The 267,013-nt window shown below is 33.5% G+C and overlaps 1 protein-coding gene across 1 annotated transcript; it reads right to left on the reverse strand.

Annotated features, from left to right (window-relative positions):
- Positions 1-41,900: 41,900 nt before the first annotated feature.
- On the reverse strand, positions 41,901-214,906 carry LOC131851525 (GTP-binding protein REM 1). Its single transcript, XM_059202033.1, has 5 exons — positions 214,477-214,906; positions 62,850-63,065; positions 46,380-46,465; positions 44,327-44,516; positions 41,901-42,178 (listed from the first exon to the last, which is right to left on the reverse strand). Exons 1-5 carry the CDS (start codon positions 214,904-214,906, stop codon positions 41,901-41,903), a joined length of 1,200 nt encoding a protein of 399 aa, XP_059058016.1.
- Between the last annotated feature and the right edge of the window lie 52,107 nt (positions 214,907-267,013).

Consider the following 267,013-nt stretch of genomic DNA (forward strand, 5'->3'; position numbering starts at 1 on the left):
AAAATTCCATATATTGGTCCATGTTGAGTTCTCACTACAATTGACATAAAACAATAATAATCATCATTTATTCAGCATAACATAATGCAGAGTGAAAATATAGAAGAACTTAAAAGTTATATCGCGCTATGAACTGAAAGGGCTTTCACTCAGCTGGTTCTGCAGCGTGTCACTGCAGCGCTTACTTTAAAATATTGACAATAGTTACTTCAATGTGTCTAGGATCAAAGATGAAACATAGGACACCTTAAAATTTGTTTGACTCTATAAATTTTTTAACTCTAAAAAGCCCTTAAGTAAGTCTGATGAGTTGCATGGTAATAAATTACGCGGTACGAAAACGTGACGCCTTTGTCACGATTTCGTCATTGTCATTCTGGCGACGACAATCCATAACCGCTGTGGAGGGGTTACATAATGAAAGTGATGCATGTAGCACTGTACATATAGTTGACACTTGTTATTTACCATTACCTTTTCAGTAACATATTTTTTTAAAAATTAATTTTACCACTTTCCGTTTAGATTGAAAATGTATTTAATTTGTGCATAATAGTGTATGTAAATGATTGTTTTTATTCTCTGAGAGCGAGAAAAATAAAGAATTTTCATTTAATTTAATTTCATTATTATATTTACATGAATAGTGTTCTAATTATTGTCCTTAATAGGAATGCTAACAGCGATGTTTGAGTATCAATTTCAGTAGCGTCGGAAGAGCGATGCAGATAAGCTACTTGTTAGAACAGCATTGGCCTGCCTTATTGCGAGACGCGTGATAATACCTATAGGATAATTGGAAGGCACGAAATATTGCTAAACATTGACAGGATACACCTATTTATATTTATTCCGGTTCTTCTGAAACATACAGTTTCTAAAATACACATTGTTCAACACTTTTGATACATTGGAATACAATATTTTGACGACTTCGGTGGTCTAGCGGTCTAGCACACCGCTTTACGTTCGATGGTCGCGGGTTCGATTCCTCGCATGGCACAAACATTTGTATTCATGAGTATGATTGTTTGTATCGGTCTGGGTGTTTTCTATGTATAATATGTATGTATTTACGAAAAAAAATTATCTATGTATTTGTATTAGTTATCTAGAACCCGTAACACAAGCTTTAGATAGCTTAACTTGGGTCTAGATGGCGCTGTGTGAATTAAATAATAATAATAATTACAGGTGATAATGGTATAGTTTTTATGGAAAATTGCGTTATGGAAATTTGTACTATATCAGAATCTCTCTATTACAGACGCCAAGCAACTTGATAAACTGGTAAGAAAAGGGCAACCTTTCTGTTTACTCAGTCGGAAATTTACGGTGAGGATTATCATCATTGTTGCGGGTGAATAATAAGATGTTGCTGGTCGAGACGATGTATATTACTGATGATGATAAACTGACAATGTATACATAGAAATAATGATCTTATATACTAAATAACAATAGGAAAATGTAAGGTGGGGTGACACAGTTTAGATACAGCAGTGCCTAGTAGACAATATTGAATTTGTCTTACTAGACATTATTAAATGCATTTATTATTTTATGTATCTAGGTGACTGTGTCCCATAGATATTCCCCCCTTGAGAGAAAAAAATATATATATTACACACAAAAAAAAATTATAAAATTTAACTGTAAAATTTAAGATATTATGCACTTTAGTAACAATAAAAATTCATTATACCCAAATAACGACGTAAATCTTCGACTGTCGTGGGTTTAGGGTACTCGTCGATTGCTTGCCATTTTTCTTGCGTTGGTTTCATCCCTTGGCTCATTATATGATAACCAAGAAAATCTAACTCATTTGTGAAGAACTCGCATTTGCTCATATTAATTGTTTGCGGCGAATAATTTGATTTCGCTAGCGCTCTCTTTGGTCTGTGCTTGTGTTTTATTCACCGAGATTTTTGCTTTCGGTGTCCACCAAAATTCTATAGCCACTGTTAGAGTCGGTTATAGCTAGGCGGTTAGACGGATGAACAGCACAGCGTTCCGTCTTATTCTGCGTCGAATCTAGTTTTCCGACGGTTGTCTATAGGAGCGCGGCATGTCACATTTGTATGCCTTTTCTTTATATTTTGCGATGATATAATATAAATAATAGTCATTTTTCCGACTATGCAATGACCGTAGGTGCGAATTTGACCTAGATCGGTAGTTGCTGCGTCTGTTTGTGTGTGGCGAGTGCTTTTCGCGTATATCAGCAATTTCTGATCGCAGTGTCGCAATTAGTGACGAAAGGTGTGCAATGACGTCGGCGGTGACTGTTGGCTGTACTTTTGTAGACAGCATTTTTGCTTTATTTTTCCAGTTACAATTTTTCGTCCAGAGATTATATCCAGCAGGCAGTTGTGTTTACTGGGGGTCAGTAGCACGGCAGGATCCTTGTTGCGCAGTATTGCCAACGACTTTTATGCCTCTTGAATTTCCGAGCCGGTGAGACCCGCTTCTGGGAAGCCGGTGGAAATGTGCAATCGTTGGTGGTGCGCAGGATGCCGTCAGACAGAGATTTCTTGTTTGATCTCGTCGTTTTCCCAGGTATCGTCTCGACCACGTCGGCCAGATCACGTCGGGCAGATCACGTCGGCCAGATCACCACTGTTGCGGGTGAATAATACGATGTTGCTGGTCGAGACGATGTATATTACTGATGATGATAAACTGACAATGTATACATAGAAATAATGATCTTATATACTAAATAACAATAGGAAAATGTAAGGTGGGGTGACACAGTTTAGATACAGCAGTGCCTAGTAGACAATATTGAATTTGTCTTACTAGACATTATTAAATGCATTTATTATTTTATGTATCTAGGTGACTGTGTCCCATAATCATCATCAGCCCACTGCAGTCCAGTGCTGGACATAGTCCTCTCCCAAGGCACGCCACTGGGCACGATCTTCAGCCCTTCTCTTCCATTTTTTACCGCAACCCTACCTATGTCGTCGCTCCACCTAGCTGCGGGGCGTCCTACACTACGTTTGCCAATTCGCGGTCTCCACTCCTGAACACGCCTACTCCAGCGAGCATCGGTTCTACGACAGATATGACCAGCCCACTGCCACTTCAACTTGCAAATACGAAGAGCTATGTCGGTGACCCTAGTTCTCTGGCGAATTACTTCGTTACGGATTTGATCCCTCAGAGAAACTCCAAGCATAACCCTTTCCATAGAGGTGAGGATTATAGATAAACACAATTACATTGAAGAAAGAGTAAAATAGAGGGAACATTTCTAGCTTTAAAGATGATTCACGTCTAACTGAAACCCAGTAAAAGGAGATGTTGGTGCATTGGATTGTCAAACGCTGTATTGGATTTTCGCAGACGTGTTTCCTTATAAAACGCAAGCATTCTTTCAATGAGTTTCAATGAGATGTAGTATTTTATCTATTTGATAATATTCTACGATTGTTATATGTCATTAATTACATATTCGTACACAGGTTTCGTACATCGAATGGAATTTCTTTCCGTCGGTCATTTTAATTGAGAGTGATTTAAAGAATGAAAGAAAAAAGATTCTACATAAGCTCAAGTATATTTTTTGCCATCAAAATAGGATTTGTATAAAGTTTAGGTATCTCTGTCTCGCTTAATGTTGATAGTAAGCAGCTTGTTTTTTAGATCGTGTTACAGCTTCAAATCTAAATATATATAAAGAAATTCTTTATAATAATATAATTAAACTAGAGGGTGCGTGTGTGCGCGGGCCTCAAGAGGCCCGCGAGGCGTTGTCGTTGATTTTTTTTGTGAAGACGGTTTTCTTTTCGAATAGACTTAGTTGGCAAGTAGAGTTGTCTGTTTTGATACGATTAGGTGACTTCCTATTGTAACAGTGAATTTTTGTTTCACGTGTACCATCCTGTGGCGAAACTTTGTATTGTAATGGTCACAATACAAAACCTAACCTAACTTACCTTTCTGTATACTATATTAGTCTGGGGTCAAAGTTTTTAATGTAGAGATCATAATACGAAACCTAACCTAACCTACCTTTTTGTTTACTATATTATTCTGAGGGCATAATTTCTACTGTAAGAGTCGCAATACAAAACCTAACCTAACCTACCTTTCTATATACCATTTCGACCTGTGCCTTTAATTTTTATTGCAATGGGCACAATACAAAACCTCACATTACCTACCTTTCTGTATACTATATTAATTTGGGTTCACAGTTTTTAATGTAGAAATCATAATACAAAACCTAAACTAAGCTACCTTTTTGTTTACTATACCATTCTATATACCATTTCGACTTTTTATTTTTTTTTATTTTGACTTAGCTACCCGGGTGACAAAAACATTTCGTCCATACATTGTCAACTTCTTCTAATAGTTTACTATGAAAACCGTTGTAACAACTTACATCGGTTTTCATAGTAAAGTTTTCCAAACAATTTTGATAAAAGCCTTAGGGTTATTATTTATCGTAGGTAAAGGACCTATGATAAATAATAACCACTCAACACTCTTTTAATTAAAATATCATAAATATTAAAATCGGAGAAAGTTTTTAGCGCTGGCAATACTAAGATTCAATGCCATCCCATAAAAGCGGACTCGCTGCATGGTTACCATGTACCAAAATAAAAAAATCTTCCAAATTTTGTTCAAAGTCAACCTCGGCGGCCATCTTGGATTTTTCCATTTTGATACTTCTGACGTATATATTACATGACGACAGATATATTTCGTCCATATATTGTACAGAGACACGGTCCTTTTAAAATATTCGGTCGGTTCCTTAGTAAATATTACTTTCTACGAAAATCTATGCATGGTGTTGCCCCCTAATTTTACAAAAAATTGCATAAAACTATAAAGATGAGATTTATTATAGATACCCGTCACTTTTATGTTAAAATGTCGGAAAAAAATTTCCCACATTTAAGGTTTGCAAAATTACCCAAAAATCGGGGAAAATTTGTAGCCTATATAATACTTCACGTCTTTGCTCCATAGAAGTAACTTGCTGTAAGGAATAAAATACTACCCCAAAAATGAGTTTTAAAACGTCCCTAAACTTGTCATCGGGAATAAAGTACCCTAACTCGGCCGCCATCTTGAATGATTCCTTTTTAAATAGTTTTAACATATACATCTTCAGGTGAGAAACATTTCGTCCATACATTGTACAGAGCCAAGGTAACTCCTTCTAGTAGTTCCTGAGTACCGTTTACAATGGAAATCGATGTATGGTGTTGCCAGCTCATTTTGACAAAAGCCACCTAAGACCCCTTGGGGATTATTTTTGACAGATCGGCATCATTGTTTGGTCTAAAATGATGAAACAAAAAATCCCACGGTTTTTTACTTCTCTCCGATATTACCCTAAAATCGGGGAAAATTTTTAGACCAGGTAGTGCTTCGTACCTTGTTTCCACTGCTCCATAAAAGTCAACTCGCTGCAGTGACAATGAGTACCTGAAAACTGAATTTAAAAAAGTACCCTAACTCAGCCGTCATCTTGGATTTTTACTTCTTAATACTTTTGACGTATTCACCCTAGTAACAGAAACTTTTCGTCCATACATTATGTAGAGCCTCGGTGACTTCTTCTTGTACTATTCCCTAAGAAAACTGATCTAAGGTGTTGCCAACTAATTCTGACAAAAACCACGAAAAACCCATAAGGGGATGATTTTTGACAGATATCCATCATTATTTTGTTTGATATACAGAAAAACAAAATTCCCACTTTTTGGACTTGTCTTCTAAATTACCCCAGAATCGGGGTAAATTTTCATACCATTTTTCCTTTTTCATCCATATATTGTACAGAGACACGATCCTTCTAGTGGGTCCTTAGTAAATATTACTCTTTACGAAAATCGATGCATGGTGTTGCCAACTAATTTTACAAAAAATCGATAAAACTATTAAGGTGAGATTTATTATAGATCCCAGTCACTCTTATGTTAGAATGTAGAAAAAAAAATTCCCACATTTTGGGTTTGCAAAATTACCCAAAAATCGGGGAAAATTTGTAGCCTAGATAATATTTCGAACCGAAATCTACCATGGCTCAATAAAGGTCGACTCGCTGCAGGGAAGCCAGGTACCCCAAAATATATTCCTAAATTTATCATCAGAGATAAAATAGTTAAACTCGGCCACCATCTTGGATTTTTCATTTTTGAATATTTTTAACTTATCCACTTTGGTGACAGAAACATTTTGTCCATACATTGTGCAGAGCTAAGGTGACTCCTTCTAGTAGTTCCTTAGTACTGTTTACTATGAAAATTAGTTAATACTTCGCACCGAGAGTTTCCATTCCTCAATACAAGTCAATTCGTTGCAGGGATGATAGGTACCAAAAACTGAATTTTAAAAAGTTCTTAAAATTGTCGTCATAGATAAAGTATCCTAATTCGGCCGCCATCTTGGATTTTTTCTTTTTAAATACTTTTAACATATACACTGGTGATAGAAACATTTCATCCATATACTGTACAGAGCCCAGGTTACATACACCTAGGAGTTCCTTAGTACGGTTTACTATGAAAATCGATGTATGGTGTTGCCAGGAGATTTTGACAAAAACCACCTAGGGCCCTTTGAGGGATAATTTTGGAACAATGCTCATCACTGTTTTGTTCAAATTGACGAAAAAAAATTCCACGTTTTTTTACTTTTCTTCGAAATTACCCCAAAATCGGGAAAATTTTTTGGACCAGGTAATATTTCCCACCGAGAATTTCCATTGCTCTATAGAAGTCAACTCGCTGCAAGGTTTAGTGGCACCCCAAAATTGAATTTTTAAAAGTCCCTAAAAATGTCAACATAAATTAAGTACCCTAACTCGGCCGCCATCTTAGATTTTTACTTTTTAATACTTTTGACGTATTCACCTTAGTGACAGAAACATTTCGTTCATACATTGTATAGAGCCTCGGTGACTCCTTCTAGTACTATTCTCTAAGAATACTGATGTAAGGTGTTGCCAGATAATTCTGATAAAAACCACCTAAAATCAATAGGGGGATTGTTTTTGACAGATTTTCATCATTCTTTTGTTTGAAATATCGAAAAAAATTTTTCCCACTTTTTAGGACCTATCTCAACAATTACCCTAAAATCGGGGAAAATTTTTATACCAGGTAATACTTTGTATTGAGACACATCATCTCTCCATAGAAGTCGACTGGCTGTGGGGTTGCCAAGTGTCCTAAAACTACATTTACAAATATCCCAATTTTTCTCCGAAAAGCAAAACTCCCCTATCTCTGCCGCCATCTTGGATTTCTAAAATTTCATAATTTTCCCTAGAGGCCGGGTCCTTCGGCTATCCGACGCCGTACAGTGCGTTGAGCTAGCATACTCGTAGGTACCCTATCAATTTCAGTTTTTGAAGCTAGACCTCAATTTCAAAATTTGTCCGATGATGTATGGGTGTTGCCAGCAAATTCTGAAAAATCCACCTAAAACCCTTCAGGGGACGATTTGTGGTAGACCAAAACGAGTTCTTCATTTAAAATGTCAAAAAAAAATTTTCCCACTTTATGGGACTTTTTTCCAAAATTAACCCAAAATCGGGGAAATTTTTTAGGCTGGATAAACCTTCCTGCTGAGAGTTATCCAAGTCCGTAGGAAGAGACAAGCTTCGAGGTTGCCATGTGCAGCAAAAACGCGATTGAAAATATCTCAAAATTTTTCGAAAAACTAAATCTCCCATAGCTTGGCCGCCATCTTGGATTTCTGAAATTTCATAATTTTCCCTAGAGGCCGGGTCTTTCAGCCTCCCAATGCCCTACAATAGGGATCGGTAGTATCCCCACAAGTACCCTAGGAATTTCAGTTTTTGGAGAGACACCCCAATTTCTATTTTGGTCAAACCATGTATGGGTGTTGCCAGAAAATTCCAACAAAACCCACCTAAAACCCTTTAGGGGATGTTTCTCGATAGGCCTTGATGCTTCTTTTGTCAAAAATGCCGAAAAAATTTTTTCCCACTTTTTGGGACATTTCTCCCAAATTACCCCAAATTCGGAAATTCTTTTTATCGCTGGCAATACTTCTTACCGAGACCTATCATCGCCCCATAGAAGCCGACTCGCTGCGGGGTTGCCCTATATCTAAAAAATGATTTTGAAAATAATCCGGATTTTTAGGACCAAATTCACACGCCCCCAACTCGTCGGCCATCTTGGATTTTCGAAATTTCATAATTTTCCCTAGAGGTCGGGTCCTTCGAGTTTCCTATGCCCTACAACCGGTGTCGCCAGCACCCCGCAACTACCCTGGGAATTTCGGTTTTTGAAATCCTAGAAAATTTTCAACCAGTTTTTGGCAATTTTTTCACCGCCATCTTGGATTTTAATTTTTTGTTTTTACGCCATATTCTGGGTCCCGCCGAGACGTGCCAAATCACTCTTTGAACGGAATCGATCCGAGCGAAACTGTAAAAGTTAGCCGCCATCTTTGTCCGCCATCTTGGATTTTCCCAAATTTCGGAATTTTCTCGTGGTCACCCTAGCCAAAGGAACATTTCCCCCATACATCGTCTCGACCCCCGGACGCTCCTTCTGGGAGAACAACTATGTCAATCAGTGAGTGAGTCACCGTAATGCAGCTTTATATATTATAGACTAGAGGGTGCGTGTGTGCGCGGGCCTCAAGAGGCCCGCGAGGCGTTGTCCTTGATTTTTTTTGTGAAGACAGTTTTCTTTTCGAGTAGACTTGGTTGGCAAGTAGAGTTGTCTGTTTTGATACAATTATGTAGGTGACTTCCTATTGTAACAGTGAATTTTTTTTCACATGTACCAACCTGTGGTGAAACTTTGTATTTGGTCACAATACAAAACCTAACCTAACCTAGCTTTCTGTATACTATATTGGTCTGGGGTCAAAGTTTTTAATGTAGAGATCATAATACAAAACCTAACCTAACCTATCTTTCTGTATGCCATTTCGACCTGTGGCTTTAATTTTTATTGCACTGGACACAATACAAAACCTCACATTACCTACCTTTCTGTATCCTATATTAATTTGGGTTCACAGTTTCTAATGTAGAGATTTATTTATTTATTTATTTATTTTAGGTAATCAACAGCTTATACAATTTATAGAGAATATATAGTATTACTTAGTTAGTAAAGCCAATAACAGATACCTCATGAATTTATCTTTAATATTAAAGTTATATTTAAATTGGTTATATAAAACAATACAGTTACACACTTAAACATTTAAACAGATCATAATATTTAGTACGATATATCATAATACGAAACCTAACCTAACCCCCGTTTCTGTGTACCTTATTGATCTGTGACCACAATTTCCATATTCTCCTGTCTATAGACCTAACTTCATCTTTCTTTTCAGTATACTAATAGTCTGAAGCAATAATTACTACTGAGTAGCAATACAAAATATAACCTCTGTATACCTATATATCTTTGACCATAATTTCTATTGTAAAGGAAATAAAGAAAAACAAAACCGTCGAGGTCGCGTGTTGGTCGTTTTAGCTGATTTTTTTATGGTGAAGGTTTTCTTTTCGATCTTGGTTGGCAGAAACATGTTTTGATATGAAACTATACCACAAAGGTTAATTCCTATTGTAAGAGTGAAAAAACGAAACCTAACTCACTGTTTGTATACCGTATTGACTTATGGCGCCACTTTTTATTGTAACAACAATATATAAGTCTGTGATCATAGTTTATAATGTAGAGAACAGAATATGAAATCTAACCTAATTCACTTCTGCATACCGTATTGATCTGTGGCTATAATTTCTATTATAATTGGCCATTATATTACTGCCTAACCGAATACTAAATACAAAATCCTACCGAACCCTACTTTCTATATACTATAGTAGTATGGGGTCGCTATTTCTAATGTAGAGGTCATAAAACTGAACCTAACCTAACCAACCTTTATACCTTATAGAATAGATCTGTGACCAAAATTTCTAGTGTAAAGGACATATAAAACATAACTGTATTTTTTACACGAACGATTAACATTTAGAATAGTCACCAAAGCAGGAATGAATTCCAAGATAGTCTCCTTAGCTGGTAATAAACCGTGGATATCATACAATGAAAGAAATGTATGATATCCACGGTGGAGTTTTCCAAATAATTTTGATAAAAGCCTTAGAGTTATTATTTATCGTAGGTAAAGGACCTATGATAAATAATAACCACTCATCACTCTTTTAATTAAAATATCATAAATATTAAAATCGGGGAAAGTTTTTAGCGCTGGCAATACTGAGATTCAATACCATCCCATAAAAGCGGACTCGCTGCATGGTTACCATGTACCAAAATAAAAAAATCTTCCAAATTTTGTTCAAAGTCAACCTCGGCGGCCATCTTGGATTTTTCCATTTTGATACTTCTGACATATATATTACATGACGACAGATATATTTATCCTTAGTAAATATTACTTTCTACGAAAACCTATGCATGGTATTGCCACCTAATTTTACAAAAAAATGCATAAAACTATTTAGATAAGATTTATTATAGATACCCGTCACTTTTATGTTTAAAAGTCGAAAAAAAAATTCCCACATTGGGTTTGCAAAATTACCCAAAAATCGGGGAAAATTTGTAGCCTATATAATACTTCACGTCTTTGCTCCATAGAAGTCAACTTGCTGTAAGGAATAAAATAATACCCCAAAAATGAGTTTTAAAACGTCCCTAAACTTGTCATCGGGAATAAAGTACCCTAACTCGGCCGCCATCTTGAATGATTCCTTTTTAAATAGTTTTAACATATACATCTTCAGGTGAGAAACATTTCGTCCATACATTGTACAGAGCCAAGGTAACTCCTTCTAGTAGTTCCTAAGTACTGTTTACAATGGAAATCGATGTATGGTGTTGCCAGCTCATTTTGACAAAAGCCACCTAAGACCCCTTGGGGATTATTTTTGACAGATCGGCATCATTGTTTGGTCTAAAATGATGAAACAAAAAATCCCACGGTTTTTTACTTCTCTCCGATATTACCCTAAAATCGGGGAAATTTTTTAGACCAGGTAGTGCTTCGTACCGAGTTACCACTACTCCATAAAAGTCAACTCGCTGCAGTGACAATGGGTACCTGAAAACTGAATTTAAAAAAAGTACCCTAACTCGGCCGTCATCTTGGATTTTTACTTCTTAATATTTTTGACGTATTCACCCTAGTAACAGAAACATTTCGTCCATACATTATGTAGAGCCTCGGTGACTTCTTGTACTATTCCCTAAGAACTAATTCTTTTGCCAACTAATTCTGACAAAAACCACGAAAAACCCATAAGGGGATGATTTTTGACAGATATCCATCATTATTTTGTTTGATATATAGAAAAACAAAATTCCCACTTTTTGGACTTGTCTTCTAAATTACCCCAGAATCGGGGTAAATCTACGAACGGGGTACTCTTTACGAAAATCGATGCATGGTGTTGCCAACTAATTTTACAAAAAATCGCATAAAACTATTAAGGTGAGATTTATTATAGATCCCCGTCACTCTTATGTTAGAATGTCGAAAAAAAAATTCCCACATTTTGGGTTTGCAAAATTACCCAAAAATCGGGGAAAATTTGTAGCCTAGATAATATTTCGAACCGAAATCTACCATGGCTCAATAAAGGTCGACTCGCTGCAGGAAAGCCAGGTACCCCAAAATATATTCCTAAATTTATCATCACAGATAAAATACTTAAACTCGGCCGCCATCTTGGATTTTTCGTTTTTGAATATTTTTAACTTATCCACTTTGGTGACAGAAACATTTTGTCCATACATTGTACAGAGCTAAGGTGACTCCTTCTAGTAGTTCCTTAGTACTGTTTACTATAAAAATTAGTTAATACTTCGCACCGAGAGTTTCCATTCCTCAATACAAGTCAGTTCGTTGCAGGGATGATAGGTGCCACAAAACTGAATTTTAAAAAGTTCTTAAAATTGTCATCATAGATAAAGTATCCTAATTCGGCCGCCATCTTGGATTTTTCCTATTTAAATACTTTTGACATATACACAGAGACCAGGTTACATACACCTAGGAGTTCCTTAGTACGGTTTAGTATGAAAATCGATGTATGGTGTTGCCAGGAGATTTTGACAAAAACCACCTAGGACCCTTTGGGGCATGATTTTGGACGAACGCTCATAACTGTTTTGTTCAACTTAACGAAAAAAAAATTTCCCACGTATTTTAATTTTTCTCCGAAACTACCCCAAAATCGGGGATTTTTTTAGACCAGGTAGTATAATAATATCGAGAGTTCCCACTGCTCCATAAAAGTCAACTCGTTGCAAGGTTTAGTGGTACCCCAAAATTGAATTTTTAAAAGTCCCTAAAAATGTCAACATAAATTAAGTACCCTAACTCGGCCGCCATCTTAGATTTTTACTTTTTAATACTTTTGACATATTCACCCTAGTGACAGAAACATTTCGTTCATACATTGTATAGAGCCTCGGTGACTCCTTCTTCTCTAAGAAAACTGATGTAAGGTGTTGCCAGATAATTCTGACAAAAACCACCTAAAATCAATAGAGGGATTGTTTTTGACAGATTTTCATCGTTCTTTTGTTTGAAATGTCCAAAAAATATTTTCCCACTTTTTAGGACATATCTCAAAAATTACCCTAAAATCGAGGAAAATTTTTATACCAGGTAATACTTTGTGTTGAGACACATCATATCTCCATAGAAGTCGACTGGCTGTGGGGTTGCCAAGTGTCCTAAAACTACATTTAAAAATATACCAAATTTTCTCCGAAAAGCAAAACTCCCCTATCTCTGCCGCCATTTTGGATTTTTACTTCTTAATACTTTTGACGTATTCACCCTAGTAACAGAAATATTTCGTCCATACATTATGTAGAGTCTCGGTGACTTCTTCTTGTACTATTCCCTAAGAAAACTGATCTAATATGTTGCCAAATAATTCTGACAAAAACCACGAAAAACCAATAAGGGGATGATTTTTGACAGATATCCATCATTCTTTTGTTTGAAATATCGAAAAAAAAATCCCACATTTTGGACTTGTCTTCTAAATTACCCCAAAATCGGGGAAAATTTTCATACCATTTTTCCTTTTTCGTCCATATATTGTACAGAGACACGGTCCTTCTAGTGGGTCCTTAGTAAATATTACTTTTTACGAAAATCGATGCATGGTGTTGCCACCTAATTTTACAAAAAATCGCATATAACTATTAAGATGATATTTATTATAGATCTCCGTTGCTCTTATATATAGTTTGTCGAAAAAAAAATCCCACATTTTGGGTTTGCAAAATTACCCAAAAAACGGGGAACATTTGTAACCTAGGTAATATTTCGAACCGAAATCTACCACGGCTCAATAAACGTCGACTCGCTGCAGGGAAGCCAGGTAAATTTATCATCAGAGATAAAATACTCAAACTCGGCCGCCACCTTGGATTTTTCCCTTTTTAAATACTTTTAACTTATCCACTTTGGTGACAGAAACATTTTGTCCATACATTGTACAGATGTAAGGTGACTCCTTCTAGTACTTCCTTAGTACTGTTTACTATGAAAATTAGTTAATACTTCGCACCGAGTTTCCATTCCTCAATAGAAGTCAGTTCGCTGCAGGGTTGATAGGTGCCACAAAACTGAATTTACTAAAAAGACCTTAAAATTGTCATAATAAATAAAGTATCCTAATTCGGCCGCCATCTTGGATTTTTCCTTTTTAAATACTTTTAACACATACATTTTGGTGACAGAAACACTTCATATATACATTGTACAGAGCCCAGGTTACACCTCTAGTTCCTTAGTACGGTTTACTATGAAAATCGATGTATGGTGCTGCCAGATGATTTTGACAAAAACCACCTAGGATCCTTTGGGGGATGATTTTGAACCAATGCTCATCACTGTTTTGTTCAAATTAACGAAAAAAAAAAATTCCCACGTTCTTTTACTTTTCTCTGAAATTACCCCAAAATCGGGGAAAAATTTTAGACCAGGTAAAATTTTCCACCGAAAGTTTCCATTGCTCTATAGAAGTCAACTCGCTGCAGGGATTAATTGTACCCCAAAATTGAATTTTAAAAAGTCCCTAAAATTGTCAACATAAATTAAGTACCCTAACTCGGCCGCCATCTTAGATTTTTACTTTTTAATACTTTTGACGTATTCACCTTAGTGACAGAAACATTTCGTTCATACATTGTATAGAGCCTCGGTGACTCCTTCTAGTACTATTCTCTAAGAATACTGATGTAAGGTGTTGCCAGATAATTCTGACAAAAACCAGCTAAAATCAATAGGGGGATTGTTTTTAACAGATTTTCATCATTCTTTTGTTTAAAATGTCCAAAAAATATTTTCCCACTTTTTAGGACCTGTCTCAAAAATTACCCCAAAATCGGGGAAATTTTTTATACCAGGTAATACTTTGTGTGGAGACACATCATCTCTCCATAGACGTCGACTCGCTGCGAGGTTGCCAAGTGTCCTAAAACTACATTTAAAAAGATCCCAAATTTTCTCGGAAAAGCAAAACTCCCCTATATCTGCCGCCATCTTGGATTTCTAAAATTTCATAATTTTCCCTAGAGGCCGGGTCCTTCGGCTATCCGACGCCGCACAGTGCGTTGAGCTAGCATACTCGTAGGTACCCTATCAATTTCAGTTTTTGAAGCTAGACCTCAATTTCAAAATTTGTCCGATGATGTATGGGTGTTGCCAGCAAATTCTGAAAAAATCCACCTAAAACCCTTCAGGGGACGATTTGTAGTAGACCAAAAAGAGTTCTTCATTTATTACCTAAAATTGGAAGTATAATTATACCATACTAATATAATAACAGAAGTATTAGGGATATCGTTATTATAAAAAAAAAAACAGTTTAGTATACATGAATATCTTTCGCACAACATACTGTTAAACCAGAAAAACCTATTGTATATTACGAAATGCATTGATCCATATTGTTTATTATAATGCGACGTACGAGCGAACGAATTTAAAGTTATAACTTAATCATCCATTTTTACGTTTTGCCTGTAAACCTTAATAAAAAAACGTTTCAATATTTCACACAGGTTTCTCAATTTTTCCAACCTGTGACTACTTCATATAATTCATATAATATAATTACATTATACAATCACATCATAACAATAACTCTTTTAGTACCTAGTACCACCACAAAAAAATGGGATTCAATTGTTAGCAAGTTTATTGGGACTATCCTAATTATCGTAAACACAGGTGAAGACATACAAACCATCTGAACTGACTGATGAAATTTCTACGTCATTGGAATTCCAATAACAACAGGTACCAGGCAGTAAGTGGCAACAATCTTATTATATATATATATATATATATATATATATATATATATATGTATGTATGTACATAAACAGTACAACGAACATGTATTTCGCGTGATGCGCCTCATGTGTAGCCATACCAGAGGACTAAGTAGTTATACCTTCATACCCCATAATTTCACTACCATGTCAAGAAAAAAGTATACTACTCCTTTTTAAATTTTTTATTTTTTTTTATTTTTAAAGAAATTTTTATTTGCGGAATAAACTTAGTGGAGTGTCTATTGCATTCAATATAATAATAATAGGTAGATAGGTAGATATGGCGCAGTGCTGATATTAAGTATTACCAATGTTACCAAGGAAGACTTTCTAAAGAGAAGCTGTGCAAATTGTTTGGCAGTGAAACTACGAGATATAGGCATGAGATCTTAATCTTTCGGAATGCTAACGCTGATGTCGTCGTCGTTTGGTTAGTTCTTAGGCGTAGTGCTGTTCATGTACATGTATATAAGCGACTGTTACCACTAACCATCAGGTGGGTCAGGTCGGATTATTTGCTTTACCAATCACATAAAATATCGTTTCTCGAATACCATTGCAATATTTTACTTAAGAAAAAAATTCAGAGTCGGTCGAAACATATATAATATATACGTATATCCCAATCGTAATTCACGGGTCACGAGATCAGTGGATAATCTGGCCAATGAAAAACTCATAGAACATTTATTATTATTATTAGTCCGGTTGTACAATTTTCAGCAATATTTAAAAATCAATGTTTAATCACCGATAACACCGGCAAATGAAGTAATTCAAAACTTAAGATAAGGATGTCAATAAACAACGTCGTTTATGAAATATCGATGTTTAGTTGTCGATAATATCGACGACTCTTTAACATCTTGACGTTTCTCTAACATCGATAAAAGAAGGTCATTCGAAAGAAAGTTCGACACCTAATAAAAAAAAAAGATAACGTAAAATGACATGATTTTCAATAGTTCTAAAGGAGACATCAATGTTTCTCAGTCGACATTCGATTTCGCAACTCTATACTTATAGATTCACATGTCGACATCGATATTTTCTAATATCTATCATGTCTACAGAGTATAAAAAATAAATTATTATTTACCTGATGATTACTGAAGAATGAATCATTATTTTGATTAAAGCTGCATACAATCGACTGTTTGGAATCACAGCGCCGTTTCTTGTTTAAAACCTTGTTAAAAGAAATTAACACTTTATAAAAATTGTAGGGGTTTTTAATGCTATTCATTAATGATACAAACAATAAAAAATACATGTGTCATATTTATCAGTCATATCATATTTATTTAGAACCATATTGAAAATTATAATATAAAAATAAAATATAAGAATCATAATCTCGATTTTCGATTGCAGGAATTATACGTCGTAAACCCTATTGCCTAATTGTGAGTTTCTGTCAATTGTCATAATTGTCATTAAGGAGTTTATATGTATATCTGGTGTCATTGTTATTGGTCTGGATTTGAATACATTGGGTGAAGTTGCTCTTAATATATTTGCGTATTATATGATTTCTAAATTGGGTAATAATGAAATATATTGTGTAAAATATAGAATACACGAAAATAGACAAATTAATCATAATATGTAGTTATATACGGAGTACGGAGTATTTATTTAAGTGACGTAATGACCACATTCACCATGTCAGGTTTTACCAAAATAAACAAACAGTGTTTACTACATAATCAAATGTTTGTTAAATGATACTACAAGAGATACTATTAAAATACTGAATATGAAATAGCTAGCCGAATGGGACAGCAGAGATGTTGATTATGTTTTATGTGCAAAAGTGGCTAATTTTCCAAAATTGGAAAAACAATCTTTATACTCAGTTCTCAAGCATTTTTCAAGAGTATAAAAGGATGTGAAGGGGTGTATACAATACAGTGTCATTGGTTCAGAATTAGTTTGCAGAGTAAACAGGCAGATTATAAGGAGAGTTAATTATTGTGCTATACTTTTACACAGTTTAAACTTTTAGTCCTTATATAATATATTTATGAATCAACATGTAAAATTTCCCAATTAGACATCAACTTTATTAAGGCGGTAGTTTTATTTTCAATGCAAAATTAAAAAATTGTAGAAATATTTCCATATTAAAATACAGTAATACTTCCAAAATTATACCCTATTTTTTTTTTTGCATTTATAACCTACATATGTCCAGATTAATAATAGCAAATAGTAATGATGAAAATTTCAAAGTGACACAGTATGCAGTCTACACATCCTAATTTATTTATTAAACAATAGGTTAATAATTTGTGAGTACTTATTTTAATTTAAAAAGTATAACACTAAGAATTCCTATTTTTTTTTATTTTAGTATAATAAAAATAAGATATGATTATAAAATATTTAACAGTTAAAATATACACATAACACTTAAAAAATAGAACATTAAATACAGTAATATCATGCTTATCTAAAATAAACCTTACTAAACATTACCATAAAGAATTATGTAAATGGAATAGCAAACAAGGTGATGGCACATCTGATAGTAAATGGGAAATGTCACCTGTATACATGAACAACACCATAGACTAATACACCATTATTAAATACTATGCTCTCTCTAAACTCATTATTACTATTCCACAGAACTAAGAATTCATGCCTGTACCCTGTACTTTTTCAGCCATATTTCACCTTTCAATCTAAATATAATTTTCAAAGAAAATTACATGGCGGTTGAAATAATTGAGACAGAGGTACCACACACAGACTTTAACTTTAATAAACTTTGTACAAAGTCTATCTTGGAGCACTTGAATAAGTGTCATTATAGAAATACACATAACAAACAAGATATTTACCTTATTGTGAGTTGCATGTAGCAACTCATTACAAGTGTTGGCAACCCCTTCAGAGATCTTCTTGGGCTGTGGTTTACGGCCACGAAGTTCTTTCTTTGGACGACCAACATTTCGTTTCATTTCCATCTACAAGAATATTTTTTATTAGAGTTTATGATAGTTTGCTATATATGTAACCAATAGGTTAAGCTTCTGTCACTGTCTTGATGAATCGAAAAACATTGGATAGTCATAATATATCATATCATAGCAACACATTAATATCTGGCTGCAGGGATGGTGCTGCAGTGATATATCACTGCTCTAGGAAGCTTTTGGATTATTAAATATTTTGTTTTTTGCAAAGGTGTTAGTACTTCAATTCTTCTAACTGCCTGTTAGAATATTTAACATTTCATAAGATTGTCATTCCTCTACTCCATCATTGGAGTGGTCAACCACGTTATCAGTGTTTCATTCAACTCTCAATGTCTACGCGTTAAATAAAGATTTAAAATCAACATTTTTATAAAAAGTAACCACTTTAACTCTCAATAGTAAATAATGGAGCACAAAACTTTTTACTTAAAATACGTACCTTTGTAAAAATAGTAAAAAGTATTCCAATAAGTAAGTAGATAATTAAATCATATTATATAACTAAAATCATAAATAATTAATAAAAATAATCACTTACCCTTGTAATATTCTTCAACTTCAACAAGTTTTAACACTTTTAACCAAAATTCTGTGTCAGTTATTTGATCGCGTTAGCGCCAAATTGAAATTTTCTCCTTCGATTTCCCGCTCTTTTGTTTTTTTTTATAACAATGTATTTTAAAATTCGAATCCATTCTTCTTTTTGAAAATTATCAGAACTGTTAATATTTTTTTTTCTATTTTCATTTTAAAATAGTTATTGTCTTTTAAATTAATTAACAATTATTCTTTTAGACAAATATTTTAGAATTGTATTCTAAAAAATATTTTTTCAAACACAAATATTTATTTTAATTGAAATTAAAATGGATTTTCCATGAATGGATGCAACCTTTCTTAAAAATTATTGTTAATTTACATTTACAAGCTATATTATGTAAAATAAAAGAAATGTAACTAATAAAAAAAGATATAGGTAATTCCAATTCATCCATCAATAAATATGTCTATATTATATTAAAAAATAATAAATACTCAACGAATTTTTTAACGTTATGCCTGAACCGTAAAATTTATTTTTCATTTAATTTACAAATTAAGCAAACAAATTCTCTCATGAGACCTATAATTATTTTATAGTCTGTACTGTTCTGTTATGAAGTGCTGTGGTCACGAAACAAATCTGTATTATGTAATATTATCTTATCTGTGGCTGTATCCATGTATTGGGCTTAAGGACAAGCATTAGACATCTGTAGAATTTATTACCTGTACCTACTCTCATTCTACCGTTGTTCCACTTAATTATTGTGGTGTATGAAATTATCTATTAGCTATTATATATTTTTCTAGTTTATACAGTAATTTTAATTTGAACTACATGAAGAACACACTCATGGTCGTTGATATTCTAATAAGAAACATTAATAATGTAAACATCGCCTTCATACATAGTGCTGTAGTTTTGTCATTATGTTCTTCATATTTACCTGTAATATACATCGAGACAGTCGAAAGAATAAATCTACCACATATGCTAAATAAAACTTTTTATTACCATAAAAAAAATACCTTAAAATGTATGTACTTAAATAATTTCTTTTGTTACTGTATGTGAATATATTAAAAATGAAATAATAATGTATAGAAATTAAACTGCCTAAAAACATGGTTAATAATATTAAAGTTTTTTATTTATACTTAATAATTACCCAACATTGAATTAAGGACGTAACTATCTACTTTCTTTATTTCACGCTGTTATTTATTTAGAGTTTCCATTCCTCAATAGAAGTCAATTCGCTGCAGGGATGATAGGTGCCACAAAACTGAATTTTAAAAAGTCTTTAATATTGTCATCATAGATAAAGTATCCTATTTCGGCCGCCATCTTGGATTTTTCTTTTTTAAATACTGTGCACTTTGGTGACAGACACTTTATCCATAAATTGTACAGAGCAGAGGTTACATACACCTAGTAGTACGGTTTACTATAAAAATCGATGTAAGGTGTTGCCAGGTGATTTTGACAAAAACCATCTAGGATCCTTTGGGGGATAATTTTGGACCAATGCTCATCACTATTTTGTTCAAATTAACGAAAAAAAAAATCCCACGTTTTTTTACTTTTCTCCGAAATTACCTCAAAATCGGGGAAAATTTTTAGACCAGGTAAATTTTTTCACCGGGAGTTTCCATTGCTCTATAGAAGTCAACTCGCTGCAGGGATAAATGGTACCCCAAAATTGAATTTTAAAAAGTCACTAAAATTGTCATCATAAATTAAGTACCCTAACTCGGTCACCATCTTAGATTTTTACTTTTTAATACTTTTGACATATTCACCCTAGTGACAGAAACATTTCGTTCATACATTGTATAGAGCCTCGGTGACTCCTAGTACTATTCTCTAAGAAAACTGATGTAAGGTGTTGCCAGATAATTCTGATAAAAACCACCTAAAATCAATAGGGGGATTGTTTTCGACAGGTTTTCATCATTCTTTTGTTTGAAATATCCAAAAAAATTTTTCCCACTTTTTAGGACCTATCTCAAAAATTACCCTAAAATTGGGGAAAATTTTTATAGCAGGTAATACTTTGTGTTGAGACACATCGTCTCTCCATAGAAGTCGACTGGCTGTGGGGTTGGCAAGTGTCCTAAAACTACATTTAAAAATATCCCAAATTTTCTCCGAAAAGCAAAACTCCCCTATCTCTGCCGCCATTTTGGATTTTTACTTCTTAATACTTTTGACGTATTCACCCTAGTAGCAGAAACATTTCGTCCATACATTATGTAGAGCTTCGGTGACTTCTTCTTGTACTATTCCCTAAGAAAACTGATCTGAGGTGTTGCCAGATAATTCTGACAAAAACCACCAAAAACCCTTAAGGGGATGACTTTTGACAGATTTTCATCATTCTTTTGTTTGAAATGTCGAAAAGAAATTTTCCCACTTTTTAGGACCTGTCACAAAAAATACCCCAAAATCAGGGAAAATTTTCATACCAGGTAATACTTTGTGTCAAGAGACATCATCTCTCCATAGAAGTCGACTCGCTGCGGGGTTGCCATGTGTCCTAAAACAACATTTAAAAATGTCCCAAATTTTATCCGAAAAGCAAAACTCCCCTATCTGTGCCGCCATCTTGGATTTCTAAAATTTCATAATTTTCCCTAGATGCCGGGTCCTTCGGCTATCCGACGCCGCACAGTGCGTTGAGCTAGCACACTCGTAGGTACCCTATCAATTTCAGTTTTTGAAGCTAGACCTCAATTTCTAAATTTGTCCCATGATGTATGGGTGTTGCCAGCAAATTCTGACAAAATTCCCCTAAAACCCTTCAGGGGACGATTTTTGGTAGACCAACAAGACTTTTTCATTTAAAATGTCGAAAAAAATTTTTCCCACTTTATGGGACTTTTCTCCAAATTTAACCCAAAATCGGGGAAAATTTTTAGCCCTGGCAAATCTTCTTACTGAGACTTACCCATGTCAGTAGGTGGCGTTTAGCTACGGGGTTGCCATGTGCAGCAAAAACGCGATTGAAAATATCCCAAAATTTTTCCAAAAACTAAATCTCCCATAGCTTGGCCGCCATCTTGGATTTCTGAAATTTCATAATTTTCCCTAGAGGCCGGGTCTTTCAGCCTCCCAATGGCCTACAATAGGGATCGGTAGTATCCCCGCAAGTACCCTAGGAATTTCAGTTTTTGGAGAGACACCCCAATTTCTATTTTGGTCAAACCATGTATGGGTGTTGCCAGCAAATTCCAACAAAACCCACCTAAAACCCTTTAGGGGATGTTTCTCGATAGGCCTTGATGCCTCTTTTGTCAAAAATGTCGAAAAAAAATTTTCCCACTTTTTGGACCATTTCTCCCAAATTACCCCAAATTCGGGAATTCTTTTTAGCGCTGGCAATACTTCTTACCGAGACCCATCATCGCCCCATAGAAGCCGACTCGCTGCGGGGTTGCCCTGTACCTAAAAAATGATTTTGGAAATAATCCGGATTTTTAGGACCAAATTCACACGCCCCCAACTCGTCGGCCATCTTGGATTTTCGAAATTTCATAATTTTCCCTAGAGGCCGGGTCCTTCGACTTTCCTATGCCCCACAACCGGTGTCGCCAGCACCCCCGCAACTACCCTGGGAATTTCGGTTTTTGAAACCCTCGAAAAATTACAATTTTCATTTTCATTTTCACGCCGCCATCTTGGATTTTATTTTTTTCTTTTAACCTAAAATACAACCGTTTGCGGCCCGCTACGAACTACCGCTTGAACGAAATCGATCCGATGGAAATTGACAAAGTTCAGTCGCCATCTTGGTCCGCCATCTTGGATTTTCCCAAATTTCGGAATTTTCTCGTGGTCACCCTGGCGAGAGGTACACTTCCCCCATACATCGTCACGACCCCCCGGCACTGCTTCTGGGAGAACAACTATGTCAATCAGTCAGTGACCGTAATGCAGCTTTATATATTATAGATATTTCAACAATTCAAATTTTGGCGCGTTCCGCGCTGTTGATTGCAAGGAGTGTCAAAGGGAGCTGTCAATAGAAATAACATAAAAATGGATCGTGCAAAAACAAGTGTGCGTGAATAAGGTTATATAAAATATATTATAAAAAGACAGTAATAGTTAAATAATAATTGTAATAAACTTTAAATGTCGTTTCTTTGTTTACAGAGAAACAAATTTTAGTTTATTTTATAAAGAAACCCTGAAAATATCATTATAAAACGACATTTGTTGTTACAAAAAACAAAATGAACCGGCTACAATTTGAATTTACAGTGATAGCATCAAGTGATGGCAAATCTAATGTACTAGCCATAACCTCTCTAACTACAGAAGACGGAAAATGTTTTGCGATACCAGACGAGTTGAAACCAATAAATAACCATAAAGAAATTACAAAGACGAGTACTTATATAAAGATTAAAAATAGCCTAAAGAAAAGACATCAGACTAGGAAAATATGGATAACATTAAATGAAGAACAAAAACAAACCTATGTTGACGAAGACGGAAATATCCAATTTTTAGATCAATATTTAGAAGAAATTTCTATAGAACAACCAACAGGAAAAGATAACGATCTGCAACAAATTCTGGATAGATTAGTGGAATCCACAGAAAAAAAAGAACATCACAATTTAAAAAATATATCCGAGAAATTTATTATAGAAAAATTCACAAGCAGGAACTCAAATGCAACTCAATGGATGGAGACTTTTGAGAAAGAATGTGTGAGGTTTAATATAATAAAAGATGAAACAAAAATAGAAATATTAAGATTATTTTTAGAAAAAACTTGTTTAGACTGGTATAGTTCTATGGTCACAAAACTGACAGTAAATTCATATTGGACAGAGTGGAAAGAAAAATTTTTGGAAACATTTAAGAATAGAGGATGGGATACGGTAACATATGCATTTGCATTCAGATATAAAGAAGGATTATTAATTGATTATGCGATGAAAAAGGAACGCCTTATATTAGACATTAACAAATCTATAGACTCCAGAACATTGATAGATCTTATTGCAACAGGTCTCCCAGGTTTTATCCTAAACAAAATAAACAGAGAAGAAATCAAAGACAGCACTGATTTATTCAATGAAATTAGAAAATATGAAAGTATGATATACAGAAAAAATACTACGGTAATAAAAAATAGTAAATTAAATTTTAAAATGAAAACCATGGAAAGAAAGTCATGTAAAACATGTGAAGAATTAAATAAAGGAATTAGATATCATCCAGAGGAAGCGTGTTGGTTCAATATAAAAAAAAATGAACAAGAGAAAATACTTAGAACAAAAAATGTAAATAGTAACTCTATTATAGAAGTAGACTTAAATACTGAGCAAAAAAACTAGTAAGTACACCATTAATCAAGATCAATATTGTATTAGGCTCACAAATCTCTTTAATAAATTCAAGACTAATCAAAGTAAAAGAAAATAAACACAACATGAATACAGCATACATGAGAACGGTTAATGGTGTAAAGAAAACAGAGGGTTTGATAACAATTAAGATAAAGATTTTTGAAATAGAAGAAGAGGTGGATGTATACATAGTTGAAAATGAAGAATTTGATGATTTCATAATCGGGTTAGATATGATACAGAAATTTAGATTGACCCAAAATGAAAACCTAAAAATAGAACAAATGAAAAGAAAAGATATAAATGAAAAACAGAATAAAATTGATAAAATCTCTAAAGATAAAGAAAGTCAAGACAAGATGAAAGAAACATATTCAATAAATTTTAACGAACACATAGAAGTAGAAGACTTTAAAATTAAAATAAATCATTTAGACAACAAAAAGAAAATAGAAATAGAGAAAATAATTAAAGAATACAAAACAGTCTTTGCAAAAGATAAATATGATGTTGGTATGGTTAAAGATTATGAAGCTCACATAGATTTACTAGTAGATAGATACTGTAGTAAAAGGCCATATCGATGCACAATTGATGATAAAATAGAAATAGAAAAACAGATATCAATGTTACTAAAGAATAAGTTAATAGAAGAATCATACAGTCCCTTTGCAGCTCCGGTGACACTAGCATTTAAAAAAGATGAAAATAAAAGATCAAGATTATGTATAGATTTTAGAGAACTAAACAAAATTATTATGCCACAAGCCCAACCATTTCCATTGATAGATGATTTGATAATAAAGACTAGAAATTGCAAATACTTTACTACATTAGACATAAATTCAGCATTCTGGTCAATACCATTACGGATTGAAGATAGAAGTAAGACAGGATTTGTAACACAAGATGGACACTTCCAGTGGACCTGTCTACCATTTGGATTAAAAACATCACCAGCTATTTTCCAAAGAATTCTTAGCAATATACTACGAAAACACAATCTGACAAGCTATGCTGTTAATTACATTGATGATATTTTAATATACTCATCAACTTTTCAAGAACATATAAGGCATATAAGATATGTATTAGATGCAATAATAGAAGAAGGTTTTAGATTGAAATTTAAGAAATGTACATTTGCTTCAAATTCAGTGAAATATCTGGGCCACATAATTCAAAATAATTCTGTAAGACCGCTAAAGGATAATTTAACGTCAATAAGAGATTTTCCAACACCTAAAACCCAGAAAAATATTAGACAATTCCTAGGGAAAATAAATTTTTATCATGAATATATACCGAGAAGCGCAATAATTTTAGATCCATTACATAAATTATTAAGAAAAAACGAGAAGTTTGTTTGGTCAGAAACATGTGAAAATTCATTTAAACAGATAAAAGAGTATTTATGCTGTCAACCAGTATTAGAAATATATGACAAGAGTTTACCAATAAAAATATATACAGATGCATCTTTAGAAGGTATTGGGGCAATACTGAAACAAACACAACCAGATGGTAAAGATAAGCCAGTGGCATATTTCTCAAAAAAGCTAAATGAAGTTCAAAAAAGAAAAAAGGCAATATACCTAGAGTGTTTAGCGATAAAAGAAGCTGTGAAATACTGGCAACACTGGCTTATTGGAAAAAAGTTTATTATTTACTCAGACCACAAACCTCTTGAAAATATGAATATAAAGGCTAGAACAGATGAAGAATTAGGGGACCTAACATACTATTTATCTCAATATGATTTTGTAATAAAATATATACCTGGTAAAGAAAATTTAGAAGCAGACGCCTTAAGCAGAAACCCTGTATTAGAATCAGAATCTAACAAAGAAGAGATTTTAAAAATAGTGAATTTAATCAAAATAGAAGAAATAATGACAGATCAAGATAAAAATGAAATAATAAAAATAAATAAACAGAATTTTATACAGAAAAATCAAATATATTACAAAAAAATTAAAAACCAGTATAAAATTATTCTCTCTGAAGAATTTAGCAAGAAACTTATAAAACAAATACATGAAGATTTATGCCATCTTGGAATCAGGCAGTTACAAAGGAAAGTAAGCCCAATATATACAGCGAAACATTTAACAAGAAACATAATAAATATTTGTAAAAACTGTGAAACCTGTATAAAAAACAAATCAAGAGGACAAGGAAAATTTGGATATATGTCACATCTGGGACCAGCAACGAAACCATTTGAAATCATGTCTATAGATACAATTGGTGGTTTTGGGGGATCCAGATCTACAAAAAAATATCTACATCTTTTGGTAGATCATTTTACAAGATTTGCATTTATTGTAACATCAAAAACACAGAGTGCATGTGACTTTATAAAATTAGTGAAGTATGTACTGGAAACAGATGAAATTGGAATGATTCTAACAGATCAATATCCTGGAATTAACTCTAGAGAATTTAAACAGTACCTTGAGGAAAATAATATTAAATTAGTATTTACTGCGGTAAATACACCATTTTCGAATGGACTGAATGAAAGATTAAATCAAACCATAGTGAATAAAATAAGGTGTAGAATAAATGAAAAAAAGAATAAAAAAACTTGGACTACAGTAGCTAGAGAATGTATAGATAAATATAATGAGACAGAACATTCAGTTACAGGATTTGCTCCGAAATATTTACTAGATGGCACAAATGTTACCATCCTACCAAATGAACTGAAGGTTCTAAAAAAAGAAGATCAGTGGATTGAAGACAAAAAACTAGCATTAGAGAACACCAAAAGATCACATGATTACAATAAGAAAATATTTGATAAAAACCGAAAGCCATGTGAATTTAATATAGGAGACAGAGTATATGTAGAAAACGGAAACAAATTAAACAGAAAGAAATTAGATGAATTGAAAATTGGTCCTTTTGAAATAGTGGAAAAAATTTCAAACTCAATTTACAGAATCAACACTGGAAACAAGAAAGCTGAATCTACATTATTTCATATAACAAAATTACAACCTATTCAAACAGATAGTGAAGCACATGATGAAGACAATACATTATAAAAAATTCTATGAGAAATTTTCACCCCTGGTGGGGAGATATAAAGAAATTCTTTATAATAATATAATTAAATATTTCAACAATTCCAAATTTTGGCGCGTTCCGCGCTGTTGATTGCAAGGAGTGTCAAAGGGAGCTGTCAATAGACATAACATAAAAATGGATCGTGCAAAAACAAGGTTATATAAAATATATTATAAAAAGACAGTAATAGTTAAATAATAATTGTAATAAACTTTAAATGTCGTTTCTTTGTTTACAGAGAAACAAATTTTAGTTTATTTTATAAAGAAACCCTGAAAATATCATTATATATATATAACTCAAAGGTGACTGACATAGTGATCTATCAACGCACAGCCCAAACCACTGGACGGATCGGGCTGAAATTTCGCATACAGGTAGATATTAGGAAAGGTTCCGCTAAGAAAGAATTTTGATTAATTCTACCCCCAAGGGGATAAAATAGGGGATGAAACTTTGTCAATTTTAAACCGATCGGGCTGAGACTTTGCATGCATAAAGCTACTATGACGTAGGCTTCCCGTAAGTAAGGATTTCGATAATTTACACCCCTAAGGGGATAATTTAACGCGAGCGAAGCCGCGGGTAAAAGCTAGTATAATATAAATATATACAAACATAAATAGACACCTTAGTCTTCCCCCCTGGAAAGGGGATTGTTAGTAATGTGGACTGATGATCTTATTGCTAGCAATGTACCATGTCAGCTTGACCTCCACGCGGTTCCCCCTGGAAACCATCGTGATAAATTCCTGGTAAATTTGTCACAATGGGCTAACTGACCTGACGTCATGTTCATCTTATCATCCTCCACTGGTGCCCCGCCAGCGTAAACCGTTAGCGCAGGCGGGACCACCATTCCATTATCATCATAAAAAAAAATAGTCTTCAGGGATAATACGTAAGGAATAACAATAAAACTAAGTAACTAAGTACCGTAACTAAGTAAATTATACTTTTAGACTTAGACTGTAAAAATTCGTCTGAGTACCAGAGACTCTTCTATTTTAATGGCAGCAGCTCGCTTTATAAGCTGTATTCGCAAATTTGTAAAATTACAGTACTAGACGCAGGTCATTATTTCTATGAACTGGTAACGCATAAGTAGGTGTCGATTATCGCGTACCATAAACATTAACAATAGTGTTGACATAAAAAGACTCGGTTGTTCAGCTCCTAAAAAAGTAGCTATATAAAGTCTGGTATAGCTTGTTTGACTGTACTAGACTCAATATTACCTTTTTGAGAGCTGAACAATCGAGTCTTTTTATGTCAGCACTATTATTAAATAAAACTGGCAACACAGTTCCGTCGAGACGGCGGTAATTAAGGAACGCCAACTAGTGTCGCGAGCGGCAATTATCGAGTCGCACGGCACGCATAATTGATTGTGTGTGCATTACAGAGGCTTGAGTAAGTACAAATTAAATTAAACAGCATGTAACTATCTTAAGGAAATTTCTAGAATACAAACTGATACCAATTTGCCTGTAGGTATTGCTTGCTTTTGCTTGTTTTAAGGAAATTTCTAGAATACAAACCGATTCCAATTAGCTTGTATTGCTTATTGAACGCTTTAGACGTGGCGCCAATTTATTTTTATATATAATAAATTCAAATTCAAAATACCTTTATTCATGTAGGTCTATTACAGACTCTTTTGATATGTCAAATCTACCGTCAGTTCGGAATCATTTTGAGATAAGAAGAACTGACAAGAAACTCAGCTCGTATTCTTTTCAAATAAATGTTGTATATGTTTAAAATAATACAGATTCATTTAAATTCAAATTTGGGAGAATAGAGTGGCTATAATATATTTTGTTCTTATTATTACTATTGGTGTTTATCATTAGACGTAATCACTATGACTGATTTCCTCTTGTTTTCTTCTTGTTTTGTTGTCTTCCTTGTTTAACCAGTTGGTTATGTATTCAATATTTTTTCTTTTTGAGTATTTAATTGAATTAGTGCTAATTGGTGGTTTGTATTCACACACTTAAACTTAAAAATGTAAAGTAATAATAAAATTATTTAAAAGAGCAACACGCAAGTTTCTTGCTCGTTCTTCTTGTGATGAGACAGCTTTCCGAACGACCGGTAGATTAAAAAAAATGTAATGACTATTCAAAAGTGCTTCAATGTAAGTTTATTTGAATAAATGATTTTCTATTCTATTCTATTCTATTCTACGTTTTTTTTTCATTATCACTTGAACTAATTATGCTTACTGAATGCTACTCTATGTTGAATTAACTGGATCTACTATAAAGATAACTTTCCCTTTTTTTAAGGATTAATAATAGAATGGTGCACTCGCCTGCGTGTACGGTATACGTTGGCGGGGCACCACTGGAGGACAATAAGATGAGTATGAGGTCAGGTCAATTAGTTAGTTTCCAGGAGAAACCCCATGGAGGTCAACCTGCTATGGTATATTACTAGCAATGGGGTTATTAATCCACATTACTAATAAACTACTTCCTCCCAAATTTACCTTGTTAAAAATCTATTTTTAAAATAATTGTTGTATTTATAAGTACTATAAAGGATATTCAGGTCCCTATACAAGGTACCTTTAATTACTATTTACAAATTTAAAGGTCCAAATTCTGCCTGAACATTTAATATTCGGTTCAGAGGGACAGGATAATCACTTACGTCCGACACTGGACGGACCCCACTGAATGTTTAAATAGAGGATTGGACTTTATAGTTAAAGGGGATACAAATTATATACAATATCTATGTATCGATTAAATTCCTAATATCTTGGGAGATATCGGTGTTATTCTAGATGCTTTTAAGTTTCGGCTTTAGTATACAGTATTAGGTCGTAGAACAAATAAGTTTATGATACACTCAACTTCGTCTGTATCTTTGAATCAATCAACTTAGTCAATGATAAGCATCATTGACGAAGTTATTACTACGTTATACTAAGTTATTGGTGACGTTATATATTTATTAACTTATTTATTTCGTATACCCATCCACATTATATTAGTAAACAACTTATAAACTATGTTAGTAAATTACAACATACATCCTCGTTTCTTAATTCATATATTTATGTCTACGTCCAGAAGCACTGAGTCCCCAGCGGTGCAATAATGTCCAGTGCCTGGAGTGGACATTTCGACATATTTGCTACCAGGTTTTGCCTCGCTCGCGTTAATTTATCCTCTTAGGGGTGGAATTTATCAAAATCCTTTTTTAGGGGATGCATACGTCATAACATCTACCTGCATGCCAAATTTCAGCCCGATCCGTCCAGTGGTTTGGGCTGTGCGTTGATAGATCACTATGTCAGTCACCTTTGAGTTATATATATGTATATATAGTTGTTAGGAGTCTGTATGCACTTCCCGAATTCTATCAGTGATGCAGTTCTTTTCCGCATTATGACTTGAAAGCTCTGCTGCTCTGCAAACATCTCTGATGCGCTACAGAACCGAGGGAGCTCAAACAACATACTAAACCCATTATTATATTGTACGTGAAGAGCGTTGTATGCCCTCTGCATATACCTAAACCACAGGCCGCACATGTAAAACGACTGACAAGCATTGCAACTGAATTGCAAGTACATTGCCGGCTATTTAAGAAGGATATTGTCAATCAATTCTTATGTTTACTTTGTTAGTTTAGAACTTAAGTGCTTTCGTCGTCGGCGATGTTTTATTGTATTAATTTACTAATGAAGGTTATAATAGAATAGCGGAAAGGGTGAACTCACTGCCCCCTGTGATATAACAGAATAGCTCTAGGACTTATTGTCCCCTCTTAGTTATACACAGTTTTATCTCGTTCATTACTTTTAAAATTAAGTATTATATAAGCAATTGTATTAGTTTTTATTTGAGACAAATAAATATGATGATTATTATTATTATAAGCTCTTTTCTTGAAGATTTCTATATCGTATTGCTTCGGATCGGAGATCTGTATTGTGAGAATGTATAAATAGATGGAGGTTTTTTCTGCTGCATGATTTTTTTGTTGTTTTCAAATACTATTTATTTGAATATATTTGAACGTATTTTAATATAGTATAGACATACATATCCGCGATTAACACTGTGTACTCTTTATCAGAATTTACAAGGGCAGCGTTGCGGGATGTTGCCTATAGAGTAAAAAAAATCATATCGCCAATAGACTCTAGGAAAGTTATGATCCAATTACAGTCTTCAATTTGTAAGATTATGGAAGGTCTGCCCCAAGAGACATTTATATTCAGGTGACTTTGGTCAAACAGTCGATTGGAGATAATTTCTATTGTTCAACTTTGCTTGAATGACTATTGGTATTAAAAAAGTTTTAAAATAAATTTTGACGAAGTTATTGTAACTTGTAATAATCTGTAGAATAAATGAAGAAGTTAATGAAGTTAATGTTGGAATAGTAGTAGAGTATTAAAAATTCCATGTTTTTTATATGTAAATTGAATGGCAAAGAAGCTAATCATCCACTTGATAGGGAGCCACCTGCCAATGTCAATTGCCAATGAACAGCATAATGAACATCTCGTTATCATGGTGATGTTATTACTTCGTACCCTTAAAAATCATTTTAATATTAAGCAAACAATACTGGATTGGTGACAATCTTATTTATATTATAAACGTGAAAGTTTGTAAGCATGGATGGATGTTTGTTACTTTTTCAACCAAAAACTAATGAATGGATTTTGATGTAACTTTACATTGATATAGCTTAATTATCAGAATGACACATAGGCTATAATAGAAAAAGATATTATATAAATTGGGCGAAATATAATAATAAATGTCATGGAAGTGTGATGCCGATGAAGTTACGCGAGTCAGCTAGTGTCGCATAATTTATTAAGGTATATATAAAGTTACACTTTATTTTACCCTTTTTCATACACGAATATTCGTAACAATCATTCTAGTTTTACCTACAATACTACATCACATTTCTTTCCGAACATTAAAAAAACCCACTCAGTTTATTGAGGTCGTGTTAAAAGCTTTTGTTTACGGCATAAGAGAAAGGTCACGGCAACTTTCATAAAGTTCAAGGTTCACAGGGCAAGGAAAATTGATGTAACGACATAAAGTAATCAAATTTATTGTCAATCAATATATTTACAATAAACACTAGCTACATTATTATACAATAGTGATAATATTCTTATACATCCATTCTATATGAGAGTAGTGGTACTTTTAATAAATCATCAATAAAAACATGAAGTTATGCAATGTAATTGTGATTTAAAATATTAAATTTACTCTACGGAAATATGATAAATACATCCTCATGATAATAAATCCAGATGGGATAGTTAGACTAAATTTAATAGTGTATCTATAAATACCTACTAATATAACAGATATATATTCCGGAAAATATACTTGCAATAATGCGATTTCAACTTTGAGGGTGTAATAATGGTTTATTTTTTCAGAAAGTATTATATCAACGAGTAGCGAAACCCTAATAAACAACTTTGAATCAAGTCAGTTAAAAAACTAAAGAATATTATTAAAATGAATGAAAATAGAAATTTAAAATAGGTAACCTTTGGTAAAAGATAAATTAGTTGTATAGATGTTTCTGTTCATTCTATTTCTTTTGAATATTCTACATCCATTACTTTAAAGATTATTTTTACGGTTGAAATAAAGTAAAAGTTTATTACAAGACTAGAGTTGTTGGTAAACAGAATGAGACCTAGCAACTCAAAGACGTCCATGTGGATACTTATCTTGGAATATTCACAACTTGGACCGTTGTATGCATTTGCTCTTTGTAAGGTTAATCTTGTAGACATGATGGAGGTCCATAAAAGAAGTATAATAAAAAGGAAGCTATATCAAAAGTGCTTAGAATCACGTTATAAATCTTTTAGTGAGCACTTATATTTTCTACATTTATTTTCCGTGTACATTTTCAATCTTCTAGGAGCAGTCATAATATGAGAATAAATGTCCTGTTGTCTTCATACACTGGACATCCTTGAGTTATCTATTGCCTTCCAGGTTTATGTGTCATCTTGGCCCTAGTTGTCAATTTGTGTCGAATTTTATCTTGCGTTTATTGATTTTTAAGCATGTAAAGGACATCCCTTATCTGATGAAAAGTCAATCTTCACTGATTCAAAAACAATTTAAACATGAGATAGATCCAAATTATGCAAAATTAGGAAGATACGCAAAACCAGAGAATCTGATTTCTTATCACTTTAACACATCTGGGAACAGGACACAAAAAAATTTCATTATTTTAGGCAATATTTTTGGACTTTTTTCATTAGTCAATTTCTAAACAAAAATTTAACGCATTAACTCACTAATAACTATTTTTTTTATTTTAAAATTGAAATAAATTTACTAATATCAGATTTAAAAAAACAATATTTAAATACTTTAAATACTTTTACATTAATACGATTGTTATTATGTAAAGATATTTACATATTATGGTTATTAATACTGATAAAAAAGCAAGAGCTATCAATAATTCATTAAATTTTGTACCACCACTGACATACTATACAGTTACTTACTATAATTTGCAAGCTCATATACTCTGCAAATGCATATATTATAATTATCATTACATATTAAGACTCATTACATAACAGTGGTACCACATAATCGAGGGACACTGTATCATGTGACAACCGAACATACAATGGGTATATTCTAAATAGAACTAACTGAAATTACAGGTATATAATACATTTTAATAATAAAAGGCACTGTTTTGAATCGTATTCCAAATGGTATAGTTAGGAAGAATCATGACATTAAATTAAAAACCACAGTGTGTAAAATGGGAAATTTAAAAAACAGTAATGGCGCGTGAAACTATATTTAAATGAACGTTTATTAAGCTGTAATCATAAAGAAGTGCCTATTAATTTTAATAATCTTAAATTATTTAGAGCATTTACAAGAAATGGCGTCATTATAAGTAATGCTTTGCCGTGTAATAAATAATGCGAGCGAGAGAGTTGGATGTTTTGTACATGATTTATATTTATTAATATGACTGTTCACAGTTCTGTCATTTTACAACTGTTTTTATTATTTTTAATATTATACATTTAATAATCGGTATCTCAAATTTGGATTAAAAATTAATTAATTCATTTATTCAAACGAAAAGTCTTTTCATTGTTATTGTCCCATCAACGGCTTACAAATTCCGTAAGAACAATATTATTTTTAAATCTTTATTTATAACTGAATGATTATTGAAAAGAGGCTCGCTTGTATAACGAATAGATATCTATGTTTAATTATTGACTGCCATCACTTTGTTTAATTATCTGGTCTAAATAATGTTATAGAAATAAAAATAAAGTGATACGTAAATATCCATAAACTACACAAATGTCAATATTAAACTTCTTAAAATTTTAGTTTAGTTTGATAATCCTCTTGTAAATTATGGAAGAATAGCTATAAACTTAATAACTGACTTAAGTATAAAATGTAATATCACCTACATACCTACTTATGACTAGGTATGTAAATACAACATCAAATCCTTAAGTGCATGCATATGTACACTGATAATACTATTTATTAGTAATAATAAGATACTATTTAAACAAGGCTTCAACATATTGAAACATCCTCAATATGAAATTAAAACATTAATGGTATTTGAAACAAAGCGTGTACCGCATACAATTATAAGCTTAAAGAACGTAACATGTGAATCTCTTATACGGTAGGACTGATATATGAATTGAACACATCAAATTGTACACTGCGAAGTTTTTTACTTGTTGTTCTTAGAAAAAGTAATATAGCAATAGGCTGTGTGTTTAAGTGACCATTGCGTGATCCATAAAATAAAAGGTGGAACGAAAGAGGAAAACATAATTAGAACCTGCCAAAGTAACCACAACAAACTTGAAGTACAAGCATAAAATATAGAACAGAGATATACATACAGTAGAGCCGATGGTTGGCTATGTCGTAGATATTATACTCATGGCTTCAAAGTCTCGGGATTAAATATACTGTTTAATATTTATATTCCTTTTTTATTAAAGAAATGTCTCTATTATAGTATATTAAAAAGAATGTGATATTTATCAGGTAATTTCAAAGTTCATTCCTATTACGAGAACAAAGTTTAAAATATCGTTAATGATTTAAATTTCATTCTGAAAATGAATACCTCATTTGATAACAATCTTTAATATTTTTGATTCCAATTTTGTAGGGGTTTCCTAAGTAACGGTATAATTATTAGCGATCGATAAATTACAAAGGCACTCACTTCTTTTCAAGATGACGTTGAGAAAATTAATTTAAGGAATTATAATATTACACTTGCGTGAATGTTGATAATATGATTTCTAAGTAACAAAAAAAATATTAATTACTTTTGTAAAATCTTCACCGGTAACGTAATTGTTATTGTATGAACTATTATAGGCAAATCTATGATATGTGATATTTTATAAATCATTCAGCAAGAATTAATGACGTACGTTGCAACAATGTAATGATAAGAAGAAAGAAAAATGAATAATGTAGATTGCTATCAAATGAAGTGGTGAAATAACATCAACATACATAAATGAAAAGATTAGATAATCTCTACAACCAAGATTATGGTTTGTACTTATATGTTATATAGAGCAATATTTGATATTAATATAAAAACCACTGTGGCGATTACGATGGATGGAAGGAATTGTGGACCCTGACAAAATTTTAGTATAAACAAAGTTTTAGCTAATTATAATATTTTTTATGCTACTTTAATAATAATATAAGGTTCAATAAACCACAGTGAGAATAAACAATTTGTATTACAGTCTTCTTAAAGTAGTTCAGATATAGTCATAATATTAACGTAAGGTTTAATTACTTGTATGGTTATAAAATACTTGAGATATAAATAATGTTACAATACTATAAAGACAATATTTATATAAACATACTGATTATTAATACAGATTTACATTAGCATAGCTATGATTTAAGCACAGATATATCTAAATAGATGTATGTCACTAATATGAAGTTTGAGTGTTAAATGTATTTATTTAACTCTCAATTAATCAGTCAAGCCATTTTCTACATGACTTTCACCTGATATTATTCAACATCCAGCAATTGTATTAGTAGCTTTACTATTTAGAAGTAGGTTTAAATTAATCGGACTGATATATTGAATCATTACGATTCTACTTTGGAGATTGATACAATAATTTTTTTAATTTTCTCCTGTTTATGTCATTTTACCTACCTGTTCGATATTTCAATCCGTTTTCTTAAGGTTGCCTAGAAAAGATTGCTTTTAACAATAAGGCAGCCTTATTGTAACGGTACATATGTCCTTTGTTATATTGTTTGTGCTGCTTCTTCTTTACTGTATGTTGCAAATAAAGTATATTCTATCTCTATCTATCTAACGAATCAGCGCAGTAAAAGTATAATGCAATAATCCTATTCTTGATACTTCTCACTGAACTGAACTTCAATTGGCGATCTGACAAAAACTTATTTTTGGTATGCTTAAATATTAATATTCAAATTTGCATATTTTTCTAATCTATTCTGTAGAAAATCTGCGTCCAATCAAATGCTTACACAATGTTACTATTACTATACTTGTGACATAGACAAATATACAAACAGTAATGATATACAAAAATGTTTTAAATGTTTGTGTTTGTGATAAATTTGTCAAGGTATAGTGATTAGTATAGGTTTTGATAATGATTACAAAATGTAAGCACTGCGGCCTGACTTAATGCTAACAATTTTTTTCAAGGATCTTAATTTTTCTATTTCCCATCTTCACAACATTCGAACCTGCGATATTTTTCATAATTTGATAAACATTTCTACGGTATACTAGCACATATAATACATATGTAAATATACATATATTTTCACATAGTCATAGAATATTTGATCTATTATAACTCTATTACAATAAATGGTCCAATATTTCTAATTATTATATGATACAGTCAACTAGATAAATTGTCTTGCTTAGATATTATATATTGCTGATACGTTATATTATATGTATTATGAAATACTGTATTTCTCACTTACATCATTAAATTTAATCATATAATAATATACCTTAATTAACTACTGGTTTTAAATTCTCTCAAAAATTGGCACATAATGATTATAATATTTATAAAATAGAAATACTAAAGTTAACACATTGGCGTCAAAGTTTTTTAAATTAATGCGACAGTGTTAATGATAGACAGACAAATAAAAGAGTAAATTATAAATACTAATAATTATATGGAATAGACATATTACATAATAATTCAACATTTGGTTGTTTACCAAAAGAAAAATAATCGCAATGAAGAATAGTTACAGAAATAATAACGATATTAAAAGACATCTATCATAAGTAGTAACTACATTGTTTTGTAGTGTTCATGGACTTATATGTATTATATATTACTATCTCTAATGCAACCTCCACATAATGGAAACAAGGAAAAAATAACTTCTGTGTGTAAACTATTATATTTTTTACACATTATAGTTTATACGCATTAATATGATAATTGAGATATGAAATAAGTAAATCACATTGATATTTTTAAGATTTCAATGAACCTAGATGTCTGATCTTCGATAAAATCTACGATTTCATTAAATGTTTGATGTTTCGCAAGAATTTCGACACATCACAAATAAAACCGCTATGTGTAAAATACGTAGCAACCTACGTACGTCGTAAAACTTTTTATTTCGCGTCTTCAACTATCGAAAATCCAAGGCCAATTAATGTTAAAACTCATCAAAGACAGCATGCAGGGCCTTTAATGTCAAAGTTGAATTAAGATGGCGTATCTGCTGTAGTTACAAAATTAAATTCAGCTACAAGCGACCGACATTTACAACGGTCGATTCTTCGCTTTTTTTGTTAGCTTTACTCATATAGGAGAGCGCGGTGGTTAAACACAATCTGCTTCTAATACAAATTTAATCGTATTTATACAAATAGCAATTTGTTTGGAAGTTATTGGAGTACGGTACTTGGTGGCGCTACGTTTGGTATGAGTTGAATAATAATATAAACCTCAGTATGAATAATTTCCTTTGTTGGAGGTAAATTAGTTAATTTCGTGTAAAAAATCTTGAAATCTAGGACACCTCCCTTACCTCCCTAGATGAATATGAAATGTATGAAATATCTCGAATTGTAATATCCGATCTTAGAGTTTGTGTCTTCATAATTGAATTTTGGTACTTATTAAAACTATTTAAATGACTGTTTGTGAAAGAGGGAGAATGGAGGGTGTAAAAGTGACTGAAATTGGTTAGACGTAATTTAATGTAGAGATGTGCTAACTTGTAATAAACATAACTCGAGTTGAGATTCAGGTAACTCGAGTTAACTCGAGTTGACTCGAGTACCTGGTATAAACAGTTTTTTTTTAAGTTTTCGAACAAATCTAATGATTTTGGCCGCAGCTAGCCTTGAAAGCTTCACCGAACCATAGGGGGCGAGTAGAAATGGCACTTCAAAGCCGCGGAAGGACTGCATAATAACTTTAATGATAACAATGATAACGACCTCAAATCAATATTGAAATATTTGTGACGAGTGAAAATTGTATGATATGAAATGATCGGAAAATTTCATGTCATTGTCGATTTGATGACAGAATCATGCTCTCGCTCTTTCACTTGATTCGTTCATTTACCAGTTGAATACTTCCAACTCGAGTTGGCAGAATTCAACTGGTATTAACTCGAATCCTCCGCAACTCGAGTTGACACATCTCTAATTTATTGGTGGCCCCTTATGGGAATGAACAAAATTGAATTTATATACCAAAGTGTAGTGTCGTCACTACGTTTTACGATAGTTGGCATAGCCCGTATGAGAATTGAAATTTGAATGTATCGACGGAAGAAAACGGAATTGTTGTAACTTTAATCCCTTCATTAATAATTGAAGCGCTCTTATAGGTGGAGCTCTTGCCGTTGCCAGAATCTTCCATCATCTCTTTAGTTATTGATACGACACCACTTTAACATTCTCCTTAATCTGTTTGATATAGATGAAAATCTCAAGTTTAAAAAAATCCTTTTATTTAAAAAAATCATATCACATATATTTAAACTTGTTTAAACACATACCAATTTGAATTTTTCAAACAGTTTTCTGGCTATGGTATAAAGTTAGGTTTTCAAGTTACGCCAATTCCGATTTTCTCGATACGTAAAATTCATATAAAAACAATTGATTGCAAATATATCATACTAAAAGAGCAATAGTATTATAATACTTAAAAAATCCTAGCACTGTAAATTGAACTTATACATATAGTAGCAAATAATTTAACCCAATACTACAGTACTCATTAGTACCGTAGTAATTACATAGTAGTTTAATATATACTCAAGTAGTTAAATAAGTAACATAAGACGATCAATGATTAATTACAACAATAATACATAAGATTTGATTGTATTCAAAGTAATCCATTAATTTATTAATACATAACAAAAGCGGCCGGTCATAAAAAACTGAAGCCAAAAACATTGTATCGTAATATGAATTTGAGTGAATGAGCATAAAAGTTTCTTAGGAAACAATAACATTCAGAATATAATGTATTGAATACAATAGGTAGCATTAATAAGTATACTCGGTTGATTGATTGTCTATAATTAACATTATCATGTATAAAAAATTACAACACAAACATTCTCGAACACATTTCTCAATGAATATTAGTAAATATGCAAATTACAGTTGATTATATATTATACAAACATTATAGTAAGTGACTTTGATATATGCAATAAACATTATGTTTTACAAGAGTTGACAACAACTTTTAAGAATGAATTTAAAAAAATGATCCCGGAGATCCATATAAAAGTTGTTTTGGTTATTGCATCGGTGGTCCAGAGGATTTTTAATTCTTTTGATATTCAGGGACTTTTGTTTAAAATAAAAGCACATGCTAGTCCCTTGTCTAGATGTTTAGCTGACCGGTTTTTGTTCCGTCGGTTCAGTTGGTTCGATTCCTCGCACGGTGCAAACATTTGCATTAATAAGTATGATTGTTTGTATTGGTCTGGGTATTTTCTATATATATTATGTATGTATTTAAAAAAAAATGTATTATAGTTGTCTAGTAGCCATAACACAAGCTCAGTTTAGCTTAAGACTCGATGGAGCAGTATGAGTTGTTCAAGGTAATTAGGATTACTACATGCGGTCAACACATTTAAAATTAATACATGCGAACATATGCGTGCAAATATGCAATGGTAAAAAATGTACTATATAGTTCGTAAAAATTGATTTGGTACTGACGCAAGTCATTAAAACTAATAATAAATTTGTACTAACATAAACTAAACATGTCATGACCAAATCGTATAATAATATATCATCAACAAGTGATCGACTGTTTCATGAAATGTTTGAATTTCATTACAGTGTATTTGAATATTTGATGACTTGACCAAATCAATCAGTAGTACCCGTTTAAGTACAAATAAACAACACACGGCTGTTTTACAATAACAGTTAGATATCATCGCAATATTGTTTCATTATTGATTGCTAGCGGCGTTAATAGTATGGTATTTACTTGAATATTAACATGATGTAAACAGTGATAATTATAATAATAATAACCCTAGACACTTTACAAAAATCCTACTTACAAAAAATGTATCTATTGTCTAGTACCAATAACACCCGCTCTGTTTAGCTTGTCACTAGATGGTGCTATGTAAATGATACTAAGATATCATTATACTAACGCAATCTAAATATATATAACTCAAAGGTGACTGACATAATGATCTATCAAAGCACAGCCCAAACCACTGGACGGATCGGGCTGAAATTTGGCATGCATGTAGATGTTATGACGTAGGTATCCGCTAGAAAGGATTTTGATTAATTCTACCCCCAAGGGGATAAAATAGGGGATGAAAGTTTGTATGAAACTTTGTCAATTTTAAACCGATCGGGCTGAGATTTTGCATGCATAAAGCTACTATGACGTAGGCATTCCCTAAGAAAGGTTTTGATAAATTCCATCACTACGGGGATAATTTAACGCGAGCGAATCCGCGGGCAAAAGCAAGTTTAAATATAATTATTTAGATTGCGTAAGTAAAACTTCCAGATATTCCTAAATCCTAATGGAAGAGGAAACGCCACTACACATCCTATGTGGTTGTAGCTCACTCATACATAAACGAAATATCTCCTTTGAGAAGTACACACTCTATCCTGAGAAGATAAAAACCATCGCTCCTAAGAATTCACACAGTCCCCCTGACAGACCTAGGCAGCGAACTCTAAAAAAGGGCGAGCACAATAGATCTATGCAGGTCGCAGTGCTACCAGGTCTCTTTAGCACCGCCTAATAGCCTGGAAGATCTTATACAAAATGTTGACAATATTTTACAAATAAGCATATTTCCTAAAATTCATTGATTTGAATACGGTCACTTTAATATTAACACAACACAGTGATCGACTGTTCACATGGTCTCTAGACGAACACTGGCCCATCATTTTCCACTCACAGAACGTGTAAGTTCTCACAGTTTTTGAATTTTGAATCTTCCTTGCCGAAGATCCAGGTAAGCATCTGTCGAGCCTTCATACTAGCTCGGACCACCCCGCGGGACTTGTACCAGTGGGCTGGTGAAGACTCGCGCCCCCCCTCCGCGGAGTACTGTTGCTGTTTTAGCCTGATCTGATTCAATATTCCGACCAGTAGTTCATCTACGTTGTGGTTGATTCCCACAGACACTTCGATGAATTTCGCCTTGTATGTGCACGCCAGGCATTTTCCATCTGTTGAAAAAATTACTTAATTAGTAAAGACCTAAGACAGGTTTTTCATTGATTACAGTCTATTTCATCTTCATTTTTGATGAGAGAATAGCATACTGTTTGCTCAAATAATTTGACGACCTCGGTGGTCTAGCGGTCTAGCACACTGCTTTACGACCGATGGTCGCGGGTTCGATTCCTCGCACGGTACAAACAATTTGTATTTACGAGTATGATTGTTTGTATCGGTCTGGGTGTTTTCTGTGTATAATATGTATGTATTTACAAAAAAAGATATCTATGTATAATGTAACAGTTATCTAGTACCCACAACACAAGCTTTAACTAGCTTAACTTGGGTCTAGATGGCGCTGTATGAATTGTCCTGAGATTATTATTATTATTATTAAATAAACTTAATATACCTATAATTAGTTCTTTCGGGTTGTCCCGTCATTGGAACGTCATGTATATTCAGTCAAGACGAACAGAGAAGTAACTTAGCTATTAGTCATTTCACATATATGTTGTTGTTTAAGATTTTTATATACTGTAACGTAATGTAACGAAAATGACGTCACAAATTCACTTTTATGATTTAATAGTTTGTCTATCTAAATATATATAACTCGAAGGTGACTGACGTAGTGATCTATCAACGCACAGCCCAAACCACTGGACGGATCGGGCTGAAATTTGGTATGCAAGTAGATGTTATGACGTAGGCATCCTAGCGGATGAAAGAAAGGATTTTGATTAATTCTACCCCCAAGGGGATAAAATAGGGGATGAAAGTTTGTTTGAAACTTTGTCAATTTTAAACCGATCGGGCTGAGATTTTGCTTGCATAAAGCTCCTATGACGTAGGCTAAGAAAGGATTTTCATAAATTCCATCCCTAAAGAGATAAATTAACGCGAGCGTAGCCGCGAGCAAAAGCTAGTTAAATCATAAAAGTGCATTTGTGACGTCATTTTCGTTACACTTATCGAGTGATTTTCCACCTCAAAAAAGGTAAAAAGGCACTGGAAGAACATGTTTTTCACAAACATCAATTAATAAAAGAAATACCCGTATGTATGCCATAATATCTTGTAGTACTTATATTGAACACAAACATGTTTCATTACAAAACATAATAGCAATTTATAAAAAATAATTCTTCTGAAAGTAACGTACATAATATCTTATATTGAACACAAAAAATGTTTCATTAAATTAATTTCCCTTTCAATGCACGTGGGTATATAACCTAATGGCGTAACCAGTGATGTCGCGGCTTCCTTCCGCCGGGAAATCTTTCCGTTTCCGGTTAATACCGGATAATGAACGGAATCGATCTCCCAAGCAATCTCTCCGTGTAATTGAATAAACTTGGACGATTTTTAAAAGTGTCCACAGCGACTATGTAAACATTTATCAATTTCCTTGGAACGGTCGCGTAGCCAATTAAGGACAAAGTTTTGGATTATTATATTTTTTTTCATTAAATTGTAAAATCGATTTATTTTAAGGGATTGTAATGGAATGGTGCTTGCCCTAACGGTATATGCTGGCGGGGCACCAGTGTAGGATGAAAACCAGGACCAAATTCACCAGGAATTTAACGTGATCTTTACCAACAAGAACGGCGTGGAGGTCTAACTGATTTGTTATGCTATGCTATATATTGGTAGTAATGGGGTTATTAATCCACATTACCAACCATCCCCCTCCCCCCAGGAAATTTAATTATTAATCTGTATTAATGTAACTATGGACTATTTAGTTAGAAAAGAGATCGAGTTACTTTGGTACTTGACAATTCTCGGCTCAAATTACATTCAAAATTGCTTTTGGGGACCAGTCTGTTAGGGCCATTGATTAAATTATTTTCTTTGGACAAAATATAATAGCATATGCTGGTGGTCACTACATTCTCTCTAATTGAATTCCCCCTGGAAACCATCATACATTCCTGGCGAAAAGCCACGATAGTTTAACTGACTAATCTCGTGCTCAACTTATTATCCTCCGCTGGTACGGAAGCGGAGCCAAAATACCATTATCATCTTTTACTAAAATAAAAAGTACCAGGAAGCGAGGTTTTGGCCACTTATCTGTTTAATTATTATATGATTTTCATTCAGTTATTGTTTAATATGTTTGAAATAAAATATTTTAGTCATACCTTGTGTTGATACAGCCCTGCTTCTTGCCAGGTCGATTTTGTTGGCCACCAACAACGCCGGTCTCGCTCGCAGCATGTCGCAGTCAAGTAACCTGGCCAGTTCCTGCTCAGCCTTTTGGAACGAAGCCTTGTCCACTACAGAGTAGATGACGACAAAGGCATCTGGTGGCTCTGACCTTTCAATTTCCTCCTGACAAGATAGATAAATAGATATGATTTTTTATTTAGCACACCGCCTTACTTTCGATGGTCGCAGGTTCGATTCCTTGCACGGTACAAACATTTGTGTTTATGAGTATGATTATATCGGTTTGGGTATTTTCTATGCATAATATGTATATATTTACGAAAAAAAGCTATGTATTTGTATGATTTGTCTAGTACCCTTAACACAAGCTTTAGCTAGCTTAACTTGGGTCTAGATGGCGCTGTGTGAATTATAGGGTTAATTACAAAGAGAATACAATTTTTTTAAAGTAATGCAATAGAATATGGGGAAACCTACATGTGTGTGCTATAGCAATACAAAATGCTCAGTGTGGAGAATCACACAAGGAGCATAACACAAATTTTCAGCATAATAATTGGACATAGATGAAGATCAGAGACAGATAGATCGATAGATAATTGATTTACTGCCAACATAAGACAAATAATAGATACAATTTACAATAAAACTCAATATAGGAACTAAAATAGAAAGAACAACAACGAAACGAAACTAACATAGAAAGCAATAGGAGCTGCCTCAGCTGTTGCAGATTTAAGTACAACCTCAATGAGGTGCATCTATACAGCGCTGGATTTCTGGCAGCCCCTATTACTAATTTAAAAAACTAAGATGCGGGTAATTTCAGAGTTTCATAGTAAGCGTGATTGATGTAAAACACTGATTTTCAGCTGTCCTCATAATAATTGGTCATAGCTGAAAAGCAGTGTTTCATAGTAAGCATGATTGATTAGGTGGACCTCGGCGACAAAGGGTCAAATTAACCTTTCCGTGGCATTTTGCGACATTATTGATTACGGGATCTAAAAGTGCTTTCACATTTAAAAATAATGTCATCAAGTTGAGGCGAGAGTTCGCTTCGCTTTATGTTCTATCTAATATACAACGGTTTTAGAAGAGCTTCCTCCCGTGTACATTTAGTTTGTGGAATTAATTACCTGCCGAGGTTTACTCAAGAGACTACAGCATGGGCTTTTTCAATAAGGGTATATTAAGATTTCTTAAGGGTCGGCAATGCGCACGTAACACCCCTGGTGTCTCTGGCGTCCAAAGGCTACAGTAACTATTTACCATCAGATGGGACGTATGCTTGTTTGCCACTGAAGTAGTATAAAAAAAATGTCATCAAGTATACGAAGCTGCCCGGTCACTTATTCAGTTTTAACTAAATCCTGCATCATCCCTTGCGTAAATTCAAGTAAAAAGAATTTAGGATATTAAAATTTATTCAAATATGTTCAGTAATTTTGGATTAAAAAGTTTTTTAAAAGATTTACCCTCCTATTCATACTCGTTGGTTATAGAGTGACCAAAGATAAGAGAATATGCGTGACTAAGTAAAAATGCAAAATAAGCATTAACATTACTAAGTTAGATAGATATGTTTTCACGTCTAGGATTTTATGAGATAGGTAGAGAGGATACAGATACAGATGGCTCTATCTATATAAATGTATCCTTACATCATGCCCCATTCAATTTTATTTATTTTATTAGTAAACGTAATAATAAATAAATAAATAAATAATTTTATATATAAAATTCTCGTGTCAAAATGTTACTTACCATCATTCTCCAAAATGGCTTGACCGATTTTTATTAAATTTTATATGCATATTCAGTAGATCTGCATACATCTATTTTTCATACTTCTAAAATATTTCTTTTTGATTATTATGATTTGGTATTAAACAATACACACAACCCTAAATTTCTCCTTTCTATCACCAACCTCTTTTTAACCGAGTATTGTACATAAATTTATATGGCAAAACAACATTTGAGGGGACAGTTACTGAGTATATAATATAAGTAAAACGGTACCTTTGTTGTGGTGCAGTTAACGAAGTATAATTCTGACTCTTCACCGTTCAGCATGATGGACACCTTTTGTTCCGAACTGTCGATGTCTGCAATAAACGGAAAAGTGTTATAAAATACATCTAACATAAAAATATTACTAATAATAACATTAATATGTATAATAACAGTGTTTGTAACAAAACTTCAAAATTATTTTTTTTAGTATATTCTGTAGTTATTAGAAAACTATTTTTCATACCCTTAAATGACCAGGGTCAACCTGAGAATTTTTATATAGTGATATCAAATTATATGGCAAAACGTTTGCCAATGGAAGAATGTTGGAAATGGATGGTAAGTGGTACCCGTGGCCTATATATACATAAGCATAATAATAATAATCTCAGGACAATTCACACAGCGCCATCTAGACCCAAATTAAGCTAGCTAAAGCTTGTGTTATGGCTACTATATAACTGATATATACACATAGATATATATTTTTTGTAAATACATACATATTATACATAGAAAAGACCCAGACCGATACAAACAATCATACTCATGAATACAAATGTCTGTGCCGTGTGAGGAATCGAACCCGCGACCATCGGTCGTAAAGCGGTGTGCTAGACCGCTAGACCACCGAGGTCGTCAATAAGTATATATGAACAGCATCAGGGATATCACATTATCATGTGATACCCGTGATACTACTATAGGTGAGACTGAGGAGCCACGCGTACTACCTGTATTGTTGTTTCTTAATGACAACAACTTATTATATGTATAAAATATTGTGTTAATTATTAATTTAGAATACAAAGTAATTAACATGAAGTATGAGATGCGCGGGAAATGAAGAAAGTTGGGCACAGAGTAATGTTGATGTCACTGGCACAGAGTAGCTACGGAGAATCATAGTTGTGTTGTGTATCTATGACACTACCTATTACAGTCTACTTCGGGGAAATGTATAGTTAATGTTGGTTTTTTGACGCGGTCATTATTTATACATACGATTAGGAAAATCACGGGATCTTACCACGTTTTATTGCACCTATTACTCACTAAACGATTACTTGAATGACGAGCATTGCAATAGTTGTTCATAGACGTGATTTTCATTTAATGTTACACATAGAAACCTATATAAGTAAATATTGTAAATTAAAAAAATAAGAAATTTTATTGAGTTTCATGCCAGTTCTTCTCAATTGAATTTCTATACTGAACTGGAAGGTAGGAAATATTTATAATATGAAAAATTGACGTTCATAAGTTGCTAAAATGTCCTACAATGAATAAATGATTTTTGAATTTAGATTTTATCCTGGCAGTTGAAACTCTGCCGAAATATTGAAAATTCATAAAAAAAAAATAAAACGTGGTAAGATATTGTGACTTTTTCTAATTGTATGTGATAATGGTATATGGGCATCTAATTTGTTTTCTATTACAAGTACATAAGATTTAATTTACAAAGTAATGTTACTTTGGTATTCGCACGTGTCTTTTCGGGTGGGGCCGGTTGAATTAAATTGTAAAGTAGAGCAGATATAATTTAAAACATGATGTCTACTTCATACATACATAATGTATACGACTTTTCACAGTATTAAGGCGGATATTTCAGTGTCGGTTCCATTTGACACCTACATTATTTATATACCTAATTTCAAATTTCCTCCACTGAGTCTGGAAAAGAGTAATTCAGTTTACATTCGTAGTAGGGAAGAGGTCCGCTGAAATGTTTAAATTTTGCAAAAGGTTATTTGGCAGCAAATGTAGGTACATAGAATTTTTTAAATTTTATTTATGAAATTGCTTTACTATCTTTACCTGCTAACATTATATACTATATGTACTATGTATGTGTGTTATTTATTCTTTTGCACATAAAATTGTATACATGCCGTACTTAATGCTTGATGGCATTCTCTACCAGTTAACCGTCGCGTTGATAATAAGGTGGTACATATTAATAAAGAATATAAAAAAACAAAAATAGATAAATACAGAAAAAAAATATACATACATAGTAATATTATCTTTCCTAATGTTATCTGGAACTAGTTTGTGAGTATGGACGGATTTGTTACACTTTCACGCAAAACTACTGAACCGATTTCGATGAAACTTTACACTTTATACATCAGAATAACATATAGGCTATAAATTTCACGCAAGTGAAACCGCGGGCACAGCTAGTATTTAATATTTTCTTTTCAAAATAGGTAATAATACAAACAGCATATTACCTACCTGTTCGATATCTAAATTCCTAAGGTTGCCTTGAAAAGATTGCTTTCAGTAATAAGGCCGCCTTATAGTAATTTTTTTTTTTATTTAAATAACTTTAATGTACGTCATACATAAGTAAAGAGTACATATGGCGGACTTAACACCTAATGGCATTGTCTACCAGTCAACCGTGAGTTGTGCAGAGATAAGTTGTTGCGGTGCAAATAATATTATAATATTTCATAGAATATACATGAACTTAAATAGGAATATTTATGTATATACATGTGTATATATTATACATATATATACAATTTTACATACATTCGTTAACATATTGTTCTGACAAATATTGTTCATGATTTTTCTTCACTGTATGTTTCAAATAAAGTATATTCTATACAAATATCTAATTTCCTATTCCATAGAGTAATAATCTGCCTAGGTAAATCTCATAAGATAAATCACCAACAAAAACCAAAATAATCTTTCATTTCAATATCATAGGATTTAGTACCATATTACTATGTGTTAGGACTTCTTTTCCTCGTACCTGTGTACAGGCGCTTACGTGTTACACAAGAAACGTGTATGAATAGTAAGTAATTTGTATTGCTGAATTGTAATTCAGATGTCTCGTATATTGTGAGTGAATCCAGGGAATTACACTACATTGATATATTTAAATTACCCCTTTTTAGAGTTTCGTTGTCAAATAAATAAAATTGTTGTGTTTTTTATTTATAAATATATGTGGGATTGTTTGACTGCCTCGGTGGTCTAGCGGTTTAATACACTGCTTTACTTACAATAGTCGGGAGTTCGATTCCTCGCACGATGCAAATATTTTTATTCATGAATGTAATTGTTTGCATCTGTCTGAGTGTTTCCTATTTATAATATAGTAAACACCTAGATGTATTTATAATATTACTAGCTCGTAGCTACCCACCCCGGCATCGCACGGGTGTATATGTATTATACATATGTATAAACCTGTCTCTAGAATCACTCTATCTATTAAAAAAACAATGAATATACAAAAATTTGCAATTTGGCAGAAGAGCAATATAATTCTGTATAATTATAGAATAATAATAATTTCCAACTGTCTATAGTATTATTTTAAAAAGGAACATTAATTTTTTTTAAATAGATATAATATAAATTATATAGACGAACTAGCTAGTCACCCCGGCTTCGCACGGGTATACATGTATTATATATATAAACCTTGCTCTTGAATCACGCTATATATTAAAAACCGATTCAAAGTCCGTTGCGTATTTTAAAGATTTAAGCTTACATAGGGAAGGTTAGACAGCGACAGCGACTTTATTTTATACTATGTATATATATATAGAGAGAGAGAAAACAAAATGGCAAAACAAAAGAAGTAAGCTAAAAATGGAATACACACCGTCCAATATACGTACTATATATGATTCCAGACTATTAGGTGTTAAATAAACGCTATTGTTAGTAAAAATAAAACTAAATTAATTTATGATTACATTATCAACTATTATTCGTCCACAATACTATTCACACAGCGCCACCTAGACCCAAGTTAAGCTAGCTAAAGCTTGTGTTATGGGTACTAAATAACTGATACGTATACATAGATATTTTTTTTTGTAATTACATACATATTATACATAGAAAACATCCAGAGCGATACAAACAATCATACTCATGAATACAAATGTTTGTGCCGTGCGAGGAATCGAACCCGTGACCATCGGTCGTAAAGCGGTGTGCTAGACCGCTAGACCACCGAGGTCGTCTTTAATTATTTTATTTGAATTAACTTAACATAATATGGTACATAATAATTGTCATATTTTCAACGAATAAAGAACTTAAACAAAATTTAGACGTAAACCATTCGCCTTTGTACCTTGTAATTCACTGGTTTATTTCACCCTCAAACCGAAACATCATCTTACAAAGCAAACTGCTTAGTGGCTAGAATAGGAGAGACAATGATCTCCACGCAGACATATATATTAAGTTTAGTGTCACTGAAGAAGTTATTCATCATATAAAATGTTTTAGTTTTAATCTAATATTTGTATATATGTAATTTATATAATCAATGTTAAGCCACGATCAAGTACTTTTTTATACATATATACTATATTGCACTTATTACATTAATAAACAATGTGAGCAAGGGCGGGCTTATCTCTCCAAGAGATCTCTTCCAGCCAACCTAACAGTGTTGTGATAGAGGTGGTAGTTAGCGGGCAACGATAGTGAAAGAAAGAAAGAAAGAAAGAAAAATATTTTATTCAGTGCAATGTAAAAAATACAATATAAACAACAAACGAAATAAAAAGAGCAAATAAAATGTACATATAATTAAACTTAATTTACCATAATTAAAAATAAACATAAAATAATCATTTTTTACATTAAAAAATGCACTGAAATGGCTCCTCAGCTTTAATGTATGTCCTAGGTGAACATACAGCTGGTTTTCAGTGGCACCAAATATATATATATATATAAAAGGGGGACAGAGAGAGGGCACAATTTAAAATATTAATGATAATAATTAAAACAAAATTCCAACTAATAAATATAAACATTAAACATATATATACAACTACTTTGCCGTAAGATTCATAGGTTAAATAGTACATAGATAGTACTTGACATTTTGTAAACATATTCTAATGTATACTAAAAAAAAGACATACACACACTTATTAAATATATAAATAATAATACAATAATAATAATAGTAATAAGATGCAGAAAGCGGTGCTGTTAGATTCTGCGCGCATTGTATGCCGGTTTCTCTCCCTGGGGCCCTGAACCCCGGCCGACTGTGCTTCTGCCGGGGGTAAGTTGCCATCTCCTCTCCTTAAGAGGGGAGATGAGATTTCTTTTGGAAATATAAAAAATAGTAATAGAAAACATGAATACAATACATACCTTAGAGAATGCCTATTACATTAAGTCCGCCTTTTGTACCATAATTTATTGGCCAATAAAGTTTAAATAAATAATAAAGAAATTCACCATCGCACTACCCGCCAGAAATTAAGATACTATCCCGATCATCTGGATGAATTGGTACCCCGCCGCGCGTTTTTCTAGAAACTTTTTGCCACGCACAACTACATTGTAGAATCACCTTCCAACGATGGTATTTCCAAACTGATACGATATTGATAACTTCAAAAAAAGAGCTTATTCCTTCTTAAAAGGCCGACAACGCACTTGCAATTCCCTTTGTATTGCGAATGCTCATGTGCGGCGATAATCACTTACCATCAGGTGAGCCGCAAGCTCGTTTGTCCCCTATGCTATAAAATAACGACTTTATACAAAGTTAACCTTTGGAAAAAGTACGAAGTGAGGATTCAGCTAGGACTAATTTTAGTATCAAACATCATCTTCAAGGAGATAAATCTGAAACTTATGTTTCAATACACCCACATTGTAATTTAATTGGATATTGTTATTCCTGCTAATTGAATTCTGGACTTCAGTTGTGACACATATGATCGATTAGCAATATATTACCACCTACTGTGACGTAGTGTGACATGTACCAGGGTTGCCAGATTATTAGTATTTTTATCAGTCGTCTACGTGGGTCTCACTTATTATAGCCTCCAAGCTGCTTGCTTTGTACAATACAACGAGGTACCACCCAGGTATTTTTTTGATGGCTGAGATTGGGCAATAAAATTATATATATAAGCATGACAGTCCTTTGGAATGAGAAGTATAACCGAAGATTCACATGATAACATTTCGCATATATCTTTAATTGTGATGTAGTGTATTTGTTTGTAATTATAGTTATTTAAGTGAAAAAATATAAAGTAGGTGAAAGAATATTGTAGTAGTTTTTATTCTAACACTAATAAATAAATTAACAAAACTTTTACTTTGGTTATTTGTATGGTATATTTTACAAAAACCTGGCAACCCTGCCAATGAATGGTTTATAGCGGTTTGAACATGCGATGGCCTGTCAAATAGGCAGACGACCTACGTACGTACAGAATGAACGCAATCTACGAAAGTAATTTATTCAGCTAGTGAACTGACATCGACAAAAAATAAAAAAAATGGTGCGGTGTGAAAGGTATTTCCATCCCTGGAGAATCATAATGAAATCACATTACGTCCAAAATATCAATAAAAAACTACTAATGTGTTGCCATTCTTGCGAATTATAATCGTACACATTGTGACTTATAATTTAGCTGTCTTACTTTATCTTCAATTGGCGGGAAAATTGACAGATATTGATCCGATTTTATTAGTAGGTATGCAATATATAAATAGCAACGCTTGAGGGGTGCTACGGACATGATGAAATGTATTTAGTAGTTGGTGGGACAGTTAGCTTTTTGTTTTATCTATTTTGATGCTGTTGGCCGCAGCTGGCTTTTACAGCTTCGTCAAACGATATAGCAAGTGCCGATGGCATTACAAACCGATGGAAGGACTTATGGAGCGGCTGAAGGTCAACTCCTGCCATACGGATACGACTAGTCTGAGGGCACCGCTAGGGGTTTAAAATTACGATATCTTCTCGACGAGCCTCTCGGCTCAAACCCCTCCGTTAGATCCCGATTTAGATCCCTCTCCATTTAGATTCCCGTTTCAATTAGACAGGGGATCGATCAGAGTTCCAGTCAGCTTTTTACCATTCTAGTAACATAGAAAAAATTACTGTTACTGATAAACATTGTTACTCAAATAACAATTACATTTATATCAAATCAGCAATTGTGTTTGAACGACAAAAGACCCTCGCAAATGTCAGACGTAGGACGCATCCATTCATGCGGATCGCGTGTAGAATTATCAATCATTTCACATGAATTTACATAGAGGCGAAAATCATATTATAGAAGCTTTTACAATTTACTATATCACGATACTATTAATATACCGTACAATTTACGATATAAATAGGTAAACTAAATGTATAGACTTGTGTGAAACCGCATTCAATTCTCCATTGATGATAAGGCGCTTTCATACTTTAGAATTCACTGTGGCACGGTACTATCAATAGGATTTTACGGTTAAGATACACTAAAGAAAGCAACTGTACACAGTTGTATGAAGGCACATTCTCCATTATCGATTAAGCGTGAGAGTACAACTTCCGCATTCTATTCTAAATACCTATAGAGGTTTGTTCATTTGTCTATTACCTGTAAGTTCAATGAGATGTCCATATTAATATTATTATAGCGAAACTGTGTCTTTCTCTCTGTATATTTGTTATCAAAACGAATGAATAGATCTTGAAGAAATTTGACGTGAGGATTATATCATGAAACGGATACTACTTTATCAGAAAAAAAAACGAAGTCGCGAGTAACAATTAGTGTTGTGATATATGTACATATATTACTAAGTACACGCCGTGGTTTGTAACGATATAGGTATTAATGAAGAAATTAAGACCAAATTTCCCTTCCATCAGTGTAATTTTAAATCGCGTTTTGAGGAATTTGAATTCTTTGATCAATATCAAAGTATTTAAATTCCTCAAAAAAATTTATAGACTAGTAATCGGTTTATCCTCGAATTTCATGTACGAGTATCGAAGACCAATAATCCCATATGTGTACGAGAATCCTAGAAGAGTTCACATTCTTGTTTAAAATATATAAAGAAAATTCTTTAGGTATATCTATGTATCTATGTATGTATCTACGTATCTATATTTAGGTATATATGTCGTATCTCACCAGCGTACAATTTTGTATGATATTTCGACGCAAATGTTCGTAAGTGAAATTAAGTGAATGTACGAGATTTCCATTTATACTGGTCAAAAATTATTTAGGTGGGCAACCCTAATTCTAAGCTTTGGCAGATTTGATTCTAGGACTACAGCGTGAAGGTATGTATATTTATTTGATGATGAAAACCAGAATACAAGATATGGATATGGTAAAGCCGTCGGAGTCGAATATTAAAAATATTTTTCTACTTTCAAACATCAACAGTGACGTTGATTTCTACCAGTCTATGTGATTGACGTATCTTTTACAGAGCATAATTCTCTGCTTGAAAGATGAGTGGATTACTAACTTTAAGGTAAGTCTGCAATCTATCATGTAGTTTGTGGGCATCACGTGTCAATATCTCGAGGGTTATTTTAATACATTTCAAAGCTACCGTGATTCAACGTAATAATATTATACTTTTTTTTATAAAAATTAAGTCTATTTTAATTATTTAATGTATTAATGCAGCACGCCTTTACAACTTCACCGGAAGATAGGGGGCCGGTGCAGAAGGACTTATGGAGCGGCTGAAGGCCAACTTCCGCCTTACGGATACGACTTTAGTCTGAGGGCACCGCTAGGGGTTCGAGCCTTGGCTCTTACCGTCGTAATTTCGATGTAATTTGAATAGACGCGGGATCGATCGGAGGGGACACATGAAGTCGCGGTTCCAACTAGTATGATAATAGGATGTGGATATACAGTTAATGGGAAACTCAACGATGTTTACGCACACCTTTGAGATCCATAGCCGAGTCTTTGTCTCCCCAGAGTATATTGTTACCCACATCACACTGTATTGTACGCAGCCAACGGGAAAATCGTGTGTTTCTCTTGAACGATAAATTGAGTTGGTGATAGCTAAGCGGATTGTCATATTTTTAGGGTTCCCTTTCTTGTTATTTGGTAGTGTCTCTGTATAGAATAAACTACTTAAATTACTAAGTAAAATTGTCTAAATATAATAGATGTATATTTAGATCTGAGTACACACACATTCTATAAACGAAATATTTACTATGATAACATTATTAAAGAGTTCTCGATATTTCTATTTGTTAAATGTCTTAGTCACGGGTTGACCCGGGTAGTACTTCCTTCGAAGGCGTTTTAGGACTTAGTAATATTAAAATGGCAACTGTAAACAACTGGGAAACATGTTTAAAATAATGTTTATATTATTATATATATATGTCTTATGGAAAGTGTATAATATGAATGTGAATGGATATAAAGGGAGGGGACGCCCTAAGAAAAGATGATATGAATAAAAGAAAAGTATGTTTAGATATGACGACCGATAGAGAGCAGTGGAAGAGAATGACATACTGTGCCGACCCCAAATAATGGGATAAAGGCAAGGCAATGATGAGATATGATGATGATTATTATATATACAATATTTTTTACATGTTGGAAATTTCGTCATTGCCTACTTCTTCCTTGTACCATTCATTTTAGATCGGCGTAATATGTTCATCTCTTCCACTCATCCCTGTCGCAGTCGCTGTCAGAAAAATATATCTTATTTCATTTCATTCATTATATATTTCTTTACATAAACTTTCGGCCGTTTAGTTGTATAAAGGCGACGAATAGACAAATTTACGCATTTGTCATATTAGTATAGATAAAATATATCTTTAAATATATATCTCATTCCCTAACGTGACGAGTGACATACTTATGTATTAATCTTAAGAAAAACTCGATAGCGCGATGTAGGACGGCCGTCTGCGGGTTGTTGATTGAATTTACCGCTGTCGACGGCATGGGTCGATCTCTTGGGGCCATAGAATGTTCTAGATTGCGGACCGATGTAGGGATTATGTCTTGATAAGTACAAACTAGATTATGTGCGGTAATAAGCACTTATATAAGGGTAGCGTCCACTAGGGCGTAGCCTATATCACGAGATTGATATACCTAATTTAACTAACTAACCTCAACATGGAGTAATTAAAGAGATATTTTACAGAAAATGTCGTTAAATATGAGCTGAGAAGACATCTGAGAGATTAATTATATTTACATTTTGTTATATTAATTAAAATGTTGTAATATTTATTAATTAATGATTTTAGTTTTTGAATGAATATAAACACAATTTTAGTACTTACTAGTACTGTACACGCGACTTCGTCCGCGTGGAATTTAGCTTTATTTTTCTAAAATAAAAGTAGCCTAAGTTACTCCTTATTACATCAGCTACCTGCCAATAAAAGTCCCGTCAAAATCGGTCTAGCCATTTCAGAGATTAGCCAGAACGAACAGACAGACAGACAAAAATTGTAAAAAATGTTATTTTGATATACATAGTACATATGTACTATGTATATCAAAATAACATTTTTTACTTACATTCATTTGCATGTAGTAAAATACGGTTATTTCAGTATTACAAACAGACACTCCAATTTTATTTATATGTATAGATTTTATAATTGTGTTATATTGTTTTAAGAATTAAATATATATAAGATGTAATAATGTTAAATGTAATGTAAAATTCTGAAAAAAACCCGAGAGCTGGTAGCTATTTTGCCCAAAGGCTAAGTATGGCCATTCAAAGAGGCAACGCTGCCAGTATCTTGGGTACGCTGCCTCGATGTGCCGCGTTGGATTACAATGATTGTTTTTTGTAATTGTTTGATAGGCTGTTGAATAAATGTAAAATTCTTAAGTTATGGTTAACAAATATATGAAATGCCTAAACTTGCAATTGAATACCCTTAACGTCCTTATCTTTAAGGAGTAAAACCACCTATGGAAGGTCGAATGTGCGGATTAGGTAAAAATAAAATCGCGGATAAGTTTTCTTATGGCCCCGCTCTCAGCGACCAGCCTATATTGCCTGTCGATATCAGAGGAATAGATCTAATAACATCATTCCTAACACTTAGAGCAAGATTACGATAAATCAATTAACTGTCTATTGTTCTTGTCGGCGGTCTCATCTCATCAAATCCGCGCAAATCCAATCTACTGCCAGTTTATCATGATCTTCCAGGAATTATGATCGTTCTCATAAATATACAGGTTATTTTTTTATCTAATAGAAATGTTCTTAATTATATCGATATTCTTGATTGTAGTCTGCCGAAAATCGTTGACGCCGTTCAAAAGTATCTCGATCTTTATACATATAAATAAAATTGGATTATCTGTTTGTAATATTGAAATAACCGTTTTTTACTACATGCATATGGATATAAATAATACACCAAAATAATATTTTTTACAACTTTTGTCTGTTTGTTCCGGCTAATCTCTGAAATGGCTGGACCGATTTGGCGGAATTGTTTTGGCAGGTAGCTGATGTAATAAAAATAAATTAATTCAAATATTTTTGTATGGTGATATTTTTGTTCATATTTCAATAATGTCAATTAGTTTATTACGAATGGTTCTACGGTAGATTTTCTAGAAAGTAATGTAAGTCTATTTCTGACCTACATATTTCTGTGGTTAATAGTCTAAGTCTACCTCTATATTACATATTTCTGGCTTCAAATATTTAGGGATATTATTTTTACAATATGCATGCCATGTTCCAGACAACTAAGATGTCATATCTTCCTAACCAAAAATTACATCAGGAAAAAAGTGAAATGAAATGTTTCTGACCGCAGCTTGTCTATATAATAAGGTCATTGACCGGAACAAAAACTGTCGTTTTACATTTCAAATGATACGCATCATGTTCGAAAGTAACAAACTCACTAACACATTTATAGTGTTAGTTAGAAAAACAAAATCCATTCTTAAGATAATAATTATAACCCTGGAAAATTCACACAGCGCCATCTAGACTCAATCTAAGCAGAGCTTGTGTTAAGCGTATTACAGTTAATTTTACTTAAACATTTTTTATATATATATAAACCTACATAATATATATAGCAAAACACCCAGACCAAATACAAACAACTATACTCAGGAATACAAATGTTTGTATTATGAGAAGGATCGAACTGTAGATCATCAGAAGTAAAGCTGTGAGATAAATCGCTAGACCATCGTTGCTGTCAAAATACGAAATCCCTAAACATGGAAGTTCCGAGAAACGGCACGTAATTTTTTCTGGACTAAATAATAAAGTCTGAGGAGAGCCCAAACGACGCATCTGCTATTTTACTAAAATTTCAGTACGCACCTAAAACTTTCTCAAGATTTACTGTTGTTGGCCAACTTGGACGGGTTTTTAAAAACGCCGATTCACAGTCACAAAACAAACCGTAATGGCTGAGTTTTTATAGGAATTTTCCAAACATCTTCCAAAATCATTGACGCATGCGAATTAATTTTCGTAGCTACAGATAGGCAAGAATTTGGCAAAGTTATTATACCTATTTGGGAAAATAGCTGTGCGCGGTGATGGCCTCATCCATCATATCATTTTAGGGACTGGTTTAGTTTACTTAGTGCAGACATTGATCACAACACTATTTTATTTATTTAATTAACACAATATAAACTTACAGCTAATTGCTAACACGTTTATATTTTAAAACTATTTATACTACTTAAACTATGCAATGATAAAAATATGCTTATTTTATTTATTATGGAAGGCAAGGCTTCTGTATATACGTCAGCATCTTGGACCTTACCTAAAAATACATTTAATAATTGCAATGCTCTCATAGTGGGAGAATTGGTAGCGTGGCTTGTGCGTGCCGACGCGGTTACAAACAGTCGGACACTATGACAGATTTACTCTTATTTAGTTAATCAACCAGTCGGTTGTGTATTTATTTATCTATTTATTTTTTTGGATCACCATCATAAGATACAGGTAATATATGTCGTTCTTTTATATATACTGACGGTCTTACAATAAACTGTTGTTATATTTACAAGTAACCACAGCGTGCTTTGTGTTCAAAATCTACCCTGTGTCATCGTAGGCACAGATTATTATATTAGAGTCCGTTAGTTTGTGTTCCCGCGGTTTCTGTTCCCCTCCCTTACCCAGTACTGAACTGACCGTACAGCGGCCTTGACGCGCGCGCGCATTGTGTTGTGAATTAAAATAAATTAGAACTGAGTTAAACCTACTGTGAAACTGGAAAGCTAGCGAAGATATCTTCGAGACCCCGAAGCCCTAGAAATCCGCAGAACCATACAGGTACGGGACAGACGTTTCCACATATTTTCCCTATACAAAGTACTTTCCCTAACATTTTGGTAGCAGAGAGTAAATTCCCTAACACTTTGTTTTATGTTATATTGCTACTATGATTTATTTGACGACCTTGGTGTGTGTACTGGGTGTTATCTATGTATATTATGTTACAAAAAAATGTATTTATTATATAAGTATGTACAAGTATATATGTAAGTATTTATTATCACTTGACTATTACCCATAACACAAGCTCTACTTATCGTGGGGCTAGATGGCGGTGTGTTAATTATCCAGAGTTATTTATTATTATTTATAGTAAGGTAACTATTTGTGAAAAGTAGAAATAAGAGAAAAAGTGTTTGAAGTACTGCCAATGTACCAATTAAGAAATGCTTTCAACAGCGAAGATTGAGAGCGCTTCGTTTCAAATTTTATTTGTAACAAACAAAAAGTCCTTAATAAAGAGGTAAATGTTCATTTTAATTATGCAAATAAGTATAACTCTATATTCTTTAATTAATCTACTACGTAGGCACTCTTTTGGACGAGTCCGAAATAATTATTTTTATTATTTAATTAAAGTAACTGGGACTTATTAAGTTTGTTGAAATTAAAATTGCGACGGGTCTCGGGTAATTTATTATGAACTAACTGTACACGCGACTTCGATCGAGTCTGGCTAAAAATATCTCAAGAGATATTAAATTGTTTTTAGTCTAATTATATAATGGCTAGCTGACCCGCTGAACTTCATCTGTACTACACTTACTTGACATGTAACATTATATATTTCGCCCAAATTAGCTAATAACTTTTTAAATTATAGCCTATGTGTAATTTTGATGTATAATCTATATTATTGTAAAAGATTCATCAAAATTCGTTCGGTAGTTTTGCGTTAAAGAGTAACAAACATCCATCCATACTCACAAACTTGCGCGTTTATAACATTAATAAGATTTGTTTATAATTGACAGTTTTATAATACGATAGTTATTGGGAAATAATCACCATAATGTAATACATGTATTATTATACATCATAAGTTTATTGACTAATTAAAACAATGTACAAAAGTCCTCTCTAAAATGTAATTAAACACTAATTTAATAGACTGTATTCATCTATATAATAACAACCCTTACAATTAATATAGCGCCATCTAGCTATAAGCAGAGCTTGTGTTATGGGTACTAGACAACTGATGTACATACTTAGATTATATTTCTTGTAAATACATACATAATATACATAGAAAACCTAGACCGATACAAATAGTCATACTAATGAATACAAATGTTTGTATCGTGCGAGGAATCGAACCCCCGACCATTGGAGGTAAAGCGGTATGCTAAACCGCTAGACCACCTAGGCCGTTATATGAATAAATAGTAGCAAAGGAACTGATTTTATTTGTTTGTCCGATTATTTCTCCTAAACCGCGTAATTTACTATTTACTACTACAGTCTTTACTATTATATATGGACCTCGGTGGTCCAGCGGTCTAGTACACCGCTTTACGACCGATGGTCGCGGGTTCGATTCCTCGCACGGCACAAACATTTGTATTCTTGAGTATGATTGTTTGTATCGGTCTGGGTGTTTTCTATATATAATATGTATGTATTTACAAAAAAAAAAAATATCTATGTATTTGTATCAGTTATCTAGTACCCATAACACAAGCTTTAGCTAGCTTAACTTGGGTCTAGATGGCGCTGTGTGAATTGTCCTAAGATTATTATTATTATTATATATGTGTAAGGGTACTATGACATATATACTGTACTGAACATAATAGTGATATGAGAGAGAAATGTTGTAATTTTTCAGCGTAATGAGAAAAGGAACAAAACACCTCTTTGTTCTTGCTTTTTGTTGGCCTTTTGTTAAAACAACGTAACAACTAGGAAACAGCTCGTTCGACTAAATTACGTTCCACTTCTTTTGTACAAAATGTGCAGCAATGACTTTATAACGCAACTAGTTGTTTCTCGCGACTCTGTATGCTGTTTTGACATAAAAGATATGTTATGTCCGTATTACAATTCATATGTCAAATTTTACTAAGATCCTTTCAGACACTTATTTGTTAAAGAGTAAGAATAGAATAGAATAGAAAATCATTTATTGAAATAAACTCAATTTAAGCACTTTTGAATAGTCAAAATTTTTTTAAATCTACCGCATATTCGGAAAGCTGTCTCATCACAAGAAGAACGAGCAAGAAACTTGTGTATTGCTCTTTTAAACAATCCTTGTAAGTTCACATTTTACAAGTCGAAACGTGTGAATACAAACTACCAACAGTTGCAAATATTGTTTGTTATGTAATGCACAATATTAATTATTATTATATTAACTAATTTAAATTTATATTATTTACTAGCTACTCGCCCTGGCTTCGCACGGGTGTATATGTATTATATATATAAACCTTCTTCTTGAATCACTCTATCTACTAAAAAAAACCGCTTCAAAATCCGTTGCGTAGTTTTAAAGATTTAAGCATATATATGAACAGACAGCGATAGCGACTTTGTTTTATACTATGTAATGATTTCATTTAAGGCTATTTTACCGTCAGCGCTAATGATTTTTGCTGGCGGGGCACCAGTGAAGGATAAGATCAGCACGAGGCAGGCCAGTTAGCCCATCGTGGTAAATTCATCATGAATTTATCATGATGGTTTCCATGGGAGCCACGTGGAGGTTAACCTGGCATGGGCCTGGCATGGCATGGTACATTGTTAGCAATAAGCTTACTAGTCCATATTTCTAACAATTCCTTCAATTATACGTATAATTAGTAAAAATCACGGGATATTACCACGTTTTATATTTATTTGATCAACCACCATGATCACGGGTAACAGTTTACCCGTGATCATGGTGGTTGAAACACTGCCGAAATATCGGGAACTCAGCAATTGTGTGATTTTTACTAATTATAGGTATAAATAATGACCGCGTCAAGTTTAAAACAGTAAATTCCTTCAATTAACTAAAAAAAAAATCAAAATTAAAATATCTTTATGCATGTAGGTCTATTACAGACTCTTATGATATGTCAAACCTACCGTCAGTTCGGAATGATTTCGAGATGAGAAGAACTGACAAGAAACTCAGCTCGTATTCTTTTCAAATAAATGTTGTACATGATTACAATAATACAGATTAATTTTTAAATTCAAACATGGGAATGACCACCAGTATATGCTATTTTAAAAGTAAATATTCTAATTAGTGTTTGCAACCCAAACAGACCAGTCCCACAAGCAGCTCCCGTTCACGAGTATGACGGATGAATTAATTAATTTTAGTTAACTACTACGTACCTCTTTGTCTGTCGTAAGCATTAATGCATTCACTGGTCTGGAACTGACTGATGAGGGCGGTCTTCCCGACGCCTGGAGCTCCCACCATCGCAACACGATGGCAGGCCACGGGCCGGCGCTCCAACGGTTCCGGGGCAGCTTGTGCTGGTGACGATGGTGCTAGGCTGCCTGAGCGGGATCTTCGTCGACGGAACGAGTCTCCACGATTCACTATTCCTGGAAAGAAAGTAATATTCTTTAGTTTTGCATTTCTAGGATCAGGCAAGACCAACTCTCCGAGAGAACGTTGAGATGGTATGGTTACGTAATGAGATTAGAAGAGAGTCATATGAACTAAAAAGTCCTGAACCTTCACACTGGTTCAAAGAGACGAGGTAGTCCCCTACTAATTTAGCAGGGGATACTATACTAATCATGACCTAAAGAAAACGGAAATAATGGAGTCTACAATCCAGGACAGATGTGCCTGGCGAAGAACTAGGAGAGTCGACCCTAAATGAAATGGGAAAAGGATAGGCAGAGAGCATGTGATATCAGTTCCTCATGCATTCATCCTAGAGAACTAAGCAAAAACTAATATAATTGTTGCCCATACAATAATAAAATCTAAAAGTAATGAAGGAGACAAAACAGTCTATAACTCAGTGGGTCCACCCACTCTGTTATTCTGTTATAGCCTTTACCAGTAGATTAATACAATAAGAGATCTACGACGACGGTAGCACATTAAGTTAAGTTCTAAGGTAAACTACAACTAACAAAGTAAACATAAATATTGAAAAGATGTCTGTTTCGGTTTGTCTGCGGTAAATAACAATGCATAAACATCGAACTCGCGATTACTGTTTACGATTATAAGAGTCGTTCGACTATACAATGATGCACTTGCAGCGTTTTATGTTTGACGTCAAACTTGTTCAGTGTGGGCCAACAGTAAACATGGGGTATCACGTGGTAATCACACTGCACTGCAGACTGCGGCCGCGGTGGTCTAGCGGTTTAGCACACCGCTTTACTTCCGATGGTTGCGGGTTCAATTCCACGTACGATGTTAATATTTGTATTTATGAGTACGATTGTTAGTGTTGGTTGTTCTTGTGTATATTATGTATTAAAAAATATATATAATAATAGATTTAAATATATTCTTTGTATTGAATCAAAAAAATGTATTGTAGCACCCGTAACATAAGCTCTGTTTAGTTTGGGCCAAGATAGCGCAGTCTAAATTGTCCTGCATGATTATTTTACATTTATCGCGTACACTTACATAGATTGTGGAACGAACTACCTGCCGAGGTTTTCTCTAGAGACTACAGCATGGGATTTTTCAAGGGATTTTTATTATAAGGTTTCTCTAGGGTCGGCAACGCTCACGTAACATCCCTGGTGTTTCTGGCGTCCATAGGCTACGGTAACCATTTACTATCAGATGGGCCGTATGCTTGTTTGTCACCATAGTAGTATAAAAATATAATATATGTTTTGTACTAGCTACTCGCCCCAGTTTCGCATATGTATATACATATAAACCTACTTCTTGAATCACTGTATCTATTGTTAAAAACTGCATTAATATCCGTTCCGTTTAAAAATCTAAGCAAACAAATAGTGGATGCGACGTAATTTTATACTACACTAGCTTAGGAGTGGAATTTATCAAAATCCTTTCTTAGCGGATGCCTACGTCATAACATCTACTTGCATGCCAAATTTCAGCCCGATCCGTCCAGTGGTTTGGGCTGTGCATTGATAGATCACTACGTCAGTCACCTTTGTGTTACATATATTTAGATATGTAATAAGAAATTCGGAACAACCTAAGAATTGAGTAAAGTGCGGAAAATTCTAATTACCTACTCGAATACTGTTTTAATTTGTTTGCACAGCACGCACGAGGAGTTGCCCTGAACATTGATTTAGCACATACGTAAACAATGCTATAAGGGACTAACTAAAACCGAGCGTGTTGGTAAACATCTGGTGAATGACGTCACTACACCAAGTGCATTGCAGTGGCGATTGGTCATAATAGAATGAGTCACACGTATTTTGGTCATTAGCAGATATTCAATAACCTTCGAAATTTCTCTGTGTCATGTACACAAGCTTGTGGGAATACCTATCAGTTTTTTGGGACTATTCCGTTGCCGCAACTAGCTTTTACAGTTTCATGAATCACACGTATTTGGGTCCCCTTCGATTGATACCCCGTTCAAATTAAACGGGGTTTGAAATTACGACGGTCTGAGCCGAGGTTCAAACCCGGTATCCTCAGGCAAAATTCGTATCCGTCAGGCTTGCGTCGGCCTTCAGCCGTTAAGTCCTTCCGCGGGTTTGGTGTTCCGAAAGAAACCTATTTTGGTCATTAAAGGATTTTCAATCGCCTTCAAAATTTGTCTATGTCATATACACAAGTTTATTGGGATACCTATCAGTTTTTTCGAACAATTCTTTTGCTTTTGGGCGCAGCTGGCTTTTACAGCTCCACCGAACGATAGGAGACGAGTGCAGATAGCACTCTAAAATCGCGGATGGAATTATGTACTCACACCTGACGGATACGACTGTAGTCTGAGGGCACCGCTAGTGGTTAGAACCTGGGTATAGCTCGTCGTAATTTCGATACCCTTTTGAATTAGACGGGAGATCTATAGCCTCCAATAACATATATAAAAGTACAAGCAATTCTAAACTGATACTAAATCTCCGAAATTGATACGGATTGACTAAGTGATGTGATATTATTATTTTTGAGCAAGATTTTTTTTTTAGATATGCCATTAGAAAATACATACATTTCTAAATTTTCACCCCTCCAACATTATTTTTCAATAGTGATAATAATTTATATAACAATACAACGTTTGATGGATGAACTAGTGACTATATAATAATAAGATGACGTTACCATAGATCAAAGTGAATCTTTGCCAAAAACAGCATTCGAACTGCGTTAACAGCATCCATCAGACATTACAATCGTAATTTTAACGCGTTTAGACTAACCGAATCAATCAAATCGCAGACAATAAACGGCTGTTACAATTTTATTGTATCTTTTTATATTTATTTTTATTATGTCTTAATAATATGAAGATTGTTAGCAGAGCAGACAATGTAAAGGTTATCGACATGAATATAGCGGTCGGTTTACGACAAGATTTCGCCATTGACTCGAAATTGCACAGCTATAAACATGCCCGCGGGTTTTATCTGCTCTCATATGTCATGGAACTTCGGTCATTTTCGTTGTAAACTTGGCATTACAAAGGTGAAGTTTTATAATAGCTGTTTCTATGGCTATTAAAAAAACATAACAAGAGTTCCACAGAGATTTGCTATGACGTTGTTTCGGTTTTTATAAATTTTAAACTGCGTCTTTTTTTACGAATATTGAAGCTTACGGTCCGACTGATAGAAAATGGTAGCTTTTGCTTATATACATGAACCATAGACTATTATCATGTAATGTACAACTATGCGTTTCAGGAGCACAAAGATGCCTCTTATACTGTAATTTCACCCTGAAAACGAAGAAGTTTACAAAGCAAGCTGCTTGGCTGAAATAGGCGAGACTGAGCTATATGTATAGAGAAGAGTAGAGGGCTGAGTATTTTATTGAATTGTGTTAGTAATTTTTTGTGTTAGAATAGGTGTTAGTTTGCGGAAGTCCATTTCATTACTGAATGGATTTATATTATTTCATTTACTTCTGAATTCTTAAAACGAATAATTCTATTTTTTTTTAAATAATTGTATTATCTGTTGCTGACGTTTTGGCCATATAGTTTAATTCTTAAAATTGTCTATTATGAATTTCATTATATATTTTTGTATACGGAACTCAGTCTAATAAAGAATTTTGACTAACACAATCATTTAACTATATATTTTCTTCTTTTTTGTATGTATTTTTTTTGTAATATTACATGTAATTCAGTCGTTAATGTATTTTTTTTATGTATGATAAAGGAATGGTGCACCTGTGTGCGCTAACGGTTTACGCTGGCGGGGCACCAGTGGAGGATGATAAATTCATGATGACGATACCACTATGGGCTAACTGACCTGACCTCATGCTCATCTAATCATCCTAAGTAAACCGTTCGCACAGGAGAATGCACATTCCATTATCATCCATTAAAAAAAAATATAATGATTATAGATCTGATACTTTAACAAATACTGTATGCGCAGCGAAACTCGAGTCTCAGCAAATAACGTCACAGTGCAGTGAATAAAACCCGCTCCAATCTCGGATCAAAGAAGTCGTAATATTTTATTGTGTTGACGCCATTCCGTGTCTGAATGGCGGGTAAACACGAGCGAGATCATGTGATCGGTGACTAGATTGGCTCTTTGAAGGGTGATTTGCTCTGTATTGTCTCAGTTGTCTATGTACTACGTGTTCAATATACTTATACATATTGTTAGGGAATGTTAAAGTTAAGTGGAAGCGTGTGAGACGTTTTTAATAGATGATAATGCTGTGATTGCATATGGTAACGGTATATGTTGGCGGGGTGATGGTGGAAGGTAATGATGTTAGATCTGTTAATCTATTCGGAGTAGGCTGCACAAGCGAATACCTGGCTCCGGTATAGGCGCGTGCAGTAACAGTGTGGTTTTTTGTGCGTACAAATCTGACACATCGCCTTGCCATTCCTCTGGCGGGGCGAGGATTTTAAGTATGTAGATTATGCACACGTTAAACAAAAGGGTCTGATAGTAGAATGCACAAGAGAATACCCTGGCTCCGGTATAGGCGCTTGCAGTGACAGTGTGGTTTTTTGTGGGTACAAATCTGACACACCGCCTTGCCATCCCTCAAGCGGGGCGAGTATTTTAAGTAGATTATGTACACGTTAAACAAAAGGGTCTGATAGTAGAATGCACAAGGGAATACCCTGGCTCCGGTATAGGCGCTTGCAGTGACAGTGTGGTTTTTTGTGGGTACAAATCTGACACACCGCCTTGCCATCCCTCTGGCGGGGACGAGGATTTTAAGTAGATTATGCACACGTTAAACAAAAAGGTCTGATAGTAGAATGCACAAGCGAATACCCTGGCTCCGGTATAGGCGCTTGCAGTGACAGTGTGGTTTTTTGTGGGTACAAATCTGACACACCGCCTTGCCATCCCTCTGGCGGGCCGAGGATTTTAAGTAGATTATGCACACGTTAAACAAAAAGGTCTGATAGTAGAATGCACAAGCGAATACCTTGGCTCTGGTATAGGCGCGTGCAGTGACAGTGTGGTTTTTTGTGGGTACAAATCTGACACACCGCCTTGCCATCCCTCTGGCGGGGCGAGGATTTTAAGTAGATTATGCACACGTTAAACAAAAAGATCTGATAGTTTATCATGGTGAGGAAATGCGATGCCTTCCAGGGGGATTGTATTAATAATAATAATCTCAGGACAATTCACACAGCGCCATCTAGACCCAAATTAAGCTAGCTAAAGCTTGTGTTATGAGTACTAGATAACTGATACATATACAATAATATGCATACATATTTTTCTTTTTGGTAAATACATACATATTATATATAGAAAACACCCAGACCGATACAAACAATCATACTCATGAATACAAATGTTTGTGCCGTGCAAGGAATCGAACCCGCGACCATCGGTCGTAAAGTGGTGTGCTAGACCGCTAGACCACCGAGGTCATCAATTTATATTGTATTTACTGAAACTAATCGTTATTGAAATTGAAAAATTAATTACCAATTGCCAAGACTACTGGTCGAAGGGCACTGCGTTCTTTTCTCCTCTCCATAGTGATTGTGGTGACCACAAAGATAATATTATTATTTTATAGTATATTATATATATATATATATATAGACCAATGTTGTTATATAAATAACATAACACAGCCTCGCTGATCTAGCGATTTAGCACAGCGCTTTACTTCCAATGGTCTCGTATGTAATATTACATATATTACAATTTGTGGTCGCAGTTTCGATTCGTCATTCGGTACAAACATTTGTATTTATGAATATGATTGTTTGTATTGGTCTGGGTATTTTCTATGCACATATAATGTATGTTAAAAAATATTTAAACATTTATATCAGTTGTTTAGTAACAATAACTCTACTTAGCTTGGGACTACATGGTGTTGTGTAAATTGTCCAAGAATATTATGTTGCCAGATGTAACATAAATAAATTGCAAACCAAATCATATATAAAAATGATCTTTTCAATACCAATATTTGCTGAAGAACAAACGAGGAATTGTTGGAATGCTAAGTGGTGTTGACTTTTGCTTACCAGATTTCAACATTGGCAATTACAATTCCGAAGCAATTCCGAAGCAATTCAACATTCGCTACTGTAACGTTTTGTTTGCATTATATTTTTCTTTCTTTGCTCTGTTTTATTTTTTAAGAGAAAATCTAAGGTCCTTATAATTGGATATTCTTTATTTTTAATCTTAGTGTAAATATTTTCATTTTAATTTGCTTAGGAAATATGCATTTATTTGTTTACATTTGATGACCTTATTGTATTGTCTTATCTTTCTTTGGTCTCGGGTTCGATTCCCTCGTAATACAAATATGTAGACAATAGATTTAAGAGGTATATTTAATGTTTATTTTTTATTTATTTTTTATCTTACGGTAAATATTTTAATTTTAATATGCTTCGTAAATATATATTTATTTATTTACCTTATTGGAGTTCCTTCTTACCATATCTTTCCATGGTCTCGGGTTCGACTCCCTCGTAATGCAAATATTCACCCTATAGTTTCAAGAGGTATATTTAATGTCACTATATTGTATAATAAATAAGTGATCTGGTAAATAAAAAAAAATATTATGATATTTATAAATATTGTAAATGCGGAACTTTATCTACCTTTCTATCTGTTTGAAACCTTTTCACGCCGCAAAAATTAATAGAGTGAATGAAAAAGAAATGTGTATATGAATAAAAAAAAATCAATAATCGATAAATAAATAAAATAGTAGAAATGAAACAATTGAAACAGACCTAGTGGAACTAATCAAGCGCGATACGGTAGTGCGGACATCTGTCACCGTGTTTATCAGTTGCAGCCAGATCAAACGTGTCGGAAGCTGTATCTCGGATCGTCTGTATTCTGCCCACAAAGGATTTATAATTCATGTGAGTAAAGTCGCGAAATATAGCTAGTAAATTACTGAATTAAAAATATTTATTATAGATTAATTTTATATTGTACTAGACGTTACCGCGACTTCATTCGTGTGGAATTTAACTTTATTTTTCTTAAATAAAAGTAGCCTAAGTTACTCTTTATTACATCAGCCACCTGCTAAAAAAAGGCCCATCAAAATCGGTTCAACGATTTTAGTGATTAACCGGAACAAAGACAGACAGACAGACAAAAATTGTAAAAAATGTTATTTTGGTGTATGTACCGTATTTATATTCATATGCATGTAGTATACTGCAATTTTATTTATCTGTGTAGATTTCTATGTAATACATAAGCTTTTATATTTCGTTTATTTATGTTATGTAATTATATATTTTATACGGGTATATTAGTATGTTTATAAATTTGCATATATATTTATTTGTTTATCTAATTACTGTTTTTATAACTATAAATTGAAACACTACTGAACATAGGAAACTGTATTGAAGATTACGTTACGTACGTTAACAAGACTACGTCTTCAATACAGTTTTCCTGTGGAGGCAGCTCCATCTAGCGTAAAAAATTGAATCAATCCCGATAATATAATTTGTCTGTATTTATCTGTTTTTATTTTTTTATATTAATTATTAAAGTGCACCGCCATGCTATCTCTGATAAACGCGACGGTCGACTGGTAGAGAATGCCATCAGGCATTAAGTTCGCCATGTATACATTTTTGTGTGCTAAAGAATCATTACGTACAAAATAAAGTCGCTGTCGCTCTCTGTCCCTATGTATGCTTAAATCTTTAAAACTACGCAACGGATTTTGAAGCGTTTTTTTTAAAGATAGTGTGATTCTAGAGGAAGGCTGTATATGTATAATACATGTATACCCTGGCGAAGCCGGGGCGAGTAGCTAGTAAATAAATAAATAAATAAATAAATGAACACTAGGTATACATTGTGGTTGTAATCTCAGTCTAATTAAAAAAATGGCGACCGTCCTCGTTCCTCGATCGCATTGGTCGCATGTGATTTTACTTCGTTTCCGTTTATATTTTTTTCTGACCTTTTCCCTTTGCCCGTAGTCTAGTTGTCGCATGATTCTAAATAAATTGGGTTGTAATATATCTAAATATATATAACTCAAAGGTGACTGACATAGTGATCTATCAACGCACAGCCCAAACTACTGTACGGATCGGGCTGAAATTTGGCATGCAGGTAGATGTTATGACGTAGGCATCCGCTAAGAAAGGATTTTGATTAATTCTACCCCCAAGGGAATAAAATAGGGGACGTATTATATACATATAAATAAAATTGGAGGGTCTGTTTGTAATATAAATACGGTACATACACCAAAAAAAACATTTTATTAAATTGTTGTCTGTCTGTCTGTTTGTTCCAGCTAATCTCTGAAATGGCCGATTTTGACGGCACTTTTTTTGGCAGGCAGCTAATGTAATAAGTAGTAACTTAGGCTACTTTTATTTTAGAAACATTATTTTAATTTAGAAAAATAAAGTATAATTCCACGCGAAGTCGCGGGTACGGCTAGTGGAATATAAATTCCTTGATTTAAGATTATCAAAGTAAGTTTAAGTTTTTGTAAGAGTGAGTATAAAGTTTGAGATAAGATATAAAGTTTAACAAAGGCTGAATGACGAATCAGATGTGTTTCTAAGTACCGTCATTAGCAGTATAACTAGGGAGAAGTTTTATATAATGAATTAAAAGTCATTAAACGTCAATAGACGGCCTCGGTGATTTAGCGGTTTATCACACCTCTTTACTTCCGATAGTTGCGGGTTCGTTTCCTCGCACGGTGCAAACATTTGTATTCATGAGTATGATTGTTTGTATCGGTCTGGGTGTTTTCTATATACATTATGTATTTACAAAAAAAATATCTAAGTATTTATATCAGTTGTCTAGCACCCATAACACAAGCTTTGCTTAATGTGAGACTAGATGGCGCTGTGTTAATTGTTCAGGGTTATTTATCGTGATTTGCATAGGCTCCTCTATATAACTATTACAGCAACTAAGGTTTTTTTACAACTATGGTGGGAATCCAGCACACTACGATGTCGACAAACAAGCATACGATCCACCTGATGGTAACGATAGTACCCCTGGTATTTCAGGCGTCCATATTCTTATATTACGGCGGTAGCAAACAAACATATGCTCCATCTGGTGGTAAACGGTTACCGTAGCCTATGGACGCCTGAAACAACAGGAGTTTCACGTGCTCGTTGCCGACTTTTGAAACCTTAATACACTCTCGAAAAACCCTCGGCAGGTAGTTCCTTCCACAATCTAAGTGTACGCGGGAGGAAGTTCCTCCGAGACTGAAGCGATGGTAAAATGTAGACGTAGGTAGCAGCTGGTAGTTTGCTTTATAGGTTACTAGCTGTGCTGCAGTTTCACCTGCTGGAAGTTTATAGCCTATATGTTATTCTGTTGTAAGCTATATCAGTGTAATGTTTCAACAAAATCCGTTCAGTAGTTTCTGCGGAAAGAGTGATAAACATCATATTCATCCATACTCACAAACTTTCGCATTAACTAGTTACTCTGTTATTCTGATGTAAGCTATATCACTGCAATGTTTCAACAAAATCCGTTCAGTAGTTTCTGCGGAAAGAGTGATAAACATCATATTCTTCCATACTCACAAACTTTCGCATTAACTAGTTACTCTGTTATTCTGATGTAAGCTATATCACTGCAATGTTTCAACAAAATCCGTTCAGTAGTTTCTGCGGAAAGAGTGATAAACATCATATTCTTCCATACTCACAAACTTTCGCATTAACTAGTTACTCTGTTATTCTGATGTAAGCTATATCACTGCAATGTTTCAACAAAATCCGTTCAGTAGTTTCTGCGGAAAGAGTGATAAACATCATATTCTTCCATACTCACAAACTTTCGCATTAACTAGTTACTCTGTTATTCTGATGTAAGCTATATCACTGCAATGTTTCAACAAAATCCGTTCAGTAGTTTCTGCGGAAAGAGTGATAAACATCATATTCTTCCATACTCACAAACTTTCGCATTAACTAGTTACTCTGTTATTCTGATGTAAGCTATATCACTGCAATGTTTCAACAAAATCCGTTCAGTAGTTTCTGCGGAAAGAGTGATAAACATCATATTCTTCCATACTCACAAACTTTCGCATTAACTAGTTACTCTGTTATTCTGATGTAAGCTATATCACTGCAATGTTTCAACAAAATCCGTTCAGTAGTTTCTGCGGAAAGAGTGATAAACATCATATTCTTCCATACTCACAAACTTTCGCATTAACTAGTTACTCTGTTATTCTGATGTAAGCTATATCACTGCAATGTTTCAACAAAATCCGTTCAGTAGTTTCTGCGGAAAGAGTGATAAACATCATATTCTTCCATACTCACAAACTTTCGCATTAACTAGTTACTCTGTTATTCTGATGTAAGCTATATCACTGCAATGTTTCAACAAAATCCGTTCAGTAGTTTCTGCGGAAAGAGTGATAAACATCATATTCTTCCATACTCACAAACTTTCGCATTAACTAGTTACTCTGTTATTCTGATGTAAGCTATATCACTGCAATGTTTCAACAAAATCCGTTCAGTAGTTTCTGCGGAAAGAGTGATAAACATCATATTCTTCCATACTCACAAACTTTCGCATTAACTAGTTACTCTGTTATTCTGATGTAAGCTATATCACTGCAATGTTTCAACAAAATCCGTTCAGTAGTTTCTGCGGAAAGAGTGATAAACATCATATTCTTCCATACTCACAAACTTTCGCATTAACTAGTTACTCTGTTATTCTGATGTAAGCTATATCACTGCAATGTTTCAACAAAATCCGTTCAGTAGTTTCTGCGGAAAGAGTGATAAACATCATATTCTTCCATACTCACAAACTTTCGCATTAACTAGTTACTCTGTTATTCTGATGTAAGCTATATCACTGCAATGTTTCAACAAAATCCGTTCAGTAGTTTCTGCGGAAAGAGTGATAAACATCATATTCTTCCATACTCACAAACTTTCGCATTAACTAGTTACTCTGTTATTCTGATGTAAGCTATATCACTGCAATGTTTCAACAAAATCCGTTCAGTAGTTTCTGCGGAAAGAGTGATAAACATCATATTCTTCCATACTCACAAACTTTCGCATTAACTAGTTACTCTGTTATTCTGATGTAAGCTATATCACTGCAATGTTTCAACAAAATCCGTTCAGTAGTTTCTGCGGAAAGAGTGATAAACATCATATTCTTCCATACTCACAAACTTTCGCATTAACTAGTTACTCTGTTATTCTGATGTAAGCTATATCACTGCAATGTTTCAACAAAATCCGTTCAGTAGTTTCTGCGGAAAGAGTGATAAACATCATATTCTTCCATACTCACAAACTTTCGCATTAACTAGTTACTCTGTTATTCTGATGTAAGCTATATCACTGCAATGTTTCAACAAAATCCGTTCAGTAGTTTCTGCGGAAAGAGTGATAAACATCATATTCTTCCATACTCACAAACTTTCGCATTAACTAGTTACTCTGTTATTCTGATGTAAGCTATATCACTGCAATGTTTCAACAAAATCCGTTCAGTAGTTTCTGCGGAAAGAGTGATAAACATCATATTCTTCCATACTCACAAACTTTCGCATTAACTAGTTACTCTGTTATTCTGATGTAAGCTATATCACTGCAATGTTTCAACAAAATCCGTTCAGTAGTTTCTGCGGAAAGAGTGATAAACATCATATTCTTCCATACTCACAAACTTTCGCATTAACTAGTTACTCTGTTATTCTGATGTAAGCTATATCACTGCAATGTTTCAACAAAATCCGTTCAGTAGTTTCTGCGGAAAGAGTGATAAACATCATATTCTTCCATACTCACAAACTTTCGCATTAACTAGTTACTCTGTTATTCTGATGTAAGCTATATCACTGCAATGTTTCAACAAAATCCGTTCAGTAGTTTCTGCGGAAAGAGTGATAAACATCATATTCTTCCATACTCACAAACTTTCGCATTAACTAGTTACTCTGTTATTCTGATGTAAGCTATATCACTGCAATGTTTCAACAAAATCCGTTCAGTAGTTTCTGCGGAAAGAGTGATAAACATCATATTCTTCCATACTCACAAACTTTCGCATTAACTAGTTACTCTGTTATTCTGATGTAAGCTATATCACTGCAATGTTTCAACAAAATCCGTTCAGTAGTTTCTGCGGAAAGAGTGATAAACATCATATTCTTCCATACTCACAAACTTTCGCATTAACTAGTTACTCTGTTATTCTGATGTAAGCTATATCACTGCAATGTTTCAACAAAATCCGTTCAGTAGTTTCTGCGGAAAGAGTGATAAACATCATATTCTTCCATACTCACAAACTTTCGCATTAACTAGTTACTAGCTTACATCAGAATAACAGAGTAGTAGTTACTAACTACTACTCTGTTATTCTGATGTAAGCTATATCACTGCAATGTTTCAACAAAATCCGTTCAGTAGTTTCTGCGGAAAGAGTGATAAACATCATATTCTTCCATACTCACAAACTTTCGCATTAACTAGTTACTCTGTTATTCTGATGTAAGCTATATCACTGCAATGTTTCAACAAAATCCGTTCAGTAGTTTCTGCGGAAAGAGTGATAAACATCATATTCTTCCATACTCACAAACTTTCGCATTAACTAGTTACTCTGTTATTCTGATGTAAGCTATATCACTGCAATGTTTCAACAAAATCCGTTCAGTAGTTTCTGCGGAAAGAGTGATAAACATCATATTCTTCCATACTCACAAACTTTCGCATTAACTAGTTACTCTGTTATTCTGATGTAAGCTATATCACTGCAATGTTTCAACAAAATCCGTTCAGTAGTTTCTGCGGAAAGAGTGATAAACATCATATTCTTCCATACTCACAAACTTTCGCATTAACTAGTTACTCTGTTATTCTGATGTAAGCTATATCACTGCAATGTTTCAACAAAATCCGTTCAGTAGTTTCTGCGGAAAGAGTGATAAACATCATATTCTTCCATACTCACAAACTTTCGCATTAACTAGTTACTCTGTTATTCTGATGTAAGCTATATCACTGCAATGTTTCAACAAAATCCGTTCAGTAGTTTCTGCGGAAAGAGTGATAAACATCATATTCTTCCATACTCACAAACTTTCGCATTAACTAGTTACTCTGTTATTCTGATGTAAGCTATATCACTGCAATGTTTCAACAAAATCCGTTCAGTAGTTTCTGCGGAAAGAGTGATAAACATCATATTCTTCCATACTCACAAACTTTCGCATTAACTAGTTACTCTGTTATTCTGATGTAAGCTATATCACTGCAATGTTTCAACAAAATCCGTTCAGTAGTTTCTGCGGAAAGAGTGATAAACATCATATTCTTCCATACTCACAAACTTTCGCATTAACTAGTTACTCTGTTATTCTGATGTAAGCTATATCACTGCAATGTTTCAACAAAATCCGTTCAGTAGTTTCTGCGGAAAGAGTGATAAACATCATATTCTTCCATACTCACAAACTTTCGCATTAACTAGTTACTCTGTTATTCTGATGTAAGCTATATCACTGCAATGTTTCAACAAAATCCGTTCAGTAGTTTCTGCGGAAAGAGTGATAAACATCATATTCTTCCATACTCACAAACTTTCGCATTAACTAGTTACTCTGTTATTCTGATGTAAGCTATATCACTGCAATGTTTCAACAAAATCCGTTCAGTAGTTTCTGCGGAAAGAGTGATAAACATCATATTCTTCCATACTCACAAACTTTCGCATTAACTAGTTACTCTGTTATTCTGATGTAAGCTATATCACTGCAATGTTTCAACAAAATCCGTTCAGTAGTTTCTGCGGAAAGAGTGATAAACATCATATTCTTCCATACTCACAAACTTTCGCATTAACTAGTTACTCTGTTATTCTGATGTAAGCTATATCACTGCAATGTTTCAACAAAATCCGTTCAGTAGTTTCTGCGGAAAGAGTGATAAACATCATATTCTTCCATACTCACAAACTTTCGCATTAACTAGTTACTCTGTTATTCTGATGTAAGCTATATCACTGCAATGTTTCAACAAAATCCGTTCAGTAGTTTCTGCGGAAAGAGTGATAAACATCATATTCTTCCATACTCACAAACTTTCGCATTAACTAGTTACTCTGTTATTCTGATGTAAGCTATATCACTGCAATGTTTCAACAAAATCCGTTCAGTAGTTTCTGCGGAAAGAGTGATAAACATCATATTCTTCCATACTCACAAACTTTCGCATTAACTAGTTACTCTGTTATTCTGATGTAAGCTATATCACTGCAATGTTTCAACAAAATCCGTTCAGTAGTTTCTGCGGAAAGAGTGATAAACATCATATTCTTCCATACTCACAAACTTTCGCATTAACTAGTTACTCTGTTATTCTGATGTAAGCTATATCACTGCAATGTTTCAACAAAATCCGTTCAGTAGTTTCTGCGGAAAGAGTGATAAACATCATATTCTTCCATACTCACAAACTTTCGCATTAACTAGTTACTCTGTTATTCTGATGTAAGCTATATCACTGCAATGTTTCAACAAAATCCGTTCAGTAGTTTCTGCGGAAAGAGTGATAAACATCATATTCTTCCATACTCACAAACTTTCGCATTAACTAGTTACTCTGTTATTCTGATGTAAGCTATATCACTGCAATGTTTCAACAAAATCCGTTCAGTAGTTTCTGCGGAAAGAGTGATAAACATCATATTCTTCCATACTCACAAACTTTCGCGTTTATAATATTAACTAGCTACTAGCCCCGGCTTCGCACGGATGTACATGTATTATATATATAAACCTTCCTCTTGAATCACTCCTATCTATTAAAAAAAAACCACTTCGTCAATAAAATCCGTTGCTTAGTTTTAAAGATTTAAGCATACATAGGGATAGACAGCGAAGCGACTTTGTTTTATACTATGTAATGATGATGATGATGATAAGATATACAAAATATGAGGCATGACATCTTAGTTCTTCGGTATCACATCACTGTTGCGTAGCGCTCTTTATGTTTATAAGTATTAATGGTTTTTTTTTATTATTTACCATCAGGTGAGTCCTCAGCTTGTTTACCATTAGAAAAAATAAATACACACAAAATGAAATTATTTTATGTATATGACAAACATGATAAAAACCAATAACGATGAAATCAAGAAAGTAATAAATTTCTATTGTAATTATAACATAAGCTACATTCAGAATGAATGAAAAAGAAAATAGAAATTATTTTTAAATTTTTAAGTGAAGATGTATTTATTTATAAAGCATTTGAGACATAAATTTGTTTATTTTTTGTATTAAATCCATTTGAAACGCCCGTTTTCGACGAGTAAACTGCAGTGCTCCAAAGTAAATAAAGATGCGACGTCTGTGCCCTCCTTTGAGAGATGTTCAAACTCTGTATCTATAGAGTAACTATTTAGTTTGACAATTTGAAAGAATAACAATTTAGTCTTTGGAAGGATAATTTTATTTGCACTTTGACGGCCTCGGTAGTCTAGCGGTTCAGCATACTGCCTCCTGATGGTCGCAGGTTACATTCCTCACACGGTACAAACAGTCGTATTCATGAATATGATAGTTTGTATCGTTCTGAGTATTTTCTATCTATGTATTTCTGTCAATTGTCTAGTACTTATAACACAAGCTTTAGCTAGTTTAACTTAAGTTTAGATGTCTCTGTGTGAATTGTCCTGAGATAATTATTATTTTCTATACTATTAACTGTTACCTAGGATTTCGTTTACACAAATTTTTCATCCCTTATTTCAGTTCTTCCTAGATTTGTTTTTTTTTTCATATGGATGATAATGAAATGGTGCACCAGTGGAAGATCATAAGATATTACAGTTTATTACATGTTTTCTTAATTCGGCATAGTGATTTTAATTTACTAATCAAAGATATAATAATTATTTAGTAAGACTATTTAATATATAAAATAATAACAATTTAAATATCCTATTCTTTGAAAGGATGTTTTTATTTTTTATGGCATCGTAACTCCAAAACTTAAGTACAGATTTTGATGCGTTTTTTTTTGTTTGCAATCTAACGTTATCCAGATAATTCTTATCTTCAATTTACTTAGTTTTTTAATGGATTCACTAAAAAAGCTTCATCCCTATCCCATTTATTTGTAGTTGACGTAATATTTTTTCTCTCCCATTCATCCCTGTTCACAGTCATCTCGTTATTTACTCCCTTGAAAGATGATATGGTGAGACCATATCATCTTTCACACAGTCCATCCATCTCTTTTTCTGTCTTCCTCTGCCCTTATAACCATCAACATTCATATGTACGTTACTAAAAAAATATATAATTGTTTTGTTTATATTACTCTACAGATGTAAATTACAATATAATAGATCAAATGCTTCAATTTGCTCGTGACAAGTACACAACCTCCATCGGTTTAGGGTAATCGCACAATGAATATTCAAACATTATCAATGTGCAGCGTAATACAAACATTTGTTTTCAATTACTGCCGACTCGCGTACCAGTCATTTAGGGTATTAATAATTATAAATATTTGGTATAAACACATGTCTGTTGATGTAGCTCTACTAACATGTGTTTTATACTCATACAAGTTTAATAGTTTTTTATTTAATTATTAATTAGGCGAAGTCCATTACGGAGGGCTTGGTGGTGTAGTGGTTTAGCACACCGCTATACTTCCGATGGTCGCGGGTTCGATTCCTCGTACGGTACAAACATTTGTATGAGTATGATTGTTTGTATCGGTCTGGACGTTTTCTATGTAATTACGGAAAAAATATTTTGTATCAGTTTTCTAGTAGGTACCCATAATACAAGCTTTAGCTTAACTTGGGACTAGATGGCGTTGTGTGAATTGTCCTGTGATTATTATTATTATATATTTTTTTACACACATTTAGTATATTTCACATTTGGATTTTGCACTCCTCCACTTAACACCTTCTCTGTGAAGTCGCAGAGGTCATTAACTTCGGCAAACTTTGTTAAAACATTTTGACAAAGTTACGTCGTGTGCTCCCACTGGAAATGTAATCACTTTGCATTGTAAATACTCCTGTCTTTCTATGTTTAGCATTGTCATACATATTTATGAGGTTCCTACACATGTACAAACATTTATCGAATAACAGAGTCAAGCGACGTTAAGGCCAAGTCATTTGTTGGATGGGTGACCGTAACGTCGGTACCTTTTATCTCCACTTTCAACCCCTTATAACCCTTTTTTGGCATTAAAAATAACCTATGTCCTTTCCCAGGGTCTAGACTAACTGTGTACCAAATTTATTTTGAATCGGTTTCATTTTTATCTGGAATCACGACAGACAGACAGAGTTACTTTCGTATTTATACTATTAGTAAGGACTATAGTACTAACTCTAATATATTTAGTTTACGAATCAGTTGTAAAACTAAAATAATTTAGAAACTGTATCGGGCAGGTGCAGTTAGTACCTAGTATTACTAATAATAGGACTAGTGTAAATATAAATTTGTGTGCACTTGCAATTTTGCGAGAAATTGTTACTTTTGGACTGTGTCCAAAACTAAGAAATGCGGCCAAATTTTCAATATCAATATTATTAGTTACAAGTGTTCAATATCCAATATTTATTATTATATTCCCAAGGAGAAGTCTCCAGAAGCTGTAGACTTATTGAGACATGTTATAAAGAGCTCGTAACACAATACATAACTGTGTTTCTACTGAAGGGAAATGTGATACCCCAAATTTATATTTAAATAACTATTATGGATTTAGATTATTACAGTAGGTGATAACTAAAATTCCTAATATTTAATATATAATGTTTTTAATTTAAATAAACACGAACGATGTTGCGAGCCTGCCCGAAGCGCCTCTCGCGGTTTTTCTGCAGACTAGTCGGCTTGCTGCCTTTTGTTTGCAGCGTTCGATCTCACCTCTGTTTTAACTGATTCTAAATTCTGGTATTTTCTTCTATATCAACCGTTACAATTATAATTGCCTGAAATATTTAATGCCTCAAGTTGTAATAAAACAAAATAAATATAAACTTATTCGCTTAAAACGATTAAAAACGTACAATAATCTTCAAACTTAACAAACATAAAAATATTAAATACTATTTCTTAATTTATAGATAAGTAATATGTAATATTATCTTATCTGTGGTAATATATAAATATTAAAAGAGGACTACCATTTTTATGTGTGCTTTAAAATATATTATAAATAACGTACCTACTTAGTAAGTGAGAGCTAAGTACTACACAACTCTGCTGCTTGCAGAAAAACCCCGAAAGTGGTTTTTTAGAAGAAGAAAGAAGTGCAGAAGTACAGATGGCACTCTAAACCCGTGGAATGACTTATGCAGCGGCTGAATGCCAACTCCTGCCTGACGGATACGACTTTAATCTGAGGGTACACGAACATCCTTTATAACATTTCTTTCTACTAGTACTCGTACCTACTAATAACTCAATTTTTTGTATTTTATTCTCTACTTAAAGGCTGTCTGGAAAAGATTGCATACGCAATAAGATTGTATTTTATACTCTATTAATTTTAATTCCTGTAATATATCTGGTACAATAAAAAGTATATAAATAAGTTCATAAACAATAAACGGTATATATTTATGAAAAACTTATTAAAAAATATAGTATTTTGGTTTGCTTTGTTAAACTAAAACACGCAATCGTTACTTAAACGTTCGTTACTTTGGTCTGAACGAGGCAACCTTCATTCAGGTCAATACCCGAGTTTACAGTTACTGCCGACTTTTGTTTAGGGTTCGATTTGCGGCATACGAGTAAATGTGGCCCAGCTGCACCTAATGGGAGTTCTGCTTTTCACACGTCCCCGTACTTAACTTTATATTCAACCTATTTTATTGCTTTTCCTATATTGCACTACCCATTTTCCTATATTACATATTTTGTGCCTTAGCTTTGGCCATTAAATTTATCATAAACATTATGTTTAATAATTTGGAATAATTTACTTCTGAATTAATTAATTTCTTTAAACCAATTTGTCCATGTACTGTTTATTACACTTTTATTTCATCGAGGGTTTTTGGGCTATCGTCAGCAGCTTACACCTGTAGCATTGTGACCTACATATATTTAATTTTTTTTTGATGATTTTTATGGTGCACCTGCTTGCGCTAACGGTTTACGCTGGCGGTGCACCAGTGGAGGATGAAAAGATGAGCATGAGATCAGGCCAGTTAGCCCATCGTGACAAATTCATTAAGAATTTATCACGATGGTTTCGAGGGGGAACCGCGTTGGAGTTCAACCTGACATGGTACATTGCTAGCAATAATCATCAATCTACATTACTAACAATCCCATTTCTACATATATCTATTGTGAACCAACGATCTGAGATCTAAGATCGCTGGAAGGCGTTGGTTGCGTGCAGCGCAGGACCGATCGTCGTGAAGATTTTTGGAGGCCTTTGTTCAGCAGTAGATGTCTCCCAGCTGTTATGATGATGATGATGATGATATCTATTGTGTTCGACCTTTTTAAAATTCGCTACCTAGACCCGTCAGGGACAAGAATTGAAGGATATACTTAGGACGGTTTTTATCTCCTTAGGATAGGGTGTAAACTTTCCAAAGGAGATATTTCGTTTATGCACGTGTGGGTTATGATCTGACCGTATCTCTGATTAATTCCACCATCGAAACCTAAACAAAGCACGTTGATTAGTAGGAGAATTATTTGATGCAGAGGTGCTGATGTATATGACTTTATATAGCATCTACCTCTGTAGATTACAATAATAATTAGAACCCTGGATCACACAGCGTCGTCTAGTCTCAGCTAAGCAGAGCTCGTGTTCTGGATACTAAATAACTGATATTAATGCTTAGATCATTTTTTTAATAACATACATAATATAAATAGGAAACACCCGATACCAACAATCATACTCATGAATAGAAATGTTTGCACTGTGCGAAGAATCGAACTGACCATCGGAAGTAAAGCGGTGCGGTGTGCTAAACCGGTAGACCACCGAGTTCGTCAGATTATCTTCATAAAGAGAGTTATTTTATTAGAGTATGTATATCTTTATTGTTATGTCTATAATTATTGATAGATGAAATGCTCTTGGTAATAAACCATTAAAACAGACCTTGAAAGAATACTTATTATTTGGCAGCCCATACTATTTTTGTGAGTGGTGTGTAATTGAATACAATTCATACATCAGTGTATGTTAATCTGTATCTAATAATAAAAATAAAGGAGTCTTGTATTCATTGTAAAAAAAATTGGGTACGTTCCAAAAATCTAATGAAGATTGTATAAAGAATAAAAATTTCTAGATATTTGATTAAAAGTATGACTTGCAATCTTGTAATAGATCTTGGCCGGTCTAGAACTGTAGTGGGTTCTGTACTAGAACGTGTATCTATAGCTGCACTAGCAGGAGCCTACCAGATTTGACTGGGCTGGAAGAGAAGCACGAGCGGTGAAGGTAGTAAGGTAAGGAGTATAGATGTATTTTGACAAAGCGGCCCCTAAAAATTAAACCCAGGTCACCGTCCCGGAAAATGTTCGGAATTTTCCTCTCTGCTACTTGATGGACCCGGCACGGTGAATCCATAGAATGCTAAGAAGTTTATCATTTTCTGTAATCTTCAGGTTTATTTGAAGTTTAATGTCAATTTCAATCCAATCCACTACTGTTATTTTGAAATGTAATGAAGACTAAACCTGGGCAGAGAGGACATTTAGTAATGAGGATGAGTGGCTCCATTGGTAGCATGTGCCATGTTAGGGCGACCTCCACCCTTGAAAACGTTCTTGATATTTCCTATTAAACGCGCCAAGATTTTTTTCTTTCGTTCCTTTCCTTTTAAATAAATCGAATTCACAACCATCGAAAGTAAAGAAATGTGATATGTGAAACCATAGGACTATTGATACCGTCGATAAGGTAATTATAGAAATGAAATACGTAAATAGCATGTATATGTATACTTTATATATGTTATGTGATCATACTGCAAATTGTAAGAATTTTACCTTACAGCCAGACCGGATCAGACGGATGCCGACCGTACAAGGGGTCCACATATAAATATGAGATATTTGGCCTTCAGTACGAATTTATTTTCAATCTCATACTAGTTGTAGTATGGTAAGACTGAGCTGGAAAGACAAAATGCAGAAATGAAGAAGTTCTGCAATGGGTTAAAGAAATGAGACAAATAATAAATATTAGAAAATAGACATGGAAAGAGTTGGAGAATATGGTACGACACTATTAATTTATGAATAATATAATATTATTGAAGGAAAAATAGAAAGAAAAGGGAGAAGGGGAAGGAGAAGACCAAGACACAGCTGTATCAAGCAGAACAACGTAAAAGTTGGAGTCGAATCGTATTAACAATTAAAGAGATTATAATCGTGGGTACTAGCAAGAGATCTAAAGATAAGAGCTCTTAAATTATGAATGAATAAAACAGTTTTACGATATTTTGTCCCACGAAAATCGGTCAAAATACTATGATGGTCCATGTTACGGAGTAATAGTAAATTTATGCAATCTATTATCAAAAATACTCAAATTCATATTACGAGGTTTTGGCTTCATTTTTTTTTATGACCGGCCGCCTGCCTGACCTCCACCCTCCTTGGGAATAGTAGGATGCAAGTTATACCTGCTATCTCGGGTTATTATTCTTTTCTTGATCTTCCCCGGTAGCCTCAACTCACAGTATTCTTCTAGGAGGGCTTGTTTGGTTTGAAATCGGAGTTTTCCTTCTCCTATTTGAACTACCAACCAAGTTCACGATAATATTTTAAGAAAGGTGTTACATAGGAATGTGGATGGTTATAAGGGCAGAGGAAGGCCGAAAAAGAGCTGTATAGACTGTGTGAAAGATGATATGGTAAGAAAGGAAGTAAATAACGCGATGACTGCGAACAGGGATGAATGGAAGAGAAAAACATATTACGCCGAAAAACATATTATAAATGGGATAAGGAAGAAGCAGATGATGATATTATCAAAAATACTAATTGTATTTGTTGCTATCCATGTTTTGTGAGGAGAAATAAATAATTATTATATTATATTACGAGATTTTGACATATATTTTATTTCTCTATACGAGGGTAAATGTTTTTAAATTGGCAACCCTGCTTACAGCTAACAAGACATGATGTTTTGTGGTCGCTCCGAACGTGCCTTGTACACGATGAATAATTTCTTACTATTCCCTCATAAATTTCAATGTTTTGGGCCTCGCTATTGACTTGTATTCATGGCATTCTCTTTATAAAGGGTAAAAGGTGTAGTCCCTTTGGAAATATTTGAAATATCTAAAGGTTATTTCATTATATTTTTATATTCAAACAATTTATCGAATAATACGAATAATGTTACATTGAAAATGAGTTATCACTCCATTTATTTGTGAAGAGGAATATAATAGAAACTCATTTATTCAAATAAACTTACATTGAAGCACTTTTAAATAGTCATCACATTTTTTTTCAATCTAACGCTCATTCGGAAAGCTGCCTCATCACAAGATGAATGAGCAAGAAACTTGCGTGTTGCTCTTTTAAATAATTTTGTTGTTATATACTTTGTTATGCATTTTTAAGTTGAAGTGTATGAATACAAGCTACTAACTAGCACTAATTCAATTAAATACTGAAATAGAGAAAATATTAAATATACAACCAACTGGTTCAGCAAATAAAAGTAAATCAGTCGTAATGATTAGAGCAGACCAGTCCCTACAAGCAGTACTCGTTCACGAGTATGAATGAATGAATTGAAATGGGGAAAATTTTGTAAACTTAAATATAAACAACAATAGGTTTTTAAAATATTAATTTGACGGCCCGGTGGTCTAGCGGATTAGCAAACCGATTTACTTCCAATGGTCGCGGGTTCAATTCCTCGCACGGTGCAAACATTTGTATACATGAGTATGATTATTTGTATCAGTCTGGGTGTTTTCTATATATATTATGTATGTATTTACAAAAACAGAAACTAAGTATTTATTGTCTACTATCTATAACATAACACAAGCTCCGCTTACCGTGGGACTAGATGGCGCTGTGTTAATTGTCCAGGGTTATTTATTAGGTAACATTATTAAAATAAGAAATCTTCGTTATAGAAAACTGGAGAATCTCACGTATTTTGCGTAAAGTTTAATATGCGCCGTCATATCATTGTTATAACGCCACTTTGTAATGGAATTTCAATATTAACCGAGAACGTGCCGCTTCCTTTATACCATTCATATGCGTCTTGACTTGTTGAATTACTCATTGTTTTCATGTTATCTACGCTTATAACTTGAATGTTACATGTATGTTTTTTGTTCTGTAGTTTTCATAAGTCATGTATACATCACGTCATCATTATATATTATACGACTGAGTCGCTATCGCGGTCTGTCCCTATGTATGCTTAAATCTTTAAAACTTATAAGTGTTATATAAAGGTCAGTGTACGAAACGTGCGAAGCCGGGTGAACATCTTATCTAGCAGTTCAATTGGATTGTAACTAATTGTGGGTACTATAATCTGTATACGTGCATTTCAATTTTATTAAGATTTGTTCAGCCCTTTAATCCCGAGAAGGTAACAAACAATCAAACAAATCAATAAAAAAAAAAACAAAACAATCAGACCGACAGACACACTTTTGCAGTTTATTAATCTGAATTTATTAAAAAAACATTATTTAAGTCATCAAGTAGTTTTATAATATGAATTTATTAAAACAAAATATATTTCTTATACAGAGTCACTAAGTAGAGTAGTATTAATGTATATGTTTTAAAAATCATTAAAATTAACTTTTTCTGTAAAAGTTATGCATGGTTATCTGTTCGATGTCTCCGTGACAAGTTTAAGAGGATTTTAAAAAATGTAATTTTATCTATTCCTTTATCGATAGATAAACAGGTTTGTTACCTCCCAGTTCCAATGCCAACCAGTAAAGAAGGTAACTTATACCACTTTCCAACAACCCTCCTGTCCACCCCCCTCCTTCCCTCATTAATTCTTTAAGTTATTATACAGCTTTAGCCTTTTCGATAGACTTCATTTAACGCATCAATATGTACCCTTACTAAGTTTTTCATTCGATTATACAAAACGTAAAACTTATATTTAGTACAACTTACTAAGTAGAAACTATTAAAATACTACTCATAATATAGGTAATAAAATATAGTGTAATATTTTTACAATTTTACATCATTACATAGTAAAAAATAAAGTCGCTGTCGTTGTCTGTCCGTCCCTATGTATGCTTAAATCTTTAAAACTACACAACGGATTTTGAAACGGTTGTTTTTAATAGATAGAGTGATTCAAGAAGAAGGTTTATATATATAATACATGTACACCCGTGCGAAGTCGGGGCGAGTAGCTAGTTAATAATAATAATATACCTCATCTCTATACATATACCTAGTAACTGGCTAAGCAGAGTTTATGGTATTGGTACTATACAACCGATATAAATACAGACATACATTTTTTGGTAAATACATAGAAAATACCCAGATCAATACAAACAATCGTGAAATTATGAATACAAATGTTTGTGCAGTGCGATGAATCGAATCTGCGATCTTACTTATAACCTGTAGGCTTAACTAACTTGTACTCCACATAATGTATAACCGATAAGTGCAAAAATAAAATGAATTTGAAATATTGCATATTATTGGAAAATTTTTGCTTATGGATAATATTGGTTTGACAAGATTATATAGAATTTAATAGATACAACATTTAAAAAACATATTTTATATAAATATACTCGAGTAGAATGAGTGTTCATGCTCACTAAAAGGTCCAGACATGTGGCGGCGCCGCGGCGTGGTGGGCCGGGTCATTGGGCTCCCTAAAATATGGTCGAGCGCAGTGATAGCTGGCTCATACTCGTGAACGAGTGCTGCTTGTAGGGACTGATCTGCTTATCACTATGACTGATTTAATTTTATTGTGTTTTTATATTTTGAGCCTAAATAAATTAGTGCTGTTGGTAGATTGTGTTCACACGTTTCGACTTGTAAAATGTGAACTTACAAGGATTATTTAAAGACACACAAGTTTCTTGCTTATTCTTCTTGTAATGAGACAACATTCCGAATGAGCGGTAGATTTAAAAGATATGTTGACTATTCAAAAGTGCTTAAATTAAGTTTATTTGAATTAATGATTTTCTATTCTATTCTATAACTGTTTCAGTACACGACTAGATTTTTATTGTCAATTTGTGTTTTGCTGACTAAACGCGAGATTGTCTCAAATTTCTTCAAACCTTTCAATTGTCACTATAGACATAACCAAAATAACGGTCAGGAGAAGTTTAAATTGAAAAGCGATGTCTTGGCAACGAAGTTCTTGTAGCGGCAACTCTTTTTTATTACTTAAAAAGGCGCCATTTTGATCGAAAATTTTTAACAGACGGTTTGCTAACTTCGTTGTAAATTTTGTGAGTAAACAATCATTAAAATATTTGATTCGTCGCGTAAATAAACGATGGGGTTTGACGTTGTTCATTTTGTTTTGGCGCCGACTAGAATAGAAATGAATTTTATTTAAATAAAATTAGATAGATAGATAGAATATACTATATTTGTAACATACAGTAAAGAAAAGGCATCATTACAGTATAAAACAAAGTCGCTGTCGCTGTCTGTCCGTCCCAATATATGCTTAAATCATTAAAACTACGCAACGGATTTTGAAGCGATTTTTTTAATAGATAGATTGATTCTACAGGAAGGATTATATTTATAATACATGTACACCCGGACGAAGTCGGGGCGAGTAGCTAGTAAACAATATATTAAAGGACACATTTATCGTTACAATAAGGCGGAGGAAAGAAGACGAAGAACTTATTACCTATAACCACAGATAAAATAATATTACATACAACAACTTATCTTTGAGCTTTATTTTTATAGGTATATGTATAAATTATGAATTAACATATCTAGCAGACCAGTTGCCTGCCTGATATTTTCTCTAAATAAAAATAAGGCCAGTTGCCTACCCTATTAACGTTTTTTTTTGTATATTATACAGATTTAATTTTAAACAAATTGTAATAATAATCTTTTTGGATAAATAAATTTAATTTTACGTTCTACTGAGAAGAATGAATATGTAATTCAGATGTAGCTTTTTTCAAATAATTATTAATTAGGACTAGTTTACAACATATTATTTTGAATACTCGTATTTCATTTATAACCACATACCTATTTGTAAATATTTATTGTACAAATATACATTTAAAATGTAACCGAAACTCTCAACCTACACATTGAATAATAGATATGTTATAATAATGAAATAAAAAATGGATAGAATTTATTATACGCTGAATTTAATAGTAACGACACGGAATGTTCTAGAATAAGTGAAAAAATGTATATAAAGTAAAACAACACAATATCAATGTTCTATGCGTGACGTTCCATATTTGAATTTTAAAATTTTATTTTTAAATGTTTTATATGGCTATTTGGGATCGTAATTAATTATTTTGTGGAAAAAAGTTCATAAAAGTAAGTAGGTATGTGCGACATGAGTATAATATCTAATGCTACGTTTACATTCAGCCGCTTCCCCTGCCACTCGCGCTGCCAGTCCTTTGACTCGCGCACGAAAAACCGTCAATCGAGGTAGCGCCGGGCAGCGCGAGCGGCAGCGCCAATGGCATGGGAAGTGCTTCCACTCGTGTTTACACTCTCGCGCTGCTAACTTCCGTGTTCACTTCCCTGCCCACTCGGGCTGAGTGTAAATTGGGCATTATGGAAAAAACTACATATGCAAAACAATGTTAATACAAATTATTAGATTACATTGCATTACGTAGTCATATATTATTTTCTATTTAGTTTACTTTTCATTATATAACCTTATCTAGCTATCTAGCATATATATAATTTAGCTTTTAGGCATACATGGTGTTGGATTACAATCCAGTTTTGTACCGAATTACACGCTGCGAATTATATTATTGTATTGATTGTAATCTGTTTTATATGCTAATAAATAAATAACTAAATAAAATAGAGTTAAAAAATGTACTCATAAAGTATTAATTTAGTAGTAGTAATAATTTTATATTAGGTAAGAATTAAGTACATTAGTATATATTTTAATTGATTGATTTTAGAAATATGAAAGCGTAGCGGTTTTTGTATTGATTGCCGCATGCATTCTTATGTAAAATATGAATACTATAACTATCAGATGGCAATTGTAAGTAGCTTTGACGTAGTCTAGTGTTTTAAGTAGTCATGCTCACTAAAATGTCCAGACTTGTGGCGGCGTGGTGGGCCGGGTCATTGGGCTCCCTAAAATATGGTCGAGCGCAGTGATGGCTGGCTCATCCGTCATACTCGTGAACGGGTGCTGCTTGTAGGGACTGGTCTGCTCTAATCACTATGACTGATTTCCGCTTATTAATTGTTTAATTACTACCACACAACTAACTGGTAGTTACATATTCAATATTTTTTCTATTTGAGTATTTAATTGAATTAGTGCTAATTGGTGGTTTGTATTGATACACTTAAACTTAAAAATGTAAAGTAATAATAAAATTATTTAAAAGAGCAACACGCAAGTTTCTTGCTCGTACTTCTTGTGATGAGACAGCTTTCCGAACGAGCGGTAGATTAAAAAATGTAATGACTATTCAAAAGTGCTTCAATGTAAGTTTATTTGAATAAATGATTTTCTATTCTATTCTTTTACCGTAAGTACCATCGATATGGAATTCAAAGGTAGGTTCGAGGTATAAAACTTATGACATTCTCAAACTTAACAAATATACACCAAAAATTTCATAAATTCTTTCCCGATGTTTGAATGACTTCTATAGTTGGCTGTAATGGGTGTTTTTATGTATAAAATGGATAAAAGCCCTATAAAGGTTGGTGATATTTTTATTTATCTTCCTTTAGTATACTATATACCATGCATAAGTTTAACATTTCTATTTAGAATAAAAATATCCGCAGATATAACCTTATAAATGCCATATAAAGGTCAAGGCACGTATATAATAACTTTTTAAAATAAAGCGTTTTGCATGACTTATATAATACTAGCTACCCACCCCGGTTTACATGTATTATACATATAAAACTTCTTCTTAAATCACTCTATTTATTAAGGAAACCGCTTTAAAATCCGTTGCGTAGTTTTAAAGATTTAAGCATACATAGAGACGGTCAGACAGCGACAGCGACTTTGTTTTAGACTATACTAGCTACTCGCCCCGGCTTTGTACGGGTGTACATGTGTTATACATATGAATTCACCTTTGAGTTATATATATTTAGATTCAGAAAAACATGCAGACTGATACAAATAATCGTAACAAGAATGCAAATGTTTCTAACACCTAAGGAATCGAACCTGTGATCATTTGATATAGGCGATATGCTAAACCGCTACACCACTGGCCGTCGTAATACCTAAATATGTGTATTATTATAATAATTATTGTAAAGGCATATAATAGCAGTGCCAAGTTAATTTGCTTTTAAAACGCCGATGACACCTGATGTTCCGTTTTAATAAAGCCCATATTGGGAAGCGCATTTTCCAATATACATGAACGGGATACAAATTTCCAAACATAAAGGTGTGTTTATACAGACATCACAGTTTTACTTTTATCTTAGGAATTATAATAGAACTAGCTACACACCCCAACTTCGCACGAGTGTACATGTATTATACATATTGTCTACCACAAGTGCAATCCTGGAAGCAATATTTTAAAGACTACAGAATTTTGACTGTACCATGCCAATACATATAGTGCTATTAACAGATTTTGTACAAAGTATTGTTGGTAGTGACACTAGGGAGAATTGAGACGTAAGGGAAAGTACTCGTAGAATGGATTACTGTAACATTATAAAACCAACCCTTAATATTGTGATGCATGGTGAGGGTTTACAAGCAGTAAGGCTTTATACTCTTTACCCAATAGTTTAAAGAAAATACATAATTGGAAGCTTTTTAGGGAGAGGTTGCGTTGTTTTCTTTTGGAGCAATATTTTGTGTACAGTGTTGATGAATTTCTTATCAGCAAAAATTGTATAATTTCAAACACAATATAAATTGTTACTGAATAAATAAATATCAAATATCAAGACATATAAACCTTCCTCTTGAATCACTCTATCTGTTAGCCGCCTCAAAAGCTGTTGCGTAGTTTTAAAGATTTAGGCATACATAGGGACAGACAGACAGCGACAGCGACTTTGTTTTATACTATGAATGAATGAATCCACCTATATATTATAAATAGGGTTAGAAAATTACAGCACTAATAAACAATAAACAAAATAAGTAATATAAAAAAAATGTTAAGAACTAGTAAATAATATAAATAACTAGCTGTCCCGGCAAACGTTGTTTTGCCATATAAATTAATAACGCTATAAAAAAATAGGGGTTGATGATAGAAGGGTGAAAATTTAGGATTGTATGTATTTTTGTATGTTGTATCATAAAAAAAGAGGAAACTAAAAATTTTGTCTGAAAAATAAAAAATTTAGGGATTGGACTACCCCTAAAATTTAGGGGGATGAAAAATAGATGTTGGCCGATTCTCAGACCTACTCAATACGATCACAAAATTTCATGAGAATTGGTCAAGCCGTTTCGGAGGAGTATGAGAACGAAAACTGTGACACGAGAATTTTATATATAAGATATATATTAAACACGAAAGTTTAAATTATAAACAAAATATATATACATAAAATAAAATTAAATATCGGCTACTAGTCAGTGTAAATACACCATTACATTGTAGCGTTAACAAAATTTCCTCTTCATACTATACTGTTATCCCGGCTTAACGGAAAAAATAACGATACGGTTTTTTTTATTAAAATTCTATGGCATATTTAAATACATGTACATACATGTACTCGTTCGGCTTACTGCCCGAAAAAAGCGTTTCATTTACACTGGATTAATAGGATGTAATCCAATTTCATGAAATTCATATTAAGTATTATTTTTTCATAAATTTATATGATAACAGATATAGGGCGTTGTACAACATTCTTTAAATGAAATGAAGCGAATTTTTATTTGCATATAACAGTTAGATTACGGTAATATGTCCAGATAATATTCTGATGGATGCAAATTTTGAATGTGTTACATTTAAATAATAATATCTATAATGTTATTATCTAAATATATACAACTCAAAGGTGACTGACTGATATAGTGATCTATCAACGCACAGACCAAACCACTGGACGGATCGGGCTGAAATTTGGCATGCAGGTAGATGTTATGACGTAGGCATCTGCTAAGAAAGGATTTTGATTTATTCTACCCCCAAAGGGATAAAATGGAGGATGAAAGTTTGTATGAAACTTTGTCAAAATCGATCGGGCTGAGACTTTCCCCGATCCCCGATTCTCTAAGAAAGGATTTTGATAAATTCTATCCCTAAGGGGATAAATTAACGCGAGCGAAGCCGCGGGAAAAAGCCAGTATAAGTATAGATAAATATATAAGTGTCTTATGCCGGTAGCAATTATAAAAAAATATTTTGGCAGACGGTGAATTAAGCGATCAAAGTTTGCGCAGACGAAGTTGCGAATTAGAAAGATGAATATCTAATAATAATATCCTTTGCAGTATGAAATATGAATGATATGAAAGGAAAGGTACATTAGGTAGTCTTATGAAACATATCTTTTTATATTTTGGTACCAAAACACTTGTTGCTAAATTAATAAATACGAAATTGCATTCTTCTCAATTTAAAACGGCCAACTCTTTCAATAGCAACCACTTTGTTGAGTTAAATGAAAAAATTGATTTTTTCAAATATAATTTCTTCTAAATTAAACGTTTTACTATTATTTTTAGTGGTGGTTTTATTATTAGTGGCTACCAGTGATGACTGCCACCATTATGGTTAATATCTAATGAATTCGCTATAATGGGATGACTAACATCATTATATTCACCACCACGCCACCTAACTTTCCCTTACCCAATGCTTCTATCTCCCTGGTTGTCTGTAAGAGATAAGCTGCTTTAAGCGATAAGGCCGCCTTTTATTTGCATATCTTTCTTTTTTTGTAATTATTTGTTTCTTTTATGCACGTATGCACATGCATTAGAGTTTTATTATTATTATTATCTGTTTTTCACAGCTTAAGCTGGTGATTAGTACCGAGGACGGGACATGCTAAGTCTCTCGTTACTTTATTTTGCTTGATGGTTTATTCTGTGGCATTTAGGAAGCTACGGACTATTGCACATGTATCTAAGATAACAGCCTTTTGTAGTGGAATGTAGATTAGTTTATTTAATTTCAGATCGTCTATTGCTTTATGTAGTGTTTTAGGAATAGTTCCTATAGATGATAATATTACAGGTATTATTTTAACATATTTTTGTTTATTATTATTCTATTCATCATACTTAGGTATATGGATGATGTGTAAGGATATACGAGTTTCTAATATGTATATGAAGGAGAAGGAGATTGTTAGTTGGGATTAGTCAGGTTGACCTCCACGCGGTTCCCCCTGGAAACCATCACGATAAATTCCTGGTGAATTTACCACGGTGGCCTAACTGACTTCATGTTCATCTTATCATCTTTAACTGGTGCCCCGCTGGTGTAAACCGTCAGCGCAGGCGGGTACACCATACCATTACCATCCATCTATGTATATAAATAAAAATGAATTGCTATTCGTTAGTCTCGCTAGAACTCGAGAATGGCTGAACCAATTTGGCTAATTTCAGTCTTGAAATATTCGTGGAAGTGCAGGAAAGATTTAAACGGTGGTAAAATATGAAGAAATGCATGAATAATAGTAAAAACAACAATTTATTTTCCCATACAAACTGTCAAACAGGGTGTGTTCAGAAATTTATTCTGAGGCGGAATGGAGTTCGTGGGGTCGGCTAGTGTAAAATAAAGATAAAATATATGTATATGGATGGTAAACAAGTTGAGAGCTAATTCTAAATATAGAACTTATTACTTTTATAATAAAGACTACCAATAAAATAGCTATTGAACGAGATTAACCTAAAAATATAAAAATTTTACCGGCTAAGAACGAAATTCGTTTGATCCCCAGCTTTCAATGATTTTTTTTCCATAGGAAATATCTTAAAGGCAATTTCCTGATTGTGATTATTTCTTTTAAATATTCGACTTTGCCTCGAAATTCTTTAATATTAGAATGCCATTTGTGAATATTGACTAATTTTATATTTAATTCGGTATACTGAGATAATTACATTTAAATTGTTTTCATATGAGAGAATTACCATTTAATTTATAATTTGTTTGTTATAGAATTAGGGTTTGAAATTATATTATAACTAGCTGTGCCCGTGACTTCGTCCGCGTGATCTTGGATAGAATTTATAATTATTTTACATTTTTGATGTGTCTTAAATACGTATAAATTTTATACTTTAATAAGCTTTTTGCAGTGTTTCAATTTCCATACAAACTTTTATTCCCCTTTTTTATCTAAGTATACAATAACATACATAGAAATAGAAATAATCTTTATTCAAATAAACTTAATATAAACACTTTTGAATGTCAAGTTTTTTGATTCTACCGCTTGTTCGGAATGCAGATTCATCACAAGAAGAATAAGCAAGAAACTTGTGTGTTGCTCATAATATGAATAGAATGGAACTAATATTTATTCAATAATATTATATCTACATTAGCCTTCGGTCTATATGGTTTAGCGGTTTAGTACCATCGTAAGTCCTTACTTCCGGGTTCCATTCCTAAACGATTACATAAATGAATATTATATGTACCATACATATAATATTAATTTATATAACCGTTTGTATCGGCCTGGGTGTTTTCTATGTATATATGTATGTATATCAGTAGTCTAGTACTCACAATACAAGCTCTACTTAGCTTGGATAAGATGGTTAAATGGTCTAGAACAGTGTGGTTTCAGAGGAGCTTTCTCCCGCATATACATAGATTGCAAAATCATCTGCCGAGGTTTTCTCGAGAGACTACCGCATGGGGTTTTTCAAGAAGGGTATAATGTCGGCAACGCGCACCCCTGGTGTTTCAGGCGTCCATAGGCTACGGTAACCGTTTACCATCAGATGGGCTGTATGCTATGTCAAAATTGCAGTATAAAAAAATTGTTCTATTATTATTCCAAAAGGAGGAGACGTTGTTGAGTGTCGATGTAGCATTGTAGTGAACACAACACTTGACATGCTCACATTTCGCTATGTATATTCGAATCCAAAGTGGCAGAGGGCCAACGTCTCTTTAATGAATTTAATTTGACATCGGTGTTTTCATCTCTGATTAATCGGTAGAAAATATTTAACACGCAAAGTTTTTGCCTAATTTGAACTCAAGACCTTTAGGTACCATTTGGAATAGGTCTAATTCGAATTTAGGACTTCAAGTGGAGATAGTAAACGTATACAACTAAATAAAATTGAAATGTCCATTTGGAATTTCAAATTACTAGCTTTTCACTAAATGCAAATTAAAATATGTATACGGTATTTATATAAAAATCTAATTTAATCTCTGGAACTACTAGACCAATTTTAACGGGAATTTCATTAACAGATAGCTAATGTCATATGGAGTAACTTATGTTACTTTTATTTTAGAATTTTCACAGCGCTATCCTATTCCAAGGACAAACAGAATTTCTGTTATACAAGCTATACAACTGATACAAATATTAAAGTACATTTTTTTATAAATATAAACATAGAGCACACCTAGACATAAGAAACAAGTATGTACACATGAATACAGATTTGTACCGTGTGACGAATCGAAGCCGCGACCATTGGAAGTAAAGCTGTGGTTAAACACTAGACCACCGAGTCCGTAGAAAAAACAATATAAATACTAAACAAATAAGTAAAAGCAAATAAATCATTATAACGAGGTAAACGCAAAGCAAAGGAAAAATAAAATACACGAAACGGGAAACATCTCTGGTATTTAAATTTTGGAATACAGACCCAGAATAACTCTTAATCCTGGGCCATGTTTATATAGTCTGTGGGCGATTGTTCAAGGGTTTAGTTATTGTGTAGCAGTTACTCCCATTTCCTACGATGGAGTAATTTATGGGAAGGCATTGGAAAGCACCTGTAATAAACGCTAATGGAATTTCTCGATTTAACTAAACAGAAAATGTTTGCGATCATTGTTTTAGTAGAGATCGTGTTAATTCTCTACATACTGCTTATGTTTAGCTATATTCAGATTTAGATTTAGTTTATAGGATAAGTGACAAACGAGCTTGGGGCTCACCTGGCAGTACCAGAGAAATAATAATAGATATATGTACAAGTTTTAATATACGTATCTTTTCTTCAATTTATTGATGACTGATGACAGCGAATCAATACCAAAGTTATAAATTATATGTTCTTAAAAATAAGTCAAATTAAAGGTTTTCGCAATATTATAATATTAAGTATTATTTATAACAATAAATGTATCAAATATTTATAACCTATATGTAACATTGAGCAATATTTCATAGTAATATTTGAGAATTATGTTTTGTAGCATGTAAATGTTGGTTTTTTAGCGAAGATGGACCAAAATATAGGCGATAGAATGAAGGGACTGTATGTGTGATGTAAGTCAAACAATGGATAGAAAATGGTAAATATTTATAATGAAGAAACGTGTACAAAAAAACAAGTGACAATAAAAAATATATGACAGTTCTATAAAGAAAATACATTCAAAATTTATAGAAAAATAAATATATAAAAATGTGCAAAGAGTTTACAAAATATATATTATGAAATATTGCTCAAAAAGTTAACCATTTTTTAATGGATGGTATTGAAATGGTGTACCCGCTTGCGCTAACGGTTTACGCTAGCGACGCACCAGTGGAGGCTGATAAAATGAGTATGAGATCAGGTTAGTTGACTCGTCCTGGAAATTTATCACGGTGGTTTCCATGGGTCGAGATCAACCTGACATGATACATTGCTAACAATGGGTTCATAAAAATCTTGACTTATTTCCAAAAAACAGCAATTTTCATAATATTAATATTATATTTAAAGACAAACTTGCTGTCCCCAAGTATCATTTAGAAAAAGTTAATAAGTTTTTTATGGGAATAGGTATAAAAATTTACAATAAGATATCAAAGGATATATTGGAATTACCCTTTAATAAATTCAAAACATCTGTTAAATCATATTTACTGAGTAAAGCCTATTACTCACTAAACGATTACTTGAATGACGAGCGTGCAAGGCAATAGTTGTTCATGCACGGGATTTTCATTTGATGTCAGAAATAGACACCTATATAAATACCTATGCATTGTAAATAAACTGGCTTTTAAAAAAAGTAATTCAATTGAGTTTCTTGCCAGTTCTTCTCAATTGGATCTATATACCGAATTGCATGGTAAGGAAAAAAAATATAATGTAAAAACTTGACGTTCATAAGCGGCTACTATGTTCTACATGAATATATGACTTTTGAATTTGAATTTGGATTAGTCCACATTACTAACAATCGCATTGTCCGTAGTGGAATGTTATCATTAAATATAGCTTAATTATCTAAAGGAGATAAGAAAGTTGACCATTAATCACTTAATCCGTTGAGGGTTAATTAATCCTATTGCGGGCGGATTCGCGTGGTGGATTAGATCTAAGCTTTCAGTGAGAGTTAGCATTATATTTGTTTTCGTATGTGGGTACTTAAAACCTCGATTTTCCGTTTCCGTTTCAACCTTTCTTATCCGTGATATTCAATATAGGTAATATAGTATTTTTGTACCATAATCGACTGGAATTTAACACTGGCTAAATTTTTTGAGAGTCTTGTTATGATATATTAGTGCAAATTAATTAAAATTGATTAAGAAGGTTTTGCAAGAAAGTGAAAACTGCCAGAGTCTGTCCTCAATCTGCAAGAAAAAAGATTTAAATGTCTTATGGAACACTTTCTTTGTAAAAAGGTTGTTATAATATTGAAGAGTATGTGAATGATAATTACGTTTTTGTAGAAAACATTTTACACAAAATTCGTAGTGACGTAACAATATTATCTGATTGCACAAAGATTCACTGCGTTTCTATGTTGATTCTCGCATGTATAATCCTTGGTTATGTGTATTTACTTAGAACAATACCTTTTTAAAGAAAATTCCGCATGGTTTTAGTCTTCCAAATGGATTATTACATTTTGTACATTGAAATTAAATAAATAAATAAAATAATAATCTCAGATCAATTCACACAGCGCTATCTAGACCTAAGTTAAGCTGGCTAAAGATTGTATTTTAGGTGTTAGATAACTGAATACCTGGTCCTAAATACATATATATTATACATAGAAAACACCTAGACTTATACACAATCATACTCAACTATCTCACGACTCAACAATCATACTCATGAATACAAATGTTTGTGCCGTGATAGGAATCGAAAGCGCGACAATGGGAAGCAAGGCGATGTGCTAAACCGCTAGACCAACATGGCTGCCAATTAAGGCTCAAGACACAGCTAAGTGTTGGTGAAATTTATGACTTTTTGTCATCGCACAGAGAGATATTTGAGAAAATAATGTTAAAGTCCTTCGTTGTGCCGCCTCTTCGCCATAATTTAATTTCGTATCCCTAAACCTGGAATAACTTAATCCTCCGTTGAGGATTATGAACGTCCGCAGCGAGGTAAATAGATTCAGGTAAGTACGAGTATTTAGATGTTGTGTAGGAATTCTCTTGTAGGAAAGTATACAAGTAAATAATTCTACAAATATAAATAATCTTTATTCAAATAAACCCAGTTCAACCACTTTTGAATAGTCATATATTTGATTCTACCACCCATTTGGAACGCAGATTCATCAGAAGAAGAATGAGCAAGAAACTTGTGTTGCTCTTTAGACATCGCAATTTTATAATATAAAATAACTCAGGACAATTCACACATCTACTCCTAAACTAAGCAAAGCTTATATTATGGGTAATAGACAACTGATACAGACACTTTTTTTTTTTTTGTAAATGCACACATGCATGCATCATACTCGTGAATAAAAATGTTCGCACCGGCCGAGGAATCGACTTTGCGACCATTGGAATGAAGTGCTGAACCGCTAGACTTACGAGGCCATTATTCGTAACCGTCGAGTATTAAAATATGAATAAAAGTCATATTTGAGGAGTATTTTACTCAGTCCCATATATTATAAATATTCTGAAAAAAAAATCCTAATTCCACTAGCCATTTTTACACAAAACTTTAACACTTCAAATCAAATCAAATGAAATCAAGTAGGACTGTAGAAAATTATTTATTCATGTAGGACATTTTACCGGCTCATGAACTTAAAGTTTTTTCTATTAACATTTTTTCCCTACCGTTGAAATGAGTAGAACTGGCCAGAAACTCAACTGAATATTTATTTTTTTAAAGCTAGATTAATTCCATTGTGGAAATTTTAGTCGCTTATGAACGTCAATTTATTGTATTAATATTTTTTTCCTACTGTCCAGTTCAGTATTCAGATTCAATTGAGAAGAACTGGCAAGAAAATCAACTGAATTTCGTGTTTTTTTAAGCCAGTTTATTTACATTGTATACTTATTATGTAGGTGTTTATGTCTATATAACATTAAGTGAAAATCCCGTGCATGAACTACTATTACCAAGCACGTTCTCTATTCAAGTTTACATCTTTTTTCTTTTTTTATATTTCTTTCCTATCGGCAATCAATGCCGGAACTATGAGCAGATTTTTTGGGTGTGGGAACTAAGAATGACAAGATGCGTCCAACTCAGCGGCAGGATCTGATCCTTAAGAATACTGCGAACATTATATACAGTCGATTTTTTTACTCGCTTAAGTTTACATCTCGTCACGATTTTATTATATGTAAAGATAATAAAGATAAAGATTCCGAAACATCCGCTAGCTACCAATAAAATGTATTTATCTCGCACGTACGCAAACGATATGTATGACTGTTTGTATGTGTGTAATAGTCGTACTGCGGTTATTATAGCTTCCCTGTTAGACGTTTCACAATGTGCTAGGGTGTCCATCATTACAAATCTAAATAGGATTGTTACGTTTATTTATTTCAGACTACTCGGCCCAAATTATAAATACCTGAAGTAATATAAAATTAAGATATTGAAATTGTCTGTGTGGTTACGGCACTGATCACGGCAACGTCTTCTTTTTAGTTCAATTCAAAGTTTGATATCTCAAGTTGTCTATAAGAGATTACATTAAGTGGAAAGGCAAGGAACAATTTGGCATATTTATGTAGTTTTTTTTTTGTAAATACTCTGTGGGCAATAAAGAGTTGTATTATTATTATTCAGTTTTCAGTGTCTTCTGTAGACTGAAAGGGAAAAGATATGAATAAAAAAAAAATCACTTGTATAAGTATAAATGATATTTTAATTTCAATTTCTATTCAGTGTTTGTATTGATATGATGCACATAAGCCAGTTAGACTCCTATTAAACATCTAACGGAAGCAGTACCGCAATATAATATTTCCGGAAGTCTATATCCGGAGTAGTTATCAATAATAACTTACGTAGTGAAAACTGTATCAAATCCAGTTGTATGGATTTGAAGAATTAAGTCAGAACATAGATGAAAATAGCGATTTTGATTACTTTATAAGCTTATAATATTTGTAGAGTCTAGTCAATTGAGATACTTTTTTTGTTTTTTAGATTTTATTCAAGTTTAAAAATTAGTGCTGGTTGGTAGTTTGTTTTCACATTTCTTCACACGTTTCGACTTGTAAATATAAACTTACAAGGATTATTTAAAAGAGCAACACACAAGTTTCTTGCTCGTTCTTCTTGTGATGAGACAGCTTTCCGAACGAGCGGTAGATAAAAAAAATGTTATGACTATTTAATAGTGCTTAAATTAAGTTTATTTCAATAAATGATTTTCTATTCTATTCTATTCTAAAAATCAATTTACTTATATTGTGGAATATATTTATAATATAGAATACATGTTTTTGTTTTTATAAAGTTCCTAAAACGAATCGAACATTCCCGCCATTTAAACAATTATGGCGGGAAACATTTTATAAATGGAATACACAAATGTCGTAAGCGGTAACATTAATCAACTTAGTAGTCAGTGTTGGCCATTACCAGTCGATTTGGCTGTCCATTAAATTAGAATGGGCATTAATTAGGGACAATGTCCGTACACAACGGATATTGATGTTTGTTCATCATTGTTTCACCCACGCGAATATTGGGCCTGTGGTTTACGAAATGTCAATATTGGAGATGCTATCGACTCCATTGTTTGATATTGGCAAAAACGTCTGTAATTGGTATATAATTGTGTTTTGCATGAGCATCCTGATTTATATTGGATGATATTGACGGAAATGTGAATTGTCCAGGGTTGCCATTATTTAATTTACTCTATTTTATTGTAAAACCTACACTGTAGAGAAAATAATGTTGAATCAATTTTTTTATAGCATAGGGAACAAACAAGCGTGCGACTAAGCCCCAGGGGAATTGTAGATACTTAGCCTTTTAAGAAGGAATAAGCTCGTTTCTTAAAGGTTTCAATATCAGTTGTAAATAAATTATTTATCTATCTATTATTTTAAATAATAATAATAATAACTTTGTTCGCTATCGCATCCTTTCTTCACACGGAATAAGATTTTTCTGTACGACCTCTTAATAGATATTTGAAGGTATGAAAGAAATCTTTGTTTCCAGATAAGCTTGTTCTAGATCTCTTTTACATTATCTCTGTAAATAAAATTGCTCTGTGTGTACCAGAGGATAATTGATTTATAGAGCAACGGTGCGTGCATGACGTTTTATCGATCAATTTTTTAAAATTTAGTTCACCAGTGAAATAAAATCAGTTATATGACAACACAGAGATATAATTTTATTATACACACAGATACATATTGTATATTAATTTAAGTATTATTTTATTAAATAATATTTTATACATGATACATTTAATGAAAGAATATTTAAACTAATTCATTTCAATAACACAAACGGAATCTGTAATGCGTGTCTGACACATTATCATTTATTTCTCGTTCGAAATTTAAATTGCAGAGATTAAAATGAATGAAAATGATTAAAATTAATGTGTATTATTTATTCATGTGTAATTCGGTACAAAAGAATTTATGATATGTGTTTTTGTTTTCGATTATTCTCTTATCTGTGGTTATAGGTTTTTCTTTTGTTTAGCGCGGGAAATAGTTTGAATTGAAAAGTAATGGCAGGAAACTTGATTAGTATTCTTTTAAAAAATATAATACAGAATATTATATTACTCTAATAATTATATCAATTAAACTTTATGAGTATTGATATAAGGCTCAGTAATATGATCTTAAAATTTAATCTCATACTTTTAGTTTGTTATTTTTAAGATACATGTCTTAGACTTGTCAAGAATTTATCCAGAGGCAATGAATACGCTCTCGGTATAAAAACAAATATCTTTTGAGAATATTAAAAAAATATTGTAAGAAAATAGAAGAATATTAGTGGTAGATTCGGATTCCTTGTAAAGTTTTGTGAACATTATTCCCGTACAACAATTACATCGTGTTGTAGAAAGATAAATATTCTTCTTAATCTTCCAGATTCCTGATTTATCTGTTTGATATAAAGCATGATTCTTATATCCATATTTACAAGTGTTTAAAACCAGGATTACAGAAATGAATTTCCATTATTCAAATTGATTCTTTCACACGCTAATAAATAAATAAAAATATCCACATTAGCCACAACACGTGCTCATCCTATGTCCTAAGTTTAGAAATTTAAGACATTTCTGAAATAGGGTCAAGAATTACGTCGGCACTGATGCGGCGTGCGTTCGTCTATTTTCGGCGCGGTTCGGGTTAAATCGGTTATTTTCGGAACGCCAACCGTTCGGGTCGGTGAATTTAAAATTGGAAAACCGCTTTCGTTTCGCTTTGATGTGAAACAAATGTTGTTTATTTAGAGCGATGCATTTTATAAAACTTATTTACACAATGATACTTCTTATTATTGAATCTGGAAGTTGAGATTATTGATATATCTAAAGTTTGCAAGTAGTCGTTAGATGAAGGAATGTTTTCTTAGTATCCCTTAATGCTTAGTAGATAGTCAAAGTAGGCCCAAAATGCTTCAGTTCAAGGTTACAATCGTAGAGTTCCGTATTTTATTATTTGTTTGATCTTTAATAAGACGCTCGCTTACATCGAAAATGTATATATTGTACCTTAATGATAAACACTGAATGATAGAAGTAACCAGTATTCCCAGTTACACTGAAATCCGTTTAGTAGTTTCCGTGAAATGTTTAAATAGATTGGGCACATAATTCACTGATGAAATAATAGTACCACGAACATAGACTGCGGTGTTTAATACTTGCTAATCGTGTAATTTTCATATTACCGTGTCATACTCATACTCGTGAACGGGTGCTGCTTGTGGAGACTGGTCTGTTCGGGTTGCGAATACTGAATAGACTATTTGCTTTAGCAACAGCATATGCTGGTCTAATAGCATACGCTAAATGAACTTGTATTATTGGAAACATGTACAACATATATTTGAAAAAAATACGAGCTGTGTTTCTTGTCGGTTCTTCTCATCTCGAAATCATTCCGAACTGATGGTAGATTTGACACATCATAAGCGTCTGTAATAGACCTACATGAATAAAGATATTTTGAATTATTTATTATTAATAAAGATTGCAAGATATGTTCTAGTTTTGATGTTGAGATATAGTAATAATATCTCTTGACAATTCACATAACGCCATCTAGTCCAAGGTGAATCGTGAATACAAATGTTTGTACCTTGCGAGGATCGAACGCGCGACTATCGGAAGTAATTATCGAGATAGACTTTGTAAAAAGTCGGGTACCTCTCTCTCGTCTATTTTATAATGAAATGTGAGATAAAACGGTAAAATCACAGAATAATTCTCCGAAATAGCAACCCACGAGTGGTATCTTGGTGCTGTTCATATTTATAAACTATGCTTACCATCAATTTCTTACTCCAGTTGATTATTAAAAAGGTTTTATTTAATCACTCTGTAATAGAAATTTTATTTATTTATTTATTCAATTCCATATAAATGCCATCAGGCAGTAAGTCTATATATATATATATATATATATATATATATATATATACCTATCTCAGACACCAGCTCCTCACGGCAAATCGATTCAAATAATAAATTTAAGTATTTTACTATTAAGAATACTACATGTATTGTATTTGTGAGGAGAAATAAGTAAATCATATTATTATTATTATTATTATTATCGTATACATAGCGGACTTAATGCCTGATGGCATTCTCTACCAGTCAACAGTCGCGTTGACCAGAGATTATATTTAGATTCTATATCTTTCTAATATCCAAATTTTCACATTTTTTAAGTACTATTTATAAAATATGATGTAAACCGAATACAAAATTATTGTAAATATAATAGATGCGATCTTAAATTGTGAATCTGATTGTTATTGTGCCTGTTATTAAATAACACAGATTCTATAACACGAACCAGCTGGCAGTCTTTCATTTCTAGTGTAAATATTTGAGCCAATTTACGTTATATATTCATCCGAACTGTCATCAATTGTATATATCAAATCTGTTACTATTTGTTAGCTCTGCATAGAGATATATCTGAAACACATGCAGAGCTTCAGATATATCTCTATGAATATCTGTAAAACTGAAACTGCTATATTCAATCATATTCATGAATGCTTCTGAATTGTCCAGGTGTATTATTATTATTTGATAAGTAACTTTTATGCACACAACAAACAAACAAACAAAAAACTATTTATTTAAAACTCTATTGAATTTTGTACACTAGGCGAGCTTCATTATGATTACATAGTATAAAAAAAAGTCGCGGTCGCTGTCTGTCCGTCCCTATGTATGCTTAAATCTTATAAACTTTTTGAATTTGAAGCGGTTTTTATTTAATAGACAAAAGAAGGTTTATATGTACAATACATGTTCACCCGGGCGAAGCCGAGGCATGTAGCTAGTAATCTATATACTGAAATGGACGGTAGGGAATGTAAAAAAAAATTATGTTCGTGAGCGGCTAAAGTGTACTGAATAAATTTTTGTATATATTCCATAGAGTGCAATTTTATTATAACTTATTCACGACTCTACCAACGAACTGGTTTGATAATGTTATATTTCGTATTTGCAATATTCTGACTTACCTACTCGATTAAGTGACTATCTAAGTTCACTTTAAGGTATTGGAATAGTTAAAAACATCTGCAATAACCAAAATATACATTTCTCGATTATATTAAATATGTTATCTGTATTTTATCATGCATCATCAACATTATTGCAGATCATTCTTCTTTTTTTAATCTTGGATTTCTTTAGGAACTGTTATCGTAATATCTTTCTGCGGCCATGTTTCTGAACCATTGGTCGGCTGTTAGTGTATTGGAAGTTAAATGGAGTGTAAATCGGCCCATCCTCATTTTATTTAACCTCGGCCTCGGTGGTCTAGCGGTTTAGCACACCGCCTTACTACCGACGGTCGCGGGTTCGATTCCTCGCACGGCACAAACATTTGTATTCATGAGTACGATTGTTTGTATCGGTCTGGGTATTTTCTATGTATAATATGTGTGTATTTACGAAAAAAAAACATGTCTATGTATTTGTATCAGTTGTCTAGTACCCATAACACAAGCTTTAGGTAGCTTAATTTGGGTCTAGATGGCACTGTGTGAATTGTCCTGAGATTATTTATTTATTATTTATTATTTAAGACAGAATCGAATTCCCTCTGAAATTTTTCAACGAATATGTGACGCGGAAAATTTATAAAACGAATTTCATTATGTTAATTCGCCTGCATGTTGCGGCCTTATCAATTTAATCTATACTAATATTATAAAACTGAAGAGTTTGTTTGTTTGAACGCGCTAATCTCAGGAACTACTGGTTCGAAATGAAAATTCATTTTGTGTTGGATATGGATTTCGGTTGGATCCAAGGCTTATAGGTATAAGTAGTAGTAAGTAGGTATAAGTATAAGTTATATAACATTACGACCAATAGAAGCGGAGCATCAGTGAACAATGTTGCAAAAACGCCGAAAATTATTCATACTTGATGACATATTGTAAATTAAATAATGTAAACTTAATATTATAATGGGTGAAAACTGTGATCGGTACAGCCTATGCTGTAAATAATATAATTGACGTAGTGGAGTAACCTGAAACAGTCATGCTCGCTATAAAGTTCAAACTTGTGGCGGCGTTGTGGGCCGGGTCGATGTGCTCCCTCAAATATGGTTGAGTACAATGATGGCTGGCTCATACGTCATACTCGTGAACGGGTCTGCTTGTGGGGACTGGTCTGTTCAGGTTGTGAACACTGATTAAATTTTTTGTTCTTTGCGATAGCATATGCTGGTGGTCACTCTATTCTCCCAAATTTGAATTTTAATGACTATATTATTATAAACATGTTCCACTATTATTTGAAAAAAATACGAGCTGAGTTTCTTGTCAGTTGTTCTCATCTCGATATCATTCCGAACTGACGGTAGATTTGACATATCATAAGAGTCTGTAATAGACCTACATGAATAAAGATATTTTGAATTTTGAATTTGAATTTTGAGGGCTTCCGTTGCGTACGCTGCGCGAACGAAGTCGCGGGTACAGCTAATCAGGGATAAAGGAGAAGTATTGATTAAGTACTTTATTGCATCTTGCTAATATTATATACGCGAAAGATTGTGTGTATGAACTGATAGATGGATGGACGGGTGTTTGTTACTCTTTCACGCAGAAACTACTAAACTGATTTTAGTCATTACATAGTATAAAACAAAGTTGATATCGCTGTTTGTCCGTCTCTATGTGTGCTTAAATCTTTAAAAGTTCGCAACGGATTTTGAAGCGTTTTTTTTACAGATAGAGTGATTCAAGATGAAGGTTTATATGTATAACACATGTACACCAAGGTGAAGCCGGGGCGAGTAGCTAGATTTACAATAATATACCTTATACATCAAATTGACAAATCTGGCCGTCCTTATGTGTGCTTAAATATTTAAATTTTCGCAACGGATATTGTAGAGGTTCCTTTTCAATAGATAGAGTGATTCAAGAGGAAGGTTTATATGTATAATACATGTACACCCAGGCGAAGCTGGGGTGAGTGGGGTGAGTAGTTTTACAATAAATTATAAAATTAAAAAAAATATAAATTTTGGACGCCACGCAAAATATAATTTTTTTCTTAGCAGGCTGAATAAATTGAACGAATATTCATATTGTAAGACCTACTTGTAACATTGTATTCTGCAGATAAATAAATAATATAGCTTATACATCGGAATAACACATAGGCTATAATCAATTATAATAATAAATTAAAACCTTTTTAACAAGATGTTATGTACATTGGACGAAATAATAACTACCAAATAAATAACAAATAAGTGAGACGTAGACAAGGTTGCGGGGGTTGCATATTCTATAATTCTATCTAGTACGTTAAAGTTGCCTGAAAAAAAACAGGTTTCAGTAAGAAAGACGTCTTCTTATATAGCTATATCTACCGTGGGACTAATTGACGCTATGTTAATTGTTCAGGGTTATCTTACAAATATATATAATTCTCGTGTCACAGTTTTCGTTCCCATACTCCTCCGAAACGGCTTGACCGATTCTCATGAAATTTTGTGAGCGTATTGAGTAGGTCTGAGAATCGGCCTACATCTATGTTTCATCCCCCTAAATGTTAGGGGTAGTCCACATCTAAATTTTTATTTTTTATTTTAAGGCAAAACAACGTTTGCCGGGACAGCTGGTTTATTTATATATTTATCGTTATTTAATTAAAATTACTTAGTACACGAGTATTCTTAGCCTTTCCCAAATTGTTTCAAAAAACATTTCAGTAGAGGACATTTATAAAGAAGAGAGGAAGGATAATTAATTAAGTGTTAAAGGTAAGTAACTTGGTAACTCGGTCAAGGGTGTCCTCACCAAACTTAAAGTGTTCTAATTGGAAATATTATACTGATGCGAACCCAAAACCGAAGTATTCGAAACTTACGACGAGCTATGTAATCAGGGGGGATCTTTGGAGGATTATATAAAGATTTTCATGATCCCAAAGGTTTGCAGGAAACGTATTTATATTACGACTAGCTGTCCCGGTACACTTTGTTTCGCCATATAATTTAATAACGATATAAAAAAATAGTGGTTGGTTATAGAAGGGTAAAAATTTAGGGTTGTATGTATTTTTTAATGCTACATAAATAAATAAACAAATAATAATTTTGTCGAAATAATAACAAAATGAAATAAAATATTTTTTGTGGTGAGCCACCATATAAACTTATTCTCAAACCTACTGAATATATATATAAAATTTCATCAAAATCGGTCAAGCCGCTTCGGAGGAGTATAAACACGAGACCTGTGACACAAACATTTTATATATTAAATTCATGATCCCCAAAGATGCAGGAAACGTATTTATATCAAGATATAAATAGGTACTTGTTTATGGTTGAAATACATAGATCAGTGATTAATACATCCAATTGAAATGTATCGGTCAATAAATTTACGGATACCGTGAGTATTGTGTGATGTAATAATTCGTCGTATAATCTAATGGCGGTAGATGAACAAAAACTGTCGGTACCTATCCACCACGGCTCTTTGTGACCACAGCTAGAGCAACTTAGTCGAAACGTCCACAGAGGTTAATACCTTTATTTACTATAAAATTCTTCGTTTTAAAACCCGTTTAACTATATTAATAATGTAAAATAGATGAAGTTAAACTAAATAACTTTTACTACCAGAAATTGAACTATAAAAAGTCGTTTGCGTTGATTCCTAACTCTCACTTATTTCAGCCACTTATATACATGAAGTACATTACATTCACTACAGCACTACATCACGTTATCATGTGACAACCGTAATACAACTCATGCTTACATTCCTACGAAATGAGATGTCAAGTCAATTTTCATTTCCTTTCCTGATTCTTCAATTACGACGTTGGCAAAATCACCGACCTAATTTGGTTGAAGCCATTTAAATTAAAAGAAGAAGAATAATATCCTTCAATCGACACACATCTTTCAAAACAAACTGCTTGGTGACTGAAATACAAGACTGAAGTATTCAAACCGACAATCAGTCATATATTCTACCTAGTGTTACCGTCAACAGCAACGTTTAGAAACGGTAAAGCAGATATTAGTGACTACAGCGCCATCTAGTTTAAGTGAGATAAACACCACAATATATTTTTAATTAATTAATATTATTTATGTTCATAAACTTGAAGTAAATATGTAAATAGTAAAAAATAAATCTAATTATAATTATGATATAAATGTACATTCTAGAAGTTTGATATAATCATGTTTATTTTTGAGTATAAGATATAAGTTCTGATTTGACCATAACAGTCCTACCTACTGACTTTAAAAATAGAACCACCATATTGTATCCACTGTGGAGTTAAGTTTAAACGCTAGAAGTGAAAAGCACGTAACCACAATATATTTTTAATTAATTAATATGATTCATGCTTATAAACTTGATGTAAATATATAAAAATTAAAGATTAATTATGATATTGAATGTATGTTCTAGGAGTTTTGATATAATCATGTTTATTTTTGAGTACAAGTTATAAGTTCTGATTTGACCATAACAGTCCTACCTACCTACTGTTTTTAAAAATAGAACCGCCATATTGTGTGGACAGTCCAGTTCGGGTTAAATGCTCGAAGTGAAAAGTACATGTAAGTGAAAGAAAAAATTAATAATCTACATGTACCGTTGCTGCTGCCGCTCCGTAACACTAAATTAAATTCTTTCGAGCTATATATGCATCAATATTTTCAATAGCACACTAGAAAGCTATAAATAGGTGTAGCCTTGGGGGGTATTTAAATTTGGGCGTGTGTTTATTGAAACTGTAAACAGAGTGTACGCTAAAAGTTGCACGATTTGAATTACGCTAACGATCAATTTGTTGTAAAGTAAATATCTTTTTGGCTAGCGTAATTATTATAGTCGGGAATTAAAAATGGATGGATAGATCAAGAGTAGTGTACTCACCTCGGTGGTGTAGCGGTTCACACTTTACCTCCGATGGACGAGGGTTCGATTCCTCACAGTGCAAGAGTTTGATTTATTATATTGGTCTGGGTGTTATTTATTTATATAAATAATCTAAGTACTTATATGACCTGACTAGTATATACACACAAGCTCTGCTTAGCTTGGGACTAGATGACGCTGTGTGAATTGTTCAGGGTTATTTATTATTATTTCTAAAAGCAATACTTTCCAGGCAACCCCTGTAACGGATATAATTATAGAATATAATGGTAACTGACACCCCCGCACCGTGGCGATCAGTTGACACGTATTTACTGTGTGATTCCGTTTATATAAATGTAAAATTATTATTATCTCTGATAATAATAATTAATCTAATCTAACACGCCTGCTTAATCTAGATAGGCATAACCTTAAAATAATGATAGGGACAATAACGGGCCGTTGTTCCTTAAACAAACACTTATACAAAATTGATGCTACAGACAGTCCCATTTGTCGGGGCTGCTTTAAAGCTGAAGAAACGGCGGCTCACGTAATCCTGGAGTGCACGGCAGTGGCCCAACAACGAAAACAAATCCTCGGAACGGTGAGGTCGCTCCGTGAAGCCTGTGAAGACACCAGGAGTCTTCTGCGCTTTTGGGAGGAGCTTGGCTGGCTACTTTAGTAGTCTGGCTCTATGAGACGCATAACGGCCCAAATGAGAGGCTAATTGCGGAGACTGGAGTCCAACATACAATACAATATTATCTCTGATCGCCGTATGTTACTTTGATTGTTAAACTTACTTTGACGTCAACGATTAAGGTATAGAATAGTGTGGGTCATAGATAAAATGTTCCTTAAGTTAATCTTTATAGATTAGTTTTTATGGCATGGCAAATAATTAATAAATTCTAATGATCAACTTAAAAAGCGAGCCGAGTCCGACTGGTGATGAATTGTACTGATATTAAATTGACATGCATAATATACATAGAGAACACCCAGACCGATACAAATAATCATACTCGTGAATGTAAATGTTTGTACTGTACGAGGAATCGAACCCGCGACCATTGGAAGAAAAGCGGTGTGTGAAAAACGAAGGTGTCCTATATTAGTATATTTTTTAATTTGTATTGTAAGATGAGGATAAAGTTAAATATAAATGTTAACTTATAAATGTTGCACCAGTAATATTTAACAAAGTTTGATATCAAATAGCTATGATTATTTATTTCAGATAACTAAGTGACGTACATGATATAGCGGGCTTAGACAAGTGGCAGACCATTCTACTGATAACGCTCTGATAGCTGCTGGTATCATGTGACAGACTAAGACGTCAGCTGTTGCTATCTCGTTCTTTCATGCGTGCGATAGCAATTGACTCGCTATTAATAGATTTGTGACTTATATGGGTTCTGTTTTAAATAGACTGAGAATGAGAAACAGTTTGTTACTGTCGTGTAACCGAAAATATCTACACCTGAACTCATTTAGAAAAGATTTTCCGGCCCTACCAAGAAACACCCACATCGTAGCTAATTCGAACACAATAGTTTCCTAAATTTCCTCTTCCAAGAACCGATTTCAGGAAGTATTTAGAAGGAAGTCGAATATAGGGTTTTGACAGCATAGAATTTAGTTTACGTATTTATAACTCAAACTTCAAGTAGATATTGTAAACACAGTATATATATGGACGTATATATTCTAAAAAATATTTATTTCAATTTTGTTTGTAATAATTAATAATGGATTTACTCTGAAATGTTTAACAGATTTAAAATAAATCTTTAAATCATAGAAAGTTTCGTTATACGCAAGCAAATAGGATCGTACTTTATCTTCAAAATTAAATAAATCTGGGTATGTTTTTTTTATTCAGGCTTTTGGGCCATTGTCAGGTGCTTAGATCTGTAGCACTGCGACCTACACAGATCTATTGTGCTCGTCCTTATTCAAAGTTCACCTACCTAGACCCGTCAGGGACAAGAATTGAAGGATATTCTTAGAAGCGATAGCTTTTATCTCCTCGGGATAGAATATATTCTATCCAAAGGAGTTAATACGTTTATGGTGGGCTACAACCACATAGACTTTGTTGTGGCGTTTCCTCTTCAGCTTGGAAAGATAAGCATATTTTTCATGGCTGAATCTAGACCCCTATAAAGCCAGGGTAGTCGCTAGTTTTAAATAACAGTAGTTAAAAATATGAGTGTCAGAAAAAAAACCTGCTAGGATAAGCATAAAATCTTACTAATATAAAAACGCAAATGATTTTGTGTATGGATGAATGGATGGATTTTGATTACACTTTACAGTAATATAGTTCATACATCAAAATATCACACAGGCACATATTTAAAATGATATTAGGTATGTTAATTGAGAGGAGTATAATGATAATGTCTAGTAAGTGCGATTCAGATGAAGTTGTGCGGGTCAGATAGTGTTTATAAGTTTTCCTTAAAAGAGTACACTGATTCTATTTGACTAAACCTGAATTCTGAATCCCGTAGTGTACTTTAAACTAATGTCGTATTGTTAAAGATTATGTCTGTTCTATTTCTAACCTGTCTCTTTCCAGTTAGCTTACCTGTCACTTCGTGTGGCAGTCCCGGTAGCACAGTATATGAACGGGTATATTTAAATGAGAACGCTAACAAATAGTACCTACTAGTGTTATCATTTAAGTTCTTGCATGTTGGTAATCAGGGTTGCCAACCGTATTAAAGTCTCGTACGTGCTAATACCAAATTTTTGGCCTACGATACAAGGACATTCCAAACTTTGTACAAGTTTGTACGAGGTTCAAAATTACGAAAATATGTGAAAGTACGATGCTGTACAAGATGATGGAATCAATATATATAAACGATATAAACGAGATTACAGTGATACTATTCCATGAAAATTAGTTTAAAAATCTGCCTTTACACGATACATTCTATTTAGCGCGGGAAAGCCAGCGCACGTCTATGGTTGCAGTTCACTATTTTTTGTGATCACTCTTTCGCGCGTGATAGCGCGTATGTTTTAAGTCGTTTAAGTCGTTTTACTTTTTTTAAAACTTTATTTTTTATTACACAGGTTTCATTTTTCAAAGGTATACTTAAGATTTATAAATTATCAATAACTTTATAATTATGTATTTACTCTGTAGTCAGATGTCCTCCATTTTGCATTGATATTTTTTTATAACACTTTATTGCACCAACATACTTTCTATATTGGTGCAATAAAGTGTTATAAAAAAAAATAAAGACCTTAACAAAACTAAAACATTAAAAATAAAACTAAGTTCCGACGGTCTTATCGCTAATATAATCTCGTACAGACAGCCTTTAGAAAGAGAATATTTACAAAAAAAAGAGTAGGTGTGTATGAGTGGAAATATGAATTATATATATATTCATGTAAATAACATAGATATCAGCGAAAGTAACTTAATTATTACAAAAAGGCGCTAAAAGGCACAACAGAAAAATGTGGCAATGCACGAACGCGCGAATTGGCGGCGCTCTGGTCTGTCTCGTTCTCTTTGTCTACATTTAACATACAGATTCTTTCCTACGAGAAAACCAGTTCCCGAAAGAGCGTACGTATAAAGACAGTTAAACAGTGTAAATATCCTATAAAATATGAGATTTTATAAGTTTTTTTTGAGGTTGGCAACCCTGGCAGGTTGGTGCGTGTGCCACGACACCGCAGTGTCATTATCAATGTTATAGCATGGTACGAAATTTGACTTACAAATAGAACTAGGCACGATAGTTTTTAACCGACTTTCAAATAAATACGAGTTTATACTTCCTCAGTCTGATTCCGCGCAAGGTACATTTATTTGTATTTACGAGAAGGATTGTTTGTGTGTGTGTATCGGAGGCAGTCTTTTATCAACGATTAAAATAATAACTATATATTTTGATTTCAAGGAACATATATTTTTAGTTGATTATTGTTTGGTATTAACTAAACTAACCAAATCGTGGATTGTATATCTAATATTAATTAATTAGAAGATACATATCTGGTTACCTTTCGACTGTTGTGTATTGATACCTTTTGTAATGGTATTTACCTGAAAATAAGGAAATATAAATTATTAACAAATAGTTTTGTTTATGGTAAATGTAATGGCAAACATGCAGAGGAACCACCTGATGGTAAGAGGTAACCGTTGCCTATATACAGTAGTAGCATTACGGACCTCACGTTATCATTTAACGCATGTATTACAGAAGTAACATTGTCAGCATTACGGGTATTACTTTATGGGCATTATATGATGCCTGTAACACCGTTCATGCCATTCTGAAGATTATCCTTCAGAATTCATACTTCTTATCCTGTAATTGCACTGCCGTACGTATGATATATAGATACGTACTTTCGGTTCGGTGAGATTGTCACCTTTGAGCTGAAATACGTTTTACAAAGCAAGTTGCTTGGCTGAAATAGTTGAGACTACGGTCCCACACGGTTATTCTATTCTATTCTATTCTATTCCACATACATTTTTATAAAGTCTACTTAGGTAAACATTGATAATAATAGACTGTTTATTATTCTCCTTATATAAAGTACAGTTATGTAATAAATACAAAAAAGAAAAGCCTATTATACTAGTGCAAGACAGAAGAAAAAGGGCGGCCTTATCACTAAATTACGATCTTTTCCAGGCAATCTTAGGATGGAGGGGAGATATTTTTGCGGCTAGTCGAGGTTTAAGTATTTTTTAATCGATGATAATAGAACATTGCTACCTGCGCTAACGGTTAAGGATGCCGGGGCACCAGTGCCCATCGTGGCAAATTCACCAGGAATTTATCACGAATGTTTTCCGTGGGTACCGCGTGGAGGTCAACCTGACATGGTACATTGCTAGCAACGGGATTTTTAATCCACATTTTTAACAATCCCCTTAATACATAAATCTTGGTGGGAGGTTTAAGTATTAAAACTTTAATACACAATGATGCAAGTACATTCTCAAAATCAGCACAGTCTGACATTGTAATATCAATTTTGACCGTATTGAGAGTTGATAGTGTCCGTCCAGTTCATAGAGTACTCATTCAAAACCGATATTGACTTTAATGCATCACATGCAACGTACATCGATTAGGGCTTCCCGGATTTCAATCCTAATTTACATTCAATCGCTTTGCATCGAGTGAAATGTGTCACGTACAGGATTAGTATTGTGTTGCATGCATTTGGAAGTAATTTATAGGTTTCCCATTTAATCTGTTTTAGGTATATGGTATATCATATTTAAAGCTGGGCACACGGTTTCACCCGCGTGTAATGTATGTACATATAAGCTATGTTATTGTAAAGTTTGAATAAAATCCATTCGGTAGTTTTTGCGTGAAAGAGTAACAAACAACCATCCGTCCAGACTCACAAACTTCCGCGTTTATAATATTAGTATGATAGTGGTCCATTTCAGGTTGATCCCGATGCTTATACCTTTAGAATTTTGTCCATTAACATAGTATATTGGGTCTATGTATCTATCTATTGTAGAATAATAATAATAATAATCGCAGATAATTCACACAGCGCCTTCTAGTTCCAAGCTAAGCAGAGCTTGCCTTATAGGTACTAAATAACTATGGAGCTACGCAGATATATAGCATTGGGGATAAACGAGCTTGCGGCTCACCTGATGGTAAGTGATTACCGTCGCTCATGAGAACCAGGGGAATTGCGAGTACGTTGCCAGCCTTTTAAGGAGTAAGCTCTTTTTTCAGGTTTTAAGGTATTAACAGTTCGGAAATATCATTGTTAGAAGGTGATTTTGTAATGTGGTAGTGCGTGGCAAAAAGTTTCTGGAATACCTACATCGGAGGACCGCCATTCGTTCAGATGATCAGGATAGTATTTCAGTTTCTGGCGGGTAGTGCAATGGTGAAATTTAACTGCTGGTATTATTGCCAAAAGGATAGGAAATAATTTAATCAGACCCTAACCTTAACGCTGTAATTTTAATGCGAATCCTTTAGACCTAAATTCAGATTTCAAAGTAAGCTACTGAGGGAAGAATTAGGTGAATACATTACACATAATTAATACATTATATGAATATGTTATAAACTTATGAAGTATCAGCGAGTGGCTTCCTGATATTTTAGTAATTTGGCGGGCATGGTGAACCATAGAGTGGCTTTCTCAGAATTATAAAATTCAATACGGAATTTTTTATTATCATGAAATTTTGTACACATATTCTTGAAGGTATTAGAATGAAACTTTTTATTTAAAAAAAAAACAAATATTTTGAGTTAAAGCGAGCGAAGCCGTGGGTAAAAGCTATTAATATATGTAGAAAACATCCATACCAATACAAACAATCAATCACCTAAACGGCACAAATATTTGTATTCATGAGTATGACTCATGAATACAAATATTTGTGCCGTACGAGGAATCGAACCCGGGGCCTTCATAAATAATTATGATAAAAAATTTATAATCGTAAGCTATCGACAATGTCGTGAATAAATTAATTACAATTTTCAATTTTAATCAAATAATATTTTTTTAATTAGTTAAACAGCACAATATGTAGGTATATACTTGTAGATCCGGCCACGCGTTGATGTGGCTAACAGTTTCTTTATATATAAAAATAATATTGCGACTATAAATTGAGATGTAAGCTATCCTATCTTTCAAGTTGGATTAAATTGCACACAAAGTGCAAAAATTGCAATCGGCTCAGTAGTTTAGGAGTCCATCGCAAACAAACAACGTGACACCTAATCATTACGTAGTATAAAATAAAGTCACTGTCGCTGTCCGTCCCTATGTATGCTGAAATCTTTAAAACTACGCAACGGATTTTTTTTATTGGCCAGAGTGATTCTAGAAGAAGGTTTAATACATGTACAACCGGGCGCAGCCGGGGCGAGTAGCTAGTATAGTCATATAATAATGTTAAAATAAAATATATTAAAGATATTTTGTAATGTAGTCAGTCTCTATTGCAATCTGTGACTTTCTAGAACCCAGTATCTATCCTTGTATCTTTGAAACTTTTTTAATCTAAATTAACTATTTGTACTTACTAACTGTCTATCACCCGATTTCATTTGACGGGGATCTAACGAAAGGGATTCTAATGTAGTTGAGTAAGTCATGTTACTGTAAGATAGCTGAGCCAATTTTGTGTTTTCCCATGTCACCGAAAATAACATTTTCATACGGTAGAAGCTTTTTTAATATTTTGAACAAATTCAAATTTACTGTATCACCTCGGGGTGTTGCATATGTTGCCGTTGGTATAAAAAAAAAGCCAGACGAAGTAGCGAGATATAACTAGTGTCTACATATATGAAATATTTTTTATTTTGTAGAGTTCATATTATTGATATAATAATATCTCAGGATAATTTACACAGCGCCATCTAGTCTCAAACTAAGCAGAGCTTGTGTAGGCACTAGACAACTGATATCAATACATAGATACTTTTTTTAAATACATACAAAATATACATATAAAACACCGATACAAATGATCGTAATCATGAATACAAAAGTTTGTACCATGCGAGGAATTTAACCTGCAACCATTAAAAGTAAGGCGGTGTGCTAACCGCTACACCACCGAGGCCGTCATATGAAAGTTCATTTTTATAATGTACCATAACGTACCCAAAGGCCTTTATCCTCATATAATATTAAAAATACTCAAGTCGATATTTTCTTACTCATATACTTGGCTTTGATCTCGTTCGGTCAAGCCTATTTGTGCTTCTAACAAAATATTGCTTATTGAATACTAGCTATTCATCCCGGTTTCGCATGGTTGTTTTCATAAATTTACACAATATGACGAATTTTACATACATTTAAAACGTCATCGAGAATTACTGTATTTATGGATGGTACCGCATGGAAATAGTTTTATTACAGAAATTTATTTCTATTTATTTTATTATTTGTAATGATAGTGATATCACTAGAAGATAGTATATATTAATGAACTTAGCTGCTTCTTTCTTTACAGACATAAATGAGTCATCTACTTAATTTAAGAAAATTGTTACATATTTCATAATTATCATTAAAAAATACAAATTACACATTAATTTATCTATATTAATTACTTTTGGAGATTATTGCAAACATATATTCAGACGGGAGGACTTTTATTTGTAACTAGCTTTTGCCCGCGGCTTCGCTCGCGTTAATTTATCCCCTTAGGGGTGGAATTTATCAAAATTGTTTCTTAGGATATGCCTACGTCATAGTAGCTTTATGCATGCAAAGTCTCAGCCCGATCGTTTTAAAATTGACAAACTTTCATCCCCTATTTTATCCCCTTGGGGGTAGAATTAATAAAAATATTTTCTTAGCGGATGCCTGCTACATAACATCTACTTGCATGTCAAATTTCAGCCCGATCCGTCCAGTGGCTTAGGCTGTGCGTTGATAGATCACTATGTCAGTCACCTTTGAGTTATATATATTTAGATGTGTATTGACTAGCAGTATACCACGTAGTTTTTCGTGTTATGTAGGTGTAACCATATAATAATATGTTACTGGACATAGCCTTATATAGGGTAAATAATTTTAGAAATTAGTAGAAAGAATAATTTTTTAGCATATTTTAATATATTAACTTCACTATTGTAGTACTCATATTTTATCAAAATTAGATACGTTTCAATCTTAATTTTATAATATTGTTAGGAATATCCTCTAAATTTAATTAAATAAAAGAAACTGATAACAAATCGTATAATTAATTTTAACAAAATCAGTAAAAGAATTTATAAAGCAAACACGGTATGATACGGAGATTCGTTCGAGAGCATGTCTGTCGACCAAAAGAGGCCGCACACTTTTTTTTTTTTTTTTCGGACTACTCTAATGCTGTTGGCCGTAGCTGGCCTTTACAGCTTCACCGGACGTTATGGGGCGAGTGCAGATGGCACTCCAAACCCGCGGAAGGACTTATGGAGCGGCTGAAGGCCAACTCCTGCCCGACGGATACGACTTTAGTCTGAGGGCACCACTAGGGGTTCGAACCTCGGCTCAGGCCGTCGTAATTTCGATCCCCGTTTGAATTGGACGGGGGATCGATCGGAGGGGCGCCCGGGGGCGCCGGTGTGGAGCGCCCGGGCGCGCGCAGGCGCCCGGTTGAATGCGCGATATTGTGTGTTTGAGGTCGTCGTCTTCGCCGGCGAGGACGGTGTCGTGTGTGTGTGTAAAAGTGTGGTCGGGGTGGAACGGGTGGGCCCGTGGGGAGGTTACCTGCCGTTATGGGGTCGTCGGGGTCAATGAGAACGTGCCTCGGGCGACGTTGTCGCGTATGTTGGATATTACTCCTCGGTGCGTAGTCGACCGCACTGACTATAAGCGGATTAGGGTGGGATTGGGCAGAGTCGAAGTAGCGTCGAGACGCTTCCTTCATAAACTGCTTGATGGAGGGCAGATTAAGATCGCGGTGGAGATCTACGCTGCGAACGAACCACGGCGCACCGGTGGCTCGACGCAGAAACCTATTCTGAATGACCTGCAGTCTGTTGATTAAGCAGTAGGGTATGTGGGCGAATACGGGACTAGCGTAGGTCATGATGGGACGGATGCAAGCCTTGTATAATGTCAGCTTGTTGCGAAGCGACATTTTACTGTGCTTGTTAATAAAAGGATAGAGTCGCCCTAGTATAAAGGAGGCTCGGTCGCGGACACGCTTGATGTGAGGACGAAACGTTAGTTTCCTATCTAGGGTGACGCCGAGATATTTCGTTTTCGAAACCCACGGGATGTTTTGGCCGAATAGTTCGATCGGGTGATTCATAGAGTCGAATTCCCTGCTAAAGTACACTGCTGCACTTTTTTCGGGATTGACTTCTATGCGCCACCGACGGAACCATTCGCCCAGTATCGTTACGGCTTTCTGAAGCCGTCTGGCTATTGTCGCACGGGACTTGGCGGATGTAAAGAGAGCCGTGTCATCGGCAAACAGCGATATTTCGACTTTTAAGTCGGAGAATTTGGGGATGTCGTTGGTGTACAACGAGTAGAGCATCGGAGAGAGGACGGCGCCCTGAGGGACGCCGGCTCGTATGGGGTGCGGGTCGGATAACGCTCCGTTTATACGGTAGCGATAAGAGCGATTCGACAGGAAATCTCGTACAATGAGTACTAGCCTGTCGGGGACACCTAACTGATGAAGCTTGTAAATCAAGCCGTTGTGCCAGACTTTATCGAAAGCCTTAGCCACATCGAAAAATAGGACGCCTGTACCGCCTTTGGGGGACTTGGTGGCGAAGTACAGAGTGTTTTTGTGAATGTGCTCCGTGATGCGGTGCACTTGATGGACGCATGAGTGTTTGGCTCGGAAGCCAAACTGCTCATTGATGAGCAGGCCTTTGGAGTATATAAACTCCTTTAGGCGGGCGAGGAGGATTCGCTCGTACAGCTTGCCTATAGCCTTGAGGAGGCTGATAGGACGATAACTGGACGGGTCGGATTTATTTTTACCGGGCTTGGGGATGCCAATGACCACGGCTTCTTTCCAGCTGTCTGGAAATATAGCGTTGGACAGCGCCGCGTTAAAAATAGCGACGAGTAATAACAAAAGTTGGGATGGCAGACTTTTGACTAATCTATTCGATATGCCGTCTGAGCCGGGTGATTTTTTGATAGGTAGTTGTTTAACTAGCGTTTTGACCTCATCAAGCGTGACTGGTGAGAGGGATTCGGTGGGCGGGGTGGACGCGATGCGTTCGACTTCGGTGTCTATCTTCTCGAGATGACCTGCCTCGACTGGGAGCGTGCTGGGGGAGCATTGGGCTTCTAAGTTGGACGCTAGACACTCAGCCTTGTCTTCGTCGAAGAAGGCTATAGTGTTGTCGGGTCGGACTAGCGGGGGCATGTCGTTTGTCTGTTGGTCGGTTTTGAGAGATTTCGCTATGCGCCAGTACGCGGTGTGGCATGGCGTTATCTCTTCTAGGAGCTTGCCCCACCGGCCGTCCCGGATCTGCGCGATGCGCTCCTTAACGCTACGCTGTAAGGCTCGCAGGCGCACCCGGTTCGGTTCGGAGGGGTAGCGATCGTACGCTCTAGTGGCTGCGTTCTTATCGCTTATTAACCTCCTTACGTCATCGGGAAGCTGCCAGCGACGGTCGTCCGTCGCCGGTACCTCCCTGGAGCAGTCCTTGACTGCCGACTGCAGGTGGTTAGTAAGCGAGTCGATCGCAATGAGAGTGTCCTCGGTGGACTCTATGACGTCGGGAATACGGTTTAGTATCGGTGTGTCGGTCGATTCGAGAGATTTCTCGAGTCGTTGCCAGTCTGTTATTGTTTTGGTTGGTAGTGGCGTGTCGGGCGGAGGGCCCAGAAGGAGGGTTACCGGTCGATGGTCCGAGTTAAGCTCGGCATGGACTTCTGGGGAGCTCACCCGTAGGGTTACGTTCCTCAGCAGTGCCATGTCCAGTATGTCGGGTCGGTGGTTCACGTTATGGGGATAATGAGTAGGGCGGAGCGGGGCGATTATCTCGAATTCGAGCGAGTCGGCTAGTCTGTCTAGTTTGTGGCCGTTTGTCGTGGACACGTGGCAGTTCCAGCGGGTGTGAGGCCGCACACCGGGTTTCGCAGCCTTTTATAGACGCGCCGCACGACGGTGGCGCCACCACAGGAAGTTACACCTAACACGGCCTCTCCTGACGGAGCATCGTCCCCGATGCTTTCTGGTTAGGGCGCGTCGTCTGGTCCGACTGCTAATCTTATGCGCTCTGTCCAGGCTGAAGGTATTCTCAGGGCTATTGCTCGGAAACGAGTCAACAGTGACTCTTCACAACCTGTGAACCATAAGTTAGTGGTAAGCATTTTATTTTTGGAAGTAGGATCATGTTGCCTCACAAGGACTAATCTAAATCTGATCTAAGCATGTATACATAGAAGCCACACAAAGCTTTACACGAGAGGTAACCTATAACACACTACGCTATACAGAGCCTTACACGAGATGTATCCTATAACAAGCTGGATGCTGCACAAAGCCTTACACTAGGTGAATCATACAACGCGCTCGATGCTACACAAAGCCTTACACGAGGTTTATCTTTTAACACACTCGATGCTGCACAAAGCCTTACACGAGGTGTATCTTATAACACACTCGATGCTGCACAAAGCCTTATACGAGGTGTATCCTATAGCACCCTCGATGCTGCACAAAGCCTTATATGAGGTGCTTACCTATTACACACTCGACGCTGCACAAAGCCTTACACGAGGTGTATCCTATAACACGCTCGATGCTGCACAAAGCCTTACACGAGGTGTTACCTAAATACCTTACGATAAAATTTATCTCAAAAATACAAATTCCATTAGAAAAACTCAGATTCCTTTTTGACTACACTATTTTGACTCTGTATAGGTTAGAACAATAGAGAAAGCATTTATGTGTACGAGAATATATTTGTATTTGTTACATTTTATGTACTGCATCATAAGGTATTGAAAGTATAGTGGACCTGGACATTGGGTGGAGAGGAACGTGATAAGGTATAAGGTAACATGTTTACACATTAAACAAACAATTCCGTGCTCTATAGTATTTCTTTACAAGATGGACCCTACTTTGTAACCGTCAACTAATTTGAACTCGACAACGTTTCCACGTCAATATGGTCAACACGTAGTCTTTAGAAATATAATAATCGCGACTTTTTCCTATAGAGATATGTTAATAATTATTTTCTTTAAGATTTATTTTTCTTTATATATCGCAAACTATTCAACTGCCCTTGTACAAGTAGTTTCATCATCAGCAGCATATGCTACTACGATTCGTGAGGTTATTAAAAGGATTTCGATGCGTGAGATATGAACTAACCTTTACGATATTCAAACGTCAAATCACGATCCTGTAGGCACATTCACCAGCGCACTACCCTAGGCAAGAGATCCTCGTATAATTTTCAGGGCGTTGCAGTTAGTTACTACCCTAAAATGTTTTCCGATGAGATGACGATGTTGCAACGCCTTGACAACAGCAAGTATCTCGAGCTCAGGAGTAGTACCTTGGATCTGCACATATTGTAAAGCTACTGCGTGTATGCGTCCGTCTTTTCCTATTTGAATTAGTACCGTAACCTAGTGCACTTGCATCCGTATGGACTTCAGTCCGTAAATAGTCAAAGATAAGCAACGCGGATTGACTAGCCAATATAGAGATGATCTCATCTCCCTAGTTTCTATTCTTTTCCCCGTTAAAATTTCAAGAGGCGATTTGGGTGTATCACGGGATATACCGAATAAGATAGCTGACCAGTATCACTAAATAATATCATCTAAATATTGCACAAACCATGTCAGCTCTCCTTAAATGTTATTGTTTGCATTTGATCAGTTCATTTTTATTATACATCGTCTCAACCGACAACATCGTATTCCGCAACAAGCAGCTTCGACAGTTTTTGGTATCCAAAACTACTACGGCATTTATTTTCTCTGTCCGTCATACACATGAACGAGGACTGCTTGTAGAGACTTTCCTACTCTAACACCGCTTTAATCTTATTTACTTAATCAACCAATTGATTGCGTATTTAATATTTAGATTTTAATGATTTAGTACTAATTCGCAGTTTGTATTCACACATTTGAACTTAAAATGTACAGTTACCACAAGTGTTCAAAAAAGCAACAGACTTAGTCTTCCTCGCTCGTTCCTTATACGATAAGATAGTTCATGCGGAAGATTCAAAAATAAGTATTACTTGATGAATGAATGAAGTGCTCAAATTGAAATTTGTTTGAACGAAGAATCCATCATTTTTTTTTTGGATACGTTCGGCCTGACCTGACTCTTACAAATAGTTCCAGTCTCCTAGGATACACAACCTCAGGAGCGAGGTAATTACACTTAGCGGAAATTAATTGTAAACCTGGATTTTCACACGCATGCTTAATTTATAACCGTAAAATAATTTATATGGTCGATTCGGTAATTAACCGTCGTACCTATAGAACGCTACTTCGTTAACAAGTAGTCGAATGTGTATCTCTATACGGTATTGACCATAGCTGTGACTGAGCCACTAAAAAGTATTCAGAATGTTTATTCATTAAGACTACAAATTTTCTTTTTCATCACCACGGAACGGTGTATTTATCAATTGAAGTCGCGCTATCGATTCACTACGCGCTATATTATTTTCAAAAGAGCGGTTTCTAAAAATACGCTAAAAATCGTTATTTCGTATACGCAATGTCTTTTCAATATTAAAAATATCATTACCAATGAGTACCGACGTCTTTAAGATAATCACAAGGTACTAAGAAGTTACTTCTTGTGAGATGTTATGAATTTTGCAGATAAAGTAAGAAAGTAATCAAACCGCATATCCGTTTCGTCTAAACAGCATAATATGTGCACCTTACAACACGAAAACCATCATTTGATTTAAAAGAAGTTGAACTACTATCGTACTAAACATTTGTGGGTATAATCAGACCGCATATCCGTTTCGTCTAAACAGCATAATATGTGCATCTTACAACACGAAAACGATCATTTGATTTAAAAGAAGTTGTTGAACTACTATCGTACTAAACATTTGTGGGTATAATCAGACCGCATATCCGTTTCGTCTAAACAGCATAATATGTGCATCTTACAACACGAAAACGATCATTTTGATTTAAAAGAAGTTGTTGAACCACTATCGTACTAAACATCTGTGGGTACCCGCATATTACGGCGCGATAATTTCGTCGCGATGTGCATTATCACTAGTCCAAGTCACGGCGAAAACTTGCGTTAGCCTAATTCAGATTATTTCTTTGTAAAGTAAGCGTATTCAGTATGACCTATATTCTTACAAAACGTATATGCGATTTTGTCCGTAGGTTATTTTTCAAAAGAACTAAATTTACTTCTATACTACCCGACTATATTGCAACTATAGCACCGTATTTGAGAATCTACTTCTATACTACGTAGTTTGCTATCATATATGACCAAGTATGATCATCACTAGCTCACTCACGTTACTACGCACTTGCTTCACCTTTTAACAACAAAACTGACACCGTCTGTCGGTTCACTGAATGACCACGATCTATTTCATCGCAACTATTCGTCAATGTTGCGCATACTTAAAAGTATGAAATATAAAAATGGAAAGATCTCACCAGATTCATGACATTAAGCGTCGATAAGACGTTTCGTAATGTCTGTTGAGGTAGCAACCGATCGCGCCACCGCACCAGGTGCGCTCGTTGGCGCCGCGTTGGCGGGTCTGGCTAGCGCGCCGACTGTCTGCGCGGGCGGCGACAGCGTGGCGGGGCCGGTGCCGGCGCAGGCACGTCGTCAGCATCTACGTCGGCAGCTATATGCGAACCCCTGTTTCGCTGAGCTACCCGCACGTTGTTCCAGCGACACCAATTGTTGAGACTTGCGTCCATTAACGCTGCTAGTTCACCTATATTTGATAGGTGGAGAACGGAGACGCGTGCTCTCGTAACGATGGGCGTTTTCTACTCGACATGTAATCAATCCTTAGTCAAAAATGTTATTCGCGACCAAAAATGGCCTCGAATCCCACTTCTGATGTTAGGAATATCCTCTAAATTTAATTAAATAAAAGAAACTGATAACAAATCGTATAATTAATTTTAACAAAATCAGTAAAAGAATTTATAAAGCAAACACGGTATGATACGGAGATTCGTTCGAGAGCATGTCTGTCGACCAAAAGAGGCCGCACACCGGGTTTCGCAGCCTTTTATAGACGCGCCGCACGACGGTGGCGCCACCACAGGAAGTTACACCTAACAATATAATATTAACTGATATGTATGTTAGGTTATATGGTATCTAAATATACATAACTCAAAGGTGACTGACTGACATAGTGATCTATCAACGCACAGCCCAAACACTGGACGGATCGGGCTGATATTTGGCATGCAGGTAGACGTTATGACATAGGCATCCGCTAAGAAAGATTTTGATTACTTCTACCCCCAAGGGGATAAAATAGGGGATGAAACTTTGTCAATTTTAAACCGATCGGGCTGAGACTTTACATGCATAAAGCTACTTTGACATAGGCATCCCCTAAGAAAAGATATTGATAAATTCCACCCCTAAGGGGATAAAATAGGAGATGAAAGTTTGTATAAATCTTCTTAGATTTTCGACTGATTGAACTGTAATTAAAAACTGGAGCTACTATAATGAAGACGTTCGCTTAAATAGAATTTCGATAAATTCAACCCCCATGGGGATAAAATAAGGGATGATGCAGGATGTAAATGTATTAGTTTGAACCTATCAGTACCTAATTGAACGAATAAATTAAGACGAATAAAATAATTTTTAGTTCTTTAGGCTACTTTTATTTTAGAAAAATAAAGTTATTAGTAGTAAATTCCACGCGGACGAAGACGAGGGTACAGCTAGTTTATAATATGAGCCTAGTAGCCTGAAATAAAGAAACGGTTGCAAGTTTTTAAGGATCGTCCAGACCTAAACAGCGACTTTGCATGTTTTATTTATATATTACAAACACTCTATTCAATATTTTCTTATTTATAATACCTGACTTTGATCTCGCTCGGTCAAACGAGTATACTTACGAAAATTGCTTATTGAATATTATAGTCGATCTCAAAAAGCAGATCGGATACTACTTGGCTATTATTTTGTGCGTATTTTTTGTGAATTGGAATTGCAAACATACTGATAACCCACTTTATGGAAACTGTACCTGCCGAGATTTTCTTGCGGGACTGCATAGGGTTCAACGAGGGTATATTAAGTCTCGCGAGACTACAACATGGGATTTTTCAAGAACGATATATTAAGGTTTCTTAAGGGCCGGCAACGCACAAGTGACAGCCCTAGCGTTTTTGGCGTTCATAGGCTACGGTAACCGTTTACCATCAGATGGGCCGTATGCTTGTTTGAAAACGTCGTAGTTTTTCTTTTAGATTGTATTGTATTGTAGATGGGATGATTATCCCATCTACAATACAATATATTGTCTGATTAGACACTTCATCAACTGTGAACATGATTTTCACATAATAAAATGCATTTCTACAATACTAATTAATAATAATATAATACTACAATAATAATCACATTCCCGCTTTTGAAACATACATGGCATACGCCTATATTTCGATTACTTTGTACTTTACTTTTGTACGACATAAATGAAGAGGCGGGAAGGAAAAAGAAGAAGAAGAAATGTAGTCTCATCATCATCATCATCATCATCTCAGCCGGAAGACGTCCACTGCTGAACAAAGACCTCCGCCAAAAATCTCCACGACGATCGTCGTATGACGATGTAGTCTCTGCGTCGGTATTATTAATTTATTTTGTACTAGCTACTCGCCCCGGCTTCGCCCGGGTGTACATATATTATACATATAAACATTCCTCTAGCATCACTATATCTATTAAAAAAAAAACTCTTCAAAATCCGTTGCGTAGTTTTAAAGATTTAAGCATACATAGAGACAGCGACAGCGACTTTGTTTTATACTATGTAATGACTCTTAGAGTAATAAGGTATGTTTTGATAATGACAGTTTTCTGTAAGAAACCTTTCAAAAGAAAACTACAGCATAGATATAATAGTAACTGAACCTAAATACGGAGCACAATAGACGGCAATTGTACTACAAATAGGTACAACCGAATACAAAGAGGGACAGCTCAACACAAAGTACGGCGGGATCATAGCCCGACCACCTGCGGTTAATACACAACGAGTACCTCGTTGCAGGAGTAATTGTCTGCAAATATCGGATATAATAATCCAGGACAAAATGTAGCACCAACTAGTCGAACACTAAGCAGAGTTTAGACAGATATACACATTTTTATGTACGTTAAAGTCACTACACACGGCTCTGAAATATTAAAAACAAAAATAAAAAGTAGATACACAATTACATTAGTCAGTGAACAAAATACATACAGATACAAAAAAAAAACGGTGTCAGTAACGTAATGTGTGTGCATAGCTCATATGCAAGAAGTATGTAATAGTTTGTACTACGGCACTATTATTAGATACATTGATTTAAAAAGAAAAAGTATAATCCATCACATTTAAACTAAGTATTGTTGCTAAGTAACAGTTTATATGTAACGTGCAACTGCGATCGGAACGAAAGTAAATTATATTCACTACTATATATGTAATCCACTCAATATCTCTATCAACTATGGGTAATAAAAATTGAAATAATAAATAAATAAATAATCTCAGTACAATTCACACAGCGCCATCTAGACCCAAATTAAGCTACCTAAAGCTTGTGTTATGGGTACTTGACAACTGACACAAATACATAAATATGTTTTTTTTTTCGTAAATACATACATATTATACATAGAAAATACCCAGACCGAGACAAACAACCATACTCATGAATAAAAATGTTTGTGCCGTGCGAGGAATCGAACCCGCGACCATCGGACGTAACTACTACGACTAGCAATGTTTTATATTAGGTTGACCTCCACGCAGTTCCTCCTGGAGATCATCATGATAAATTCCTGATAATTTTTTCACTATGGGCTAACTGACCTGACTTCATATTCATTTAGTTATGTGAACTGTTGATCCATTACTAGCAATATGTTGGGCAATATATTAGGTTGACCACGCAGTTCCTCCTGGAAATCATTATGATAAATTCCTGGTGAACTTTTCATGAGGGGCTAACTGACCTGACCTCATGTTCATCTTATCATCCTGCACTGGTGCCCTGTCAGCGTTAATTATTAGTGCAGTCGGATGCACCATTCTATTATCATCCCTTAAATTGGTACCTCAGTGGTCTAGCGGTCTAGCACACCGCTTTACATCCGATGGTCGCGGGTTTGATTCCTCGCACGGCACAAACATTTGTATTCATGAGTATGATTGTTTGTATCGGTCTGGCTGTTTTCATATACATCGTCTCTCGCTTTCACGCCAAAACTACTGAACCGATTCAAATGATATTAGGTACACAGATAGTCTAGACCCTGAGAAAGGATATAGGCAATTTTTTATGCAAAAGAAAGGTTGTAAGGCAATCCCTTACAACCCTTTTTCGAATAAAAAAATGAAAAAGGGAAGATGAAAAATTGTATGGGAGTATGGACAAGGTTCAAAGACGCAAACCTGACTATATTCCTTATTTGAATTAAAAAGAAATATATATTTATTCATTTACGTATGTATATAACTATAATATATATGTATTTATTTCGATAATTTAACATCCCCTCCAGAGGAACACATTATACAATTAAAACTTTGGCCGTATTAAATCGTGGCTGAAGTACTACATAATATATTTATAATACAAAAAAAATGGGATAATAAAAACAGTAGAGAAACAAATAAATTGAATAAAAAAAAAAGACTATATTCCTTTATAGCACTTTTAAATACATTATTAGGGCATACTAGTCCCCATTCATGTAATCCCATTCCCATGCACTTTGTATTCAACCCATCTGGTTTGGATACAATGAAGATTTATGAAATAGAGGCACCATCTGTAGGTTCTTTGCCGATCAGAGCGATTATTTGCTTCGATTAGAACAAATTGAAAAAGTAATAGATATTGGCATCTCTAATAGTATAACACAAAACCACTGCCAGCGCCTTTATTTCACTTCTAAATCACTCGACCGATTTCGATACGAATTTAGCTGTCATTTAGATATCTTTACGAAAGGTCTGAATCAATCCTAATATTACAGATTCAAAGTCTTTTGTTTATTTTAGATGGCGTTCTATGAATTGACTTGATATTATTGCAGACATTTTCAATAATGCTATTTTCTACTTGGAACGTATAAAAATCTATGTCAGTTTCTTGCAGGTCGAAAAATATAGGAACATTTCTATAAACGACAACAGATTTGATACCTATAGGCATACAAACGCCTTTCAAACGATGCGCCGAAGCTAAGCCCCGCCTCAATATTTCCATCTCAGCGGGTCGCATTGTCGCATCAGGCTGTGTTTGCATTGATCACCAGATAGCGACGCCGCACTGACTTGAAAAGGAAATAGAGGCACAATATTTTGAACGCAGAACGAGTACGTACAGAGTACGAAAATATTTTATCTGTTAGGAACGTAGATTGAGCGGGGAGTTGTAAGAATAGGTTGTATATACTATGTTCCGTTGAATTGTTCGTTGTGGATAAACATAAGGGTTAAAAAAGTAGTCTATACTAATTACATCATGAATATTTGTCGAAAAACTAAGTCATATTAATAATATCTCTGGACAATTCACGCAGCGCCATCTAGTCTCAAGATAGAGCTTGTGTTATGGGTATTAAACAACTGATGTATTGATATGTATTTTTTTGTAAATAGATACAAAATATACATAGAAAATACCTAATACAAACAGCTATTTATAAAACAAATGTTTGTACCGTGCCAGGAATGGAACCCGTGAGCATAGAAGCAAGGCAGCGCTAGACCACCGAGGCCGTCAGTCATTCCATGTAATTTCAATGAAACTATACCTGAATACATTATATAAATAAATAATATTGTTATGAGCTCGACTCGTGACCAGTACATTAATAAAACTAAAACCTTTTCTTGAATCACTCCATCTATTTAAAATTATCGTTTCAAAATCCGTTGCGTAGTTTTAAAGATTTAAGCGTACATAGGGACAGACAGCTATAGCGACTTTGTTTTATACTATTATATGTTATGATAATAATTTATAAGCTGCACTCAGCATGTGTGTTTGTATGTTGTATTGTTTGTGTGTGTGTGTGTATGTTGTGTGGTGTAATAAATGTTATTCTATTCTAATTGTAGTATATCCTTAGGTCCCTTATTATAAATTTGATACCCATTCCCATAAAGATCCGTTGATCCCGCGAACTGTGGAATCTGCAAACTTTATCACTAATCACTTTGATCTGCAAAATATTCGTTCAGTATTTGATCTTTACTCAATTTCGCTCGTGTTTATTTCGCGAACTTCCTAACAATGTAGTTTCAGTTTGGGCTTAATGAATAGGTTTTTGGGGTATAATGGGATCGCTATGTAAATATAGCCTTGTGTAACAAAACTCATAATTCAAGCATGATTGTTAAGATTTAGTTGTTTAGTTAAACAATAAATTATTTGGCGTTTGATTAATCATAAGAAGATGATTGAGAGTTTATTATTGTTTCACTACATTATTAAATAAGAAATTAGGAGAACATAGAAACGCCATAATGCCATAAATAAGGCACGAAAGAAGTGCTCACAAATATTTACTCAATCTTTTTTAAATAAAGGAACTAATAATTACTCTCAGATACTTATTATATCCATAAATAAATAAATATAAAACCCTGGACAATTAACACAGCGCCATCTACACCCACGGTAAGCAGGCTTGTGTTATGGGTACTATACAAATTATATAAATACTTAGGTATTTTTTGTGAACACATACATAATATACGTAGTAAATACCCAGACCGATACAAACAATCATACTTATGAATACAAATATTTGCACCGTGCGAGGAATCGAACCCGCGACCATCGGAAGTAAAACAGTGTGCTAAACCGCTAGACTACCGATTATAAGGTTATGTTTGTATTCTAAAATAAAACTTTTTTAGTTTATAGTATAGGAAACAAACGAGCTAGCAGCTCACCTGTTGGTAAGTGATTATGTGTGATGATAAATGAGCACCCGCAACACCAGGGGAATTGCAAGTGCGTTACCTTTTTTTTTGGTCTTTTAAGAAGGAAGCACTTTAGTTTCACTTTTAACTAACTTAATTACAAGATTTATTATTATTATTAAGAAAATGTTATATATATATTTTATGGAAAACATTATTCTGAGTTCTCATTTACGATACAAGTTTTCCTCATTTATTAAGTTAATCTCTAGTACATAGTGGAAATTATAGAAGTTTAAAATCTTACTATAAAAGAGCTCTCAGAAAAGACTCCATTCCAGCAATGTAGATTACCAAGTCAACCTTTACTACGCGGTCTCCCCTGGAAACTATTGTAGTTAATTATAAGGGAATCTGGTGCCTCGCCTCATATTCCGCTGGTGCCCCGCCAGCATATACTGTTACCAGAGTCAACCTCTACTACGCAGTCTTTTCTGGAAACCATCGTAGTTAATTCCCGTTCCCGTGCCCCGCCTGATCCTCCACTGATGCCCCGCCAGCGTATACTGTTACCATAGGCGTGTTCATTGTTTAATTATTTATTATATTTATTTGTTTATTCTTTAGCACACAGAATTGTATACATCGCGGACTTAATGCGTGATATTCTCAACCATCCGCCGCTTCGATAAGAGATCTCCTTCTTCTTTTTGATCGTTCTGTCACTGCTGAGGATCGTGGGTGGATCGTGAGGAGACTTTATACTATGTTGTCGACCAGCTGTCGCTGTCGGTTGCGCACAGATGCCTGATATATAGCGCCGCTGACATTACTAAATATAATAAGGTAGTTAATTAAAAATATATCACTCAATGCTATTGTAGTAGGCACAGATTCATTATATAGAGTGATATAGACCACTAGGCCCTGAGGCATTCCACATCCAGTCAGGAAATGAGAAAGCTCGAAGCAGCCCCCAGTCACCTGCCGGCTTAATTAAGTATATTTAGATTTATATATAAATCTAGTTGCCTGATTTAAACGGTACATTTGTCAATTAAATTATTATGTGACGTTCTCTATAGCGGTTTAGCACTGACTGATTTACTTCTGGTCATGGGTTCGATACCTCGCACGATGCAAACATTTGTATTTATGAGTATGATTGCTTGTATTATTAAAAAAAAGTATTATTAATTTGTCTGGTACACATAAGCTCTGTTTAGCTTTTGAACTATCCATTTAGTCCCCTTCAAATTCAGAACTTATTTCTTTTTTAAAGTCGTTGAAAACAGAGCTGGAGCTGGAGAACCTACAAATTGACGTCTGAAAAAATTACATTCGAATTCGGAGTTTGACTCCTTCCTTTTTTTAAAGTCACTTGAAAATAAAGTTTTGAATGCAATGTAAAATTAACACCTATAAATTGCCATCTGAAAAATACATTCGATTTAAAAGTTCTTTCTTTTTTAAAATCGCTTGAAAATAGAGTTTACAATAAAATACAAAATTAACATCTATAAATTGACATCTGAAAAATACATTCGATTTAAAAGTTCTTTCTTTTTTAAAATCGCTTGAAAATAGAGTTTACAATAAAATACAAAATTAACATCTATAAATTGACATCTGAAAAAATACATTCGAATCTCAAATTTCTTCCTTTTTTAAAATGGCTTGAAAATTGAGTTTCGAATACAATAGAAAAGAAACACCTATAAATTGACGTCTGAAAAAATAAATCCGAATTTCAAACTTCTTTCTTTTTTAAAGTCGCTTGAAAATAGAGTTTAGAATGCAATACAAAATTAATTAATCACAGCACACCTCTAAATTGACATCTGATTAAGTACACTAACAGATTGCTCGCCTCCGGCTATAGTGTACGACGATCAATTCGATTCTCCAGACAGATAGGTGTAGACAGAATCCAATCTTGACTAGATCAAATTAGTCCATCCTATTTGCAATGTTATGCCATTATTGAATGTTCACGTCACGGATAGATCTACAGTATAGATCAGTTATTTCATACTCTTGGTTAGTGATTGCATTTCTTGTAATATCTCTAAAGGAAAGATGAAATATTTGTTGCACTTAAACAACAACAAATTAAAAAAAATATTTACGATTTACTATGGCACGGCTTTAAAATTACTGACATAAGTTACTACTTATGTCAGTAATTTTTAGAGTAAGAGCGTGGGTGGTGTATTTGAAAAGTTTGTTAATCACTTGGTTCCGAGAACTCATAAAGGCCGGCATTACCACTTCTTGTCAGGTTTACCGTTTTATTTTGCGTTGCGTTAACGAGAAAATAAAGAGAAAAAAATTTCTTCAACATCTACTGTTTGTAGTGTCTCAGATCAAATCAAATAAAAAAATAATTTAACATGTGTCCTACATGAATAAAAGTTGTTTTTATTCGCTTTGATTTTGGCCGCTTATGAAAGTATTTTTTTTTATATTATTTTTCCTTACCGTCTTAGATTCAATTGAAAAGAACTGCCAAGAAATTCAAATAAATTTATTAAAAAAAAAAGATAGTTTATTTATATTGTGTGTCTATTTCTAACACTAAATGAAAATCTTTTAAATCTTATCTCATAGTACTGTAATAAGGCTCATTATCATCTAATTTATATGTGTTGTTTATAATAAATATTATGTGTATGGGTGTTATATTTCATTATTTATAATATATACATATATCTATTTAATACATTTTTATTTAATTTACTAAACCGCCTTCTAGTATGTCTGCACTCCCTAAGGTCGGCTGGTAGAGAATGCTAATAGCATTAAGCCCGCCTATTGTACAATGCAATAAAATTTAAATAAATAAAAAATCCTGTGCATGTACAACTATTGCCATGAACGCTCGTCATTCAAATATTCTCTCTCTCTCAGACTACCCCTTCACAAATTATAGTCGTTAAGAATTATTTTATTTATAGGCCACTCTAATTTGACCCTGTCTAGTAATAATAAGTGTGCAGCAATGATTGTTCAAAGGGCGCGCGCTCGTAGCACGTAGGCGGCTACGCTTCGTAGCTACTCGTAGACACGTCACGGCCTCTCCCCTTTATCATTTGACCTATTTAATGACGTCACGGGATGTAGCTGTCATATCCTCCATATTGTGACGTCAGATAAGGAGTATTATTAGACTATTGCACTCGTTGTTAAGTGGTTTGTTACCGCGAATTACACTCAAGAGGGTTTTAGTTCGAATGTGAGCGACACTGAAAAATACTTTGAAGTAATAATATGAGGAATGTGAAATTTTAACTAACGACCTCTTGGGTGTAATTGTTAATTAAAGACTTGTATACGTTATAATTTTATGAGCACATTTTTGTTACAACTTGTTAAGCATTTTTAATTCAATGATTAGTAGAGTATAGAGTAGTGCAAAGATTATAGAGACCACAAATTATATAGGGATATTTATACTTTATAGGGGTGTTGAAATTATATATGGGATGTTGAATATAGTGCAGGGTTGCCAACATTACGCGCGCTTAACTATATTTTATTTTACTTTTGTTGTTATTATTATTGTTATTTTATTTTTCTATCAAACTATAGTTTTCCGTAGTCCGTGTGGTAGGACAGCCCATATTGCTAAATAGATTGGGTGTAGAATTAATCAAAATCTTTTCTTAGCGGATGCCTACGTCATAACATCTACCTGCATGCCAAATTTCAGTCCGTTCCGTCCAGTGGTTTGGGCTGTGCGTTGATAGATCACTATGTCAGTCAGTCACCTTTGAGTTTTTAGTTATATATATATATATATATATATAAACATAGAAGAAAATCTTCTGCATGCATAAATTTAAAACAATATTAACATCACTCCTTTTCTAAATTCGTAAAAAGGGGTAGAAAGTTTTCTCTTTACGTATTAATATATAAATGAGTATAATTTTGTGTAATTTTATTGTAATTTCATAAATTCGTGTTATTAGTAGCTAATTTAATTTTCTTTCTTAATTTAGAAAAAAAAACCACTAGAATAGAATAGAATAGAAAATCATTTATTCAAATAAACTTAATTTAAGCACTTTTGAATAGTCATAACAATTTGTTTTTTATCTACCACTCGTTCGGAAAGCTGTCTCATCACAAGAAGAACGAGCAAGAAACTTGTGTGTTGCTCTTTTAAATAATCCTTGTAAGTTTACATTTACAAGTCGAAACGTGTGAATACAAACTACCAACAAGCACTAATTTTTTGGGTCAAATATAATCATGCAATAAGATTAAATCAGTCGTAGTGATAAGAGCAGACCAGTCCCTACAAGCAGCACTCGTTCACGAGTATGACGGATGAGCCAGCCATCACTGCGCTCGACCATATTTTAGGGAGCCCATTGACCCGGCCCACCACGCCGCCACATGTCTGGACATTTTAGTGAGCATGACTACTCATTCCACACGACCACGTCACAGCTACAAAAATTACTATATGGTAGTTACAGTATTCGCACTTTACATAAGGATGCATGCGGCAATCAATACAAAAGCCGCTACGCTATCATATATCAAGAAAGCAGTATGAAAATTAAAATTATAACGTTGTCCGCAAATAAACTTATTCTTGCTATATATTGCTATCATCTATAAATTCATCTATCTTATAATAGGCTTTTTTACATAACATTTGTTTAATATAAGATTTGAATTGCCTCTCTGTAAGATTTAGCGTAGACTCTGGCAGTTTATTATAGAATCTTACGCAATTACCATAAAATGAATTACTAACTTTGTGTAGACGGCATTTCGGTAAAATTAGCTTATTTTTATTGCGTAAGTTTCTACTTGTACAGTCTTTAAGTTTCTTGAAACTATCTAAGTTTTTCCTTGTATACATAATATTTTCATAAATGTACTGTGAGGCAACGGTGAGGATATTTGATTGTTTAAAGCATTGACGTAATGACTCTCTAGAACCCATACCATAAATAGAACACTAAGCCTCGATGCCCACAAATATTTAAATAACAAGTAAATACTACCCAAAATGTATCTTCGTTAGCTAGTGCAAATATTTAGCGAAGGTTTAAATTGCGAATATTTCATGAGGATACGTCACGGTCTGGTAACTTCGAGGGTAACGTCACTTACCACCGCAATGACGTCAGGATGGTAAATATTGAAAGCCTTGGTAGGGTGTGGAGTAAATTTTAGATATTATGGGCTTTATAAATAGAGATGGATGATGTTTGGTTTCACTTGCAATAATAATCTGAATTTAATATAATGTCTTTATATTTACAAAAAAAATAAAGATTTTTTCTAAAACTTTTTCCCTCAAATTTTAACACACGTATACAGACGTATGTGTGTTAAGGTTTTGAGATATAAATTGCTAGAGGTTTTAGAATGAAATTGTCACTGAATATGTTGTTATATTGGGTTTAACATATAGGATGAAGAATATTGACAAAAATATCTTCGAAAGGGGTGAAATATTTTCCACTTATGTACTACTTGACTAAGTAATTTTTAAATAACATAATAGATGACTTCATATTAATATTTTATTTATTCTCATTTGAATAGTACCAATATATGGCGTCTATAATGTACACAAAAATGAAGTTCCGAGTATAACCGTTTTAATTAATAACGTTAATAGAATTGAAGATTCAGTCATGTTGTTCAAATATGTTGAGGTAAGATATTCATACATATGATCTGAAACACAGATATCAAATATATTCAGGTAAGATAGATTTTGACGACCTCGGTGGTCCAGCGGTCTAGTACACCGCTTTACGACCGATGGTCGCAGGTTCGATGATCTATGTATAATATGTATGTATTTACAAAAAAAAAAAAATTGTATATGTATCAGTTATCTAGTACCCATAATACAAGCTTTAGCTAGCTTAACTTGGGTCTAGATGGCACTGTGTGAATTGTCCTGAGATTATTATATTATTATTATTATTATTAAGATATTCATATCATATCATTCATGATCTGAAACACAGATATTTTCGTCGTGCGAGGAATCGAACGCGCAACCATTGACGCAAAGCAGTATGTTAGACTACCTAGGTCATCCAATTATAATTTTATATGATCACGCTATGACTTTAAGGCGTCGAGCAAAACAATTGCAAAACGTGCGAGGAATCGAACTCGCCACCTTTGGAACAAAGCAGTATATTAAACCGCTAGGCTACCAAGGCGGCCAATTAAAGTTTTATATGACTATACTATATGTACGCTATGACTTTCAGGAATCGAGCAATTTAAGTTGAGTCGAGTTGAAGTGAGAACCATTACTATGAGAAAAAGAAGTAATAGCGCGGGTTGATTATGTTTCGGACAAGCGCGGCCGTCATTTCATTTAAATGAATCTGTGAGTGTAGCCACGGGGCATAGCTAGTTGTAATATAAGTAGTCCCACACCACGTCCATTCAGAATGCGCTCATTGTCGCTCCATTGAACAATGAACAAGCTCTGAGAACTAATGGATGAACAAAATTGTCTCTCGACGCCAGCTAGCGTTTCGCTACAACAAAGCTTTTAAAATCACCGCAAATTTGCTATGTTTTGCTTTTATACACAACCTATCTATGTTTACTATAGAGTATTAAAATACCAGAGTCTGTTATAAATCTGCCAGAAAAAAGATTTAAATGTCAAATAAAACACTTCCTTTGCAAAAAAGCTTACTATAAAATTGAAGAATTCGTTAACGATAATAATGTTTTTGTAGAAAAATTTTAAATACATAGCACTGACAATATTATCTGATTACACTAATTATGAGTGCGTAGCGATTTCTATGTTGATTATCGCATGCCTGTTACTTGTTACACTGTAATTATTTATATAAAAAAACATCTATTAAAAAGAGCAACACACAAGTTTCTTGCTCATTCTTCTTGTGATGAATCTGCATTCCGAATGAGTGGTAGAATCAAAATATGATTATTCAAAAGTGCTTGTAATGAGTTTATTTGAATAAAGATTATTTCTATTTCTATTTCTAGTAATATTATTTTTCTATAGACATATCTTGGCGACGATAAAAATAATTCTTCTTTTTTACCTTTTCCTATTACGCGGGGTTGAGTTTCCTGATCTTGAGGTGCCGTGAATTTCAGTGATAAGCATAAAATACAGTGGACGATAAAAATACATTGTTCATAAAAATACAATTTCCTCGCTATTGCACAAATTGTGACAGTTTCATTAACGATTCATGCGACTGTTCATGTTATTTAATATCGTAAATATAAGATATTCTTTTATTTGTTTTTTATTAAGCGCTTTGGGTTATTGTCAGGTGCTAAGACATGTAGCACTGCGATCTGCATATGTCTATTATTATTATTCTCGCCCTTTTTCAAAGTTTGCTACCTAGATCCGTCAGGGACAAGAATTGAAAGATATTCTTAGGAGCGATGGTTTTTATATCCTCAGGATATAGTATATACTTTCCAAAGGAGATATTTCGTATATGCATTAGTGGGATACAATCACGGGACGCGTAGTGGTGTTTCCTCTTTTGTGTGGCAAAAATCTGCAAATTGTTGTTAAGCTCAAAACATAATTTGCCATGTGTTTATTGAATTTGCAGTGTCCAGCGAGGGTCCTAGTCATGACGCATATATTGTTTTTACTCAAAAGTAGTAGTCTAGTAAGATATTCCTTATATGAATATGACTTTTTTATTACATAACTAAAATGGCTAAGAAGCTGTCTACCAAATCTGATTAAAAATGGTTGTAGCGAATTCCTTGATGAATATTTACATTATTTTAAAATTTTATAATTATATTTTTTAGACATGTTATTTTTTGCAACTTCAATTATATATATCGCTATCGTACTAGTCGCATTTTCAATTATGTACATATTTTCCTACTAAGTAACTCCGTTTAAACCTCTGAGAACCTCTCACTCATCAACAACATCAGATACGTGTGCTTCATTTGGGAACTATCAAATATTTCTTTATTAAAAAATCCTCGCTGGTATTGTTAATAAAGAAATATTTCATAGTTCCCAATTGAATCGGATACGAACCCTCCCACAAAGAGTGGCACATCTTCGCTGAAGTGGGCCAGCTTGAATATGCTTGCGTCGCTTATTGTCGTTTAGTGTACGCTGATGAAAACCCAGGATGGGTTTCTCAAAATGAGAACGAGCTCGAGCTTGTTTCTATTCAAAGATTGAAGTTCCTGCTGTGATGGCATCACGTCTCGCAATCATCATTAAAGACAGCCACCGTAAAAAGGCTACATCTACAATCTTTTGGACCGATTCGATAACTATTCTGCAATGACTACGAGGTGACGCACGATCTTTCAAACCCTTTGTTGCTAAGACTGGACTTTCACTTGCAGATAACTAATGTTAATAAACTGAAAGTAGTCTATGTTACTTCATAAGTAACTTATGCTACTTGCAGTTTATTTATATTAATAAAAAAAAAGTTAAATTAGACGCGTATGAAGTCCCGGGAACTAGTTAGTATATAAATGAAAATTAAACGATATACATAAATATATCATTTGCTGTTCATTAGTATAGGAAATCTCAAAAACCTTTAAACCAAAAGTCCTAAGACATCGCATTCGAGTGGTGTGATGACGTTCAGTATTCTTACTGCGTCACTATACGGAGATAGAACTATAGAGACCTCTTCAATATTGTTTTGTTGAGAACCCTTGATAACTAATAAATGTTGCTTATTGTTTCACACAACAATAAACAGAAAAGGATGGCAATATATCCATATTATATATCGGAGTACTTCAATGTTCAAGTGGGTATGCTGTAGATATCCATTCTGTAGCTTAATAAGGCATGACAATATCTTATAAGCTTTGAAAATAAATAAAGAAACAGTAATTTATATATTGTTGAGTGCTCACTAGTATTATAGAATTGTGAGATTTATTTTTGTGTTTGTAGTTGACAAAATTATTATTAAAAATTTTAACCCATTAAATAAATTAGTACCTGTCTATAAAGAGGTCTCTTTATATGTGGTGATGTAAATTTTTTAGAATTAGTCTGTTGTTATTAGTGATAGCCTGTCTGGCTTAGTATGACGTCTATATTGATTTTATTTATGATATACTTAAATAGCCTTGGTTTGCCTTTAATAAATAAATAAATTTTAAAGCAAACATACCATCACAACTGCATATCACTGATGGGACAGAGATACTGTCTACTGTCGATGTTGTGGTAGACGCAGCACTTTACATGCCTACATTTCGCTCGGTACATTTAATTTCATCCCGGCAGGCGGGCAAGTCTACATCCGTTTCTTCGATTAATTTTCGGTTTGATATCGGCTTTTCCTTCTACTAAGAGGCAGTCAGAAGTATAAATTGAAAAAGTCAATATTAAATTCAGAAATATATAAAAATAACCCTGGACAATTTACACAGCCCTAATCTAGTCTCAAGCTAAGCAGAGCTTGTGTTATGGGAACAAAATATAAATACTTATATGCATTTTTGTAAATACATACATAATATACATAAAAAAACTCACACACCAATACAAACCAACATGCTCTTGAATTCAAATGTTTGTACCGTGCGAGGAATCAAACCTGCTACCATCGGAAGTAAGTCGGTGTGTTAAACCTCTAGACCACTGAGACTGTCATACTGTATATATTGACGCCATCATCTTTCTAAAACCAAAATCAAACACAGAACTGAACTTCAAACTTGATGCTAGATTTGTTGTTAAACTCGACACTGGACTGGCTACTAGACCGTAACAACTAACGTAGAATCAATCACTCTAGCGTTGTTCAGACTGGTTTAGTAGTTTGGTCGAGTGATTCGTTTTATTTAGTTAGTAAACTAGCGGTTTAGTAACTATAAAAATAAAACTAATCACATGACAACTTTATACCATAATTAGCAGAGATTATACATTATCTATCTTCACGCCAAACTCAGGTAGATAGAGACGACTGGGTGCCATTAATTTCTGTCCTATGTACATAATTTTTGCTTAGTTCACATTCATGATTTCACTTCAATCGCCTCAGGCATGCACGCTGCCTACGAAGACTCCTGACTGTTCCATCAATCCATCAATATACAATCAATTGATCATGGGAGGTTAGCGCCCCCCCCCCTTCCCCGACGCCATCCACCTACTTGAAATGTGTGTATTATATATATATACTAAATAACTAAAACATTTTTTCAAATGTACATAGAAAAATATCGAGACCAATAGAAATATTCATAAATACGTACTGGTTATTTTATAAAATAACTTATATATTATCCCTTGAGTCATGTTGATAAAAATTGTGAGTCCTTAGACTTTAGCATTTCGTATAGTTTCATAACTATACGAAATGCTAAAGCTAATGCTAACCCTTTTTATTTGTTATCATTATAATGCTTGTATTGTATTATTCTTTTTTATTTTAGTTTTTATTGTAACTTTATCGCATTTTCTTAAAACTCGTAGTTTTTATTTTAGTTCATTAGGCTCACTAATAATTATGTAAAAATTTTCGCCTCTCAATGTCTATTGTAAAAATACGTTTATTTGCACGTTTATATAACGACTCCTTGTTGTTAAAATAAACGAAAAAAAAAATAAGCAAAAGTAATATATTATCAGAACGTAATTAGGTAAACTTTTAAAGGTTGAAAACAAAAATATTGGTTTCGAATTAGTGAAAATATTTTGTAACTTGCACTCACACTGAAAAATATTTAAATATTGCTCGTTAGGAAATACCTGGTAAAAATTGTTTCGTTTATCGAATTTACTTACACTGTTTATGTTAATTTAGAGTATTTATATTTCGTTATAGTATTTATGTTTACGTTTACAGTATTTATATCACTTCACTACAGGGATTTTTTTAGCAATAAATATTCGATAGTTTGCTAATAATTCGCTTGTTAACGATCTTTGTAAAAATAAGATCAAAGATTCAAAAGGCGGTTTTCGTATGGTAAATATAATAAAATTAGAGGGAAGTGATTGTTAGTAATGGAGACTGCTCCATCACGCGGGAGAACCATTCCAAATCATCGATTAAAGAAATAGCAATAGGAGCTCTTCCTATTGCTATTTTTATTAATCGATGATTTTGGAATTGGAATCGATGATTTTTCCCGCCTGAGCTAACAGTTTACTACAGCAGGACACCGTAGGTGGAATGTGTGTGAATTATGAAGTCAGATCAGTTGAAATCCATTGTGAGATATTCACCAGGAATTTATCACGGTGGTTGTTGGAACCGCGTGGAGGTCAACCTGACATCGTTAGCAACCTGACAACGTATCATGCATGGAGTATGCATGGTACATTGCTAACGGTATCTGGTGTCCGTCGACGTAAATCGTTAACGCAGGCTAAAAATTCCTTGTTTTTTTGCCAAAATGGCGTACCAGATCTGACTTCATGCTCATTCTATCATCCTCTATTGGTGCGCTGCCGTCGTAAACTACACTTGCGAGCAACCAAATCGAAGCGATACCTCTGCATTCAAACATTGTTTTAAGTGAAAGTACACAACATTTTAATAAAAATTATATGTCATTTGAAAGCTTGAAACTTCAGCTGCATCATCATTATTAATATTTTTTTTTATTTTTGGTGTCTGAACTTAAATATTAGCACAGGCAAGGGTACCATTTTATATTCATTTATAAAAAATATATATTCGAACCAAAAACAGCTGTTTTTATTTCGAATATAAATACTTTTTATTACGAAGTTAAATATTTTCAAATGAATAAATATACAAACTTAACAATTATGATATACTACTTTTACATAGTGAATAACAGCATATAACTCGTAGTAGTGAGTACTAAATCACTGACCAAACTACAATTTCTCGTTCAGGCAAGTAGACTTGAATAGTTTGTCACTGTAGGAGTGAATAAATCAGTTCATAGTACACAACGGACGCTGAAGTATCGTTGGGAGGAACACTTGACCCAATGCCAGATTGAATGCAGGTGAATGGTCAGCACTTAACGACATGTACAACTGTATTTAATTCTGAAAAACTTCGCTTTAGAGATGCGTCGTGTCACGTTGTGTGTGAGCTTCTATTATGGATACTAGATACTTTAAACAAATAGTTAAATACATACATAACGTACAAAGAAAATACCCAGACCGATACAAAGATTGACACATGAATACAAGTGAGTACTTTCTGCGAGAAATCGAACCCACGACCATCGGAAGTAAAGCAGTGTGCTTAACCGCTAGACAGCCGATGAATGATAATGACCGAATGACATTTTCATCACGTTAAATTTCGTTTAGATCCGTTCAGCAGTTGGGAAAAGGTAACTAAAAGATATATATACACACTAACATATACTACTTGTATGGCACCAGCTGATAAAAGCGTCTCATTTTGAGATATCGTTCATTAAATAATCATACAGTTGTAAAATGATAACAAATAGACTCACACACTTATATAATACTAGCTGTACCCGTGACTTCGTCCGCATGGAATTTAACTTTATTTGTCTAAAATAAAAGCAGCCTAAGTTATTCCTTATTACATCAGCTATCTGCCAAAAAAAGTCCCGTCAAAATCAGTCCAGCCATTTCAGCCGGAACAAACAGACAGCCAGACAGACAGACAAAAAAATGTTATTTTGGTGTATGTACCGTATTTATATTCATATGCATGTAGTAAAAAACGTTATTTCAATACTACAAACAGACACTCCAATTTTATTTCTATGTATAGATTAGTATGGATAGTTAAAATCTTGTTTTATGACTAATTTAACTACCTAGAATATACTCAACTAACTCACAAGTAAGTACAATAGTTGTAAAGTCGATTGGGATGTCGCTACTAAACTTGAACAACACGTGCACGATAAGCCCACTAAACTTTGTTAACGCGTGAAATATGAAAATTGAGGGATTAAGAGTTTATATTCCTACTCAATTATAATAAAACCGTCGAACTTCTATCAAGTTTGTATTACTATATTGTCATGTACTTTATATGGTTTTAGAAAGGCTTTTAGAAATGACATATGTGAATGAAGGTATTGTTCATTGCTTATATCTATATAATTAATAATATCTGATAGTATTTTATTTGTTTACGTTTTTTTTTGTATATCACACACACACACGCGCGCACACCCACATATATACACACAATTACACTCATGAACATGTACCATGCACATTTGCGTCCTTCAACAGCATATCAGTATTAGTATTTAATAACTAGAACTCAAAATTTTCACACTCTTTGTTTTATAATAATCAAAACTCATAATAATAAAACTAAATTTACACCTAGGGAATGTAACTGGATGTCCTTCATACAGGCCGTTATAATGACCTAGTCCATACTATATATAAAAATATCTATGTATATGTATCAGTTATCTAGTACCCATAACACAAGCTCTAGCTAGCTTAACTTGGGTCTAGATGGTTCTGTGTGAATTGTCCTGAAATTATTATTATTATTATAATATTATAAACAGACAGCGATGGCGATTTTGTTTTCAAATATATAAAGACTAAGTAAATAAATTATTATTATTAAGCTTTACGTGCACTAAGTTGCTTTAGGAAGAGCATGTATTCGTTTAAACGTGCTACTGCCTATATTCTGCCGACAAAGTTTATTTTATGTAAGGGTTTATGGGGGTTGTTTACATACATAATAGGGTGTATATGTTTGTGTAGAGGAAGCTAAAATATTTACCTCATCGCAACCTTAAAAGAAAATAATAACTGTAGGTAGATAAGATACATAAGTTAGCAAAATTGTGGTTTGTATTTAAGGAACATTGTTATATTATATATTTTGTAGAGAAACAGGGTTAGTTGTAAAGGGCTAAAAGTCAGGTGGAATATGGTATTATGTAATATAACTAGCTGTCCCGGCAAACGTTGATTTGCCATATAAATTAATAACGCTATAAAAAAATAGGGGTTGATGATAGAAGGGTGAAAATTTAGGATTGTACGTATTTTTGTATGTTATATCATAAAAAAATAGAAACTAAAAATTTTGTCTAAAAAATAAAAATTTAAGGGTGGTTTACCCCTAACATTTAGAGGGATAAAAAATAGATGTTGGCCGATTCTCAGACCTACTCAATACGCTCACAAAATTTCATGAGAATCGGTCAAGCCGTTTCAGGAGTTTGCCGGAGTATGGGAACGAAAACTGTGACACGAGAATTTTATATATATATATATGTTCTTGTTGAAATTTATATATCTTATAAGATATATAAATTTCAACAAGAAACAAAGTCTATACATACAATAAAAATATACTTTTTGCGACAAAAATATACGTTACTTATCGCTGCCTCTATATTAAGGATGATGAGAAATAGAATTATTGGGGGACTTCATCAACACAATAGAACCCAAAATATGTAGTAATTGTTAGAATTTGTCTGTGCGTTTTTACATGCTAGTCAGTCTCCATCGTGGTGAACGTAACTCGTATGTGGCAGATGGCTTACCAGCGTCTCTCGGATAAATTCGTAATTTTGGTTAATATCGGCATTTGCTCCATACAAAAGTTGGTCCAAGATATAATAATAGTATAGAGCAAGGATATGTTACTATTATATCATTGGATAATTCACACAATGCCATCTAGTTCCAAGCTAGATGGCGTAATACATATAATTAAATATACATAGTTTTCAATATCTAGTTTTGAATGTGACTAGATATGAACTCACGACCTTTAGGTGTAATACAGTGTAGAAAACTTGAATTTCAAATAGGACATTTTAATCGCTAATGAACGTGAAATTTTAATATTATATTTACTATAATATATTTAATATATTTATTCCTGATTCAATTGAGAAGAACTGGCAATAAATTCAATTAAATTTATTTTTTTTAAAAGCCAGTTTATTTATAATGTTTACTTATATCTGATATAGTTAGTTATATTACGAGTATATAGATATAGGTGTCTATGTCTAATATAAAGTGAAAATCCCATGCATGAACAACTATTGCCATGAACGCTCGTCATATAAGTATTAACCTATGCTCTCCTATTAGTAGTATATTTGGTGAATTATTTGCTTACAAAATACATTAAAATACAGAAATAATTATTCGGGTAACCATATCGTACTATCGTAGAGGCGTGGTGGGCCAGTTTATATGATATACAATAAATGTCCATCAAAGTTTTGGGGCACGTCCAAGTGTTACGCTCTTGTACTGCCCACCGGTGTAAACACGTTTTAACTGTCCACACGTATAAATATATAGAGAAATATCATAATTTATTAACGTACAATAACGTACTAAATCAACTCCGAGGGTGGGGCCACGATGGCAGTGTACATGGATCACTCCTGACTGATTAGGAGTCACCTATGAATTATGTCACATGAATTTCATAATGATTTCTCCACATCATTGTCACAATTGCTCACATTTGTGAGACCCTTTCCCCTTCATAGACTAGTGTGACATCACACATTTTCATCAATATTATGGGAAATTTATAAGCTTTTTGTTACTAGTTAAAATTTCCAGTGTTACGCTCTCGTACTGCCCACCGGTGTAAACTCGTTTTAACAGTCCACACGTATAAACATATTAGCTTTTTCCCGCGTTAATTTATCCCCTTAGAGGTGGAATTTATCAAAATTCTTTCTTAGGGGATGCTTACGTCATAGTAGATTTATGCATGCAAAGTCTCAGACGAGTAGTTAATTCTATATATTTTTAATATTACTCTTTTGCAGTCGATTAACAATAATATAGAATCCTATTGAGAGTTTCTGAGTTATTCTTAATGGTATTGAATATATTTTATTGGTGGCCTAAACATAGTATAATTATAATTAGGCACGCAAACAACAGCAGTTAGCATTGAAATATGCTGAATGTACAATTGAACGGATTTCATTCAGCTATTTTTTTTAATGTTTGTTACTCTCATAAAAATATTTTTGATTTAATAGAGTTTCTTAAGGGTCGGTAACGCGCACGTGATACCCCTGGTGTTTCAGGCGTTTATAGGCTACGGTAACCATTTACCATCAGATGGACCGTATGTTTCATTCACCATTGATGGTGATCAATCAAACTACAAAAAAAAATTAAAAGGATGAATCGCTCAAAAACCCTTTGTCTTTCTGTCTTTCGTATTGTTACATTTACGCTTTCATATTATTACTTTTAAGGAAAAAAGTAGCCTATATCGTATACATTTATCTACAGACATACTTTCACATTTATTATATTACTATCAATTCACGTGTTTTTGTATCCAGTAGCTTCATAAATTATTAAGGCAAGGATGAAAATCTCCCATGGAAAGAATTTCGCATCTCTCTCCCGTGACGTGTTCCGTCTTTGCAAAACCTTGGAATTTTCAGGTCTACCGTGAAAATGTATTTGGAAGTGCGGTCAACCGTTGTAAAAAGGATTTCTTGTCTCTCGTTCCCCGTATTCTTGGGTTATTCATTGGCTCGCTAACGTATATTTTTTCTCGTGTTAAGGAGATAAATATAATCTAGATAAGTTTGTAGGGACATGCCTGCTCTAATTTCATATATTTTGTTGATTCTTAATCAATTTTATGTATAAATATTAATATTTAGATTGTTATGAATTCGCGCCATTAGTAAGTTTGTATTCTTTTTTTTTAAATAACACAGGGGACAAACGAGCATGCGGCTCACCTGATGGTAAGTGATTACCACGGCCCATGAGCACCCGCAACACCAGGGGAATTGCGAGTACGTTATCGGCCTTTTTAAAAGGAATAAGCTCTTTCTTGAAGGTTTCAATATCGTATCGGTTCAGAAATACCATTGCTGGAAGGTGATCCCACAATGTGATTGTGCGTGGCAAAAAGTTTCTAGAAAACCGCACTGTGGAAGACCGCCATTCATCCAGATGATCAGGATGGTATTTTAGTTTCTGGCGGGTGGTACGGTGGTGAAACTCAGCAGTTGGTATCAATCCGAACAATTCCTCAGAACACTCCCCGTGATATATGCGGTAGAAAATGCACAGAGATGCAATATCTCGCCGCAAAGCCAATGGGTCGAGTCTGTCACATAGACGTTGATTACAAATGATTCTGGCTGTTCGGTTCTGAATGCGGTCAAATGGAAGTAGCTGATGTTCATAGGAGTTTTCAACTGAAAATGTATAGCTTTACAATTAGTTTAAATAAAGCAACAGGCAAGATTTTAAGTCATTGATCTTAGTTGAGTCTGCATTTCAAATAATTTGTAGATTAAAAAAAACGGATATTTAATTTAATATGTATTAATATTATATTTATAGATATGTGATCTAGTTATTCATTAATAAACTGGAACCCTAGTAAATTGGTTAACTTAGAAGAGGTTCCAACCAAAAGTAACATTTTAAAATACATCAACTCAATAAATTTTATCCAAGGAGTAATTCAATTGATGAATGTAGCATCGTTTGAGAAAGAATCGGATTGAAACCCACTTCAAAATGATATTAATTTCAACATAGAAATTTGATTTATACGACACACAAAAGAAGTAAATATTACGGACCTTTTTAAAAGTAAATTGAAAGGTACAACCATTACAATCCCTTTGAATAGAGTTGACACAAAAAGATACCCGAATGTTGCCCAATAAAAACGAATCAGCTCGTAAAACTGTAAATTAACGTAAAATGGTTTTTCCTTACGAATACTTGCTTATAAAACGAGTGATAAAATCACTACGCATATATAAATGTCGCAGTGAAACGAAACGGTTGTTACAAAGGCTAATTAAATGTTACAGTTACACTTGATGTCAGAGACACGTTTTATTTGAGAGACGTCTTATTTTGTACATTTTATGATTTAGTAGCGAACACTCGTAGATTTACTGGATCATACTAATTTATTTTAAGCTCATTATGTATCTCTGGATACAAATGTATTTTAATTAAAGTTAACATTTCTATGTTCTGGGTTAACGTTAACATTTCAGTGTAAACCCTTCTGGGTTTGTACTGACTACAATTATTATTTTCAGAAGCTCTCCATTAAATTTGAACATTGACCATCTTTTCTTTTCTATTACTGTTGCGCTTGACTAACTTATTATTAGAATAAATATCATTCATTCAACAGTATACTCGTGAACGGGTACTACTTCTACGAACAGATAGAATGGTTATAGCCATTGATTAGATTTCCTTTTGGCAAAATTGCAAGAGATGCTGGTCATTCTATTCTCCCTAATTTGAATTTAAAAATGAATCTGTATTTTGTAAACATGTACGCATGTACATGTTTACAAACTGACTTTAATTCTGTAGGTCTATTATAAACTCTTATGATATATTAAAATGTACTCACAAGAAACTCACATTTTAATATATCATAAGAGTTTATAATAGACCTACAGAATTAAAGATATTTTGATTTGATATACACACTATGTGTTAACAAAAATATAAGTTAATAAATTAATTCCATTGTATTTTTATCATATTTGTACAAAATATCCGCGCAGTCAGTCTTATGGTTTGTTCTGGAATAGCAAACAAGCTGATGGTCCAATTATACTGTAACTTCTGTACCCTACAACCGAAATACACCTTACTAAGCAGGCTACTTTGCTGCTGAAATGGGCGAGACAGAGGTTACCCACCTAAGCTATTCTATCTATCTCAGAGAGATTTTTGCAGTTGTACTTCCATTTATCTGTAGTCAGCTTGAAGTTATAATTAGATTTCTTCTAAATATTTATTATATAGTTGGCTGACACTCCGTTAAGTAAGATTTCATTTACTACGCTAATTAACACGATCTGTCACCTTCAAAGAGTTTAAAATAGGGATTACTTGCAAATACTTTTTATAAATCTGGAGTTAGCGTGTTTTATTTGTGCATGTCATTCTTCATATTCTCTGCAGTAGAAAAGTAGTAAAATAGCCATCTCGTAGTTCAATGTCTTTAGTATTAACTTGGTTTTTCATTTTATTTATTTATACGAGAAAATCTTGAGACAGAAATATACTGCTACATTTTTAGCTGAGTAAACATTTAAGAACAATATCTCCAGTCTTGTGTAGCCTTTCTTTTTGTAATATATGTGTACTGTTTATATATACGTATACGTATGTTTGTTAATAATTGTCGATAATAAACGTATTTCTTTCTTTCTCTTTCTTTGTTCTAATTTCTTGCATTCTCTTAATATTAACTCACTCGCGCAACTTCGTCTGTATTACACTTATTTGACCAATTTAAATAATATCTTTTTATATATAATATAAATATGTTATTCTGATGTATAAACTATGTTACTGTAAAGTTTCATGAATCTCCGTTCAGTAGTTTTTGCGTGAAAGAGGAACAAACATCTTATCATATCCATATTCACAAACTTTCGCGTTTATAATATTAAAAAGATTATGCCGAATATGTAGTAATGGTAGATAATATAAATATCAGACAGCTTTATAACTAATCAATTTTCTATATCAAGTTTTCACGTATTTTAGTTCAGACGTTTGCATCTGGATATTTTTTTTTATGTACCGATCGTCGTGGAGATCTATGGGGAAGGCCTATGTCCAGCAGTAGACGTCTTTCGAGCTGCGATGATGCTGATGATGATGTTGATGATTTTTTTTATAATGCTTGTTTTAACCTCATTTTGGTCGTATTATATCAAAGTAAAAATAACTATTTATTAATAATTTATTAAGGATTTAGATTTATTTTTAGCACATAATTCTTGTACCACACTTGTTCCGTTCGGCTTGAGGCCTTTGAGAGGAACTGGCAAAAAACAGACTGGTAATTTTTTTAAATAAAATAATTGCATTGAAAAAAAAATATTTTCTTTTAAGTTTCTTTTGTATTTTTTTTTCTCGATGAATTCTGAACAGTATAACCGTACAAATAATCTATTTTCGTTGTGAATACATTAATCTGAAAAATATAAACCAAATACATAAGTTTATCCGATGAACAACGTTTGCTTTTACAAATGAAATCTAATATGTAATACCGTTATGGAGATTTTCTTGTTTATGTAAAGGGAGATTAACGAGGACGGACCCAATTTGTGGAACCTACGGCTACAGTAAAATGATTTCGGCTTTTTAATACGTTTTCTTTCAGTATTTAATACTATTTATTGTATAATAAATAAATAAATAAGTAAATATATATATATATATATATATAGTTATATATATTTGTTACTTGCTGACCCAGCACCGATTCCGCCTCAAAATGAAATAATATGTCAAAGGTTTTTTGAAGTTTAGTTACGCAATAAATTTCTGAACGCTGTGTGGCAGGTAAGAACAGTTTGTATGGGAAAATAAAATGTTTGTTTTTTACTATTTTTCGTGCAATTACTTCATATTATCTCACTACTTAAACCTTCGTTGGAGTTCTACAAATATATCAAAATTAAATTAGCCAAATCGGTCTAGCCGATATTCAATTTTTGCGTGATTAACAAACGTTATTTCATTATTATTTGTACATATAAATAAAATTGGAGTGTCTGTTTGTAATATTGAAATAATCATTTTTTACTACATGCATATGAATATAAATAAGGTACATACATACACCAAAATAACATTTTTACAATTTTTGTCTGTCTGTCTGTTTGTTCCTACTAATCTCTGAAATGGCAGGACCGATTTAGATGGGGATTTTTTTTGGTAGGTAGCTGATGTAATAAGGAGTAATTTAGGCTACTTTTATTTTAGAAAAATTTTATTGTTTTAGAAGAATTAAGTTACATTCCACGCGGACGAAGTCGCGTGTACAGCTAGTATATAATAAAAGAGGATTATAAATTAACTACAATAAATAGGAAATTAGTTGTGTTTAACAATATCATTTACGAAAACAATGAGTACCGGAAATATCCTTTCCGGTTTTGGAGCAGCAGGGATATGCCGTACTGACAGATCGACCTGATGGATTAATTTTAATCCCATCCCATCAGAAGGGTCGCTCCCTGCTGTGGGATGTGACGTCCATAAGTACGTTCACTGCGAAATATTGTTAGTCAGACGGTGACCCCATCTGACTAACAGTATCTCGTTGGGGAAATGAATGTATAGCATCTGCGAGATATTGTTAGTCAGATGGTGACCCCACTTGGCTAACAGTATCTCGTTGGGGAAATGAATGTATAAATGGATGAATGAAACTACTATTCCTGTTCAAAATATCTTTATTCATGTAGGTCTATTACAGACTCTTACGATATGTCAAATCTACCGTCAGTTCGGAATGATATCGAGATGAGAAGAACTGACAAGAAACTCAGCTCGTATTTTTTTTTAATGTTGTACATATTTACAATAATACAGATTCATTTAAACTCAAATTTGGGAGAATGAAGTGACTACCAGCATATGCTATTAAAAAAAAAACAAAAAATCTAATCAGTGATCGCAACCTGAACAGACTAGTCCCCACAAGCAGCACCCGTTCACGAGTATGACAGATGAGCCAGCCATCATTGCACTCAACCATATTAGAGGGAGCACATCGACCCGGCCCACCACGCCGCCACAAGTTTGAACTTTGTACCGAGTATGACTGTTTCAAGTTACTCCACTACGTCATTTATATTATTTACAGCATATTCTACATCCTTTCCATTCCAAAAATGAAATCAATTCCAAATTAAAATATTCCCGCCAACCGGTGCTAACTGCGTGAGCGTGTGAACCCCGAAAAAGAAAATGTGCATTCATTATGGCTGCAGTTAATACCTGAGTTGACATTACTCATATTCTAATTGAGACTTAACAAGAAAATCTGTTTGAATTCACATATCCAGTGCATTATGAGTGTGAAATAAACTGCTGGTGGGGTGTGGAATCGGAGTCAAGGACGAAGGGTGCACCCAAGGTCTATTTACCATCAAAATTAGCCCGGTCGGTGAGTCCCGCTTTCTCCTTCCTATTTCTGTCATTACACAGTCTTCTGCTGGTTTCTGGGGATATTCAAACCTTTCTCAGGCAGGTGAATAAAATACCACAGATTTCTCTTTAATTCAAAGTCATAATCTAACAGCTCCTCTCGCAAAAAATACAGATACATACTTAGTTATGTATAAATACACATACAGATAAAAACACAAGACAAAAAGGTAACAACAAGCGGCTATATCGCTAAAAAATTCTTCCAGGCAACCTGCGTTCCAGGGTGTTTGCGGCCGGGCTGAAACGCGGTAAGTATAATGCCCTGACGTCATACTTATTTATCTGGGAGACTTTCGAAACTACAGGCGACAGAGGCGAAAAAAATTATAAACGAATTACGAAAGAGCATTGTGAATAGAGACTATGATCCTTGTACCGGATCGTATCTGGCTCAAAGGATTTCTCTAGCAATTCTGGGCGGTAATGCTTCCAGCGTTATGGAAACCTTTGGCCTGGTAGGATACGGAACAATTTTAGTTGATAATTGTCTTATAATTTATAATTTAAGTTAAAAATTTTAAGGGTATTATATAATTAATTTCGTTATTTGCTAAATTGAATTTGTCATATTACTTATGTTAGGCGGGGAAAAATTTTGGGGCACTTGATACGACACGACGAAATAATTAATAACATTATAGAAGGAAAAATAAATGAAAAGAGAGGAAGAAGAAGACCAAGACACAGCTATATCAAGCAATTTAAAGAAACAGTTGTAGTCGTATCGTATCAACAGCTAAAAGGACTGATAGAAGATCGTGTAAGGTGGCGGGAGCTCCACCGACAAGAGCACAGCTCTTAAATTATGAATGAATGAATGAACTTAGATTTCTATATTAATCATATATGACTTCATTACATAGTATAAAACAAAGTCGCTGTCGCTGTCTGTCCGTCTCTATGTATGCTTAAAATTTTAAAACTAAGTATCGGAGTTTGAATCTTTCTTTTTTAATAAATAGAGTGATTCAAGAGGAAGGTTTATATATTTAGCACATGTACACCCGGGCGAAGCCGGGGCGAAATAAAATAAAGTAGTAGATATTATATGTTTATTATATCTATGTAGGATACATATATTCTGTTGGACCTTTGAAATTTTAAAAGTTCGTTGGTGTGGAACGAATGCATTGAATTGAAAGAATACATAAAGGAATAAATATATGAATGAAAAACCCGCTGAATGGATACGAATGAACGATTATATGGATGAACGAATAGAATGGAAGACCAAACGAACTAATAAATGGATGCACGAATTAGAATTTCACAAAGGAGGAGAGATTAATGCATTTCGACGAATTAAAAGTTCGTGAACATTGCTCTTCGTCTGTATAGGTTACAATGAATGAATTCTTTCTGGAAATTCTATATTGTTTATGGAATTTCCATTTTTTAATCATTTAAAAGTTTAGTCTGATAACTGACAGACTTATTTTGTTACTCAGCTTGTTATTACATTTATTTATAAGGTTTTTTTTCCATCTTTCGATTTGGCAGTTTGTATTCACTAAACTATATTTATTTAAAAGAGCAATATGCAGTTTCTTGTTGAGTTAAGTCTGCTTTCCAAATGAGCGTTAGAATAAAAAATATATTATATAATTATTCAAAAGCGCTTATATTAAATTTATTTTAATTAAGCTTATGGATATTTTTATTTATAAAGTGATTTAAGATATTGTTTACAGTTTTTTTTAAGTACATGAATTTGCTATCCGAAGGAGCGTTAGAATAAAACAAATATGACTATTCAAAAATGTTTGTATTACGTTTATTTGAATAAAGATTATTTCTAACATGAATTTAAGATATTGTTTACAGATTTTTTCTCTAAGTACAAAGTATTCAAATTGCTTCAATATAATCAAACTTTGCACTTTGCTATATAACTTTTGGCTCGGAGAAGAAATATGCTTACTTGAAACATATCCAATAAAAGAAAAGCAATAAGTATTTAAAAAACAAAAAGTAAATACCTTTATCGTGCCAAAACCATATCTACTTATATTCTTTGTGTGTTCTACCGAATATACAACGGACTGTGTTCTGAGGAATTGTTCGACATGATGCCCTCGGCTACCTTTTACCATCGTACCGCTCATCGACAGCGAATTCATGACCATACACTGGAACCTAGTTTCAGAGGAGCTTCCTCCCGCGTACACTTAGATTATGGAATGACCTACCTGCCGAGTTGGCTCGAGAGACTACATGGGGTTGTTCAAGAAGATTATATTAACACCTGAATTGTTTCAGGCGTCCATGAGTTATGGTAACCGTTTACCATCAGATGGGTCGTATACTTGTCTGCCACCAATTATAAAAAAAAAGTCGAAATGTATGTTAATATTATATGTGTGAAAGATGACTTTTATAAATGGAGAGTAAGCTCAAATATGACGGGACCTGTGGAAGTAGATGACATACTGCGACGACCCCAAATAATAGGATAAAAACAAGGCAATAATGATTAAAAGGAATAGATTATAGTCCCACGATAAACAGAGCTCGTGTTATGGGTATTAGAGGACTGATAGAAATACGTAAATTCATTTTTTTTAAGACAAATGATATAATATATAGTAAATACTCAGACAAATACAAACAAGTGATGATGATCATGAATACAAATAGTGTGAGGAATCGAACCCGCAACCGTCTGAAGTAAAGAGGTGTGTTCAAGAACTAGACCAGCGAGATAGTACATTAAACATTTCATATTATTAAGTAACTCACGTGACCGCGTGAATTTTTACTACTTTTTGGAAAAAATGACTCATTTTACGAATATTTGCGTTATGTTTCGGGTTGGTATTTCGACCAACTAGCCCTGTACTTGATAAGGTGGCGTGGTTGAATAACATTAACGAATATAAAAAATAATATAGCAATAAAAAAAGATCGCTTTTAATCATGCAAGTGGAGAATTAACCACCTGGTCTGAGGACTGAAGTATTGTAGTTTTTTAATGAAGGACAACTTAGGTAATTGACAAATTAGGTATTTTTTGTGTGTTAATGATGATTATTTCTATAAACAGAATCATTTACAGAAGATTATTAATCTCTAACTTTCATTACTAGGAGTTTGTAATTTTAAATTAACAGCTATTCAGTAAATTTTATTGAACGTTTATACAAATATATAAAATTGAAATGTCTATTTACAATTTAAAATAACATAAAAAAATTAATTTACAAAAATTGTGTCTTGATTAATCTCTGAATCGGATGGGCCGATTTTGACGGGATTTTCATTCACAGATAGGTAATATTATTAGGAGTAATTTAGTCTACTCTTATTTTATAAATTTTAATTATTTATCAAAAATAAAGTTTAATTCTACACGGATGAAGTAACAGGTAACATTATGACACTAACTTAATTATAATTTTATTTTGCAATGTTTTAAAAGATTTACATATAAATAAAATTGGAATGTCTGTTTGCAATATTGAAATAACGTTTTTTACAACATACATATGAATATAAATACGGCACATACACCAAAATAATTTTTTTCACATTTTTGTCTGTCTGTCTGTTTGTCCCGGCTAATCTCTGAAATGGCTGGACCGATTTTGCCGAGACTTTTTTGGTAGGTAGCTGATGTAATAAGAAGGAACTTAGGTTGCCTTAATTTTAGAAAAATAAAGTTAAACTCCACGCAGAAGAAATCGAGGGTACAGCTATATAGTATTGTAATAATAATAATCTAATAGTGTTATTGTTGCAATATAAATCATAGACATACACAATATTAGCTGTTTATTTCCTTGTTTTTATAGATCTATTCCAACTTCAGCTGACTGTCGCAGTTTCACTGGCAGTTGCTACAACTTTCATTAAAATTCGTAGAAATAAAGTCGTGTCAAGGAAAGAACCAGACAGATTGACCGTTAAACATATATACATACTTTCGCATTTACAATATTTCCTTTTAACAGTTTCCTAGAACTAATACTGCAAATTCTACTTAGTTTGCGACCAGATGGCGCTGATTTATCCAGGGTCATTCATTTATTTTATTTATTTATTACCCACTAGTAAAAGTAGTCATAGGCACCGTACAGTAACCGTGTAATGACGTTGTAAAGATTATTTTATGATGGTTCAATCCGAATTTAAACATCGTAAACATCCTTCTTCGCAACACGTGCTGTGGTCACATGTGGTTACTAATTTAACAAAATACATATACATATGTAGTTACATATATATATATATATATATAAATATCCCCTTGGGCACTTTGTGGCTCAGACGTGCCGTATAGGTAGTTTTTTGTTGATCCTTTTTCACTTGTTGATCCGGAGGCCTTTTGTTGATCTAATGCCAGATGACCATATGTAAATGTTGCTCCGTTTTGAGCCACAAGTGTCACGACGAGTAATAATAATAATTAAGTGATTTATACACGATTTTATACAAATCCACCTTTTTGGCATACGAGCACTTCTTGATCCAATTCAAACGGGCCAATCAGGGTGCAGCATTTGCCAAGGGCTTCCTCATTGGCACGTTTGGGCTACTACATTATGGCTACAGTAACTTAATAATGTCTAGCTAGTATTTCAAGAATAATAGTCTATCTAATCTAAATATTTATAGAAATCAGTCTGGAGTAACGTGACTCCAGATCAAACCTCAATACTTGTTATTTTTTGGACGGGAATCTTTTCTTTTGTAACAACGTTACTGAGCGAATAAAGAGAAGACGCAACGGCGGATCCAGGGGGGAGCGTCATGGAGGTCATGGGAGTCATGGGGGCGCCATGACTCTCCCCCCCCCCCCCCTTAGCCCAGAACTTAGGTAGACCACTAATTGAACTAAAAAATAATGAAACAGCAAATTTTTTTGCACGATCGGAGTGTTGGTGCAGTAGTATTAATTATAATTAAACATTGTTACTTAAAACATAACAGTTAAAGTACTATAACACTAAAAGCAAAATAGGTATTTTCAAAATACTTTTTCAAAATAAATTACCCTTTGAGTTTTTGTCCAAACCTCAGATATTTTATTTATTTTAGGTATATCAATCAATACATAGTATAGCATAGTACAGTCTGTCTGTCTGTCTGTTTGTTCCGGCTAATCTCTGAAATAGCTGGACCGATTTTGACGGGACTTTTTTTGGCAAGTAGCTGATGTAATAAGGAGTAACTTACGCTACTGTTATTTTAGAAAAATAAAATAAAATTTCACGCGGACGAAATCGCTGGGGCCAGCTAGTCTATAGATATACCGAGATTTAATGTTTAAGTTGCTATTATGTTATTGACAAAATTTTACTGTAATGTTTACTACATGCATATGAATATATATAAGGTACATATACCAAAATAACTATTTTTATAATTTTAGTCTGTCTGTCGGTCTGTTTGTTCCGGCTAATCTCTGAAATGGCTGGACCGATTTTGACGGTACTTTTTTTTGGCAGGTAGCTGATTTATAAGGAGTAACTTAGGTTACTTTTATTTTAGAAAAATAAAGTTAAATTCCACGCGGACGAAGTCGCGGGAACACCTTGTTTTTAATAAAAACATCTTTTTTGTGGTACTTGAGAATGTTGAAGCCTGTTGTTTGTAATATTGAAATAACCGTTTTTTACTACTTGCATATGAATATAAATACGGTACATACACCAAAATAACATATTTTACAATTTTTGTCTGTCTGTCTGTTTGTTCCGGCTAATCTCTGAAATGGCTGGACCGATTTTGACGGTACTTTTTTTTGGCAGGTAGCTGATTTATAAGGAGTAACTTAGGCTAATTTTATTTTAGAAAAATAAAGTTAATTCCACGTGGACGAAGTCGCGGGAACAGCTTGTTTTTAATAAAAACTGTTTATTTGATAAAAAAACATCTTTTTTGTGGTACTTGAGAATGTTGAAGCCTGTTGTTTGTAATATTGAAATAACCGTTTTTTACTACTTGCATATGAATATAAATACGGTACATACACCAAAATAACATATTTTACAATTTTTGTCCGTCGGTCTGTTTGTTCCGGCTAATCTCTGAAATGGCTGGACCGATTTTGACGGGACTTTTTTTGGCAGGTAGCTGATGTAATAAGGAGTAACTTAGGCTACTTTTATTTTAGAAAAATAAAGTTAAAAACCACGTGGACGAAGTCGCGGGAACAGCTAGTGTATAATATATTAGAGATACCTACGTGTTTTTTTATTGATGACTAGCTGTACACGGGATTTCGTCCGTGTTGAATTTAACTTTATTTTTCTAAAATATAAGAAGTTAAATTCCACGCGGACGAAGTCGGGTGTACAGCTAGTTGTCGGTAGTCTAGTTCGATTCCTCGCACGCTGCAAACATTTGTATTCATGAGTATGATTGTTTGTAACGGTCTGGGTGTTTTCTATGTATAGATAATATATATGTATTTACGAAAAAAAATCTTTGTATTTATATCAGTACCCATAACATAATCTTCAGTTAGCTTAACTTGGGTCTAGAAGAAGCTGTGTGAATTGTCCTGAGATTACTATTATTACTATAATAAATCTTTTCAAATCAGCCGATGTTTATTTTTGCCATAATACGTGCTGTTACCATGTGATAATATTACGTACGTACTTATTAAACTATTAACTTATTATTAAATTATTAACTATTTATACTGTTTTAAATGTGATGCGTTCATTATTTATATTTCCTTTGAATTAAAGACAAATGTATATATATATATATATTTATATACACTTGCACACTTAGTTGATCCAGCCACGATCCGTAGATATTGCTGATCCACTGTCTCTCTCTTTCTATCACTATCTTTGTATTCTAATATGCGATGTTGCCGTTCCGGCCGAGACCATGCGTTGTTGCCAAATGTATTCGTCGATAGTAGTAGATACTTATACTCGATATATATTTTTTCAACAATTTCCTGCAATAGTGAATCCGTATCGGCATTTTTTTTAAATGCACAAAGATTTTTTGGCTCTGAATATATTTAAAAATCATTTACTTGTGTGTTGATGAATTTATATACTAGTACATGAAGTACCTAATACTTGTTTTGATTTGAATAGGTAGCGATATTATGAATTTATTATACGTAATCTAAAGATTTTGACGAAATAAAAGTAATTAGTTATCTGTTAACCTTGACTTCATGCTGGCACCAGTATTATCAGATGATGAACATACTCTTCGAAAACTTACAGCAGAAATATCGTGTTTGGACTCATTAGATAGGTCTCGATGAATAGAGTTTAAAAAACTTAAAATAAATGGTAAATTAGAAATAATGTATAAAAACCCCTTACGTAAAATTCAACCACTTTAAACTTAATAATAATAATAATTAGGAAAAGAGAAAAGCTATACATGCACTGAAAGTAATTGATGCCTTCCACACAATATTTTCAGTATTAAACAACTCTGTTTGTTAAGTAAAAGTGTAAATACACTGGTAACCTTTAATCATATTTTATATGCAAACATTACATATACAAACACTAAAGTTTTATTTCAGAATAGCCAGTAGTTTTCAAGAAATAAGTCTTTGAAATTGTACGTGTAACTTATATATATACCTACTAGTTTTTTCACCATAACAAACAACACCAATATGACCTAGTTAGTAGTTTACCTGTGTACCAATTAATAATAATAGTAATCTCAGGACAATTCATACAGCTTCATCTAGACCCAAGTTAAGCTAGCTGAAGATTATGTTATGGGTACTGATATAAATACAAAGATTTTTTTCGTAAATACATATATATTATCTATACATAGAAAACACCCAGACCGTTACAAACAATTTAATAATAAGTTAATAGTTTAATAAGTACGTACGTAATATTATCACATGGTAACAGCACGTATTATGGCAAAAATAAACATCGGCTGATTTGAAAAGATTTATTATAGTAATAATAGTAATCTCAGGACAATTCACACAGCTTCATCTAGACCCAAGTTAAGCTAGCTGAAGATTATGTTATGGGTACTGATATAAATACAAAGATTTTTTTTCGTAAATACATATATATTATCTATACATAGAAAACACCCAGACCGTTACAAACAATCATACTCATGAATACAAATGTTTGCAGCGTGCGAGGAATCGAACCCTCGACCACCAAGCAGGAATCAAAGCAGTGTGCTAGCTAAATCGCTAGACTACCGACAACTAGCTGTACACCCGACTTCGTCCGCGTGGAATTTAACTTCTTATATTTTAGAAAAATAAAGTTAAATTCAACACGGACGAAATCCCGTGTACAGCTAGTCATCAATAAAAAAACACGTAGGTATCTCTAATATATTATACACTAGCTGTTCCCGCGACTTCGTCCACGTGGTTTTTAACTTTATTTTTCTAAAATAAAAGTAGCCTAAGTTACTCCTTATTACATCAGCTACCTGCCAAAAAAAGTCCCGTCAAAATCGGTCCAGCCATTTCAGAGATTAGCCGGAACAAACAGACCGACGGACAAAAATTGTAAAATATGTTATTTTGGTGTATGTACCGTATTTATATTCATATGCAAGTAGTAAAAAACGGTTATTTCAATATTACAAACAACAGGCTTCAACATTCTCAAGTACCACAAAAAAGATGTTTTTTTATCAAATAAACAGTTTTTATTAAAAACAAGCTGTTCCCGCGACTTCGTCCACGTGGAATTAACTTTATTTTTCTAAAATAAAAGTAGCCTAAGTTACTCCTTATAAATCAGCTACCTGCCAAAAAAAGTACCGTCAAAATCGGTCCAGCCATTTCAGAGATTAGCCGGAACAAACAGACCGATAGACAGACAGACAAAAATTATAAAAATTGTTATTTTGGTATATGTACCTTATATATATTCATATGCATGTAGTAAAAAACGGTTTTTTCTATATTACAAACAGACACTCCAATTTTTATTAAATGTATAGATGTATAGATTATTATTTATTTATTTATTTATTCATCCACAATAATACAAATTGTGTAGGATAACGTAATAGTAACATTACAGTAAAATTTTGTCAACAACATAATAGCAACTTAAACATTAAATCTCGGTATATCTATAGACTTTTTTTTTTTTTTTTTATACTACTATGGTGGCAAACAAGCATACGGCCCATCTGATGGTAAATGGTTACCGTAGCCTATGGACGCCTGAAGCACCAGGGGTGTCACGTGCGCGTTGCCGACCCTTAAGAAACCTTAATATACCCTTCTTGAAAAACCCCAAGCTGTAGTCTCGTGAGAAAACCTCGGCAGGAAGTTCATTCCACAATCTAAGTGTACGCGGGAGGAAGCTCCTCTGAAACCGCACTGTCCGAGACCACTTAGGTTCCAGCGTGTGGGAATGAATTCCCTGTCGATGGCGAGCGGTGCGATGGTGAAAGGTGGCCGTAGGCATCATGTCGAACAATTCCTCAGAACACAGTCCGTTGTATAATCGGTAGAACACACAAAGCGAAGCGAAGTCTCGCCTCAAATTAAGTGGCTCGATACCGTCAGAGAGATTGGGATCATCGACAATTCTCATAACACGTCTCTGAACCGAGTCAAAAGGACCGAGCTGGCATCCAGGTGCTCCTGCCCAAAGATGAGAGCAGTACTCCATGTGCGGCCGAACTTGAGACTTATATAAGAGGAGTCTCTGGTCCGCAGTGAAGTACCGCTTCGCTCTATTGAGCACACCGAGTTTTTTGGATGCCAGCTTAACCTTTTCTTCGAGGTGACTACGGAACTCAACTGTGCTAGAGATGTCAATACCGAGAATCCCAATACTCTTAGAGATGGTAATGGACGTGTTCTGGAATTGCGGAGCCACAGCAAAAGAGGTTTTCTTAGCGGTGAACGCGCAGGCTTGTGTCTTGGTAGGGTTGAATTGAACTAAGTTCAGTCGCCCCCAATCGGAGACTCTGGTAAGAGTACTCTCGATTTCAGACACAAGCTGTTCGCGGTTTGCCTCCACAACGGAAAGAGGGATATTAGCACGGCCCGTGTAAAATGCGTCCCCAGTACTGTCATCCGCATAACAATGAATGTTAACTGTAGTTAACAAATCATTGATATGCAGCAAAAACAGTGTCGGGGAGAGAACGGAGCCTTGCGGGACGCCAGCGTTAATGTCCATGCTATCGGAGCAACTACCGTCGACTACGGTTTTGATGCATCTGCCAGACAAAAAACTAGCAACCCATTTGCATAATCCCTCTGGTATACCGTACGAGGGCAATTTCGATAGAAGACCTTGATGCCAAACCCGATCGAATGCCTTCGCCATGTCAAGGCTGACTGCCAATGCCTCACCTTTACTCTCGATGGCAAGAGCCCAACGGTGTGTGAGATACACTAAAAGATCACCAGTTGAGCGATTATGGCGAAAGCCATATTGACGATCGCTCAATAGATCGTGATCGTCTAGGTATCCCAGGAGCTGTGTGTTAATTACACGCTCCATCACCTTGGAGAGTAGAGATGCGATAGCGATAGGCCTGTAGTTCGATGGGTTTGATCTGTCGCCCTTTTTTGGCACAGGGTGCACAAGGGTGGTCTTCCATGAAGACGGAAATTGCCCAGAGGAGTACGAAAGCGCGAAAAGGCGCGTGAGTACGGGACACAACTCCGGAGCACACTTCTTTAACACCAATGCCGGTATGCCGTCTGGCCCATTCGACTTGTGGACGTCAAGAGACAGTAACTCTCGCCGGACACGCCGTTGCGTTACGGATATTTCCGGCATAGAGTTACCACACCATGGGATGGTAGTAGGTATGGTGTCCCCGGCGTCCAAAGTCGAATTTGAGGCAAAAAGAGCGCACAACAAATCGGCCTTCTCTTTTGCACTGATTGCCAAGTTATCATCCGGCTTCCGTAGTGGTGGTAAGGACGACTGACTAAAGTTACCTTCGGCAGCTTTGGCAAGCGACCAAAAGGCACGACTTCCAGATGGATGTCGTGCTAGTCGTTCACCAATTTTACTGACGAAGTCGAATTTGGCTCTAGCAATTACTCTCTTACTAAACCTGGATGCAGCATTTAAATTCCGCCTTGCATCAGATACGTCAACATCACTGTTGGAACGAGCCGTGGTCCAAGCCAGATAAGCAGTTTGTTTAGCCTGTCTGGCTTCTCTGCATGACCTATTAAACCACGGTCGCTTTTTCGCCCCTGAAGAAACAAGCAGATTTGGAATAAAACATTCCATACCCGCAAGTATGACTTCAGTAACGGCGGCTGTACAGGTATCGACGTCTTCTGATGCAAAGCAGTACTGCTTCCATGGGTACGATGCGTAAAATTCTCGCAATCTGTCCCAATCTGCAGATTTATAATGCCATATACGACGTTGACAAGGAGGTCGGGATATAGCAGGTTTTGTGCACAGTACCTGGGATCGGATTAGGCAGTGATCCGAAGAACCAAGTGGTGCCTCCACGGTCACTGAATATCCGTCCGGTCGTGTAGTCAGCAGAAGGTCCAGTAAGGAGCTCGTATGGGTCTCGATATCAGGTATTCTCGTTGAAGAATGAACCAGTTGCGAGAATCCATAGGCCAGAGCAAACTCGTGAGCAGTTCTCCCCGCGTGGTCGGTGAGCCGAGAACGGAGCCACTCGATGTGATGGGCATTGAAGTCTCCAAGTATCACTAGACTTGCGGAGGGATACTGCTCAAGAACTTTATCAGACGTCAATTGAAGGTGCTCAAACAGACGAGTCGTATCCTCGTCACCGCTATGAGACCTGTACAGGCACGCATAGATGCCGGTGTTGTCACCCTGATCAATGCGAACCCATAGGATTGACAGGTCTTTTTCATCTAGACCAAGAAGGCGGCGACAGCAGATATCTTCCCGGACATACAAACAAACCCCGGCACGACGCACAAATTTGTGCTCGAGTTTATACCCAGGGTACAGCAGGTATGAAGTGTCAGCCGGAGAGGATATCTGCGTCTCCGTAAGGAATAAGAGGGTCGGCTTTGCGGTCTCAAGGTGATGGTGGACCGCATTGATGTTTCCGTGAAGTTCCCTGATATTACAGAAATCCATATCTAATGTGGATTGGGGTGCCGCTGAAGTACTAAATTTCCTTTTTTTACTAGCTGGCCCCAGCGACTTCGTCCGCGTGAAATTTTATTTTATTTTTCTAAAATAACAGTAGCGTAAGTTACTCCTTATTACATCAGCTACTTGCCAAAAAAAGTCCCGTCAAAATCGGTCCAACTATTTCAGAGATTAGCCGGAACAAACAGACAGACAGACAGACAAAACTTGTAAAATATGTTATTTTGGTGTATGTACCGTATTTATATTCATATGCAAGTAGTAAAAAACGGTTATTTCAATATTACAAACAGAAACTCCAATTTTATTTACATGTATAGATGTATAGATTAAAAAAAAGTAACAGTCATAAGGCTAGTCGTATGCCTAATATATATAATAATGTAATAAATTCATTTAAACAGAAATTGCGGGAACATTATTTAAATTTGTAACTTTTTTACTGTCCTTCTCCTTTTTTCACATCTTTCTGTTATATCCATATAGTTCTCTCTATATTTTCTGTTTTTCTTACTTTCAATTTGAGACTGTACTTATAATTTGATTATCGGATCATTATGTATTTACTTATATATAATATTTATACATTTATGGGTTATATTTACATATATATTTATGTATGTATACTGTTATTTTTTTATAGAAATGTATATTTTGCTTATCTTTATTATCTTTATAAATCTTTTTTTGACATTTCTTATTTATATTAGTGCACCGCCAATAATCTTTCTCTGCACCACTCATGGTTGCCTGGTAAATAACGCGGCAAAATATTAAGTCCGCCACATGTACAAATTTTTTTGTGCATTAAAGTTAAAGAAATAAAAAAATACAATACTGTTTAATGAAAATGCGTGTTGTCTAGTGCTTTGAGATGTATCAAAATAAGGTCAACAAAAAAGTCCGTGATGGTATATGTCTATCTCTTAAGGATAACCAACAATAACCATTTTTTATCTTTTACATTTTACGGGATTTTTTTTTATCGTATGTTTCCTTTAAAATCATGTAAACTGTGTTATTATGTCATAATCTAAAGAAATAATAATATTTTATAGTGACATATCCACTATAAAATACCAAAAAGTAGCAATGTAATTCGTTACGCGCGAATCAGGTGTTATAAGGTCAAAGGTCGGTGCACCCCGCGTATTTGATAAATAGTGCTTCTCTGGATGTCTTTAAGAGAAAATGGCAGTATGTCCGTGTATATGTACAAGTCCTTAAGTGTTAAGTTTTTCAAATGTACAATAAAGAATAAATATTTTTAAGTACAGTACTTACGTACATTAATATAATACCTACTTTTTACTTGTATCTATTGTTATCAAAATTAAATTATAAGTTCTTAACTTGACCACGACTATGTGACCCTCTCTTGGCGCCAAAACGAGTGAAAAAATGAACAGCATACGACGACGACGCAGTACCTATAGAGTGGAGCAACTGCTTATTCAGTTTTATTCAACTATTTAGTCCCTCCACCGTTACAATGAATGGAGGCGGATATTACAATGTACGTAGCATTGCGAATATAAAATATCTAGATTAGGTATAATAAATTCATAATTCATAGGCCGTTACGGTATCAGAGCCAAAGTCTTCTTTCTTTGTTTATGTACTGTTAGATACGACAGCGACTTTGTTTTTATATTACTATGTAATTATTGATATACCTAAAATAAATAAAATATCTGAGGTTTGGACAAAAATTCAAAAGGTACTTAATTTTTAAAAAGTATTTTGAAAATACCTATTTGCATTTAGTATTTGAAATACAAAACACAAAACTATTTTTGTTTTTAGAGTGACATTTCTATGAATTCACTGTCGATAGCGAGCGGTGCGATGGAAAAAGATAACCGTTTATAAAAATATAATAAATAACCCTGTACAATTAACACAGACTGATACTGAACTGATATAAATAGATATTTTTATTTTGTAAATACATATATAATATACATATAAAACACCCAGACCGATGAAAACAATCGATGACCGATGAGTACAAATGTTTGCATCGTGCGAGAAATCGAACCCGCGACCATCGGATGTAAAGCGGTGTGACCACCGAGGCAGTCAAAATATATAAATAATCTTATGAATTTAATTTATTCTAATTTGTTTATGTGCGCGGGGTGCGGTGTAAGGTGCTCCCCCCTGCCTCCACCGTTGCTGGAGCTTGCATGTATGGAGCATTGCGAATATAAAATATCTACATTAGTAAATTAATAAATTCATAATTGATAGACCGTTACGGTATCTATATATATTCGGATGAAAGTAAGTATCGCAGTAAGGACGAGTATATAAAGTGATCAACATAATTAATTGATTTTTGGAATATATTCAGAGCCAAAAAGTCTTTGTGTATACCAAAAATTTAGCCGTTCGGAGCCATTCAGTCACGAATTATTAGTAAAAAAAGTGTCGAGTATATCGTACTATCGACGAATATATATGGCCACATCGCAAAATAGAATGCGACGTTGCCATACCGCCTGAGATATACGCGATAGGAGTCAAGTTATTCAGTGCAAAAGGTGGAATCAGCAAGTGTGTAGGTTGTGGCGTGATCAACAAAGTGCCCAAAGAGGTGTTTATATAAATATATATATAAATATAATAGAAAAATGACAGAATTCAAAATGTACATTTTTTACAAGACATTGATTTTATGTTTTTAAATTTATTTAAATTATTTTTTCCTTTAAAGTTTTAAATCTACACAGAATTATTATATATAATTTTAAAAGTATTTAGACAATGATTAAGACGGCGTGGTTAATTTAATTGACTTATATAAAAGAAGGCAATTCTAGCTTCTAATTTTGAAAAATGATATTTTTCTATTTAATCGACGATATTCGTATATATATATTGTGGAATGAACTACCTTTTTTTTGTTTTTTTTTATCGTGGAGAAAATCTTCATAGGTTCGACCACCCGTCCGGGGGAGCGGGTGGGATATGTGAGATTCGTACACACTAAAAACTCCACGGTGTTCCTCGGTACGCCAAGTCAGCATGCCACGGTAAGTACATTTATATTCTACCACGACGAATGAATGAATGAAATGAACTACCTGCCGAGCTTGTCTCTAGATACTTGAGGTTTTTCAAGAAGTATATAATAATGTTTTTTTTTATAGATGATAATGGAATGAATTGCAATAGTGAATAACATCATGCGGGAGAATAAAATAAATTGTGTGTAATGAAATGATATTAAATTGTAGCGCGGTGATTATAACCTCACCACTGTAGCGTTATATATAATGTAATGTCGCTACATAATCTATTAGAGCAAGAGCCAACGACGGCCAGACATACGTCATTTTAGTAAACGTGAAAGTTCTTGTATGTGTGTCCCCAACACAGGTAAGAACGATCCCCAAACATGAAACCTGGATCGTGGTTCCTTTGGCAGGTACCAGGTAACAAAGGTGTAAAAAAAATCATATCAAATTCGTTATTTTAAGAAACTCCATATTTTCATATATTGTTCGTAGCATTATTATAACTTGCGCTGCTCATTGCCAGACACTTAGTGTGGTTCCAACCCCCGCCGGACCCCCTAAACTATACTATTTTAGAAATAAACTTACGTCATTTTAATAAAGCTGAACTTTATATATATTATTGAGAGAACTATTAAACTGAGTTTCCTAAATTGCCAGACAGTTTTCTTGGTTCCTTATCCTACCAGACTCATTGAAACCGTATATTGGGTAACAATGGTGTATACAGTTTCATATCAAATTCGTTATTTTAAGATGCTCCATTTTTTCACATATTGCTCGTAACAGTATTATAACTTGCTCTGCTCGTTGCCAGACACTTAGTCTGGTTCCAACCCCCCGCTGGACCCCCCTAAACTATACTATTTTATAAATAAACTTACGTCATTTTAATAAAGCTGAACTTTATATATATTATTGAAAGAACTATTAAACTGAGTTTCCTAAATTGCCAGACAGTTTTCTTGGTTCCTTATCCTACCAGACTAATTTAAACCGTATATTGGGTAACAACGGTGTATACAATTTCATATCAAATTCGTTATTTTAAGATGCTCTATTTTTTCACATATTGCTCGTAACAGTATTATAACTTGCTCTGCTCGTTGCCAGACCCTTAGTGTGGTTCCAACCCCCGCCGGACCCCCCTAAACTATACTGTTTTATAAATAAACTTACGTCATTTTAATAAAGCTAAGTTTAATAGTTCTTTCAATAATATATATAAAGTTCAGCTTTATTAAAATGACGTAAGTTTATTTATAAAATAGTATAGTTTAGGGGGGTCCGGCGGGGGGTTGGAAACAGACTAAGTGTCTGGCAACGAGCAGAGCAAGTTATAATACTGTTACGAGCAATATGTGAAAAAATGGAGCATCTTAAAATAACGAATTTGATATGAAATTGTATACACCGTTGTTACCCAATATACGGTTTCAATGAGTCTGGTAGGATAAGGAACCAAGAAAACTGTCTGGCAATTTAGGAAACTCAGTTTAATAGTTCTCTCAATAATATATATAAAGTTCAGCTTTATTAAAATGACGTAAGTTTATTTCTAAAATAGTATAGTTTAGGGGGGTCCGGCGGGGGGTTGGAACCACACTAAGTGTCTGGCAATGAGCAGCGCAAGTTATAATAATGCTACGAACAATATATGAAAATATGGAGTATCTTAAAATAACGAATTTGATATGATTTTTTTTACACCTTTGTTACCTGGTACCTGCCAAAGGAACCACGATCCAGGTTTCATGTTTGGGGATCGTTCTTACCTGTGTTGGGGACACACATACAAGAACTTTCACGTTTACTAAAATGACGTATGTCTGGCAGTCGTGGGCTCTTGGGCTATATTGTTTATTGTTTATCTTAGTAGTGAGTATACCGGTAAATTAATTGTACTATTTACTGTACATTAGTAAGTTTATTTGGGAGTGCTAAATGGCTTATTACTTTACTAACGCGTATATTCGAGGCGGAGTCGTAACATGGACTGACTTTACACTGAACTTAAATCTAAGTCATCTGGAGAGATAAACTAATGGGAGGGTGCCGAGTGATGACAGAAATATTACAAGTGTATACAAAATAATAATAACACAGGACAATTCATCTGGTTTTATTCTAATGAGACCTTTTGAGATCGAGACACTTAGATAGAACACAATATATTCATATTTAAGTACAGCTACATTAAAAAACACCCAGATCAATGAAAGTTATACTCATAAAACATCAATGTTTGTATAATGCCAGAACGGAACCCGTGATCGTCTGGAATGAAGTGGTGTGTTAAATCGGTTGAACACTGAGGCCATATATTCGAAATTTAAAAGAAATGACGGTAACTCATTGCATCACAAGCTCATGTTATAACTTTATTTTCGTTTAGCATTTCTCCAGACTGTTCAGATTTAACGGTTGAGATATGCTAGTGAATTTATTAGATACGGAGCCATAATACCGTAATCCCCACAAATGGTAATGTATTAGAGGAAAGTAAAGGGGAATTTGAGAGTAGGGATTGAACTAAATTGGCGTAATTTCTCGTAATTATTTGAAGATTGTACGATGATTTTTCTTTCGGTATTTTTTAATTCAATTCCATTCAGCGGGAAGACAATGATATATTGTTTAAATTAATTGTATTTCTAAAAGCAGTTTTAATTGATTATTCTAGTTTCAAGGCCAAGTCGAAGTGATTTATTTATATTTGAAATGATGTTAGTAAAGTTCGAATTTCACCATTGGACTATCAGCCAGAAACTAAAATACGATCCTGTTCGTCTGGTGGTCCTCCGCAGTGCGTTTTTCCAGAAACTTTTTGCTACGTACAACCATTGTGGAATCACCTCGCTGCAATGGTATTTCCGAATCGATACGACATTCAAACATTGAAGAAAAGAGCTTCACTTGCAAATTTAGGTCTATGTCTAATATTCAATGAAAATCCACAACCACATTGTGGAATCACCTTCCAGCAATGGTAATTCCGAACCGATACGATATTGAAACCTTCAAGAAAAGAGCTTATTCCTTTTTAAAAGGCCGACAACGTACTTGCAATTCCCCTGGTGTTGCGGGTGCTCATGGGCGGCGGTAATCACTTACCATCAGGTGAGCCACATGCTCGTTTGTCCCCTGTGTTATAAAAAAAAAATCCTGTGAATGACCTACTACTGCCATGTACGTTTGTCGTTTAAGTAATTGTTTAGTGAGTAATTGGATTTGTTCAACAAATATGACTTAACTGATATGTTAAATTTATTTAAAGGTAATTCCAGTATATACTTTGGTTTAAGGTCTAGTATTACGATTATTTAACAAAATGTTTTTTGAGTTAATACGCATTATAACTAAACTAGCTACTCGCCCCGGCTTTGCCCGGGTGTACATGTATTATACATATAAACTGCTCTTGAATCACACAATTAAAAAACCGTTGCGTAGTTTTAAAGATTAAAGCATACATAGGGACGGATAGATAGCGACAGCTACTTTGTTTTATACTATTCAGAATTTTGAGCTTTGAATTTCAGATATAACTTCTAAAATCTGAAGATGCGCGGCATTGTTCGAGTAAAGCTTGGAGTGGGCGTTGGTATCGACGTCGGCACGTGCTGTCTGATGTTATTCCGGTGTTGCAGATATTGCTAACAATTTATTCAGTTGTCACTTTTGGTATGTATATTACACAATTAAGATTGTGATTACTGTTATCCAAAACGTTGTAGCATTCTTTTTTTTAAGTAACGCACTAATAAATGGGTGTTTGGAGCATTGACTGGTGGTTGCTGGTGAAATATTGTGAACACCTTTTCTGGACCAAACTTATTATATTGAAATAACTTATAAATTACTCTGAGAAACATATGGTATGCGAATCGTAGAGAAAACCAGAGCGAGAACAAATCAACCTGTGGCAACACACCTTGTGTGGTCATAGACTCATATTATAAAACAATTATTTGATGCTAGCAACAACAGGTACCAATGGCGTCCGTTATACTGATCAAGTATAACGGACGCCATTGGTACCTGTTGTTGCTAGCTTGTATATGCGAGTAAGTAGATGTTACTTACCATAGGTGGTATAATATATTGTATATATACCTACCAAGGTATAATTTGTAACGTCATTTGCCTCAGTCTCACGTATTTTAAACGCCAAACAGTTTTGTGAGCTATATTTCTATTGATATATGTTAATAAGCAGTAAATAGAAATATTTTTTTTTTATTAAGTATTTTACGGCCCTGGAAATCCTCTTTCAGCCAAACAATTACATTCTACAAATACAAATCAACTATTAATTACATCTATAACAAGTTATGCATTTTTATACGACTTCAGACACAATACTATAAGAACGCTATAGAAATAATAATAATAAAGGTGTGCATATGCACATGGCATCTTATTCCTGTAGGTTGGCAACACATGTTGTGACGGACGATACGGTGATAATGGAATCGTGCTCCCGCCTGCGCTAACGGTTTACGCTGGCGGGGCACCAGTGGAGGATGATAAGATGAGCATGAGGACAGGTTAGTTAGCCCATCGTGATAAATTCACTAAGATTTATCAAGATAGTTTCCAGGGGGAAACGCGTGGAGGTCAACCTGACATGGTACATTGCTAGCAATGGGGTCATGAGTCCATATTACTAACAATCCCCTTTCCCCCCTGTGACGGGCGATACACGATGACGTTGTCAGTGGTGCTGTTCATGTATATAGACGGCGGTTATAGACTTACCATCAGGTAAGTTATCAGGAATAGGACAGAAAATCGTATATTCAAATAATCTTAATTTAAGCACTTTTGAATAGTCATCACAATTTTTTAATCTATCGCTCATTCGGAAGGCTGTCTCATTACAAGAAGAACGAGCAAGAAACTTGTGTGTTGCTCTTTTAAATAATCGTTCTAAGTTTACATTTTTAAATCGAAATGTGTGAATATAAACTACTAGCTCTATTAATTTATTAGGGTCAAATATAAATACACAATAAGATTAAATCAGTCATAGTGATTAGAGCAGGCTATGTGTTATTCCCGCTTCATAAAGAATATAGATAAAATATTTAATTTAATATCTACAATATAATGCATCAATGGTAACCGTTTTATCTACTGGAGAAGTTTCTTTCTCTCACGAACGGATCTCGTACGCAAAATAGTACTATCTCATGGGAAATTGCAGAGAAGTGATGTGTATTTATTTGCTTTGGTTTCTGAAATATTTCACGTCAATGTGACGTCTTGATACTGTTCTTGTTGGCATTCCCAAGAGTCAGGTGTCATAGTATTTATTTATCTTCTATCTATACTCAGGTTGAATAAATCAACCTATGACGTAATTTGGACAGATTTTTCCTTGACGTTGCTTCAAACGAGATCAGGAGCGCGTGCTCTCTAGCGTGGGAAAGTTAGCACGCATCGTAATTGTTAATGTATTATATTTAATTCTATAATATATATTTTATGTGTTTGCTCTTTTGCGAGTGATTACACGATAGTTTCATCATCATCCGCTTCTTCTTTATACCATTTATTGGGGTCGGCGTAATAAGTTTTCTCTTCCATTCATCCTTGTCCGAAGTCATCTCGTTATTTACTCTCTTTCTTACCAAGTCATCTTTCACACAGTCCATGCATCTCTTTTTCGGCCTTCCTCTGCTCTTACATCCATACAAATTCATATGTGGGTTACATACTTTGAAATAGTTTCATGTCATTTATATTTTTTTATTTATTATTTTAATTTTATTAAAAAAGTAACTCTTCATAACATTAGCTATAAGCGAGTGAAGGTACAATCAAAGTTAGTCCAGCCGTGTCAGAGATTAGAAAGAAGAAATAAAAATTATAGAATTTTTTTTTTTCCGTTTGAAAATAGATTTTTAGTACTGTAAGTACCGTACATTTTCTTTGTATAGGTATATACACAAATATTAAATGAAAAGTAAAATATAAATATTTGTCTGCAGTAGTATATATTTGTTGAATATTTAAGCGCACAGTGATTCTTATTTTAATACAATATCTCTGCAATTGGTCGTAACCACTAGGCAGATGTTGACTTGCATCTCCTTCATAAAATTATTTCTACAATCCAGTAAGCTTGGAGAACCAAGATTATTTATATTTTTTGTATTAGGAATGCGTTCTAGTAACATTTCTAAGTTGTATAAAAAATATATATAATCATATTAATCGCAAATATTAAAATATCTATACAATTTTTCATAATACCCTAATTATTCATGACTATTTGAAATTTCTAGACAACAATTTCCGAATGAAACTGAACACAAAAAATTTACAACTAATCTCTCACAAGGGCTTTTTAGAGCCGAGATTCCTTGAAATAGGATATTTATTCTCAGAAGTAATAAAATATTATGTTACGAATAGAATATTTTTACTTTACTGAGTTTATTTTACCTTTTTTTGCCGAGTTCCGTAGCCCGAAGTTGTTTCAAGTAACAATAAAATAGAATGAAACGTGAGTTGGTGACTAACATAACGTGTGAATAGGACCGCGGCACGCTCATATTTGTCTATTGCTTTTGCTTTTTTTTATATCTAATTTGGAATTTCCGGAAATCACACAATATTTTTTTTATTACATATTTATAGAGCAGGGACATTACAAGTCAGGTCTCGAATTATATACTCTTTAATAATCTTCATTCATTTAAAATTTACAATTTGCAATCGTTTCAAAGATATATTTTCCGCTTAAATTTATGATATACTAGCTGTGCCCGCGGTTTCATCATCAGCCATTTCATCCAACAGCATTAGAGTAATCCAAAAAGAAACTGTAATATTCACTGGTACATTGATTACATTTCATTCAACAGCATTAGAGTAGCCCAAAAAGAAACTGTAACATTCACTGGTACATTGATTACATTTCATCCAACAGCATTAGAGTAGTCCAAAAAGAAACTGTAATATTCACTGGTACATTGATTACATTTCATTCAACAGCATTAGAGTAGTCCAAAAAGAAACTGTAACATTCACTGGTACATTGATTACATTCCATCCAACAGCATTAGAGTAGTCCAAAAAGAAACTGCAATATTCACTTATACATAGGTACCTACGGAACCGTCATTTTGCTCCTCTACACGACCATTTTCGGTATAAAGACAGCAAAACGACATTTTCGTCTGTAATGGATTTTGGTCGGCGATTTTATTGAGAATTGCTTTTGCTGGTTTACGGCGCAGTTGGGAAGGGTTATGTTAATGTAAATCATTGCCGGCCGTAATTGGACTCGGTATAGTTGAATTGCTGTAGAATATTAATAGCTTTTATATACTCTCTTTATAATATTAGTGATGTTTTAAACATTTTGATCCAATATTTAGGAGAATTACATCTCAATATTAAGCGATAAAATTACAATACAATAATCTAATTCTTTAGTTTAGTCATTTTATAAATAAAATAAATAACTCTTTAGTTAATAATGCACTGAAATAATAAATAGAAAAGAAAATTATGATTAAAACTAGTTATGAAAACGCAGCCTTTGCAATGGAATTTGCTTTGGAATCGAGAGGTCCCTTTATTTGCCTGTTAATTTAAAAAATATCTACATATATGTGTTAGGCATGAAAAATATATGTTTTGATAATATATATTTATAATATTTACATAAATTTTAATTCATATTATATTTATTATTATTTTCCATTATTATCAGTATTATTATCAAACATTGTTGATTATATACGAACCGAGAGTAACCTGACATTGCGGGTGACGCAGCTGGAGTCGAGTTACAACGCGAGTTTCAAAGCGTTTGTGGCCCTTGTCTCTACCAACTGGCTGCCCACCTTCATGAAGGAGGACTACTGGCCGAAAGGTGTGTTATATCGGCGCTACCGTGGAAGATTACCGTCTTTAGTGCCGTGATCACACAGAATATCAATGTATTAGTTTTTAAATACTATATTATATGTATGTTAGTCTATAAGGTATTTATAATATGGGCATAGATGCCTGAAATAAATAAATAAATAAATATGTGTGTTACTTTTTAATTGTCTCCTCTTGATCCAATATTTAGGAGAATTACATCTCAATATTTAGCGATAAAATTATAATACAACAGTCTCTTTAGCTTGCATTGAAATAATAACTAAAAAATAGCAATTTGTATAAATGTAGTTAAGAAAAAGCGAACTTGCCGTTATAAGATATAATAAAATAATAATAATAATAATTTCAGGATACACAGCGTCATCTATTTCCAAGTTAAGCTAGCTAAAGCTTGTGTTACGGGTACTAGATAACTGATACAAGTACATAGATAATTTATTGTCGTAAATACATACATGTTGTACATAGAAAATATACAGACCGATACAAACAATCATACTCATGAATACAATTGTTTATGCGGTGCGAGGTATCTTAGAGGTAACCTGGACGAAAATTATCTTCTATTCACGTTCGATATTTCTTTCTTTATATTTGGAGTGGTAAATGAATTGACAGTCCATCTTGTGTAAAGTCAACAATCGCATACGCACATGAACATCACTATCCACTTTTTACTCTTTTTCTATCTAGATTGGCAAATACTACAACTAGTTTTTTTTTATTACATCATCATCATCATCATCATCGCAGCCCGGAAGACGTCCACTGCTGGACATAGGCCTCCCCCAAAGATCTCCACGACGATCGGTCCTGCGCTGCTCGCATCCAATGCCTTCCCGCGATCTTGACCAGATCGTCGGTCCACCTTGCTGGAGGCCTTCCCACGCTGCGTCTTCCGGTCCGTGGTCGCCACTCGAGGACTTTACTGCCCCAACGGCCATCTGTCCTACGAGCTATGTGCCCTGCCCATTGCCACTTCAAAGTCGCAATTCTTCGGGCTATGTCGGTCACTCTGGTTCTTCTGCGGATCTCCTCATTTCTGATTCGATCACGCAGAGAAACTCCGAGCATAGCCCTCTCCATTGCCCTCTGAGTGACTCTGAGCTTATTGATGGGGCCCATAGTTAGCGACCACGTCTCTGTTCCGTAAGTCATCACTGGCAACACACATTGGTCGTAAACCTTCGTCTTGAGACACTGCGGAAATTTGGACGAAAAGATATATCGGAGCTTCCCGAACGCTGCCCATCCGAGTTGGATTCGACGATTGACCTCTTTCTCGAAATTGGATCAACCTAGCTGGATAGTTTGCCCTAAGTATACGTAGTGATCGACAATTTCGAGTGTATCTCTCTATGTAAGAATCTCCGATTTTTACGGGAGCAGGTACGACATGGACGTTTGACATAATTTTCGTCTTGTCCATGTTCATTTTAAGACCTACTCCTTGTGAGACTCTACTGAGGTCTTCGAGCATTTTGCTAAGGTCTTCCAGGGTCTCAGCCATGACCACGATATCGTCGGCAACTCGAAGGTGATTGATGTACTCGCCGTTAATGTTGATGCCCAGCCCGCTCCAGTCCAGAAGCTTGAAGACATCTTCCAACGCAGCGGTAAACAGCTTTGGCGATATAACATCGCCTTGTCTGACACCTCGCTGCAGTTGGATAGGCTTCGAATTCTGGTCGTGGAGGCGAACTGACATAGTGGCGTTTTCATACAAACATTTCAACGCTTCGATATATCGATAGTCAATTTGGCACCGCTGGAGAGACTGTAGCACAGCCCACGTCTCGATCGAATCAAAGGCTTTTTCATAGTCCACAAACGCCAAGCAAAGTGGCAGGTTGTATTCTTCGGTCTTCTGAATTACCTGCCGCAGCGTATGAATGTGGTCTATGGTACTGAAGCCTTTTCGAAACCCGGCTTGTTCGGGAGGCTGGAAGTCGTCAAACCTGCGCGCGAGACGATTCGTGATGACTCTCGAAAACAACTTATAAACATGGCTCAGCAGTGTTACTGGTCTGAAATTCTTCAGAAGCAATTTGTCTCCCTTCTTGAAGAATAGAACCACCACACCCCTTTGCCATGCTTGAGGCGTTTTGCCCTCGAGGATGACGGAGTTGAATAGCTTCTGGAGGATTCGTAGAACAGGTCTACCTCCAGCCCTCAGAAGCTCAGCAGTAACTCCATCATCGCCCGGCGCCTTGTTGTTTTTAAGTTGTTTAAGAGCCATAACAATCTCGTACAGGCTGACGTCCGGGATATCTTCGGTATAGTGTCGGGTTAATTTGGCTCTAGGGTCTTTCGCCGTGTTGTTAACAGGTGCCCGTGTTGTCGTGTATAACTGTCCATAGAACTTCTCAATTTCCCTCAAAAGTTCGGGTTTAGACGAAACGATCCTGCCGTCATCCGTCTTAAGTCGCGTCAGCTGGCTCTGTCCGGCAGCCAGATCACTGCTAAAGACTTTTGAGCCCTTGTTTCTCTCAATAGCCTCCTTTACACAATTTGTGTTAAAGTGGCGTAAGTCACGAGTCAAGGACTTAGAGATCTGCCTGCTAAGTTGCCGATACTGAGAAGCGTCAGTCGGAGACTGCAGGACCATACTTCGCCTTTCATCCATCAATTTGAGGGTAGAGATAGATATTTTTCCGGTTCTTTCTGCGCGGCGGGTTTGAAGTGCTTAGACCCAGCCGCACGGACAGTTTCCACGAACCTGTTGTTGTAATCGTCCACGTCAACGCAGTCACCAAGGCTTTCGAAACGGTTTTGCAATTCTAGCTGAAAGCTTTCGGGGTTTTGGATCTGTATAGGTGTAGGGCGGAGCGTAGATTTCATCAGTCGGGATCGTTCGAGTTTCAGATTCAGATTCAATGTGCCTCTTACAATCCGGTGATCACTTCCAATTTTGACGGCATTGATCACAGAGACATCATTGAAAATCTGTCTTCTCGTTGACAAGATGAAATCTATCTCGTTTTTTGTGGCACCATCGGGACTAATCCACGTCCATTTCCGGTGTTCCGGCTTCCTGAAGAAGGAGTTCATCATAAAGAGGTTCTCCTTCTCCATGAAGTCGGCCAGCATTTGACCTCGGAAGTTCCGATCACCGATACCAAATTGCCCCACTCTCAGCTCATCACCGCTTCGTTTGCCCAATTTTGCGTTAAAGTCCCCCATGATAACGCTATAATGAGTCTTTGTACTATGTATGGCTCTGGAGATATCCTCATACATAGCCTCAACCTCATCGTCGGAGTGCGTCGAAGTTGGAGCGTACACTTGGATGACCTTCAATGAATACCGTTTGGTAATTCTGAGTATCAGGTACGCTACCCTAGTCGACACGCTCTCGACCTTGATAACATTATTCACAAGGGACCTGTGGACGAGGAACCCGACACCGCCTTGGAACAATTGATCGCCCTCCCGGAAGTAAAGCAGATTGCCCGAATTCAGGACTATCGAGTCCTCCCCCTTTCTTCGGACTTCAGATAATCCCACGACATGCCAGTGCAATCTGCTCAACTCTTCCTCCAGTTCAATTAACTTTTCGTCGGTCCGCAGTGTTTGAACGTTGTATGTTGCCAGGGCCAGTGGTCGTCGTTTGTGGTAGCCTGGTCTTACCCGGAGATTCTTCGCACCCCCTGCCCCGCCGTTTCCATGACCGCTACCATGATCAAGACTAGCGGGGCCGCCGGGGACTGGGGGCCGGGGCCTTGGGTGTAAATTCATTTGGGGGGATATTGCCATAATCGCCACGCTTGGCATGCGGGTTGGCGATCGCAGTATGATGGTAGGTACTCAGTAGGACGCTGCTGCCCGTCCACTGGTCGATGAATCCCTTAGTCGCCTTTTACGACACCCACGGGAAGAGAGGGGGTGGTGCTATTCTTACAGCGACACCACACGCTAACGCTTTTTTTATTACACTGTGATGTTATTACAATACGTGCTGGCAATTCTACATTCATGATGAAATTTATTACGTTCATAACGAGAATTTCGTTGGTAAATTTTATAGAAACGTTTAATTGGGTCGATATAAATGATTGGGGACGAACTCCATTTCGCATAGCGTTGAAGATATGCGAAACAATGGCGGTGAAATAGTGAATTATGAATTGTGAATACAAAGTTTCAGCCACAAATAAAATCCTACCATTATGTATATTACTAGCTGTACCCGCGACTTCGTGTGGACTTAAACTTTAGTTTTCTAAAATAAAAGTAGCCTAAGTTAATACATCAGCTACCTGCCAAAAAAAGTTCCGTCAAAATCGGTCCAGCCATTTCACAGATTAGCCAAAACAAGCAGACAGACAGACAGACAAAACTTGTAAAAAAAATATTTTAGTGTATTTATATTCATATTTCTATACAAACAGACACTCCAATTTTATTTATATGTATAGTATAGATTAACCGGGTCTTAACACGAATTATGGTAAATAAAGATATTTTCCTCTACACTTATATAAATACTTAAATAGTAATATGGTAAATACCTTTAATTACCATAACATAATTCGTATAAAGATCTGGTTAATAATATGCATAATGTGTAATAAAAAAAAAATTTTAAAAATAGCAGTATTAATTAACGTCCGTAACGGCGGGCCGTAAGCTTGTTTGTTACTCCAGCTAATAATAATAATATCGCTAGACGTTCACAAAAAGTCATAACTGATATAAATATTTAGATTTTTTTTGCAAATACATAAATAAACATTCATACTCATGTGTACAAATGTTTGTTCTTTGCGAAGAATTGAAACCAAATCGAAAATAAAGCAGTGTGCTAAACCGCTAGAACCCCAAGGCCGTAACAATTACATTTACAAAAAAAAAGTAAGTTGCTCCGAGAGATGATGGTTTTCCACACGTAAAAGAAACAAAGGCGGGTGAGACAGCTAGTAATATCTGGATAATTGATGGAAGTTCCCAATATAAGGCCTATCGCCTTAATTTTGTCTGTCTATGATATTTCGATCACGTCTCGTCGAAGAAATAAAAGGTCGAAACTAATAATTATTCTGTGTGCTGTCCGCACGGAACCAATAACATCGCGCGCGTAGCATTTGTTGAGTTTTTTGTACGCCTTTAAATATTGGCATTTTGTTAATTAACGCAAGCATAGATCATATTGTTTTTTTTACGATTCTGGCAGATGAAACGAACATACTAGATAGACGGATAAAATATTATGATATCTTGATTATAAAATCTCGTTCCTGCAGGACAGGTCCAGCCTAGTGTAGGAATCAATGCTGTTGTTGATTATACCAAAAAAAATTAGTATATTGTTTAATATAATCACAATAGCAAATAAATAAATTGTTATACACTTTTATTTGCATTACAGACAAAGAAATTAATACATTTTAATATTAATCGATACATCTTTTTCGTATTAAAAAGTAGCCTATGTCCTTTCTTAGGATCTATACTATCTATTTACCAAATTTTTTTTTTAATCGGTTTAATAGACTTGGCGTGAAAGTGCGATAGACAGACAGACAGAGTCACATTCGCGTTTGTAATATTAGTAAAAATTAGTAAGGATTGTACTAATATAAATTGTTAATAATGATTGTAAAATATTAAGGAACTACCTGTTCCCGCGGTTTCACGCGCATGAAATTTATAGCCTATATATTATTCTTATGTATAAGCTATATTACAGTAAAGTTTTATCATAGTCCGTTTAGTAGTTTTTGTGTGAAAGAGTAACAAACTTCCATCCATACTCACAAACTTTCGCTAACAATAATATATGAATTTTCTTTTTAAAACATTTTCTGTTGATTTAATTCGAATAGGAAATGTCTTATTGGCACGAGCAAGTCGATTACTAAATCAGTTCTCACTAAGCCTCACTTTTTTTTCCTTTTTTGGACTACTCTAATACTGTTGGTCGCAGCTTGCCTTTACAGCATCACCGGAAGATAGGGGAGTGCAGATGGAAGGACTTATGGAGCGGCTGAAGGCCAACTCCCGCTTCACGGATACGACTTTAGTCTGAGGGCACCGCTAGAGATTCGCACCTCGGCTCAGACCATCGTAATTTCGATCCCCGTTTGAATTGGACGGGGATCGATCGGAGGGGAGGCTTCGGGCGTCAAAACTCGAGTAATAATAATAATAATATCTCAGGACAATTGACAAAACGCCATCTAGTCCCAAGCTAAGTACAGCTTGTGTTATGTGTATTAGACAACTGATATAATGCATATATATATGCATTTTTTTCTAAATAAATACTATACTGGATGTTTCCTATGTATAGTATTATACATAGGAAACATCCAGACCGATACAAACAATCATACTCATGAATACTCATGAACTTACCGCTTTATGTCCAATGGTCGCGGGTTCGATTCCTCGCACGGCACAAACATTTGTATTCACGAGTATGATTGTTTGTATCGGTCTGGGTATTTTCTATGTATAATATGTATGTATTTACGAAAAAAAAATCTATGTATTTGTATCAGTTATCTAGTACCCATAACACAAGCTAGCTAGCTAGCTTAACTTGGGACTAGATGGCGCTGTGTGAATGGTCCAAAGAAAAAAAAAATTCAAATGTTTGTATCGTGCGAGGAATGAAATCAGCGACCGTCGGATAGTAAAGCGGTATGGTACCCACTAGATCATCGAGGCTGTCAAACTAATGAACTTGGGTGTTATTCAAATAAATAAGGAAGTAACGAATTGCAATTCAATTACGCACCCCCTGTAGCTGGTAGGGTTGAATCCTGTCAGGAATAAGTAACATTGGTACTCAATTTTCCTTCACATTTGTTTTACGTATTTTCTATTATACTTTCCAAAGAAGCTGATCCCCCTGGTAAGTGGCAAATGCCATACCTAACGGCGTATTCTGACGGCCTCAGTAGTTTAACAGTTTAGCAGAGTAAAGGTACTTCCGATGGTCGCGAGTTCGATTCGCACGGTACAAACATTTGTATTTATGAGTATGATTGTTTGTATTGGTCTGGGTGTTTTTTATGTATGTTATGTATGTGTTTTCCATATTGTTATGTAGTTAGTTACAAGAAATGTATCTCTGTATTAATATCAGATGTCTAGTACCCATAGCCCAAGTTCTGATAGCTTGAGATTGCTTTTATTACATTTTTACTAGCTGTTCCCGCGACTTCATCCGATGTAGCTTAAGTTACTCCTTATTACATCAGCTACCTGCCAATAAAAGTCCCATCAAAATTGGTCCAACCATTTCAGAGATTAGACGGAACAAACAGACATACAGACAAAAATTGAAAAAAAATTTATTTTGGTGTATGTACCGTATTTATATTCATATGCATGTAGTAAAAAATGGTTATTTCAATATTACAAACAGACTCTCCAATTTTATTTATATGTATAGATTGTAATACAATATGTAATAATAAATAAATAAAATTTTGAAAAGTTGTATATACACTTATTTATATACAAACCATGTTGTAGTTACGATTTTTTTAAATAAATAGCAACTTATTAAGCTGGGAAACAGTATAGAAATAAACAGGGAATTCATAAATGTACACAAATAAAGTACTATTCATTTTCACACCGTTTTATGTTTACTTTAGTTCACTCTAGAGTTTCGTTTTTAATTAAGTAACATCTACTCTGGAAAGTTAATTTAGAAAACATTTATAAGTGTAATGAATAAATTTGTTTTAACTAGTTTTGTACTTTATGTACTATTTAGTTAAAACAAAATAATATTGCAAATACAATTACAAATACATTTAAAACAATCAAAACTAACTTAATTTTAGTCCAATCAACAAAAACACATACAAGATTTTTCATAAAAATTGGTTATATAGTATCGTAGTTTAATTAGTATTAAGTAGATATTTATATTATTTATTATACAAAGCATTATGACTATAATAAATATAAATATAATTAGTAGTTACTAATTATATGTATACATAGAAAATACCCAGATCAATGCAAACAAGTGTACTCATTAATCAATATAAATGTTTGTACTGTGCGAGGAATCGAACCCGCGACCATCGGAAGTAACATGGTCTAAACCACTACATCACGGAGGGTTTAAAATTTTTGATCCTGACTATAAATACACCCGCGCAAAGTAGAGACATCAATAGTTCTTTATACATAACCTCTTTGACATAAATATAAATTCATCACCCAATAGAAGACCCGTTGAAGGTATATTGCATATATTTACACTACAGATTTGCCACCATTCAATTTGAAGTCTTATAAATCTTGTCATAAAGTCTATAAGTAATAAATGAAACGGTACACGTAAGCCAGGGTGATCGCAATTCGGATATCCGCCGATATGTCATATTACCTACTACGTGCCGAAGCTTTAAAAAATATTACACGCGAGTTTTTTCCACGTAAATCACTCAGGACGCTGTGGGTCGAGTAGGGTTGTCAAACTTGACACTTTTGTCTCGTACAAAGAAGATAAAATATCTCGTACTAGTACTCTCTTTTCAGTAGTACTTCCATAAAGAGCCTCATCACTATTCCCTATCGCTCTTAAGTGCTACAATAATAACCAATACATCCGGGAGATTGTTAATACAGAACATTAGAAACTGCGTTGTTAGCTATGTATCATACTAGGTTGAATTCTATGGATTTCGCTCTAGAAAAGCGTAAACTGCAAACCTGAACATAATTTCTTTGTAATCTATAAAAAAAATTGCTAAGGACTTATTACGTTGTAAACATTAACAAAAGGACACAAAACTTACACTTTGATAAAAAGAGACATACCAAAATATTTTAATTTTGATATTTACATCAATAAAAGTACCTACATTTAAAATTTTAATCTAAATATTCATTTATTTGAATTTTACGCTATACTATGTACATGCAGTGAAAATTTTCTCATAAATCGTATTTCGTACAACTTTGTACGATATTATAAAATACTAGTACCTCATACCTAAGACTAACTAAAATCTCGTATCCATACGATGATCCTCGTACGATTGCCAACCCTGCTTTGTAGATAATCTTTGCTTTCAATTTGCTATCCCTTGTTGCACAATGACAGGTAAATTGGGATTTTGAACGTTAATTCCGTGTGTTGACAGTCTCTTCTTTAGTAGATAGTCGTTTATTACATTTACCCGTCTTTCCTTGATCAAAATGAATTTTTATTTTCATTTGGTGCTAATATGCGATATTATATTTACGGCACAGATTTCAAGTTGCAAAAAAGGTAATTTATGTGTAGTCTAAGTGGGAATAGTTATACTAGTAAAATCTCTCTACAATCTTCTATAGATTTTGGTCTGTCTAGAACTGCAGTAAGTTCTATACTAGAATGTGTATCTAAAGCTGCACTAGCAGTCTCCTACTAGATTTGTCTGGACAGGGAAAGAAACACGAGCTGTGAACGGCGGTGAGCGGTTTACATACGCCAGGAAAGTGCCTTAAACATACACCCGGGTCACCAAGTCCCGGGAACTCCTCGGAGCTTCCTCTCTGCTACGAGATGGACCCGGCGCCCCCACGGTGAATCGTGGAATGTTAAGAAGTTCATCTCTTACATTATTAATTAGAGATTATAAATGAATTCTCATCGCTTTTTGGATTAAATTCAAATGATTTATTTGTATTTAATTCATAAAGCAATGAAAATAAACAATTTCATGTTGATAAAGGTAAATTACGTAAGTAGTATCCTAAAGATATGACTTACAGCTCCGGAGACAATAGAATAATAACAGCATCACTTACCTGAAAAAAGAAAAATCAATTTAATTTTTATTTCTATAAATATAATTATTAATAATATATATAAATTATAATTATAACAATTAAGCATAAGAGTATAGTATAGTATTATTATATATAGTATTATTATTAATTTTCTACATTCTATTTAGTATTCTCACCTTGATAAGGTGATAGAATTGTTTTTAAGCGTAAAATATCCAAACAATGACAAGTAATACAAAAATAATAATAATATTATTATACATATATGTAATATAATGTATATCGAAAAATTAACTGCGTTTTTTTGTATTGTTCAGGAATTAAATTCGTGACCATCGGTAGTAAGGCGACGTGCTAAATCGCTATACCACCGAGGCCATCAATTGTTTAATTTAAATCGACATACAAACAAAAAATCAAGTTAATCAGGTATGAAATCGTGAACTTATCTGTAAAATAAATAAGTGTATTATTTATTTTCCCCAAAATACTACCAAACCTACTTGCTAGGTTTGCTTAAAAGGCCGGAAACATGAACTGGTTCTCCTCTGCTGTCCTTTTAAGAAGTGCATTAAAACTGACATAAAACAGATAAGGGGCGGGCATCGACACGACAGGAAAGCTAACGTCACGCAAAGTTTCAACGACTGCGAGTTAGCGACGTGGAACTATCTCTGCAGTTTACTTTGGCAACTGTAACAAGTCTGCAGAGCTCTTTAGCTACAACTAATAAATTGTTGAAGTTACATTTACTTAATATTAGTATACAATATATATGCAGAGTATATAACGGGAGTATAATATGTATGAAATATTTGGGAGAATATATAGTAATGCCCTCAGATGTTTCCGAGTAGAAAAGAAAAGAAAAATCCTAATAATACAATTAGGTTATTCAATCGTTTTGTATTATAGTGCTTGTATTATAATAATAATGGGACCTTGAACCCCGGTCGACTGTGCTTCTGCCGGGGGGTAAGTTGCCATCTCCTCTCCTTAAAAGGGGCGATGAGAATTTTTCTAAAATAATAATAATAATATGACAGGACAATTCACACAACGTCATCTAGTCCCAAGCTAAGTAGAGCTTGTGTTGTGGGTACTAGACAACTGATATAAATATGGATGCATTTTTTTTTTGTAAATAAATACATATTATACATAGAAAACACCAAGACAAACAATCATAAGCTATCAATAATATATCTATGCATAGTATACAATGATAGCCTTGGTGGTGTAGTGGTTTAGCACACCGGTTTACATTCCATGGTTGTGGGTTCGATTCTTCGCACGGTGCAAAGATTTGTATTCTATGTCATATGAACACGCTTAATTCCGAGAGCGTAATGTATATTATTTGTTTGGGTGACATTTGAGAAGTCACCCAGTAGTATTAGAGTCATAGAATATCTATTTGTATATATCTACATGTATATGCTTAATTCTTAGAGCAAAATGTAGTGTATATTATTTGTTTGGGTGACATTTGAGAAGTCACCCAGGGTGACATTTTGGAAGTCACCCAGTAGTATTAGAGTCATAGAATATCTATTTGTATATATCTACATGTATATGCTTAATTCCTAGAGCAAAATGTAGTGTATATTATTTGTTTGGGTGACATTTGAGAAGTCACCCAGGGTGACATTTTGGAAGTCACCCAGTAGTATTATAGTCATAGAATGTCTATTTGTCAATATACATATATATGTATACGCTTAATTCTGATATAGTCTGAGAGACGTAATGTATATAGTTTTAGAATCATAATTAGATACATATACTTAATTCCGACAGATTAATGTTTATTTTCAGTTGGATGATACTTGAGAAAGTAGTATTAGAGTCATATAATTATAAGCTCGCAAGGACGCAGAAACTTTTGGGTGGTAAACACTGCAAACTTTACAGAATATGCTAACAAATTTCTAATAATCCCTTAAGCCATATAAGACATTTAGTTTTACATAATAATTATATTATACTTATATTTAATCATGTTTCGCTCTTTATAACCAAGTTAAACAGAGCTTATATTATGGGTACTAGAGAACTGATACATATAAATATATATACACAATACTCTCAAACAGATACAAATAATTAAATAATTAAAGAATTTATTTAAACCAAAAACAGTTATAACAATAACATATTAAACGTAAACACCTACATTAGTTTACAAAAAACTGTGTTGCAGTTATTTGCGCCCATCTCCAGAGCATTGTATACAATTTTAATAAAAACAATGAAACTAAATGAATATTACTCCTTAAGAACATTTAGAGAAAGACAAAGTATATAAAATTATAATTTATGAGCATTAGAATAAGTGAGTGTGTGTATATGTGTCCGTGTGTGTGTATGTATATACATACACACACACGGACACATATGTGCAATAAACGCGCGTACATACATATGTACGCGCGTTTATTGCACCATAAAAAAATTATATTCATAAATAAAAATGTTTGTGCCGTGCAAGGAATCGAATCCACAACCATCGGAAGTAAGGCTGCTAAAACGCTGGTCCACCGAGACAGTATACTAATAATATAAGATATATATTCTGCATAAATTATAGTACTAATGGTTACGAGCATTAATGGTATATGACTAATATATAGTCGGCACAGGATAACGATTGATGCTGTTCATATATATGTATGTAAGACGGTAACTTATCATCCGGTGGATAGTGAGATTTTTTATCTCTTTCTTTCTAATATGCCATTGCAATTACTTAAAAAAAATATAGAGTGTGTATATAATTTGTATTTGGGTTCTTCTGTTCGCCCTATGATACATTATAAACGATTCTATGGATATGTGTATATATGTAATATACTACACACTATAATACACATACATACACACATATATACACACACACACTGGTTAAATTGTATAAAATATTAATTAAGTCTACATGTAAATTAAAACTGTTATCCTTTTCCTATCCTTTTGGGAAGGAACTGCCTCCTGATATACAGCTCACGCTAGTTTGGGAGTCAGGACTGCATCAAACTGTACACTGATGAAGGTTTAAATAATTAAATGAATTAATTAATTAAAAAATATACTTCGTATAATTAGTAAAAATCACGGGATGAGACGTTTTATTGAGTTCCCGATGGTTCGGGAGTTTTTCTATTTACATACGTATAAACAATGACTGTGTCAAATTAAAAAAATATATACTTCGTTTTCTAAGTTGGTCCAATTAGGAATCTAACCTGAAATATCACATTAACAATGAGATACGCCTGTACCACTGTACGAGTTAGGACTTTCATTTATCACAATATTCGCCATGTCTCAAAGCTCATATCACACTGTCACACACTCATTGTGACACATGACTTATGAGTTGGCGCTGTCTCACATTATTTAATATTCTATGTGTTGAGTTATTATTAGTTTATAGAATGATTTTGTAATTATTTAACTTACAACTTGATACTTACTATTCTGTGGATAGGGCTGTCTGATTTAAAAGTAAATAAAATCTAGAGTTTCATACGATTGAAATAAATTTCATTCAACGTCTTTAAAAGTATCTTGTTTAAATATAACTACTGGCCCGCAGTTTCACTCGCGTGAAATTTATAGTCTATATGTTATTCTATAGTTAGTCTATATATTAGTACTAGCCTATATGTTATTTTAATGTATGAGCTATATTACTGTAAAGTATCGTCAAAATCCGTTCAGCAGTTTTTGAGTGAAAGAGTAACAAACATCCATCCATACTCACGAACTTTCGTGTTTATAATATTAATTATAATTTTGAGATCTAGGACACCTAACATGGCCCCAAATTAAGCAGAGCTTGTGTTATGAGTTCTAGACAACAGAAACAAATATTTAAATACATTCTTTGTTTGTAAATATATACTTAATATACTTAAAATACATGCTAATCGATACATATATACTTATATGTGTTAAAAGGTGTGAAAATGAAGTGATATTAAAGGATAGGAGGTATAAAATCTTATGCCTCCTTTCCTGGCATGAATGGTATAACGAGCCTAGCATAAATTACCTTATTGTTTCTCAGGTATGTATATAGGCATCAGTTATCACTTACCATCAGGTGGGCCGTTAGCTTGTTCGTCATTACAATAAAACCGCGTATAAAATTGTGATAGCTCGTTACTATCTTCCTTTTACATTAAAAAGATATTTAGTAGTTTTATAGGCAGATACTTAAGTGCACACGAAAATAAATGACATCATTAGTCACTATTATTGCTCCTTAATGTGATGAAACGGAACGATAGTCGTTAAAGGTATATCCAACGCAATTTGTTTTGTACGTTAACATTATAATGCAATAGAGTTCATAATGCATTGAGTACTCCGAAAAAGATATTATCAAAATATTCGCATGTTTCTCGCCATTTTCCAAAAAGTTAAAGAAAACTGAATAGTACCGGACCTAGATTACTTAGGATTCAAAGCGTATACGAAATTAAATACAAAATTTTAATTAAACTTCCGCCTCAGATCGTCTGAATGACTTTGGACATTTCTCCTTTTATTCATTTGGAAACTATCTCACTGCTTCTTTCTTAAAAGAAAGCGTAAGTAATGGTTTATCTATTTTGGTGTAATGTATTTAGGTTTTTCCCAGGGTATTGTATTATATATTCGTCAAAAGCGTAATAATCGACCATTTCTTAATGTGATAATCTAACGCACAGGCAGAGGGGGAGGGAATTGTTAGTAATGTGGACTGATGATCCCATTGCTAGCAATGTACCATGTCAGGTCGACCTCCACGCGGTTCCCCCTGGAAACCATCGTGATACATTCCCGGTGAATTTGTCACGTTGAGCTAACTGATCTGACTTCATGTTCATCTTATCAGCCTCCACTGGTGCCACGCCAGCGTAAACCGTTAGCGCAGGTGGATGGGGATTATAAGTAAATTATCATAATAATTTCCTTATAAATTTATCAGCATGGGCTCAGTCACCTAAACTCATGTAGATCCAATCATCGACCACTGGTGCCCCTCCAGCGTAAACCGTTAGTGTAAACGTGTCCCTTATCATCCAATAAAAAAAAGCATCACATTCATGAATATAAATGATTATAAGTTGCAAAGAATCGAACCCCCGACCATCGGTAAGGCGGTAAGCTAAACCACTAGACCACGGAGACCGTGAGGCCGTGTAATAATTATAACCAGATTACATATTAGTATCAATCTCTAATTAAACTTTACAATAACTTATAACACATTGTAATCACTAAAGTAAAACAAGGTTATTGAAATTTGCTACCAGGCACCGTGCTCGAGTTTAATTTGTAAGCTAATCGGCCGTTTAAGCGTTCCCTGGAACATAATCCCGTAGTGTAGATATTATTAAATAGTATACTTCATAGGACAGATTACTATAGAATACTATATACTATTGGTTATAATATCGTGATTGGAGAATTGATCAAAATAATTTTATAATGATAATATAAACGTTATGACTCAGACCTTAAGACTGCTTTTTAACTGCTCTTGACAGTCATCGCTCTTTCAATTCTACTTTATTTTTCGATGGGGTTACCCAGTTTATTTCTGAAGATTCCGAGTTTGAATTCCGCACATTGATTTTATCTATCATATTAATAATATTCTTGGAGTAGTCACACAGCGCCATCTAGCCCCATGCTAAGCAGAGCTTGTGTTATGGTAGATACAAAAAAAGTGGGTACATAAATATCGTTAATATTATATGTTTTTTCTAATATTATATAATTTTATATGCCTAGGATAAATTAAGGAGAAACGGAGTTTTATATTAAAACAATTAAGCACAGGACCAAATGTCTATATTAGGCTCTCAAAAGCATTTTCGTCTGGACACTTCAAGGCAGCAATAAAAATCGCCCGTCTGCTAATCACAAAAATAATATATATATTTAAACATATTTCAATAAATGTATATTAATATTTTTGTATAAAAACACTCGCTTTCAGAAATAATATCGCTAGGGATTGATTAGTTATTGGTATATGTTACAGTCCTAGCAGCTTAGTATACGCATATAATACGCGATTTACTACCATTTAATGTCTACTACAATTTTGTTAACATCCAACATTAATCTTATACGCAACATCTCTAAAAATTGATAAACGTCCAACATTGTTTTTTTACTATGGTCAGTAATATCTGTATCATGAAATTACCCACTACTTTGTGTCATTTTCTACAATCCGGCCACGACATATATTCTAGGAACTTCACTAATTTAAACATAAGTTTAAGTGATAGGCTCTAATAGATATTAGTAATTAAACAAAGTCATTAAAAAACACTCAATATTAACAATGTAAATACAGTGTTGCAAAGGGAATTTAATATAGAGAATGTTGCATTTATCTGAGCTTTAAGGCTGTAAAAATATATTCCTTTGTGCAATTGCAGAGTTAATTTTTTAAATTTTAATTATAAAGGGGACATTTCTTATGCCAATTAAGATAATAGCAGACTATCTTAATTTTATAATGATAATATAAACGTTATGACTAAGACCTTAAGACTGCTTTTTAACTGCTCTTGACAATCATCGCTCTTTCAATTCTACTTTATTTTTCGATGGGGTTACCCAGTTTATTTCTGAAGATTCCGAGTTTGAATTCCGCACATTGATTTTATCTATCATATTAATAATATCCTTGGAGTAGTCACACAGTGCCATCTAGCCCCATGCTAAGCAGAGCTTGTGTTATGGTAGATACAAAAAAAAAGTGGGTACATAAATATCGCCAGGACGTGCATCACTTCATTATGACCTGTTAAATGTATGTATGAATTACTATTGACTAAAAACAATATATGCATGACTAGGCCCTCACTGGACACTGCGAGCTGAATAAGCACGTACCAAAATTGGGCCTTAGCTTAACATCAATCTTTAGATTTTGCCAAGCAGAAGAGGATACCCCACTACACATCCTATGTGGTTATAACACACTTCTGTATAAAGGAAATATCTCCTTTGGAAAGTATACACTATGTCCTGAGGAGATAAAAATCATCACTCCAAAGAATATCCTTCAATTCTTGTCCCTCACGGGTCTAGGTAGCGAACTTAGAATAAGGGTGAGCACAATACAGATTGCAGTGTTACAGATTTTAACACATGACAATAGCCCAAATAAAATAAATAAAGAAAATCTATGTATTTATACCAATTTAAATATAAATACATAGATACTTTTTTTTGTAAATACATACATAATATACGTAGAAAACATCCAGACCGATGCAAACAATCATACTCATGAATATAAAACTGATATCTATATACAGAGATCAATCTGACATCCGTAATACCATAATATTGCCATCCCAAACGACTAAGATGCCTCTTATACTGTATTTTTACTACCTAAACTGCACCTTACAATCAAATGAGAGCTTACGAAGCAAGGTTGCTGCAGAGCTTGGCGACTGGAATAGGTGAGACTGAGGTACCCACGTAGATGTACATCTCTCTGCTTACCCCAATGGTCTTATAGAAGTTTTATAAAAGGCTGAAATGAAACGTAAAAATTGATAAAAGACCCGTTTCAATTCATTTCGAGTTTAAATAATTAGGTGCGAGTTGAGTGAGTCTCCACTCAATTTTCAGCGTGGACCCGTTTCCACGCCAGTAAGGGCTGAGTGAAAATTAGATGAATAATAAATCAAAGAAACCCACCTGATAATAACTTTATTACATTTAGTACCGTTGAAAATTTACGAAGCTTTCACACCGTCGTAAAATATGAAGTGAAATTTTTATGGCCGTCGTAGCTAAGTGGTTTACTACATCAGATTCACGCTGAGAAGTCGTAAGTTCAAATCTGTTGACACCAATAAGATTGTGTGTAATTTTTTATTGACACTCCGATATAGGAAACACCGATAACAACGCAAAGTAATGTGAAGAAAGAAGTGTCAAATGTACCTACCCAGACAAATGTACTACGACAGTTAACTATGCATCTGTACCTGAGTTATAATAACAGCCGTGATGGTAAATTACTTTTTAGACTCATTCCAGTACACATCGGTATGCGTAATTTAGATTAATTAGTAAGTGTATATAGAGATTATAGAGTAATCGTCTGTCATGGTATTGGCATGTAATATGTCGGATCGTAGAGAATATTTTAAAGAAGGTGTTTCATATGAATGTAGATAGTTATGAGGACAGAGGAAGGCCGAAAAAGAGATGAATATCTTAATTTAAAACTCCAAAAAGATCTTCTTGAAAAACCGCAGTCTATTGAGAAAATCTTGACAGTTACTTTATCCTATAATCTAAGTGAACGCGGGACGAAGCTCCTTTGTAACCGCATTGTCCGAGATTAAGTCCTCTAACGTCATATGGAGAGGTACCTACCTATCGACGGCGAACGGTGCGATAGTAAAAGGTAGCCGTGGGATGTCAAACAATTCTTCAGAACACAGTCTGTTGTATATTCGGTAGAACACACAAGGCGATGCAAAATGTCGTCTCAAGGTAAGTGGTTCGATACCGCCAGAGAGATCGGGATCATCGACAATTCTTCTAGTTCGTCTTTGAACTGAGTCAAAAGGACCGAGCTGGTGCTCATGACCAATGATGAGAGCATTACTGTGGGTGAAACTGTAATTTATATAAAATGAGTTTTTGGTCCACAGTGAAGTACCGATTCGCTGTATTGAGACTTCTTTTTGTATCATTCATAAATATGTCCACGAGAAGTCACGGGTACAACTAGTTACATAAAAAGGAACGTTACATCATAACAAGTTTTGTACTTAAAATATCACAACAAAATACAGAGGTTAAAATAGCAAAATATACAAAGCAGTTTCACAACAGACGCCGGCTTGTTTGTACGAAAAAAAAAAACGTTAATAAAACTCAAAACGAGGTTAAGTGGATTCAGCCCTATTTGGTTAATGTAAGCTTGATATTTATTTTCGAGTACATTTTTGGGAACGTGATGAAAATCCTTTAGAAATGCTGACAACTAAGCTTTTCACACCCTTCAAAATATTTAATATATGTAGCAAATATGGTATGTTACTTTCTCTCTGATTGCTCTGTGATAGACTTTACAAAATGAATTAAGATTTTTTCTCGAAGTGCTGGCTTTTATAGAACAATACTAACTGGTACAGAGGACACTCCAAACCGGCGGAAACACTTATACAGCTGAAAGTCAACTCCTGCCTGGCGGATACGACTTTAGTCAGAGGGCACCGCTAGGACTACGAACCCCGGCTCGGGCTGACTTAATTTTGATCCCCGTTTGAATAGGACGGGGTATCGATGGCGTATACACAGGAACGAGTGAATCTGGCGAAATAGGCTAACTGACTTGACTTTATATTCGTATGTTACTCGTATCATCCTCAACTTGTGTCTTTTTTATTTATTATAATTATTAATTTATTTATATACTCTATATATATATATATATATATATATAATATAGGTACAATAAATTAAAAAAACTTGGAGTATTCCTAGCGGTAATCAGAATAAAAATGATTGCTGTATTATTTTTTAAATTCATAGAGTACAAATAAGCTTCCGGCACACCTGATGCTAAGTGATTACCGCCGCCTGTAAACAACCGCTACACCAGGGGAATAACAGGTTAGTTCGTTAAAAGGAATACGCATTCTTGAAAGTTTCAATATGGCGTTTAAATGAAGATAGATTTTCTCACCTTTGTTCATTTATAATTTATGAGCGACGCTCGTGTCGGTGAAGCTTTTGCCATTTTCCACGATCTTCCTATTTAAACGCTATAAAACGATCATACTCTATAAAAACACTGTTACGTTAATATCTTTACATACTATAGTATAAATTGTATTCGCTTCCGTTGTCTGTTTGGTTATATCTTTTAAACTACGCAACGGATTTTAATGCGATTTTGAGCAATAGATAGACTGATTCAAGAGGAAGGTTTATATGTATAATATATGTTATATATAAAATTCTCGTGTCACAGTTTTCGTTCCCATACTCCTCCGAAACGGCTTGAACGATTCTCATGAAATTTTGTGAGCGTAGTGAGTAGGTCTGAGAATCGGCCAACATCTATTTTTCATCCCCCTAAATGTTATGGGTAGTCCACCCTACATTTTTTTTTTTATTTTATGATTTTATTTCAAATATGTTATGTTATGTTGTGGATATCCAGCATAGACAATTATGTAACTGGAAATTAGGTACTGTAGCGAACTCCTTGATAGGTTTTATATTATTTTTGAATTTTATAATTATATTCTTTTGACATATTGTTTTTGTTACTTTCTATTATGTATCGCTGTCATATTAGTCGCATATTATTTTATCTCCGTATTTTCCTTATTAAAACCCTCAGCACCTCTCACTCATCAGACCATTAGATGACGACCTCGGTGGTCTAGCGGTCTAGCACACCGCTTTACGTCCGATGGTCGTCGGTTCGATTCCTAGCACGGCATAAACATTTGTATTCATGAGTATGATTGTTTATATCGGTCTGGGTATTTTCTATGTATAATATTACGTATATACGAAAAAAAATATCTATGTATTTGTATCAGCTATCTAGTACCCATAACAAAAGCTTTAGCTAGCTTAACATGGGTCTAGATGGTGCTGTGTGAATTATACTAAAATTATTATTATTATTTTATTATATCTTATAGCGGCAAGTTCGCTTTTTCTTAACTACATTTATACAAATAGCTATTTTCTAGTTATTATTTCAATGCAAGCTAAAGAGACTGTTGTATTATAATTTTATCGCTAAATATTGAGATGTAATTCTCCTAAATATTGGATCGAGAGGAGACAACTAAAAAGTAACACACATATTTATTTATTTATTTATTTCAGGCAGCCCATAATTTAACTAAGCCCATATTATAAATACCTTATAGACTAACAACTTGAGATTATTATTATTAGATACCCCAGCTTCAGGTACGCTCGCGTAGGTACAAAGGTAGTAGGTGAAAAACAGTGCTGAGCACAAAGATTGCGCTGAACTTTTGTGTTCTATAAAAAACATGGCACAGGGGATCGATCAAAGGGGAACCAACTGAGCATGATTAATAAATATACAAACATGTAAAAAACTAAACTTTAACATGTCAATACTAGTAAAACAATAACAAACTTGGGTCCCCAATTGTAAATACGTATACCCACATTTGTTCGGTAACTCGATTAACTTCACCCAAATTGGAAGCGACAAACATAATATAAAACAACAGAAATGTCACGAAATTTGCTGGAACTGTAGAGGAAACGTGACGATACCGTGAATACATTTTAATTTAATTTAATCAATAACTACCTGTGCGCGCGGTTTCATCTGCGTTAAATTTCGCATAGGTCTGGGCAGTGCCTGAATATCAGTGGTTTGCTGCTATACATGCTGCTAACAATACACTGAGGCGCTGCCTTTTTGCGTATGGGCCATGCATACACATTACGTTACTTACGCCGTTTTTTTAGTATTGTATATTGTTAACAGACCTATGTAATTGTGTATCTATTTTTTATTTTTGTTGTTAATATTACAATGATTTATGTGTGTGTGCACTACGTAAATAAAAATTGTATCTATCTAAATTTCAGTATATAAATTACAATAAAAAATATAGCCTTTATATGTTATTCTGATGACCTATATATATTTCAATAAATATAAGCTATACCCACGGTTTCATCCTCATGAAATTCTGATGTATAAGCTACATTACTGTAAAGTTTCATTAAAATCCGTTTAGTAGTTTTTGCTTGTAAGAGTAACAAACATCCATACTCTCAAACTTTCACGTTTATAATGTTATTAAGATATACTAGTAATGGCTAAACTACAAAATAACTCAATTGAAAATGCTTTGATATGTAGTTTTGTTAGTTCATTTTATAGTTTTTTTGTAAAGAATAGAATAGAATAGAAAATCATTTATTCAAATAAACTTAATTTAAGCACTTTTGAATAGACAACATTTTTTTTAAATCTACCGCTTATTCGGAAAGATGTCTTATCACAAGAAGAATAAGCAAGAAACTTGTGTGTTGTTGTACTTGTGTGTAAACATATAGATAAAGTATATATTGAACTTAATAATTATGTTTTCTGTTTTTAATGTTATATTAAATTACGTTAGTATACATCTATTCACATACAATTAAAAATAATAACAACATATCGAGGCAATGCATCCAAAATACTACTTTTGTATACACTGCTTCGAACTTATATATTTTTTTTGTTATTAATGTTATATTACATTGTGTTAGCATACATCTATTCACACAAAAAAATCATTGTAGTCCATCAACACAGTAGTATTTTGGATGCATTGCCTCGATATGTTGTTATTATTTTTAATTGTATGTCAATAGATGTATACTCTGTTCAAATGGTGATATGGTAATTAAAATGCTATGGTTGAAATAAAGTTCTGTCTACCCGTAGATAGAAGTTTATCTGAGTAAGTTTATTTATTATTCAATTTGTTTTAGCAAATTCATCCTACTGAATGTCCTCTGCAAACACTAAAACGAAGAGAATCCTAGCTGTTATTTCTAAAACGAAGTGAGACGGCCCGATTGAAACCATTTGCATACCAAATCCAATTCTACGCTGTCGCAGTTACGTGTAATTTTGAATGATTTACCTTTTCACGGGTAATATTTGGTTGTGGTTCCATTGTTGACGTTATCTATTCAGTCTTTGTGATATTAATCTTATTGTCTAATATATACATGTATTATTATATGTATTAGAATTTAAATATATTCAAGAAATATAGTTCAATCGTTTGTCACGGTATGGGCATAGAATGCGTAGGAATGAAGAGAAAGTACTTTAGTATATACACTACTAGCTACTCGCCCCGGCTTCGCACGGGTGTACATCTATATATATATAACTCAAAGGTGACTGACATAGTGATCTATCAACGCACAGCCCAAACCACTGGACGGATCGGGCTGAAATTTGGCATGCAGGTAGATGTTATGACGTAGGCATCCGCTAAGGATTTTGATTAATTCTACCCCCAAGTGGATAAAATAGGGGATGAAAGTTTATATGAAATTTCGTCAATTTTAAACCGATCGGGCTGAGACTTGCATAAAGCTACTATGACGTAGCCATCCCCTAAGAAAGGATTTTGATAAATTCCACCCCTAAAGGGATAAATTAACGAGAGCGAAGCCGCGAGCAAAAGCTAGTGTATTATGTATATAAACTTTTCTCTTGAATCACTCTATCTATTAATAAAAACCGCTTCAAAATCCGTTGTGTAGTTTTAAAGATTTAAGCATACATCGGGACGGATAGACAGCAACAGCGACTTTGTTTTATACTATGTAATGATGAAGTAAGTATCTCTGATCAACGCGATGGTCGACTGGTAGAGAATGCCATCAGGCATTAAGTCCGCCATGTATGTACTTTTGTGTGCAAACGAATAAATAAATAATCCGCAAATATATAGAAAGTTCTAGATAAGAAATTGTTTAAAGTCTGCTAAGTGAGTACGCATAAGTATTATGGGTTATATACGGCTCCTTAGATACATATTTTTAACTACAACTGCTCATAATACTCCATAATTTATATACCAATAAATAATCAATAATATAAAAATTATCATAATAACAATAATAATATATTAACCAATAAACAATCATAATGTATTATTATATGGTTCATTATTTGTTGGCAAAGTATTCATTGACGTATTATTGTTACTGAGTGAACGTAATCCATGAATATCTATAAATAGCGTGACTATAATTTCCGTTTTGCGTAGGACAGTCCAGCTTACAGGCTGTGTATCCATATCTTCATATTTTATAGAATTGGGCATTATTTTGCCAAGTTTATTTCACTACTTAATGTATTTATATTATTTTATTTTATTCCACTACAATTAGCATGTTTGAGATCACAAATAATCAGTGCGGAATCTTGACTACCGTTACTTTCTCTAATGGTGATCAAATTCCGACCGTTATTGAGTCTACACTCATATTGCGACAAATGTTTCTCCTCTGTATTATGTATACATATATAGAGTTCGGTGAAAGAAAAACTGAAGCCAAAACCATTCTCTCGTAATATGAATTTGAGTGAACGAATTGATGATGATATAGAGTTCGGTGATGAAAGACGACTGCATGCAACTGAAATGAGAATGTTGAGGTGGATGTGTGGTGTGACAAGAATGGATAAGATAAAGAATGAATACATTAGAGGAAGTATGAAAGTGGCACCTGTGTCAGAGAGGTTGAAGAGTAATCGTCTATCATGGTATGGACATGTAATGCGTAGGAACGAGGATAATATTTTAAGAAAGATGTTACAAATGAATGTGGATGGTTATAAGGGCAGAGGAAGGCCAAAAAAGAGATGGATGGACTGTGTGAAAGATGATATGGTAAGAAAGGAAGTAAATAACGCGATGACTGCGAACAGGGATGAATGGAAACGAAAAACATATTACGCCGACCCCAAATAAATGGGATAAGGATGAAGCAGATGATGATAGAGTTCGGTGATGTTAAATACAGTTCGGTTATAGATAGGAAGCCTAGTGTTGACTGTTTGGTACGGTTTTTTGGCCGAGATAAGCTTATTGTAGCGAAATTAAACAAAATATTATTTATTTTATTTATTCATTTCAATATTACAACACCATAACAGAATATTCAATTCGGTATTGCAACTTAGTACAGTATACTGTAAACAATACACAAGACAGTGTGCAAACAGTACATAAGATGTGTATACACATGTTATTAATATTATAAATGTGAAAGTTTGTAAGTATGGATGTTTGTTACTCTTTCACGCGAAGACTACTAAACGGATTTTGATGAAGCTATGTACAGTAACGCAGCTTATGCATCAGATATATAGGCTGTATTGATTGAAATTTAACGCAGGTGAAACCATGGGCACTGCTAGTATATATTAATTTACTTTACAACATATTTTAATACACAATATAAACATAAAAATTCAAGTGGTTTGGTGATTTAGCCGCTAACATTGCTTTACTTATGGTCGCGGGTTTGTTTCCTCGCACGGTGTAAACATTTGTATTCATGAGTATGGTTTTGTGTCCGTCTGGTTGTTTTCTATGAATGTTGTGTATACATTTACAAAAAAATATCTAAGTCATATCAGTTGTTTAGTCCCCAGAACACAAGCTCTGCTTACCGATTCTGGGATTAGATGACGCAGTGTTAATTATACAGGGAATTTATTTATTTATGATTAATTATTTAGTATGACAATTTATTTATTATATTTAAATATATTATAGGATTTTAACACTCAATAGATGTCACTGCTGTACTTGACACGAACAGACAAACAAGTAATCAACTCTACGAAATGTTTAGAATACATAATTCAATTTACTAGGGAATCCATGAATTGCCAAAGTTCATCGCAGTCCAATTATAAAGGATAAAGCCGAAATTATGGGCTCGCATCAAATTGGGACCGAACTATGTCGGTTTGGGAACTGTTTAGTGGATATAGGCTAATCGTTTTAAACAACATGTGCGTTTTGATAACTTATTGTTAACTAGATATTGCTCTACGTGACCGTGAAATTGAAAAGTGAAGACGCTTTAGAAATGTGGTGCTAGAGGAGAATGTAGCGGATTTCATAAATCGAATTCATAGTGGACAATCAAGCATACGGCTCACGTGATGGTAATTGATTACCGCCGCCCATAAGCACCCGCAACGCCAGGTGTTGCAAGTGCGTGTCGGCCTTTAAAATTTGCCAGTTTTTTTTTTTCGGACTACTCTAATGCTGTTGGCCGCAGCTGGCCTTTACAGCTTCACCAGACGTTAGGGGGCGAATGCAGATGGCACTCCAAACCCGCGGAAGGACTTATGGAGCGGCTGAAAGCCTACTCCTGCCTGATGGATACGAAACTCGGCAGTAAGCAGAGCGTCTATTTATATTAACACAATCACACATACTTACATTCTTCGGTCACGTCGCGAAGAAACGACACATACATAGAGCGGATTGTCATATAGTGTAGGGTTGATGGTACTAGACCCCGTGGACGATTACCCATGCGATGGACCGACCGAGTTAAAACAGCGTCAGGCGATTCCAAGTTAAGCAGAGCTTGTGTTATAGGTACTCGACAAATTATATAAATACTTATATACATTTTTTTTGTAAATACATTCTTAAACATCATCATCGCAGCCCGGAAGACGTCCTGCTGGACATAGGCCTCCCCCAAATATCTCCACGACGATCGGTCCTGCGCCGCTCGTATCCAATGCCTTCCAGAGGTCTTGACCAGATCGTCGGTCCACCTTGCTGGAGGCCTTCCCACGCTGCGTCTTCCGGTCCGTGGTCGCCACTCGAGGACTTTACTGTCCTAACGGCCATCTGTCCTACGAGCTATGTGCCCTGCCCATTGCCACTTCAGAGTCATAGGCCTCCCCCAAATATCTCCACGACGATCGGTCCTGCGCCGCTCGTATCCAATGCCTTCCAGAGGTCTTGACCAGATCGTCGGTCCACCTTGCTGGAGGCCTTCCCACGCTGCGTCTTCCGGTCCGTGGTCGCCACTCGAGGACTTTACTGTCCTAACGGCCATCTGTCCTACGAGCTATGTGCCCTGCCCATTGCCACTTCAGAGTCGCAATTCTTCGGACTATGTCGGTCACTCTGGTTCTTCTGCAGATCTCCTCATTTCTGATTCGATCACGCAGAGTAACTCCTAGCATAGCCCTCTTCATTGCCCTCTGAGTGACTCTGAGCATGTTCATGAGGCCAATAGTTAGCGACCACGTCTCTGTGCCGTAAGTCACCAATGCCAATACACATTGATCGTAAACCTTCATCTTGAGACAATGCGGAAATTTGGATGAAAAGATATATCGAAGCTTCCCGAACGCTACCCATCCGAGTTGGATTCGACGATTGACTTCTTTCTCGAAATTGGATCTACCTAGCTGGATAGTTTGCCACAAGTATACGTAGTGATCGACAATTTTGAGTGTAGAATCTCCGATTTTTACAGGAGCAGGTACGACATGGCCGTTTGACATAATTTTCGTCTTGTCCATGTTCATCTTAAGACCTACTCCTTGTGAGACTCTACTGAGGTCTTCGAGTATTTTGCTAAGGTCTTCCAGGGTCTCAGCCTCATGGCTGAGACCCTGGACCACGATATCATCAGCAAATCGAAAGTGATTGATGTACTCGCCGTTAATGTTGATGCCCAGCCCGCTCTTTCATACATTTTTAATATATATACAAACCGCCGGGCCGATACAAACAATCATACTCATGAATACAAGTATTTGTACCGTGTGTCCATCGAAAGTGAAGCGGTGTGTTAAACCACTACACCACCGAGGCATTTTAAGGAGCCTTCAGTGTTATAGTGGTCATAAAAAAGGATATCAATGTTAGTATTTATTAAACGAAACAACTTTTCCCAAAGAAGGTTTAACGATGGTGTAATAAAAAAAATATCCTTCAAAAAAACCCCCGTGGTCAAGTGATCTATTTCAGGGTAAGGGTTAAAAAATTGTTTTGACATTTCCACCCCTCGTGTCCTTTGAAGAAAGCTGGATTTCTGTGCGAAACCCTTTCCGTTACATCCGTTATATTACATTTTAGTAAAAGCTTAGCAAATAAAAGCTCACATAAAAGGCATTATTCTGGTAATACATTGTTGTATGGGAACTTCTTTGTATATTAGTGATGGAAACCTATTAAGAAATGTGTATAGAAATTATAACAGTATTAGAAAAAGTATTATGTAATTTATACTATTAAATAACATATTATATTTTTTATTCATATACTTCAATTAGGGTAGGGTAGGTATGTATTGTTGACGGCCTCGGTGTGGCGATTGAGCACGCCGCTTTACTTCCGAGGGTCGAGGGTTCGATTCCTTGCACGGTTAACAAAAGGTATCTTAGCACTTATTCAGTTGTCTAATACTCATAACACTGGCTCTGCTTAGTTTAGGACTAGATGGGGCTGTGTGAATTGTCTTACATTAACCGCTATAGGACAGACGTCAAAATAGAAATGAAATCTGGTATATGGCAAGGTAATATATAAATATCTCAGTATCTCAGTCAATCTGACTACTGAGATACAGGCTAGGCCTAGTTTAGACACTACTGCACTGGACTTGGTATTAAATAGTTTTATGAACTATTTTATATATATGGAAATAATATAGATATGTAACCTTAGTTAAGTCCATTTTGTATTTATTTTTTTTGCACAATAAACTTATTATTATTGACTGATGTGACACAGATGACTTTGTACAATGTATATACTTGGGTGAACTGCTATTAGTAGAAGAAAAACCCTTAATCATCATCATAATCATCTACAATAATAAATAAATAAAACAAATAAATAGCCCAGGACAATTAACAAATCGCCATCTAGTCTCACGGTAAGCAAAGTTTGTGTTATGGGAACTAGACCACTGATATAAATACTGAGATATTTTTTTATAAATACATAATATAAATAGAAAACATCCAAATTGATACAAACAATAATACTCATGTATATATATGTCGAGGAATTGAACTCCAGATCATTGAAAGTAATAGAGCAAGAGCCCACGACGGCCAGACATACGTCATTTTAGTAAACGTGAAAGTTCTTGTATGTATGTCCCCAACACAGGTAAGAACGATCCCCAAACATGAAACCTGGATCGTGGTTCCTTTGGCAGGTACCAGGTAACAAAGGTGTAAAAAAATTCATATCAAATTCGTTATTTTAAGAAACTCCATATTTTCATATATTGTTCGTAGCATTATTATAACTTGCGCTGCTCATTGCCAGACACTTAATGTGGTTCCAACCCCCCGCCGGACCCTCCTAATCTATACTATTTTAGAAATAAACTTACGTCATTTTAATAAAGCTGAACTTTATATATATTATTGAGAGAACTATTAAAATGAGTTTCCTAAATTGCCAGACAGTTTTCTTCAGACAGGTTTCATGTTTGGGGATCGTTCTTACCTGTGTTGGGGACACACATACAAGAACTTTCACGTTTACTAAAATGACGTACGACTGGCAGTCGTGGGCTCTTGGGCTATAAAGCGGTGTGCTAAATCGCTAGACCACTGAATCTGTTATGTTGTTAATATATTTATTAAGGAACAAGAAATTCTACTCTATATATTGATAGTGCAGATAATTTCTGAAACAAGATGAACTTGTTATAGGATTATTTTAAATTTGATTACGTATAATAAATTATATTTCATGACATAATATTATACAATATGTTTTGACTATGATTATCAAATTCAAATTCAAAAATAATTTATTCATGTAGGATATTTTAGCCGCTTATGATCGTCAAATTTTTTATATTATAATATTTTCCCTTCAGTTCAGTATATAGATCCAATTGAGAAGAACTGGCAAGAAACTCAATTGAATTTCTTTTTTTTTTAAAGCCAGTTTATTCACAATGTATATAGGTGTCTATATGAAATGAAAATCCCATGCATGAACAACCATTGATGTTAAAGAGACAGTTAAAGAGAATACTCTCTCTTACATCGACTTCTTAGGATTCCAAAGATTACCGTTCGGGTGCCAGATCCACCGTATAGTAGAGAGAATAACTCCGAGCAGATCCCGGGACTAGTGACTCGGGTGGACCCGGGTTTACCGACGTACACTCACCTTCACCGATCGTGTTTCTTTCCCTGCCCAGCCAAATCTGATTGGACTCTGCTAGTGTAGCTATACACGTTGTAGTACAGAACTTACTGCAGTTCTAGACAGACCAAGATGCCACAAATTTGAACTTTATAGCGAGCACAACGGTTTCAAGTTATTCCACTATGTTATTATCACATTATATACAGCATAGGCTGTAATAATCACAGTTAACAACTCAGTTTTCACAGTTCATATCATATCATCATACATCACAGACGATGTCGTGGGCAGAAACTGGTACAATGAAATAATAATAATAATAATCTCAGGACAATTCACACAGTGCCATCTAGACCCTAGTTAAGCTAGCTACAGCTTGTGTTATGGGTACTAGATAACTGATACAGATACACAGACTTTTTTTTGTAAATACATACATATTATACACAGAAAACATCCAGAGCGATACAAACAATCATTCTCATGAATGTTTGTGCAGTGCGAGGATCGAACCCGCGACCATCGGACGTAAAGCGTGTGCCAAACCGCTAGACCACCGAGTCAATAATGAGACCGGAAATGTTCAGTGACGTGGCCGCTAAACTTTTCAAACAAAAACAAAGATCTTTCTTGTATGAAAAAATCAAAGGCGAGACATGTTTATGTGACTTCATAAAAATTTCCAATATAATAAAATGTATAAAATGTTACATAAACATCGGCATGTATAAAAGATATTTATAGTCGTGACGTAATATTCGGGTAATTTAAAATAGTTCTCAACGAGAAAATCCAAATAGACAAATATGACAAAAAAAAAAGATATTGAAGTGTCCGTTTTGTAATTTGAAATTTATAGTTTTACACTAAAGGCATATGAAACTGTATACGGTAATTACATTTAAAATATAATTTAAAAAATTTTTGTCTTTCTGTATATTTGTTCATACTAAACTTTGAAATAGTAAGCCTAATTTTGACGGGACTTTCACTCCCAGATTGTCAAAATTATAAGAAGTAACTTAGACAACTTTTATTTTAGAAATTTTATTTAGTTTAATTCCACCTAGATCAACCGTATCACAGATCACAAAGCAATTTTCAGGGTGACTAAAATAGGTGAGTCTAAGGTACCCAAGCAGATGTGTTTATAAGGTCTACCTCTGTTTTTAGAATTACGAAGAGATGAGTTTAACATATCATAAGAGTCTGTAGTAGAGTATGATACTCTACTACAGACTCTTATGATATGTTGAAGCTATCTAAAGTTCGGAGGGTTTTCGAACTAAGAAGAACTGTCGAAAAACTTTCTTATTGTTTTGATATGAATGTGTACATGATTACAAAAATACAGATTCATTTTTAAATACAATTATGGAGAATATCGTGACGTTAATGCGTTTTGTCAAAAGGAAATAATCTAACCAGTGGCCTCAACCCAAACAGACCAGTCCCCATAAGCAGAACCCGTTCACGAGTATGACGAATGGGCCATCATTGCACTCAACCATATTAGAGGGTGCACATTGACTCAGCCAACTAAGCCGCTGACAGTATGAACTATACAGCGATCATAATCCTGTAATAATTCCTCCAGCACCGTTCCATCTACGTACAACAAGACGTTGAGAGCGGCTCCACCCCTACACTATTGACATCCCAGCTGCTCGAACTAACCGTTTTGCATCATCTTTCCTTATGCGAGCAGCTAAGTGGAACTCTCTACCAGCGTCTATTTTTCCTGTCTCTTACAATATTGGGTCTTTTAAGTCAAGAGTGAATAGGTATTATTTGAGCTTGCGTGTAACAGCTTAGACCACATCATCACTTAACATCAGGTGAGATTGCGGTCAAACGCGCTCAAATTATGATATAAAAAAAAAAAAAAAAATAATTGTTTCAAGTGACTCCATTGCGTCATTTTATTTTATCATTTCTGTAGAAACATATATATCGGAATAGCCATAACGGAAAAATCATTATCTACATCTGAAAGCTCGATAATAAAGCTAGTATAAGCTAGGATTCCGTTATATTCGGATCATTTCCGCAGTAGAAAAGTTTATGTAGCTCTGAAGGCAAGTTCCGAGAAGTTGATATGTCAGTAGATTTCCATCGAGCAGTAAATTGGTTTGAACATTCCAACTGCCAATTTTGTTTGAGTTACTTGAACAGTATTGCAGAGTGAAGTAAAAATTCCTTGTTAACAATATTTAATGGTACCTTAAACGTAGGAAATTGCAGTACTTTGGACATATAATGCGAAATAAAAGATATGGCAAGTTTAACCATTCGAATATAAAAAAATAACTTTACGTTATCATTATACTTTAACCCCTCTCAACTAATTCACTAACCAGTGACGTCTTAGCTTTCGCTGCACACGCACATATGAATGTTTCTAAGAAAAGTGAATGAATTCCTGAATTTCCAGTAACCGTGTCAGAGCACAGAAGAACAAGTGTGTTGCTGTTGGAGTACGTCATTCATTTTGACCAGCCAGTTTCTATATTAAGATGTAGTCCATCGAAGAAACGTATGTCATAGCCATCGCCGTACTAATAATATTAGATTAAATGAATACACAATTTTAAACAATAATATATTATTCTTTGGTAAAGAAATAATTTCAGCACCGGAAACATGCATCAATTTGTGAAATTCTTTGATACTTTGAAACGTAGATTTTTCCAAATTGACAATCTTACTCATTCGCACATAATTTAAGAGCGACCCTCTTGTCGGTGGACCTCTTGCTACTTTTTACGATCTTCCATCATACTCTTTAAACCTTGCTACGTCATGACTCGACTCGACACGAATTCTGTCTTCATTTTGCTTGATGTAGACAACTACAAAAAGGAACTACAGGAAAGAGCGGGAGAAGAAGACCAAGGCTTGTGCCTTGGTCTTCTTCTTCTTTTCTTTCGGTCTTTTTCTTCTCTTTCTCTTAATAATAACTTTCATAAATTCATCGTGCCATATCAAGTGTGTTAACATTTTTCCTCGTCTATTTTCTATAGTATTGGAATACTATAGAAAAAGGTAAATATGGATATTTACCTTTTTCTTTCACACTGTGTAATACTTCTTCATTTCTTACTTTATCTTTCCAGCTAAAGCTTTTAGAATGTGGTGCTGGAGAAGGATGGACAATTATATATTAAGTTAATATATACAACACTCATAAAGTTATGAGCACGCAGACGAAGTCGGGGCGAGCCACTAGTAAATCATGAAGGGCTATTACAGAATGTAAATTTTGTTATGTGATATATAGAGTATAAATTCATTTTTGCGCGACCTTTTTTGGGGTGATGTGATTCTGTAGGTACAATAGTTTCGCAAATGTGCTCGTAAGACCGGGATATGGTTGTTTAAAGAATAAAATAATACCAAGGTACATTGAATTTTCGGATATGATATATGAAACTCTATTTAAGAGTGCGCGTAGAGTATGCAATCAGTGATATTAATAGTGTATGATGGCCTTGGTGGTCTAACGGTTTAGCACACCGTTTTACTTCCGATGATTACAGGTTTGATTCCTTGTACTGTACAAACATTTGTATTTATGAGTATGATTGGTATCGATCTGAGTATTTTCTATGTATATTATGTATATATTTACAAAAAAGTGTATAGTAGCTTAGTACCCATAACACAAGCTCTGCTTATCTTAGTACTAGATGGCCCTGAGTGAATAGTCCTAAGATAGTATTATTATTTGAAATATTAATATTATTATTTATATACAAAGGCATATTACACTTTAGTTTGCTTCTACTGATGCTAAAAATATCGTCTTGTTATTTTGTTTCATTTGTTCTGATTTTTATTTGATCGTAGCAATGTGAAAACATACATTATAATAATAATAATAATTTATTTATTTGCCTGCTACATGGTAATTTTGATCTTACAATATAATATAAGTACCCGACTTGCAGCACCCCGTAGGGGTATGCAAATATTGAAATTGATATCATAATTATTTTAATACAATATGTCATCAAATTTCTTTTCATTAAAAACATTATAATAGGTACCACAATAAAATTCACATTCGGATGTGATTGGAGTAATATAACGGCCCCGATAGTTCAGCAGTTTAGCACACCGTCTACCATCCGCATAGTCGCAGACTCTTCTTCTCACGATACAAACATTTGTATTAATGAGTGTGATTTTTTATATTGGTTTGGATGCTTTCTATGTATATTATGTATGGATATAAAGGAAGAGAAGGAGGAAAGGGATTGATAATAATGTGGACTGATGACCCTATTGCTAGCAATGTATTATGTTAGGTTTTCCTTCACGTGGTTCCCCTTGGAAACCATCATGACAATTCTGGTCATTTGATCGGCAACCTGCACGTATCACTCCTGGTGTTACAGGCCTCCATTGCCTTATGCTTGTTTGCTAATATAGTAGTATAACAGAAAATAATGGTCTAACTAACTTGACATCATGCTCATCTTATCATCCTCCACTGGTGTCCCACCTGTGTAAACCGTAAGCAAGCGGGTGCAACATTCCATTATCATCCATTAAAAAAACACGAGCTCTGATTAGCTTGGGATTAAACGTTGTGTAAATTGTTATTATTATTAAATTAAATAAATTCAAAACATCTGTTAAATCATATTTACTGAGCAAGGCCTATTCACACTAAACGATTACTTGAATGACGAGCGTGCATGGCAATAGTTTTCATGTTCTGGATTTTCATTTAATGTTAGACATAGACACCTATATAAATACCTATGCATTGTAAATAAACTGGATTTAAAAAAAGTAATTCAATTGAGTTTCTTGCCAGTTCTTCTCAATTGGATCTATATACCGAACTGGACGGTAGGGAAAAAAATTATAATGTAAAAACCTGACGTTCATAAGCGGCTAAAATGTCCTACATGAATAAACGATTTTTGAATTTGAATTTGAAATGGGAAATGATATTATTATTATTTTATAATTTTAACTAGGTTGAAATAGTTCCTCTGTGCATAGAATTTTAAAGTCCACAATACACTGTTGTATCAAAAGTATTAATCGATATTATGGAGCGGTGAGCAAAGGCAGTTGTTATCTAACAAAGACAGGCGGTGAGTTTCACCGACGACTGTTCAATATGCATTATGTTAAACAGATACCACGTATCATTGTTTACTGGAAGGCGCCATTTTGATAAATAAATGTCAGGGTTGCCAATCTTAAAATATTTAGACTCTTACGCAGAAATAAAGGATGTGACAAAATCTCAAATACTCATTTTGACTCTTTATTTATCTATGTTACATTATCGTGTTTTGATTTTCGTAGGTTTTTTTATAGTGTGACGTTGGCAAACAAGCATACGGCCCATCTGATGGTAAACGATTGCCGTAGCGTATGAACGCCTGAACCACCAATGATGTCAAGTGCATGTTGCCGATCTTTAAGAAACCTTGTTAAAAAACCCCATGCTGCCCCAGCCTCTAGACAAATTCGCGACAAGTAGTTCGTGCCACAATCTATGTGTATGATGAGAGGAAGATCCTCTGAAACCGCGCTGTTCGAGACTTCGAGGTTGGGATGAACTTGGGGATGAATTTCCTAGTCAAATTGGAGAACATATTTGAGTACAAACTTGTACGAGATTGAAAATGTCCTTGTACCAAATATTAAAGATCTCGTACTTGGCGAGAATTTTCATAGGGTAGGCATCCCTGTGCCAAGTTGTGTGTACGTTTATCGGAAAATGAATATACCTTGGTATACGCACCATCTTTATGAGACTATCAATCTTATTTCCAAGAATATAATGATCAGATATAACCGTTGTACCTCATATATTTTTCGTCAGCTTGTATGAAATACTAATATTCACGGACTCAGTGCTCTAGCGGTTTAGCCGCGGGTTCTATTCCCTGCATTTCTACTATATTAGAATTGTCTGTATTTAAATTTCTATCAGTAACTAGCGTTTTCTATGTATAGAATTACGTTTGTGTTTACAAAAAATATTTTAGTAATTCTATCAGTTGTCTAATACCTATAACATAAGCTTTGGTTAGGCATTTGGTTGGTGGTTGGTTGGTTGGTTGGTTATTATTATAATACGCGCCAGTTAATGTTCAGTAAAGACTTGAAAATTACCTATAATATATTAGAATCAAATATTGAATCATTTTGAAATCTTAAGTTCAGTATAAATTGAAAATTGATTGATTTTATTGTACGAGATAAAAAACTTTATTATAGTAGCACAAATGCATCAATTTTAACATTATAAGTGATTTGAATGTGTTATTTTTTTACTAATTAACAAATTTATATGAAATTTAGCATTTGGAATAAAGAAAGTAATAGGCTTTTTAAGCCGGTTAGTTATAGTCAAAGGAATTAATTCGATGACTTCTGCTAGCGATTTAAGCTACTGCTTTCTGTTAGTAGCTTAAAAATTACAAACTGGTATAGTTTTGTGTTTCAAAGCTATTTGAAACGTGATTTCGCCTGAATTTGTTAGTTAGAGAGATAACAATTTATCATCAAGCCAAAGATAATTAAGAAAATTTCAGTGAAAAGGTAACGAACAGAAATATACAGACTGTCGAATTTATAATATAAGCATAGTAGCACGGATAGGGCAGATTTAAAGATGCTCACACAAGTTTATTTTTAAAGAAGAAATGTTCCTGTCCATCAACTGATTTATAGAGGCCTCGTAAAGTTTACGCGTCGTGATTCACGATAATGAACCTTTTGATCATTAGCCTTTTAACCCGGTTTTTGTGTACCGGTGTCCGATCGTACCTCGACTTTTCCGCGTATCGTGAGACTCCGACTCTCAAATACTCCGAGACAGAACGAGGCAGGCCGACTGCCAAATTTCCGTTCCGAAATCAAATTATAAAAAGCATACACTTTTAAATTTAGTCGGGAGGTGAATGAACGTAACCATTAGCACTGACCTCCTTTCTGCGTGATGTTGAAGGTGCGTAGCCGGTACGAATCTTCATCTGGTTCTTCCTCTGGCTGTTGATGAGTTCCTCTGGGTACGTCGAGGAACGCATTCGAGCGTCGCGGCTGATTGTGTTGTCCTGGAGGTGGTCGGCGCCTAGCAGACGCCTGGCGCCTGACTTGAGGCGGCGTCTCCGTTTCCGCCAGCCGAGGCTCCGAGCTGTACCGAGCTCTGGTCTCCCTGTCGAGCTGCTGCTGCTGCTGCTGCTGGCGTCTGTGCCGTACAGAGCGCCCACCAGTGATCCTCGCTGACTGGGACCTAGCCGCCGGTCGTCTGCGGGGCGCCGGCGTGGTCTCCATTGGAGCCACGAGGGCTTCCATACTCGCGGAGGCGGGCGCGCATATCGACTGCGAACGCTTCGTACGTCCGTCCGTAGCCATGATCACGGCGGTACTGAGTTTCGGTGTTGGCTCCCCCGCCCACCGCTAGGGCGGGCGGTTACTTGTTGCATCGCGGATTATACGATCACAATCGTTGCTCTTTTAAATGCCACTAATTTATGTTTATAATAGCGTTGTTTGTTGCGTTCGTACGTGTAAACGTTTATATATACAATAGCTACTCGCCCCTGCTTCGCACGGGTGTACATGTAATATATATATATATAAACCTTCATCTTGAATCACTCTATCTATTAAAAAAAACTGCTTCAAAATTCGTTGCGTAGTTTTAAAGATTTAATAGGGACGGACAGACAGCGACAGCGACTTTGTTTTATACTATGTAATGATGATATAAATAAATTGTTGTAGTTTTATTTTATTGGTTTTGGTAAAACGGAATGACTAGGTATATGGTTCCTAATATATATATTAGGAAAGTATTGAAAAGAATCTTGAAGTATAAAAAGAATGTTCAATAAAAGAACTATAAATTTAAATACAAATTTAGATTATAAAATACACTTCTTATTAGCCAGATACACATAAATTAATCGCCGAATGTATGTCAGTACGTCATTTCATAACAATTGCACACAATTGGCAAATTTTTGCGTTGGGTTTATAATTAAAAAATAAAGTTTTAATTAAAAGTAAACGCGGGAAAATGTAAACATTTTGTGTCGTAAAAATATTTTGTTACACAGTTTGTTATTCCATTTCATTTCGTGGGTATATTAGTATGAATGTAGACAAGGAAATGAAATTGTAACTTTGTATTATTATAAAGGTACAGTTCGGTCTTATTATCTTTATTAATAGAGCAATGCATATCCGGGGTGGGTAACCCTATACAAATAAATTAAGTTAAAGTGTTTGTTTCTAAGTTAAAATTAACAGCTTTTCAATTACATGCGTATAAAAGTATATACCTATGATACTTATAATAATATAATATTTTAATAAAAAAAATATTTTAAAAATTTGGCTGACTGTTTGTTCTTGTTATCCTCTGAAACAGTTGCTTTGATTTTGATGTGACCTTCATTAGCAGATAGCTAATGTTATAATGACTAATTTTGGTTACTGATATCTAAAAAGAAAATTGGATAAAAAAAGCTAAATTTCATGCGGACGAAGTGCAGTAATAGTTAGTAATAAATATATATATGTTGCGAGTAGGTATATTACGTTTAGAATAAGTGTTTATAGGTAACTGTTTACCATCAGATGGGCCGTATGCTTGTTTGACAGTCGTAACGTTGTAATACAAAAAAATACGTTTAGAAATATGGCATAAGTGGATACGATAATATGTTTATAATAAATACATGAAACAGTGATTTAAATACTATATTGATATAAAAATATACTTAATTTTTATAATAAAGTTAATAGCAATTTTCTCATTATAGTTTGACAACTGGAATATATACTAATGTCTACAATTTTTTAAACAATTTTATTTTAAAGTTACGGCTCTTGTCACGATTTCGTTTATTGTCACTAATTTTAATGATGCGTATGACATGTTTATGTACATAATATAGTATAGCAAGTGTTATCTGTACATATATACATACATATAAATAAAATTGAAGTGTTTGTTTGTAATATTGAAATAACCTTTTTTTACTACATGCGTCTGTTTGTTCCGGTTAATTTCTGAAATGGCTGGACCGATTTTGACGGGACTTTTATTGGCAGGTAGCTGATGTAATAAGGAGTAACTTAGGTTACTTTTATTTTAGAAAATAAAGTTAATATCCACGTGGACAAAGTCGCGAGTACAGCTAGTTTATAATATACTAATTCTTTGTCTCCACTTTGTTCAAATGGAACATTTTGGGATATGTTATCTTACTATTTAAGAAAAAGTTGTTAACCAACAGAAATAGAAATGGAAATAGAAATAATCTTTAATCAAATAAACTCAAACGCACTTTTAAAGTCTTATTTTTTTATTTTCCACTCATTCGGGATGCAGCTACAAAGATTAATAAAACGCCTACTGAATCTAAATAGACAAAAAATTAATATAATGATAGATAATAACGGGCCACTATCTCTTTAACAAACACTTGTACACAATAGATGCCACAGACAGTCCTCTTCGTCGGGGCTGGTTCGAATCCGAAGAAACGGCTGCTCAAGTAATCCTGGAATGCTTGCAGTAAGCACACAACGTACACAAATCCTCGTGGTGAGGTCGCTCTGTGAAGCCTGTGAAGATACCAGGAGCTATCTTCGTTTCTGGGAGGATGCTTGGCTGGCCACCATAGTGGTCTTGGCTCTGCAGGCACAACGTTCTAGATGGGACCCTAATTGCGGAGAATAAAGTTTAATTTGCATTTAAATTTTCAAGAGTCCATTCAATAGTATTATAAGTTCTAGTTGAAACAATACCTTAAATTATTTTAAAAAAAAGATATAATTCAAAAGTCTTTTGTTTTGTTAATAGTGAGCACAAATTTGTCATATAAATGTAATACCCTATAATTAAGGTAGCATTTCGTATAATAAATATGAATGAGAATGAAGAATGAATGACGATGACGAATGAATGACGATGAAGAATGAATGATGAATGAATGATGAATGAATGATGAATGAATGATGAATGAATGATGAATGAATGATGAATGAATGATGAATAAATGAATGATGAGTGAATGAATGATGAATGATGAATGAATATTCATTCTTCATTCTTCAATATAAATATTTATTCTTCATTCTCCATTCATTCTTTATTTTATCATTTATTCTTCATTCATTCTTCATTCATCATTCATTCTTCATCGTCATTCATTCTTCATTCTCATTCAGTCTGCAATCTAATTCATTCTTCATTCTCATTCAAATATCAATCATTATTAAATTTTATTCATATAATATATTAAATTTTACCCATCATACATTCTTCATTCACATTCTTCAGTCTTATTCATTCATTATTCATTCTCATACTTTTATAATTCATTCCTCATTATCATTCAAGTATCATTCATTCTCATTCATTCTTAAATCTCATTCGTTCATCTGTCATTCGTTTTTTCCTATTACCTGTACAAATATAATAAAATACAACACGTCCTCATGTCGATCCCCTTTTGAATAAATATATTGTAATGAGTTATATACATATAACGTAATTATGTTGGTGTAATAAATAAAAATAGGGTTGTTAACATTTTCATACCTCTAGTTTCTGAGACACTGTTTCCATATGCAGTCATTATCTGCTTTTTCCTTATCCCATTTACTTGGGGTAATATGTTTTTCTCTTCCATTCATCCCTGTTCGCAGTCATTTCGTTATTTACTTCCTTTCTCACCATATCATCTTTCACACAGTTCATCCATCTCTTTTTCGGCCTTCCTCTGCCTTTATAACCATCCACATTCATATGTAACAGCTCTTAAAATATTATCATCATTCCTACGCATTACATGGCCATACCACGATTGACGATTACTCATCAACCTCTCCGATACCGGCGCCACTTTCATATGCAGTTGTGTGGATGTTTCCATATGCAGTGCACAGCCCTATTGAAAAGTGCTGGAGAGCAGAACTTGTAAGCGCCGACGAATGAACGAGGCCGCAATGTCCCAATTACAATATAGTAGTTGGATAGTTTCAATTGGGGTATTTTTAATTTTTTATTAGACGCTGACTGTTCGTTATATATTTATTATTTTGCACACAAAATTGTACAAATGGCGGACTTAATGCTTGATGGCATTCTCTACCAGTCAACCGTCGCGTTGATCAGAGATAATAATGTGGTACATTTTAATAAATAATATTGATATATAGATTAATACGGGAAAATAACGTTTGTGTATATCATCATTACATAGTATAAAACAAAGTCGCTGTCGCTGTCTGTTCGTCCTGTGTATGCCAGCCAGCCTGCCAGTATCTTGGGTACGCTGCCTCGATGTGCCGCGTTACAATGATTGTTTTTTGTGATTGTTTGTATTAATTATTAAATAATATGTTCAAATAACGTAGTTGAATAAAAAAAAATTGAAATATATATAAAGACAAAAAAAACGTTTATAATTGTACGTTAAATAATGATAATGAATAGTCTGCTAAGAAGAACTTCTTCTTAATTTCTTCTACTCTTCTCTCTCTCTTCTCAACTAAACTATATTCCGAACGGACAGTAGATTGAACGAACAGAACTCCCGACTTGCCTTTAAGTTGATGTAGAAAATCACGCTATTATATCTTGAATATTTATTTTTCATCATCATCTGATTCTACCTTATCCCATTTATTTGTGGTCGGCGTAATATGGTTTTCTTTTCCATTCATCTCTGTTCGCAATCATCCCGTTATTTTACTCCCTTTCTCACCATATCATCCTTCACACAGTCCATCCATCTCTTTTTCGGTCTTCCTCTACCCTTATAACCATCCACATTCATATGTAACACCGTCCTTAGGATATGATCTTCATTCCTACGCATTACATGTCCATACCACTATAGACGATTACTCTTTAATTTTTCCGACATTGAATATTTTTATAAAAATAAATAGACACTAAAGAAGTGTCCTTTTCCGCTGTAGAAATCATTTTTGGAGTGATTGAGAATGAATGATGAATGAATGATAAAAGAATGATGAATGAATGATGAATGAATGATGAATGAATGATGAATGAATGATGAATGAATGATGAATGAATGATGAATGAATGATGAATGAATGATGAATGAATGATGAATGAATGATGAATGAATGATGAATGAATGATGAATGAATGATGAATGAATGATGAATGAATGATGAATGAATGATGAATGAATGATGAATGAATGATGAATGAATGATGAATGAATGATGAATGAATGATGAATGAAAGATGAATGAATGATGAATGAAAGATGAATGAATGATGAATGAATGATGAATGAATGATGAATGAATGATGAATGAATGATGAATGAATGATGAATGAATGATGAATGAATGATGAATGAATGATGAATGAATGATGAATGAATGATGAATGAATGATTAATGAATGATGAATGAATGATGAATGAATGATGAATGAATGATGAATGAATGATTAATGAATGATGAATGAATGATGAATGAATGATGAATGAATGAAGAATTAATGGTAATTGAATTAGAATGAAGAATTAATGATATATGAATGAGAATGAAGAATTAATGATATATGAATGAGAATGAAGAATTAATGGTGAATGATTGAGAATGATGAATGAAGAATGAGAATGAAGAACGAGAGTGATGAATAACAGACAAGACTGAATGAAAATGAAGAATGAATGAGAATGAAGTCAATGAAGAATGAAGAGTGAGAGTGAGAGCGAGAGCGAGAGCGAGAACGAGAGTGAGAATGTTATTCATTCTTCATTCTAATTAATTCGTCATTCTTTCTTCATTCATCATTCAGTCTTCATTCTCATTGTCATTCTCATTCCACATTCGTCATTCTCATACTTCATTCGTCATTCTTCTGATAATATCGAATTCTTATTCTTCTCTCTCATTCACATTCTCTGTCTTCATTCTCCATTCTCATTCTCATTCTTATTCTTCATTCTCATTCTCATTCTAATTCTCATTCAAGTCTCAGATATTTATTGTAACTAGTGGTCAGCCAGTGATAAAATTTCAAATTCAAAAATTGTATATTTATGTAGGATATTTTAGCCGCTTATGAAAATACATAAAATTTTTAACATTATAATTTTTCCCTGCCGTCCCATTCAGCATATAGATTCAATTGAGAAGAACTGTTGTTAAATATTTGGTAGTCTGTGTAATGTTTATTTTATTGATTTAAATGATTTCATTAAAAAAATATGTTAGTATTCTGTACTTTTTCTCTATATTTTAATCTTAATAATATATCAATGTGATAGTTTATGAGTAGGTAGAGATGTTAATTACTCTCTCACGCATAAACTACTGAGAAACCGCGGGCACAGCTAGTAAACTATGTATAGTGTGGGAAATTTCATACTGCTCCATCAAATAAAAAGTATAGTCTGCTAAGAAGAACTTCTTCTTAATTTCTTCTACTCTTCTCTCTCTCTTCTCAACTAAACTATATTCCGAACGGACAGTAGATTGAACGAACAGAACTCCCGACTTGCCTTTAAGTTGATGTAGAAAATCACGCTATTATATCTTGAATATTTATTTTTCATCATCATCTGATTCTACCTTATTCCATTTATTTGTGGTCGGCGTAATATGGTTTTCTCTTCCATTCATCTCTGTTCGCAATCATCCCGTTTTTTACTCCCTTTCTCACCATATCATCCTTCACACAGTCCATCCATCTCTTTTTCGGTCTTCCTCTACCCTTATAACCATCCACATTCATATGTAACACCGTCCTTAGGATATGATCTTCATTCCTACGCATTACATGTCCATACCACTATAGACGATTACTCTTTAATTTCTCCGACATTGAATATTTTTATAAAAATAAATATTTTGGAGTGATTGAGAATGAATGATGAATGAATGATAAAAAAATGATGAATGAATGATGAATGAAAGATGATGACTGCATATGGAAACAGTGTCTCAGAAACTAGAAGTATGAAAATGTTAACAATCCTATTTTTATTTAGTACACCAACATAATTAAGTTATATGTATATAACTCATTACAATATATTTATTATACGAAATGCAACCTTAATTATAGGCTATTACATTTATATGACAAATTTGTGCTCACTATTAACAAAACATAAAACTTTCGAATTTTATCTTTTTTAAAAAATAATCATTCCTACGCATTACATGTCCATATCACGATAGACGATTACTCTTCAACCTCTCCGATACCGGCGCCACTTTCATATGCAGTTGTGTGGATGTTTCCATATGCAGTGCACAGCCCTATTGAAAAGTGCTGGAGAGCAGAACTTGTAAGCGCCGACAAATAAACGAGGCCGCAATGTCCCAATTACAATATAGTAGTTGGATAGTTACAATTGGAGTATTTTTTATTTTTTATTAGACGCTGACTGTTCGTTTTTATTTATTATTTTGCACACAAAATTGTACAAATGGCGGACTTAATGCTTGATGGCATTCTCTACTAGTCAACCGTCGCGTTGATCAGAGATAATAAGGTGGTACATTTTAATAATTAATATCGAAATATAGATTAATACGGAAAAATAATATATATGTATATCATCATTACATAGTATAAATCAAAGTAGCTGTCGCTGTCTGTTCGTCCTGTGTATGCTTAAATCTTTAAAACTACGCAACGAATTTTGAAGCGGTTTTTTTTAATAGATAGAGTGATTTAAAAGGAACGTTTATATACATAATACATGTACACCCGTGCGAAGCCGGGGCAAGTAGCTGGTAAAATTATATATGAAAATGTATTAATAGATTAATATACTTATAAAATTACATAAATGAGTAAAATATATAATATAAGCCCATGGATTATCATACATACAAATAAAATTAAACTATCTATCCATATAATTAAAATTGGAGTGTCTGTTTGTAATGTTGAAATAACCGTTTTTTACTGCATGCATATGAATATAAATACGGTACATACAGTAAAATAGCCTTTTTTACGATTTTTGTCTATCTGTCTGTTTGTTCCAGCTAATCTCTGAAATGGTTGGACCGATTTTGACGGGATTTTTTTGGCAGGTAGCTGATGTAATAAGGTCTCATATATTTGAAGACAAAAAAAAACGTTTATAATTTTACGTTAAATAATGATAATGAAGAATGAAGAATGAATGGGAATGAAGAATGTTTGACGAATGAAGAATGAATGATGAATGAAGAATGAATGAATAATGAATGAAGAATGAATGAATGATGAATGAAGAATGAATGAATGATGAAATATGAATGATGAATGAATAATAAAAGAAGAATGAATGATGAATAAGGAATTAATTATGAATGAAGAATGAAGAATGAATGATGAATGAATGGTGAATGAAGAATGAAGAATGAATGATGTATGAATGATGAATGAAGAATGAAGAATGAAGAATGAATGATGAATTAAGAATGAATGATGAATTTAGAATAAATGATAAATGATGAATGAATGATGAATGAATGATGAATGAATGATAAATGATGAATGAATGATGAATGTAGAATGAATGAATGATGAATGAAGAACGAAGAATGAATGAATGAAGAATGAAGAATGAACGAATGATGAATAAAGAAAGAATGAATGATGAATGAATGAATGAATGATGAATGATGAATGATGAATGATGAATGATGAATGATGAATGATGAATGATGAATGATGAATGATGAATGATGAATGATGAATGATGAATGATGAATGATGAATGATGAATGATGAATGATGAATGATGAATGAAGAATGAATGATGAAGGAAGGTTGAATGATGAATGAAAAATGAATGATGAGTGAAGAATGAATGATGAAGGAAAGTTGATTGATGAATGAAAAATGAATGATGAATGAATGAGAATAAATAATGACTGAAAATGAAGAATGAATAATGGAGAATGAAGAATGAAAAATGAGAATAAAAATGAAGAATGAATATTGATATTGAAAAATGAATATTCATTCTTTATTCTTCATTCTTTATTCTTCATTATCATTATAATTCTCAATGAATCAATTCATTCTTCATTCTCAATGTTGTTCTTCAATATCGTGTGAATCCTCAATGAAGTGTGAGTCGGACACGCCGATCGGCAGTTCCAGACAAATAATCTGATAATATTTTAGTATAGTCATGTATATTTTTAAGAAATCAACATGAAATACACCCTCCTACGCTAAAGATATACAATATAACAGATATCCAATGGAGGTGCCCCTCTGAGGGTCCAATTCAGAAGGGGATCGACATGAGGACGTGTTGTATTTTATTATATTTGTACAAGTAATAGGAAAAAACGAATGACAGATGAACGAATGAGAATGAAGAATGAATGATTAATGAATGATAATGAGGAATGAATTATAAAAGTATGAGAATGAATAATGAATGAATAAGACTGAAGAATGTGAATGAAGAATGTATGATGGGTGAATGGAAAGAAGAATGAATAGGATATGAATAAAATTTAATAATGATTGATATTTGAATGAGAATGAAGAATGAATGAGATTGCAGACTGAATGAGAATGAAGAATGAATGAGAATGAAAACTGAATGTGAATAAAGAATGAATGATGATGAAGTATGAATGATGAATGAAGAATGAATGAAGAATAAATGATGAATGAAGAATAAATGATGAATAAAGAATGAATGGAGATTGAAGAATGAAGAATGAATATTCATTCTTCAATTCTGAAAATGAAGAATGAATATTCATTCTTCATTTTCATTCTTACACAATCAATATTCACTCCTAAATACACAAACAGGCTTCACGGAGCGACCTCTGAAGATACCAGGAGCTATCTTCGTTTCTGGGAGACATTCATCATTCATCATTCATCATTCATCATTTATCATTCATCATTCATCATTCATCATTCATTCTTCATTCCCATTCATTCTTCATTCTTCATTAATTCATCATTCATTCTCCATTCCCATTCATTCTTCATTCCCATTCATTCTTCAGTCTTATTCATTCTTCATTCTCATTCATCATTCATCATTCATCATTTATCATTCATTCTTCATTCTTAATTCATTCATCATTAATTCTCCATTACCATTCATTCTTCTTTCCCATTCATTCTTCAGTCTCATTCAGCCTTCATTCTCATTCATCATTCATCATTCATCATTCAGTATGAAAATGTTAACAACCCTATTTTTATTTATTACACCAACATAATTACGTTATATGTATATAACTCATTACAATATATTTATTATACGAAATGCAACCTTAATTATAGGCTATTACATTTATATGACAAATTTGTGCTCACTATTAACAAAACATAAGACTTTTGAATTTTATCTTTTTTTATGGTACTGTATGGTTACTATGGTAGCCAGCCAAGCATCCTCCCAGAAACGAAGATAGCTCCTGGTATCTTTAGAGGTGAATGAAGAATGAAGAATGAATATTCATTCTTCAAATTCAATATTCATTCTTACACAATCAATATTCACTCCTAAATATACAAACAGGCTTCACGGAGCGACCTCTGAAGATACCGCGTATAAACATTAACCTTATTATTATAACTAATATATCTAATATTTTATATATTATACTATATTATACCATTTTTGAATTTTATATATTATACCATACTCCTCCGAGCGGCTTGACCGATTTTCAGATTTTCATATTTATATTCAGTAGGTCTGAGAATCGGCTACTATCTATTTTTCGTGTGAAAGGATTTGTCATATGTCTAAGTGATAATGGTTGTCTACCCATAACAATTTATTTTTTTTATATTCTAACAACTTTTTTATTTTTTAAGTATTTTTAATGCAAACCAGTATAATAACCTTTATTGTCAACATGGTTTAAATAACAATCATACACAAACAAGAATAAAATAATATGTTTATGTATAGTGAAGAATATAATGAAGAATGAAAAATGAATGAGAATGAAGAATGAATGGGAAATAAGAATGAATGATGAATGAATGATGAATGAATAATGAATGATGAATGAATGACGAATGATGAATGAATGATGAATGAATGATGAATGAATGATGAATGAATGATGAATGAATAATGAATGATGAATGAATGACGAATGAATGACGAATGATGAATGAATGATGAATGAATGATGAATGAATGATGAATGAATGATGAATGAATGATGAATGAATGATGAATGAATGATGAATGAATGATGAATGAATGATGAATGAATGATGAATGAATGATGAATGAATGATGAATGAATGATGAATGAATGATGAATGAATGATGAATGAATGATGAATGAATGATGAATGAATGATGAATGAATGATGAATGAATGATGAATGAATGATGAATGAATGATGAATGAATGATGAATGAATGATGAATGAATGATGAATGAATGATGAATGAATGATGAATGAATGATGAATGAATGATGAATGAATGATGAATGAATGATGAATGAATGATGAATGAATGATGAATGAATGATGAATGAATGATGAATGAATGATGAATGAATGATGAATGAATGTTGAATGATGAATAAATGATGAATGATGAATAAATGATGAATGAATGATGAATGAATGATGAATGAATGATGAATGAATGATGAATAAATGATGAATGAATGATGAATGAATGATGAATGAATGATGAATGAAGAAAAGTTGAATGATGAATGAAAAATGAATAATGAAGAGAATGAAGACTGAGAATGAAGAATGAGAATGAGATTGTTTGTATTAATTATTAGATAATATGTTCAAGTAACGTAGTTGAATAAAAAAAATAATTATTTGAAGACAAAAATAACGTCTATAATTTTACGTTAAATAATGATAATGAAGAATGAGGAATGAATGATAAATGATGAAGAATGAATGATAAATGATGAATGATGAATGAGAATGAAGGCTGAATGAGACTGAAGAATGAATGGGAAAGAAGAATGAATGGTAATGGAGAATGAATGATGAATGAATTAAGAATGAAGAATGAATGATAAATGATGAATGATGAATGATGAATGAGAATGAAGAATGAATGATAAATGATGAATGATGAATGATGAATGAGAATGAAGAATGAATAAGACTGAAGAATGAATGGGAATGAAGAATGAATGGGAATGGAGAATGAATTATGAATTAATGAAGAATGAAGAATGAATGGGAATAAAGAATGAATATTCATTCTTCATTCTTCAATATCAATATTCATTCTTACACAATCAATATTCACTCCTAAATACACAAACAGGCTTCACGGAGCGACCTCTGAATATACCATTCATTCTCCATTCCCATTCATTCTTCATTCCCATTCATTCTTCAGTCTTATTCATTCTTCATTCATCATTCATCATTCATCATTCATCATTTATCATTCATTCTTCATCATTTATCATTCATTCCTCATTCTTCATTATCATTATTTAACGTAAAATTATAAACGTTTTTTTTTGTCTTCAAATAAATATTTTTTTTATTCAACTACGTTATTTGAACATATTATCTAATAATTAATACAAACAATCTCATTCTCAGTCTTCATTATCTTCATTATTCATCATTCATTCATCATTCATTCATCATTCATTCATCATTCATTCATCATTCATTCATCATTCATTCATCATTCATTCATCATTCATTCATCATTCATTCATCATTCATTCATCATTCATTCATCATTCATTCATCATTCATTCATCATTCATTCATCATTCATTCATCATTCATTCATCATTCATTCATCATTCATTCATTCATTCATCATTCATTCATCATTCATTCATCATTCATTTATCATTCATTCATCATTCATTCATCATTCATTCACATTCATCATTCATTCATCATTTATTCATCATTCATTCATCATTCATTCATCATTCATTCATCAATCATTCATCATTCATTCATCATGTATTCATCATTCATCATTTAGTCATCATTCATTCATCATTTAATCATCATTCATTCATCATTCAACATTCATACTTCATTCATCATTCATTCATCATTCATTCATCATTTATTTATCATTTATTCATCATTCATTCATCATTCATTCATCATTCATCATTCTTCTTATTTCCCATTCATTCTTCATTCTCATTCATTCTTCATTCTTCATTATATTCTCACTATACATAAACATATTATTTTATTCTTGTTTGTGTATGATTGTTATTTAAACCATGTTGACAATAAAGGTTATTATACTGGTTTGCATTAAAAATACTTAAAAAATAAAAAAGTTGTTAGAATATAAAAAAAATAAATTGTTATGGGTAGACAACCATTATCACTTAGGGTATGACAAATCCTTTCACACGAAAAATAGATAGTAGCCGATTCTCAGACCTACTGAATATAAATATGAAAATCTGAAAATCGGTCAAGCCGCTCGGAGGAGTATGGTATAATATATAAAATTCAAAAATGGTATAATATAGTATAATATATATAATATTAGATATATTAGTTATAATAATAAGGTTAATGTTTATACGCAGTATCTTCAGAGGTCGCTCCGTGAAGCCTTTTTGTATATTTAGGAGTGAATATTGATATTGAAGAATGAATATTCATTCTTCATTCTTCATTCACCTCTGAAGACAGCAGGAGCTATCTTCGTTTCTAGGAGGATGCTTGGCTGGCTACCATAGTAACCATACAGTACCATAAAAAAACTCTTCTCTTCTGAGACACTGTTTCCATATGCAGTCATCATCTGCTTCTTCCTTATCTTATTTACTTGGGGTAATATGTTTTTCTCTTCCATTCATCCCTGTTCGCAGTCATCTCGTTATTTACTTCATTTCTCACCATATCATCTTTCACACAGTTCATCCATCTCTTTTTCGGCCTTCCTCTGCTCTTATAACCATCCACTTTCATTTGTAACACCTTCCTTAAAAATGAATGAAGATCTATCTTCATTCATTTTTAATAAAAATCATTCTTCATTCTCTTTCTTCATTCTCTAGAATGAAGAATGATATTGATATTGAAAAATGACAATGAAGAGAATGAAGACTGAGAATGAAGAATGAGAATGAGGAATGAGAATGAGGAATGATAATGATAATGAAGACTGAGAATATATTATATTATACCATTTTTGAATTTTATATATTATACCATACTCCTCCGAGCGGCTTGACCGATTTTCAGATTTTCATATTTATATTCAGTAGGTCTGAGAATCGACTACTATCTATTTTTCGTGTGAAAGGATTTGTCATACCCTAAGTGATAATGGTTGTCTACCCATAACAATTTATTTTTTTTATATTCTAACAACTTTTTTATTTTTTAAGTATTTTTAATGCAAATCAGTATAATAACCTTTATTGTCAACATGGTTTAAATAACAATCATACACAAACAAGAATAAAATAATATGTTTATGTATAGTGAAGAATATAATGAAGAATGAAAAATGAATGAGAATGAAGAATGAATGGGAAATAAGAATGAATGATGAATGATGAATGAATGATGAATGATGAATGAATGATGAATGAATGATGAATGATGAATGATGAATGATGAATGATGAATGACGAATGATGAATGAATAATGAATGAAGTATGAATGTTGAATGATGAATGAATGATGAATAAATGATGAATGAATGATGACTGAATGATGAATGATGAATAAATGATGAATGAATGATGAATGAATGATGAATGAAAGATGAATGATGAATGATGAATGAATGATGAATGAATGATGAATGAATGATGAATGACGAATGATGAATGATGAATGAATGATGAATGAATGATGAATGAATGATGAATGAATGATGAATGAATGATGAATGAATGATGAATGAATGATGAATGAATGATGAATGAATGATGAATGAATGATGAATGAATGATGAATGAATGATGAATGAATGATGAATGAATGATGAATGAATGATGAATGAATGATGAATAAATGATGAATGAATGATGAATGAATGATGAATGAATGATGAATGAATGATGAATGATGAATGATGAATGATGAATGAATGATGAATGAATGATGAATGACGAATGATGAATGATGAATGAATGATGAATGATGAATGAATGATGAATGATGAATGATGAATGATGAATGATGAATGATGAATGATGAATGATGAATGATGAATGATGAATGATGAATGATGAATGATGAATGATGAATGATGAATGATGAATGATGAATGAAGAATGAATGATGAAGGAAGGTTGAATGATGAATGAAAAATGAATGATGAGTGAAGAATGAATGATGAAGGAAAGTTGATTGATGAATGAAAAATGAATGATGAATGAATGAGAATAAATAATGACTGAAAATGAAGAATGAATAATGGAGAATGAAGAATGAAAAATGAGAATAAAAATGAAGAATGAATATTGATATTGAAAAATGAATATTCATTCTTTATTCTTCATTCTTTATTCTTCATTATCATTATAATTCTCAATGAATCAATTCATTCTTCATTCTCAATGTTGTTCTTCAATATCGTGTGAATTTTCAATGAAGTGTGAGTCGGACACGCCGATCGGCAGTTCCAGACAAATAATCTGATAATATTTTAGTATAGTCATGTATATTTTTAAGGGATCAACATGAAATACACCCTCCTACGCTAAAGATATACAATAACAGATCTCCAATGGAGGTGCCCCTCTGAGGGTCCAATTCAAAAGGGGATCGACATGAGGACGTGTTGTAATTTATTATATTTGTACAGGTAATAAGAAAAAACGAATGACAGATGAACGAATGAGATTTAAGAATGAATGAGAATGAAGAATGAATAATAAATGAATGATAATGAGGAATGAATTATAAAAGTATGAGAATGAATAATGAATGAATAAGACTGAAGAATGTGAATGAAGAATGTATGATGGGTGAATGGAAAGAAGAATGAATAGGATATGAATAAAATTTAATAATGATTGATATTTGAATGAGAATGAAGAATGAATGAGATTGCAGACTGAATGAGAATGAAGAATGAATGAGAATGAAGACTGAATGAGAATAAAGAATGAATGATGATGAAGTATGAATGATGAATGAAGAATGAATGAAGAATAAATGATGAATGAAGAATAAATGATGAATAAAGAATGAATGGAGATTGAAGAATGAAGAATAAATATTCATTCTTCAATTCTGAAAATGAAGAATGAATATTCATTCTTCATTTTCATTCTTACACAATCAATATTCACTCCTAAATACACAAACAGGCTTCACGGAGCGACCTCTGAAGATACCAGGAGCTATCTTCGTTTCTGGGAGACATTCATCATTCATCATTCATCATTCATCATTTATCATTCATCATTCATCATTCATCATTCATTCTTCATTCCCATTCATTCTTCATTCTTCATTAATTCATCATTCATTCTCCATTCCCATTCATTCTTCATTCCCATTCATTCTTCAGTCTTATTCATTCTTCATTCTCATTCATCATTCATCATTTATCATTCATTCTTCATTCTTAATTCATTCATCATTAATTCTCCATTACCATTCATTCTTCTTTCCCATTCATTCTTCAGTCTCATTCAGCCTTCATTCTCATTCATCATTCATCATTCATCATTCAGTATGAAAATGTTAACAACCCTATTTTTATTTATTACACCAACATAATTAAGTTATATGTATATAACTCATTACAATATATTTATTATACGAAATGCTACCTTAATTATAGACTATTACATTTATATGACAAATTTGTGCTCACTATTAACAAAACATAAGACTTTTGAATTTTATCTTTTTTTATGGTATTGTATGGTTACTATGGTAGCCAGCCAAGCATCCTCCTAGAAACGAAGATAGCTCCTGGTATCTTCAGAGGTGAATGAAGAATGAAGAATGAATATTCATTCTTCAAATTCAATATTCAGTCTTACACAATCAATATGCACTCCTAAATATACAAACAGGCTTCACGGAGCGACCTCTGAAGATACCGCGTATAAACATTAACCTTATTATTATAACTAATATATCTAATATTTTATATATTATATATATTATACTATATTATACCATTTTTGAATTTTATATATTATACCATACTCCTCCGAGCGGCTTGACCGATTTTCAGATTTTCATATTTATATTCAGTAGGTCTGAGAATCGGCTACTATCTATTTTTCGTGTGAAAGGATTTGTCATATGTCTAAGTGATAATGGTTGTCTACCCATAACAATTTATTTTTTTTATATTCTAACAACTTTTTTATTTTTTAAGTATTTTTAATGCAAACCAGTATAATAACCTTTATTGTCAACATGGTTTAAATAACAATCATACACAAACAAGAACAAAATAATATGTTTATGTATAGTGAGAATATAATGAAGAATGAAGAATGAATGGGAAATAAGAATGAATGATGAATGAATGATGAATGAATAATGAATGATGAATGAATGACGAATGATGAATGAATGATGAATGAATGATGAATGAATGATGAATGAATAATGAATGATGAATGAATGACGAATGATGAATGAATGATGAATGAATGATGAATGAATGATGAATGAATGATGAATGAATGATGAATGAATGATGAATGAATGATGAATGAATGATGAATGAATGATGAATGAATGATGAATGAATGATGAATGAATGATGAATGAATGATGAATGAATGATGAATGAATGATGAATGAATGATGAATGAATGATGAATGAATGATGAATGAATGATGAATGAATGATGAATGAATGATGAATGAATGATGAATGAATGATGAATGAATGATGAATGAATGATGAATGAATGATGAATGAATGATGAATGAATGATGAATGAATGATGAATGAATGATGAATGAATGATGAATGAATGATGAATAAATGTTGAATGATGAATAAATGATGAATGATGAATAAATGATGAATGAATGATGAATGATGCATAAACGATGAATGAATGATGAATGAATGATGAATAAATGATGAATGAATAGAATAGAATAGAATAGAATAGAAAATCATTTATTCAAATAAACTTAATTTAAGCACTTTTGAATAGTCATAACAATTTGTTTTTTATCTACCACTCGTTCGGAAAGCTGTCTCATCACAAGAAGAACGAGCAAGAAACTTGTGTGTTGCTCTTTTAAATAATCCTTGTAAGTTTACATTTACAAGTCGAAACGTGTGAATACAAACTACCAACAAGCACTAATTTTGGGTCAAATATAAATATGCAATAAGATTAAATCAGTCGTAGTGATAAGAGCAGACCAGTCCCTACAAGCAGCACTCGTTCACGAGTATGACGGATGAGCCAGCCATCACTGCGCTCGACCATATTTTAGGGAGCCCATTGACCCGGCCCACCACGCCGCCACATGTCTGGACATTTTAGTGAGCATGACTACTCATTCCACACGACCACGTCACAGCTATAAAAATTACTATATGGTAGTTACAGTATTCGCACTTTACATAAGGATGCATGCGGCAATCAATACAAAAGCCGCTACGCTATCATATATCAAGAAAGCAGTATGAAAATTAAAATTATAACGTTGTCCGCAAATAAACTTATTCTTGCTATATATTGCTATCATCTATAAATTCATCTATCTTATAATAGGCTTTTTTACATAACATTTGTTTAATATAAGATTTGAATTGCCTCTCTGTAAGATTTAGCGTAGACTCTGGCAGTTTATTATAGAATCTTACGCAATTACCATAAAATGAATTACTAACTTTGTGTAGACGGCATTTAGGTAAAATTAGCTTATTTTTATTGCGTAAGTTTCTACTTGTACAGTCTTTAAGTTTCTTGAAACTATCTAAGTTTTTCCTTGTATACATAATATTTTCATAAATGTACTGTGAGGCAACGGTGAGGATATTTGATTGTTTAAAGCATTGACGTAATGACTCTCTAGAACCCATACCATAAATAGAACGTATGGCTCTCTTTTGTAAAATAAATATAGTATTTATATCGGCAGCTTTACCCCATAGCAGTATGCCATATGACATAATGCTATGGAAATAACTAAAATATACAAGTTTTGCCGTCGCCACGTCTGTTAATTGCCTTATCCTTCTAATTGCATAAGCAGCAGAACTAAGTCTACTGGCTAATTTTGAAATATGGGGCCCCCATTGTAACTTCGAGTCCACTGTTATTCCTAAAAAAACTGTATCATTAACAAAATTTACTATTTCATCATTAAGCAATAGCTGCGTATTTACTTGTTTTACATTAGGCAGCGTGAATTTAATGCACTTAGTTTTGTTGGAGTTCAATAATAGATTATTACATGTGAACCAATTTAGTATAGCAGAGATAGCATAATTTACATCGTCTAATTGATTACATTGGCGACCAATTTTAAACACTAACGAAGTATCATCCGCAAATAACACTATATCTGCAACTTTCTCTACCATGTAGGGAAGGTCATTTATATAAATTAAAAAGAGAAACGGGCCTAATATTGAACCTTGAGGAACGCCCATTTTTATATTAGTTCCCTTAGACTTTACACCATCAATATCTACAGTTTGCACCCTATCCTCTAGATAAGTTTTCATTAGACTTAGGTCATTATCTCTAATACCATAATGTTTGAGCTTGTACAAAAGTGTTTCATGATCTACGCAATCAAACGCCTTCGACAAGTCACAAAAAACGCCGAGAGCATCCTGTGAGTTTTCCCATGATTCGAATATATGTGTAATAAGCGCTACGCCTGCATCAGTAGTAGACTTGCCGGCAGTGAAACCATATTGCTGACTGTGAAGCAGTCCGTTATCCCTGAAGTATTTTAACATTTGGTTAAACATAATCTTTTCAAATACTTTACTTAGAACTGGCAAAATAGAAATTGGTCTATAGTTGCCTAGCTCAAATCTATCTCCAGATTTAAAGAGTGGAATTAATTTGCTAAATTTCATTAATTGAGGAAACACGCCATTATCAACACATTTATTGAAAATAGTAGCTAGATAAGGAGCAACAATATCTATGAATGTACTAACTACTTTAACTGACATGTCCCAGAGATCTTCCGTATTTTTTAAATTTAACTGTTTGAATATTTTTATGACATGAAAAGGGCTGACATGTGAAAATTTAAATGTTAAAGAGCAAGGGCTGACATTAGCCTCCAGTAATGTTTTTGCTCGAATTGGAGATGAGTCTAGAGAAGATGTAATATCAATCGGAATATTAGCAAAAAAATCTTGAAAAATATGAACTATATCTTTTGTTGCTGTTATTAACTTATTGTCATAATTTAATGAGAATTGATTGCAGGCTTTTTCAGACCGTCCAGTTTCTTTGTTTATAATTCCCCAGATGGTCTTAATTTTGTCAGAGGACTGATTAATTTGTTTATTTATAAAATTAGATTTAGCTGCAATACAAACTTGTTTGAAAATTTTAGAGTAATTTCTCACATAAGTTGTAAATTTGTCATCAAATCTATATTTTTTTTGATCATATAAATCAAATAAAATGTTTCTACTTTTAAGTATTCCTACTGTTGCCCATTCTGTAAATTTAGATTTAACACAATATTCTCTTTTCTTGAAAATATTCTGGTATTCTTTTGACAAAAGACTAATTAACTTGGTGTAAAGAATATCAGGATTATTAAGACTGACAGATTGTAACTCTAAGTCTAATTTATATTTAACTGTGCTTTTGTATTTATTAATATTGTAAGCATTTATTTGTCTTTTTGATCTTTTATTATTGGTATTTTTTTTAGTCTGATTACTAAACTTAACAACTTGACCACAGTGATCCGAAGGAAGTTTATTTATTATTAATTTTTCAATATACTCACAGTTACAAAAAACATTGTCAAGACAAGTAGCAGTCGTAGCGGTTACACGAGTGGGTTCCTGAAAGACATTACTCAAATTAAAAGACTGAAATAAACTAATAATTTTTGTACATGTGGGTGTATCACAAAGAATATCAACGTTAAAATCACCACACACAATGATTTTTTTACTGCTATTAAATACTTTTTTTAATATATCCTCCATCACCTCTTCAAATACATTATAATCACTATTAGGAGGCCTATAAACACATATAAGTATATAATTATCTAGTTCTATACATGAGATTTCTGTACAACACTCAATAGAAAGTCTAACAATGTCAGCACGTTCCTTTACTTTAATATTATTTCTTGCAATTATCATAGACCCACCTCTGTTAACTGACTTTCTATTGAAGCAGCTGACAACATTATAATTATTTAAACTGAACATCATATTGCTTTCTTTAAGCCAATGTTCAGTGAAACAGATAATGTCAATATTGTATTTTTCCAAAAATAATTGTATAATTAATTCACTGCCGGGAAAACTTTGTATGTTCTGATGAACAATTACCAATTCTAATTGCTTTCCCTTTGTCTTTGTTAGCAGTTTAAATCTGCAGTCAAATTACTTATATCACTATTTAAACAAAAATTAATAGAATTATTTGTTATGTCACAATTTTTATATTGAAGTTTACCATGTAAACTGTTCATGAAGTCAATATTATAAGCCACTAAAGTGGCTATTTTATTCTTAGAAGATTTAGAAAGATACATTGTATCTTTTGTCAAATAAAAATCACTAATAAAACTATTAGTGTCAAAAAATGTAAAAACGTCACTATGACGACATGTCAATGTATGTAATAAATTATTAAGGTAATGTACCTTATTGTTAATTTTTTTATGATAATGGCTACTTGTATAAGGAAGAGCGCACAATACAATCTTATATACATTCAATTGTAACAAATATTGAATACCTTTAATTATATCCTGTCTATTTAATTTAATACTATTACCTAAAAATAACACAACTGTGGTCATTTTATTCATTTTAGTAGATTTAATTTTGTTAATAATTTGTGCAAATGATGCCCCTGGCATACAGTAATTTAATACATCACCCTTAAGATGATACTTCAATATAGACCCAAAATTACAGCCTATTCTGTCAGAAAACACCATTGTGCTACTTTTAGGAGTATAGTCACTGACACAAATCCCCTGAACTTCATTTATCTGCACAGTTGAAACTGAATTATTATTTGGCAAAGTTGAATGATCACATGTACAATGTTTAGTTAATGACTCAAAACGGTCAGCATTGTATTTACTGACATCAATCAAATCATCCATTGCTAAAATATGCTCCTGGATTTGTTTTTGTGAGATAGTATACTTGTTATTTAAATCATGAAGCGATGATTCTAAACTCTTTATTTTTGAAGTTAGGTAACTTGTATCCATGTCATATAACTTTTGGCTTTCCACTAGTTTATTATTATACTTATTAATATAATCATGCAATTTTAAATTGTTTAAACTAGTTTTTTTTAGCAACTGACCATTTTTGGAACGTTTATATAATATACTCCGAGTCTTAGTCATAAACTTTTTTAATTTTAAATATTTTTTTAATTTATTATGACTCAACATACATATGTTATTATTATAGTTGCCCTGTGATGTGTCGCTAGTAAGGTCAATCACAACTGGCTGGCTGCATGGAACTGAAGTAGAAGGAGGCATACAGTCGACACTAATAAGCTCATCATATAAATTACTAATCTCATTACTTTGTTGAGATTCAAATTTTGTGTCAAGATCATTAATTTTAAGATATGCCTGCTTTAACTCAAGCTCCAACTCAGTGATACGCCTCAAGGCTTGCTCATGTGTATCACTACATTGGTGAAAGCTACTTAATAGTTCTTGAAGCTGATCCCGCTGCTCAATAACTTCCTGATGACTATTATAAAGTTCTGACAATTCAGATTTTAATTGTGTATTTTTATTTATAATTTTTAAAATCTCATCTTCACTCTCTTCTCTCTCCCTGATCAACTTGTCACTGAGATCTTTGGATGCCTGAAGTTCTTGTAGGGCCACTTTAAGCTTCATCTCTGTTTGCCGCGCAGTTGTGGAACGGGTAGATAGTGACATTATTAAGAATATAAATAGTTACTAGGGAGAGTGAAGTGAGCTATTTCTAAAAGAAGCTAAGTATTACAACGAGAACAGCAGCTGAACCTTACTATACAGTTTAAGTGTTAAAATTGTGAATAAATTCTCCTAGGTATATTATATACAAGTTATATTTGATAAATTGATAATCTAAATAAACGTTTTAACTGAATAACGAAATAAATGTAGATAAATTGTGCTCTTTCCCTTTAAATTATAATAATACAAAGTATAAAAAGACTTACAATTAAATTAGTGGGTATTTTTTTCCTTCGACGTATGCAACAACCGATCTTCAATATAATTATTATTAATTTAACTTAATATGAATATTTTATGTAAAACTTGCAATGATTATGAGTTTCTTGGGATAAATCCAACAAACAATTGCAAAATAAGTTTGAATAAAACTTAGTTGTTCACGAACAGTTTGACAGATGGCCGGTACACTATTTGTAATGTCGATTTTTGCAAGTAATACACCACTAAACTGTACACAAACAACAATCGACACTAATTACACTATTAGATCACTAATAACAATATTGAAATTATAATATTTGTATGATAAACAATTAAAATTTATTTATTATTACGGCCAGCTGAAAATGACAATTGTCGTCGGTGTTGCCAGTCGAAGAAAAAAAAGAATGATGAATGAATGATGAATGAATGATGAATGAATGATGAATGAATGATGAATGAATGATGAATGAATGATGAATGAACAAAGAATGAAGAAAAGTTGAATGATGAATGAAAAATGAATAATGAAGAGAATGAAGACTGAGAATGAAGAATGAGAATGAGATTGTTTGTATTAATTATTAGATAATATGTTCAAGTAACGTAGTTGAATAAAAAAAATAATTATTTGAAGACAAAAATAACGTCTATAATTTTACGTTAAATAATGATAATGAAGAATGAGGAATGAATGATAAATGATGAAGAATGAATGATAAATGATGAATGATGAATGAGAATGAAGGCTGAATGAGACTGAAGAATGAATGGGAAAGAAGAATGAATGGTAATGGAGAATGAATGATGAATGAATTAAGAATGAAGAATGAATGATAAATGATGAATGATGAATGAATGATGAATGAATGATGAATGAATGATGAATGAATGATGAATGATGAATGATGAATGATGAATGATGAATGAGAATGAAGAATGAATAAGACTGAAGAATGAATGGGAATGAAGAATGAATGGGAATGGAGAATGAATTATGAATTAATGAAGAATGAAGAATGAATGGGAATAAAGAATGAATGATGAATGATGAATGATGAATGATAAATGATGAATGATGAATGGTGAATGAAGAATGAATATTCATTCTTCAATTCTGAAAATGAAGAATGAATATTGATATGAAAATGAAGAATGAATATTCATTCTTCATTCTTCAATATCAATATTCATTCTTACACAATCAATATTCACTCCTAAATACACAAACAGGCTTCACGGAGCGACCTCTGAATATACCATTCATTCTCCATTCCCATTCATTCTTCATTCCCATTCATTCTTCAGTCTTATTCATTCTTCATTCATCATTCATCATTCATCATTCATCATTTATCATTCATTCTTCATCATTTATCATTCATTCCTCATTCTTCATTATCATTATTTAACGTAAAATTATAAACGTTTTTTTTTGTCTTCAAATAAATATTTTTTTTATTCAACTACGTTATTTGAACATATTATCTAATAATTAATACAAACAATCTCATTCTCAGTCTTCATTATCTTCATTATTCATCATTCATTCATCATTCATTCATCATTCATTCATCATTCATTCATCATTCATTCATCATTCATTCATCATTCATTCATCATTCATTCATCATTCATTCATCATTCATTCATCATTCATTCATCATTTATTCATCATTCATTCGTCTTTCATCAATCGTCATTCATTATTCATTCACCATTCATCATCATTCATCATTCATTCATCATTAATTCATCAGTCATTCATCAATCATTCATTCATCATTCATTCATCATTCATTCATCATTCATTCATCATGTATTCATCATTCATCATTTAGTCATCATTCATTCATCATTCAACATTCATACTTCATTCATCATTCATTCATCATTCATCATTCATCATTCATTCATCATTCATTCATCATTCATCATTCATTCATCATTCATCATTCATTCTTATTTCCCATTCATTCTTCATTCTCATTCATTTTTCATTTTTCATTATATTCTCACTATACATAAACATATTATTTTATTCTTGTTTGTGTATGATTGTTATTTAAACCATGTTGACAATAAAGGTTATTATACTGGTTTGCATTAAAAATACTTAAAAAATAAAAAAGTTGTTAGAATATAAAAAAAATAAATTGTTATGGGTAGACAACCATTATCACTTAGGGTATGACAAATCCTTTCACACGAAAAATAGATAGTAGCCGATTCTCAGACCTACTGAATATAAATATGAAAATCTGAAAATCGGTCAAGCCGCTCGGAGGAGTATGGTATAATATATAAAATTCAAAAATGGTATAATATAGTATAATATATATAATATTAGATATATTAGTTATAATAATAAGGTTAATGTTTATACGCAGTATCTTCAGAGGTCGCTCCGTGAAGCCTTTTTGTATATTTAGGAGTGAATATTGATATTGAAGAATGAATATTCATTCTTCATTCTTCATTCACCTCTGAAGACAGCAGGAGCTATCTTCGTTTCTAGGAGGATGCTTGGCTGGCTACCATAGTAACCATACAGTACCATAAAAAAACTCTTCTCTTCTGAGACACTGTTTCCATATGCAGTCATCATCTGCTTCTTCCTTATCTTATTTACTTGGGGTAATATGTTTTTCTCTTCCATTCATCCCTGTTCGCAGTCATCTCGTTATTTACTTCATTTCTCACCATATCATCTTTCACACAGTTCATCCATCTCTTTTTCGGCCTTCCTCTGCTCTTATAACCATCCACTTTCATTTGTAACACCTTCCTTAAAAATGAATGAAGATCTATCTTCATTCATTTTTAATAAAAATCATTCTTCATTCTCTTTCTTCATTCTCTAGAATGAAGAATGATATTGATATTGAAAAATGACAATGAAGAGAATGAAGACTGAGAATGAAGAATGAGAATGAGGAATGAGAATGAGGAATGATAATGATAATGAAGACTGAGAATATATTATATTATACCATTTTTGAATTTTATATATTATACCATACTCCTCCGAGCGGCTTGACCGATTTTCAGATTTTCATATTTATATTCAGTAGGTCTGAGAATCGACTACTATCTATTTTTCGTGTGAAAGGATTTGTCATACCCTAAGTGATAATGGTTGTCTACCCATAACAATTTATTTTTTTTATATTCTAACAACTTTTTTATTTTTTAAGTATTTTTAATGCAAATCAGTATAATAACCTTTATTGTCAACATGGTTTAAATAACAATCATACACAAACAAGAATAAAATAATATGTTTATGTATAGTGAAGAATATAATGAAGAATGAAAAATGAATGAGAATGAAGAATGAATGGGAAATAAGAATGAATGATGAATGATGAATGAATGATGAATGATGAATGAATGATGAATGAATGATGAATGATGAATGATGAATGATGAATGATGAATGACGAATGATGAATGAATAATGAATGAAGTATGAATGTTGAATGATGAATGAATGATGAATAAATGATGAATGAATGATGACTGAATGATGAATGATGAATAAATGATGAATGAATGATGAATGAATGATGAATGAATGATGAATGATGAATGATGAATGAATGATGAATGAATGATGAATGACGAATGATGAATGATGAATGATGAATGAATGATGAATGATGAATGAATGATGAATGATGAATGATGAATGATGAATGATGAATGATGAATGATGAATGATGAATGATGAATGATGAATGATGAATGATGAATGATGAATGATGAATGATGAATGATGAATGATGAATGATGAATGATGAATGATGAATGATGAATGATGAATGATGAATGATGAATGATGAATGATGAATGATGAATGATGAATGATGAATGATGAATGATGAATGATGAATGATGAATGATGAATGATGAATGAAGAATGAATGATGAAGGAAGGTTGAATGATGAATGAAAAATGAATGATGAGTGAAGAATGAATGATGAAGGAAAGTTGATTGATGAATGAAAAATGAATGATGAATGAATGAGAATAAATAATGACTGAAAATGAAGAATGAATAATGGAGAATGAAGAATGAAAAATGAGAATAAAAATGAAGAATGAATATTGATATTGAAAAATGAATATTCATTCTTTATTCTTCATTCTTTATTCTTCATTATCATTATAATTCTCAATGAATCAATTCATTCTTCATTCTCAATGTTGTTCTTCAATATCGTGTGAATTTTCAATGAAGTGTGAGTCGGACACGCCGATCGGCAGTTCCAGACAAATAATCTGATAATATTTTAGTATAGTCATGTATATTTTTAAGGGATCAACATGAAATACACCCTCCTACGCTAAAGATATACAATAACAGATCTCCAATGGAGGTGCCCCTCTGAGGGTCCAATTCAAAAGGGGATCGACATGAGGACGTGTTGTAATTTATTATATTTGTACAGGTAATAAGAAAAAACGAATGACAGATGAACGAATGAGATTTAAGAATGAATGAGAATGAAGAATGAATAATAAATGAATGATAATGAGGAATGAATTATAAAAGTATGAGAATGAATAATGAATGAATAAGACTGAAGAATGTGAATGAAGATGTATGATGGGTGAATGGAAAGAAGAATGAATGAAATATGAATAAAATTTAATAATGATTGATATTTGAATGAGAATGAAGAATGAATGAGATTGCAGACTGAATGAGAATGAAGAATGAATGAGAATGAAGACTGAATGAGAATAAAGAATGAATGATGATGAAGTATGAATGATGAATGAAGAATGAATGAAGAATAAATGATGAATAAAGAATGAATGGAGATTGAAGAATGAAGAATGAATATTCATTCTTCAATTCTGAAAATGAAGAATGAATATTCATTCTTCATTTTCATTCTTACACAATCAATATTCACTCCTAAATACACAAACAGGCTTCACGGAGCGACCTCTGAAGATACCAGGAGCTATCTTCGTTTCTGGGAGACATTCATCATTCATCATTCATCATTCATCATTTATCATTCATCATTCATCATTCATCATTCATTCTTCATTCCCATTCATTCTTCATTCTTCATTAATTCATCATTCATTCTCCATTCCCATTCATTCTTCATTCCCATTCATTCTTCAGTCTTATTCATTCTTCATTCTCATTCATCATTCATCATTTATCATTCATTCTTCATTCTTAATTCATTCATCATTAATTCTCCATTACCATTCATTCTTCTTTCCCATTCATTCTTCAGTCTCATTCAGCCTTCATTCTCATTCATCATTCATCATTCATCATTCAGTATGAAAATGTTAACAACCCTATTTTTATTTATTACACCAACATAATTAAGTTATATGTATATAACTCATTACAATATATTTATTATACGAAATGCTACCTTAATTATAGACTATTACATTTATATGACAAATTTGTGCTCACTATTAACAAAACATAAGACTTTTGAATTTTATCTTTTTTTATGGTATTGTATGGTTACTATGGTAGCCAGCCAAGCATCCTCCTAGAAACGAAGATAGCTCCTGGTATCTTCAGAGGTGAATGAAGAATGAAGAATGAATATTCATTCTTCAAATTCAATATTCAGTCTTACACAATCAATATGCACTCCTAAATATACAAACAGGCTTCACGGAGCGACCTCTGAAGATACCGCGTATAAACATTAACCTTATTATTATAACTAATATATCTAATATTTTATATATTATATATATTATACTATATTATACCATTTTTGAATTTTATATATTATACCATACTCCTCCGAGCGGCTTGACCGATTTTCAGATTTTCATATTTATATTCAGTAGGTCTGAGAATCGGCTACTATCTATTTTTCGTGTGAAAGGATTTGTCATATGTCTAAGTGATAATGGTTGTCTACCCATAACAATTTATTTTTTTTTATATTCTAACAACTTTTTTATTTTTTAAGTATTTTTAATGCAAACCAGTATAATAACCTTTATTGTCAACATGGTTTAAATAACGATCATACACAAACAAGAATAAAACAATATGTTTATGTATAGTGTGAATATAATGAAGAATGAAGAATGAATGGGAAATAAGAATGAATGATGAATGATGATCGAATGATTAATGAATGATGAATGAATGATGAATGATGAATGATGAATGATGAATGATGAATGATGAATGATGAATGAATGAATGATGAATGAATAATGAATGATGAATGAATGACGAATGAATGACGAATGATGAATGAATGATGAATGAATGATGAATGAATGATGAATGAATGATGAATGAATGATGAATGAATGATGAATGAATGATGAATGAATGATGAATGAATGATGAATGAATGATGAATGAATGATGAATGAATGATGAATGAATGATGAATGAATGATGAATGAATGATGAATGAATGATGAATGAATGATGAATGAATGATGAATGAATGATGAATGAATGATGAATGAATGATGAATGAATGATGAATGAATGATGAATGAATGATGAATGAATGATGAATGAATGATGAATGAATGATGAATGAATGATGAATGAATGATGAATGAATGATGAATGAATGATGAATGAATGATGAATGAATGATGAATGAATGATGAATGAATGATGAATGAATGATGAATGAATGATGAATGAATGATGAATAAATGTTGAATGATGAATAAATGATGAATGATGAATAAATGATGAATGAATGATGAATGATGCATAAACGATGAATGAATGATGAATGAATGATGAATAAATGATGAATGAATAGAATAGAATAGAATAGAATAGAAAATCATTTATTCAAATAAACTTAATTTAAGCACTTTTGAATAGTCATAACAATTTGTTTTTTATCTACCACTCGTTCGGAAAGCTGTCTCATCACAAGAAGAACGAGCAAGAAACTTGTGTGTTGCTCTTTTAAATAATCCTTGTAAGTTTACATTTACAAGTCGAAACGTGTGAATACAAACTACCAACAAGCACTAATTTTGGGTCAAATATAAATATGCAATAAGATTAAATCAGTCGTAGTGATAAGAGCAGACCAGTCCCTACAAGCAGCACTCGTTCACGAGTATGACGGATGAGCCAGCCATCACTGCGCTCGACCATATTTTAGGGAGCCCATTGACCCGGCCCACCACGCCGCCACATGTCTGGACATTTTAGTGAGCATGACTACTCATTCCACACGACCACGTCACAGCTATAAAAATTACTATATGGTAGTTACAGTATTCGCACTTTACATAAGGATGCATGCGGCAATCAATACAAAAGCCGCTACGCTATCATATATCAAGAAAGCAGTATGAAAATTAAAATTATAACGTTGTCCGCAAATAAACTTATTCTTGCTATATATTGCTATCATCTATAAATTCATCTATCTTATAATAGGCTTTTTTACATAACATTTGTTTAATATAAGATTTGAATTGCCTCTCTGTAAGATTTAGCGTAGACTCTGGCAGTTTATTATAGAATCTTACGCAATTACCATAAAATGAATTACTAACTTTGTGTAGACGGCATTTAGGTAAAATTAGCTTATTTTTATTGCGTAAGTTTCTACTTGTACAGTCTTTAAGTTTCTTGAAACTATCTAAGTTTTTCCTTGTATACATAATATTTTCATAAATGTACTGTGAGGCAACGGTGAGGATATTTGATTGTTTAAAGCATTGACGTAATGACTCTCTAGAACCCATACCATAAATAGAACGTATGGCTCTCTTTTGTAAAATAAATATAGTATTTATATCGGCAGCTTTACCCCATAGCAGTATGCCATATGACATAATGCTATGGAAATAACTAAAATATACAAGTTTTGCCGTCGCCACGTCTGTTAATTGCCTTATCCTTCTAATTGCATAAGCAGCAGAACTAAGTCTACTGGCTAATTTTGAAATATGGGGCCCCCATTGTAACTTCGAGTCCACTGTTATTCCTAAAAAAACTGTATCATTAACAAAATTTACTATTTCATCATTAAGCAATAGCTGCGTATTTACTTGTTTTACATTAGGCAGCGTGAATTTAATGCACTTAGTTTTGTTGGAGTTCAATAATAGATTATTACATGTGAACCAATTTAGTATAGCAGAGATAGCATAATTTACATCGTCTAATTGATTACATTGGCGACCAATTTTAAACACTAACGAAGTATCATCCGCAAATAACACTATATCTGCAACTTTCTCTACCATGTAGGGAAGGTCATTTATATAAATTAAAAAGAGAAACGGGCCTAATATTGAACCTTGAGGAACGCCCATTTTTATATTAGTTCCCTTAGACTTTACACCATCAATATCTACAGTTTGCACCCTATCCTCTAGATAAGTTTTCATTAGACTTAGGTCATTATCTCTAATACCATAATGTTTGAGCTTGTACAAAAGTGTTTCATGATCTACGCAATCAAACGCCTTCGACAAGTCACAAAAAACGCCGAGAGCATCCTGTGAGTTTTCCCATGATTCGAATATATGTGTAATAAGCGCTACGCCTGCATCAGTAGTAGACTTGCCGGCAGTGAAACCATATTGCTGACTGTGAAGCAGTCCGTTATCCCTGAAGTATTTTAACATTTGGTTAAACATAATCTTTTCAAATACTTTACTTAGAACTGGCAAAATAGAAATTGGTCTATAGTTGCCTAGCTCAAATCTATCTCCAGATTTAAAGAGTGGAATTAATTTGCTAAATTTCATTAATTGAGGAAACACGCCATTATCAACACATTTATTGAAAATAGTAGCTAGATAAGGAGCAACAATATCTATGAATGTACTAACTACTTTAACTGACATGTCCCAGAGATCTTCCGTATTTTTTAAATTTAACTGTTTGAATATTTTTATGACATGAAAAGGGCTGACATGTGAAAATTTAAATGTTAAAGAGCAAGGGCTGACATTAGCCTCCAGTAATGTTTTTGCTCGAATTGGAGATGAGTCTAGAGAAGATGTAATATCAATCGGAATATTAGCAAAAAAATCTTGAAAAATATGAACTATATCTTTTGTTGCTGTTATTAACTTATTGTCATAATTTAATGAGAATTGATTGCAGGCTTTTTCAGACCGTCCAGTTTCTTTGTTTATAATTCCCCAGATGGTCTTAATTTTGTCAGAGGACTGATTAATTTGTTTATTTATAAAATTAGATTTAGCTGCAATACAAACTTGTTTGAAAATTTTAGAGTAATTTCTCACATAAGTTGTAAATTTGTCATCAAATCTATATTTTTTTTGATCATATAAATCAAATAAAATGTTTCTACTTTTAAGTATTCCTACTGTTGCCCATTCTGTAAATTTAGATTTAACACAATATTCTCTTTTCTTGAAAATATTCTGGTATTCTTTTGACAAAAGACTAATTAACTTGGTGTAAAGAATATCAGGATTATTAAGACTGACAGATTGTAACTCTAAGTCTAATTTATATTTAACTGTGCTTTTGTATTTATTAATATTGTAAGCATTTATTTGTCTTTTTGATCTTTTATTATTGGTATTTTTTTTAGTCTGATTACTAAACTTAACAACTTGACCACAGTGATCCGAAGGAAGTTTATTTATTATTAATTTTTCAATATACTCACAGTTACAAAAAACATTGTCAAGACAAGTAGCAGTCGTAGCGGTTACACGAGTGGGTTCCTGAAAGACATTACTCAAATTAAAAGACTGAAATAAACTAAATTCATAAACGTTTTTTCGTCTTCAAATATATTTTTTTTTTATTCAACTACGTTATTTGAATATATTATTTAATAATTAATACAAACAATCACAAAAAACAATCATTGTAATCCAACGCGGCACATCGAGGCAGCGTACCCAAGATACTGGCAGCGTTACCTCTTTGAATGGTCATGGCCTTTGGTCAAAGTAGCTACCAGCTCTCGGGTCACAAGTAACCTCGATGAGAATGCTCATGGTCATTCTCATTCTTTATTCTTCATTCTTCATTATCATTCTTCAATCTCAGTCTCATTCTCATTCTCATTCTCATTCACACTCTCACTCTCACTCTCATTCTCACTCTCACTCACTATTCTTGTTTGTGTATGATTGTTATTTAAACCATGTTGACAATAAAGGTTATTATACTGGTTTGCATTAAAAATACTTAAAAAATAAAAAAATTGTTAGATATTAAAAAATAAATTGTTATGGGTAGACAACCATTATCACTTAGGGGTATGACAAATCATTTCACACGAAAACTAGATAGTAGCCGATTCTCAGACCTACTGAATATAAATATAAAAATTCATAAAAATCGGTCAAGCCGCTCCGGAGGAGTATGGTACAATATATAAAATTCAAAAATGGTATAATATATGTAGTATAATATATATAATATATAAAATATTAGATATATTACTTATAATAATAAGGTTAATGTTTATACGCGGATATGAATGAACGGACAAAAAAACTATAACAAGATTATGAACTCGTAAACCAAGACATACCATCGTAAAATATATCGGTCAAGTGTGAGTCGGACACGTCGATCGGCAGTTCCAGACAAATAATCTGATAATATTTTAGTATAGTCATGTATATTTTTAAGGGATCAACATGAAATACACCCTCCTACGCTAAAGATATACAATAACAGATCTCCAATGGAGGTGCCCCTCTGAGGGTCCAATTCAAAAGGGGCTCGACATGAGGACGTGTTGTATTTTATTATATTTGTACAGGTAAGAAGAAGAAATGGATTTCTTATATGGAGAAAAGTTTATATTAGGATAGACTACTAACTAATATAAAAGAACAGAATGTAAGTAACAAAACAAGAATTTACAATAAAAGGAACTATAAATTTAAATAAAATTTAGAATATATATCATTTTTTCTCATACTGGGATGAATGGGAATGAAGAATGAATGATGAATGAAGAAAGTAAAATGAAGAAAGTAGAATGAATGATGAATGATCATTCTTCAGTCATCATTCATTACTCGTTCATTCATCATTCATTTTTCGTTCATTCATCATTCATCACTCATTCTTCATTCTTAATTCATTCATCATTCATTCTTCATCATTCATCATTCATAAACGTTTTTGTTTGATGAATGAAGAATGAATATTCATTCTTCAATTCTGAAAATGAAGAATGAATATACATTCTCCAATTCTGAAAATGAAGAATGAATATTCATTCTTCATTCTTCAATATCAATATTCATTCTTACGCAATCAATATTCACTCTTAAATACACAAACAGGCTTCACGGAGCGACCTCTAAAGATACCAGGAGCTATCTTCGTTTCTGGGAGACATTCATCATTCATCATTCATCATTCATCATTCATCATTTATCATTCATCATTCATTCTTCATTCCCATTCATTCTTCATTCTTCATTAATTCATCATTCATTCTCCATTCCCATTCATTCTTCATTCCCATTCATTCTTCATTCCCATTCATTCTTCAGTCTTATTCATTCTTCATTCATCATTCATCATTCATCATTCATCATTTATCATTCATACTTCATCATTTATCATTCATTCCTCATTCTTCATTATCATTATTTAACGTAAAATTATAAACGTTTTTTTTGTCTTCAAATAAATATTTTTTTTATTCATTTACGTTATTTGAACATATTATCTAATAATTAATACAAACAATCTCATTCTCATTCTTCATTCTCAGTCTTCATTCTCTTCATTATTCATCATTCATTCATCATTCATTCATCATTCATTCATCATTCATTCATCATTCATTCATCATCATTCATCATTCATTCATCATTCATTCATCATCATTCATCATTCATTCATCATTCATTCATCATTCATTCATCATTCATTCATCATTCATTCATCATACATTTATCATTCATTCATCATTCATTCATCATTCATTCATCATTCATTCATCATTCATTCATCATTCATTCATCATTCATTCATCATTCATTCATCATTCATCATTCATCATTCATCATTCATTCATCATTCATTCATCATTCATTCATCATTCATTCATCATTCATTCATCATTCATTCATCATTCATTCATCATTCATTCATCATTCATTCATCATTCATTCATCATTCATTCATCATTCATTCATCATTCATTCATCATTCATTCATCATTCATTCATCATTCATTCATCATTCATCATTCGTCATTCATCATTCATTCATCATTCATTCATCATTCATTCATCATTCATCATTCATCTTTCATTCATCATTCATTCATCATTTATTCATCATTCATCATTCATTCATCATTTATTCATCATTCATTCATCATTCATTCATCATTCATTCATCATTCAATTATCATTCAATCATCATTCATCATTCATCATTCATCATTCATCATTCATCAATCATCATTCATTCTTTCATCATTCATCATTCATTCATCATTCATCATTCATTCTTATTTCCCATTCATTCTTCATTCTCATTCATTTTTCATTCTTCATTATATTCTTCACTATACATAAACATATTATTTTATTCTTGTTTGTGTATGATTGTTATTTAAACCATGTTGACAATAAAGGTTATTATACTGATTTGCATTAAAAATACTTAAAAAATAAAAAAGTTGTTAGAATATAAAAAAAATAAATTGTTATGGGTAGACAACCATTATCACTTAGGGTATGACAAATCCTTTCACACGAAAAATAGATAGTAGTCGATTCTCAGACCTACTGAATATAAATATGAAAATCTGAAAATCGGTCAAGCCGCTCGGAGGAGTATGGTATAATATATAAAATTCAAAAATGGTATAATATAATATATTCTCAGTCTTCATTATCATTATCATTCCTCATTCTCATTCCTCATTCTCATTCTTCATTCTCAGTCTTCATTCTCTTCATTGTCATTTTTCAATATCAATATCATTCTTCATTCTAGAGAATGAAGAAAGAGAATGAAGAATGATTTTTATTAAAAATGAATGAAGATAGATCTTCATTCATTTTTAAGGAAGGTGTTACAAATGAAAGTGGATGGTTATAAGAGCAGAGGAAGGCCGAAAAAGAGATGGATGAACTGTGTGAAAGATGATATGGTGAGAAATGAAGTAAATAACGAGATGACTGCGAACAGGGATGAATGGAAGAGAAAAACATATTACCCCAAGTAAATAAGATAAGGAAGAAGCAGATGATGACTGCATATGGAAACAGTGTCTCAGAAGAGAAGAGTTTTTTTATGGTACTGTATGGTTACTATGGTAGCCAGCCAAGTATCCTCCTAGAAACGAAGATAGCTCCTGCTGTCTTCAGAGGTGAATGAAGAATGAAGAATGAATATTCATTCTTCAATATCAATATTCACTCCTAAATATACAAAAAGGCTTCACGGAGCGACCTCTGAAGATACTGCGTATAAACATTAACCTTATTATTATAACTAATATATCTAATATTATATATATTATACTATATTATACCATTTTTGAATTTTATATATTGTACCATACTCCTCCGGAGCGGCTTGACCGATTTTTATGAATTTTTATATTTATATTCAGTAGGTCTGAGAATCGGCTACTATCTAGTTTTCGTGTGAAATGATTTGTCATACCCCTAAGTGATAATGGTTGTCTACCCATAACAATTTATTTTTTAATATCTAACAATTTTTTTATTTTTTAAGTATTTTTAATGCAAACCAGTATAATAACCTTTATTGTCAACATGGTTTAAATAACAATCATACACAAACAAGAATAGTGAGTGAGAGTGAGAATGAGAGTGAGAGTGAGAGTGTGAATGAGAATGAGAATGAGAATGAGACTGAGATTGAAGAATGATAATGAAGAATGAAGAATAAAGAATGAGAATGACCATGAGCATTCTCATCGAGGTTACTTGTGACCCGAGAGCTGGTAGCTACTTTGACCAAAGGCCATGACCATTCAAAGAGGTAACGCTGCCAGTATCTTGGGTACGCTGCCTCGATGTGCCGCGTTGGATTACAATGATTGTTTTTTGTGATTGTTTGTATTAATTATTAAATAATATGTTCAAATAACGTAGTTGAATAAGAAAAAAAATATTTGAAGACAAAAAAACGTTTATGAATGATGAATGATGAATGATGAATGATGAATGATGAATGATGAATGATGAATGATGAATGATGAATGATGAATGATGAATGATGAATGATGAATGATGAATGATGAATGATGAATGATGAATGATGAATGATGAATGATGAATGATGAATGATGAATGATGAATGATGAATGATGAATGATGAATGATGAATGATGAATGATGAATGATGAATGATGTATGCTGAACGATGAACGATGAACGATGAACGATGAACGATGAACGATGAACGATGAACGATGAACGATGAACGATGAACGATGAACGATGAACGATGAACGATGAACGATGAACGATGAACGATGAACGATGAACGATGAACGATGAACGATGAACGATGAACGATGAACGATGAACGATGAACGATGAACGATGAACGATGAACGATGAACGATGAATGATGAATGATGAATGATGAATGACAAATGATGAATGACGAATGATGAATGATGAATAATGAATGATGAATGATGAATGATGAATGATGAATGATGAATGATGAATGATGAATGATGAATGATGAAGTATGAATGATGAATGATGAATGATGAATGATGAATGATGAATGATGAATGATGAATGATGAATGATGAATGATGAATGATGAATATCGAATTCTCATGAAGAATATCGAATTCGAAGGCTAATGAAGAAATAGAAATAGAAATAGAAATAATCTTTATTCAAATAAACTCATTACAAGCACTTTTGAATAGTCATATTTTGATTCTACCACTCATTCGGAATGCAGATTCATCACAAGAAGAATGAGCAAGAAACTTGTGTGTTGCTCTTTTTGATAAATGTTTTTTTTATATAAATAATTACAGTGTAACAAGTAAGAGGCATGCGACAATCAACATAGAAATCGCTACGCACTCATTATTAGTGTAATCAGATAATATTGTCAGTGCTATGTATTTAAAATTTTTCTACAAAAACATTATTATCGTTAACGAATTCTTCAATTTTATAGTAAGCTTTTTTGCAAAGGAAGTGTTTTATTTGACATTTAAATCTTTTTTCTGGCAGATTTATAACAGACTCTGGTATTTTATTGTAAAACCTTACGCAATTGCCATAAAACGAATTACTAACTTTAGCCAAACGACATTTAGGTAAAATCAGTTTGTTATTGTTACGTAAGCTTTTATTAGTGCAATCACTAACTCTTTTGAAACTGTCTATATTCTTCCTGGCATACATGATGTTTTCATAAATATATTGAGAAGCAACGGTGAGGATATTTGATTCCTTAAAGCACTCTCGCAAAGACTCCCTGGAACCCATGCTATAAATGGAGCGAATGGCCCTCTTTTGTAAAATAAATATTGTATTTATATCAGCTGCTTTGCCCCATAACAAAATACCATACGACATAATGCTATGGAAATAGCTAAAGTACACAAGTTTAGCCGTTGCCACGTCTGTTAATTGTCTAATTCTTCTTACCGCATAAGCGGCAGAACTAAGTCGACTCGCTAATTTAGTAATATGGGCACCCCATTGCAACTTGGAATCTAATGTGATACCTAGAAATACAGTATCATCCACAAAATTAATAGGTTTATTGTCCAACATGATTTTTGAATCTACCGGCCTTACATTGGGGAGAGTAAATTTGATACATTTAGTTTTATTTGCATTTAGTAACATATTATTAGCCGTAAACCATTTTAAAACATAAGAAAGAGCACCGTTTACTTCGTCCAAATCATCAATATGTCGATTGACTTTGAATACTAATGAAGTATCATCAGCAAACAGAACTATGTCAGCTATCTTTTCTACCATATAAGGAAGATCATTTATGTAAACTAAAAATAAGAAAGGCCCTAAAATAGAGCCCTGAGGAACACCCATTTTAATACTAGTTCCTTCAGACTTTACACCATTTATTTCGACAACTTGCATTCTATTATTTAGATAGGATTTCATCATGCTTTGTGCTTCATATCTAATACCGTAATGTTCAAGTTTGAGCAAAAGTGTTTCATGTTCAACGCAATCAAATGCTTTTGAAAGATCGCAAAATACACCGACTGCATCCTGAGACCTCTCCCAAGAATCAAATATATATTTAATGAGAGCTACACCGGCATCAGTAGTTGATTTACCAGCCGTGAAACCAAATTGTCGACTGTGAAGCAGTTTATTTACTTTAAAGTGTTGTAGCATTTGATTGAGCATAATTTTTTCAAACACTTTACTCAATACTGGTAAGATAGATATAGGCCTATAATTACCTACCACAGTTTTTTCTCCTGACTTAAAGAGTGGAGTTATTTTGCTATGTTTCATTAAATTGGGAAAAACACCGAAAAGAAACGTTTTATATTCTAAATTTTATTTAAATTTATGGTTCCTTTTATTGTAAATTCTTGATTTGTTACTTACATTCTGTTCTTTTATATGTTAGTAGTCTATCCTAATATAAACTTTCTTCCTTTTAAGAAATCCATTTCTTCTTCTTACCTGTACAAATATAATAAAATACAACACGTCCTCATGTCGAGCCCCTTTTGAATTGGACCCTCAGAGGTTTATTCAAATAAACTTAATTTAAGCACTTTTGAATAGTCATAACAATTTGTTTTTTATCTACCACTCGTTCGGAAAGCTGTCTCATCACAAGAAGAACGAGCAAGAAACTTGTGTGTTGCTCTTTTAAATAATCCTTGTAATTAAAAAAATTACCAATAAGCACAAATTTTTTGAGTCAAATATAATCATGCAATAAGATTAAATCAGTCGTAGTGATAAGAACAGACCAGTCCCTACAAGCAGCACTGATTCACGAATATGACGGATGAGCCAGCCATCACTGCGCTCGACCATATTTTAGGGAGCCCAATGACCCGGCCCACCACGCCGCCACATGTCTGGACATTTTAGTGAGCATGACTACTCATTCCACACGACCACGTCACAGCTACAAAAATTACTACTATATAAATAATTACAGTGTAACAAGTAAGAGGCATGCGACAATCAACATAGAAATCGCTACGCACTCATTATTAGTGTAATCAGATAATATTGTCAGTGCTATGTATTTAAAATTTTTCTACAAAAACATTATTATCGTTAACGAATTCTTCAATTTTATAGTAAGCTTTTTTGCAAAGGAAGTGTTTTATTTGACATTTAAATCTTTTTTCTGGCAGATTTATAACAGACTCTGGTATTTTATTGTAAAACCTTACGCAATTGCCATAAAACGAATTACTAACTTTAGCCAAACGACATTTAGGTAAAATCAGTTTGTTATTGTTACGTAAGCTTTTATTAGTGCAATCACTAACTCTTTTGAAACTGTCTATATTCTTCCTGGCATACATGATGTTTTCATAAATATATTGAGAAGCAACGGTGAGGATATTTGATTCCTTAAAGCACTCTCGCAAAGACTCCCTGGAACCCATGCTATAAATGGAGCGAATGGCCCTCTTTTGTAAAATAAATATTGTATTTATATCAGCTGCTTTGCCCCATAACAAAATACCATACGACATAATGCTATGGAAATAGCTAAAGTACACAAGTTTAGCCGTTGCCACGTCTGTTAATTGTCTAATTCTTCTTACCGCATAAGCGGCAGAACTAAGTCGACTCGCTAATTTAGTAATATGGGCACCCCATTGCAACTTGGAATCTAATGTGATACCTAGAAATACAGTATCATCCACAAAATTAATAGGTTTATTGTCCAACATGATTTTTGAATCTACCGGCCTTACATTGGGGAGAGTAAATTTGATACATTTAGTTTTATTTGCATTTAGTAACATATTATTAGCCGTAAACCATTTTAAAACATAAGAAAGAGCACCGTTTACTTCGTCCAAATCATCAATATGTCGATTGACTTTGAATACTAATGAAGTATCATCAGCAAACAGAACTATGTCAGCTATCTTTTCTACCATATAAGGAAGATCATTTATGTAAACTAAAAATAAGAAAGGCCCTAAAATAGAGCCCTGAGGAACACCCATTTTAATACTAGTTCCTTCAGACTTTACACCATTTATTTCGACAACTTGCATTCTATTATTTAGATAGGATTTCATCATGCTTTGTGCTTCATATCTAATACCGTAATGTTCAAGTTTGAGCAAAAGTGTTTCATGTTCAACGCAATCAAATGCTTTTGAAAGATCGCAAAATACACCGACTGCATCCTGAGACCTCTCCCAAGAATCAAATATATATTTAATGAGAGCTACACCGGCATCAGTAGTTGATTTACCAGCCGTGAAACCAAATTGTCGACTGTGAAGCAGTTTATTTACTTTAAAGTGTTGTAGCATTTGATTGAGCATAATTTTTTCAAACACTTTACTCAATACTGGTAAGATAGATATAGGCCTATAATTACCTACCACAGTTTTTTCTCCTGACTTAAAGAGTGGAGTTATTTTGCTATGTTTCATTAAATTGGGAAAAACACCGAAAAGAAACGTTTTATATTCTAAATTTTATTTAAATTTATGGTTCCTTTTATTGTAAATTCTTGATTTGTTACTTACATTCTGTTCTTTTATATGTTAGTAGTCTATCCTAATATAAACTTTCTTCCTTTTAAGAAATCCATTTCTTCTTCTTACCTGTACAAATATAATAAAATACAACACGTCCTCATGTCGAGCCCCTTTTGAATTGGACCCTCAGAGGTTTATTCAAATAAACTTAATTTAAGCACTTTTGAATAGTCATAACAATTTGTTTTTTATCTACCACTCGTTCGGAAAGCTGTCTCATCACAAGAAGAACGAGCAAGAAACTTGTGTGTTGCTCTTTTAAATAATCCTTGTAATTAAAAAAATTACCAATAAGCACAAATTTTTTGAGTCAAATATAATCATGCAATAAGATTAAATCAGTCGTAGTGATAAGAACAGACCAGTCCCTACAAGCAGCACTGATTCACGAATATGACGGATGAGCCAGCCATCACTGCGCTCGACCATATTTTAGGGAGCCCAATGACCCGGCCCACCACGCCGCCACATGTCTGGACATTTTAGTGAGCATGACTACTCATTCCACACGACCACGTCACAGCTACAAAAATTACTACTATATAAATAATTACAGTGTAACAAGTAAGAGGCATGCGACAATCAACATAGAAATCGCTACGCACTCATTATTAGTGTAATCAGATAATATTGTCAGTGCTATGTATTTAAAATTTTTCTACAAAAACATTATTATCGTTAACGAATTCTTCAATTTTATAGTAAGCTTTTTTGCAAAGGAAGTGTTTTATTTGACATTTAAATCTTTTTTCTGGCAGATTTATAACAGACTCTGGTATTTTATTGTAAAACCTTACGCAATTGCCATAAAACGAATTACTAACTTTAGCCAAACGACATTTAGGTAAAATCAGTTTGTTATTGTTACGTAAGCTTTTATTAGTGCAATCACTAACTCTTTTGAAACTGTCTATATTCTTCCTGGCATACATGATGTTTTCATAAATATATTGAGAAGCAACGGTGAGGATATTTGATTCCTTAAAGCACTCTCGCAAAGACTCCCTGGAACCCATGCTATAAATGGAGCGAATGGCCCTCTTTTGTAAAATAAATATTGTATTTATATCAGCTGCTTTGCCCCATAACAAAATACCATACGACATAATGCTATGGAAATAGCTAAAGTACACAAGTTTAGCCGTTGCCACGTCTGTTAATTGTCTAATTCTTCTTACCGCATAAGCGGCAGAACTAAGTCGACTCGCTAATTTAGTAATATGGGCACCCCATTGCAACTTGGAATCTAATGTGATACCTAGAAATACAGTATCATCCACAAAATTAATAGGTTTATTGTCCAACATGATTTTTGAATCTACCGGCCTTACATTGGGGAGAGTAAATTTGATACATTTAGTTTTATTTGCATTTAGTAACATATTATTAGCCGTAAACCATTTTAAAACATAAGAAAGAGCACCGTTTACTTCGTCCAAATCATCAATATGTCGATTGACTTTGAATACTAATGAAGTATCATCAGCAAACAGAACTATGTCAGCTATCTTTTCTACCATATAAGGAAGATCATTTATGTAAACTAAAAATAAGAAAGGCCCTAAAATAGAGCCCTGAGGAACACCCATTTTAATACTAGTTCCTTCAGACTTTACACCATTTATTTCGACAACTTGCATTCTATTATTTAGATAGGATTTCATCATGCTTTGTGCTTCATATCTAATACCGTAATGTTCAAGTTTGAGCAAAAGTGTTTCATGTTCAACGCAATCAAATGCTTTTGAAAGATCGCAAAATACACCGACTGCATCCTGAGACCTCTCCCAAGAATCAAATATATATTTAATGAGAGCTACACCGGCATCAGTAGTTGATTTACCAGCCGTGAAACCAAATTGTCGACTGTGAAGCAGTTTATTTACTTTAAAGTGTTGTAGCATTTGATTGAGCATAATTTTTTCAAACACTTTACTCAATACTGGTAAGATAGATATAGGCCTATAATTACCTACCACAGTTTTTTCTCTTTTATTGTAAATTCTTGATTTGTTACTTACATTCTGTTCTTTTATATGTTAGTAGTCTATCCTAATATAAACTTTCTTCCTTTTAAGAAATCCATTTCTTCTTCTTACCTGTACAAATATAATAAAATACAACACGTCCTCATGTCGAGCCCCTTTTGAATTGGACCCTCAGAGGTTTATTCAAATAAACTTAATTTAAGCACTTTTGAATAGTCATAACAATTTGTTTTTTATCTACCACTCGTTCGGAAAGCTGTCTCATCACAAGAAGAACGAGCAAGAAACTTGTGTGTTGCTCTTTTAAATAATCCTTGTAATTAAAAAAATTACCAATAAGCACAAATTTTTTGAGTCAAATATAATCATGCAATAAGATTAAATCAGTCGTAGTGATAAGAACAGACCAGTCCCTACAAGCAGCACTGATTCACGAATATGACGGATGAGCCAGCCATCACTGCGCTCGACCATATTTTAGGGAGCCCAATGACCCGGCCCACCACGCCGCCACATGTCTGGACATTTTAGTGAGCATGACTACTCATTCCACACGACCACGTCACAGCTACAAAAATTACTATATGGTAGTTACAGTATTCGCACTTTACATAAGGATGCATGCGACAATCAATATAAAAGCCGAATGAAATGATTTGTCATACCCCTAAGTGATAATGGTTGTCTACCCATAACTAAAGAATGAATGGGAATGAAGAATGAATGGGAATTTAGAATGAATGGGAATGAAGAATGAATGTTGAAAGAATGAAGAATGAATGATGAATGAATGAAGAAGGAATAATGAATGTATGAAGACTGAATGATGAAAGAAGAAAGCATGATGAATGAACGAAGAATGAACTAAGAATGAATGATGAAAGAAGAAAGAATGATGAATCAACGAAGAGTGAACGAAGAATAAATATTCATTTTGAAAAATGAAGAATGAATATTCATTCTGAAAAATGAAGAATTCAATATCAATATTCATTCTTCATTTTCAGTAATTTTTTATACCCATTCATGCATCATTCATTCTTCACTCATCATTCATTCTTCATTCATCTTCATCATTCATCATTCATCATTCATCATTCATCATTCATTATCATCATTCATCATTCATCATTCATAATTCATCATTCATCACTCATCATTCATCATTCATCATTCATCATTCATCATTCATCATTCATCATTCATCATTCATCATTCATCATTCATCATTCATCATTCATCATTCATCATTCATCATTCATCATTCATCATTCATCATTCATCATTCATCATTCATCATTCATCATTCATCATTCATCATTCATCATTCATCATTCATCTTTCATCATTCATCATTCATCATTCATCATTCATCATTCATCATTCATCATTCATCATTCATCTTTCATCATTCATCATTCATTATTCATCATTCATCATTCATCATTCATCATTCATCATTCATCATTCATCATTCATCATTCATCATTCATCATTCATCATTCATCATTCATCATTCATCATTCATCATTCATCATTCATCATTCATCATTCATCATTCATCATTCATCATTCATCATTCATCATTCATCATTCATCATTCATCATTCATCATTCATTCTTCATTCCCATTCATTCTTCATTCTTCATTAATTCATCATTCATTCTCCATTCCCATTCATTCTTCATTCCCATTCATTCTTCAGTCTTATTCATTCTTCATTCATCATTCATCATTCATCATTCATCATTTATCATTCATACTTCATCATTTATCATTCATTCCTCATTCTTCATTATCATTATTTAACGTAAAATTATAAACGTTTTTTTTGTCTTCAAATAAATATTTTTTTTATTCAACTACGTTATTTGAACATATTATCTAATAATTAATACAAACAATCTCATTCTCATTCTTCATTCTGTCTTCATTCTCTTCATTATTCATCATTCATTCATCATTCATTCATCATTCATTCATCATTCATTCATCATTCATTCATCATACATTCATCATTCATTCATCATTCATTCATCATTTATTCATCATTCATCATTCAGTCATCATTCATTCATCATTTATTCATCATTCATTCATCATTCATTCATCATTCAACATTCATACTTCATTCATTATTCATTCATCATTCATCATTCATCATTCATCATTCATTCATCATTCATTCATCATTCATCATTCATTCATCATTCATCATTCATTCTTATTTCCCATTCATTCTTCATTCTCATTCATTTTTCATTCTTCATTATATTCTTCACTATACATAAACATATTATTTTATTCTTGTTTGTGTATGATTGTTATTTAAACCATGTTGACAATAAAGGTTATTATACTGATTTGCATTAAAAATACTTAAAAAATAAAAAAGTTGTTAGAATATAAAAAAAATAAATTGTTATGGGTAGACAACCATTATCACTTAGGGTATGACAAATCCTTTCACACGAAAAATAGATAGTAGTCGATTCTCAGACCTACTGAATATAAATATGAAAATCTGAAAATCGGTCAAGCCGCTCGGAGGAGTATGGTATAATATATAAAATTCAAAAATGGTATAATATAGTATAATTAGTATAATATTAGATATATTAGTTATAATAATAAGGTTAATGTTTATACGCGGTATCTTCAGAGGTCGCTCCGTGAAGCCTGTTTGTATATTTAGGAGTGAATATTGATATTGAAGAATGAATATTCATTCTTCATTCTTCATTCACCTCTGAAGATACCAGGAGCTATCTTCGTTTCTAGGAGGATGCTTGGCTGGCTACCATAGTAACCATACAGTACCATAAAAAAACTCTTCTCTTCTGAGACACTGTTTCCATATGCAGTCATCATCTGCTTCTTCCTTATCTTATTTACTTGGGGTAATATGTTTTTCTCTTCCATTCATCCCTGTTCGCAGTCATCTCGTTATTTACTTCCTTTCTCACCATATCATCTTTCACACAGTTCATCCATCTCTTTTTCGGCCTTCCTCTGCCCTTATAACCATCCACTTTCATGTGTAACACCTTCCTTAAAAATGAATGAAGATAGAGAATGAAGAAAGAGAATGAAGAATGATATTGATATTGAAAAATGACAATGAAGAGAATGAAGACTGAGAATGAAGAATGAGAATGAGGAATGAGAATGAGGAATGATAATGATAATAAAGACTGAGAATATATTATATTATACCATTTTTGAATTTTATATATTATTTTATATATTATACTCCTCCGAGCGGCTTGACCGATTTTCAGATTTTCATATTTATATTCAGTAGGTCTGAGAATCGGCTACTATCTATTTTTCGTGTGAAAGGATTTGTCATACCCTAAGTGATAATGGTTGTCTACCCATAACAATTTATTTTTTTTATTTTCTAACAACTTTTTTATTTTTTAAGTATTTTTAATGCAAACCACTATAATAACCTTTATTGTCAACATGGTTTAAATAACAATCATACACAAACAAGAATAAAATAATATGTTTATGTATAGTGAGAATATAATGAAGAATGAAGAATGAATGAGAATGAAGAATGAATGGGAAATAAGAATGATGAATGAATGATGAATGAATGATGAATGAATGATGAATAAATGATGAATGAATGATGAATGAATGATGAATGAATGATGAATGAATGATGAATGATGAATGAATGATGAATGAATGATGAATGAATGATGAATGAATGATGAATGAATGATGAATGAATGATGAATGAATGATGAATGAATGATGAATGAATGATGAATGAATGATGAATGAATGATGAATGAATGATGAATGAATGATGAATGAATGATGAATGAATGATGAATGAATGATGAATGAATGATGAATGAATGATGAATGAATGATGAATGAATGATGAATGAATGATGAATGAATGATGAATGAATGATGAATGAATGATGAATGAATGATGAATGAATGATGAATGAATGATGAATGAATGATGAATGAATGATGAATGAATGATGAATGAATGATGAATGAATGATGAATGAATGATGAATGAATGATGAATGAATGATGAATGAATGATGAATGAATGATGAATGAATGATGAATGAACAAAGAATGAATGATGAATGAATGATGAATGATAAATGAATAATGAAGAGAATGAAGACTGAGAATGAAGAATGAGAATGAGATTGTATTAATTATTAGATAATATGTTCAAATAACGTTGATGAAGAATGAATGATAAATGATGAATGATGAATGAGAATGAAGGCTGAATGAGACTGAAGAATGAATGGGAAAGAAGAATGAATGGTAATGGAGAATGAATGACGAATGAATTAAGAATGAAGAATGAATGATACATTTATCATTCATTCTGAATGATGAATGATGAATGAGAATGAAGAATGAATGAGACTAAAGAATGAATGGGAATGAAGAATGAATGGGAATGGAGAATGAATGATGAATTAATGAAGAATGAAGAATGAATGGGAATGAAGAATGAATGATGAATGAATTAAGAATGAAGAATGAATGATGAATGAATTAAGAATGAAGAATGAATGATGAATGATGAATGATGAATGATGATTGATGAATGATGAATGATGAATGATGAATGATGAATGATGAATGATGAATGATGAATGTTGAATGATGAATGATGAATGATGAATGAACGAAAAATTAATGATGAATGAACGATGAATGAACAAAGAATGAATGATGAATGAATGATGAAAGAATGAAGAATGAAAGATAAATGATGAATGATGAATGATGAATGAGAATGAAGAATGAATGAGACTGAAGAATGAATGGGAAAGAAGAATGAATGGGAATGGAGAATGAATGATGAATTAATGAAGAATGAAGAATGAATGATGAATGATGAATGAACGAAAAATGAATGATGAATGAACGAATAATGAATGATGACTGAAGAATGATCATTCATCATTCATTCTACTTTCTTCATTTTACTTTCTTCATTCATCATTCATTCTTCATTCCCATTCATCCCAGTATGAGAAAAAATGATATATATTCTAAATTTTATTTAAATTTATAGTTCCTTTTATTGTAAATTCTTGTTTTGTTACTTACATTCTGTTCTTTTATATTAGTTAGTAGTCTATCCTAATATAAACTTTTCTCCATATAAGAAATCCATTTCTTCTTCTTACCTGTACAAATATAATAAAATACAACACGTCCTCATGTCGAGCCCCTTTTGAATTGGACCCTCAGAGGGGCACCTCCATTGGAGATCTGTTATTGTATATCTTTAGCGTAGGAGGGTGTATTTCATGTTGTATCATTCATCACTCATCATTCATCATTCATCATTCGTAATTCATCATTCATCATTCATCATTCATCATTCATCATTCATCATTCATCATTCATCATTCATCATTCATCATTCATCATTCATCATTCATCATTCATCATTCATCATTCATCATTCATCATTCATCATTCATCATTCATCATTCATCATTCATCATTCATCATTCATCATTCATCATTCCTCATTCATCATTCATCATTCATCATTCATCATTCATCATTCATCTTACATCATTCATCATTCATCTTTCATCATTCATCATTCATCATTCATCATTCATCATTCATCATTCATCATTCATCATTCATCATTCATCATTCATCATTCATCATTCATCATTCATCATTCATCATTCATCATTCATCATTCATCATTCATCATTCATCATTCATCATTCATCATTCATCATTCATCATTCATCATTCATCATTCATCATTCATCATTCATCATTCATCATTCATCATTCATCATTCATCATTCATCATTCATCATTCATCATTCATCATTCATCATTCATCATTCATCATTCATCATTCATCATTCATCATTCATCATTCATCATTCATCATTCATCATTCATCATTCATCATTCATCATTCATCATTCATTCTACAGTCGCATTCAGTCAGTTTATTCAGATGAATGAATGAGAATGAATGATACATTAATGAGTATGAAGAATTAATGGTGAATGACTGAGAATGATGAATGAAGAATGAGAATGATAATAAGACTGAAGAATGAAGAAATGTATATATAATATATATATATATATATATATATACTCTATATATATCGAAGAGTGTTCACGTAAGAATCTTTTTAAAGCGAATTTGATTCGTACATACATATATGTTATTAAGGATAATAAATATGTATGATGCAAAATACTCTCAATGTAAATGACCCGTGAAACTAGCGAGTGGGTAGGACTTCCGTTTCCGAGTCTTTGACATATTTGTTCAGACTTGTAAAGTTTCAATAAATTAAATTTATATTCCATGACATTTTTCTTCATTTATTTGTAGGTATAATAAATTATTAATACATATTTCTGTATCATAAAATAGTATATTTTGAACACTATTTTATGTGTAGACGATTTATTTATATGTCCCTTTTTAAATACGGTCAATGAACGAATGACGTATATTTCGAATCCAATATGGCAGGAGCCGTTTTTCAGATATTTTTTTGTTTGATATCGGTGTTTTCCTTCACAGAAGGTAAACAAACAGGCAAATAGACACGATTCGTCTTATGTATTACTAGTAGATACGCACAACTTTGTCTGCGTTTCAGATTCCCACCTTTTGTATTTTTTCTTGCAATATTTTTTATTGCATCCGCTCCTATTGGTCGTAGCGTCGTATATAGCTTAAAATCTTCTTCTATAAATGGATTATCCAACACAAACATATTTTTTGAATTCGAACCAGTAGTTCCTGAGATTAGCGCGTTCAAACAAACAAACTCTTCAGCTTTATAATATTAGTATAAGTATATTATGTCTGTATTTTTTGTAAATGCATACATAATGTACATAGAGATCACCCATACAAACATTCATACTTATAAAAATGTTTGTGCCATGCGAGGAATCGAACCCGCGACCTTCGGAAGTAAAGTCGTGTACTAAACCGCTACACCACCGAGGCCGTGGTATAGTTACAACTATATTATATACCCATGTTCCAGTAAATAAATAAGTAGATTTGAAGAAATGACACGCTTTGAAGTTCCGACTTAGTCTACATACTATAATATATACTAAGTCGGAACTTACAGCCGGGGAAATGCGGTCATTACGCGACATTCAGTAACTGACAACTACATAAATAACGAGTAACATTTCAAACACAAGTCTCAGATATTTATTATAACTAGTGGTCAGCCAGTGATAAAATTTCAAATTAAAAAATTGTATATTTATGTAGGATATTTTAGCCGCTTATGAACATAAAATTTTTAACATTATAATTTTTCCCTGCCGTCCAATTCAGTATATAGATTCAATTGAGAAGAACTGTTGTTAAATATTTGGTAGTCTGTGTAATGTTTATTTTATTGATTTAAATGATTTTATTAAAAAAATATGTTAGTATTCTGTACTTTTTCTCTATATTTTAATCTTAATAATATATCAACGCGAAAGTTTATGAGTAGGTACATAGAGATGTTAATTACTCTCTCACGCATAAACTACTGAAAAACCGCGGGCACAGCTAGTAAACTATGTATAGTGTGGGAAATTTCATACTGCTCCATAAAATAAAAAGTATAGTCTGCTAAGAAGTACTTCTTCTTAATTTCTTCTACTCTTCTCTCTCTTCTCAACTAAGCTATATTCCGAACGGACAGTAGATTGAACGAACAGAACTCCCGACTTGTCTTTAAGTTGATGTAGAAAATCACGCTCGATATTCATCATCATCTCGAATATTTATTTTTCATCATCATCATCATCTGCTTCTACCTTATCTCATTTATTTGTGGTCGGCGTAATATGTTTTTCTCTTCCATTCATCTCTGTTCGCAGTCATTTACTCCCTTTCTCACCATATCATCCTTCACACAGTCCATCCATCTCTTTTTCGGTCTTCCTCTACCCTTATAACCATCCACATTCATATGTAACACCGTCCTTAGGATATGATCTTCATTCCTACGCATTACATGTCCATACCACTATAGACGATTACTCTTTAATTTCTCCGACATTGAATATTTTTATAAAAATAAATAGACACTAAAGAAGTGTCCTTTTGCGCCGTATAAATCATTTTTGGAGTGTCATAAGCTAGCTCTGTCCATTTCGCCAACGGCACTAAATCTTTCTTTTTTATTTGCACTTTCTTTCTTCCTACTCTATAAATAAACAATTAAAATAAGGTTGGATATGTTTTACTCTTTATGACGTTACTAGGAGTATAAATAGAAAAGGAATATTACAATTAATGTTCACAGATTATGTTGTTGAATATAGGTCAATAAAGCCTAAAGGAAATAGGCACTAATAGTGAAAAAATCCCGTAAGTGTCATATACGCCATAAAGCGTAAAAATATAGCAAAAGCTGAG

This window comes from Achroia grisella, unplaced genomic scaffold (genome assembly GCF_030625045.1).
Source record: "Achroia grisella isolate CSIRO2021 unplaced genomic scaffold, CSIRO_AGI_Agris_v1 utg784, whole genome shotgun sequence".
In the NCBI taxonomy this organism is placed as follows: Eukaryota; Metazoa; Arthropoda; class Insecta; order Lepidoptera; family Pyralidae; genus Achroia; species Achroia grisella.

Coding starts and splice junctions, on each gene's coding strand:
- LOC131851525 (XM_059202033.1), bottom strand. CDS start 214,906: ATGGCTACGGACGGACGTACGAAGCGTTCGCAGTCGATATGCGCGCCC. Junction 44,517..46,379: donor TTAACTGCACCACAACAAAG/GTACCGTTTTAC, acceptor CTATCTTGTCAG/GAGGAAATTGAAAGGTCAGA. Junction 42,179..44,326: donor CAGGGCTGTATCAACACAAG/GTATGACTAAAA, acceptor TTTTTTCAACAG/ATGGAAAATGCCTGGCGTGC.